The sequence below is a fragment of the Taudactylus pleione genome, unplaced genomic scaffold (genome assembly GCF_031769625.1).
Source record: "Taudactylus pleione unplaced genomic scaffold, aTauple2 ptg000016l, whole genome shotgun sequence".
Classification (NCBI taxonomy): domain Eukaryota; kingdom Metazoa; phylum Chordata; class Amphibia; order Anura; family Myobatrachidae; genus Taudactylus; species Taudactylus pleione.
In genome coordinates this window covers 50,668,304-50,956,661 of record NW_028284418.1, presented here as the reverse complement: position 1 = coordinate 50,956,661, position 288,358 = coordinate 50,668,304, and the positions used below count along the sequence as shown (strand labels likewise).

General features: G+C 43.7%; 1 protein-coding gene across 2 annotated transcripts; it reads left to right on the top strand.

Moving 5' to 3' along the window:
• The first annotated feature begins 70,119 nt into the window (after nt 1–70,119).
• Nucleotides 70,120–278,725, top strand: LOC148542039 (solute carrier family 22 member 15-like). Of its 2 annotated transcripts, none has more exons than XM_088473973.1 (12): nt 70,120–70,360; nt 97,822–97,965; nt 98,592–98,724; nt 110,334–110,462; nt 114,178–114,307; nt 118,698–118,919; nt 122,858–122,998; nt 128,561–128,646; nt 177,309–177,417; nt 215,007–215,079; nt 274,742–274,894; nt 278,193–278,725. In XM_088473973.1, exons 1-12 carry the CDS (start codon nt 70,277–70,279, stop codon nt 278,217–278,219), a joined length of 1,431 nt encoding a protein of 476 aa, XP_088330099.1. In that variant the 5' UTR covers nt 70,120–70,276; the 3' UTR covers nt 278,220–278,725. The 2 variants fall into 2 exon arrangements, with proteins under 2 accessions (XP_088330099.1, XP_088330089.1); XM_088473963.1 differs by having other exon boundaries at nt 110,298–110,462.
• The last annotated feature ends 9,633 nt before the right edge of the window (nt 278,726–288,358 follow it).

The window sequence follows — 288,358 nt, the reverse complement described above, 5'->3', positions numbered from 1 at the left end:
TGATGTCTTTGGGTTTGCAAAGTATAGGCCCTGTTAAGATTTAACATGGATTTCCTACAGCATGGCAGAGCCAACAAAACGCATAGTTGCATCCAAGAGGCATTCTGGCTCGTCAAATCCCGGGAAATAATAGGTCCAGACTACCCAGCCTCGGGACCATAATTTCTGAAGATTAGTAGGTAACATGTCATGATACAAGAGTCTCAATGTAAACTTATGGGTAGTACAAAGTGTAAAAACAGAGGGAAGGGGACACTGGGTCATAGTCAAACAAGAGGTGCTGGGGGTAACTTGCTGAATGCGTAGTGTTTTGCATGTAGATATAAGAAAACCGAGAGTTGAGTATATCATACATGTCCCTGAGTCCTGGAAAAGATTAAAGCCATCCTTCAGGGCCATAAATGCTGCAATTGCCATTGTCCACCACGTAGCGTAGTAAGAAATGCTGAGTGAAGTCATAAAGTCTGGGTAATCCAACAACGGTAAATATTCAGTAAAGTAATGATCAGAACCAAAGTGCTTGAGTAACATAAGATAGCTGGTGTAAGTGTCTCTAAATAACAGATTATTGATCCCGTTAGGGAGTTTGGAGTGGGGTGTATGTAAGAGAGCAGCAGAAGAGTAAGGGGAGAACAAGGCTTTCTCCAGAAGCAGGTTAGTAAAGTGTGCATGACCCAAACACTTATCAGAAATATACCGAACAGCTGTCACTAAGGAGAACGTCATAATGTCAGGAAGACCAAGACCACCTTTAGTTTTGGGTTGATTTAATCTGTTTCTAGCTATCCTTGGTTTATTGTGATTCCATATGCAAGTCGTTGTGCATTTTGCAATATCTGATTTAGATAGAAAGAGGGGAAGCATTTGGAAAGGATAGGCTTGTTTAGGCAATAGGACACTTTTAATGATAACCATTCTACCTAAAAATTAGATAGATAGAGACATCCAGTGCTGCATTGTTCAGAGGACTTTGTCAATAATTGGGGTGAGTTAGCAGCATAAATGTGGGATATGGATGAAGTCACATAAATACTGAGATATTTCAATTTAGATGTAGCTACAGTATTTAAAAATTAGAGTAAAGAATAAGGTATAGGTCCAACAGGTTGGGTCGTGTAAGAAGAAGAACCTCTGATTTTTGTAAATCAATCCTGTATCCGGCAAATGATTTGAAGCGGGTTATCTCTTCCAATATACAGTAGAATCAGCCAGGGCACAGGTTTTCAGCGCTGACCAACTTCCCTAGATAGCAACGGACAATTGAGGCTGCTGCAGGGTACCTGTGTAGGGCAAGGTAGGGAGAGACTCCCCAAATAATTATATATTTTTTTCCTATATGGTGGGAGGCAACCTACTTTGTCGCTGAACGAGCTTTAAACATTTAATTGCATTTTGTGTCGACATGTGGTCACGTGTTTGTTTCATGTTATAAGCCTGCTGCACTCATTGTATTGGAAGTGGCATCATTTTAGCTGGGGCACTGTAATGAGGCATAATATAAACTGGAGGCACTGTAATGGTACAGTATGAACTGGGGGCACTACAATATGGCATAAAATTAGCTGGGGCACTACAGTGTGGCATAATATTATTTCTCAGCCTTTGCCTAAGATCAGGTGTAGATGCCTATGTATGCTGTGGGACTTAAAGGTGCCCCCAGTAGGCTATGGGTCCTCTGGCAAAGAGGCCAGTTGCTTGAAGCCCGAGGTGCTATGTGCCACTGGTGGGTGTCTCAAAATGCACTGGTGAAGGAAAACACCTTTGCACTATTATGGCACTTTGCACTTAGCACCTTTTTTTACAGACAGCACTATTTTTCCTTTGCCCTAGTCTTTCGGCTGAGGCAAGGATAATTTTTTATACTCGCGGCCGAAAGGCTGGGGGTTTATTTATGTATCTATTATATTTTGCACTCTTTCATCGCACATTTTTATTCTTTTTGTGTGTGTGTTTCACGTTTGTGGGGGTTTGGGTGAGACCCTTATGGGCTGTCCTCTCCTCAGGTTGCCCAAGGTTATCTCCTTCTGGGGACAGCTGAAAAATCCATTCCCCAAGGGGAAGCTTTGGCCAACCCTGGGCAGAAAGGGGCGACACCGATCCTTGCGGCGGAGGAAAGACCAAAGATCTGTGCCTCTTAAGGAGCCTTTTGGCTCTGGGTGTCGGGGATTTTAAGGGATCACCCCTAGCTTTGGCAAAGGGGGACCTGAAGACTCTCTTTATCCCTCAATGGGGCCTTTTGACTTCATGGGGATGGGGAGATATGGGGTCCTTCTCATTTTGGAGAGGGTCCAGAGTCCTAAGTCCCCAGCATAGTTTTTGCACTACACTGGTAATTGAAGACACACCTCAGGATTAAAAAAAAAAACTACAGTGTGGCATACTATAAACTGGGGGAAATACAACATGGCATAATATGTACTGGCAGCACTACAATGTGATATATGGTTAACTGGGGGCACGACAATGTGGCATAATATGAACTGGGGGCAGTGTGTTATATAATGTGAACTAGGGTACTACTATGGTGCATGAAGTGAACTAGGACATTACTATAGTGCATAAACTGAACTAGGGGCAATTTATTAACTAGGGCACTACTATGGGGTATAAAATGAGCAACCACTGCAGAGAGAGGTGTCTATCTAGAAGGAATGGGGCAGGGGCCCCTTCAAAATGATGCTATTGGGCCCACAAAGTTTTGGCACCGCACATAGGGCCCGATTCAGACCCGCTCACTAGGTTGCGTTGGCACGCAGCCTGCTGATTTTTTGCAATCTGCGCATACAAACAAATCACAGTGCGCATGCGCGAACCAGACTGAGCAATCGGGAAGCATTGGCTCGCTGCACATAGACAGCCCGGCTGATTGAGTGACAGGAGAAGTCATTTGTGGGTGGTGCTGAAGCTGGCCGCTAGAAACGGGGGAGTGGAGGTACAAACACAGGCATGCCTGAGCGCCTTAACGCAATTTCAGAGGCATGCATAATTAAGAGGCAGCGTCATAGTACATATCACTTGGCTGAAATTTACACTGAAGTGCTTGCAGTGCTTGCGGTAGGGTATGGTCAACGACAAGTGCTACGTATGCATCCGATGGTACTCGATGTTACTGATGGTTGCATACACTTCCTGGAGATGACATGCACAAGAGGGCGTCTTAAGACAGACTGGTGTGCGCCTGCATTAGGGGTGTGCACCGGCCACTTTTCGTGTTTTGTGTTTTGGTTTTGGATCTGGATCTTTCTTCATGTTTTGGATCTGGATTGGTTTTGCCAAAACCACCCTTCCGTGTTTTGGGTTCTGGGTTTTGTGTTTCGGATCTGTATTTTTTTGAAAAAAAGCATAAAAACAGCTAAAATCACAGAATGTGTAGGTTTTTCTGCTCCTATGCTATTATTAACCTCAATAACCTTAATTTCCACTCATTTCCAGTCTATTCTGAACACCTCACACCTCACAATAGTGTTTTTATGTCCAAAAGGTTGCACCGAGGTAGCTGGATGACTATGCTAAGCGACACGAGTGGGCGGCACAAACACGTGACCCATCTAGGCGTGATACTGCAGTGGCAGACAGGATGGCAGTTTGAAAAACTAGGCCCCAAACTGTACATAATGCAAAGAAAAAAAAGAGGTGCAAGATGGAATTGTCCTTGGGCCCTCCCACCCACCCTTATGTTGTATAAACAGGACATGCACACTTTAACAAACCAATCATTTCAGCGCCAGGGTCTGCCACACAACTGTGGCTGAAATGATTGGTTCGTTTGGGCCCCCACAAAACAAGCTGGAAATTAATGTGTCCCTGCACAAACTGGCTCTACGGAGGCAAGATGTCATCCTCATCCTCCTCATCCACCGATTCCTCACCCTCTTCAGTGTGTACATCCTCATCCTCACAGAGTATTAACTCGTCCCCACTGGAATCCACCACCACAGGTCCCTCTGTACGTTCTGGAGGCGGGTCTCCCTGGAAGAGCTGATAATTCATTTTGATGAACATCATCTTCTCCACATTCTGTGGAAGCAACCTCCTACGCCTTTCGCTGACAAGGTTCCCGGCTGCACTAAACACTCTTTCAGAGTACACACTGGAGGGGGGGCAACTCAGGTAAAATAGAGCCAGTTTGTACAGGGGCCTCCAAATTGCCTCTTTTTCCTGCCAGTACAGGTATGGACTGTCTGACATGCCTACTTGGATGCTGTCACCGATGTAATCCTCCACCATTCTGTCAATGGTGACAGTATCATATGCAGTGACAGTAGACATGTCAGAAATTGTTGCCAGGTCCTTCAGTCCGGACCAGATGTCCAAACTTGGTCCTGCCTGCCCTGCATCACCGCCAGCGGGTTGCTTAGGATACCTACGTTTTTTCCTGGCAGCCCCAGTTGCGGGAGAAAATGAAGAAGGAGCTGTTGACGTGTCACATTCCGCTTCAGCTGACAGTGTTTTCACCAGCAGGTCTTTGCACCTCTGCAGGCTTGTGTCGGCCGGAAAGAGAGACACCACATAGGCTTTAAACCTAGGATCGAGCACGGTGGCCAAAATGTAGGGGTCTGATTTCAACAGATTGACCACCCTGGAGTCCTGGCAAAGCGAATGAAGGGCTTCATCCACAAGTCCCACATGCCGAGCGGAATCGCTCCATCTTAGCTCCTCCTTCACTTTCTCCAGCTGCTTCTGCAAAAGCCTGATGAGGGGAATGACCTGACTCAAGCTGGCAGTGTCTGAACTGACTTCACGTGTGGCAAGTTCGAAGGGCTGGAGAACCTTGCACAACACGGAAATCATTCTCCACTGCGCTTGAGTCAGGTGCATACTCCCTCCTTTGCCTATGTCATAGGTGGATGTATAGGCTTGTATGGCCTTTTGCTGCTTCTCCATCCTCTGAAGCATATAGAGGGTTGAGTTCCACCGCGTCACAACCTCTTGCTTCAGGTGATGGCGGAGCAGGTTCAAGAGTGTTTGCTGGCGCTCCAGTCTTCGGCACGCAGTCGCTGAATGGCGAAAGTGGCCAGAAATTTTTCGGGCCACCCAAAGCGTCTCCTGCACACCCCTGTCGCTTTTCAGAAAATTCTGCACCACCAAGTTTATTGTGTGAGCAAAACATGGGACGTGCTGGAATTTGCCCAGATGTAATGCCCGCACAATATTGGTGGCGTTGTCAGATATCACAAATCCCCAGGAGAGTCTAAGTGGGGTAAGCCACTGGGCGATGATTTCCCTCAGTTTCTCTAAGAGGTTGTCGGCGGTGTGCCTCTTACTGAAACCGGTGATACACAGCGTAGCCTGCCTTGGAACGAGCTGGCGTTTCTGAGATGCTGCTACTGGTGATGCTGCTGCTGTTGCTGCGTAAGGTGATACATCTACCCAGTGGGCTGTCACAGTCATATAGTCCTTAGTCTGCCCTGTTCCACTTGTCCACATGTCCGTGGTTAAGTGGACATTGTGTACAACGGCATTTTTCAGGACACTGAGGACACTTTTTCTGACGTTTCTGTACAGTCTCGGTATCGCCTGCCTAGTGAAGTGGAATCTAGACGGGATTTGGAACCGGGGACACACTACCTCCATCAATTGTCTAAATCCCACTGCACTAATGGCGGATACCGGACGCACGTCTAACACCAACATAGCAGTCAAGGCCTCAGTTATACGTTTTGCTTCAGGATGACTGCTGTCGTACTTCATCCTCCTTGCTAAGGACTGTTGGAGGGTCAATTGTTTAGTAAAAGTAGTGGTGTTCCTACTTCCTCTCTGGGATGATGAACGACTCCCAGCAGCAGCAACAGCAGCAGCGGCAGCAGGAGGCGTAGCAATGCAGGACTACTTTGTTGATGCACGTGCGGCAACTGCGCACACAATTCACAAACACAGAAAATATATATTTTTTTGCTTTGGAGTGTACTTTGGGGGTTACAGCACCCTTTAACGGTCAAGCCAGCTGGCCCTTTACTTATGACACAGGCGCACGCTTGGCACTACTTTGTTGATGCACGTGCGGCTACTGCGCACACAATTCACAAACACAGAAAATAATTTTTTTTTGGTTTGGACTGGAGTGTACTTTGGGGGTTACAGCACCCTTTAATGGTCAAGCCAGCCGGCCCTTTACTTATGACACAGGCGCACGCTTGGCACTACTTTGTTGATGCACGTGCGGCTACTGCGCACACAGTTCACAAACACAGAAAATATTTTTTCTTTGCTTTGGAGTTTACTTTGGGGGTTACAGCACCCTTTAACGGTCAAGCCAGCCGGCCCTTTACTTATGACACAGGCGCACGCTTGGCACTACTTTGTTGATGCACGTGCGGCTACTGTGCACACAATTCACAAACACAGAAAATATTTTTTTTTTGGTTTGGACTGGAGTGTACTTTGGGGGTTACAGCACCCTTTAACGGTCAAGCCAGCCGGCCCTTTACTTATGACACAGGCGCACGCTTGGCACTACTTTGTTGATGCACGTGCGGCTACTGCGCACACAATTCACAAACACAGAAAATATATTTTTTTTTAGCACTTGGGGGGAGCACCCCTGATGGACAGAGCACCCCCTGGACAACACTACAGCACCCCTTTAGGACTGGGACACTGCACAGGACTTTGGAGTGGACACAGCCCCTATGGAGAACTGACTGCACAACACAGTCCTGCCAGCCCCTATGGACTTTGAAGTAGTGGACACAGCCCCTATTAACAACAGCAGCACAGCACAACACAGCCAGCCCCTATGGACTTTGAAGTAGTGGACAACAGCAGCACAGCTCAGCACAGCACAGCACAACACTACTCTGCACTACACTACACTACACAGCCCAGCCAGCCCTAACTCCCACCCTCCCTCTTCACTGTCCACAGCCGAGTGAGAAAATGGCGCAGACGCAGGTACCTTATGTAGGATCCAAAACCCGCGACACCCGGAAGGCGGGATGTTGACGTTTTGCCTCGATTTCAGATCCGAGTCAGGCGGGAAAAGTCGAGCCTGACTCGGATCTGACTCGGAACGGGGGGGCTCGGGGGGGTTCGGATTTCAGAAATCCGAACCCGCTCACCCCTAGTCTGCATACACAATGCGATCGCACGCTCAGACATAGTGGGTGTGCTAATGCCTTGCCGTGCGATCGCCTGCCTTGCTGTCGGTTAGCCGGATTTGCATACACTGGCTGCAGGCGAACACCTTTTGCGAGCGGGTCTGAATCGAGCCCATAGCTCACACAAAAAATGCAGAGTGGAACTAAATACTATTTAGAACGTTTACACCTCATGGATATTTGGCACCTACACCATCCCTTACATAAGTGGTTAACGTTTTATTCGGCACCACATTAAACATATTCTAGGATAGAACTGTACGTCATGATGTCATTATGCATGCCGTCTGTCAAAAGAGAAGCTAAGCTGGAGGGGGCAGGGGAGGCTAGTCTGCTTACACAGCAGACTAGAAAAACAGGAAGCTGGGAAGACAGGAGGCTGGAATGCAAGAGAGCAGGAGGCTTGAGTGTCATGGGACAGGAGGCTGGAAAGACAGGAGACTGGAGTGACAGGGGGCAGAAGGCTGGAAAGAGGGTAGACTAGAGTGACAGTGGGCAAGAGGTTAGAAAAGCAGAGGGTCGGAGTGGCAAGGAGCAGTAGTATGGAGTGACTGGGGCAGGAGGTTGGAAAGACATGAGGCTGCATTCTCATCAATACTGGCTCAGCACAGAAAATGGCTCTATAACAAGTCACAAGAATATATTGTGTGTACACTGTTCTTCTTTAAAGATGATGCATTAATGTTATGGATGGTCAATTTATTTAGAAAAAAATACACATTTCTTCGAGGTGTGGGATAATTCAAATAATTGCTTTACTATATGGCAGGAGGCTGGAGTAACCAGGGGCTGGAGAGATATGGGCTGGAGGCTATAAAGACAGGGGGCTAGAGAGACAAGGGGCAGGAGGCTGGAAAAATAGGAGGCTGGAGGGATGGGGTAGGAGTGACATTGGGCAGTAGGATGTAGAGACAGGGGGGGGCAGGAGGCTGGAAAGACAGGGGGCTGGAGTGACAGAAAGCTGGAAAGATAGGAGGCTGGAGTGACAGGGGGCAGGAGGCTGGAGAGACATTAGTAGGCGGCTGGAAAGTCAAGGGGCTGGAGTGACAGGGGACAGGAAGCTGGAGTGATCGGCTTCTAGAGGTTGTAGTGACTGGGCAGGAGGCTGGAATGACATGAGGCTGGAGTGACAGGGGGGAAGGAGGCTGGAGTGATGGGGCAGGAGGGTGGAGTGACAGGGGGCATGAAGCTGGAGTGATCGGCTTCTAGAGGTTGTAGTGACTGGGCAGGAGGCTGGAATGACATGAGGCTGGAGTGACAGGGGGGAAGGAGGCTGGAGTGATGGGGCAGGAGGGTGGAGTGACAGGGGGCAGGAGGCTGGAGTGACACAGGGCAGAAGGCTGGAAAGACTGAGGGCTGGAGTGACACAGGAGGTAGTAGGCCTTTTTATTGCCCTCTTTCTAGAATCTTTACCAGTCTCCCTGCCGGCTAACACTCATTATCATGGCATTCATATACAGATAATGTGTAATTTAAACTTTCATTATTCGCATGACATGCTTTTGTTTATGTCACGCTCAACTACATTGGTACCAACTATACTGATAGAGATTGCCCACTTCAGCTCATTTTCTTGATACAGGTTTAATTACACAAATCAGAGGTTCTCCCTCTTACACAACTTGACCTGTTGCACCAACACCCTGTTTTTTACTCTTATTTTCATATAGCTACATCTAAATTGAAATTTCTCAGTATTTATGTTTCTTCCTCCATATCACACATTTATGCTGCTAACTCCCCCCAATTATTGACAAAGTCCTCTGAACAATGCAGCACTGGATGTCTCTACATTTATCATTATTAGGTAGAATGGGTATCATTAAAATTGTCCTACTGCCTAAACAAGCCTATCCTCTCCAAGTGCTTCCCCTCTTTCTATACTGCAAAATGCACAATGACTTGCATATGGAATCACAATAAACCAAGGATAGCTGGAAACAGATTAACTCAACCCAAAACTGAAGGTGGCCTTGGTCTTCCCGACTTTATGGTGTTCTCCTTAGTGGCAGCTTTTCTGTATATTTCTGATAAGTGTTTGGGTCATGCACACTTTACTAACCTGCTTCTGGAGGAAACCTTGTTCTCCCCTTACTCTTCTGCTGCTCTCTTACATACACCCCACTCCAAACTCCCTAAAGGGATCACCAATAATCTTTTATTTAGAGACACTTACACCATCTGTCTAATGTTACCCAAGCGCTTCGGTTCTGACCATTCCTTTACCAAATACCTCAGAAGAGTAATCTTGGAAAAGCAAGAAACGATGATTCATCCATTCAATCCTACTTAGTTTGCATGCTACAGACCAAACAATGACCTTGTGGGTGAAGTTGAGGCATCAAAATATAGTGTGAGGACATGTAGAGTTATTAATTGGACCCAAATAATGTGCCCGCTCAATAGCAAAGTTGGGGATATCATCTGCAAGAACGATTCTCCAGATCGTCTACCATATTAAGTAGCTGATAGTTTTTTGTAGAGATGACACCTGCTGTGGAGGCCACCTGAACTTTGACATCTTTAATAGCCTTGGTGGACTGGCAGCCTGTTGTCTCATGATAGGAGCCATCGTATATTTAATAGCATGCACCATGTCATCAAAGGCCAATGGTGATACAGAGGTTGATTGAGGTGTAGGTTAGGATGACAAAGCTGCATTAACTGATGCAGTAGAATCTGTATATAGCACAGAAAAGACAGCAGGGGATGTGGGCTTTCTGTTAGGATTATAGGGTTAGTCAAGCAGATTTAGGCTGAACAGTCTAAAGAGGCGATGCTCTTGGCAGACACTGCCTAAAAGGTCTAAGCATGTTGTGGCTTTTGAGCCGTGTAGCAACCTTGAGGGTCAAACTCTTGGCAAGTAGCGGCCTGTGGCCGTAACAAGATGCAGCCTTTGGGCTGTGTGGCAGCCTTGGATGCTGGTATGTCTTGGCTGGTGGCGGCCTGTGGGCCGAGGACAAGGTGCAGCCTTTGGGCTGTGTGGCAGCCTTGAGGGCTGGTATGTCTTGGCTTGTTGCGTCCTGTGGGCCGAGGACAAGATGCAGCATTTGGGCTGTAAAGTCTCTGATGATGATGCACCGGAGTGCGTACTTAAGACGCTGAGATGTGACCAATGTCACCGGATTCACACTGGCGTTGATACACTGGGTTGCGCACTTTGGACACTGAGGTGCGGCCAATGTCGCCGGGATGACACTGGCGTTGATATGCCGGGTTGCACACTTTGGACGCTGAGGTGCGGCCAATGGCGCCAGGTTGACACAAGCCGCTGAACGCTGGATTGCGCACTTAGGATGTGAGTGCACTCTGTGCCGCTGGGATGATATAAGCAGCAGAGGACAGAGATGCACACCCTGTCACCTAGATGACTCAAGCGGCAAACAGCAGGTATTATGTGGACCATGCCACCTGGATGGAACAAACAGGAGAGAATAGATAAGGCAAACTGGAATCTGGAATTCGACTGAACAAACAGGAGAATGACCACAACTGGAAACACGTGAAAATGCTATCACCGGCATCGGAGCAGCATTCACAGCAGCAGGATATGGACGCTGGAGCCAATCCGGATCAGTCCCACAATGACGAACAGGAGGTAGGTGGAGTACCAACGCACAATGATGAACAGGAGGTAGGTGGAGTATCAACGAACACTGGTCCGGCGTTTGCTTTGCACAATATTGACAGTGCAGTGACTTGTGACACTTTCAGGGAAGGATCCCTTATTTTGGCAGGTTTATTAGGACTTTGGGATTTTGCTGGAGTAGGTGAGATAATAAATTTATCCATAACCCTTCAGAGAATACGTGAAGGAGAAGAGCAAATCGTTTTAGGTGATTAGGATTGTCAGACATTTCAAAAATCTGCCTTCCTTGTAAGGATTTTGAGTAGCAGATGGGAAAGCTCCATTATCCGGGGTTACTATATCTCATGAGGACGGCAATGCAAAAATAAGCATAGGGTTGTTAGAGTGTGCAAAGTAAGACCCCAGTATAGCTGTGTCTATGACACGCCTGGGCAGGGGCGCCAAGAGGGGGGGGAGCGGGTACAGTTTACCCGGGCCCGGGCTTCCAGAGGGGCCCGGCGGGGGCCTGGGCCTGGCGCCGGCCCCCCCTTACTTCCTCCCTCCCTTTGCAGCAGCCCAGCACACAGCGTGTGATGGGCTGCAGCGGGAGATTGCTTGCGGCTGCTAATGCGCGCCGCTTCGCGGCGCTGCCAAACACGGGTTTTTTCAAGGGAGCGTGGCCACGCCTTCTGAAATTAGGCCACGCCCCCTCTTTGCCGGGGCCCCGCGTGGCTCTCTACGTCCCTGCGCCTGGGACAAATCAAAGGAATGCTCTGCATAGCTCTGCATAGGTGGGAGCTATTTAAGCAAAGATTTGTAGGTAACTTAAAAATCTTGTTAGATTAAAGGTGAAGGTTATGGACTATAAAGTATATTACTAAAATCTTAATAGAAGCGCACTGCAATGCAGAGGGGATTAGAAGAATATGGAGGGAGATGTATGAAAGGGGTGGCTATCATGCGGAAAATGCCTGGACCTGCTTCTGGAGGTTATCGCAGGGAAGCAGGTGCAGTCACCGCATGTATTAACGTTAGGTTTGCTGAAGAGGGAAAGTGTTAAATTACCTGGTTGCCAAAGTGCACTCTCCCACTTTTGACTTCTGACCGGCGCTTGTAGTGCTTCAGTCCATGCGCCGGTCAGAAATCCCCCAACGGCACCAGCAACTAATTGAAAAAGAAAATATATATATTTTTTTTGAATACACAATCCCATAGACAGTGCTATACATGCAGCAATGATAGCTGCAGCTGTCGAAATTGATAGCTGCAGCTGTCAGAACGATTAGTGCCACTGACCGTTCATACATCTGCCTGCAAGTTGGCGTCCTGTATTGAAGATAGGAGCACCGATAATGACAGAGGTGCATAGCATTCTGCTTCCTTCCCTGCAATACTACATGCAGAGAAGCGGTAACTGCAGCACATAACGCGCACAGTTACCGTTTTCCCCCCTATCGTCCCTTCATACATACATACATGTTGCTAATCCGAGATCATTGAAGTTCCCTCCTTTCCTGTGTCACTGATCTCCGCTCCTCTTGCAAACTCTGTGAATTGCATAGGACAGGCTGGAGCAGTGCTGGATGCTGCTGCTGCCTACTGGCAATCGCTTTCTCTCTCACTGCTCCCTCACCCATCACTCGTTACAGAGATCTAGCACTAGGGATTGCTTGCAATAGACAATTTTCTACACAGAGGGAGAGAGGAGGTGTTGTACAGATACACTCAATCAGTAAATCACCTTCTCGCTTCCTTCATGTAGAAAGCTCGATACTGTGAGCGGTCCCTATTGCAAGATCTCTGGCTGCCGAGCATCTGCTGCTTCTCACTTTATGGGACTTTGGAGACAGAAGCAAGGGGCCGGAACCAATTGCCTCAGGGGCCGCATCCAGCCTGCAGGTTGTATTTTGCCCACTCTTGTCTAAGTTCCAACGCTATAGTAACAGTCATTTTCCAAAGAAAGTATAAAAATAGATACACTTTATTTACCTAAAAAGTGACCTCTTGATAATAAGTATGCCATTTTATTGGAAACTGTCATTGTTACTATCTAGCAGTGGAACTAAAGCTGCCCATCCACTTAACGATGCGGGGGACAACGGCACAATTACGACGCCGTCATCTCAAGCGGGGTGAACTGCATACACTGAACGTTCAGACGTTCAGTGTATGCAGATCAATCATCCCCAATCATCATGGCAACCTGACGGCGGTCATCAGGTTGACCGCCATGTTCGGGCAATGATTGATGTTAAAAACGACCAGTGGGCACGTGGATCGCTGGTCGTTTTTAATCTTTTACTGCCCGATTTGCGGGCGATTACCAAGCGATGGAGCGATAACGACCGTCGTTATCGCTCCATCGCTAGGTTTCATCACCTAGTGGATGGGCAGCTTAAAAGCTGACTTTTTTGAGCTGTTAACATCAATTCAATTAGATGCAATAGTGTTTGCTTTATATCTGAAATACATTTTTGTATTTTCGGTTGTTGCTAGATTCAAGTTGGAGACTGGACCTCTGATTTCACAACCAGGTAACCGCAACCCTGGTGCCCAAGAAAAGCCATTGCCTAGCAACAAGCATAGAACCGGGTTCTCCCGGGGAGAACAGCACATGGCATTGGCTGAATGATGCTGCCTAACAATAGTCCTAAGTATTGAGACTCCTACTGTAATCATATCACCAATAGGGAGAGCCTACACTGTTATTGGTTACAGGGTTAAGACTGCATTTTCTATGCTGAGTTCTGTATGGTAAGAATACACTTTAGTCAGCACAACCTTAGATCTCTACAGTCACAATACATGTTACTTTCTTATTAGTTTCTCAGATAAGTTTGCATTAGCCAGTGATAAGTTTTGCACTCTTTGGAGTATACAAGCAGGTGTGATCGATGATATAATGAGGCAGACTAAAGTGGTGTTTCAAGCAGCATGATTTGGAAAGAGGTAGCAAATTTTAATAGCTCTGCTTTTACTGCTGAAGCTAGTGTTTTCTCTAATAGTGATGAACATAAATTGAAAAGAGTTTGATTAAGCCAGGCAGTCCTGGAACTGAACTAAATCTTATACAGTACATTTTTATTACTTTTAGTGCTAAAACTCCATTGACTCTTTAAGAAGAATGATTGTATACTAATAAAATAAAGCCTACCATTATACTGTGGTCACATAAATATAATTTGGGGTAACACCCCCTAAAAAAAAATTATATTGGCCAAGTTGAACCTTACATACATTACCCCACTACTGAGCCAATTAGAGCTAAAATAATGACAAGACTTGTTGTATACTTTCCACCATTGCTCCAGGTCCAGTTGGGAGAAAAGCTTAAGCGACTATGGGACTGATTGAGAGTTGCACCCCACTCCATTCTGCACATGCGTCCAAGCTGAGCATACACAACTTTGAACAACTATTGGCGATTCTGAGTTTAGCGCATCTTGGATGTAACCCCACATATATGGCCGGACAAATGCTTGTCCTTTATTCTCCAATCAGCTCAGGTTGGCTCTTTGGGATTATTCTCCAATGGGTGCCTGCTGCAATATATTATATATTCTGGTCTTCACTAATAGATGTCTCATAGTGGGACATTGAAATTAAAAGAAAAATACATAGGGCCTAATTTAGAATGGCATCCAATTCCGTCTACGTAAGGCTCTCATGATATTTAGCAGGCTGCACACGCGGTGGGGCCTATATATGCAACTCTGAGAATTAAGGGCGATTCAGCCTTGTACGCATCTCAGCAGCATTTCCACTTGCAGCTAAGTGGGTGTTACTGGACAACAAGGAGGTGTTTACACATAGCTTACATGGTCTATAAGCACATTGACAGAGTACTCACTGAGAAGCGTAAGCAAAGATCTGCATTTATTTCCAAACACGTAAAGTGGACACAAGTGCAAATTCTTTACGTGCAACTCCTAATCCAGGGGCAACCACAGGGTTTTTACAGGGGGGTTTGCACACACACTATATAATACATACACACACACATACATACATACAGTAATATGATCAGGGTAGGAGGCCCTTTCCTGGGGTAGATGGACACCTCCAAACACACAGCAGCCAGGAAACAGCACACCAGTCCAAGATTGTGTGCAAGCTAGCCACAGCTAGTTTTTATTGTGCAGTATAAAAACAGATATAATAAAAATAAATCCTAGCCCACCTGGGCACTAACTAAACAACAGATTCCCTCTCTCAAAAATGGTAGGGCCTATTGCCCTCACCACAAACATAAGCATATGACCAGTACTTACAGGCAGTATAACACAGTGGGGGAGATGTATGAAGCCCAGAAATGGTATAAGCGCATGTTAGGTGTGCTGATACCGCTTCTCCCCGATGTATGATCGGGGGTCTGGGTGGTAAATGACAAGGGCGCTATGCTCCCCTGTCATTAACAGCGCTGCTATCTACAAGATAGCAGTGCTGATAGCCTGGGCCATGTACAAATGGTCAGATTGCCTGACCGTTCGGCCTGCTGTAACTGGTGCTGTCCTATCTCCACAGCAGGGACAGAACTGCTGGGGCTGCTGACGGCTCCAGGCTGCCTGAGGGGATCTTGCGATACTTGCGAGATCCCACTCAGTGGAGCCGGCAGGGACAGAGACACAGGGCATCAGCACTAGGCTGATGCGCTGTGGTCTCTAGCAGGTAGTGCCAGATGGGGGAGTTAACGCTCCCCCTCTCCGGTAAGGAGGTGAAGTGGGAAGCGTTATAGCGGCACGTTAAGTGCCGCTATCATACATCTACCCCAGTGTCTCTGAACAAGCTTGCTTTTCCAGGTGTGAGACTCTGAGCCAACCCTGACACAGCTTATATGAGCCAATTCCAGGTGCAATCACTAATCAGCCTGCTCTCAGGCTGAAAGGCCCAACACCTGAAACGGCCTTGTGGATGGAGCCCTCCTTTCTCTCTCACATCCACACTTCCAGGACCCATCATTCGCCCTTTACTTAAGCCCAACTCTCATAACACAAGCACCGGCATTTCCCAGGTGTTTTAAAGCACACATGTCCGAGATCTGGGACACACATATATGCCATCCGGCACTCTTCCCGTGCTTCTACCACAATATATATATATATATATATATATATACATCTGGAAAATGGGGTGGAAAGGACAAGCGCCAAATAGTGTGATAAATTAAAAAATAATTGTGCCCGTGCTCAAATAATAATGTGCGTACCAAAAGATAAATCTTTAAGGCTTATCTGTAAATCTTGTCAGTCGATTGAGTATACAAAGCTGGACCCGGGTTACTGGTGCCAGATAGGACCTTAGTAGGGAAAGGCTCCGATAGATTCTTGTGTAGATGCATATAGTGTTAACCTTTGGTGACTTTATCCAGGTTTCTTCCTTATTTTTCAGCCCCAAAAGTACCCACATAAAGTGGTGATGGTCTTTAAATGAAATGAATAACCATCATCAGCACTGGTGTACTTGGGCCCCTGAGGAAGTCCAAAGGACGAAACGCGTTGGGCACTGCCAGCCTCTCTCAGACAGACCTTGACACCACCTTACAGATAAGCTAATTTTTTTACTTTTTGTGTTAACTTGTCCTATACTTTGTCTATTACCCCATTTATGTAATAAAGTCCCCCTGTTTAAGTACACCAGTGCTGATGATGGTTATTCATTTCATTTAAAGACCATCACCACTTTATGTGGGTACTTTTGGGGCTGAAAAATAAGGAAGAAACCTGGATAAAGTCACCAAAGGTTAACACTATATGCATCTACACAAGAATCTATCGGAGCCTTTCCCTACTAAGGTCCTATCTGGCACCAGTAACCCGGGTCCAGCTTTGTATACTCAATCGACTGACAAGATTTACAGATAAGCCTTAAAGATTTATCTTTTGGTACGCACATTATTATTTGAGCACGGGCACAATTATTTTTTTTTAATTTATCACACTATTTGGCGCTTGTCCTTTCCACCCCATTTTCCAGATCACTATTTCATCTGATTGCCATACAGACCTACGGAAGGGACTGCTGCCTCCTCTTATTTGAAGGATTCAAGTGGTCGATTAACTTTTTATATGTATGACACCTGCACTTTAATGTCACAATCAGGTTAATACACTGTGCGCGATCCAAGAACTACTATTTCCATATATATATACATATATATATATATATATATATATAAAAAGTACATCTATGGCGCTGCTCCTCAGATTAGTTCAGTCTTAATGTGGTTGGTACTGGTAAGAAATCTTTATCTTCTTTTAATGGTTATTCCCACTATGCTCCTTTTATAGATATAAATCAGGTGGCCGCTTTAGTCCTTGAAAATACCGACTGGTAAATCGGGTAATCTAGGAAGAAAAAGGGGGACAAGGACAAGCGCCTGATAGTTTAGTAGTTAGTGTTAACTTAAATTAGATACAAATATATTCATATGCGCATACCATGAATGTGCTTGTATATTAAGCATATAAGGAACCAATCCTCAGATTATACACGACAGGTTTACACAGCAGTCTAAACTTTCAGGCAGCTTTCACCCAGGGTGAAAACGGCCAAATCTTGGAGGACATACAGGTATAAAAAGCCCCTGTTAATTTATCATGTAAGACCCCTGAGGAAGCCTTGTTAAAGGTGAAACGCGTTGAGAGGGCTACACCAACTCTACAAACCATCCAGACATACCCTAAAGGGACTTATATGGGCTTTTATTAGATGTACCTGGAGGTACTACTACTGGAACTGACCACTGCGACCTATAAGATAAGATACGTTCTTATGTTTGTTTTTGTGTGTGACATGTATATTTATGTATATTAAAAACCATATACTTATAAAACATACCACACAATGGAAGCAAATTTTTCTGCTCCAAAAAGGTTGTAGCTATTTGGTCAGCTATTCCCTGGGTGAAATCTGGCTGAAGGTTAAGACTGCTGTAGAAACCGGTCGTGTATAATCTGAGGATTGGTTCCTTATATGCTTAATATACAAGCATATTCATGGTACGCGCATATGAATATATTTTATCTAATTTAAGTTAACCCTAACTACTACACTATCAGGCGCTTGTCCTTGTCCCCCTTTTTCTTCATATATATATATATATATATATATATATATATATCCACTGGACCGGCACTCCGCTAAACAGGGCAATCCGTGCTCCCATGCCCTCTGCAAAAAGTAGATAGTGTAGTACAGGACAGCGGCACTTGGAGTCTTTGAAAAAAGTTTAATGTGATACCTCACATCACACTTATTGATGTGATGTGAGGTATCACATTAAACTAATTTCAAAGACTCCAAGTGCTGCTGTTCTGTACTACAGTATATATATATATATATATATATATATATATACAGGGTTGGACTGGCCCACAGGGGCACAGGGGAAATCCCTGGTGGGCCCCTCTGCCTGAGGGCCCATCCCTCCTCCAATGCCAGAGTTAAGCCTGTACACTTGAATTGTACCTTGTTACTCTATTAGAGGGTTATTTATATGGTATCTCATGTTTGTCCAAGCCTTTATGGGAGCTAGCCTCATCCCATGTGGTAACTGACTACACCCCAAAGCATGGGCCCCTATCACTGCATTCCCCTGGTGAGCCCTTCATGCTCCAGACCAACACTGTATATATATATATATATATATATATATATATATATATGTATATACCAGACTTCATAGATATCAAAAAGATTTGTTTTATATACGTCATCTCAAAAATACAGCCATAGTACAGCCATCCATCGACGTTTCGGTCCCATGCTTGGACCTTTGTCAAGATGCAAGTACATACAGCACTGAACATATAAATACACACACTAGTTACATAATTAATGCAATTACATTGATCAAACACCTCCCTCATAAAACACCTGCGTGGTACCTGTTACATGTATAATCAACAAACTGACAGGCTGTAAGGGGACTTAAATGATAAATCCAATGAGCACATCTAATAATACACATATTAAATAAACGTTCAAAGCTAACCCACCGATTGTTGTATAATCTGGTCAGACACGGAGCTCCCGCGTGCGTTTCAAACCCTGCTCCTTCCTTCTCATGGAGCGCACACATCCTGGTTACCTGAGCGCTGTGACGCTGTAACCAGGAAGTGGGCATGAGCATGTGACTCACCCCGAGTCATACTGATTAACGCTAGCGACGATAGCTAGAAACGCCGCTGAATCATCTGACAAAATCACGCCCCCTTATTGCCATGGATATATATAAACAAAAAAACTTAATAACTATGTTATAACACTGTGCAAACACATTAGTAAACTAATATGTGCCCAAATAGCACACATATTGAACAGACACAGATGGTAATAGGTCATATCTGCACACATCACATTATAGAACTACATGCAAATCTAATGGGCACAAAAAACCTTATTGGTGACACATAATCAAATGGTGTATATACAATAATATACCATGAATAGTCCATTTTAATATGAAAAAAGTGACAAAGATAAAATTAAAATAAACATGAAAAAATAACTGACACGCAACCTATAGCTTCTCCATTAAAAAAAATTAATCAAATAATGAAAAATGAAAAAATGATGAAAAAATGCTGGTGGTACACCTCTCATAAAAAGGTCACAAAAACATACTCAGATGGGCTGCTTCGTTAAGCCCCTTTGGGTGTATAGTATCAAGTTTATGAGTCCAGAACGCCTCTCTCTGTAGTAACAATTTACCACGGTCTCCTCCTCTGCTTGGTGGTGGCGCCCAGTCAATGATTACACATTTAAGACTAGATAGTGGATGTTTCATTTCGCAGAAATGTCGGGCAACAGGTTTATCGGAAGTCCCATTAGTCAACGCAGATCGAATAGAGGACCTGTGATTTGCCATACGCTCATGAAATTATCTTATGGTTTTGCCAATATAATATAATGAACAAGGGCAAATAAGAGCATATACTACATATTCAGTAGTGCAGGTAACTCTATGACGGATAGAAAATTTCCGACCAGTCCGTGGATGACAAAACGTCTGACCTGTGAGCATGCTTCTGCAGGTAGTGCATCCCGCACAACGATAGCATCCTGGTTTGGGAGCATTAAGCCAGGTCTGTGGAGTACCAACATTCGGCCGCTCGGGTCGCATCAAAATATCCTTCAGATTCCGCCCCCTCTTAAAACTCATTAGGGGTCTTTCAGGTATATGTCCTTTGAGAACTGGAACTACCACATGCTAGTGTTTGCGTATAGCCCCAACCACTATGGGCCCTGCTGTGTCGAACGTGGTACAAACCACAAAAGGATCCTGTCCAGATTCATTTCGTGGATTTTGACCATATCTAAAGATCTGTCTAGCTCTTGTAAGACATTTGTTAACAATTTTCACAGTATATCCACGAGCAATGAAACGATCATACATCTCCTTAAGCTGAATCTCAGCTGTTCTTGGGTCAGAATTATTGCGGAGTACTCTGATAAATTGTGACACAGGTAGATTGTCTTTTAGAGTATACGGATGATGACCAGAGTAGTGGAGAAGCGTATTGCGGTCAGTAGGTTTCCTATAAAGTCTATACCCATAACCTAGGTCAGTGGTGTAAACAGTTACGTCTAAAAAATCAATTTCCATAAGATCATATTTCAAAGTTAGTCTAATAGGGGTGTCAAGCTGATTCAGAAATTCGACCATCTCTAACAACGCCTCCTCAGTGTTGTTCCATAGCAAAAAAATGTCGTTGATGAAACGACCGTAGAAACAGATACTATCTCCAAACCGCTGGACCAGATGCGGATTCTCATATGCGTCCATGTATAGGTTTGCGTAGGCTGGTGCTAAGTTACTATCCATAGTGGTTCCAGCGGTTTGGAGGTAGTATCTGGTGCCAAATTTAAAATAGTTACACCTCAATGTTAACTCCAAGAGTTCCAATAAAAAATCAATGGGAGGATTCCCCCTGTGGGTTTGTTCTAGGGCTCTCCTGGTAGCTGCAATGCCTTCGTTATGGGGAATTACTGTATACAAGGAAGAGACATCAAGAGTCACCAAAATGCCCCTAGCTTGTAACGGTACGGTACATAGTTTGTCATTAAAGTAATTTGTATCCTTCAAATAACTATCCGTTTTCAATACACAGTCTTGAAGAAAACTATCAAGAAATTGAGCAATGGGAGCAAACAAAGAATTGCGGGCCGAAATGATAGGCCGTCCAGGGTTTTTTTTTAAGGACTTATGTATTTTCGGCAGTACATATAGTATAGGACAAATGGGAAACTCTGCTGTTAAAAAACCAAAAGTGTTCTCATCAATCCATCTGTTCGTTAAAGCATTGGTGAGAATTACATCCAATTTATTTTTAAAAATTATACCAGGGTCACCAGATAGTAACCGGTAAGTATTTACATCACCCAATTGTCTAAATATCTCTCGTTCGTAATCTTTGGTATTCAAAACCACTACAGCTCCCCCTTTGTCTGCTTTTCTGATGGTAATAGCATCATTCTTCCTAAAATCCTACAACGCATTCCTCTCAGATTTATTGAGATTATTTCTAGGTTTCAACTGTGTACTTAAAGATGACTCCATAGAGTGATCCACTAATCTGGCGAAGGTCTTAATACTCACATTGTGAGAGACAGGGTCAAATGTACTTTTCTTTTTAAATTTACTGCTAGAAAAATCAACTGTTCCTGTAAATTTCTCTTTCAACCTTAATTTTCTACATAGTTTATAATTATCGATGGACCATGAAAATTTATCTTGAAAATTTGTTGGCACAAAAGTCAAACCCCTAGCTAATACATTCATCTCTGTATCACTAAGGGTATAATCAGATAAATTAATAACTAAGTCCTTTTCTTTGGCCTCCTCCCTCCTTTTGAAGTTGCCCCTCCTCGGGTGGGGCCTTCTGCATCTAAAGGGGACTCAGTTTGAGACCTAGTATAAGCCCTGAGTAATGGGGGTTTGGAACTAGCTTGAATATCAGAAGATGGGCGGTAGAACTGCGCTCTCGTTGACCAGGGGGTGGTGTGTTGTGGTTTCAGGGTGCTGCACCTTTGTGTGGGAGTACCTTTCCCGCACTGAAAACGTATGGGGGTAGGGGGGGTAAGGTGTGCTCTTCCTGATAGTAATGGTGATGACTTGTGTGTGTTTGTGAGTGGTGTTAATTAGAATGTTTCTTCTGGTGGTGGTGATGTTTTGGGAGTGAGGAGGGTGTGATTGGGTATGGAGTGTAGTTTGGAGTAATGTGAAAAGGGGAATGTATAGGATCAAAATAAGGCCAGCAAGACACAGTAATTTTGGGCAAAATCTTTTATTGAGTAGTCACAATGCTGCTCTGTTAAGATCCCGGGCAGGTGGGTGGGGTTCAGTGATGAGTGGTGATGAGACTGGGGAGGTAGGTGGACCCTTTTAGGGGGCTCCTTCCCGTGCGGTTCAGTGACCTTGCACGTCACCCCTGCTGGACCTATGGTCGACAGTCTAGGAAGTCTCGGGGGGGGGGATTTGCAGAGAGGGTTGGAACACCTGTGCAGCGTCCCGCGTGTTGGTGTGAGTCTTGGCAGTACTTACCTACCGGTAGGTTTTTTGTTATGGTGATGTAGGTCGACGTTGCGGCTGTTGCAGATAGGTTGGAAGCTGCAGGTTTGTTGGTGAGCTGGATCAGCGTGTTGCTGGTGTGCTGCAAGTGCACGGCTGTTCTGATTGGTCTGCGGAGGTCAGCGACCGTAGTATGCAGCTGAAATTGGCTCTTGGTCGTGTCGCTGATGGTGCGGAGCCAGAGGTGTGGATGGGTGAGCTGCTGGGAGGCTGGGTTGCAGCGTGTGTGGAGCTGGTCACTGGCGATGTTGGCTGGATGGACAACATCCATAACAAACTCGAATCCAACCAAATTCCTCCACCCATCCGAACACAAAGCACTCTAGACAACTCCAAACTCACAGGGGGTTTCTTCCACTGCGGCTCATGTACCAACTGCGTCACACTAAAATATAGAAGCACCACACCCACTACAACATTCTCATCCACACAGACAAACACCACGTATAAAATTAAAGAACACATTTCATGCAACACTAACAACGTAATCTACCTCATACAATGCCCATGCAATCAACAACACATAGGCAGGACCACCAGACCACTAAAAACCAGAATTGCCGAACATCTGAGAAACATCACCAAACAAACAGAGAACCATAACATACCCGTACACTACAAAGAATACCACCATAGCAGCACACAAGGCACCACTTTCATAGGAATCAAACACATGCAAAAAAACTGGAGAGGCGGAGACCATAACAAAATCCTCAACAAGGAGGAACTTAGATGGATATTCACACTGAAAACATTAACCCCCAGGGTACTGCCAAGACTCACACCAACACGCGGGACGCCGCACAGGTGTTCCAACCCACTCTGTAAATCCCCCCACCCCCCGAGACTTCCTAGACTGTCGACCATAGGTCCAGCAGGGGTGACGTGCAAGGTCACTGAACCGCACGGGAAGGAGCCCCCTAAAAGGGTCCACCTACCTCCCCAGTCTCATCACCACTCATCACTGAACCCCACCCACCTGCCCGGGATCTTAACAGAGCAGCATTGTGACTACTCAATAAAAGATTTTGCCCAAAATTACTGTGTCTCGCTGGCCTTATTTTGATCCTATCACATTCCCCTTTTCACATTACTCCAAACTACACTCCATACCCAATCACACCCTCCTCACTCCCAAAACATCACCACCACCAGAAGAAACATTCTAATTAACACCACTCACAAACACACACAAGTCATCACCATTACTAGCTTGAATATCAGATGAATCTCTATCGGACGGTCTGACTATCAAATTGAAATTAACGGGGTTTAGATCTATTATTTCTAAATCTTTGTGAGGAATTATCGGAACCTGTCAACCATCGATATACTCTATGGTCTTGATAATCCCTATTAACCTTTTCTAGTTTAACTCTCTTAAATGTAATTAGTTCTTTATGATATCGCTCTGTTTGAACTCTGATTTTATCAAACCACTGTTCTGATGTATCGGTTTGCAGAACAAGAGCAGCCTTTACCTTGACAGCCCTAATTTTATTTAATTCTGTTCCCACTTCTTCTATAACTAATAATAATAAATCAAAAGAACATTTGTTCAAAATTGAGCACCACTTGCTACAAAAAACCGGATTACTTCTGCCAATGGTGGGAATATTACATACATGGACCTATACATGGACGCGTATGAGAATCAGCATCTGGTCCAGCGGTTTGGAGATAGTATCTGTTTCTACGGTCGTTTCATCGACGACATTTTTTTGATATGGAACAACACTGAGGAGGCGTTGTTAGAGATGGTCGAATTTCTGAATCAGCTTGACACCCCTATTAGACTAACTTTGAAATATGATCTTATGGAAATTGATTTTTTAGACGTAACTGTTTACACCACTGACCTAGGTTATGGGTATAGACTTTATAGGAAACCTACTGACCGCAATACGCTTCTCCACTATGCTGGTCATCATCCGTATACTCTAAAAGACAATCTACCTGTGTCACAATTTATCAGAGTACTCCGTAATAATTCTGACCCAAGAACAGCTGAGATTCAGCTTAAGGAGATGTATGATCGTTTCATTGCTCGTGGATATACTGTGAAAATTGTTAACAAATGTCTTACAAGAGCTAGACAGATCTTTAGATATGGTCAAAATCCACGAAATGAATCTGGACAGGATCCTTTTGTGGTTTGTACCACGTTCGACACAGCAGGGCCCATAGTGGTTGGGGCTATACGCAAACACTAGCATGTGGTAGCATCAGATCCATTTCTCAAAGGACATATACCTGAAAGACCCCTAATGAGTTTTAAGAGGGGGCGGAATCTGAAGGATATTTTGATGCGACCCGATTGGCCAAATGTTGGTACTCCACAGACCTGGCTTAATGCTCCCAAACCAGGATGCTATCGTTGTGCGGGATGCACTACCTGCAGAAGCATGCTCACAGGTCAGACGTTTTGTCATCCACGGACTGGTCGGAAATTTTCTATCCGTCATAGAGTTACCTGCACTACTGAATATGTAGTATATGCTCTTATTTGCCCTTGTTCATTATATTATATTGGCAAAACCATAAGATCATTTCATGAGCGTATGGCAAATCACAGGTCCTCTATTCGATCTGCGTTGACTAATGGGACTTCCGATAAACCTGTTGCCCGACATTTCTGCGAAATGAAACATCCACTATCTAGTCTTAAATGTGTAATCATTGACTGGGCACCACCACCAAGCAGAGGAGGAGACCGTGGTAAATTGTTACTACAGAGAGAGGCGTTCTGGACTCATAAACTTGATACTATACACCCAAAGGGGCTTAACGAAGCAGCCCATCTGAGTATGTTTTTGTGACATTTTTATGAGAGGTGTACCACCAGCATTTTTTCATCATTTTTTAATTTTTCATTATTTGATTAATTTTTTTTAATGGAGAAGCTATAGGTTGCGTGTCAGTTATTTTTTCATGTTTATTTTAATTTTATCTTTGTCACTTTTTTCATATTAAAATGGACTATACATGGTATATTATTGTATATACACCATTTGATTATGTGTCACCAATAAGGTTTTTTGTGCCCATTAGATTTGCATGTAGTTCTATAATGTGATGTGTGCAGATATGACCTATTACCATCTGTGTCTGTTCAATATGTGTGCTATTTGGGCACATATTAGTTTACTAATGTGTTTGCACAGTGTTATAACATAGTTATTAAGTTTTTTTGTTTATATATATCCATGGCAATAAGGGGGCGTGATTTTGTCAGATGATTCAGCGGCGTTTCTAGCTATCGTCGCTAGCGTTAATCAGTATGACTCGGGGTGAGTCACATGCTCATGCCCACTTCCTGGTTACAGCGTCACAGCGCTCAGGTAACCAGGATGTGTGCGCTCCATGAGAAGGAAGGAGCAGGGTTTGAAACGCACGCGGGAGCTCCGTGTCTGACCAGATTATACAACAATCGGTGGGTTAGCTTTGGATGTTTATTTAATATGTGTATTATTAGATGTGCTCATTGGATTTATCATTTAAGTCCCCTTACAGCCTGTCAGTTTGTTGATTATACATGTAACAGGTACCACGCAGGTGTTTTATGAGGGAGGTGCTTGATCAATGTAATTGCATTAATTATGTAATTAGTGTGTGTATTTATATGTTCAGTGTTGTATGTACTTGCATCTTGAAAAAGGTCCAAGCATGGGACCGAAACGTCGATGGATGGCTGAACTGTGGCCGTATTTTTAAGATGACGTAAATAAAACAAATCTTTTTGATATCTATGAAGTCTGGTGAGTGCACCCTCATTTTGTTTGGAGATTGTCTTTGACAAGGTATTTACCTTGTTTGGGTCAGCTACCCCAGCATTGGATTCAGGCTTAAACGTGAGTGTGGACAGTTTGCGTTTTTTTTTAATATATATATATATATATATATATATATTTATATATATATATATATATATATATATAAAACACAAAACTCAGCACTCGCCATTGTTAAATCACCCACCATAATACATAAATAATGGGGTTTTGGTTCATGGATTGATCAATGCATTTAAGCCTGCAGCCCACATCATGGGACCCCATTTCTCAGCAGGTCCTACACTATCCATCATAGTTATGGGAACCTGGTAGCTGCTATCACAGAGTTTAAACTGAAAACATGTTAACTGGTTTAAAGCTCACCTGCCAACTAATTTATGGCTTTTAATAGGTAAGACAGTCACCAAACAGCTTCTATCATACTAACAACGTGACAGCTGACACAGGTTAAAATAAATGAGCTTGCACAGGGGTGCATGAGAAAGCTGTGGTCACAAAATGGTTAATTAAAAATGAACCAAATAAACAAAGTCATAAATCCACTGAACTCGCCATTGCCAGATTTGGGGTACAAACCTGCACTCGCCATTCCCTGGCCTGGGGTGCAAAGTGGCTTGTGAACACATTGCTTAAATAAATGAAAACACAAAACTCAGCACTCACCATTGTTAAATCATAACAATGGCGAGTGCTGAGTTTTGTGTTTTTATTTATTTATCTGCACTACACTTATGCTGGGCATACACTATACATATCTGTCTAATCTGGCTGGTTGGAATGAAAATCTGGTAATATATGAGCGCAAATGAATCGACCATTTCCAAACAAACACTGCATAACAGACAAAAATGGTCGTTCAGACAAATTGGTTAAAACAAGAATTTAACCAATTTGAACAATTGTTTTTTGTCCGTTTTCCAGTGCTTAAGACCATGTGATCGACTGTAATTTGCTCCAATACATTACCAGGTTTTCATTCCAACCAGCCAGATTGGACAGATATCTGACAGATAATTGTATAGTGTATGCCCAGCATTACCGATCGGCGGGCATGGGGTTTTCTGGGTACTCAGAAACCACCCCTGCATGTGCGTATGACCAAGGTTAAGGTAATATGCAGACAATATTTCTTTCCTCTGATTCACATGGCACATAAAGGAAAAGCAAAAAGTTTTATAGGGTTATTTAAACAGAATAATGTGTGGTAGTCAGGGAAATACAAATCATAACATTTACTGTATATCAGTTTCTCTGTATATTGGTCTTTACAATTCTTTCTTATTTAAACAAAGATAAACTTGATAAACAAAGTGAGAATAACCCTAATCATTAAGGTTACATTCCCAAACAACATATTCAGAGATTGTAACTAGATATACATTAGCGTCCACCTTCAGTAGGTTATGCAGATCCCAAGCACATCCTGGAGAGAAATCACTTTTCCTTGATGGATGAACACATATGTTGAGACAAAGGGGTATATTTACTAAAGTGTGGGATTTTAGAAGTGGAGATGTTGCCCATAGCAACCAATCAGCTTCTGCTTAATATTTATCTAATACCTTCTAGAAGATAATAGCTAGAATCTGATTGGTTGCTGTGGGAAACACCTCCACTTCAAAAAACCCGCACTTTAGTAAATATACCCCAAAGGGTCTGATTCAGCACGGATCGCACGGCTGTGTTTGCACGCAGCCGGCCGATGTTTGCATTCTGCGCATGGGTATGCATCGCAGTGAGCATGTGCGAAGCTATCACAGTAATCACAAAGAGTCTTCCCAGAGTGATTGACATAAAGTGACCGTTTGGGGGTGGTCGGCGGAACACAGGCGGGCCTGTTTGTTTGAACGCCATTAAAGGGGCGTGCATAATTAAGCCCCTGCGATTGTATATGCTGGCAGAGGTCTAGATGGTGACAGGAAGTTTAGCTGTTTGTGAGTCAGGGTCAGGTCAACCACAACTGTGCGGATGGTTCAGATGTTACTCGATGATACCAATGTTTTCGCTGACTTGCGGATGCATGTCATGGGAAGTGGGCAGGCTTTATACAGTGATGGGCATCTTGGTATAGAGCTGCGGTTGCCGTGCGATTACATTCATTAGCATATTTTCGCAGCTAGCGTGTGCGTGCGAACACAGCCGTGCAATCCGTGCTGAATCAGATGGAACCTTTTATTTGTTTAACAGGTTACTCTTATTTCTAGGTGTAACACACAGAAAGACAACAGTCTGCAAATTGAAAAATAAATCTTTTTTTGTATTCAATTACGGCATTTGTTGTATCCCACAGTGCAGAGAATTTTCTTTATTACTATTATTCAACCTCCGTCAGTTGATGACACTGTTTAAAGCTGTATGCCAGTGAATTTAAAAAAAAAGAATCCGTGCACTGCGGGATACATCAAATGTCAAAGAATTGGATCCAAAAAAAGATTTATTTGATCAATTTTCAGACTGTCGCCTTTCTGTGTATTGCACCTACAAATAATGCTGGGTACACACTGGCAGATAAATAGATCTTGTGTGCGTTGGCCAGTGTGTACCAGCTATATGTCTGTGAATTACGTCGTTCACAGACATTTCACGCCGGCTGTGCTGCACAGCTGATGCCCAACATATCAGCAGATATATTGGGGCACCGCGCTGTGTGTACCTACACTTGCAGCGGAGGCTGTGGGGAGTTGGGCATTGCACGCTCCTCAGCCAGCAGGACCAGCACCAGATGATGGTTGTTCAGTGTGTATATGAACCATCATCTGCAGTAATATCTGTAAAATGTGTACCCAGCTTTAGAGTAACCTGTTAAACATATAAAAGGTTCCATCTGGATATATAAGATTTATGACGGTGTCTTTTGTCTCAAAATATGTGTTCATCCATCAAAGAAAAGTTTTTTCTCTTGTGCTTGGGATCTGCATAACCTACTGAACCTGGACACTATTGTATAAAGGTTTTTTTCTATATCTAATTACAACCTCTATATATGTTGAACAGGAATGTATTCAAGGTTATCCCTGTTCTGACTGTCATTCAAGACCCCCAGACTTGTGGCAAGATTTAGCTTAATTGATTAGGGTTAAGACTATACACAAGCCTTGTAATTTTATGTCTAATAGAAAAATACCATTGTTTTTTTGTGAAATTTAAGACATATATTAGTAAATATAAATTAATTGTATCTCTTATACAACCTCCATTCATATATAATTGCCCCCCTCTCTTATTTTCCTGAATAAAAATAAAAGTTAAGTTTTAACTTTAAACAACATTTTAATTTAGCCATTAAGAATGCCCCTAATTGTAACACACCGGAATAGTCCATACTTATAGTCCATACACTACAGGTAGTAAGAAGCTCTAACTGGATTATCTATGCTGCAAAAAAAAAAAGCCATTCTCCAGCGATGGATTCATCCATCCTAGCTTGTGTCTTTTAAACAAACAAATTATTTTTCCTTTTTAAAATGGATTGGCTGGAGGCATCCCTCCATAAAGAGACTAGGGTGCAGAATTTTTTTTAATTATGGGCATGCTATGTGGATACTTTGCCACCCTCAACACAACTGCAGGATAAAACTTGCTTTTAACACATGAGTTGGTATGAGACCAGAATATTGTTGGAGGATGAGCCTACTGTATTCAGGTGTAGTCGCTTTGGTTTTTCTTTTGTCATCTGTATGGGTCAGGGCTGGCTCCAGGGGTCTGAGCACCCTGTACCGGCCCGGTACGCTGCGCCCTGCTATCAAAATGGGGGCATGGCCTCATTACCATAGGCCACGCCCCTACATGATGTTATTTAGAGGCGTGCCCGCATGGCACGCCTCCAAGTAACGTCAGGCTGGGGGTAAAACCCAGCCCTCTCCTGTCTGTGAATGGATGACGCGTGCTGCATCCATTCACACTCTGGGGGTCCGGCACCGCCGCGGTGGTGGGGGTCCCCAAACTCCCCATTTCACCACCCGCGGGCCACTTCGGCCAACGGGTGGACAGCGGCACAGTACTGTTGAAAATCGGGATGTTGAGCAGGGGTGCGCCCTTTAAGGGTGGTGCCCCTGTTCGACCGCACTGGTCGAACACCCCTAGAGCCGGCCCTGGTATGGGTTTAAGGCTGCCCCCTTGGAGGACTAAGTTACCCCCCTTCCTTTGCTCCCCTTTTCTTTCTTTTAATACTAATTGTCAATTTATTGGCAGTGCTTGCACTTGGTGGTATGTGTTAAATGTCACTAATGGTTGCAGTTCCACTCTCTTACCAGTAGTGCTGCTCTTCCCTAAGGTGCCTCTCCAACATAATCCATCTTGTTTAGTCCTATGGCTTTCTGTGATTCTGCAGTCTAGGATAATTGTCTAATTAAGCAGTCTGGGTTGCACCTGTGTCTCACCTGGGATGCAGTCAGAAAGCCGATGTTTGAAATGCAGACCCCCGGCTTCCCGACTGTCTAATCCTGGCAGGTGTCTAATGATAGGCATCGAAATCCTGATGCCTATCATTATCTCTACGCCGGGAGCCCGATGCCCAGTATACCGAATGAAGGTGAGCCGGGTGGCATGCGCGGACAGCCGCAGGGGGGAGGGTTAGGCTAGGGGCTCCTGGGCATGACTTAGGGTTAGGCACCCCCCTTGGCAGGGTTAGGCTACGGGAAGGAGAAGTTAGGGTTAGGCACCCCCCGGGAGACTTAGGCTGCCGGGATGGGAGGGTTAGGTTTAGGCACTTAGGAGGGAGTTAGGATTAGGCACTAGGGAGGAGGTTAAGGTTAGATACCCCTAAGGGAGGGTTAGGGGGGACAGGGTTAGTTGTACTTATACTGTTTCCATCTCACAGATGTATACTTGCCTCACAGTGCTTTCCTTGCCGGCCAGATCGAAGGGACGCCGGGCATCGCGAATGGACAGCCGCATGGGGGGAGGGTTAGATTTAGGGCACCTGGGGGGGACTTAGGGTTAGGCACCCCCCTGGGAGGGTTAGGCTAGGGGGAGGGAGGGTTAGGCACCCCCCGGGGGAAGGTTAGGGTTAGGCACCCCCCTGGGGGACTTAGGTTTAGGCAGCGGGGAAGGGTGGGTTAAGCACTTATAGGGAGGATTAGGGTTAGGCATTTGGGGGGGAGGTTAGGGTTAGGCACCCCTAAGGAGGGTTAGGTTAGTTTATATTTACCTTAGCAACGATCGGGATTTCCAGCGCTGTCGGGCTTCCGCTGCCGGGAACTCTGCTTTTGTCGGCCAGGCGCTGCCGGGAATCGAACTGCCGGTCATGCGGCCGGCGGTATTTCATACCGATTCCATCTTACTCAATACTGTATTTCCTGAGATCTTGTGTCTCTGATTTCCCAGTAGTGGGTGCCAGCTCCATATTCCCGGTATCAGGTTCTGAGGGTTAAGATCACCATGATCCATTCCAGGTTACTCTACCTTGGATTCCAGTTCTGTACTCCGGGCCAGTTCCTTGTCTAGTGACATGCCTCACTACCTGTGGTTACTGAGAGCTTTGTCCCTGTTTCTATACATTATTCAATGTTATCCTGGACTTATTTTTTGTGTACTACCCACAGTGTGTGGCAATAAACCATTGTTTCACTATACCGGCAGTGGCACTAACATTATTTCAGACAACCACACATACTGTATACAAGGGAAAGGTAACATTAAACTAATAGGTGTAGGGTTAATAGGTGCATAACCCTCTTTTATTCAAACGAGTGCATTCTACACTAGCATAATTCTAGAAATTACAGGTGGTGGGAAGCTAGGAGCAATGTATTGAGTTCAGCAGAGTTCCTTAAGATTATTGAATTTGAAATGCTCTGTCTTTATCTAATGCTGGTTGTGCGTCTTCTGGCCAATGCAGATATGTATTTTTTAGAAATCACAGGACTCACACACCAAATGATTAAATTCTTTATGTAATCCTGTATTGTACATACATTATTGGGGAATGGCCCCATCCAGCAATACATTGTCTATAGTGGTTTAGAATGTAATGTAGCTTGGTGGCATACTGTAACATAGTACATTAGGTAGAAATGAAAGATTGCTCTATCTTTAAGAAATGATGCATCTTCCCACAAATGCATATATGTATTCTTGTAAAACACTGGACTCACACACCAAATTATTTAAACCTTTATTTAAACCTGTATAGTAGATTAAAACAAAAGATAAATAAAAAAATACTGATTTGCAAAACGATTTGTCCCTTTCCGGGTCTCGAACGTAAAGCTCCGGTAAGGTGCTCACCTTAACCACTTGCCCACACACGCCAGCTGTATCAACAGCCACATCTGTTGTGTATGAGATGTTAACTGTGTGACTTTACACCAGGTAAAGTGTACATTACAATGTCAATAGTGGTTTATAGTCTAATAAAGCTGGATGTCATAATACTGTATGGAGATGAAGGGATGAGGAAAGTGATCATTTCAAACAGCACTCTTGGAGGTCACCGAAATTGCAAGGACAATGGCACAAATCGCATTGTGTAACACTTTCATACTGTAAGCAACTTCCCCGCCCCCACTACTCTATGAGATTTGTGATGAATGACTCATGCTGGCTTGGCTTTGGGGGGTAGGGCCCCATCCAGCAATACATTGTCTATAGTGGTTTAGAATGTAATGTAGCTTGATGGCATAATATAGAGATGAAGAGAAGTGGGAAAGTGCAGCACAATGCATAATGTTGAGCAGAGTACCTTAAAAGTATTGAACCTGAAATGATCTCTTTATGAAAAACTTCCCGTGCACCATTACATCATGTAGCAACAGTATACAGTACAGATGACCCGTAATGAGTACAATACAATGTCTATAGTGATTTACAGTAAAATGCAGCTGGCATAACATAGAAATGAAAGATAACTCTGTCTTTAAGAAATGCGCCTTCACACTAACGCAGATATGTATTCTTGTAAAACACAGGACTCACAAACCAAATGATCTAATCCTTTATTTAAACCGTTATAGTAGATTAAAAAAACAACTAAATAAAAAATACTGATTTACAAAACGATTTTGTCCCTTTTCCGGACCTCGAACTCGAAGTGCCAGCTCTGTAAGACGCTCACCTTAACCACTCGACTACACACCCCAGCCGTATCAACAGCCACACCTGTTGTCTATATGATGTCAAGTGTGCTTATTTACAACAGGTAAAATGTACAATACAATGTCAATAGCGGTTTATAGTCTAATGAAGTTGGATGTCATAATATTGTATGGAGTTGAAGGGATGAGGAAAGTGCAGAGCAATGCATGAAGTTGAACAGAGTACTTTAATAGTATTGAACCTGAAATGATTGCTCTTTATGAGAAACTGCCCGTGTCTTTAGGTCAGACACCTTTACACCATGAAGGTATCAGGATTTGCAGCTAGCACTAAATGACAAAATAAAAAAATCATGTTATGTACTGTATGTGTCACTTTACAATCTTATTCACCATATAAAACACTATACAGCAAGCTGCGCACACTGATCACTGACGCATACTGTAGTCTCATCCACAGCATGTCACGGCACAGGCACTTGCTGCAAGTGTGCTGCAGAAAATGCACATTCAGGTTGTAATCTAAGGACTCCTACTTTATATCTTTGCTGAGACTTGTAGTTCTGTGATGATTTTATTGAGTGCCCTTCACATCCCACTGTTCTTTTACAGGCATGCCATCACTGTGTGAGCACCACACACCACTTTCTACAGTACCACAGTGACCGGCAATTACTGATGTGTATCGACTAGCGACATGTTGTACAAGCTCCTAGTGGCTCAGCAGTGCTAACATTGATGCAAGTGTGCGGCATAAAACGCAGTCAGTTTGTAATCCAGAGACACCTGTTTCTGGATTGAGATTTGTAGTTGTGATGGTTTTATACATCACTTTCAGACCCCACTGCCAAATTCTAAGACATGCCATCTCTGTGTGAGCGCTGCACACCACTTTCTGCAGTGCCGCAGTGAAGGTACTTACTGCTGTGTATTGATTAGCGACATGTTGTACAAGCTCCTAGTGGCATAGCAGTGCTGATATTTCCGCAAGTGTGCGGCATTAAACACACAATCAGTTTGTAATCCAGAGACACCTCTTTCTGGACTGAGGGCCTGATTCAGACCCGCTCGCGAGCGCTCGCAAGTGGGTCGATGCTGCCCCGTTGTGCGCATGCGCGAGACCCGAATAACGACGGCCAAGCCGTCGTTATGGGTCACGCACCAAAGGGGGCGTGCTGTCGATGGTGATTGAACACCTACCGTCTGGGGCCGGCCCCACTGACATCACTAGTGATGTCAGTGGGAGTGCTTTTGGCTCTGATAGAGCCAAAAGCACTCCAGGGCTTGCGGCAGACGAGACCCTACCACAAGGGTCTCATCGCAAGCCCGATGGTCGCGATGGTCTTGACCATCGCGACCATCATTTTGGCCGCTCGCTATAGCTGTGGGTGGTCACCCACAGCTATGCGAGCGTCCAGGAGGCCGCTCCATAAAGTAAGAGGGACGGCCCTGATTCAGAGCGAGCGCTCTGTTAGAGCGTCCGGCTCTGAATCAGGGCCTGAGACTTGTAGTTCAGTGATGGTTTTATACACCACAGTTCAGACCCCACTAATTCTAAAACATGCCATCACTGTGGGTGTGGATCATTAGTTCTACATTGTCTAGATAGACATTGTTTAGGTAGACAATGGAAGATAGACAGGCAATAGACAGGGTCTGAAGGTCGACAAACTAAAGGTTGACTAGTAACAAGGTGGACAGGTACTGAAGGTCGACAGGCAATAGGTCGACAGGTAATGAAGGTCGACAGGCAATAGGTCGACAGGGACTGAAGGTCAACAGGCAATAGGTCGATAGGGACTGAAGGTCAATAGGGTCTGAAGGTCGACACACTAAAGGTCAACTAGTAACAAGATCGACATGTACTGAAGGTTGACAGGGTCAATATGTTGACACTCATATAGTCGACATGCAAATGGTTGCCACATTTTTTTGTTAGGGTTAGTGTCAGGGTTAGGCACTTACCCCAACGGTTAGGGTTAGGCACTTACCCTGACAGTTAGGGTTAGGCACTTACTCCAATGATTAGGGTTAGGCACTTACCCCGACGGTTAGACACTTACTCCGACGGTTAGGGTTAGGCACTTGGAGAGAGGGTTAGGCACCAAGAGGAGGGTTAGGGTAAAGATTAGGGCTTAAATAAAAAAAACCTGTGTCGACCATTTCCATGTCGACCATATGAATGTTGACCTAATGACCATGTCGACCTTTAATACATGTCAACCTTGTTACTAGTCGACCTTTAGTGTCGACCTTTCAGACCCTGACAACCTTCAGTCCCTGTCGGCCTACTGCCTGTTGACCTTCATACCTGTCGACCTTTAGTGTGTCGACCTTCAGTCCCTGTTGACCTACTGCCTGTCTATCTTCCATTGTCTACCTAACAATTGTCTATCTAGACAATGTAGACCTAATGACAGGATACCCACTGTGTGAGCGGCGGACACCGCTTTCTGCAGTGCCACAGTGAAGGCACTTACTGATGTGTGCCGATTAGTGACATGTTGTACAAGATCTTAGTGGCACAGCAGTGCCGACATCGCGCCAGTGTGCAGCATAAAATGCAATCAGTTTGTAATCCAGAGACACCTTTTTCTGAGCTGAGACTTCTAGTTCAGTGATAGTTTTATACAGTGCCCTTCAAAAACAACTGTTCATTTATAAAGCATGTTATCACTGTATGAGTGCCGCACATCACTGCAGAACAATGTTGCACGGACTGGCACTGACTTTTCTAAAATGAGGTGTTATCTTGCTGATGTATGTATTTAGCATAATATACTGTAATAATGAAGGCAGAAAATATTTATAAATTGTTTTTCCAAAAATGTACTCAGGACTCGCACACCAAATTATTTAATCCTTTATTGCACACTCAATTACAGCTCTCTATCCATGACAACTATACTGTACCTGTATCTAATGACAGGTTCAGTCAGCCAATCAGTGGACGGTACTACAGTCATTGCATTGTCTTATTTATGCATGCATAGTGCAGTTAAGGAAAAGCGACATCTGGTGGTCAGAAAATTGTATTACACTCTCTGGCTTTTCCAGTGCTTCAGTACTTTACGATGTGACTCAATACGCCACAGCAGGGCCGGATTAAGGCTTGTGGGGGCCCCAGGGCAACTAGGTTGCAGGGGCCCCCTTCAAGCCAAATAGCGCTGAGCCCAGCCCAGCCGTGCCCCCAGTAGCTGTCCCCCCAGGAGTACCCCTAGTAGTGATCCCCCCTCTATGCTGTGTCCCCCAGTAGTGGTCCCAGCAGTGTTATCCCCAGCAGTGCCCCTAGCAGTACCCCCCCTCTATACAGTGTCCCCTAGTAGTGGTCCCAGCAGTGTGTGGTGCCCCCAGTAGTACCCCCAGCAGTGCCCTTAGGAGTAGTCCGTCCCCCCCCAGCAGTGCCCTTAGGAATAGTCCCCCCCAACAGTGCCCTTAGGAATAGTTCCCCCGCAGCAGTGCCCTTAGGAATAGTCACTCACCCCCCCGAGCAATGCCCTTAGGAATAGTCACTCACCCCCCCCCAGCAATGCCCTTAAGAATAGTCACTCACCCACCCCACCGACACACACAGGAAAAAAAACAATCTCCACTTACCTTAATCCCCGTTCTGGCATCTGCTCCTCCATCCAGCATCCTCCCGGGCCGGCCTGCTCTGCATGATAGGAGAGACGTCAATGTCTCTCCCATCAGCCACTGCGGGAGCCGGAAGCTCCGGCAGTGGGCCGCGGCGCAGCAGCCGATGAGAGTCTGTCTGACTCTTAACGGCTGCTAAAACAAACACACAGCTGCCGGCGCCGGCGGCTGTATATTTGTGCTGTGTAGTGTGGACGGCACTTATGTGCCGTCCGCACTACTGCCCTGCCCCAAGCTGATGCAACAGCACTGACTGTGCTGCTGCCTGCAGCTGCAGAGCGCCCTCCTCCCGGGAACAGGTGCCACCGGCACCTGTTCTCGGCAGGGTCACATTGACCCTGTGTGGGGGCCCAGGGACGACCGCCCCTGTCACCCCCCCCTTAATCCGGCCCTGTGCCACAGCACAGCGTGACTAGCAAAGATGTAGCAGGACATCCATGGCAGCCTTACTATGGGTTAGTAACCTATTCCCAGTATAAAGACAGGAACTTCTAAAACAGACTGCCCACTTACTGCATATAGACTAGCTCTTCCTGTTCCCCTGTCTTTTTTTCTGTCTTTAGGACAGTTTAGGGATGTTTGTTATTTTTCTCCTGGCAGTGCTTACCTTATAGGTGGACCTGAAAGCCATGGTGGTATGGGGTGGCTTCAAGGATGAAGAATTTTTAATTGGTTTACAACAATACAGTGGATGCATCTGATCTCTGGAACTGCTATTCAGGGTCGTAGCTAGGGTAGTGCGGCCGCTGCAATCGCACAGGGCACCACAGGTCAGGGGGCGCTGTTTGGGCCGGTCAAATTTCTGTTTATTATCATTCTCATTTGTAGCTTCCTCTTATTTCATCCCCAGCATCCTGGCCTCTCCTATCTCTTCCCTGGCCCTTCCCCATGAGGCCATTCCCCTTTTTTGGGTGCATTATTTCTCTTTGAAAAATGAGGGGGGCGCCAATGCTCTTTCTGGCACAGGGCACCAAAAAGTCTAGTTACGGCTCTGCTGCTATTCCATTAGAGAATGATGCCTTTAAATATCCAATATATAAAAATATGGAAAGCTGTTTTAAAAAGTTACATATTTCCAAAGCAGTGTAGCTCAAGTCAGGTATGGAAATGGTTTCTGTCTCTAAGGCTTTGAGAATGTGAAATTCTTCGCTGCATGTAGCTCTAAAATAGAAAATCTCTAGACAATGCCTGCCTAGAAGTTTGGAAATTATGCAGAAGGCTGCAGAATATTTGTGTGAAGATTCTCTTGAAGTATTAACTTTTTCAGCAAGATCAATGGCTCTGGTGTGGTACCTAAAAGAGCTATTTGGCTGCACTCCTGGGCTGCAGATGCACACATGCAGAAATAGGTTGGCTACTTTGCCATTTGAAGGCTCTCTTTAGTTTGGCAATAAATTAGTACCTATGGGCCTGATTCAGAGACGTAATGCTGATGTTTACGCAGTTTAGCGATTATCGTGATCTGCCCATGGTTTCGAGTAACACTGTGCATGCACCAAGCTTCGTTACTACAGGAAGTTGCAGCGAGGATTTGGCTGCACTGTGATTGACAATCAGGAGTGTTTGTGGGAGGTAACAGGGGAGTGGCAATGAAAACGCAGGCGTGTTGCGACCATTTTTGGGGCATGTTGCAGATTACAACTGTGATCCTACCTGCAATTGCAAATGCTCTGGCATCTCCGTTCCATCTGCCATTCTGCATGATCAGAACTCTGGTAATCAACTGATCTGCGACCGATGCTGCGTCATTGCAGCTAAGCAATTGGATTTGCAAAGCTGCCGGTGGGTGTCTCAATACAAATCCAGGTGTTTGCATCATTAGCATATTTTTTCACAGCTGCTGAGTACAAAGATGCAGCAGCAATGACATTTGCATTCATCTCTGAATTACGCCCCATGATACAAAAGATAACAAAATGTGGAAAATCCAACAGTCTATTATAATATATGGCAGATTAAATATTCGCTGCCTACATTAAAACAGCAAGTTAAGAATTCTTAAAAGTTACAGATCAAGGCGCCAATATTATTCTGGGACATTGAGACAAAAAGTTGAGTCTAAGTCACAGTAACTGGGTCATTCCATGTGACTCACGTTACATTTCATGTTAATTTTTAGAAGTTTAAATGCACCACATACAAAAATGAAGCTGAAATTCAACATTTAATAAAATGACAATAATAGATGAGGTGGGTAGTCATAATTAATGCTTAGAAGCAGAAAAAAATGTACACTTCGTAGTTACATTTTATTGTTTTTATGTGTGACTCATGTTACAACAAAATGGACATAGGAACTGAGGGGACTTATATATTTATTTAAACCTGCTCTCCTAATTATTTTTTACAATATGATTGTTATACTTATAAGACCCTAAACTTATGATTGATACACAAACAAAAAACTGAATGTTAACCAGATTATGGTGGCAGGCTTGGCCAAGTAACACCAGTAGGAGTAGTCAGTGACAACCATTCCTGAAAACCAGCAAAATCCCAAGAAGTGTGATAGAGCTGCTGGCATAGTAGGTTCATCCCATCGCACACTCAATCTAGCACTGAACACAATGGAAAAACAGGGAGGGAATGACATTTCCAGTGTCAAGACATGCCACTATTTTTCATATCACAGTGGTTCCATGTCTAAGCTAAGTGGCTGAAACTTTCTGTGCATTCTGTAGTAAGGTTGCCAGTCCGGCCATTTCACCTTCTCTAGCTGATTTTTCACTTAAATGATCGACCACAGCAATTCAGTTGGATGTTTCAAATTATACAGATTCTATAAAGGGAAATATAAGTTTCATGACATGATTTAACATTATCAACACAGCAAAAACTGGTATCTGGATGGAAGAACTACAGTATCTAGATAGACAGTCAATACCAGATGATCAACAGGCATTTGGTTGACAGGGTCAAAAGGTTGACAGTTAAAAGATCAGCTTGGTGAAATGACCGACATGGTCAAAATGTCAACACTAAAAAGATTGACACATGGTTTTCCATTAATTTTAGGGTGTCAGGTCCCGGAGGCTGACTGTGAGGCATTTACCAGCACGCTGGTCAGCCTGTCTGTGGATGTTCTTCAGGTGCTCCTGCTACCTGGGACCCCACTGCTACCATCAGTGCACCCTGCGTCCACCAGCGGGCTCCCTGCAGTCTTTCCCACCTACTCTTGCTGCTTGGCGCTGACAAGTTGGCCACAATCAGCTTACTGCTGTTCCTCCAACCGCCACTCCTTCCACAGTACAGCATGGGGGATAATAGGACTTCCTATTTCTCCAGCAAGTTGCCAGAGCAACGTTGCTACTTCAGCGGTGTCTCTAGGCTTCAGACTCCTGAGTTCAGACTCTGTTCCCAGAAGCTCTGTTCCGCTGCACCTGAGTACTACTGGTTATAATACTGCTTGTACTATTGTGCTTATATCATTCAGATTGTGGCCATTCTACTGTATTGCATTTGAAGGTCACTGCTGCAGCCAGTCTCAGTCCACTCTACAGGCAATAGTCAATCCCAGCCTGACTCCCGATCTAATCTAGCCATTCCCAGTATGGTCCAGAAGCAATAGTCATTCCCAGCCTGACTTCTACTCCAATCCAACTCATCCCAGTCAGGTTCAAATGCAATAGTCAGTCACAGCTTGACTCCTATTCCAATCCAGCTGGTCTCAGTCCTGTCCAGAGACAATAGCCAGTCCCAGCCTGACTTTATTTCTTATCCTACTAGTCCATTCATTCTCTATCCACTTCCTGCATCCAGTACTCCTGTCTGAACCTACATACACCAACCCAGTTTCCTGCACACAGCCTCCTCTACTGAACCATCTCTAGTGTCATTCTCGAGTACACAAGTATCTCCTGATCTGATATAGGGTAAGGCTGAGTGTTAGGTTTTGGGTTAGGCACATGGTGGAGGGTTAAGCTGTGGAAGGGGACAGTTAGGCACAAGGGGGATGATATGGCACTAAGGGGAGTTGTTAAAATAACAAGAAAATTGTCTACCTTTTCTGTGTCGACCTTAGTCCATGTCGACATTTTAACTGTCGAGCATTTGACCCTATTGACACTGTCAACCTATTGTCTGTCGACCATCTGGTGTCGACTTATTGACTGTCTATCTAAGCACTATCAATATTTATAACATACCCTAAAAATCTACCAAGCATGTGTGGGGGCTCAATACTTTTTCAACTTCCAGTTCCACTGCTGTAACAAAAAAGGAACGCGCTGTCAAGACTGCTGTATGTCATCCAAGCATTGCTAGTGACAGTGCTTTTCTATCACTGCAGCGCGGGTTTTCACAGTTCATATGGCCATGCAAGTGTCCACATGCAAAAATGAGAACCCTTTAAACTGTAAGTCTGCAAAGCAGCGAGGACTCAGAGCTCCAAATCTATCACTTTACTTTATAGCCACCTATTTAGTTTAAGCTGTTTTGTGGCATTCATTTTCTGCCTGGATTGCTCTTGGGGTAAAGATATCAAACCCCTCATATGCTTCTTTCCTTTTGCAGAACATATCAGATACCAGACTTTTTTTCAATATTTCCAATTACTGCACTTCTTTAAAACATGCTGCAACAGCAACTCCAGGGGACACTGGACAGCCATTAGGTTTAGACGGATTCTTCTGGTGGAAAAGCTTTACCAGCTGAGGAGTGTGAACATCCGTATAATCAATCCAGGTTCTTTCCTCTGGGCCATAGCCCTTCCAATCGGTGAGATATTGAGGATGACCAAAACGACAACTGGAATCCAGGATTTGATTTGCCTCGTATTCCAATCCTCTGTGAGTCCTGATTCTAGGAGTCTTAGGTGTTCTAGATTGATTTCAATTTAAAATTAATGTTCGTAGGAGAGAAATGTAGAAGGTATTATGTATTTGAAGTTGTGATGGCAACTCCAACTTGTAAGCCACAAGATTCAATACACGAGAAATTGAAAAGGGTCCAATGTAGTGAGGAGCACACTTCAGACTATGAACTCTAAGACGAATATTCAGAGTTGAAAGCCAAACATGGTCTCCAGGTTTTAAAGCAGAAATGGCTAGATATTTCCAGTCTGCAGGAGGCCATGGAGTCGAAAGATCTCATGTATGAAAATAAGTGCCAGTTGAGGTGCAGATGGAAGACCAGACAAAGTTATGAAATGAGCCATCTTTTAAAAGAAATCCACTATCACCCATACTATATTGGATCCTTTGGAAACAGGTAAATCTGTGATAAAGTCCATTGGCAAATGGGTCCATGGTTGCTTGGGAATAGACAAGGGTTGAAGAGGATCAAAATGTTTTTGAATAAAAGAAAGTGATGAGTGGAAGACAGCTTTTAATACCCGAGATGGCCAAAACGGATATTTAGATATGCTGTTTAGTCTTTGCAACACCCCTGCAATGTTCCAACACTTTGTAAATTAAATTTTTTGAGACATTCTGTATATCTACGTGGTCTATTTAGACGATTCTCATATTCTCTCAAGATCTGCAGTCCCATCGGCAGCATGTAAAGGAAGTTTTGCAGCGTCTTCGTGTCGATCTCCTCTATGGTAAACAGAAGTACCATTTATTAGGTACATTATCTCTGGGAATAAATTACGGATGGATCCACAAAAATTAAGTGCTATCTGGGATTGGCCTCAACCATCCACATTGAAGGCAGTCCAGTAATTTCTGGGATTCACAAATTATTACAGAAAATTTATAAAGGAAATAATCTCGGATAGAGGCGTACAGTTCGTGGCCAGATTTTGGAGAGCACTGTGTTCCACTATGCAAGTCAAATTAAAATTGGCTTCCTCCTATCATCCTCAAACCAATGTACAAATAGAAAGGGTAATCTAAGACCTGTAAACCTTCCTTTGTTTATACCTGACCTATTCCCAGGACAACTGGGTGGATTTGCTGTCTTGGGCAGAGTTTTCCCACAACTCCACTTATCATAAAGCTACCAATTCTATTCCATCTTTACAGTCTTCGGATCTCATCCTCGTGTTCCGGAATTCCAGTTGCTGCCTGCTGTGTATGTTCCAGTGGCTGCCCAAAACTTTTCAGTCCTTTTCAAAAATCTGGAGCAATGTACATTCCTCACTCAAAAAAGGCTCTTCCTCCTACAAGAAATGTGTCCACTAGGAAGGCTGAGGAGTTTAAAATGTTAATTCCTGAACCTGCATGTGGCTCTCTCTCGCAGACGTAAGTCAATTCTAATACAAAGAGATATGAGTTCCTGTAAGGACCTCGGAGGTTTACGAGTGGCCAGTTCATCTTTAAGCCTTTCAGACAGGCCATTCCAAAAAGCTTCTTTAATGGCCTCATCATTCCATTCGAGCTCCGCAGCGATGGTCTGCAACTGGACCACATATTGCCCGACAGGGCTAGAGCCCTGCCGAATTCGTTAAGATATCAATGGAGGCAGCCAAAGTTCGACCTGGTTCATCAAATATTCTTTTAAAAGTTGATAAGAAATCCGCATAGTTGGATACAATTGGATCTGCACCCTCCCATAGAGGTGATACCCATTCCAAGGCTAAACTGGAGAGAAGTGATATGATATAAGCTCTCCAAGATCGTTGTGTTTGAAAGCTATGCCGGCAAAAGCTCAAATTGAATTTCACATTGATTAATGAATTCCCGACAGAGCCTAGAATTCCCCTTAAATCTATTGGGAGTTGGAAGCTGCAGCCGGGACTGTGAAGCAGCGGTGAGCAAAGGATTAACTGTTGGCACTAAGGAAGGAGCATTGGATACAGGCAATGTAGTTCCCAGGGTGGCTTGAATGGTGTCCAATCAGGACGAGAGTTCTTGTAGCTATTGCATGACATGGTGCTGGGCTGAAACTTGATTTTCTAAGCGTGATGCCAATGTCTGCAGAGCATTAGTACCTGGAGTCTCTTCTGAGTTCATAAGGCACGAACTTACTGTCAGGACTGGGGACTCAGGACTGCTCAGTAGAGACTCAGGTACTTGCTCACTGATGGAATGGGAGGTTTGCAATAGAGATGGTCGTATATAAGTCCTCCTCCATAGATGGAATAAGCAGCACGGCAATGTAAGTTGGAGTTATCAGATAGCAAGGACTGAGAGTAGAACTTATGGTAGATACTGGTTTGCAACCGGATTGGATCCTGACTTGAGGATATGCTGGTATTAAAGTGAGACCAGACTTGAAGACTATACTGGAGTTGAAGTTAAACCAGACTTGAAGAATATACTGGTTGCCTTGGAATCAGACTTGAAGAATATACTGGAGTTGATATGGAGACAGACTTGAAGAATATAGTGGAGCTGACATGGATTCAGACTTGAAGAATATACTGAAATTGAAATGGAGATAGACTTGAAGAATATACTGGAGCGGACATGGAAACAGACTTGAAGAATATACTGGAGCTGGAGTCAGGGAGATTAGCACAACTAGCATAGGAGCTGGAAACTGAGCATGTGTCAGCGACTAAGTTCAGGCCCTGAATGGTGTTAGGAATGAGACCTTATAACCTGTGCATCACCGGGATTGGCTGTTGCCATCAGGTGGGGGCAACCTGGATACCCATTGGAGACTTAGTGGTCAGCTGACAAGGATCAACATGGCAACACCCAGTGTCTGAGGCTGGCGGGAACTCTGCTGGAACCTTGAGCCCCCTGAGACTTCCAGCACACTGAGGATCTTCCAGAGAAACACCTAGCTGGACATGAGCTGCCATGACTATGCCACCGGAGCTCCAGACCCAAGACCACTCTACACTGGGGACCTGCCGGTAGTGCTCTCCGAGAGACCCACACCAGGACCCGAGCCAATTGCAGCGCGACCCTGAAGGTAAGAACGGTTCCTGATACCTTCCTGAATTAACACGGGGAAAGAGAAGAAAGGCTCTTTGCTGGGGCACACTTAAATAAAGTTTCATATCACATAAATATTTAAAACATGACTTTTATTATACTTGCATAAAATTATGAGGTATTCTTATATAAACACAAATATGGTCAAAAAAATATACTTTGACCATAGAAATACAAATACAAAACTCGGATATGAATAAATATGAACCGAGTTAAATGGCAAAAATAATAAAACAAATCAAATCTGCATTCCACAACATATACATGGAATAAATATCATACTTTCTCCAGTCCATATATAGATGGTGTATGAGTATAAGCAATTAATTCATGCAGTATCTGTCCCAAGTGTTTGTCCCAATCCTCCAATGTGGATTAACCTACAGCACCTGGTATTCCTAGGTGGTCTCCCATCCAAGTAATGGCCAGGTCTGTTACTGTATCGCTCCCAAGATCGAACGAGATTGGGCAGGTTCAGAAAAGTATGGCTTCAGGTTTAATTCCTTTCGCAAAGATAGATGTTCCTTGACACATGGTTTCCATAGATTTGCATGAAAATGTAGGACTATCACTCAGTGGAGAGTCCAATTAGTAATAAAACAATCAATGAAAAAAGTTATGCATGAGCATACATTAATCATAGAATATACATTTACTTAGAATGATTATACTGTATGCATATTATGAAGTAATGACATCATTTAGTTAAAGATAATATTTGTATAAATCTAAATAGTCATACACTGAAATGAGTAAGATAATATTTGTATAAATCTTGAATATTCATACACTGAAATGAATTATATCACAAACTATCATGTGGTAGTAACACCATCGTATGTTCCCCAGTAATCCTTATGATCCAAGGGAACAGAATCATCATAATTTACAATGCTGGTTTGGAGATAGTACAGTCAGGTGCATAAATATTGGGACATTGACAGAATTTTCATATTTTGGCCTCTATTCACCATGGCTTCGAAATGAAACAAAAAAGATGTGCTTTAACTGCAGCCTTTCAGATTTAATTTGTGGGTAATTACATCCAAATCAGGTGAACGGTGTAGGAATTACAATGGTTTCTATATGTGCCTCCCACTTTTTAAGGGGCCAAAAGTAATGGGACAAACTAAACAATCCTAAATCTAACTTTCACTTTTTAATACTTTGTTGCAAATCATTTGCAGGCAATTACAGCCTGAAGTCTGGACGCATAGACATCACCAGACGCTGGGTTTCATCCCTGGGGATGCTCTGCCAGGCCTCTACTGCAAATGTCTTCAGTTCCTGCTTGTTCTTGGGGCATTTTCCCTTCAGTTTTGTCTTCATCAAGTGAAATGCATGCTCAATCGGATTCAGGTCAGGGGATTGACTTGGCCATTGCATAACATTCCACTTTTTAGCCCTAAAAAACTCTTTGGTTGCTTTTGCAGTATGCTTCGGGTCATTGTCCATCTGCACTGTGAAGCGCCGTCCAATGAGTTCTGAAGCATTTGACTGAATATGAGCATATAATATTGCCCAAAACACTTCAGAATTCGTTCTGCTGCTTTTGTCAGCAGTCACATCATCAATAAATACAAGGGAACCAGTTCCATTGGCAGCCATACATGGCCACGCCATGACACTACCACCACCATGCTTCACTGATGAGGTGGTATGTTTTGGATCATGAGCAGTTCCTTTCCTTCTCCATACTTTTCTCTTCCCATCACTCTGGTACAAGTTGAACTTTGTCTCATCTGTCCATAGGATGTTGTTCCAGAACTGTAATGGCTTTTTTAGATGTTGTTTGGCAAACTCTAATCTGGTCTTCCTGTTTTTGTGGCTCACCAATGGTTTACATCTTGTGGTGAATTATTATATTCAACTCTTGTGAAGTCTTCTCGATTGTTGACTTTGACATATATGCACAAACCTCCTGGAGAGTGTTCTTGATTTGGCCAACTGTTGTGAAGGGGTTTTTCTTCATCAGGGATATAATTCTTCTGCCATCCACCACAGTTGTTTTCCGTGGTCTTCCGGGTCTTTTGGTGTTGCTGAGCTCTCTGGAGCGTTCTTTCTTTTTAAGAATGTTCCAAACAGTTGATTTGGCCACACCTAATGTTTTTGCTATCTCTCTGATGGGTTTGTTTTGATTTTTCAGCCTAATGATGGCTTGCTTCACTGATAGTGACAGCTCTTTGTATCTCATATTGAGAGTCGACAGCAACTATTCCAAATGCAAATGTCACACCTAGAATCAACTCCAGACCTGTCAATGTCCCAATATTTATGCACCTGACTGTATATATCGCTACACGCTTTTAGCCAACATATTTAATTGAACAATACCTATTACCATGTGGTCAAATCATATTATTAACTGTATCTTCCCTCTCTTTTCTTGTTTTACCTTCCTGATATTCTCAATTCACTTAATGATTAATCAGGCATGTTTTAAATGCCATTAAATGCCAAATTACAGCTTGCTGACAGAAGGCAGATCACTCTACCATCTTCTCTATTGTGGAGAAAATGTGGTTCATTTATAACATGGATCTTATTTCAAGTATTAGTGCTAAATATGTCCCTCAATTTTATCCCCGTGGCTGGATTACTTTAAGGCCCCTCCACCTTTTACATTATGCCTATTGCCTGTCTGTTTGTGCACTGAGCTATGCCACCGATGAACCTGCTGCTTTACACCTACTGTTGCAATACTACATTTATAACTAGTCACTGACACAATTGTACTTTATCCTCTGGCATATGATTCTTTGTTTTATTCTTGTGATGTTCTCTGTCCAATTTTTAATGTGTATTATACACCTATGTAATCAAATAATTTGTTCCACGGTACTGGGGCAGATGTGATTAAACATAAATTCAAATTGTTAGCCCTTCACAATCGAAAGGAGGATTCTTATATTAATAATCAAAAAATGTAGTACAATAATAATATTCTAAAAATATAACCAGAATAATAACATAAGAATCCCAATACATTCAGATATACACAAGTGAATATAGACAAAATCTCAATTAACAATTAGTATCCTGTTTACAAAATTTGGTGGTGTCGGGCTTTTCTCAACTATGTTGATGATAATCTTGAGCATACTGATGATATTAATTTATTTTGGGCCTGTCCTAAGAGTTCATATAGTGGAATATGTAGCCAGGAAATGCAAAGTCATAGCTTCCAGAATGGAGGAACCTAGCAAGGTACTAACCGTAGCCTATGACTGCACAACTCTCCTCCAGCTAGACAGGCCTATTTAGATGCCAAGGCTATGCATGACACACTATGCACTAAAAAGGTTCAATTTACTCTAGATCATCAGTGCAACAGATACTTTCGTTGGGGCAAGTGTGGTAAATTGTTGGCCAATTTAGTTAGAAACTGTTCTGCTCTGTCTCATATTTTACAATTAAAGTCGGGGTCCTCTCCTTATACCGAAGCCATTTTGAGAGAATTCCTTAACTAATATCAGCAACTGTATACACCGGTGATGGACACAGAGCTCCTTTCCTTAAGCAAGTCCCTCCATAAGGGTAAATCCTCAGGACCTGATAGCTTTGGAGCTGAATATTACCAAATCCTGGCCCTGCCCTCTTTCGCAGCTTACTTTTCCTTTTTGTTTTTATATTGGAAAGTAACGCTTCACCTTCAGATTTTGATGCAGCTCAGATTAGTCTTGCCTAAACCGGGGATAGACCCTCAGCTAGTACAATCCTATCGCCCAATTTCCTTGTGAAATCAAGACTTAAAATTATTTACCAGACTTGTTATGCGCTTCTCTCCTTCACCCAGCTCAAATTGGTTTTGTTAAGGATGGCACCTCAGTGCATAACGTGTGCTTCTTGGTATGTCTCAAGCTTAGCAGCAGGGAGATACGTCTGGTATTGTGGTAAGTTGTGACATTGACAAGGCCTCTGATCATGTTGCATGCTTTCATATTCTATGGGTCCTCCACCTCCAACACTTTGGTCCTGATTTAATTTGTATTCTCCAGCTGCTCTATCACCAGCCGACAGCATTTATGACCGCCAATGGTTTAAACAGCCATTCCTTTCTACTAAATAGAGGCAATAGGCTTCTAAGATGGTGGAATGGATAAGAACTTGTTGAATGTTATTTATTTGTCATGCCTTCTACTGTTTTGCCTGGTTTTTGCAATAAATATATTTAAAGATAATAAAATGCAGTCACTGCGCAAAAAGACCAGGACCAAATCCTCATATATTAGATAAAAAAGTCAGTCACCCTAATAGGTTCCAGCAATTCTTCTTATGTATAGTCCCACTCCGGATAATCGTTCAACGGTGGATTCTTTTTCTAAATAACTGCTCCCTTCTCAAGATGAATGAAACATCAATCACTTTTTCATTCCTTTTTTATGTGTGATATTCGCAAGGTAGGAGGCACAACACATATATAAAAGAAAAAAACAAAAAGACCAGTAGTATCTAATATCTAATATTTGAGGACTTGGTACTGGTCTTTTTGTGCAGTGACTGCATTTTATTATATTTAAATGTGTTATTTTTAGGAGTTTATGTGGTCCTCCTTTTAAATGCTTTCATGCTGCATTTAAATCGCCTGTTTTCAAGTGCATATATGTATATATATATATATATATATAGCTTCTTTATTATATTAATAAATATATTTAAAAGAACACTTGGGGGGTTATTCAATTTGGATGCGAAAAGTCCGAATCGGCAATAAATTATAGCCGATGACGTCATTTTCGCATGTTTCAATTATCCCCTTATTCAATTACAAAGACTTTTCGCCGGTACAAAAAGTCATTGTAAAAAAATGGGAATAAATTTTAACCATGTTTTACATGGCGAAAAAAAGTGCAGAACTGGGGTTTAGGGGTGCAGGCTTAAAAAAATTGCCCGCACCCCTGGGAAAAGCCCCTAAAAGCGAACTGTGTCAAAAAAAGTTTTTAAAAAAAATAGGGACACCCCAAAAAAAATGATTTTAATTTTGGGCTAAAAAAAACAAAACGGGGGAAGTGTTTAAAAATAGCGCAATAGGTTCAGTGGTATTCTGTAAGTATGCAGCAGGTGTTTTCTAGAATAGGCTATTAGTGGCAGGTGCATTTTTGCAGAATTTAAAAAAAATTAGTTTAGGGACTTAAAAATATGCTAGTACCCATTTTCATAAAAAAAATTTGTTTAGGGACTTAATAATATGCTAGTACCCATTTTCATGTACCCCAAATTTGATGGGACCACTTTTTAAAACGAAAAAAAAACCTAAGTGCTCTTCTGCATCACTTCTTTAATGTCGGGAAAAAAATACCTGCCGTGGCTATTTAAAAATGCATAACACATTCTGCAGGGCTAAATGGGGGTACCCACGGTGATCCCCCATGTCTGGACATCATTAGGGGAGTCCCAGGATTAATTCCCAAAAATTCCTCTATTTTTCCCGATACTTGTCTTTCTGCAGGCTCCTGTTTTCGCCGGCTCCAAATTGCATACGGGGATAAAGCGGGCACGCACCCGATACTTTATCCCCAGAATAGCTCCGGTGTGGAGTGAAAAGTCCAGCACGGACTTTTCGCTCCCATATTGAATACGGCGGGCCTTGGTGTGAAAATGTGAATATTAGTATTAAAAGATCCCACACAATTGTTAGTGTAATCACTGTGGATCAGGCCAGAGCTGTGATTACTGTGTATTTACTGTACCAGCACTAATACAAAATTGAACAAACAACATGGCTGCTGGGAGGTTTCAGGGCTAGTTGGTCAGAAGGTTATTTTTTCCAACCGCTATGCACATCTACTGTACATTCCTCCTACAAATAGAGTCTCGGATCGTGACAGTCAGCATAGTGGAACCCCAAATCAGGATGCTGTCCACAATTATTTCACACAGGAAACACTCAAACATATGCTCCATATAGCACTGGAAGGCCTTGATCCAGTGTAAAATCCATAAGGAATCCTGAGAAATGCTTACCTACTCACTGGTGTTATGAAGATAGTCAACAGGGAAGATTCTTTATCCAGTTATATGCCAGAAACCACATTTGGCATCTAAAGTAGTGAAAACCTGAGCGTTGGGCATGTTTGCATCCACTTGCTCTACTGTTTTCAGGTCGTGGATGAGGTCACATGGCTTCGGTAAATGCATATACGTATAGATCCATCATTCGTGACGGCTGCTACCATGGTAGATTATTTCACAGGGGTACCGACTCCAAGTGCTGTCAGTTTAGTTTTGCTATAATCTTCTTTCATTACAAGAGATATATACCTGGGGGCACATACTATATTCATTGTGATGCATGTGCTAGGTTCTAAGCATGTGTCCTATGGCACTATTGTCAAATAAATCAGCAAAGTGTTTGATTTCTGGAACATATAATAGAACAGTGGTTCTCAAACTCGGTCCTCAGTACCCCACACAGGTCACAGTTTTCAGGTCTCCCAGCAGGTGCACAGATGTATTCATTACTTACTGACACATTTTAAGCGATCCACAGATGGAGCTAAATATTTCACCTGGCGTGAGTGTGTATTTTGATAGTATTATTGGTATCTCTGTCAGTTATTGTCTTCTTTTTCTGCTCTGCTATTTTGGCGATACCCCCCTTGGATGGTATCACCAAGCAGAGCTGCAATGGTGACGGATGACAACACGTATCATCCACACTGTGTGCTGGGAGAGGCTGGGTGTTTCTCTGAAGCTGCCGGATCTCTGGGCAAGCTACCAGCGTGACGAGTACGAGGGAGGTAACATGCAGTTACGCCCACAAAATGGCACTAACCGCAAGTTTTGTTCGCTTGTTCAGGCATAGATACGTGAACAGACCGCAAAGAGCGAACGGTCATTTGAATAGCCACCCCTTTTTTCAGAACGAACGACCGCAAATAGCATCCGGCTCTGAATCAAGCCCTCTGTCTGTACAGCTCATAGCTGCATTTTTTTCTGTCAGTCTGTGTGCAGCTCACAACTGCAAACCATTCAGTTGTTAGGATTGCTCTCATTAGTCCCTGCTTCTGTTAAGTTACAGTCAGCCTTACACTTCCTGCCGGTGATATTGCCTGACGTCTGGAGTGTGTGCCTTGTGCTCAGAAGCCTGTGTTTTTAGCCGGTCCTAACTTGTTCTGCTGTTCCTGCAATCTACTTGTTGTTACCTGTATCCTGAACCAGCTTTCCTAGCCTGTGAGGTTCTGGTTTTGTTGTGGACCCGGGGTGGTAAAAGGAGCAGACACTGAAGCAGATTTAAAAATAAATGTGGAGTTTTTAATGAGTGGCTTAACAGACATGAATGTGGTAAAACAGAAAGTCCGGGTATAGCAGTAAAGTGCACTTGGGAACTGTAGTGAGGCAATGGGAAAAAGTCCAGGCGGTGACAACAGAAGGTAGTACAGTATTCCAGGTCTTGTGAGGCTGAAAAGAATTGTGGCTGAAGAAAATAATGTCCAGAGGAAGGTGCAAGTGGAGGCAAGGCGCAGGGTAACAGCTGACACAGTTGCTCAGGCAATGGGGAAGGCAAAAGGAGGAGGCAGTGGAAGTCCAGCAGGAGCAGGTCAGGTGAAGCAGTCTTAGGCTGAGGGCCTGATTCAGAGCCGGACGCTATTTGCGGACGGTCGTTCCAAAAAAGGGGCTGGCTATTTAAATTGAGCGCTCGCTCTTTGCGGTTTGTTGACGCCTCTATGTCTGAGCGAGCGCAAAATGCGCTCGCTATTTTGTAAAGACGCCCCTTTGCCATTCGCATCACACGTCTTCTCCGGTATTTATTAGATTAATCGGGTACATCGAAAGGCATCTGAACTGCTCGCAGTGCTTGTGGTAGCTTTTTCTTACCGCTATCACTGCGAGCAGTTCAGGCTAAAAGACGACCAAGTGACGTGGTCAATGATGCTCCTTTACTAATTATGCACTTCCATTAAACGCCCTTTTGACCGTTTGGCACGCCTGCGTTCGGATCTCCACTCCCCCGTTTTCAAGCACCTTCCCGTTACCACCCACAAACGGTACATTCTGTCAATCAAATTAGCAGCCCCTCGCTGTTTTGAGAGCACACGATTTCCGACCGCAATAACTGGTTTGCGCATGCGCATTACGACTCATACGCATGCGCAGTTGTGCGAACATCGCTCAGAGTGAACGAGCGGCCGCTTACGAGCGGCTCTGAATCAGGCCCTGAGATCCAACAGGCAGGCGGACAAGCTCAGGAACTCTCTCTCAGCTTGCGCTGCAAAACACGTTGCACTGGCAATGCAAGGGAGCTCTGAACTCCCTTTTATACCCAGCACCCAGCCGTGAGTGGTCAGAGAGTGAGCATGTGACACGCCAGGATTGGGGAATTAGGTCACATGGCCGAAAACAAGATGGCGGCACCCATGCCAGAGCGGAACGGAAACACCGCCAGGCCTACCCAGCACAGAGTGACAACATGCCCATACAGGACCGCGCACAGACAATGCTCCCCGCCAGGCACCAGCACCATCACCAGACGCTCCGCGCCATAACATCCGCACAGGTAACACCCACCAAGCCGAGAAACCCTGGTCGCGACAGTACCTGGGTGGCCTCAGGACATTCACCAGGCTTTTCAGGATGAGCAGTATGGAACTTCCTGACGAGTGCGGGAGCATGGATCTCTCGGGCATCGGTCCAGCAGCGTTGTTCCGGGCTGTAACCTTTCCAATCCAGGAGGTATTGCAAACGGCCCCTACGGACACAGGAATCCAGGACCTGGGAGAGCTCAAATTCCATGCCTCTTTCGGTCTGGACACGAGGAGGAACAGGGAGAATCTTACGGAACTTGTTTAGGATCAGGGGTTTGAGTAGGGAAATGTGGAAGGAATTTGGGACTTTCAGATACGAAGGCAGTTGAAGGTGATACGCCACATGATTGTTTATTTCGATAATAGAGAAGGGTCCAATGCATCGAGGTGCAAACTTCATTGAAGGTTCTCTGAGCCGTAGGTTTCGGGTAGACAACCACACCTGATATCAAATTTGCATGCAGGGCACCTTTCTTCGTTTCTTGTCTGCCTGAAGTTTGTAACGAGAGGATGCTTTCTCCAAATCATTACGTACCTGAGCCCAATTTGACGCAAACCTCCGTACAGTATCATCCACGGCTGGAACATCAAAGACAGGTAGGCTTTAGAACTCAGGGACTCAGGGATGGAGACCGTATACAATCTGGAATGGGGTTTGGTTTGTGGAAGAATGATATGAGGCATTGTGTGCAAATTCAGCCCAGGGCAATAATTCCGACCAATTGTCTTGAGAGATGACATGAAGATCCTTAGGAAGGTCTCAAGGTCTTGGTTAACCCTTTCCGTAGATCCATTACTTTGCGGGTGGTAAGCTGTGGAAAAATTCAATTTAACTTGTAGAACGGAACACAGAGCTCTCCAGAGCCTTGCCACGAATTGAGCTCCACGATCAGAGACTATTTCTGTAGGAAGACTGTGGAGACGGAATACATGTTGGATGAATAGATGAGCCAAATCCGAAGCAGTAGGAAGTTTCTTTAGGGGAACATAATGGACCATTTTCGAAAATCAGTCTATCATGACCCAGATGGTAGTATGGCCCTCATTCAGATCCGGTCATAAGAAGCGATCGCTCTCTCTGAATGAGGGTGGTCCCTTCAGTTTTGAAGTGCGGCCTCCTGGTCGCTAGTTAAGCTGTGGGTTACCACCAACAGCTTAATGACCGACCAGGTTGATGGTCGCGATGGTGATCACCATCGCGACCATTGGGGCTTACGACCAGACCCTAAGGTTAGGTCTGGGCACTCGTAAGCCCCAGGGAGCTTTCTGCTCTGGTGGAGCAGGAAGCTCCCCACTGACATCACTGATGATGTCAGTGCGGCCTAACGATACTGGATCAGAACCTCTATACACACACCTTCCTATACCTTCTAATGTCCTGCCTATACCTTCTAAGGATGACGCTAATTTGCGTACGTAGTCACACCATAAATAAAGACTTAGACATGGAATCTGTGGTTCCAAAGCACAAGTGATATTCAGGTAAAAGTTCAGACAGTTACACGCAATTGATCAAGACACAATTTAGGTGCAAAAGGAAATTATACAGACCCAAGTACAGTATACATACGCAGGTGCTTCCGGACCCAGAGATAGGCAAGAGACCCCTCGTCATTCAGCATTCAGCACGAAGACTCAGAATCAGCGTTCGTGCACTCATATTTATACCCCCCAGAATAAACAGGACAAAAGGGAAGTCTGTTGCTGATATCATTGGTTCTCAGGGGTGAAGCATCTGTTACAGCACATTTAACAGGCTGGTTCAAACAGCTGGGGGTCTTCCTCTTCACGCCTCCGTCAGCATCCTAACAGCTGTTTCTAAAATATAAATTTTGTTGCTTGTAGGCTCTGCGATCCATAACTCGGGAATGCATGATGCGATCTCCCCACCGATAACACCGGAATACTGTGAAAAGAGTACGCATCAGTACAACTCCAAACACGACTGGTTTAACATGTATAATACCATAGTTATAAAATATCTTTATTTCTTAGCATTTAAACTAACTGAACCTACTTAAATCATACACTTTAAAGCTTATTGAACCTTATGTGTGAATATGTAATGTGTGGGTATTGAGGGTTTGATATAAGGACGCTAGTTAACTTGGGGCAGATGCTTGCGCATAAAGCTAATAAAACAGCGGTTTCATACAAAGTCCTATGCATTCGCTAATATGCGACTAGTTAACAGCGCTATTGTATGTATTAATGTGCGTATGGGAAATGATGAAAAATGCAATCGCATGGTGCTATTAGTATTATCGCCACATGTACTAAAATGTGAGTTTACCTAAAATGGCGCTTAGGCGGCCATTCGCTAAATAGCATCTTGCGATCTCAATTTCAAGATGGCGTCTTGCGGCCATTCGCAAGATGGCGTCGCTGCGATTACATTTTAAACTGAACTTGTCTCAGCCAATTATTCGGCTTCGACAGGCCACCCAAAAAACGGCAAGCATTCCGTTAGGAACACCTCCGTTTTGGAAACCACCCCCCCGGCCCGCCTACCAAATGGGGCAAGCCGTCGATCAACATCGACAGCCGCCCCTTTGGTAGCGAGCTCCAGAGCGACAGAGATTCTCTGTCGCTCCGGAGCTTGCGCACGTGCAGTGCGGCCGCTGCGCGTGTGCAGGACTAACCATCGAGTCGGTTACGAGCGCATCTGCGCTTGCGACTGACTCTGAATAAGGTCCTATATCTCTGGGAATTTGGTAAATCAGTCACGAAGTCCATGGAGAGATGCGTCCACGGACGCAATGGAATAGGCAGGGGTAACAACTCACCAGCTGGGGCTTGATGTGAGGATTTGTGCTGGGCACATGAGGTACATGATGAGATGAACTCCAAGACATCAGCTTTCATCGATGGCTCTCTTCAAAAGCTCCAGAGTCTTCCGAGTACAGAATGGCCTGCAAAACGTGAGGAGTATGCCCATGTGAGAAACTGCTTCCTTAACTCCGGGGCCACGAAGGTTTTCCCAGTAGGTGGTTGCAATTGTATGGTGGCAAACACCTTTGATTCCAGCACAGGAGTGCTGCGTAGAATTTCAGAATTATTGTTCCAGGAAAGGGACCTTGATAAAGCATCTGCTTTTTGATTAAGAGCTCCAGAACGAAAGGTCAGAGTAAAGTGGAAATGAGCAAAGAATATTATCCACCGGGCCAGACGAGAACTTACACACTGGATATTCTTGAGGAAGAGGAGGTTCCTATGGTAGGTAAAAACAGTAAAGGGAAACTTAGCCCCTTCTAGCAGATATCTCCATTCCTTCAGTGCCAACTTTACTGCCAACAGCTCTTGGTCTCCTATGGCGTAGTTATTCTTTGCAGGAGAAAATTTCTTGGAAAAGAATCCAAAGGGGTGAACTCGGTTGTCTTTGTAGCGCTGGGATAGGACGGCTCCCACTGCCTCTGATGATGCATCAACCTCCAACAAGAAAGGTGTTTCCAGGTCCGGCTGTCTTAAAACAGGAGCTGTAATAAATGCCTGCTTCAAAAGCTGGAAGGCTGTCTCTGCCTCAGGTGACCATAGAGCAGGATTAGCACCTTTACGAGTCAGGGCCGTGATGGGAGCCAACAAAGAGGAAAATCCTTTGATAAAATGTCTGTAATAGTTGGCAAATCCGAGCAACCTCTGAATGGCTTTCAAGGTCTGAGGTCGGGACCAGTCCAAGATTGCCTGAACCTTCTTGGGGTCCATTTCTAGACTGGAACCTGAGATGACATAGCCAAGGAAAGGCACACTGGGTACACTAAAGACACATTTCTCCAGTTTGCAGTAAAGATGATTTTGCCTTAGTCGCACTAACACTTCCTTCACGTGTTTTTGATACTCTTCTGGAAAAGACGAGAAAATCAATATATCATCCAACTACTGAGACATATAGTAGATCCCGAAAAATTTCATTTACAAAGCCTTGAAAAGACAGCAGGGGCAATTCACAATCCGAAGGGCATCACAAGGTATTCAAAATGACCATCTCTGGTATTAAAAGCAGTTTTCTATTCATAACCTGCACGGATACGAATGAGATTATATGCCCCTCGCAAATCTAATTTCGAGAATATGACGGATCCTTTGACTCTGTTGAACAACTCTGTGATTAAAGGGAGTGAACCCCGATAGTTTATACATGGTCTTAGGCCACCATCCTTCTTAGCAGCAAAAAAGAACCCAGCTCCGTCAGGAGAGGTGGAAGGACGGATGAACCCCTTCTCCAAATTCTCCTAGATGTATTTAGACATAGCTTTGGTCTCTGGCAAGGATAGAGGATAGGTGCGACCACTAGGAGGCATCTTGTCCGGCAATAAATCGATTGGGCAATCCCATTATCTGTGAGGAGGTAAGATATTTGCCTGCTGTTCAGAGAAAACATCGGTAAACATTTGATACTCTTTGGGAATTGCTAATGGTTTTAATGAGACTGTTTTCCTTACAGGTCGTATCTTAGGAAGACAGGATTTCTGACAGTCAGCTTCCCATGAGTGGATTTGCATTGAGCACCAATCTATCCTGGGATTGTGCTGGCGTAACCAGGGTAGCCCTAAAATTATGTCTTGGGAGGCTTCAGGAATCACTAGGAATCTCAGAGACTCAGAATGCAGTGCTCCAATGCGGGCTATTACTGGCTGAGTCTCCTTGGTGACAACTCCATTAGTCAGAGGCTGTCCATCTACAGCGGTCAAGGAAATTGAGTGATCGAGGAGAGTACAAGGAATCTGTAGTTTGTCAACTAAACTAGAAGTCATGAAATTTCCGGCTGCTCCAGAATCTAATAATGCAGCAACAAAGACAGGTTTCAACTTGAAATCTAAGGCTAGGTTTAATACAAAATCTTTACAGGTTGGGGACGGAATCATTACTCCTAACTTGATGTCCCCAGGGTCAGTTAGGAACGGGCATTTCCCGATTTACGGGAACAGGAGGCCACCAGATGACCCGCGTCTCCACAGTATAGGCAAAGGTTTTTTAATATTCTTCTCTGGTGTTCCTCTTTGGAGAGATGGGTATGATTCACCTGCATAGGCTCTTCATCTGTAGAAGGAGGGGATGGACGGGTAGTAGAGGGAGGAGTAAACGACCTTTGCCGATCAGTTCTATGCTTTTCAGCTTGACGCTCTCTGAAACGTAGATCGATTTTGTTACAGAGAGAAATCATATCGTCCAGATTAGTGGGTAGCTCACGGGTGACTAGATCATCTTTCAGTCGATCAAAATGCCCATGCCAAAAAGTTGCGGTAAGGGCTTCCGTATTCCACTTGAGCTCAGATGCTAAAATCTGAAACTGTACGGCATACTGGCTGACAGGACGGGTTCCTTGTTTCAGTGTCATGATACTGGATGAGGCGGATACGGTATGCCCAGGCTCATCAAAAATCCTCCTGAATGATGACACAAAGTTGGTATAGTTGTCCAGGAAAGAATCTGAACGCTCCCAGAGTGGGGAAGCCCAATCCAAGGCTGAGCCAGACAACAGTGACATGATGTAGGCCACTTTAGTTCTTGCAGTGGGAAAATTATCAGGCTGTAAGGTGAAATGTATGTCACACCAATTCAGGAACACCGAAAAAGCTTGGGGTTGCCATCAAATTTACTTGGTATAGGAAGATGTAACTGAGGGGATGTCCTGTACCCCGTATTTTCAGACACAGAAGCGGGTGTAACTAATGTTACATTAGGGGAGGGCAGAGAGGTTTGCAAGTTATCCTGTCGTTTAGTCAATTCTTCCAGGGCTTGGGCCATTTGGTGCTGCATATCTTCCAGGTTTTCCAAACGGCCTGCGATGCACTGGAATAAATCCACTCCAGACTCCTGTCCAGTGGCCGAGTGCATTTGGCCAGTGCAAACTGTGAGGTTCTGGTTTTGTTGTGGAGCAGGGGTGGTAATAGGAGCAGACACTGAAGCAGATTTAAAAATAAATGTAGTTTTTAACGAGTGGCTTAACAGACATGACTGTGGTAAAACAAAAAGTCAGGGTATAGCACTAAAGTGCACTGGGGAACTGTAGTGAGGCAATAGGAAAAAGTCCAGGCAGTGACAACAGAAGGTAGCCCAGTATTCCAGGTCTTGTGAGGCTGAAAAGACTTGTGGCTGAAGAAAATAATGTCCAGAGAAAGGTGCAGGGTAACAGCTAACACAGGTGCTCAGGCAATGGGGAAGGCAAAAGGAGGAGGCAGTGGAAGTCCAGCAGGGTAAGGAGCAGGTCAGGTGAAGCACGCTTAGGCTGAGATCCAACAGGCAGGCGGACAAGCTCAGGAACTCTCTCTCAGCTTGCACTGAGAAACATGTTGCACTGGCAATGCAAGGGAGCTCTGAACTCCCTTTTATACCCAGCGCCCAGCCGTGAGTGGTCAGAGAGTGAGCATGTGACACGCCAGGATAGGGGAATTAGGTCACATGGCCGAAAGCAAGACGGCGGCGCCCATGCCAGAGTGGAACGGAAACACAGCCAGGCCTACCTAGCAGAGTGACAACATGCCCATACAGGACTGCGCACAGCCAATGCCAGGCACCAGCACCAGACACTCCCCACCATAACATCCGCACAGATAACACCCGCCGACCACCATGCCGAGAAATCCTGGTCGTGACATGGACACCCTGGTATCATCTATTGTGTTTCCACCTGTCGCTGCGGCCTTCCTGCCCTCAGCATTACCGCACCTAAGCCTTTGTTTCTGCTGTAACAGCCCGTGGCTCAGCCACACTATAGTGCCTTATTCTGTTGTTCCACAGTCCGCAACATTGTCCACAGACCAGTCATTACAGCCTGTGGTCAAAGCTGCATCAGCCTGCCTGTCAAACCTCAGGCAGTGGAACAGCCACACTTCAGACCATAGTCTGCTACGTCAGCCAGTGGCTCAGTCACACTATTGTGCCTTGTTCTGTTGCTCCACAATACGTGGCATAGGCCGAATCACCGCCCACTCGCTCCAGCCCGCGGGCTAAGCTGCATCAGCGATCACCTACCTGTCATACCACAGCCATGGCATAGCCGCATCATAGTTCTCGGTCCAGTCATCCTGCACCCTGGTGACTTCAGACCAGGATCCAGCCGCTCCATAGCCCGTGGCTCAGCCGCACTGGTTGTCAAGTTGTATCCTAGCCTGAAACCCTGCAGTACTGTACCACAGTCCAGGTTGTTCCTTCTCCGTTGCTAGCAACTATTCACCCGGTGTTTAGCCGCTTCATGCCTGGCGACCCATTCATGCTGCTGCTAGTGTAACTTTCCAGCGTCCCTGTGCAAGTTACATTCTGCCTGCAACTTCACTCCAGTTAGATTCTGCAGAGGTTGGACTGCCTTACCGTGTCTCCAACCAGCAGTCCTGTGGTCTCACGAAAGATGTGTAAAGATGCATATACACGTAAAGATTTTCTGTCCAACCATCCAACTAGTTGATTGGTTGGAATGATAATCTAGTAAGGTATGAAAGCAAGTGACAATCAGCAATTTGCTCCCAAATGCCGGAAAATGGACAAAAACTGTTGTTTGAACAAATTGTTTAGATCAAACATTTAAAAAACTAGTCTGAAGGACCATTTTCATCTGTTTTATGGCATTTAGGAGCAAATTGCTGATCATCAGTTACTCCCATACGTTACCAGATTTTCATTCCAACCAACTAGTTGGATAGTTGGACAGAAGTACTTTACGTGTGTACCCAGCTTTAGCCTCTACTGCTGGAGGCTTAAATCCAGATGCACACCTAAGTACCGGTTAAAAAATCTATCACTAATACTCCTTTCAGACAGAAACCAAATTACTGGGTCACACATTTTCTACGCGGTAATTTGCTGATCAACACAGGTTTTTTTTTGTCTGAAAGAGTCAACCCGGGTCGAAATTCCCGGGACTTCGCCCCGGGATGACCTTTCAGACAGAAGAAATACCCGTGTTAATCAGCTAATTACCGGGTAGAAATGTATGACCCGGTAATTTGCTCTTCTGTCTGAAGGGGGGGGGGGGGGTACAGGAAGGGACTGGCAAAACAACTCTGCACACATTTGCCGGGTAAAAGCCAGGTGTTTTGACTTTTTCTGTCTGAAAGTGGTATTCGGAAACAGTGGGTAGCTGTTATTGGTGAAAATCCTCTCCCTGACTCTAGAGGTCTTACACAACTATGTGGGATTCCGTAACAGTTGCACACACTAGTGTCTCTCTTAAACTCCTGCACATTTTTGTTGGACTGCTTGTCTTCACTAATTCGATCCCTGCATCTCAATCGGGTTCACATGCCAAATATGCGAGATATGTTCAGAATAATTGCAATGGATTCCTGGTCAACACTTTTCCCTCAAAACGGGAATAATCATTATTATTATTTTTTAGTTATTTTATTTTTTGGTTATATTTTTGGAATGTATTATTGTAATAAATATGTTGATTACTAATATAATACGCCTCCGTTTCCATGTTGAAGGGCTGACCGTTTCATTTTTGGCTAATTATATCTGAACTAGCACAGTGGAATAATTTGCCTACCAGTGGAATAAATAATTTGTCTATTGTTACCCCTCTACAACCGGTATCCAATAGCCTCAATATTATGTTGTCGGTTAAAAATGGTGATTTTTCGCCGATAATCCCCCTTTTCACCGATTCCCCCCCATATCCTATTATTTCAGATGAAAAAATAGGATGTTTCTACTGAAAACACATAGGATCAGTGATTAGATCAAGGACCTATGTGTTTTCACCATTTCGGCAGTGAAAAAAACAACACTTTTTATGGTTTAATTTTTCGCGACACATCAGGTCCCAAAAATATCCACGATAAGTGCATACTTACCAATTAAGGCCCTCATTCAGAGCCGTACGCTCTGAGCAGAGCGCACGCTCTGAATGAGGGCCGCCCTCCATAAAAATGGAGCGTCCTCTTGGACGCTCGTATAGCTGTGGGTCACCACCCACAGCCTATACGAGCGTGCAGTTTGATGGCCGCGATGGTCGTGACCATCGAAACTGCGAGCCGGAGCCTGCGGTTGAGGTTTTCAACCGCAAGCCCCGGAGTGATTTTGGCTCTATCAGAGCCAAAATCACTCCCATTGACATCACTAGTGATGTCAGTGGGCCGGCTTCTGACGGGAGGCACGCTCCCGGCACGCCCACCAAAGGGGGCGTGCTGTCAATCAACATCAACAGCATGCCCCCTTTGATCAGACACAACGAGCGAAGGAAAGTCCTTCGCTCGTCGCGTCTGGCGCATGCGCAGAGCACAACATCGACCCACTTGCGAGCGGACAGCCGCTTGCGAGTGGGTCTGAATCAGGCCCTAAATCCTTTCCGGGAGCAGCCTGCAGGCCCACCCCTTTCCCGGGAGAATCCACGATTTGCGTAATTTAGCCCTGCCCCGTCACAGGTGGTGCTAGTGAGTTACCTGTCTCAGGTGATGAACTGGAATCACTGGAGGCCAGCTGGACTGGAACCATGGGTAACATAAATAGCTCTTTTAATATAAGAAGTGGGTAGCAGTGAGAACTGCCTTTGGTGATGAGTGACTGGAACTGGAAACTTGAAACGTTGGAGTGAGACCAGAAGGAACTTGGAGGGACTGGACTGGGACCGGCAGGTAGGCTGACTGAGCTGGTCGGGGTACCAGTAGATGAGCTTGCAGATGGATGGTAGCACGGAAGCTACTTGGTGCAGCTAATGAGCCGTGAGGTGAGTGGACTTGGAGGAACCGGACTGGGACCGGCAGGAAGGCTGACTGAGCTGGTCAGGTTACTAGTAGATGGGCTTGCAGATGGATGGTAGCGTGGAAGCTACTTGTTGTGGCTTGGGTAGACGTTGGTAGCTGGATAGCCGTGGGTAGACGCTGGTAGCTGGGTAGCTACGTGGAGCGGCTGGATAGCCGTGGGTAGACGCTGGTAGCTGGGTGGCTACATGGAGCGGCTGGATAGGCGTGGGTAGATGCTGGTAGCTGGATGGCTACATGGAGCGGCTGGATAGCCGTGGGTAGATGCTGGTAGCTGGGTGGCTACGTGGAGCGGCTGGATAGCCGTGGGTGGATGCTGATAGCTAGGTGGCTACATGGAGCAGCCGGATAGCCGTGGGTGGACGCTGGTAGCTGGGTGGCTACGTGGAGCGGCTGGATAGCCGTGGGTGGACACTGGTAGCTGGGTGGCTACGTGGAGCGGCTGGATAGCCGTGGGTGGACGCTGGTAGCTGGATGGCTACGTGGAGCAGCTGGATAGCCGTGGGAGAAGCTGGTAGTGTGGAAGCTACTTGGAGCGGCTTGGGAGCCATAGGTGAAAGATGGTAGCGTGGAAGCTACTTGGTGTGGCCTGGGAGCCGTGTGGAGAAGCTGGTAGCGTGGAAGCTACTTGGAGCGGCCTGGGAGCCGTAGGTGAGAGATGGTAGCTTGGAAGCTACTTGGTGCGGCCTGCGAGCCATGTGGAGAAGCTGGTAGTGTGGAAGCTACTTGGAGCGGCCTGGGAGCCGTAGGTGAGAGGCTGGTAGCATGGATAGCTGAAAGCAGCAGGCTTACAGATAGCACAGGTCTAGAAACTCAGAGGTACAGCTATAGCACAAGTTGTACACCACGGGACGTAACGAGATGTTCAAGCACTGAGTGCTATTAGAGGAGGATCTATATACCTAGAGTCTGGCAGCGATTGGTGGACACAGGCAGGTGGTCTGGCAGTGGCATTTTGAGTGGAGCAAGGCACAAAATGCAGAGGGAGTAATCATCTCTGCAGCCCTTGAGAATCAGGACCACACCTGTGATTTCAATTAAGACTAGCAATGCTCACAGACAGAGCAGGGCCCAGATGATTAATCAGTGTGGGAAGGCGAGCAGTCTGCACACACAGAGATGTCACAGCCAGCATGATTCAGCCAGAGCAGATGTCCCAGGAGAATTACAAACACAGATCCATGGAGCAGCTGGCAGAGGTAAGTCACAAAAGGTAAAAACTAGCCAGGATTGTGACAGTACCCCCCTCTTCATGGGTGGACTCTGAACACCCAAATAAATACATAGGAGAACATGAAAAAATGAGACACCCAGGAAACCGAAAAACTTTCTTCCAAACATGACATTACAGGAGCTTCAAACAGGGACACCATCACTCTAGAAACATCTCTTTAGACATCTTCTTAATTCTTACATTTTTGGGATACCAGGAGTGGAAATTCTTCAAAGGGGATGGTAAGACCTTCGTCGATTCTTCTTTCTGCTGCGAGAACATTTTGTGCCAACCAACGGACATGTTATCTCTGGTAACTGTGGAAATACATGACTGGAAAGGACAGGGTCAAATGGCAGATGGTTTTCAGGGAATGGAGAATTATCATATGCAGGATCGACTTCAGACTCCGAGTCAGTATCTAAAAGGTAAAATCGAAGGTTTAGTAGGACTTGAACATTGATAGGACTCCTGGGAGGAACTAAGCGAAATATAACCAATTTTGATGGTGTTTTGGGAGGTACCGCAGTATGAAGAGGACAAGGAGGTGGGCGCACATCTCATGTTCAGGGATGACGATTCTATAGTGCCACTCTCCTTGGGTGCTTCGAATTCAGCATGTTGGCCCTTGAAAACTTGAGCTTGTTCGGATTTCAGGGAAGTGGAGGACTCAGCAGAGGATGATTCTTCAGTAGAACCGACAGACTGCTTGGACCGATTTTCAGAACTGTGAATTTCACTAGAATTTCGTTTGACAGGTTTAAGACAAAATTCTTTAATAACAGCTTCACTGAACGTCTTTATTTTTAGAAGCACAGGATCCTTAGACTCGATGAAAGGATTGGCCCACTCCAACACCTTACCTCTAAAGGAAGAGAGAAGGTACTTAATAAAGTTGATAGGGGTGATACCACAAGCTGGATCTGCTTCCATGATTACAGCATATTGCTCCAGTAATGCAAAGTATTGCGATAAGTCCCCATCAAAATATATGCAACCTGGAGTATGCGATGAAGTTTGTGTGTTCGAGGATTGTGGAGCATTCAGGTGCAGGGCTGGAAGAGACTTGAGGATGCTCCGATTGATGAGGAGTCAAAACAACTGAAGTTGACAGCTGTTCGGTACTTGGACCAACTAAAGGAACTGGAAGGAGTCCTGAGGAGCCAGAGACAGCAGCTTCAACAATCGAGGCTGAGAACAGACTACAGAAACGGTCATCCTCTGGAACGATATTAGCAGCAGACGTTGAACAGGAACCATGATCAGATTTTGTAGTAGAAGACACTTCTCCCTGGTAACTGGAACTTGAAACCCCCTCCTGAGGCATGAGACTTGAGACCCCACTCCTGGGGTGCGCGACTTGAGACCGCCTCCTGGGGTGCGAGACTTGGGACCCCCTCCTGGGGTGCGAGACTTGGGACCCCCTCCTGGGGTGCGAGACTTGGGACCCCCTCCTGGGGTACGAGACTTGAGATCCCCTCCTGGGGCATAATTCTTGTAACCCTCTCCTGGGGTGAGAGACTTAAGGTCCCCTCCTGGAGTACAGAACTTGACACTCCCTGTTGGAGTATAGGACCCAAAATCCCCTTCTGGGGAAGCTGACTCGACTTTTCCTTTTGGGGTATGGAACATGAACCCCCCTTTTGGGATGCGAGGAGAGAGACTTCCTCCTAGGGTGAGTGACTCAAAACCCCTTCTTGGGTTACGAGACTTGAGGACCCTCCTGGGGTTGAGACTCTGGAGGCCCCTCCTGGGGTTGCCAACTGGAGTCCCCTACCAGAACAGGCAGAATCCGGGCTGGGACCGGAACAGGCAGAATCCGGGCTGGGACCGGAACAGGCAGAATCCGGGCTGGGACCGGAACAGGCAGAAACCGGGACGGGACCGGAACAGGCAAAATCCGGGCTGGGACCGAAACAAACAGGCAGAAACCGGGACGGGACCGGAACAGGCAGAATCCGGACTGGGACCGGAACAGGCAGAAACCGGAACAGGCAGAATCCGGGCTGGGACCGGAACAGGCAGAATCCGGGCTGGGACCGGAACAGGCAGAATCCGGGCTGGGACCGGAACAGGCAGAATCCGGGACGGGACCGGAACAGGCATTGAGACGTTGACACATAGTTATACTGCTGGAATTGCAAAGGCCTTTGATAAAGTGGTCAGAAGCTCCACAATAGCGACAGAGATGTAAATCTTTACGCCGATGGCGTTCAGCCACAGAGAGCTTGGAGCACGGGTAACTTCGATGTCTCACTTTACTTGGCAAGGAAGAATCTTTGGTTCTTAGAGATTCCAAGACAGAGGTTCTAGTTGAGACAGAGGTAGCTCTAAGAAATTCAGGAATGATCTGATAGATTTTGCTGAGTAGAGCCTGTAGCTGTTCCAGCAGTTGATGGAAAGTAGATAGGGGTTCAGGTAAGATTTGGGTATCATCTAGCCGGTTAGTCAGAATTTGCAGAAGCTGTAGTACTTGATGCTGTACCGTCTCCTGTGAATCCAAGCGAGTGATCCAGAATTAGGTGCTTGATCCGCCACCATCGTTAGGCTTGAACATACTGTCACAGGTGGTGCTAGTGAGTTACCTGTCTCAGGTGATGAACTGGAATCACTGGAGGCCGGCTGGACTGGAATCATGGGTAACATGAATAGCTCTTTTAATATAAGAAGTGGGTAGCAGTGAGAACTGCCTTTGATGAGTGACTGGACCTGGAAACTTGAAACGTTGGAGTGAGATCCAGAAGGAACTTGGAGGGCCCGGACTGGGACCAGCTGGTAGGCTGACTGAGCTGGTCGGGGTACCAGTAGATGAGCTTGCAGATGGATGGTAGCACGGAAGCTACTTGGTGCAGCTAATGAGCCGTGAGATGAGTGGACTTGGAGGAACCGGACTGGGACCGGCAGGAAGGCTGACTGAGCTGGTCAGGTTACTAGTAGATGGGCTTGCAGACGGACGGTAGCGTGGAAGCTACTTGTTGTGGCTTGGGAAGCCGTGGGTAGAAAATTGGTAGCTGGGTGGCTACGTGGAGCGGCTGGATAGCCGTGGGTAGACGCTGGTAGCTGGGTAGCTACGTGGAGCGGCTGGATAGCCGTGGGTAGACGCTGGTAGCTGGGTGGCTACGTGGAGCGGCTGGATAGCCGTGGGTAGACGCTGGTAGCTGGATGGCTACGTGGAGCGGCTGGATAGCCGTGGGTGGACGCTGGTAGCTGGGTGGCTACGTGGAGCGGCTGGATAGCCGTGGGTGGATGCTGGTAGCCAAGTGGCTACGTGGAGCGGCTTGATAGCCGTGGGTGGACGCTGGTAGCTGGATGGCTACGTGGAGCGGCTGGAGAAGCTGGTAGCGTGGAAGCTACTTGGAGCAGCCTAGGAGCCGTACGTGAGAGATGGTAGCGTGGAAGCTACTTGGTGCGGCCTGGGAGCCGTGTGGAGAAGCTGGTAGCGTGGAAGCTACTTGGAGCGGCCTGGGAGCCATAGGTGAGAGGCTGGTAGCGTGGATAGCTGAACGCAGCAGGCTTACAGATAGCACTGGTCTAGGAACCAGCAGGAGCCTGGGACACACTGGTACTCAGAGGTACAGCTATAGCACAAGTTGTACACCACGGGACGTAACGAGATGTTCAAGCACTGAGTGCTATTAGAGGAGGATCTATATACCTAGAGTCTGGCAGCGATTGGTGGACACAGGCAGGTGGTCTGGCAGTGGCATTCTGAGTGGAGCAAGGTACAACATGCAGAGGGAGTAATCATCTCTGCAGCCCTTGAGAATCAGGACCACACCTGTGATTTCAATTAAGACTAGCAATGCTCACAGACAGAGCAGGGCCCAAATGATTAATCAGTGTGGGAAGGCGAGTAGTCTGCACACACAGAGATGTCACAGCCAGCATGATTCAGCCAGAGTAGATGTCCCAGGAGAGTAACAAACACAGATTCATGGAGCAGTTGGCAGAGGTAAGTCACAAAAGGTAAAACTAGCCAGGATTGTGACACCCCCTCCCTGACCCGCAAATTCCTCATTAATAAATCTCCCCATCCTGCCTACTTCACTAGGAAGTGGGCAGGATGTGGGAGATCTGCCCACACTTCCAGGAGTGCAGGAGGCTACCCAAAATGTCGGAAGCCTCCTGCGACTTACAGGAGTGTAAGCAAGTATGGATAAGTGCTGGCGTCGGGGCTAATTGGGTAGCCCTGCGACAATCCATTAGCAGCGCTATTTTATTGATAATTGGATACCATCCTATGTGTGATGTAGGCAACTACGAGTTTTAGAAAATAAAGTGCTGGGATACTCCAGTGGATTCAGGGTTAATACATGCAGGGCAGCCAATAGAAATCTTGGGTCCCAGCACACTCATGTTTTAGAGGCCTCCCTTGCCCTCCCAGTAGGTAAATGCAGGTTGCCCATTGACTCATCTCCTTTTTCTCTCCAGCTTCATCCCCAACTGTGTCTCTGCCTTATCCTCGCCTGTGTTGCACCAGCCTCATCCCCTTTTCTCTCCATCTCCAGCCATCCACTCGTCTACCCTGTCTCTTAGCATCATCATTCTCAATCTCCACCCTGTGTCTTTCAGCCTTATTCCCCAGCCTGTGTTTTTCAATTTCAATCACCTGGCATCTGTGTCTTTCAGCCTCATTTCTCAGCCAGTGTCTTTAAGCTTCAACCCCAGCCCGCATCTCTCAGCTTCAGTCCCCAATCCAAGTCCGTTTTTCTCAGCTTCATTCCCCAGCCCGTGTTTCTCAGCTTAATATCCAGGTTCTCTGTTCTCTCTGATCCAGACAAGTGACGTCACGCGTGCTCCGCTGATCTCCCCGTCTCTGCCTGTGCTGTGCAGGACGGTTACAGCAGAGGCAATGGAAACACATGAATTGGGCTCCCGATATTCCGGAGGAGTCGGGGCCCCTTGGAATCTCTGGGCCAGGTGCAAATGTCTCCTTTGTACGGAATCGGTATGTAATACCGCTGGCCGCATGGGCGGCAGTTCGATTCTCGGCAGCATCAGGCCGACAGTAGAACAGATCCCGGCAGCCCTGGAAATCCAGATTGTCCCTAGGTAAGTATTAACTAACCTACCCCCCTAACCCTCCCTTAGGGGTGCCTAACCCTAACCTCTCCCCCAGTGCCATTCCCTAATCCCCCATCTAAGTGCCTAAACCTAACCCCCCCCCTTCCCTGCTGCCTAAACCTAAGTCCCACGGGTGGGGTGCCTAACCATAACCTTCCGGGGGGGGTGCCTAACCCTGTCCCCCCGGGAGCCCTAAACCTAACCCTGTCTCCCCGCGGCTGTCTCCCGGCACCAGTAAAATGAGCGGGGTCTACATCTAGACGCCGGGCATTTCACCCTCGCTGGGATATGACAGTCGGGAAGCCGGCTGTCGGTATAATGTCAGCCGGCTTCCCGATTGCATCCCCTTTGTACTCCCCTGTAACCAGCCTTAACACTGGTCTCCATTTGTAACTGTTCACTAAGCGATATGTCACCCGGATTGAAGCAACGGAGAGTGTGTACCCACAATGTCCTTGACAATGTGCGCTCCCGCACGTCGTCAGCGACATCTCCTGTTGGACCTGCATGTAGGTTTAACGGTTCATATCGAATGCAGCATGGCCCGCGTCCTTCGCTGCTGGCATCGGCAAGTGTGTATGCACTTGCCTATGCCGACATCCTTCCGGGTCCCGTCACAAAAGAGATCGGTACACACTTGACATCTAGTGTGTACTGGCTTTTAGTTATTCCTCCCCTATTATTATGCTTTATGATAAAATTATTTCATTATTTTTTTTTAAATTATGTGTCAGAGAATTTAGAATTATCTCCTTTCTTGAAGGAAACATTTGTCTGATTTAGGATTTCAGATTAACCTTTTGACTGAATTTACCTGGACTGAGAAAACAAGCAACACACAACTTTTTTCATCAATTGGGTCTAAACTAGGAGAAAAAAAGCCCCCTCCATGTCTCCTATTTTAAGACTTCGGCTAAATTTCCATTCCATCCCACAGGATTTATTTTATCTTTTTGTAATAACACACACGCCCTCCATTTCCCGCCTACCTAGTATCGCATGACGCATGATGAGGGGGCCAGAGCGCGCCCCCGAGCCGTGCCTGGCCAAAGCGAGAACGCGCCCCCGTGCCGTGCCTGGCCAGAGCGAGGCTTGGACCGAGCCTGATGGATGTATACGGAAACTGCTTGTCAGACATGGTGTAGCCTAGTCCCTCGTCAGCAGCGTGACGTCATGTGAGGCTCTCCGAGCTCCACATGTGTAGCAATGTCACTTGCTGTATCACCAGTCCGATAAGGGACGGCAGATGGACCTAGATGAGGCGTTTCTGTTGGTCGGGGAGTTCGGCCGATGTCAGAAGAGTCTGACTGCGTTCCTAGTGCTGCTGCAGGTCGGTCCTCTCATTGAATGGTGTACGGGCCAATCAGAGTGTACCATATGTCTGTGATCACTGGTCTCATTACCCAGAGGGATCCCGCAGTGGGGCACTTACCCCCCTGACCAAACTCATCAGTAATTCTTGGTCTAGGCGGTGCTACTGCTGCTAAATGAATGTCCTCTAGATTATGCATATAGCCTCATTTCTAGGTATAGACCGCACAGTAAAGTATCCAATTCAGATATATGGTAGGGTGTGAAACACTACTGCTGCTGCAGAACCTCTTAGGACACAAGTCCCAGATTATTCCCACTGGGAGATCATAAAGATTCCAGCTGTAACTGACCTGGAATAACCTCAGTTGTCTGTGGAAGCTATTAAGTACCTAGAGAGGTGTTATACATGCCAGGCACTACATTGTATGTATTAAATTGCAGGCTGAAAACCATTTACGTAAAACGCCTGTGCAACATCAGCAAAAAGAATAAAGATCTTTTGATTAGTGGGGAATGTACATTTCTGCAGTATGACTTCAATGTAAATAATAGTCAAATGCAAAAAAAGGATTAGGCCTAGAAAATAAGTGAATGAATATATAATTTTTTCATAACAAATGTTCCTAACTATTGAACTTTTAAAGCTTGGCTTTGTAGAAAAAAAAAGAAATAGGCAAAAAAAATGTCCTACCTTTATAAAAAAAAACTGCAGATAGAACGAATGTGTTATTTATTTATTTTTTACTAGAAGCAATGCAGTATTTACCTGGAATTTGTGCCAATCTGTAGGTTATAAAAGCCACCCTTTCCCTGTTAAGCCCTACCTCCCACACATAGTATCCCAGGCATATTAAAATTACCTGCACATCCTGCATTGTAGATGGGATGCTCTAATGAGCTCCATTATTGTGAGTTATTCTTAAATAGAGTATTAAACGGACTCTAAAAAACTAATCAAAAAGTGTCATGTACTTCAAAAGGGAAACAGCCGGGAAGCCGATGGACGGAATCCCGACCGCCAGTTTCACAACTGTATAATCCCGGCAAGGGTTAAATGACAGGCGTCTGTCATTTTCCTTACGCTGGGAGACCGACACACGGCTTACCGATCGAAGGTAAGCCGGGCGACGGGCGCGGACGGGGGGGGAGGGTTAGGTTTAGGGTTCCCGGGGGGGGACTTAGGGTTAGGCACCCCCCTGGGAGGTTAGTTTAGGCTAGGGGAAGGGGGGGTTAGGCACCCCCCTCCCCGTGGGACTTAGGTTTAGGCGGCGTGGAAGGGGGGATTAGGTTTAGGCACCCCTAAGGGAGGGTTAGGGGGTAGAATAGGTTAGTGAGTACTTACCTTTCGACGATCGGGATTTTCACTGCTGTCGGGATGCCGCCGGCCATGCTTCAAAAAGTTCCCTAGGAATTCAGATAGTAGTAAAGATGGACATCAGAAGCCCATCATCGAATGGTGGGCGAGCTTCGGACATCAAGTCTTGGGATACAACTGTAACTACAGTAATTATAGCATTAAAACCATTTGATGAAATTTGTTCTCGAATGTACAAAAATTTTGGTATGAGCAGAGACCAGTTCAGGTCACATTATTACAGCTGTATTCAGTTCCATACTTCATTTGATTGCAGTGAAAATTAGAAAGCTGCCATCGAATAGAAAAACATTGATGATTGCAATGTAAACCATTGGTTATTGATGGCCATTCCCAGAAAACAGGTAACAGTGCTTGTTATTATTAAATTTGAAAGCCTATAGCAAAACACATTTTATATGCTACTAGCTGGAGTACCCCGCGTTGCCTTGGATTTTAAGAATGTTTGTTTACACATCATCCTCCAACCAACCTCTCCTTAGGCAGGCCTCACGAAAAGTGTGACAAACTTCCCCATCAACAGTCCTAAGGTCTTCGAAAGAAGTAGGACCTGTAACGGTGTAAAGCAAACTTCAGAGATAGAAGCATTAAAAATTTGTAGGATGTACAGTGTAAACACGGCCAAGAGCTTCTGTTGCTCTGATACTAGGGTGACCGTCTACAGCGACTCCATGTTTTCTGAGCAGAAAAACTTTGGGAGAAGCATTCCATGTGTAATATTTTGGCAGCTCACAGTACAGCAGGGTCCTTGCAAAGTCATCATTTTGAGACAGTTGGAAGAAAGAAGTGAATGTTGTTGCGTAATTTGTTATAGTCAGAGAGCTGAGAATGCTGGCAAAGCCTGCTAAAGCTCTCTTCAATAATAAAGATCATGATAAAACATGACAACACTAAACGCTTGCTCCGAGGCCCTACCCATATGCCGTGAGGTCCCACAATGAGTGTCCAGCAAAAATTGTGGTTTTAAATTAATTAAAAATGAATAGTAATTTTGATTTAACATTTTTTTACTTGCCTCCGCCGTGTTTTAATACGGTCGTATGGAAAATATCACGATCTTGGCTTGTAAACTGTGGATTTGTTTAGAAAGACAGAATTTTCGCTTTTATATAGTAGAGATGTTTGGGATATGGTGCTTGGCGTTCAAGGGATTGTATACGTCCTTTGTATTAACAGGTGATGATTGCTTTTCATATATGTCCCGTAGCAATTTCTTTTTATTTTTTTTATTTTTGGTTGTTTCAGAGGCAGTTTAGCCTTTTAAGAGTTGTACCAGTTTGTGTTGTACACATTTATACCCCTTTCAGACATACTGAGATTTGCCTCGGCCAGAATTCCCGGGTCTCATGTCTGTGTGAAAGGTACCTACCCGGGAACACCTTCCCGGGGAGCCGCCCCTGCAATCGACCAGGGTTTTTCTTTGGACTTAAGTCCCAGGAAATAACCCTGCTTCTGTCTGAATGGTGCTACCCGGGAATTTACTACTCCCGGGCAGCACCAAGTAGCTTTTGCATGTAGCTGACAGAACAGAGCGTCCTATAGGACGCTCAGTGCTGCTGCTTTGAGCTGACAGCGCAGAGCATCCTATAGGACGCTCAGCGCTGCTGCTTACCACCCCCAGCACCGGCCGGCTGTGCCACAGCGGGCCGCCCGCACTCCCGCTGGACCACCAGGGAATTAAAATAAATGTTAAAAAAATAATAATAATAAAAACTGCATTTACGATTGTCCGGCTTTTGGCTGGGAGGAGCAGACGGCAGAGAAGAGGCAGGTAAGCAGAAAAACCCTGCTCTTGTCTGAAAAGGGTGTACCTGGGAATTTCCCGGGTAGACACAGTAGTGTGAAAGGGGGGTCTCGACCAAATACCCGGGAATTTGCACAAGAGAAATTCCCGGGTCTGAGCAGGAAATTTCCCGGGTTGTATATCTGAAAGGGGTATTATTTGATCTAGCTTAACTGTTATGCCTCTAATAATGATCAAAATCATATTTTTTCAAAAATCCAGTGATGCATCAGGAATAATTAAATGCCCCACATATAATATCCAATAAACAGCTGCATTCCAGTAGTATATTCCGGACCATGGTCTACTTATTTATAAGCTCTCAGGAGCAGGACCCTCCAACGTCTTGGTTCTCACTCATTGTATTAACAGGTGATAATTGCTTTTCATGTATGTCCCGTAGCAATTTCTTTTTATTTTTTTTATTTTTGGTTGTTTCAGAGGCAGTTAGCCTTTTAAGAGTTGTACCAGTTTGTGTTGTACACATTTATCTAGCTAAACTGTTATGCCTCTAATAATGATCAAAATCATATTTTTTCAAAAATCCAGCGATACATCAGGAATAATTAAATGCCCCACATATAATATCCAATAAACAGCTGCATTGCAGTAGTATATTCCGGACCATGGTCTACTTATTTATAAGCTCTCAGGAGCAGGAACCTCCAACGTCTTGATTCTCACTCAGCACTATATTGGTCTCCGGTGCGCTCCCACTCACTGGGGGTTGATTCAATTGTTTTATGAGTGCTTGGCACCCGACAATTGTATATCCCGATGTGATTCACTTCTGTCTGCCCTTCCCAGGCACAGGGTCACAGAGTGATACTTTTTATTAACTAATTTTGTATAATTATTTGATTTGATTTTTGCCCGGTTTCATCCCTTTTATACTGTATTGTTTGTTTAGCTTATTGTTATTCTCTATGGACACTTGGTGACACTGCATAAATATGATATTTAATAAACATGGCTATAGAAGAGTTTTTCTATTGCTGCAATCTCTACTATATAAAAGCGAAAATTTGTCCTTCTGTCTTTCTATACAAATCCACAGTTTATAAGCCACGATCGTGAAATTTTACATACGAGCGTATTAAAACACAGCGGAGGCAACTAAAAAAATTTGAAATCGAAATTAATTACTGTTAATTTTTAATTAATGAAAAACCACAATTTTTGCATAGCATTCGCCCTTTACAGGTCAGGTACGGAATTACAAAAGGATTTAGCTTATCTACTATTTTTTCTTTTCTATCCTCTACTATATCAAAGCGAAGATTTGTCCTTCTGTACTTCTATCTTTCTATACAAATCCACAGTTTACAAGCGAAGATCGTGACATTTTACATACGAGCGTATTAAAACACGGCGTAGGCAAGTCCAAAAAAATGAAATCGAATTAATTACTGTTAATTTTTTATTAATTTAAAACCACAATTTTTGCTGGACGCTCATTGTGGGGCCTCACGGCGTATGGGTAGGGCCTCGGAGCAAGCGTTTAGTGTTGTCATGTTTTGTCATGATCTTAATGTTTATTATCGAAGAGAGCTTTAGCAGGCTTTGCCAGCATTCTCAGCTCTCTGACTTCACCAAATTACAATAAAACATTCACTTCTTTCTTCCAACTGTCTCAAAATGATGACTTTGCAAGGACCCTGCTGTACTGTGAGCTGCCAAAATATTACACATGGAATGCTTCTCCCAAAGTTTTTCTGTGCAGAAAACATGGAGTCGCTGTAGATGGTCATCCTGGTATCAGAGCAACAGACGCTCTTGGCCGTGTTTACACTGTACGTCCTACAAATTTTTAATGCTTCTATCTCCGAAGTTTGCTTTACACCTTTACAGGTCCTACTTACTTAGATTCTTAAAATCCCGGGCAAAGCCTGGTACTCCAGCTAGTTTATCATAAAAATGATAAATATCTCCAGGGCAGTTGAGCGATAAATAGACGTAAACTTTTTTTGATAGCCAGTTGGGATAAGGCCACCATACATCTGCAATGTATTGTGACAATTCCCTGTTCTGCAGATGATTGGGGGAAAAAATCGGCAATGTATGGGGTACACCAATCGTTGATTCCGACTTAAAGTTCCCACACACTAGGCAATATTTTACACGATCAGCCCGATTCCGACGCGTCGGGACGACAGATCGTGTAAAATATGTCCTAATCGTGAGTCTCTACTCACAATTACGATGGCAATGCGCGTACCCGTTGGTCGTACATCGCATCTTTAGATCTTACCTGCAGCAGGCAAGATCTGAAAATCTCAGTCACGATGAACTGGGATAGTATAGGATGCACGATAGATCGTGGGTCAATTTGGATAGTGTTTAACACCAAATCGTGCCCACGACTGCAGGGGAAAAATCGTACACGATATCGGATCGTGACCTGAATGCCTAGTGTGTGGGCACCTAAGTATTCAGAATCGTTAAATCAACATACTGGATTTCACGACCAATCAGGGCTGTAGATTGCTAGTGTATTGTAACAATCAGTTATTTTGCTGACCGTTACTAGTAAAAATGATGAGCCTTTCACGATTGGCAGATCTGATCAGCAAATCACTGAAAATTTATGTAATGTGTGGGTGCAGATTGGTGGATTTGGGAAAAAAAATTACAGGATCTTTGAATTGTTCTTTTGTGATTGCTGATGTATGGGCCCCTTTACTTTTGCACATGTGTGAACCATGTCACACTGGATTGCATTTGTAGACTTATATGAAAGTTTGGTCTTGGACTTCCAATGGAGATTCTCCAAAAATGAAAAAGAAAAATAATAGCATCAGAGGAAGCTGGTAATACAGGTACCACTTCTGTTCTTGGTACATTTGTACATAAGCAGTTTAGAAAACCTATTGCAGCAGAGACCCAGCGATGGCTATAGCATCCTATAAGGACTCTGATATAGGGAGAGTTCTCAGGACTTAGGGATCTTCTCCCTTTGATAAATTGGCCTCCGAGTGCTTCCTGATTACATCAATGAGAACTACAATTAGTACCTTCTGGAAGGAGCTATAAGTGATAAAACAAAAACCACATATAGATCTACCAGTTAATTTCTTAACAAGTACAATAATATTGACAGTTATTAGAATAGCCCTTAAGGTGCCCACAAACATAGCGACATTTTACACGATTTGGCTGATTACGACGAATCGGGTAAAAAAAGTACAAATCGTGAGTTTATACTCACGAGCACGATGCCGATGCGCGTCCCCGCTCGTCGTATATCGCATCTTCTGATCTGCCGTGCTGTAGCCACCATGAACACGATGGAAGCTGATCGTGAGGTTTTTTTTCCTCACGATGAATCGTACGATTCATCACACAATGCGGAATTTGATAGAAGCCTGGACACGCCCCACCGCCATCTTGTGCAGCATCGTGTATGGAGCAAGACAGTCGCACTTTGGGAGCCTGCACACTGAAGTCTTGTTTTGTTGTATGTTTGGTGAGTATTTGTACAGTTTGCAACCACACTGACCACCAATATGTGCTCCCCACTGCCCACCAATGTGTGCCCCCAGGTAATAAATGCATGACCCAGCCACCTGCCCGCCGTATTGAGGCGGGCGGTGGCTGGGTCATGCATTAAGCTCCCACTGCCCACCAATGTGTGCCCCCAGATAATAAATGCATGACCCAGCCACCGCCCGCCGTATTGAGGCGGGCGGTGGCTGGGTCATGCATTAAGCTCCCACTGCCCACCAATGTGTGCCCCCAGGTAATAAATGCATGACCCAGCCACCGCCCGCTGTATTGAGGTGGCCGGTGGCTGGGTCATGCATTAAGCTCCCACTGCCCACCAATGTGTGCCCCCAGGTAATAAATGCATGACCCAGCCACCGCCCGCCGTATTGAGGCGGGCGGTAGCTGGGTCATGCATTAAGCTCCCACTGCCCACCAATGTGTGCCCCCAGATAATAAATGCATGACCCAGCCACCGCCCACCGTATTGAGGCGGGCGGTGGCTGGGTCATGCATTAAGCTTCCACTGCCCACCAATGTGTGCCCCCAGGTAATAAATGCATGACCCAGCCACCGCCCGCCGTATTGAGGCGGGCGGTGGCTGGGTCATGCATTAAGCTCCCACTGCCCACCAATGTGTGCCCCCAGGTAATAAATGCATGACCCAGCCACCGCCCGCCGTATTGAGGCGGGCGGTGGCTGGGTCATGCATTAAGCTCCCACTGCCCACCAATGTGTGCCCCCAGGTAATAAATGCATGACCCAGCCACCGCCCGCCGTATTGAGGCGGGCGGTGGCTGGGTCATGCATTAAGCTCCCACTGCCCACCAATGTGTGCCCCCAGGTAATGCATGACCCAGCCACCGCCCGCCGTATTGAGGCGGGCGGTGGCTGGATCATGCATTAAGCTCCCACTGCCCACCAATGTGTGCCCCCAGGTAATGCATGACCCAGCCACCGCCCGCCGTATTGAGGCGGGCGGTGGCTGGATCATGCATTAAGCTCCCCCACTGCCCACCAATGTGTGTAATACATCAAAAAAATAAATAAATAAACACGTTTTTTACAAAAAAAATCGCCATACATTACATTTAAAAACACACATTATTTAAAGCTGGGGGTCTTCTACCTTTCGGTCTCCAGCTGTTGTGGAACTACAGATCCCAGGATGACCTGCCACCCACCTTTGAAACTGTTTTTAGGGCATCCTGGGATCTGTAGTTCTACCACAACGACAGGCCCAAAGGTGGAAAACCCATACTGTCAAACAAAGGAAAACATTATATTACCAAGCAATAAACACATTACTTTCCTGTAAAAGAAAACATGATTAGAATACCATAACAAACCTTTAAAAACCTGTAAAAAAGAAAATATTAAAACATTAAAAATGTGAACTATAACAACATTACATTTAACAAAACTATATACACAAATATTTAAATGTCCTTTTTTTTCTTATTCATAGATAATGTCCATGGATTCTGAACGGGAATTCGTTACAGGATTCATTGAAATCCTGCACTCGAAAGACTGTCTGTGGAAGATCAGTTCTCGGAAGTACCACAACAAGTCGCACAAGTTGGCCGCACTAGAGGAACTTTTGGTGTATACGAAAAAATACATATCTGATGCAGACCTGAAAACTGTACGGCAAAAGATTCAAAATCTCAGGACAGTGTACATCAAAGAAAAAAGAAGGTGGATGACTCCAAAAAATCAGGAGCGGCTACAGATGAAATATATACTCCTGCGCTGTGGTACTACCAAATGATGTCATTCATCAGTGAACAAGAGCCTCAAAGGGAATCAATCATCTTGATGTCTGAGCGTGAGGGAGATGAGGAGGTTGCAGAAGTCTTGGTAAGTAGTGACACAGTTTAAACCAAAATCCTTAATGTTTTTATTGTTAAATCCGAAATGTCCAATATAGTCAGTAGTTCACAGACAGTCCTCCTGCCATGGTACAGCACCTGGTCCATTAAAATAGGTCATGTACTCCTCCCTCACTTCTTTGGCACGTGCGGTGGATGTTGTTGTAGTTGGTGGTGCAGACACAGATGTCAAATGTTAAATGTCCTCCAGGAGTCCTACATCTTCAGGTCTAGCTGGGACTGGTCCTCGTTGAGTAGATTTTCTTCGCAGAAAGTTGTGCAGCACACAGCACGCCATCACGACCCAGTCTATCTTCTCCACATGTAGATTGATGGTGGTGTGGAAAATGCGGAAGCGGTTGCTCATTATTCCAAACGCATTTTCCACAATGCGCCTTGCCCGGGATAGACGGTAGTTGTATATCCTTTTCTCTCTGGTCAGGCCCCTGTGTGCAAATGGCTTCATCACTTGTTCATGTAATGCAAAAGCCTCGTCTGCAACGAAAACGTAATTTAGGCCGTGCTTTGTCTGGTCCAGTGAGGGCAGGTTGAGGGTTTTGTTGGCGAGTCTCTGGTAGAAAGCCGTCTTTTTGAAGGACCCACCATCCGAAGCACGGCCATTCTTGCCGACATCTACAAACAGAAATTCGTAGTTGGCATTCACCACTGCCATGAGAACGATGCTGAAGAATCCTTGTAGTTGTAGTAGTATGATCCGGTGTTGGCAGGTGGGCTGATGCGGATGTGTTTCCCATCGATGGCTCCTCCTCAGTTAGGGAAATTCCAACATTGTTCAAAATCTTCCGCGATGCTGGTCCACTCCTCCACGGTGTTAGGAAACTGTAAAAATAGTAAAAAAGGAGTTAAAACATGACTAATATATTTTATATCTTTTTTTCCCTATATAGACTCCCACCCAAGACCCTGATTTAGCTTCCACACCGGACCTCAGTCTGCTCGGTGGTGACAGTGATCCGGAGAATAGCACACAAGTGGAAACTCAACTTCCACATGGACCCTCATCTTCTCAACAACCCCAAAAAAAGAAAAAAAAACAAGGGATAAAGGAGAATCTTACTGAACGTGAGGACCATTTTTTACAAAACGCAGAATGGCTGCTACAGAAACCCCCAGATGCAATAGATGATTTCACAGCTCATGTGAACAGCACATTGAGAAATCTGGATACAGATATCCAAAGAAATTTTTTAAGGTTAAACTACGACCTGTTGAGTCGCTGTATGAGCAAAACTATCTCAAATTCTACATACATTGCAGATCCAATGCTATTTTCCCCTGCCCCAAATAGGTATGTCCGCCCCCCCCCCTGCCCAGTTAGATATTACTCCCCCCACCAAGCACCCCAAGCACCAGCACCACCTTATATAATACTCTGCTGGATGCAGCAGATGAGTCACCCCAATATACAGAGATGCAAATTTTTTCTTGCTTTTAATATCACCAAATTTTATGAATTCTAATAGGTGCTTGCTGCATGGGATAGGGTGGTGATGACGCCATTTGGCGTCATCATGGCACATGGCACAAGTACACATTGCTGGAAGCCTGGGCCACAGTGTATACTTGTGCCATGTGTGTATTGGCCTGTTCAAACTGGCATCTGACCCACCCTATCACATACAGCTGGCTACCTATTGGGATTCATAAAATTTGGTGATAATGTTCTTTTGTGAACTTGTTACAAAAAAAAGTATATTGCACACAGTTTAGTGCACATTGTACTAAAAGAAGGCAGTTTTTTGCTTTATGTTGAGTAAAAAATAAAAAATTTTCTTTGCACAAGAAACCAATGTGTGGTGTTTTTTTTTAACTTACCTTGCAATACTGGTACTGTAGCACTTTTACGATGGCTTTGCATGTCTCCGGAATGATGACGCCCAAGGACTGAGGTGAGATGAGTGTCCCAAACTTTAGGTCTTCCAGTGACCTTCCTGTAGCCAGGTACCTTAGGGTAGCCACCAGTCTGTCTTCAGCAGGGATTGCCCTCCGCCACCTTGTGTCCTGTCTCTGGATGTGAGGGGTCACAAGATGCAGCAATTCTTGGAAGCTGGCGTCATCCATGTGCAGGTAGTTCCGATAGTCGTCTGGGTTGTTCTCCTTGATCTCCATCAGCAGGGACATATTAGAGCGGGTATCCCTTTGTAGCAGCCACTCCTTGGTCCAGCATGCTCTTGTCCTTCTTCGCGGGGCCCTCTTCCTAATCTCCCGGACCCCAGCTTCAGCGACCAACACTCTATACTGATAGGGACGCTTCAGTACAAAATTCAGGAACAGTATAGAATGCAGGTAGGTAGCACACACTTGCAGGTAGAATAAACTTTGTAAAAGCCAAATACAAAGAGCACAGTAGCAATGTACAGGATTCAGCAGGAATACACCTAGCCTCATCTAGTAGCAGAGCAGAATGTACACAGAGTTTAAAGGGTGCCTGCTTTTTATACTCCCTAGATAGCCTCTCCCATTGTTATGGCTATTTAAATTTCCCACCAATAGTCAAGAGCCTGTTTTATTTTATTTTTTTTAAACTCACGATTTGTTATGGCCAATCTCACGATGCGTACGATCCGATAGATCCTGTGATCATAAGACAGATTGGGTGTCTTTTTTTCCAAAATCGTGATCACGACGGCAAGGGAGCTCCCGTGAAAGTTCATGAGGAAATTGGCCATAAAATCGTATCATGAGGACATCGGTATGTGTGTGGGCACCTTTACATTTACGCTGGGTACACACTTGACAGATATACCTGCAGATTGAGTAATCTGCAGATGATGGTTGTTCATACACACTGAACAAACAAATGTCCTGCTTCTTGTGTACTTTTATAGAAATGGAAGTACAGTTCTAGTTATGTTGTGAAATAATTTGTTTAATCAATTTGTGGTTTCTGTTTTGTCATTTATAGCACCTTCCGTAATTAATTACGAAATATTTATTGTGACACAGGCCAGTACATAATTGTTATGTCAGTGGTGACACCTTATTCTTCCCTTTAACATAAACCAAACTTCTTTTACACTGCAACGGGCACAAACGTTATTCCCCCCATGTCATGTACGGTAAAGAAGTAGCTATATGACAGGGTCCTCTTCCTCAGTTTTTACTATAGTCTTTTGCTATCCCTGGTTTGGAAGGGAACCAGATTTGCAAATAATAGAAGCATCATCTTATGTTGGATAAGGAGGCGAACAATATCTGCTTACATGTAACAAGCAGTGAAGGCCCTGAAGCCGTCAGCCTTTAGGAAATACACTCTGAACAGTTGCCTTATCCTGGGTACACAGTGGCCAATATATTGGCTGTCCAATTGAACGGCCGATATATATCGTGTGTGCGTCGGCCAGTGTGTACAAGCAATATGTCTGTCTACGACGTTGATCACAAACAAATCGCGTCGGTTGTGCTGCACAGCCAATGGCAGATGCAACTGCAGTTATATCTGCACATCATGCTGTCCACCCGTACACATGCTGCACAGGCTGCCGGTGACTGACGTCACAACTGGGCGGGCACATGTAAATGCTCACCCAGTTGTGACGTCGGGCACGACACATCGGCTCAATACTTGGCAAGTGTGTATGCACTTGTCAATCGTCAGGATGGCGGATCCTCGTCCTAATTTGTACCCAGCTTAAGGGTTTCTCCAGAAGGGGTTGTTTTACAAAATAATCTTTTGAATGGGTCAGTGTGAAGTAGGGAGCAGGGTAGAAAGTTTTAGGCTGTGTGGATTCATACAATTAAAAACAAGTATGGACTGAAGATGACCAGGGATCCTAGACTCCAAAAACAAGGGGAAAGCCCTTACAGAAAGTAATCTGAGAAATTAAGCCATGTCACAGCAGAAGGGTTTATAATTAACCAGAAAGACTTCTAGAGAATTCCCAGTAACTGTAGATTGGAGAAGACTGACTACTTATCTCAGTTTAAGATATTTAAGGTTGCAGTCTCTGTCATTGGTCATTCAGGGTCTGAGATGGGAAAGCTTGGTTGTAAGAATAGATTACAAAAACGAGGGTCTGCATGCATCAGTATTGTCAGCACATCAATGTGTCCTCTCTTCTCCAAACAATAGTTCAATATCAAAAACTTCCCTTTTGGCTTACTACATCTCCCACAACTTTTACAAAGTTTCTGTTAGGCAGAGACCAAGGGCACTCTAGAAGAACTATCTCATGATATTCTAGTGAAGGTTAGCAGGAGATTGTGATATTTATTTTGCAAATTGTGGTATCAGAATTACAGAAGTACGGTTGTATTGAGAATTGGTGGAAGTCAAATTTAACTAGTTCAGAAGTTTTTAGAGCACACGTCCAGTTTCATTTTCATTTCCTCTTCCTTGGCTTGGCAAGTAGAATTTATAGCACTTGGTTGGGAAGTTATTCCAGAGTTATGTAACAACTTAAAGTACAGTATTTGCCATCATCTAGTAGGCAATTGACTGTCTCTATCAAGGACACTAAAGTGCAGACGACTTGCATCCTCTGCAGTGCTAACAGTCAGCTGATAACACTTCAGACGCCTCCTCGTATTAATGTCCGTAGGTGTAGAGAGGGGAACTCCTGTTTCTGTACCGTCTCTTTCAATATAATAAGATTTACTCCTAATTTATTGCTCAGATTTTCGTCATTTATGGATTCAAATAAACATACAGTGCATCCGGAAAGTAGTCACAACGCTTCACTTTTTCCACATTTTGTTATGTTACAGCCTTATTCCAATATGGAATTAATTAATTTTTGTCCTCAAAATTCTACACACAATACCCCATAATGACAACATGTAAAAAGTTTTTTTTGAGATTTTTGCAAATTTAATTAAAAAAAAAAAAAAAAAAAAACACTTAAGAAATCACATGTACATAAGTATTCACGGCCTTTGCCATGAAGCTCAAATTTGAGCTCAGGTGCATCCTGTTTCCACTGATCATCCTTGAGATGTTCCTACAGCTTAATTGGAGTTCACCTGGGGTAAATTCAGTTGATTGGACATGATTTTGAAAGGCATACACCTATCTATATAAGGTCCCACACTTGACAGTGCATGTCAGAGCACAAACCAAGCATGAAGTCCAAGGAATTGTCTGTAGACCTCCGAGACAGGATTGTCTCGAGGCACAAATCTGGGGAAGGGTACAGAAAAATATCTGCTGCTTTGAAGGTACCAATGAGCACAGTGGCCTACATCATCCGTAAATGGAAGAAGTTCGGAAAAACCACGACTCTTCCTAGAGTTGGCTGGCTGTCTAAACTGAGCGATCGGGGGAGAAGGGCCCTAGTCAGGGAGGTGACCAAGAACCCAATGGTCACTCTGTCAGAGCTACAGCATTCCTCTGTGGAGAGAGGAGAACCTTCCAGAAGGACAACCATCTCTGCAGCAATCCACCAATCAGGCCTGTATGGTAGAGTGGCCATACGGAAGCCACTCCTTAGTAAAAAGCACCTGGCAACCCGCCTGGAGTTTGCCAAAATGCACCTGAAGGACTCTCAGAACATGATGAGACAACAATTGAACTCTTTGGCGTGAATGCCAGGCATTATGTTTGGAGGAAACCAGTCACCGCTCATCACCAGGCCAATACCATCCCTACAGTGAAGCATGGTGGTGGCAGCATTATGCTGTGGGGATGTGTTTCAGTAGCAGGAACTGGGAGACTAGTCAGGATAGAGGGAAAGATGAATGCAGCAATGTACAGAGACATCCTGGATGAAAACCTGTTCTAGAGCGCTCTTGACCTCAGACTGGGGTGACTGTTCATCTTTCAGCAGGACAGCGACCCTAAGCACACAGCCAAGAAATCAAAGGAGTGGCTTCAGGACAACTCTGTGAATCTCCGTGAGTGGCACAGCCAGAGCCCAGCCTTGAATACAACTGACCATCTCTGGAGAGATCTGAAAATGGCTGTGCACCGACGCTTCCCATCCAAACTGATGGAGCTTGAGAGGTGCTGCGAAGAGGAATGGGCGAAACTGCCCAAAAATAGGTGTGCCAAGCTTGTGGCATCATGTTCAAAAAGACTTGAGGCTGTAATTGCTGCCAAAGGTGCATCAACAAAGTATTGAGCAAAGGTTGTGAATACTTATGTACATGTGATTTCTTAGTTTTTTTTTTCATTTAAATTTGCAAAAATCGCAAACATACTTTTTACATATTGTCATTATGGGGTATTGTGTGTACAATTTTGAGGACAAAATGAATTTATTCCATGTTGGAATAAGGCTGTAACATAACAAAATGTGGAAAAAGTGAAGCGTTGTGAATACTTTCCGGATGCACTGTAAGAGTTGGAAAGACACACGTAGCGATTCTCTTTGTTACATGTGGGAATTTTGTAGGTATGAACGTGCCAATCACATTGCTCAGAGTACACTTGAAAATGCCTTTGTCTGCAACATGGAGATGCCTAACATGTCAGTGGCCACGTGTACCGCTGTACGTACAGTAACACCCCTAAGGAAATGTGCAAAAGGAAATCTCATTTCTGCACTGCCCCACCAACTGGGCATATGGCTGGTTATACGTTGTACATGGCTAGGACTGCCGGCTGCCCCTTGCAGAAGCCCATGCCACTTGCTGTACTTGCACAGAAGTATCCAAGTTGATTTGCTCTGCTTAAAAGTCATTTTGTGCTTTGTAAGGGATCTATACTGTTTTCTGGCCTGAAAAATATGCAGGTAAACAGCAAAAAGAAATAACCTAAAAATTGAATAACCAGCTAATCTATGTAAAATCCTTTCAATGCAGGAAACAACAAAAAAGTGGAAATTAGCTTTAAATAGTTTAAATAACTGTCTGTAACTATCCTTTTGGAATGTATGTAATTCATATAGACAGCATAACCGCTCTCAGCATTAAATACAATATTTTAATAGCAATTTAGTGCACATAGTAAATACAAAATGCATTCAAATAATCACAATCTGGCATGGGAAACTGTATGCTGGTTAAAATCAAAACCGCAGGAAACCACTCAAAGCTGTTGTTTCCAAGTGTAATGATGTAAGTATATAATAAAGTGACCTCTAGTCAGACCCAGTTGTGAAACAGTTGCGACAAATCAACAGTTGTTTTGGGTGCCGCGATAATTAATAGGTGCCCAGTGTAGCAATTCAATTGTTTTGGGCACCCATTAATTACTTTATATTGGCCTGCTACTGCATTGTGATTGCCCTCATTAGTATATTTGCGCAGCAGACCTGCGTGCACGATTGCGATCGCAATAGCAGTCTGTGCTGAATAGCATCCTAACCCACATAATACTCTCTCCTCCCTATCTTCCCCTTCTGTGTCACGCCTGTCTGTCTGCCCCTCCCCTTTAGAATGTAAGCTCTCACGAGCAGGGACCTCTTCCCTCATGTGCTTCTCCTTACACTTCTTCTACTGCTTACTCCACATAAGGGCACCTAACACGTCTCTGCCAACTCCCTGCTGCTTATTGTGAGTGTTTTAATCACTATTGCAGCAATGTATATAATGTCCTTCCCTGTACTGCAAGTTATTTGTTTTTTTTGTTCACTTATTAGTTTTATGTAGTATGTAAGGCGCTGCGGAACACTTGTGGCGCCATATATCTAAAGGATAATAATCAGGCCCTATGAGTGCCATTTTAATTTTTTACCTCCAACCTGCCAGGAAGCAGCGGCTTACAATAGCTGCTACTTCTTAACTGAAGCTCCACAGTCTTGTTCTCTTCAGCAACAGATGTATAAGGAATAGGTAGTGGTCACTCGGCTCCTTGTTTGGCGATCGCAGAGGTTTGCATATGTAGTGTAGATGACAATAAAAGTTCCAGGTGGGAACTGATACGTTTTGTCTTGCCTCCTTCCATTTCACAAGCCTTATATAATTACTTTCTCACAGGATGCCACTCGGCTCCACTTTTGGGTTTCGGCTGCTGCCAGCTTACTTAAACTATTGGTGGTCATAGAAATTCTTTAGCTTCAAAATATGCATGACATGTCGAATCAAAGCGAAATACGAGCATTTTCTGATTTTGTAAATCTTTTTACCTGAGTTTCTATTCATATTTATAAATGCAGCAGCAGTAAGGCTACCAGTGACAAATTGAACTTATTTCCTTTTAATTCACACGTGTCCAATTTGCATTCTCTAGTGATCCCTTAAAATGCTTTTATTTCTAAGAGGATAAGTGGGAAAATGTGAAACATTTCAAGGTTACTGATGCCTCAGGGTTGCTGATTATATTTACTAAATTGATAAGGCTTGGTTCTGATGAACTTGGGTTAAGGCCAGATTACTACTACAGTAGTTAGATTGTGTTGGCAATCTAGAAGGATGACTATAGGTGGCCTGAAACAGGCTGATCCTGTCACTTGGTTTGAGCAGCAAGAGCCATAGTTATGGCTCATTTAGGGAATTATAACAAATAATGCAGTACACTGAGGCATATTTACTAATATTGCTGAAATGTGCAAATCTGGACTGAAACCAGTAAGCATTTAATTTTCATCAGGTTATTTTGTGTTGAACAGGAGTTTTAGTGGGCATTTGCCCATTTCAGCAATTTTAAAGAAATAGCCTTCATTTTCGCACACCCCTTCCTCCACATTTTTGTCTGGTATAGTATTCATTTTGTGTAGACCACTTGAGGGAAATAAAGGATTTGGACCCCTAGTGATTGAGGACCTGATTGAGGTTGGATCGCAATACTGCGTTCGCACGCACCCCACCGCTGCGAATATATGCTAATGAATGCATTCGCACTCCCATCGCAGCACAAGATGCAGACACCCCGCACTACATAATGTTGCCCCCTTACCCTCTTCTCACATCCTTACTAATGAGCATTTATGTATAATCATCGGTAACATCGGAGCTGCACGCACACTTGTGGTTGACATGACCCTGCTGCAGAAGTTGCTAAACTCATGGGTTTGCTGTGAATAATTTATGCACGCCGCTGCAACGGCATTTGAACGCACAGACACGCCTGCTTTCGCACGACCACCCCCATCATCACCCACAAACGCCGTTTCCTGACAATGAGTGATGGGTCTGCGTACTGGCTGCGATCGCATGCCAGTACGCATGTGCATAATGTATCATTGTCCGGCTGCGTGCGAACGCAGCATTGCGATCCAATCTAAATCAGGCCCTGAGGCATTAGAATGATGCTGATGAAGCATAAGTTCCTACCCTCCCAAATTTTAGGGAGTACTAATGAAGAGCAGGCTACCCTCCAACATGTCTCTTGTGAAGAGAGAGGGATTGTACGATGTCGCGAATCACTGGGGCCCAGATGACCTGAATTGCACCACCATAACCCCCTGAACTTCCCATTTCCACATTTTCTAAAAAGGAGGTTTGAATTGTTGGTTTGAAGGGCTACATGACTAACACAATCTCAGGGGCAGGTTCAGAAGGCTTTGCACATTACCTCCTGCTAGCTGATATCTACTTGCAGCCTATGAAAGAAGGAGCAGAATAGGCCTACTGCAACTGGCTCATATGTGCCCCTTAGTGTCTTCTGTGCAGATGTGTCCTCATACATTTAGCCTCAATATGCCACGCAACACGACTTGCCTGGCGTGAGTGAGCCGCCAGGTCCTGTGCAACTCTGCTAGCGTCTGCATTTTTTTTGCAGAAAATGTCTGTTGCAATGCAATGTGACTAGGAAACACCAGGAGACTGTGCTGATTAATTTCAAATGTGACCCTTGTATATCTGTGTGCGACTAAGTCTGTAAATAGAACGTGGAGTGGAAAAAAGCTGCGGGCGTTGCATCGTAGCACATTGCGTGCTGATTCAGAGAGTCGCACACAGATATAGAAGTGTCGCATATCAAATTAATCAGCACAGTCTCCCGATGCTGCTTTGTCGCATCACATTGCGACTTAGATGCATTTTCAGCAAAATAGACCCCCGGTGCTAGCAGAATCTCACGGTACCAGCCGCGCCGATAGAGGCTATTTAATGCAAGTGCAGCACAGATGGGTGAGGACACATCTGTATGTGCCATGAACTGTCTGCAAATGTAAGACTTTATTGTGAATAATATTTTATGAATGGTTTCCAAAGTGAATAGAATATTTTTATTTTCTTTTTGTCATAACAGACGCTTTCTATGTCGGGCTCTTCCTTCCTATATTGGAAGTACACTCTGCTCTGAAAGGCAGGGGAAGAACAAAAGATGCTGCTGGGGCTGAATAGGGTCCTTTCATAGAATCATGTCATTTACCACCATTCACAATGCATCTCTGGCTTCCAATGTGTTGCATTATGTGAAATGACAAATTGGCATCTTACAAGCATATTTTGAATTCCTGATGGGAAAATAAAATGCATAATTGTATCCATATAATAACTCTATAATGGCTTTTAAGAAAGAGAGACAGAAATGAATATTGTTAGTGTATTAAAAAAAACTCACTTTTTAAAAACATATTTACTATAATGTGCTGAGAATCACTGGGCCTATATTCAAAAGTTTTGTGTTACAAGTTAGTTTTTTTTATATAAATACTTGTTGAGTAACATCTGCGTTTATATCTAGAAAAAAATGTCCACAGAGAATAATGTATTACACTTTCTTTTATCTTGTGTACATTGCTGACCTTTCTTGTCTATTGCCACTTAACTGAACGATATTCCTGAAATTGTTATGTAACAGAGAATTATAGTTCATCTTTTTATTGTGTATTGTTCTGCCTTCTGTGGCTACAGAGTGATTCTTATTTAATTTCATGCGCTCTAATATAGCATTTTGTATCAGACTCTAATGATCGTGTGCATGCCTCACTAATAAAAGTAGCGTTGGGATTACTGGTCCCAACACGACTATGATTATTCATTTTTATTGGACACCTAACGAGCCATGATTGCTCGTTGTTTACAAGTCAAGTAAATGGTGATTGCCACACTTGGCTCCAAAATATTATTTACTTGCTGTGATACCTGGTGTTACCCGGGTTGAAGGCTGGATCCTAAAGTACACCTGCAGCCTTCAGTGTTATACATTGTCTTCACCTATAACCTGGATAACTAGCACATGCAGACCGGCATATTCTCACAACATTTGGGATGGGGTATCAGGAGCAGACTGACTTACAGAACAGAAATCAGTATAGCTTCCAAAATCACTTCAGTTTCCGAAATCACTGCAGAACAGAGGGGATGATTCAGCTACGGACCGATATGCTATCGCAGCTGCTAACATGTTTGTTGCTGCAATAGCTGAAATATGGTAATGCGGCAGGAGACCTCACACCTGCATGCATTACTGAACCGAGCTGCTTCCAGGAATGCAGCATCAGATCATCTGCGATCCCTTCGGCTGGCTGAGTGACCATGGGGTCATGCAAGCCCGCCGCTGCAGATGAGTAAAAGAGACCAGGAAATCTCCGTCAGCCAACAGGGATTCTGGCCTCTCACTCCCCCCCCAATGGTGGCGGGACACCTCCGTTTTGGGGTAACTGAGGCCTTAGCTGAGTAACCTTAAACAGGCAACCCAATTCTTGCATGATTCTTGACATAAATATGGTACCCTGATCAGTTAGGATTCCTTAGGCATTCCCACTCTGCTAAAGATATGTACTAGTTCCCAAGCAGTTGTATTTGTTGACTAATTGTGCAATGGTATAGCTTCCGGATATCTGGTAGTGGAATCCATTACCACCAAAATATACTGATGTTCCCAAGCAGACTTTATTAGAGGTCCAACCAAATCCATAGCTATTCTCTCAAGATGGACTTCAATAATTGGGTATGGGACATGCAGACTTCTATAATGTGGCCAGAGCATGGTACTGACACTCGGGGCAGGATGCACAGTGTTAAGATACATCTTTATGGACTCCTGGACAGAAAAACCACAGCAAAATTCTCTCTGAGGTTTTCCCTACCCCTAGATGTTCTGCAGTTATTTGACCATGAGCCAGGTCCAACACCGTTCTTCTATATTCCTTAGGAACCACCAATTGTTCCACAATATTTTCTCCCTTTTTGGACACTTGGTAAAACAAATCTTGCTGTACTGCCATGTGAGGATATGACAACCTACTATCCAGCTCTACTGGGTTTCCATCCACCACTTTTACATCTCAGGCAAAAATATATTTTCTCACTTCAAGATCAGGCATACAGTCAACTGGCTCAACAACATTTTCTACACCAGCAGGGATACATCATTCTGCTCTTCACTGCTACTCTCGTTATTTTCTGAGTCCCCAATCATGCCTGGAAAATGGAACACTTCATACTCGGGAACATTCCAACTGCCACTGTAATTGTAGCATTATCAAACGGGTCTATAATAAATTGGGTTTCCCAAAGCTGACAGAAATGGGAAAAATCTCTCCCCAATATAACATCATACATCAAAGAAGCAATGAATTCAACAGTAACTACACTTCAGCAGTGACATAATAGAGAGTTTCCCCGTGTATACAGGTTACACCCAACAGCTTTTCCCTGATGTTTTTATTGGTCCAGCCAGATTGCAAGCATAAAAAGTTCCTGGTTAAGTATATGTTCTATTAACAGAGCATTGTAGGTCTGTTGACAAAGTTTGCATGTGTAGACAGAGAACAAATGTAAGTTTTGTGTGAACTGTGTACAGGAGAGATAATTGGGTATATCCCATAATTATTTATAATATGGTTGTTACGTAGGTGATTGAGGTGTTGATAAGCTTGCGTGAAGAGGTGAGTTTTACGCTTGAAGGTTTGGAGGATAAGTTAATGGGAGCAAGCAATGCGTGCAATTGAGACAGAGATCTTGCGCATAGCAGAGGTGTCGAGTTGGTCGATATTTTGAGTTGATTTAAGAACTGTATGGTGGTGTATTTTTCTTGATAGCCTTATGTGCAATTAAAAGCAGTTTATATTGGATCATATGAATACATGAAATAATTCAGATAAAGGCCCTCATTCAGAGCCGTACGCTCTGAGCAGAGCGCACGCTCTGAATGAGGGCCGGTCTCCATGAAAATGGAGCGTCCTCCTGGACGCTCGTATAGCTGTGGGTCACCACCCACAGGCTATACGAGCGTGCAGTTTGATGGCCGCGATGGTCGTGACCATCGAGACCATCGAAACTGCGAGCCGGAGCCTGCGGTTGAGGTTTTCAACCGCAAGCTCCGGAGTGATTTTGGCTCTATCAGAGCCAAAATCACTCCCACTGACATCACTAGTGATGTCAGTGGGCCGACTTTTGATGGGAGGCGTTCCCGTGGGAACGCCCCCGTCAGGGAGGCACGCCTACCAAAGGGGGCGTGCTGTCAATCAACATTGACAGCATGCCCCCTTTGATTGGACACAACGAGCGAAGGACTTTCCTTCGCTCATCGCGTCTGGCGCATGCGCACGACGGAGCTCCCTACGTCGTGCGCATGCTCAGTCCAGAACATCGACCCACTTGCGAGCGGACAGCCGCTCGCGAGTGGGTCTGAATCAGGCCCAAAGTTGGGGTTGAGAGGGGAGATATTTTCCCTCACAGAGCAGAACTTCCCATCAATTCGAATGTAGTCAACTTCTTTGAATTTTGTTGCTGTCCATAGTGACATCTTGTCCATTATGGCATAAAGATCCATTGTGTGTATTATTTATTTTATTAACAGTGGTACTGTACATTCCTTTTGTATGGACAAATCTTTTCTCAAAGTGGCTGATAACACAAAACTAGCTTACCTTTTTAGTTATATTGCAAATGAAAATACAATGTTAAATGTCTTTTAACTTGTGTTTTTGTTAATAATACATCATGGTGCATCCTATTTGCTATATAGCTTTAGCACAGACCACAAGCTTTTACAGATAAATAGAAAGAATTTTCTCATTATCTCTCATGTTTCTATTCTTCTGTCTTGTAACCCGAATCGGTTTTGTAGAGTAACGTGACATATTTGTCTGCTTTATTCTAGTCCTGTTATATGGTGATAGTAATATTCGGGAGCATAGATAATATGGAATAATGCAAAAGATAAGATCTGACCTTATCAGCTAGTTGATATGTGCTTGCATTCTCTGCTTTTCTTTTATGCCCAATGGGAATTTCCAGCTGTGAGTGCTGGCAGTTTCTATGTCTTGAGAGACACAAACTGCTGAAACCTCAGGGGAGTGCTATAGCCTCACATGAAGGCCTACACTGTTCTGATAAAACAAGGGAAAAAATAAAATCCTGCTAAGGAATAATTTTTAAAGCAAGATTCAAAATGCTTTATATTATGTTAAATATTTTATGGGAAGTTTTATTTTAAAGTTGCGAATATACAGAGACTGTTTATAGCTTATATCTGCCCTGCGTTCAGGTGGTAGCCCAATGAGCATACTTCTCAGCTTTTTTTTTACATTTCTTCCATCTTTCAGCACAGCCACCGGAATTTTCAATAGATATCTTTTGTTGTTCATCTTTCAGAAAAACATCTGCTAATGGATAGGCCCCTTAACTGCTGTGCAGGGCTCTTGTGGGAACACAACAAAATCACTAAAATGCACATATAAAATGTCTCCAGTTATTGTTATATGATCTTTTATAAATGTTATCTTTTGAGCACAGGGAGGTGGGAGAGTTCTAATGAATCTATCTTCATAATTATGAGATTTGAAATTTAGATTTATAAATATTTATATACGAGGTCCTGTGTTCATATGATCCCTGAGACCTTCTAAATGATCAATTTTGTAACTTCTTTTTCTGTAGCATAAGCTCAGAAGAACACAGAAATCAGAACTAGAAATTAGACTTTAATTTCAAGAATACTTCAAAGCAAAAAAAAAAAGTTACAAAGATGATAATTTTAAAAGGTCTCACCAGTTACGAGAAATTTCAAGGAATAAAATAAAGTGGAATGAAAACAAAGTCCAGATCACCAATGCTAGGTTGAACATTGGCAGAAGTGAGGTCTCTTCTTGGGGATATGGTGCATGCTGACCGATGGGCCTCCTCACGAAAATGAAGGTAAGCATTGTAACAAAGCAATGAGAAAGGCAAGTCAAATGCTTGGTTGCATAGGGAGAGGAATCAGTAGCAGGAAAAACGAAGTGATTATTATTTATTTATTAACAGTTTCTTATAGTGCAGCATATTCCGTTGCGCTTTACAATTAGAAACATTAATAGAACAAAACTGGGTAATAACAGACAGATCTATAGGTAGGAAGGCCCTGCTCGCAAGCTTACAATCTATAAGGAAGTAGGCATTGATACACAAGGATAGGTGCTATATATTGCAATTTGGTCCAGCTACACTGCAGAGTTTCTTGGTGGGCTGCACGATCCAGTCACACAGGAATGTCGGCCAAATGTCAGGATGATGTGAAAGAAAGACAGTGTGTGAGGTTATGTGTGGACTGTGAAAGGGGATGTAATTCGACATGGAAGCTATGACGGTTATGTGAGCGGTTCTGGAATCTGATAAGCTTGCCTGAAGAGGTGAGTTTTCAGGGAATGCTTGAAGGATTGGAGACTAGATGTAAGTCTTATTGTGCGTGGTAGAGGTATTCCATAGAGTGGGTGCCGCCCGAAGAAAGTCCTGTAACCGTGAATGGGAGCAAGTAATGTGTGGGGAAGAGAGATGCAGATCTTGTGCTGAGCGGAGAGGTTAGAGTTGGGAGATATTTTGAGATGAGTGAAGAGATGTATGTTGGTGTGGTTTGGTTAATGGCCTTATGTGTAAGTAAAAGTATTTTGTATTGAATACGGTAGAAAACCGTCAACCAATGGAGGGACTGACAGAGCGGGGCAGCAGACGATGAACGTTTGGAAAGGAAGATAAGCCTTGCAGCTGCATTCATAATGGATTGTAATGGCAATAGCCTGTTTTTGGTTAGACCAGTAAGGAGACTATTACAATAGTCAATGCGGGAAATAATGAGTGCATGGATTAGAGTTTTTGCAGTGTCTTGTGTGAGATATAGTCGAATTTTGGATATGCTTTTAGATGTATGTAACATGATTTTGAGATAGATAGAATGTGGGAAACAAAGGACAGTTCAAATTCAAGGATGACACCAAGGCAGCGAGCTTGTGGGGCAGGGTGGATTGTCGAGTTATCAACCGTGATTGAGAGATCAGTTTGGTAACTGTTATTGGCCGGTGGAAATATAATTAATTATGTTTTAGAAATATTAAGTTTCAGCTGGCGAGATGACAGCCAAGATTAAATGGCAGAAAGACATTCAGTGACGCAGACCAATACAGATGGTGACAAATCTGGGGAGGATAGGTAGATTTGAGTATCATCCGCATACAGATGGTACTGAAATCCAAAGGAGCGGATTAGTTTGCCAAGAGAGGTGGTATAGATTGAGAATAGCAGAGGACCTAAGACAGAGCCTTGCGGTACTCCAACTGATAGAGGTAGCGAAGAGGAGGCAGAGCCAGAAAAACGAACAGTAAAAGAGCGATCAGATAGGTAGGAAGAGAACCAAGTAAGAGCTGGGTCCTTAAGACCTAGGGATTGGTGTGTTTGTATGAGAAGAGAGTGGTCAACAGTGACAAAAGCAGCAGAGAGATCTAGAAGAATTAGGAGTGAGTAATGGCCTTTAGCCTTGGCAGTGACAAGATCATCTACTACCACTGCAATATCATATAATGCCACTGTATAGATCATTGGTACGGCCTCATCTAGAATACTGTGATCAGTTCTGGAGTTCAAATCTCCAGAAAGATATAAATACACTAGAGACTGTACAAAGAAGGGCAACTAAAATGTTGCATGGCCTACATCACAAAACTTACCAGGAAAGACTAATGCTGGCCATACACTAGTACGATGCGATTTATCGTACATTTTTTCTTGAACTCCCCGGCAGTCCCAGCCACACGATTTGGTGCTTTTTTCAAACACGATCTGCATACGATTACGATGGATAATATAGGCTGCACATCTGTTCATACGATACGATTTAAGAGCCGCGGAGAAGGGAAAGGGGGGACATGATAGAAACGTTCAACTATATCATGGGTTTTAACAAGGTGCAGGAAGTAGACATTCTTCAAAAGAAGAAAAGTACTAAAACACGAGGCCATGCATTGAAACTGGAGAGAGGTAGATTGAAAGGAAATTTGAGGAAATTTTCACAGAAAGAGTATTAGGTAATTGGAATAGCCTCCCAACAGAGGTGGTAGAGGCTTAAGGTGCCCATCCACTAGAAGATTAAATTGAGCGATTGAACGATAACTAAAAACAAAAATGTCTAAAATGACCAGCGATGCACACTCCCGCTTGTCTTTTAGACCTCTATCATCGAGAGCATGTTTGCAGATGATAGATGAGCCTGCACTGAACGACTGCTCATTCAGTGTAGGCACATCACAGACTGACAAACGACTGAACCATTACAATGTTGTAATCGTGCAGTCTTTTGCCTGTCTTCTAGTGGATGGGCAGCATAAGACAGTAGAACAATTTAACCATGCTTGGGATAAGCATAAGGATATCCTTACAAAGAACTGAGGATCACATAGGGTTGAGGTCACCAAAAGGTAAAAAAGGTCAGACTAGATGGGCCAAGTGGTTGTTATCTGCCGTCAAATTCTATGTTTCTATGAGACTGTTGGTTACGATACAAGGATTTTCTTTAGTGTACACCGCCAACCATCCTGTGGAATCTCATTATGCAAATGAGTCCACTGTTAATTGATTGTCTAAAGATCAGAGGTGACACATTAATTTCTGCAGTATATTTCTAAAGTCTGGTAAATGTCACACATTAAATTGTTCTGAAAGGGTTATTAATGACCTTGCTGATGTAGGCCATCCCTCTGCATATAGGTTAAGGTATGTATCGCTGCACCACTTATTGCCACATTAATATTTATGTAAAATAATGCATTCCATCGTAGCTGCACTGAAAGACACTTCACCATTCATTACTGCAGATTAATGACTCACAGTTTCTGTATGTTTTCTGAGTTCTGATTACATTTGGATACCCTACACCTGTCTACATAGAAAAAATAATACACAAATTTGCAACACTTTCAGGACCCTTAACTCTAGTCTCCAATCCCTACAAATGGACTGAACTGCAAACACCGTAATGCCTATTTCAGTTGGTATCACTTAGTATAAGAGATCATTGATATTGTGAACTACTGCTAGTGTTCATTCTAGCACCCTGCACCTTTCACAACCTGTCCTCTTTCCTGCCTGGGGTGTCACTCTCTGCTCTGGTGCTTTTAGCATCCTCAGCTAATGTAACAAACTGCTGAAGGTACTAGAGCAGAGAGTGACACCCCAGGCAGGAAAGAGGAACTGCACGGGTTGTGACAGGTGCAGGGTGCTAGAGTGAACACTATAAACTGCTGTTGGTACTATTTTAACATGGAACAACCAATAACGTATAAAAAATTCACACTGCAATTTTTATTTTAATGGTAGAAAATGAGGAATATTTGGGTTATACACAGGCCCTATCCAGACGCGAGATTTTACTCATAGTGTTCCAATTTCAGCACGCCATGTCCGATCTAGAAGGGGACTATTGCAGTATAGAGACCATGTGGTTTCTGTGCCATATTTTTATCCTTGTAGCTGTACCCATTGTCTAAAGATTTCTTGTGTGAAAGGCTGTAGAATACAGTAAATAATGGCACTCATAGTAAAGTATATACAATATATATATATATATATATATATATATGGTCACATCATATTTTGACTACAATGTGCTGCATTATCTTAAGCTGGGTACACACTATACAATGTATAGTACGATATATCGTTCTGATGCAGATCAGGACAATGTACCGTACACATCGTTATGGCATGCATGCCCGGCAGTCGTTCGACACATCTTCCCACCTGCTGTTCTGCAAATATATTTCACCAGTTTTCTATAAGGAAAGTTTTACGAATGTATTTATCCCCTGGCATGTTGTGATGACTTAATTGTATATGCATACTAAAATAGATGCAAGTGTTTCACTAGGAGTCCTGAAATAAGTTCTGGTTTGATCATTGCTGTTATTTGTTGCTTTAAGGTTTATGTGGCATGCCAGTCAATGCTGATTGTCATTGTGGGGGCTGTGCCAGAATACCATATTGACAAGGAAGAAGGTCATGTCGACAAAGACTTTATTAAACATGTTCGATTTTCTGACAACTTCACTTCAATAGTATCGGAGGCAAGTATATTTTATGCATTAGATTGTATTAACATGAAAAAAGCAGACAGTACCATGTCAGTTATTCTGTATATTGACTAAAAATGTTACTATATGTTATTATAATATAATCTGTGGTTTATAACTTAATAGTTACATTATAATCATGTTGTAGTGTACAGCTCAAGTGTCCCTTTCCAGTAGCTATATAGTCCATTGTTAGCGATTGCATAGCTCTCAGCAATTTCTGATTTCGGAGTGACAGTCCTGACTTGAGGGCACATGTTACATGCAGCTGATTCAGTTGCTCCAGTGTGTGCGGCAATTCAGTGATGTTTTAGGAGCAAGGAGGGTGGGTACTCCTGCCTAGTCCTACAGAATTACTGAGCACTTCGACTAGGGGTGTGGCCACACCTACAATGAAGCAGACACACCCCTAACGTGGGCTTGACTCCCGCGTCCCAATCTGAATTAGCAAATGTTGGGAGCTATGCAACTATACTATATTTGTGTTCTGTTTTTATCTTCTGTTATATGAGGTTCCATGAAAACATAAGCTGGAGTTTATGGTTTTAAACGTAAATGACCTTTGTATACTTAATTTTTTATATCCAAAATGTATAAAAAAATATTTTTTAAATCTACAGTGGCACTTAATAAAGCATGAAGCGTATAAGGTCAGTCTGGCATCTTCACTATTGTTTGCGGGTCTCCTTATTGGAAACATTATATTTGGACCTCTGTCTGATAAACTAGGAAGGAGACCAGTATATTTAACAGGTAGGTGGATATGTTTAACCTGTGTTCTGCTATTGGAACATGCAGCAATAGTATTTGGTTTATTCGTTTTGGTAAATGCATGCTTACTGTCCATATACTGCTAGATAATATTGTAGCAGTGTTGGATATATATATAGCGCACACATATGCCTCAGCCAGGGCCGGCGCTAGGCTTTGCAGCGCCCAGCGCCGTCCTGTGTTATCGCCCCTTCCCTCATCAACTCCCGCCCCCTAAAGTTACATAAACACAATAGCGCCGGGCGGGAGCGTGGGCGTTTCTAGTGCCTGTCGGATACAATGGTGCTCCGGGTGACGGCCCGGCTTGCCCGTGCCTAGAGCCTCTACTGTCCACAGCGCTTTACAGGGAATATTTCGGTCACTAACATCAGTCCCTGGGGGAGATGTAAGGAGCTCAGAAGCGGTATCAGAGCACGTTATGTGCGCTGATACCGCTTTTACCCGATGTATGATCGGGAGTTTGGCGGTAAATAACATGGGCGCTGTGCACCTCTGTCATTATCGGCGCTGCTATCTTCTACAAGATAGCAGCGCCGATATCCTGGGCAATGTATGAACGGTCAGATCTCCTGACCGTTCAGCCCGCTGTAGCTGTCGCTATCGACAGCTACAGCCTGGCGCAGCCCTATCCCCACAGCAGGGACAGCGTTGTCCCTGCTGCGGCGGCTGCCGGACCCAGGCTGCACGCGGGGATCTCGCGACATTTGCGAGATCCCGCGCATGCTCACCGGAGCCGGCCAGGACTGAGACACAGCGCATCAGCACTAGGCACTGTGGTCTCTAGAGGGGAGCGCCGGAGGCGGGAGTTATCGCTCAGCCGCTCTGGCCGATGAGATGTTCATACATCTCATCGGTAGTGCTTCCTGCTTCGCCTCAGTAACCCCCCAACTGCACTACCAGCACCCAGACACCCCCCTACTGCACTACCATCACCCAGACACCCCCCTCCTGCACTACCATCACCCAGACACCCCCCTCCTGCACTACGAGCACCCAGGCACCCCCTCCTACAGTACCAGCATCCAGGAACCCCCTACTGCATTACCAGCACCCAGACACCTCCCTCCTACACTACCAGCACCCAGGCACCCCCTCCTACACTACCAGCATCCAGGAACCCCCCTACTGCACTCATCACCCCAACAGCACTCAGATATTCCCCCAAACAATACCATCACCCAGACACTCTTCTCATACACTACCATCACCCAGACACCCCTCTACTATACTACCATCACCCAGGCACCCCTCACTGCACTACCATCACCCAGGCACCCCCCTACTGCACTGCCATCACCCAGGCACCCCCCACTGCACTACCATCACCCAGGCACCCTCCTACTGCACTAACATCACCCAGGCACCCTCCTACTGCACTACCATCACCCAGGCACCCCCTACTGCACTACCATCACCCAGACACTCCCCTCCTACACTACCAGCACCCAGGCACCCCCTCCTACAGTACCAGCATCCAGTACCCCCCCAACTGCACTACCAGCACCCAGACACCCCCCTACTGCACTACCATCACCCAGACACCCCCCTACTGCACTACCATCACCCAGACACCCCCCTCCTGCACTACCATCACCCAGACACCCCCCTCCTGCACTACGAGCACCCAGGCACCCCCTCCTACAGTACCAGCATCCAGGAACCCCCTACTGCACTACCAGCACCCAGACACCCCCCTCCTACACTACCAGCACCCAGGCACCCCCTCCTACACTACCAGCATCCAGGAACCCCCTACTGCACTACAATCACCCAGACACCCCCCTCCTGCACTACCAGCACCCAGGCACCCCCTCCTACACTACCAGCATCCAGGAACCCCCCTACTGCACTACCAGCACCCAGACAGCCCCCTACCTTCCGGCTGCAGTGTTCTGCTCATTCTCGCTACATGGTGCTCACAGCGCCCACTGACCAGAGCAGAGGAAGCAGGTCCTGGGCCCCAGCTGCCTTGTGTGTGGGCAGAGAAAGGAGCTGATAAAGGAGGTAGGAACATGCGTGCCCGGTCAGTTTGAAAAGGGGGCAGAGCAAAGTTGTGGGAGGGGCGGGGCCTAATCGCAAGCCGCGGCACCGTTAAAAGATGTTAAAAAATAGTTTATTATGAGGATGTGGCCGCGGGCAGTGTGTGGGGGCTCCGGGACGACCGCCCCTGTCGCCCTGCCCTTAGTCCAGCCCTGCCACCAATACACACCATGTATTTTAGCACACCAAGCCTTCACTCAAACTTGGTGTACCTAGCTGGATAAACAACAGGCTTGGAACATGGCAACTTGCTGCAGAGGCGTGAAAAGATAGCATGATGGGCATATTTAATTCAATCTAAAAGCTACATGGCTCATTTAAAGGTGTACACTCATGTGACTTTGGCGTGTATAGGAAAAAGTGCACAAGGTACTGTAAACATTTGTGATCACGTGTTCATTTGTAGACCTCTTGAGATGTAAACGTTCTACAAAGAATGCTATTTACCTCAGCCATACCAGTGTTCATAGCAATCGCTGTGTGTTAATACTTGATGCAGAAGTGGCATTAACCTAATTGTACACAACCAAATAATGTAAAAAAACACATTTTAATACATTATCATCTGATGTACAAATAGAGTAATTCGGCCAGATACAGAGGAGAGAACAATGTAGCTATTATTAATAAAAGTGAATATCAAGTGTATGTGTGTGTATATATGTGTGTGTGTGTGGATATATATATATATATATATATATATTATAATATATATATATGGGCACAGTTGTGCCTTTATATTAAGGCTGCGTGTAAAAAACGTCAATTCTCCCATAGAGAATTCTGGAGGGGGGGCAGGGTGTTTAAGGAGCTACACCTCAAAAGCTATTGGAGGAGGTACCGAGCTGAAATTTGGCATGGGCGGGTAGAATTTTCGCTCGGTGTTGCATGCCAAATTTCAGGGCATAAACATAAAAAATGAGGATTTGGGAGTAATCTAAAATTCCAACTGTCACATTTTTCTGACATTCTCAGTTAGGACCACTTTTCTGCTGTAGTCTATGGGGGTTTTTTGGGAAGGCATAACTCAGGGTAGGGGACAAATTTAGACTTGGGGTTTGTTTCATTAGGTAGCTATTGTGCCAGGTTACGTGCTTTTTGGGTTCAGGTACATTAGAAAGTTACAGTTTTTAAACGATTACCTCAAGAATGCGCCATTGAATAGATAGTACTTTTCAACTTGTTGCGCAGCCGCAGTAGGAGCCTCCAGCTGGTGTAATAACTGTGGCTTCACTGGGGTGCACAAAGATGGCCGTCGTTTGCGGGCTTTATCAGTGGTGGGCTCGGGGAAAGGAAGCTGGCGTTAGCTGCAGCAGGACCCGGAGGCAAGGCGCAGGGGGGGGAGGGGGGGGGATTTAGCGGGCGTTAGCTGCGGCCGGGATGGTAGCGGGCCTTAGCGGTGGCGGTGCGGCTGGCATTGCATTCGGACGTGGGGCAGGCATTTGGTCCCGGGGGAGGTAGCAGCACAGAGATGCAGGCTCCGATCTGGAAGATCCGTGATACCTGCTTCTGTGTTAAAAAAAATAAATAAATGGCGTGGCCCCGCCCCCCAAAAAAACAACCAGCATCAGGCTTTGGAGACCCAGTACTGGTTGTGCTTAATACAGGGGACAGACGACTTAGGGGTTCCCAGTATTAAGCACAACCAGCATCAGGCTTTTCAGAACCAGTCCTGGTTGCCAAAATACGGGGGACAAATGACATGGGGTTCTCCGTATTCAGCGCAGCCAGAACTGGGCTCTGAGCTGGTTCTGGAAACACAGAGGGAAAAAATGCTTAAGGTCCCTCCTGTATATAACAGAACCAGCACCGGACTCTTTCTAGCGTGGGGGGGGGGTGATGCCACAGCCAGGGGAGCCCTGTCTCTGGGCCCCCCAGCCGAAGCATCACCCCTGACTGCTAGTCAGCCCATGCCGGGGATCCCTGGGGAGCTGGGGACCCCCCAATAAAGGGGTCCCCCTCTCCAGGGCACCCCAGGCCCAGGCTGATAGCCTGGGGCTGTCCCCAGCACCCCTGGGCGGTGGGTGCCGGGTTGATTGTGCTGATCCTCGATGAGACTTATATATATTAGGCTTAATCCATGGCACTCAACATCTGCTGTTCCTTTGGTACTGTATACCGGTATGACCATTTATGCTTCTTCAATGAGTATGGGTCTTGGCTTAAAGAGACAGAAGCACACCCAGACATATCAGTTAATGAGCACCTTTGAATTAATTAGCTGACTAAGTTTGACTTACATTTGGAAAAGCAGGGTGCCCTAGTTAGTGTGACCTCAAAAAATTTATATAAATAGGCTTATTCCACGGCACTCAACCATCTGCGGTGCCTTTGGTATATGACCACACCATTTACATGAAAAGAAAATCATACAAACTTGGCACTTACATTTCAAGCTGTAACTCCTTTAAATTCAGGGAATGTTAGTTCCACATCACGGTCTTACCATCTGGCCAGTCCTTACACTGACTCTCAAAATTATGAGCATTGCTCTGCCACATTTGGCTCCTGCTATCACACAGATTTTTAATAAAATTATGCTTCTTCCATGAGTATGGGTCCTGGCTCAAAGAGAGAGAACCACACCCAGACATATCCGCTAATGAGCACCTGGTCAGCCGGACAAATTATTGCAATATTTTGGAACTAACATTCCCTGAATATAAATTACAGTTTGAAATCTGAATGCCGAGTTTGTGTGAGGTATGTGTGTGTGTGTGTGTGTGTGTGTGTATATATATATATATATATATATATACACAGTGTGTGTGTATGATATATATATAACACATTATTATGCTTTTATTTATAAGTTACCACAAGTGTTCCACAATGCCGTACAAGGGGTTATAATTGACAACAACAATCCAAAGTACAGACTAATTAAGACAGTATATGAATTCACATAGGAATTCACATAGTTACATAATTAAAGTGTGCAGTTAGCATCATTTTGTAGAGAAGATAAAGGGTAGAGGGGCCTGTTCATACGTGCTCAGTCATCCATTTAGAAATTATGTAAGAATTGTCTTTCCTGCAGCAGTCTGTATGTAAATGACAATTAAGTAATGTAAATAGACGTCCACTAATTTACTTAATGAAATAATTGATTTAATGTAACCTGATGATGATGTTGTCAGATTCAGAGTTTGTATAATACCCAGAACTGGGCCACAGGGCAGAACTGATTAGAACTAGAGTGAATGAAACTAGGAGTTTGAATGATGCTTCTCCTCATTCAGTATAGGGATATAGGAGAACAGAGTAAATCTAGGTCTGCCTAAGTATGCTACCTGGCATTGGTAGCTATACCTTTAACAGCCTAGTACAATGAGTGCAAAAGCGTACTGCATGGGTTAGTCTGTATCGCACCAATATGCATGTCTGCAGATTACAGCTGAATGAACTTGAACACAGGTGGTATAAGATACTGTAGATTGCATGCATGCAGGAGGCTAGGTATAGCAGACTGTAATGATGAATGGATCCTTGCTGCTGGAGGCAGACAGCACACTGGTGTAAGGTATCTGTAGGGGCGCCGAAAGGGGGGGGGGGGAGCAAGTACTAATTGCCCGGGCTTGTTGAAGGAGCCCGGCGGGGGCCCGGGTCCGACGCTGCCCCCCAGCTCCCTCTTACCTGTCAGCAGCCCAGCACACGCTGTTGTGTGCTAGGCTGCAGTGGGAGATTAGGGAGTCTGCTGCTGCCGCTGAGTAGCAGCAGTCTCCTGTCCTCTGCCTGTGGGGGGGGGAGCGATCACACTGATCGCCCCCCTCCCCCTGGATTTACGCCGGGCTGAGGGGCTCACAGCACTTGTCTCCCTAAAGAAGCAGCGCTGCAAATAGGTTTTTCCTTTTTTTTTTTTTTTCTAAGGAGACGTGGCCACGTCTCCCGCTATTAGGCCACAGATGACAACAGATGAGCAGATGGTAATTCCTAGTTGCAGAATGGTGAGCGCATCTTAAAGGCTAAATCCAATGGAAGGACAGCACTCAGGTGAAATAATGGAGAGAACAGTACAGATGCTGGAGCTCAGGAAGTGAGAACCACACTTCAGTCACTGGAGACCAATGGCAATGGATAGGTGGCAGAGAGCAGTTTAAGGAGCTCTAGCACAGGATTGGATCTGATACTTTTATGGGTGAACACAGTTTATGGAATCTCCGGAATTGTCTGATGGCTCAACCAAGTCTGCAATTTGGATAAGTGGTGTCTGGTAACCTCCTCCTTCCAACTCATTTCGAGATCCCAAAGTCTTTTTGTCAAGGCATGGAGGTATGTTACTAGTTTCTGCTTATATAGGACTTAAAATATAGGATATATTTGTCTCCCCACTTCCAGTTCCTGTATGGCCGAGACTAGAAGTGCTTGTGTCATTGGTTTTTAAGTAGAAAAAGTTATTCTAAAATGAATAGGTGTGTTTCCTTTCATATATCCTATGGACATCCTTATTCCAATTGTGGTGGTTCCTGAGTGCATGACGTCTTAGGATTTTGGTGTACCTGGAAGTGACGTTGCCCTAATGATGTCACTGTTGCCATGGTGGTCCGGGGATTGTGTTACTTGCCGGACCGAGAGTGCCTATTTCCTTATGATGGTTTTATGGAGATCTGGGTTGTTATGCCAGTCGGGTTTACTGTTTCTGGAAGTGGAACTGATTACCCGGCCAGGCGTCTCATTGCTATGGAGCCCTAATGGTGTGGATGATGCACTTTAGATAAAGGTTTGTAATATATGAAATCTAAAACATGTGAGTGGTATATATAATTTACATAGATAAATCACAAAAATACCATAAAAACAATTTTTTCATAAAACTTACATTTGTAGTGATATAGCAAGAATAAGACCTAATTATGGAAGGACCGGTAGATAAAATCTGTAGGGATACAATAATGTTAGGGACTAAAGATACCACTTTAGTTCAAAGTCCTGGTTAAATCCCTGTAGTGAAAACTTTTTAACAAAAAAAAAAGTCTATTTAATTTCTGCCCAGGATAGATTCTTTTCAACATTTCTGTCTTTCCAAGTGGATTTAATATGTTGGATTCTAATACGTTTTTATATGATTAATGAAACAGTGGTGTTTTAATTTAAAGTGGTCTGAAAGATGATGAGTTGGTAGTCACTTTTTTTTTTTTTATATGCAGTATATATATTTCTTAAATGTCTGATCCTAGTCGGTAAATATCTTGTGGTTCTCCCTATGTACAGTCAGGTGCATAAATATTGGGACATTGACAGAATTTTCATATTTTGGCCTCTATTCACCACCACAATGGCTTTGAAATGAAACAAACAAGATATGCTTTAACTGCAGACTTTCAGATTTAATTTGAGGGTAATTACATCCAAATCAGGTGAACGGTGTAGGAATTACAACGGTTTCTATATGTGCCTCCCACTTTTTAAGGGGCCAAAAGTAATGGGACTATCAACTCAAAAGCTATTTCATGGACAGGTGTGGGCTATTCCCTCATTATTTCATTATCAGTTATGCAGGTAAAAGGTCTGGAGTTGATTCTAGGTGTGACATTTGCATTTGGAATCAGTTGTTGTCGACTCTCAATATGAGATCCAAAGAGCTGTCACTATCAGTGAAGCAAGCCATCATTAGGCTGAAAAATCAAAACAAACCCATCAGAGAGAGAGCAAAAACATTAGGTGTGGCCAAATCAACTGTTTGGAACATTCTTAAAAAGAAAGAATGCACCGGAGAGCTCAGCAACACCAAAAGTCCCGGAAGACCACGGAAAACAACTGTGGTGGTTGACAGAAGAATTATTTCCCTGGTGAAGAAAAACCCCTTCACAACAGTTGGCCAAATCAAGAACACTCTCCAGGAGGTAGGTGTATATGTGTCAAAGTCAACAATCAAGAGAAGACTTCACAAGAGTGAATATAGAGGGTTCACCACAAAATGTAAACCATTGGTGAGCCTCAAAAACAGGAAGACCAGATTAGAGTTTGCCAAACAACATCTAAAAAAGCCATTACAGTTCTGGAACAACATCCTATGGACAGATGAGGCAAAGATCAACTTGTACCAGAGTGATGGGAAGAGAAGAGTATGGAGAAGGAAAGGAACTGCTCATGATCCAAAACATAACACCTCATCAGTGAAGCATGGTGGTGGTAGTGTCATGGCGTGGGCATGTATGGCTGCCAATGGAACTGGTTCCCTTGTATTTATTGATGATGTGACTGCTGACAAAAGCAGCAGAATGAATTCTGAAGTGTTTCAGGCAATATTATATGCTCATATTCAGTCAAATGCTTCACACTTTTTATGGCTAAAAAGTGGAATGTTATGCAATGGCCAAGTCAATCCCCTGACCTGAATCCGATTGAGCATGCATTTCACTTGATGAAGACAAAACTGAAGGGAAAATGCCCAAAGAACAAGCAGGAACTGAAGACATTTGCAGTAGAGGCCTGTCAGAACATCACCAGGGATGAAACCCAGCGTCTGGTGATGTCTATGCGTTCCAGACTTCAGGCTGTAATTGCCTGCAAAGGATTTGCAACACAGTATTAAAAAGTGAAAGTTTGATTTAGGATTGTTTAGTTTGTCCCATTACTTTTGGCCCCTTAAAAAGTGGGAGGCACATACAGAAACCGTCGTAATTCCTACACCGTTCACCTGATTTGGATGTAATTACCCTCAAATTAAATCTGAAAGTCTGCAGTTAAAGCGCATCTTGTTTGTTTCATTTCAAAGCCATTGTGGTGGTGAATAGAGGCCAAAATATGAAAATTCTGTCAATGTCCCAATATTTATGCACCTGACTGTATATTAAACTCCCGTCATATCCAACCAGATGTATCACACTGGTGGTGTGGCATGTGATAAACCTATTCATGTTTTCAGTGAGGTTATTCACTATGACTGTGTACTTGGAAGTGTTTGTTTGGATCTGTCTGTATCCCAAACAGGTTCCACGTCTGTGGAAACCCTTAAGCTGCCCATCCACTAGCAGACCACAAAACGACTGCACGATTACGACATTGTAATTGTGCAGTCGTTTGTCAGTCTGTGTGATGCTTTCACTGAACGAGCAGTCATTCAGTGTAGGCACATCAATTGTCTGCAAACATGCTGAACCTGACGTTATCGTCGGGTTGTCCAGCATGTTTGCCTGATGATGTCTAAACAACCAGCGGGAGTGCGCATCGCTGGTCGTTTTAGAAATTTTTTAAACAATCTGCAAGCTATTATCGAATGATAACGTTATCGTTCAATAGCTCAATTTAATTGCCTAGTGGATGGGCACTTTCAGTTTGTACTTGATTATCTGATGTTTGAGGGAGACTACTTTTTGCCAATTTATCCTTCAGGTTTCTGGTTTACAGTAAATACAGATGTGTTCTTATACATCTTTGCTGCAGTTGTGCTAAAAAGTCCCTCTTGGTGCGCCAGGTCCCGTGAGAGTCTGCTAGCCTTGTTTTTTTTAGCCGAAAATGCATCTAAGTCACAATGCAATGCGACTAGGACACACCAGCAGACTGCTGAATAATTTGATAGGCAACACTTGTATATGAAGTGCTACAATGCAGCTTTTTTTATTCCAAGTTCCGTTGTGGTTCATATACAGACTAAGGTGCACACAGATATACAAGTGTCGCATATCAAATTAATCAGCAGTGTCTGCCGATGGGTCCTATGTGCCAGTGGTTAAAAACGCCTGATGCTAGCAGAGTAGCATGGCTGCATGGCGTATTGATGCTAGATATATGAGGACACATCTGTAACTTGTGTTTCAGTGGAATTACTTCTTTTAAAACCGGATCGTTACGCAGCAAATGCCAATGTTTCTAAATTATTTTTTTCCACTTGTCTGTGTTGTGCATCATACTTAGTTAGACAAGCCCATTCATTTTTATTGACTTGATTTGTAGTTGCATTCTTTTCTGTATTAAGAAGGGTTGATCTGTCTCCGTTGATGGTTTCTTCTATTACGGTTATGAAATGGTCTATCAGATTCTCTCATTTGTGAACAAATAGAGTTTTCACTACAGTTTTTCTCACTCTTAGGAGTTGACTTTTGGGAACGTCTTTTAACCAATTGTGATGTTCTCTGTTAATAGGTATATATGTATTTGTATCAGTAGGTTTATTGTAGGTCATGGTTTGTAAAGAGTTTGTTACATAAAAGGTCAAGTCCAAAAAAGTTAATTTTCTTGGCTTTGGGAAAATATTAGGGAAATGTTTGTTATTGTAGTTTAAATTTGAACAGAACTCCTTTAACTCCTCTTTGTTCCCTTCCCAAATGAAAAGAATGTCATCAATAAAACTGTACTAAATGGTTAAATGGGTGCCCCAAGTTACGGTATTGTATATGTGATGAACCTTCCCAAATGCCATAAAGAGATTAGCATAACTTGAGCAAATTTAGTCCCCATTGCTGTACCAGTTTTCTGCAGGAAATATTGAGCTTCAAAGTAAAAGGCTTCACTAATTATTTTGTTGGTTCTGAATGGTCTGTCTCATTTAAGAACCTAGATATGGCTTTAATTCTGTCATCATGTTAAATACATGTGCTGTACATAGTGTTTTGTTAGTGTCCCATTTAAAATCATGTAATTTGCTAGGGGTATCCCTAGTGTCTCGAAGATAGGAGGGATTGTTTTTTTACAATTGGTTGCACTAGATGATCTATTAGTGCTGAGAGGTTTGAAGTTAAACTGTTTGTTCCTGTGATAAAATTGTCTCCCTGGGGAATCTATGTTAGTGGCCCAGAAGTAGGACCGTAACAAGGGGGTGTGCAAGTAGTGCCACCTCCTTGGGGGCAAAGATGAGAGGGATAAATAACCATTGCCCGATGGTTCCCTTTTCTACCATGTTACACCTCACTACATAGTTAGGGCACGTCCTTAGGCACTGCTATAGTACTGCCCAGGAGTAGTTGTTTTTTGTTATGATTTTCCACAGGACTGGTTGGACAGATCTGCACAGATCTGATTTATTTCACTCACAACTGTGACCAGAGCCCCCCGTTTTATGTTTTCATCTACTTGTATGGGAAACCCTTCTGGACCTGCTTTTTAATTACCTACACCTGTTGAGCATTGTGTCCTTCAAACATAGTAACAGTCTAGACGAAAAAACCACTAGACGAAAGTACAAGTTAAAAACTACCAGCGGTACAATAAAAACTGATGCCACTTCTAAGCATGCTGTTTCTCTGACAAACTGTCTTACTGCTTAATTGTCCTCTATATAACGTAAGCGGAGCTATAACGACTTGCAGTTAAAGTAAAGATACCAAGTGACATTACACTGGTCTGGGTGCGTAAGGAAGAGGATTATAAATGTTTTGGTCTATCCCTCTAAAACTATCAAATTACAAATGATTAAACAGCACATACATGATACATGGAGTGACGTGTAGTTATTGATACATATGACCTATTTTTATGGTTCATGTAATTTGCCTTTAGAAAACTTGTTGCTGTACTAAGTGTTAACCTTTTTCATTATTAAGTGCCTTAACAAAGATCATTTGTTCCTTTCCCAGGTCTATTATTTAATGTCATTTTTGGTTACTTAACAGCTTTGGCTCCAAGCTATGAAGTTTTTGCTCTTTCACGCCTATTTGTTGGTATAATGAATGGCGGTATGGCCCTTGTGTCTTTTGTATTAACACAAGAATATGTTGGAAAATCATACTGGGCGTTGACAGGTAGGTCTCGTCATAATGTTATATACTAATGGCTTTGTTATTTAGTCAGGTAGAATGCTATTCATTATTTGTGAAAAGGAAATAATTTTATTAAATACTCCACGTGAAAATTAAATAATTCCTTTTGTAGACTGGAGAAAATAATATCCATAGCAATTGCTTTACTTCGGGTAATCCTGTAGTCTAATTATAGGCAGAAATACGGTCTGCGCTCCTACAGAAGGGTATATGTTATACCACTATCTGCTGTCCCCTAAAGGGTTGTCCTTAATACCCACAATTAGGAACCATAAGTATATAGAGGGAAGCGCTCTGTGGTAAATGGGATAGAGAATAAAATAGTATGGCAAGCTTCAATAGACTGGCAGGGTATTGGGTATATTTGGGAATATTGTATTAGTCAGATAGAGTTAATATGTCTACTTGGTGTCAGGTGGGCAAAAACTTGGGGCTGAATCTTGTTAATAGTGGTGAATATAAGTCTTAGAGGGAGGGAAGGAGTTTATATCCAGGTCTCCTGGGCAATAACTGTAGGCAGGGGCTTCAGTATATCCTCAGTATGCCAAAGGAATAAAGATGTCAGTGTTGTAGTCCATATTTATGAAACATAATTCTGGAACAGTAGGCAAAAACTTTAGGCTGGATGTTCTAATTAAATGTGTGCTTCTTCCTCATGATCCGTGACGGACCAGCAGCACCAGATTGGGTAAGTGAATTAGACTTACTTATCACTTAAACTGCAATATAGTGTCACATCACACTGATACTGCGTTCCTGTCCTCTGAGGTATTGAGAGCGGTGAGGAGAAGGTTTGCATCAGGATCATGAGGAAGAGACACACATTTAATTAGAACATCCAGCCTAAAGTTTTTGCCTACTGTTCCAGAATTATGTTTCATAAATATGGATTACAACACTGACATCTATATTCCTTTGGCATACTGAGGATATACTGAAGCCCCTGCCTACAATGGGGAGACCTGGATATAAACTCCTTCCCTCCCTCTAAGACTTATATTCACCACTATTAACAAGATTCAGCCCCAAGTTTTTGCCCACCTGACACCAAGTAGACATATTAACTCTATCTGACTAATACAATATTCCCAAATATACCCAATAGCCTGTCAGTCTACTGAAGCTTGCCATACTATTTTGTTCTCTATCCCATTTACCACAGAGCGCTTCCCTCTATATATTTATGAATCCTCTAGCCTAATAGATTAATAATTGAGATGGAATGAGGTATATTTTAAGGCACACTAGGAAAAAAGGGTTGTCTGGATTTGGGCAACCTCTTTCCTTATTTTCTGCTCCCTAACGTAACAAATAAGTGAGGGTCCATCCTTTGAGACACCACTATTATCTGAAGCCAGGAGCTGTAGCAGACAATATATGATCCCATGCTGATTCTATTGGCCGACAGATTGTTTAAGTAAATGTGACAGCAGATTACACCCTAGCCCCGCCCAATCCACTAAACTGCTGCATACACTCCCTCATTCTGTCATGATAACTTGAATCTACGTGATCCAGTCACATTGTGGTGTTGACATGGTAACGGTCAACAATGTCAACATGTTGACTGGCACCATGTTGACACCCTTAGAATGTCAACATGTTCACAATGTTAACATCTGTAAATATCATCATGTGAAATATCATCATCATCAGAATGCCAATGGTTAGGTGCTGCCGGGGGCGGAGTTGTGTTAGGCTGCAGCATATGGTTAGTGTTAGGCGCTTGGAAGTAGGGTTAGAGGTAAGAGTTAAGGTTAAATACTCACTTAAACCGCCGCTCCAACACAGGTCTGCTCTAGAAGCAACAGTTACATGACCATTGGAACTTGGAGTTTTTTATGCGGGATAAACTTCTCGCACATTTGGATGATGCGAGTTTGTCCTGAAACTCGCAAATTTAATAGGGTGCGAGTTGCATGCAAGTAAACTGCGGGTAAACTCGCACCTTGTAATGTGACTTTCATTACAAGGTGCGAGTTACTTAGAAGCCTTCACAGATCAGTGATATCTGTGAAGGCTTCTGTGTGATAAAAAATCCTGAAAGTGTGAAAAAAATTAAAAATGACGTGGGGTCCCCCCCCCCTCAAAGCACAACCAAAACCAGCCCGTTTTTTTGGACTATTTCTTTGACCTGAGGACTACAAGTAACAGTGGGCCCATAATGCCTGGACTTGCTGGTTCTACAAGTACCAACAAGAGTGGAAGCCTTGCTGGGACTTGTAGTCCCCCTGTTAAAGACAATAGTCAAACTATTTATCAAAGCATGTATTAACCCTACATCCACCGCCACCAGGGGTGTGGGGATTAGCCCCGGGCTATCAACCTAGGAAACACTGAAGAGGGAGACCCCCAGATTGGGGTGGGGGTCCCGTCTCCCCAGGGATCCATGGCCTCAGCTGACTAACGAGGGGTGATGAATGCTTTAGCTGGGGGACCCTGGGAAAAGGTCCTACGACTACGGCACTACACCACCCAGGAAGAGTCCGGTGCTGGTTGTGGATAATATGGGGGACCCCTACTTATTTTGGCCCCCATATTTCCACAACCAGGACTGGCTCACTGAGACTGGTGCTGGTGCATGAAAATACAGTGGACCCCTACATCCTTTTTGCCCTGTATTTTCACAACCAGGCCCGGCTCAGGTAAACCCAGTGCTGGTTGTGCTTTAAGATGGGACCTCACTTCATTTTTATTTTTACACTTCTATAGGTTTTTAGTTTTACACACAGAAGCATGCACGGATCTCATTGATCTGTGCATGTGTCTGTGTATTTCACACCTGCTCAGGCTATACTCGAGTTGTATCCTCACAATGACAAAGCATCTGCATGTGAGTTTTGCCATTTTGAGTTGCGGGAATGCGAGGAACATGCGAGTTTGCATGTTCTTGCATCCTATTGCATAAGGCGAATACTTTTGCAAAACTCAAACGCTATTACATTTGGCCTCAGGTATGTGACGGCTGGGCCACCAGGGACATTAGGCCCACATTCTATCACGTCAACATGTCATCCATGTACACATGATGAATGTCGTCATGGTCTCTTGACATGCTGCATGCCAACATTTTGACCATGTTGCCCTGTTGCATATCAACATATGATACCTTTTGACGTAACATAGAGCATCCGAATCTACACAGAAAATAACTACCAATTAAACTCTGTAGAGGGCCATAGCACTTCAGTAGACCTTTGCTGACGATCTATGGATATATTGCAGTATTCCTAGTACTTGCTGCAGGGAAAATAAGTAGGTTTTGGTGTAATACAGAGTTGGGTAACTGCGGCAACCCCACCTTCTTTTCTATACAGGATACATATTATCACAATGCTGAAATAATAGTACTTATGATTGACATTTTCTATGTTGGAAATTCCTACTCTTTGACCAGTCCGACATGTGCCAGGAACTAGTTTTAAGTTGTTTTGTGATTTAAGGACTATAAATAAATAAAATAGAATACTATTTATGTGAAGCCAAAAAAACTAAATTTTTAGTTTTTTTTTTAAAAAACCTTGTCAGATGACTAAATATTTTTTTTATAATGACAGTATCTCAAATTGCAGAAATGTTAGCAAGTTTTTCACCAGTATGAATTCATTGCACATGAATTTTTTTTTTTATTGTTTTTGTATCATTTTGATATACACAGATGTTTTCAGTGTGTTCATATTTTGTTTCTCCTCTTTAGGTTCATTAACCAATCTAAGTTTTGCTGTTGGGATAGCGGCGTACGCTTTGCTGGGTTATTACATCAGAGACTGGAGGACACTTGCCTTTATAGCCAACTCACCAGGAGTTTTCTTTTTTCTCCTTTCTTTGTAAGTCTCTTTATAAAGTGCTGCTATTTTACTTATAATACCCACTGTGGTTCTAAAGGTACATACATGTGACTATGGGGTAAATTTACTAAGATGGGACTTCTATTTAAGAAGTGATTTTGCCCATAGCAACCAATCAGATTATACTTCTTATATTAAACTCCCATCTTAGTAAATTTACCCATATGAGTTTTAACTTAATTCTACACACCTGAGAGATGAGAGGAAGAGCCATGACTTTCTTTTTTTGACAGCTGAAACGATACAAAGTACATCTGGTTTGCTGTATACACAATTATTGTTCATATATGAACAATACATTTCCCTAAAGATTGTTGAGGTGATATCTTTAAATACAATTTGTGAGACCAATCGTGTACAAACTGTATTTCCGGCACAATACTAGCTCATCGGGACAGACAAATGTCGTGCAGTACTCCTGGATGTCATGAGCCAATCCGACCGGTTTTTGAACGACAGTCTGCTCCGGTGCTACTCACACGCTGTGAAATAATCAGACAACCAGCCAATAATTTCACAGTGTATACGTACCTTAAAGGACTTTTCACAAATTAACTTTTCAATTAAATATTTGTACACATGTCAAACAATCGATATGTTATAAACTTACTTAATAATTTATATGCCCTGTAAAACATTGGGGAGATCCTAAGTGATGGCTGCAAAGTGCCCCTGGAATGGTTGGCTGAAAGCACTTCACAGGCAGTATGGAGGAAATCCCGATCCCGATCTGTTTTCATCCCTTAGGCACCCCTAAGGGAGGAAAACCCTCCCTTAGGGGTGCCTAACCCTAACTCCCCCGCCTAAACCTAAGTCCCCCGGGGTTGTGCCTAACCTAACCTCCCCCCGGGGTTGCCTAAACCTCCCTTCCCCTAGCCTAAGCCTAACTTCCTGGCGGGGGTGCCTAACTCTAAGTAACCCCCCCCCCCCGCTGCTGTCTAGCCCAGCTCCCTGCATAGGTAAAATGTCAGGCGTCAGGATATCGTGATTGCATCCATCGGCTTCCCGACTGCTTCCCGTAACATCTTATATATAAAATTCACTGGTCTGTTTGTTTATTTGTCTGTCTGTCTGTCTGGTTATGCATTCGGACACCCCTGCACCGATTGGGGTGAAACCAAAGCGAGGTTCAGTTGGATCCTGGACAGGTTTTAGGGGTGTTAGAGTCCCGGTCTGACCTCCTGTTGGTGTACGCTGGGCAGAACTTTGACCTGGGGAACCTATTCTGAGCCTTCCACTGCATCAATTTGGATAAAAACTTCATAGAGTTGGTAACATTGGATCCCAGAAGACATACTAGGGAGTTTAGGTCCTGGTCGGACCTCCCTTTGGTGTACGCCTGGCAGAACTTTGACCTGGGGATGCTGGGCAGAACATTGACCTGGGGAGCCTGTTCTGTGCCTTCCACTGGATGGATTTGGATGTAAACTTCACAGAGATGTGGCAATTGGTCTGGGATGCCTAATGGAGTGGATGGGGTCCCGGTCGGACCTCACTACGGCGTGCGCCAGGCAGAACTTTGATCAAGGTAGTCGTCAAGTTATTAAGTTTTATTATGTGATGTCGTCCAAATCCATCCCTTACCCATCCAGCATTTAAAAAAACTATGGTGGGAATTTCAATTCCGCTGGTTAATTGATCCCCCTGGCTAATTCTATTAGTCCCGAATCTGGCACTCGGCACTTATCCAAGGGAGGAGTGACCCAGCATCATGTGCTGGGCTGCTAACATTTAAGGTATCTGACATTTCTTTTCAGGAGCTCAGCAGGCTCTAAAAAATCCCTCCAATAACTATTTGTTTTCGGGCAGGCCCCGGCGTTAACACATAAGATCTTATCACGGATCCTATGTGTATTCGCCTGAAAACAGATAATTTTCAGCCAAATAAATCGGGAGCTAATTGAATTGCCTGAAGGAAATTCAAGCATTAAAAACCTGTTTCACCTCCCGAAAAGTTATCGGGTCTAATTGAATTCCCCCCTAAAACTGTCCAATATCACAAGTTTTTGTTACGTATACAATGTGATATAGTGCTCATTTAATTAAGTTAGAGGTTTGACGATAATTTCTTTTAGAGGTGCGTTTGATAGGAGCCTTATCTACCTGTTAAGGTTTCGATGCTTTATCATAGTGGTTGGGTATGAGATCCCTGCGATCGGGATGCCGCTGGTCAGAATACCGACAGTGGCATCCCGACAGTCAGAATACCGACACCCATAAGGAAAGCAGTTAAGACTAACCCTTACCCCTACCCCTAACCCTCCCTCCCTGGTGCCTAAACCTAACCACACCTCCTATTTCCTAAACCTAACCTTCCCCTCCCTGCACCCTAAACTTAACCCTCCCCCTGAAGCCCGATACTTAGCTTCGGGATGCCGGCAGACGGGATTATGGTGCCGGCATCCCAACGCTGTCGGGATTTCGGAGCCGATATTCCACCCGTCGGCATCCCGTACGCTGGGATGCTGACTACATCCCACATCGTAGAGCAGGGGTGACCAACCAGCCAGAGACAAAGAGCCAACTACATATCTGTAGTCAAGTTAAAGAGCCGATAGCATGCGCTCGCCAAAGCTGTCACAAGGCCCCATTTTTGTTGCATGCCTTTGGTATGACATTTGCAGGAGCATGACCTTGTGTCACACCCCCGTTTTTAGTCACACTGGCACATTGAAAATGCATAATTTACATAAACTACCCAATATAATTTTTTCATTGTTGAAGTGAAAGAAAAAGCCAGAGCAATATAGAAAACATTGAAAAAGCCACGTTCACATAAAATACACAGAAACAAGCCAGATCTACATAAAATACATAAAAAAAAGTCCACATAATATACATATTGAAATCCAGATCCACATAAAATAAGTTTTAAATACCACATCCACATAAAAACACACTTTGAAATCCAGAACCACATAAAATACATTAAAAAAGCAAGATTCACATAATACTACACACTTCAGCTCCTCCACCTGCCCTTGCCATTCTAGCCCACATTCATGTGACATTGCAGCCCCCCCATGCCACTGCAGTAGCCCCTCATGTGTCACTCCAGCCACTACCCCCCCCCTCCCCCCGAAGTTATCTCAGCAGCCACACTCTGCCCCCATAAGCATGAAAGCAGGCATCATCCCCCCAGCTCTCAGGCTGCCCCCCCCCCCACTGGCTCTCAGGCAGTAGTGCCCATTATGCTGTGCCCTCCTGTAGTTGTACCCATTAAGCAATGCCCCCAGTAGTTGTGGCCCTTATGCATTGCCCCCTGTAGCTGTGACCATTACGCAATGCCCCCTGAAGCTATGTCTCTTCTGCAATGCTCCCTGTAGTCGTGCCCCCTAAAGTAGTGCCCCCAGTACTAGCTCTTCCTCTCTGCCTACACCCCTATGAAGAAACTTACCTGTCTTCATGCTGGCACCAATCCACGCCATCAGGGCTCCCGAGTCCCGCCTCCGCTTCGCTGCCTACTGGAGCTAACTGGATTCAGCTGGAGCTTGGTCTCTCATGACGTCACTCGCGCACTGCATCACTGGGAACGTTGCCATCTGCAGCGATCAGAGGCTTCTTTAGCCTCTGATCGCTGCATAGGTCAGTGATCACAGTACCAGTAGGGGTCTGCCGAGCCAGGAGCTGCATCGGAAAAACAAAAGAGCCGCACGCGGCTCGAGAGCCGCGGGTTGGCCACCACTGTCGTAGAGCATCGTGCTTTACCTAGGTATGTGTTTGTTAAAAAGCTTATGTGCATTGGCTGTATGTATCTCCATAGGAATTAGTATTATCATTACCCTTTATTTATATGGCGCCACAAGGGTTCCGCAGCGCCTAACAAGTACAAAAACAAAGTACAGAAACAGTACATAAAGAGTTGAACAGAACAAGAAAACACTGACATACAGTATAAGACATTGCAGGAAAAGTACATGGTATATAAACATTGCTGCAGTAGTAGCAGGATGGCAAAAGTCATGGGTTAGGTGCTGTTATAAGGAGTATAGAGTAGATAACAATATAAGTAAAGGAAGGAAAAGCACATGAGGGAAGAGGGCCCTGCTCGTGAGAGCTTACATTCTAAAGGGAAGGGCAGACAGACAGGGATGACACAGATGGGTTAGACAGTGAGCATGGAAGAGAGGGTTAGGATGACAGATGGGTGGATTCCTGTTTTACATTATGTAAGATTTACACCTCATCAATCCCTATGTGTGCATGTATCAACCCTTCGTTCCTCCTCTTTCTGGCGCTGAAACATTTTAAAGGATTACACGTGGAATAAAACTAGCTCTGCGCATTTATTCTTCTGTTTTGTGTTTGGTTGTGGTTTGCTAAAAAATGTCCTGTTCATGATGCTTCTTATACTTCTTATTGTTGATAGTTTACTCCCCGAATCCCCAAGATGGCTATACTCCAATGGTTACACAGCGAAGGCAGAGGAAGTACTACTCCATATAGCTCGTGGCAATGGAAAAGAAAATCTTACGCTAAAATTAAAAGAACGTATTAGAACCCCAGGAACCAGTGACTCCGCACACAGCATCTTCGATTTGGTGAAATATTCAGTGCTTTGTAAGAGGACAATCATCCTGATGTATATCTGGTACGTCTAAAAACTACCCCCGGAATATAAAATGGTTTAACTCATCACTTAAACATTGCTCATTAAGCCTGTTTTCTGATTAATGAATTTCAATAAGTTTTGTCTCATCATGCGGGATTTACAGTAAGTTCATTTCTGAGCTGGCATGTCTAATGGGCATAAAAGCTTCATGTCCAAAAAGTGTCAGTACTTGGATTACCGAGTCTTCTGTTCCATTCTATCTCTGCAATTTTCCGCCTTCTGATTCAACTCACAAATTACTTTTTTTTTTTTTTTTTCCGTAAAAGCATTTAATTGTTCTGGCAAGAAAAATGAGCTGATTTACTATTACAGGAGGCTCAGACGTATGTCTTCAGTGATGCACATCATGTTACTTTACAAAAACCATTTTGTTGTGCGTGCTATCAAAGTAATTTTATTTTTCTTGTTTAATTTGAAGGCAAAAAAAAAATCTTACTTTAAAGAAATTTCTTTCAGTGGTTTGAAAAGAAAATAACAAGTAAAGCAGAAGCCCATATTTTTTCATTTGTATCCTATTATCTCGGTACATTATGCTATTGGCATTTTTTTGTCTGTCCGTGAGATATAGACACTGAGCCAATGATGTATTGAAGCTATTTTACTTCTGCTGTTCATTGTGGTTAATTATTACTGTGACAATACTGAATCATCCTGTGCCATAGGTTCAGGTTAATTGGATTTTTAACTCCTTAAATGCAGTAGAAGCTGTAGATGGCATGTAAGACGTATACCTGCAGGACTTTGACCGCATTTAAGGGTCAATAAAATGAAAAGCATTCTTTAATTTTTGCGACGGCTATTATCGTTGTACTTGTTTTCCTCAGCCTGCATTAAGTAGGACATTTTATTAATAGCTCTTATCGCTGGTTGTTGACAATTTGTAATGAGACTGCTAGATACTCCCTTTTCGCTTTTATTTCTTAAGATAGATTAAAGCTGTGAATTATGTTGCGTTGTTTAAGTGATATCGAAGCCTTTTGCGAGAGTGGCTATGAGATCATGTTAAGAGAGGGCCCATAAACTTTAAATGATTACATCTCAGGGAAGATATAATACAGTACATAACAGAGTAACGGACTTATATCTCAGCAATTCTTGCCATGAGGTCGCAATGACCGGCCGGGTTTTCTAAGTTTATTGCAACTTGAACATAGGGCTTATATGTGACTGGGATACCGATTAAACCTATCTATCCTCAAGAAGAGGAAATTGCATTTCCATTTACAATAAGTTTTATTTAAAAGACAATAAATTTCCTCAGTTACATAGGTGGTACTTGTGTACAATCTGTGCAGTATAGGAACACTATTCATCTGCAATGAGATTAAACCCTCTGGATGTAATTTCATCCATATATGTTAGTTGTTAGTATAAAAAAGACTGCCCAGTGTTTAAATTAAAAGTAAAATATCTGAGTTGTACGTTAGGATTGAGGGTTTATTAGTTTGAATGTGATTCCCTTTTGCTACAGATCTTTCTTTTTAAGCCGTCCCGTGGCAACTGTTTCCATGGAACAGTTGTCAACACACCCTCCCCCTTCCTTAGTGCTTTGGGAGGAACTGTATCAGCTGGTTGTCAGCCAGCAATAAAAAAAAGTTTCAACTAATCAAATTGGACTGAATACTCTCAGCATGGGCAGACTGTAGATGTTATAAGGGAGTTTATAGATGAACAAAGTCTCTTTCAACAACGTTGGACATCTTCGTAAACTAATTTTCTGTTCCTTGTAGCCTAAAACATCAGCCGACAACTAAGTAATAAAAGAGAATACTTAACTTACAGAGGGATTTCAATATAAAGAAGAGTTTGCCAGAGAAAGCAAGAAATTGTATATAGACTGGGTTTTAAAATATGCGTTGTTAAGGAGTATACTGTTTAATATTGGGAATTCCGAGCAAATCTGGTTTGAGTTTCCATTGGAAGATGAAAAGTGGCATATCAGCATGTTGACATATTAGGGCAGCGAGGACAATGACACCAAGAACTGTGGAATGGAGGCCTCCGCCTGAGCTGTCACCAACAGTTTCTTTCAGATGGCTCTTCATCAAAGCACTCATTATGATGGCAATTACGTTGCAAAAGAAAAGTACACCGAGTATGTGCAGTGTCTTGTGAACTGCTAAGTCGTGTAATTTATAACGACAAGATAGATCTCTGAAGAGTTGTCTTTCTATTTAAGATGCATTTTACATCTTTGCATTTTGCCTGGAGATTGTAATACTTTAATCATAATAACTTGTGAACAATTCTTACTGGATGTAATGTGAGCTCTGGAGAAGTATGTTCAAATAACAAAAGCAATCTGAATGCATTTTAATAATTGTATCAGTGCAGTAAATTGCTATACAGACGCAGTAATAATAAGGTCATCTGCTGCAAAGAGGTAGATGAGAAAATGTTCCTCAGCATAGGGGAACCTGCCAGAAGGAAAAGCTACATGTATTTATAGCAAATTAAAAGGGGTGAAGAGGTGATATCCCCGGAAACATTGTGTGAATAACTCTTTAAAAGGTAACTGTTGTGATATTACTTGGAGGGGCTTTGGATTGTGGTATATGTGTGTGTGGATTGTAGGGCATTTAGACTGCAGGCTCCAATGGGGCAAGGTGTGATGTCGATGAATGGCTTCCTCCATTGTTATCATGTGACCGAGTCTCTTGTGCCATCTATATATTCAGTGTGTGTGTGTTGTTGCCAGTAGTAATGTTGAGACTTTGGGTAAACTGTATACAACCTTCAAAAGAGGATAGGTGAAGTTGCACATAGCTAGAAGGTAATTGGTCGTTATCATTTTATAGAATGTATTGCCCTCTTTAGACTGTTTGATACATCTCCCCCTTTAATTCCTGAATTAAAAATGGCTACTGCATCTTCTTGCTACTATACTCCTTAAGGGGTGACTGAGGGAGATGCTTTAGAATTTTGTAATACAGATAAAAAGTAAAATGACCAAAAACAATAATTATATGTTGTCATGTATTGGTTTATGTTGTAAAGAACAATTGCACTCTGTTGTGCTATTATTACCACCATGCTCACTCTCTGGAAGATCAGCATTGGACTATGATGTGTATTATGAAGGCAGATGTTGTCACTTAGAATGGCATTGTGCAAAGTTTCATTCATATTTAGATATTTCTAGTTATACTATGTGGTAAAGTTGTGGTTCGCTAACTATCCAACTCACAGGATTACAATAGTTGTTGAATTATAAGTTGTTAACTTGTCAGTTAGTCTAATGATGGATATCCATTTAACCAATTCATATAACTATGTTAGACCTGGTTATCCAATTGTCCAATCATTTAGTTGTGTTAGGTATTCCATTATAATTTACAAGACCTACAAATCAAAACATTTTACAATTTTTTAATACTAAAATTGAATATATGAAACTGTTGACTGGTAGTATACTGTATATACATTTTTTTATTTGGTTATATTAACTTAATATTTACTTCTGGAGCACACTAGTTAAACGTGACACAGCACAGGGCATTTTTACTTCAAATTGAGCTTCAGGCATTTGAGTAAGTTATGGTGAGGTGGTTGGACTGGGAGTGGGGGTGAGGGCAATGGCTAAACTGTTAAGGCCCTTTAAACATCCCTGACCGTTAGACACTCTATTACTGAATCAAGGGATTTATAATGTATGTGTGTAATAAATGTCTTTATGGTTCCACTGCTATGTAGAAATGAGTGTATTTATAAAATCACTGTAAATCTATTTCTCTGTGTAGTGTTTGGGGAAAGTATTGCTAATAGATCAGGGAGTTTCTATCTAGCAGTGGTGAAAGGACTATTACTTTCATCAAAATCATTCTTCTTTGAGTGCATTCTTGACAAATTGACTTTCAGAAAAACAGCTCTTGAAATCTGTAAACCTTTCAGTAGCAATGATGATGTGTTTCTTCCAGGTATGTCTGCAGTCTGGTCTACTATGGCATGACTTTAAATGCAGGGGAGCTAAAAGGCAATCTGTATGTGAATGTGGCATTGTATGGCCTTATTGAAGTCCCAGCTTTCCCACTCTGCCTGTTTTTTATTGAGAAGTCCTGGTGAGTATGAAGCTGACATGGTTAATGTAATCATTGTTATTACACCCTTTGGACTCTACCAGGTTAAAATCTGGGGATTAACATAAAGCCTGTATGTGAATGTGTTTAATATACTATTTAAGTTGGACCTATCGGGCTGTACTATAATTGTTAGATTTTCAATTCTGAGTAAAAATTGCAATGTTGCTATGTCAGTGCCCACTCCTTGTGGGTAAAAAGCTTACATGCTCTTCACTGTTAGCAGCGCTTTTATGACTGTTGCCCACCCTTGTATGAGTTAGAGGTGCTTACTGTCCAGGAATAGAATGTAGTAGATCTAAGAGGCAACGGTTATAAAACAATTTCCAAATTCCGAAACATAAAATGTATGGTCATTGTCATGGCAACAGTGGTCAGGTAGATGCACCACCAAATCAGGAACAAGGAGAATATTCCAAAGCTATGGTCAGGGCAGGCAGATAACAAGCAAGGTAGCACCAGAGAGCCAAAAGTAACAGCGCACCCAGAATCCTTACTGAACTTCTGAGCCACTGCCCTAGACTTTTATAAGTGCACAATGCCTATCTATTACTCATGGGTGAGCGCAGTGTGCCCTAGTATGACCAAACACAAGCATGCCTGAAGATCACTTCTGAGGCCTGACAAATGTAGTAATTAACACACATAATTAACACACATTTTAAGGAAAAACTCCAATAAAACGGTGTCCCTCCTTGTTAGTGTCATGAATTCCAATGTTATTATATAAATTAGCCATTTAAGTGGACTGAATGTCCTGTTGCTCTCAATGATCCCATGTCAGTCAATCAAGCTGGAATATTTCCTGGAACTTAATTATGTTTTTGGTCTTGCCTGGTCTCGTGCTTGGCGTCTTTTTTGCCTTTTTTTTGCCCACAATGCGTCTAAGTCACACTTGTATATCTGTGTGCAACTTAGACTCTCAATCCGCATGCAATGTGCTATGATGCAGCGGTTACAGCTTTTTTCCACGCCAAGTTCAGTGTACAATCTCAGTTGCACACAGATATACAATTGTCACATATGAAATTAATCAGCACACTCTCCTGGTGTGTCCTAGTCGCATTACATTATGACTTTTTAGACACATTTTTGGCCTAAAAAGATGATCAACGCTAGCAGAGTCGCACAGGACCTGACGGCTCGTTCACGCCAGGCATAATGCGCTGCATGGCATATTGAGGCTAGATGAGCAAGGACACATCTGTAGACTTTGTATGTCTATGACATTGGGATCCAGGTGCACACAGAACTGGTGGAAGATGAAGGATGAGGCATATATGTAGAGGAGACCAGAGGCAGTGCCATAACTAGGGGTGTGCGAGCAGTGCCACCGTGCAGAGCTCTGTTGGCGGCACCACTGCTAACCCACAGCTCTTGCAGCCAGGATCTCTGCAGCGGTGCCGCCTGGAGCGTCCTTAGGATGCTTCAGAAGTGCACACTGCTGCCCTTACAGCCCGCCGGAGCATCCTGAGAATGCTGGCTTTGCTGTAATTTTCGGTGTTTGCAGCCCTGCCCCTTCCCCATGATGTCATACAGAGGGGGCGTGCCCAGAGCCATAGTTGCGGCTCTGACCAGAGGCACACATTGAGGGAAGGCTGGGGCAAAGGCACACATGCAGAAGCTTGATGCTGCTTTGCCTATGTTATGGCCACATGCTGCTTCTCTAAGGCAAAAGACAGTGCATGTTCTAGCCTACATAAATGCTGGCCCAAACCTGGAATATCTGATCCCTGACCCCTATGAGCCACCCTTAATCCGGATTTTGTTGAGATTGAGGGCAAACGCATAGAAGTAATGGGTACATGTATTTATATGCACGTCCTAAAGGCTACAGGCTGGACACTGTTATTCAGGGGGAAGCTGTGGGTCACAGTGTCTTGAATTGCTCCCTTATTCCAGCCAATGGCTGAGGGTGTTTTACATTGAAAAGCCGTCTTCCTGAGGCTATTGCTGCTCTTGTCCCTTCTTCCTAATGCTTTACATAGGAAAATAATAGGGCCTGATTCTGAGTTGGATGCAAGTAGAAATGCGGACCATCTTACAGATTTTAATGTACTGCGTATGCATCAAAGTAAGAAATTGGCGACTGCGCATATGACAGATTAGGCATACAGTATGAACACTGATTTCTCCATATGAGCTATACTGTACATATGGATTGATCCATCCATCAATTTACACTTTTCCTGAAATGGGTGTGTCTGGGTGGTGACCATGCAAATGCACGTAGCTGTTCCATGCCATGGGTGTGTCAAGAGAATGTCATAGGCATGTAAGCTGGCTTCTGTGCTCCATCGTAGTGTGTGCAGACGGAAATGGATCTCTTTCACCCAGATACTAATGATAACGACTGCAGACACAGAGAACGTGAATGGGATAGGCTCCTACATGTAGACGCATGCATCTTCGGCATACAAGCTTAGGCTTACTCAGATGGTCAATGGTCGCAATGTTGATCCCAACCTGTGTCTTCGGCCGCAGGCATCGAACTAAAGCCGTGTACACTCTGGAACGACCAACATTCGTTCCTATTTTCGGAACGATATCCCTTGAGCCCAGAACAAGCAATATTCAGCGTACACACTGTGCAATTTTGCCATCGACTTATCAATATAAGGTATTGTTTCTTTGTATACGATTTATACAAATTTATACTTCCAAATGTCTGGTTAGCCGTACACACTAGACGATGTTCACCATATCGCTAGCCTCATCGCTCAGTAATCCGTGCTGCAGGGACGACAAAAGACTGTCGCTAGCGTCCAGCGGGAGCATGCAGACATGCGTACACACAGCGATGTAGACAGTTTGTCGTTACAAAACTGCAAATAGTCCCGATATCGCTCCTGCAACCAAGGACACAGCTTCTGTGTGCATAGCATACATCTCTCTGTCTGTTATTACCCTGTCTCACTTTATTACTGTTTTGTTCCCAATTGTAAAGTGCAATGAAATATAAAAAAATAATAAATACTGTTGTATCATTCATATTCTATATTACATAAATATTGCTCTATTCCTCAATGAACATACTTCATCACTAATAAATCATAGTCTATGTTGTTGTTGTCAGCAATTGGAAAAACAGTAGAAAACCCTCTTGGTATTCAGTCATAATCAAGGTATGGTTAACTCACCATATGGCATCAATAACAAGCTTATTAAAAGGTCAGCTGCTCTCCTTGGCTAGACCTTTATGAAATAAACCTATGATAAAGCAGAACAGCCAACAACACTACATATGCCATTTATACTCCATAACACTACCCCCCTAACATGTATATACCTTTACTTACAACCCTCCTTTACTATTACTATTTTCCCTTAAAACAAAAATAAATAACCAAAATGATCTATACTGTACTTGTTTACTACTTTGTGTCCAACGTTTCCCTTTCTACAGTGCATAGTAAATGTCACGCCTGAGGGTTGGTTTGGGCTGGAACGGGTGTGGGAGGCTGAAGAGAAGACTTGAGAGGTGTGAATAAACCTGGGTGGTTTGAGCCAGGACTTCCTCATGTATTTTTGTGAGGAGGTAGAGCAGTTGTAGAGGATGATGGGCCCGAAGGCGAGAACAAGAATGAAATGTCTTTATTAAACAGCAGGGGCCAAATGTAATAGGGTGAGAGTTTAGAAAATGTGAGAGTTTAGCAGTAAAACGCTCACACTAATACATTGCTCGGGTTGTATCTTCACACCTGGATGAGAGTTTAAATCTTGAGAGTTTTTTGTGTCTGAAAAACATGCAAGTTTGTATGTTCTGTGACTTTATCACATTGTCTGAGTTTACAAATGTGAGTTTTCTCTCATGTTTTCTAAACTCTCATCCTACTACATTTGGCCCCTGCTGTTTAATGAGAATGAGAACTCTGATTGGGACCGATGATGACGGATTGAGAGCTGGATCGGTTTGAGACCGATGTTGAAGTATTGATGAACCTGGTCGGTTGGGACCGAGGTTGATGAATTGAAGAACTTAATTAATATGAGTCCAATGTTGGAAGTGTCAAATGAGACCAATGCTTGGAGGTATCGGCTGGAACCAATGGTGGCTGTAAGAACAAGTCTCATTGGTAAATAACGGAATGGGTGCCTGATTCAGCAAGCAACGCAAGTGAGAGAACATACGGCGCGAGCCGATGATTGCAATCTGCGTATGCATTGCGCGTGCGTGAACAGGTTGCTGAGTATGGTAAGGGCTCTCTCAGAGTACGCAGGAGAGCCCGCAGAGACCTTCTATGTTGATTGACAGGAAGTGCTGTTTGCGGGTGGTGACAGGGGGGTGGTCAGCCGAACGCAGGTGTGCCTGGGCGTTCGCACACCCTTACAGGGGCGTGCATAAATCAATCTCAGTGGCGCCACACGCAGGTGGGCGCCTCTGTGTGCAGGACTCTCTGAAGTCCTGCCTTAGGGTCAGGTCTACCCTTAGCTTGCACGCAGCTTTGATGGCAATCGATGTTCACGTTGTTTACACTGTCAATCACGGCCTAGGTGGGCGGCTTTCTGTTTTGCTGTGTGTCTGTTTCTTGTGCTGCGGTCTCCATACATATGCATTGATTTGCATAATCTCGCAGTAGCTGGGTGCGTGCGTCCGCATCCGTGCGTTGCTTGCTGAATCAGGCCCTGGGACCGTTCAGATACAGAGTACCTGGGAGCTCAGCACTGAGCTGTAACGTCAGCAAGAAGCGATGCTGTACTGGGTACAGAGGCCAGTCTGGAAATGGAATTTATAGGGGAGGATCCCCAGGGATTGGATACTGCCATCAGCTGGTCCGGGAGCAGCACTCTGAGTGGAGGAAGAGCGTCAGGTGACAGAGTCCAACATGGCTGCGCCCATACTATTGTTTAGGAAGCAATTCTGGCATGCAACACAGACAGACCTCAGCACCAGCCGGGAGCTATGTGCAGTGTGAGCGGACCTCTGCTATCCTGGACAGGCAACGGAGCAGTAATAAAGTGGTTTTAATAGTTCGGAGCGTGACACTAAACAGTCGTCTCTTCCTAGGATTACTCTGCTCAGTCAGTGCGTCCTCTAAAGAATCTGTAATTGTTTCTCCAACATGATATTCTGCTGAACAGAGCCGTAACTAGGTGTGTGTGAGCTGTGAAGTTGCTCAGGGCCCTTGGGGCGGCACCGTCGCTCCCCTTTGCCCCTATGTCTGACTAGGCAATATTTCTGCTGCAGATCTGCCGGAGCATCCGTTGGACCCTCAGGGCATACAGCCACCAGGAGCTTCCTGAGGATGCTTCGGGCAGTGCTGTACTTCCAGATGCTGGTGGCCCTGCCCCCTCGGAACATCATCCCGATGTCATGCGCTCAGAGGGTGCCACCCTGTTACTGCTTGGCTGCTGCATTTTAGAAATTGGCTTCGGGTTACATGGTATCTACATTCTAGCATGTTTTTTCCTGTGAAGCTTTATAGCTATGTGATGTGATGAGAATTCTACGTTTGTGGGAGTTTATGGGAGTTGCCAGTAATTTTGTATTAAATACGATTAATGAACCTATGTACATATACTTGCAATTGTTTTCTTTTATAGGTGTGGAAGAGGAAAATCAACAGCCGGTTTTCTAGTGTTCGCCGGCCTTGCTTGTATATTCACAATGTTTTTACCAGACAATACCAGTAAGTACACCTGGAGAGAACTTTTTTTTTTTTTTTGTAATACTGTAAACTCGAATATAAGTTATTTATTTTTATACTGCTGTAAACGCTGTTTGATTTGTATAATGTACATGGCCAAGGATTGTGGAGGAAAAGCTAATTGTTCTTGTGCTGATCTAATGATGTGGGATTATTGTTTCTTATTTAGTTTCTTTTTCTGTTTTAAATGTATGGAATCCAAAGTGTCCATTTGGGTGTAGCTATCGTAGGTGCAGGGGTTGCCATTGCTGTGGGGCTCAGAGGCTTAGGAGGCTCCAGACCAAGGTCATATAGTTGTCTACCAAGTGCCCAGAATTGCCTGCTAAGAAATTGGGTCTGGAAACTCTTTAGCACTCATATAGATGGCGGTCTCTCCCTCTCAGTAAAGCTCTACACTGCTATGATCCATCTCCTGCGCTCCCATGTCACCCTCGCAGGCACAGCTGAACTATTCAGTGAGCCAGTCACTGTCAGAGAGTAGGCTTCTCTTGACCACAGCCTTGGTGAAGTGAGCTGGGGGGCGGAGACTGACCTCTGAGACAGGGCCTCATTCAGAACCGGTCGCAAACGCTGAGCACTCGCAACCGGGTCGATGTTTGCCCACTTGGCATGCGCACGTCGGAGCCGGCCCCGACGTGCGCATGCACGAGACCCAGCTAGCGACGGCCGCTCCGGGTCTCGCACCAAAGGAGGCGAGCTGTCGATGTTGATTGACAGCTCGCCCTTTTGGAAGGCGGGACGGGGAGGTGGCCGGCCAAATGGAGGTGTTCCCGAAGGAACGCTTGCCGTTTGGGGGTGGACCCACTGACATCAGCAATGATGTCAGTGGGGAGCTTCCTGCTCGATCAGAGCCGGAAGCTCCCTGGGGCTTGCGATTGCCGAGACCCAACCTTAGGGTCTCGTCGCAAGCCCCTAGGGCCGCGATGGTCCTGACCATAGCGATCATCACCCTGGTCGGTCGCTAAGTTGTGGGTGGTAACCCACAGCTTAGCTAGCGACCAGGAGGCCGCACTTCAAGATGCAAGCGGCCGCCCTCAATCAGAGTGACCGCTTGCATCTAATGACCGGGTCTGAATGAGACCCACAGTGTGCAGAAATGAAGATGATCTCCATTCAAAGGGGAAGCTCCTGCATTAGGAAGTGTCGCCCTTAGGTAGGAGCTGGTTGTTCCTGCCCCTCCGCCTCTGTCTTTACACTCGCTGGAAACTGCAATCTTTATTTTTTTTTTATTTTTTTAATAAGCTGCCAATAGGGATGTAGCACTTGAAACGTCACCATCTTATAATAGATGAGATAAGAGGTCAATGAGATTAAGGGGTCTATTCATCATCACTTAATTTATACAAAAGCATGTGAAAATTAACACTTTGTGTAATGAAAACATCACTTGCTTTTGCTCACATGTCTTTGAGGTGCGTTCAAAAATGAGCAATGATCATTACTTAAACATTATGCGGATACAACAAAGCTTATTGAGTAGGCCCCATAGAATGAACATCCAGAAGCATCAACTAATAAACTTGAAGAGCTTTATCAATAAACCCTTGCAAGAGTGTTACTGTATTTCCAATTTAGAAGCTTTTTGAGTTCTTTTAAAATTTGCAACATAAAAATATCTTAATATTCATGTAATGACTGATGGTAAAGCTGTGATATTGAGATGAATAACCTTGAGTAGCCACTTTAAATCATTCTTAATTTAATTTAGAGTAAATTAAAGAGGAATTTTCGGTAAAGATAAAGTATGTTCTTGAAAGAGGATCAGACTTACTTTATATGCATAACCACAAGCTGGAACTTTGTGTAGATTTTATTTACTTAACAGAATCCATCTCATTTTCTGTTACTGAAATAAAAAGCTTTCTGGTAACGATTATTTATTTAGTAGGGGAAACGGGCTGTATTTTTCCTCAGCAAGGCTGTAACTCCCATTGGTACAAGGGTTGTGACTTCTTCGGGTCCTCTTTTCCCAGATTTGTATTACTTGATAACAGTATGAGACATTATGTTACACTGTGATCAGTGGTCGCACTACTTTTTTCTGTGGCGTAAAATTGCTATCCAAAGAGGAGTATAGCATTCTATAGGTCATTCAGAATAATGGTAAATTGGCTTATACCATATAAGCAGGGCAGCATCAGAAAACCAAATATATGTTTTATGTTATTACTTAGTAAACTGTAAGGTACACAAAACTGCAATAATCCTAGAAAGTAGCATTTTCTTTGACTGGACTAATAACAGAATTACACACACACAACAATATAATAATTAAAATACTAGCATTTTGACCCATCATTTGTCGTGTGGCGAGCATGGAAATGTCCTGTTCACCAGCATGTACTTTGTCTGCCCCCTCCAGGTCTGCTTTACCCTGCAGTACTGCACCTTTCCTCCGCTCTGCTCCCTCCAGTCCTGCTTACCCTGCAGTACTGCACCTTTCCTCCGCTCCCTCCAGTCCTGCTTACCCTGCAGTACTGCACCTTTCCTCCGCTCTGCTCCCTCCAGTCCTGCTTACCCTGCAGTACTGCACCTTTCCTCCGCTCTGCTCCCTCCAGTCCTGCTTACCCTGCAGTACTGCACCTTTCCTCCGCTCTTCTTCCTCCAGCCCTGCTTACCCTGCAGTACTGCACCTTTCCTCCGCTCTGCTCCCTCCAGTCCTGCTTACCCTGCAGTACTGCACCTTTCCTCCTCTCTTCTTCCTCCAGTCCTGCTTACCCTGCAGTACTGCACCTTTCCTCCGCTCTGCTCCCTCCAGTCTTGCTTATCCTGCAGTACTGCACCTTTCCTCTGCTCTGCTCCCTCCAGTCCTACTTACCCTGCAGTACTGCACCTTTCCTCCTCTCTTCTTCCTCCAGTCCTGCTTACCCTGCAGTACTGCACCTTTCCTCCTCTCTTCTTCCTCCAGTCCTGCTTACCCTGCAGTACTGCACCTTTCCTCTGCTCTGCTCCCTCCAGTCCTGCTTACCCTGCAGTACTGCACCTTTCCTCCACTCTGCTCCCTCCAGTCCTGCTTATCCTGCAGTACTGCACCTTTCCTCCTCTCTTCTTCCTCCAGTCCTGCTTACCCTGCAGTACTGCACCTTTCCTCCTCTCTTCTTCCTCCAGTCCTGCTTACCCTGCAGTACTGCACCTTTCCTCCGCTCTTCTTCCTCCAGTCCTGCTTACCCTGCAGTACTGCACCTTTCCTCCGCTCTTCTTCCTCCAGTCCTGCTTACCCTGCAGTACTGCACCTTTCCTCCGCTCTTCTTCCTCCAGTCCTGCTTACCCTGCAGTACTGCACCTTTCCTCCGCTCTACTCCCTCCAGTCCTGCTTACCCTGCAGTACTGCACCTTTCCTCCGCTCTGCTCCCTCCAGTCCTGCTTACCCTGCAGTACTGCACCTTTCCTCCGCTCTGCTCCCTCCAGTCCTGCTTACCCTGCAGTACTGCACCTTTCCTCCGCTCTTCTTCCTCCAGTCCTGCTTACCCTGCAGTACTGCAACTTTCCTCCGCTCTGCTCCCTCCAGTCCTGCTTACCCTGCAGTACTGCACCTTTCCTCCTCTCTTCTTCCTCCAGTCCTGCTTACCCTGCAGTACTGCACCTTTCCTCCGCTCTTCTTCCTCCAGTCCTGCTTACCCTGCAGTACTGCACCTTTCCTCCGCTCTGCTCCCTCCAGTCTTGCTTATCCTGCAGTACTGCACCTTTCCTCCGCTCTGCTCCCTCCAGTCCTACTTACCCTGCAGTACTGCACCTTTCCTCCTCTCTTCTTCCTCCAGTCCTGCTTACCCTGCAGTACTGCACCTTTCCTCCTCTCTTCTTCCTCCAGTCCTGCTTACCCTGCAGTACTGCACCTTTCCTCTGCTCTGCTCCCTCCAGTCCTGCTTACCCTGCAGTACTGCACCTTTCCTCCGCTCTGCTCCCTCCAGTCCTGCTTATCCTGCAGTACTGCACCTTTCCTCCTCTCTTCTTCCTCCAGTCCTGCTTACCCTGCAGTACTGCACCTTTCCTCCGCTCTTCTTCCTCCAGTCCTACTTACCCTGCAGTACTGCACCTTTCCTCCGCTCTTCTTCCTCCAGTCCTGCTTACCCTGCAGTACTGCACCTTTCCTCCGCTCTTCTTCCTCCAGTCCTGCTTACCCTGCAGTACTGCACCTTTCCTCCGCTCTTCTTCATCCAGTCCTGCTTACCCTGCAGTACTGCACCTTTCTTCCGCTCTGCTCCCTCCAGTCCTGCTCACTCACACCCAACTTGCTCTCTCCAGTCCTGCTCAACCTGCATCCATCCTTCCCACTCACCTCCCTTCTACTCCTTAAAGTACCTGCTTCACTCACACCCAACTCTGATCTCTTCAGTCCCACTCGTCCTGCTGCAACTCAGCCCACTCAACTCCCCTCTGCTCCCTCCAGTTATCACTCACTCACTTCTCTGCTCTTCCAATGTGCTCAACCTGAAGCCATCACCCCACTCACCTCTGCTCTACTCCCCCCATTACCAGCTCACTCTCACCTAACTCTGCTCTCCAGACCTGAACATCTTGCAGCCATCCACCAATTTCACCTCCCCTCTGCTCCCTCCAGTCCTTGCTCACTCACACCCAACACTGCACACACTCAACCTGCAGCCATCCACCCCACTCACCTCTGCTCTGCTCTCTCCAGTCCCTGCTCACTCACACCCAACTCCGCTCTCAAGACCCGCTCACCCTACAGCCTTCCACCTTACTTGCCTCTCTTCTGCTCCAGCCAGTCCCTACATACCCCATACTCCCCTACATTCTACTCCCTCCCATCTGGCTCACCCACCAGCACTGGACCCCCCTCACCTTCTCTCCTTCCAGCCCCGCTCAACCTGCAGCAGCACTCTACCTTTATCACTTTCGCTCTGCTCCCTTCAGTTCCTTTCAGCTTGCACCCCAGTGTTCTCCCTACATTCCTGCTTACTATGCAGCAATCACCTCACTCACCTTTGCTGTTCCTCCTCCAGTCCCTGCTCATCCCAAACTCACATCCAGTTCTCTTCATCCTGCAGCATTGCACTCTGCTCAATCCATCTGTACTGCTCACCCTGCAGCTTTGCACTCTGGGCCTAATTCAGACCCGCTCGCGAGCGCTGAGTGCTCGCAAGCGGGTCGATGTTGGCCCAGTGCACATGCGCACGACGGACCCGGCTCCGTTGTGAGCATGCGCGAGACCCGGATAGCGACGGCCAAGCCGTCGCTATGTGTCTCGTACCAAAGGGGGCGTGCTGTCGATGGTGAGTGATAGCACGCCTCCTTTGGTGGCCGTGCCGGGGGCGTGGCTGCCCAGACGGAGGCGTTCCTATGGAACGCCTACCGTCTGGGGCCGGCCCCACTGACATCACAAGTGATGTCAGTGGGAGTGCCTTCGGGTCTGATAGAGCCGAAAGCCCTCCAGGGCTTGCGGCAACGAGACCCTACCACAAGGTCAAGACCATCGCGACCATCTTTTTGGCCGCTCGCTATAGCTGTGGGTGGTCACCCACAGCTATGCGAGTGGCCAGGAGGTCGCTCTAAAAAAAAGAGGAGGAGGGCACTGATTAAGAGCGAGTGTTCTGAAAGAGCGTCCGGCTCTGAATCAGGCCCTCTGTTTCCTCCAGTTCCACTCATCCAGTAGCATTGCACCCCAATTATCAATGATCTCTTCAGTTCTACTTTGCATTCTCAGCTCTGACATTGCCTCCAGCACAGACTGCTTCCCCAGACTATATGCACTGAGACAGACTGCACCAATTAATCTACTGCCAGTGGGGATTACAGTTACAGGGGCACAAGAAGCACATGCCTTGTTAAGATATCTGGCCATCTATCTACCACCTAGTCCCATAATCTAGATCTGAGGAGTCCCGCAGTGGTGCATGTCAAGAAGAATCATCTGCCAGTGCTGTAGTTTACTTCCCTACTGGAATGCTGATGCTGTGTGTATGTTGAACCTTGAACAGAATAGAAATGTTACCATATGGACTCCCTGCACTGATGGGACAGAGGATGGTTCCATGTTCTGCTTGCAGTTTTCGGTTACAGGGCCTGATTCAGAGTTGTATGCTCAACATTCCTAGAAAACAGGGCCGACATGCTCCCATTTTCTGAGAACGTGAACAGCGCTGCCCTGTTCCTGCCCCCAAACAACAGCAGCATGTCAATCCTGCTACAGTTTAGGGGGCACTGCGACCGTCATTGCTGTCAGTGAGCAGCATGTGCACAGTACAAATCCCAAGAATCAGTAAACATCACCACCATCGTGTTTGACTACAACTCTGAATTAGGCCCACGCAGCTTTACTGCAACTCATCCTTTCATTTATTTTTCTTCACGCTGAGTGACCCTCACACCAGACTTGTACAATATGCTTTACTGACAGTTCAAAGTTGCAGAGGGTGACAAATGAGCCTCGTGGGGGCAGCTGTGGTTGGCGAGGCTCCGCTCCCAGGGCAACTCTCAAGTTCCTGTTTATTTCTGTGATGGTGACGTGTGTGTGTTGCCGGTGGCCTGTACTTGGTGGCAGTAGGAACTGTTAGCGCTTGGCGTGTTCCACCATCCAGTTCCCACTGCATGTCAAGGACAAACATTTAGCAGCATTATATATAAGATAATCATTCTTACAATTGTCATTTTCAGGTTCTCATTCACCGACTCATTATGTGGGAAAAGGGCATTATTCATCCGTACTGCAATCTACAACATGGATGGATAATTATGCATTTTACTCCATAGACCCTCTAAACCAAAAATAGACATTCTTGTGGAAAGTAAAAGACCGTGACTTTATTTTCACTACGGCCCTTACTGTGTGGAGTTTGTATATTTTCCCTATGCTTGCATGGGTTTCCTACGGGAGCTACGGTTTTCTCCCACACTCCAAAAATTTACTGGTAGGTTAATTGGCTCCCAACAAAAATGAACCCTAGTGCGTATGTGTGTGCACCTGTAACAGGGAACATAGATTGTAGGCTTCACTGGGACAGGGTCTGATGTGAATGGCCAAATATTCTCTGCAAAGCGCTTCGGAATATGTGCTATATAAATAACTGCTAATAAATAAATAGTGACAGTGTGTGCAAGGAGAGCACCTTTGCGACTTATCTAGCTTCTAATATGTAACTGGTCAACGTTCAATAAGAGCCAACTCATGTGAAGTGGGTGCAGGGTCACTACCATAGTCCTTTGCAGTGCAGTGACTCCTGCCCCTAGCAACGGATGCACTGCTGGCTTCTACAGCAATTTTATCCAGAGCACGTTGCTAATGTTTCTTTCTCCCTTCCAGACGATCAGTATAATTTCTATAAAGACGCATGAGACTGATCTTGAGGAGTGCTAGAGTATTGAAAGGCATCAAACTCCTCTACATGTGTAAATGTGATCTCCGACTGTGTTAAAATGTTCTCTCATAATGTCCTGAGTTCATTTATCTCTGTCAGTTTAGTATTGCAGTTCTGCAGGAGAGCTAATTCAGGAGCTGTTTACAATATTTGCCAGGATTGGAGCTCTGATACTGTTAGTCAGTTAAAGGACAGTATATTTTAAACCTATGCAATGCCGGGCATACGTTATGCAGTAATCGGCCCGATCTGCAGATTATCAGTGGATCAGCCGATAATTGTATAGTGTATGCCCCCGACCCATAGGCGATTATCGGCCAGTCGGGCATGTGAAATATTTAAATATATCTGACCGATCGTTTTGGCTTCATCTGACAGTGTATGCACTGCTATGGCCACCCGCCCAACATTTCCCCTGTTCCTTCACAGATATTGTGAGCCATATATTGTGAACTATCTCATAGTGTATGACCATGATATCTGCTGGGCATCAGGCAGTTAGTTAAAATGTCTGTCTGACATTTTATCGCAGTACATGCCCAGCTTAAGAGCCATAGGGGGAGATTTATCAAATCTTGGAGAGAGATAAAGAGAAAGTAACAACCAATCAGCTCCTAACTGTCACTTTAAAGGCTGTGTTTGAAAAATAACCGTTAATCTGGGTACACACTAGGACAACGTATTGGTACAGATGGGTCCACATACATCTAGCCTCCTTGCGCGTTAAACAGCACTTCTAGTTGCGCCATGCCGTGGTGTGACTCTGTAGGGTCGTGCGTCTTTTTACCTTCAAATGCATCTTATTTACACAACTATGTGACTAAATAGCACAAGCTTCTGCTGATTAAAATGATATACAGCATGCCTATGTTCTGTGAGTTACAGTGTCAGCGGCTGTAACACCCGCAGTCACACAGAACATAGGCTTGCTGCATATCATTGTAAACAGCAGAAGCTGCTTGTGCTATCTAGTCGCATTGTTGTGCGAATTTGAAGGTAAAAAGACGCACGAAAAGACACTTGGCGCTACCTAGTCACACTGAGCTCCCGCGTTGTGTGGCGCAACTTGTAGCGCACGGAGGATAGATGTATGTGCGCGCATTTGTAAGTACATACGGACTTACCAAACGTCGACATGATGTGTTGTGCCTGACGTCACAACTGGGCGGGCATTTAGTTGTGATGTCAGTCACTGGCGGCCTCTGCAGCAAGTGTATGGGAGGTCTGCAGATATATCGGCCATCGGCTGTGCTGCCAGCGCGATATGTCTGCGAACCACGTAGTTTACTGACATTTCGCTTGTACACACATGCCAACGCGACCACAATATATCGGTCGTTCAGTTGAACAGCCAATATATTAGCCAGTGTGTACCCAGCATTAGAAGCTGATTAGTTTGGACTTTATCTCTCTCCACTTTATCTCGCCAAGATTTGACAAATCTCCCCTATAGTCATATGTGTGGAACTAGACTGAAGTACATAAGTTCTGCCAACGCTTTTAGTAATAGAAGATGCCATCATTTTCTTTGTGACATACTGTGCTCTATTTCAAGAACAAATACATTGTTATGGTAATGAGATCGTTCTGTGATCTTTTTTTTTACACGATTTGACCATTTTCGATCATTCATAACGACCAATCGTGTAAAAAGTGGTATATTCCAGTACAATTACAATGTGCGTCCCCGGCGTCGTGTATCGGCATTGTCGATCCACTGAACCTGCATTTTATGATGTGACAAACATTGTACAGTGTTTGAGCACATCATGCACGATAGCGATGCATGTAGCACGGACCAGGGAGATCCGTGCTACATACATCTGTGTCATGGACACAGAAGCACGGACGGGTCAGTGAGACCTGTCTGTGCTGCTACGGGAATATAAAAACTGTAAAAAAAAGAAAAGAAATGGCGTCTCCCCCCCATCCCCCACCCCTCAAAAAAAGCAACCATCCCCGGGCCTTTAGTGACCAAGTGATGGTTGTGCTTAAATACAGGGGACAAACGACGTAGGGGTCCCCTGATGTGCTTTTGTTGCACATCGTTCACCTCAGCTGCCGGAGAGAGTTCAAGGGCGATTGCATACGAGATTGCGTCGTATGCAAATCGTACCGTGTATGGGCTCCTTTAGTCGATGACTAAGCTTATGGAGCCACTTTAACAAAAAGTTACTGTGAGTACTAAGCAACATTTGAAACGATCTGACAAAAAAAAAAAGGATTTCCAAGACACACAAACTACCCTCCTCTAACACAAGAAAACATAGTACCAAAAATGTGCATGAAATACTTTTAGAAATGTATTTCTTGATAATCCCAGAAATTATTTAGCAAGTTTATTTTACCTCCTCCAAGGAGGCAGTATAGCCTCTCCCATTCAGAATAATAATAATATAGTACACGTAATAATAGTATGCAGAGAAATAGGGGTCTCCATAGAGGAAATGCCCTTTGTTTTGCTGAACATTTGCAGAAGGCGGGAACACACTTCTAAATAAGGCAGATTTACCATAAAACTCACTAAACAGCAGTGTTTTATACATTGGCTGGTCTAGACGTGAGTGGGGTAACCTTGGTGTGCCCTCCATCCTCCATTTACACAGTGGTCTACACTTAACATGTCGCTTGCGGAACGCCTCAGTGAGTATCTGTACAGACGATAAAATGACATGGTGTACCTAAAGTAAATGCGTTTTGTTTTTCAGTGGAAAAAAAATTTGGAAACTTGCCAGTCACTTAGAGTAATGTGCAAAACAAATTCTTTGATCCGCTGTCTACACTGCAATTCCTTGGTTTTGAAAAAAAAAAAATAATAATAATGAAAATAAAATAAAAAAAAAATATATATATACACACACAGTATAAGCAGTTTCTTATGTAGTGCTCGCCGATTTACACAGTGTTTTAAACATAAATATTTAATTGTTTACAACAGTAAAAGCACCAGTATTGTTTGCAATCTGTATTCCCTATCACACAACGGTTCATTTTTGCCATAAGCCAATAACCTCTCTGTATGTCTTTGAAGTCTGTTAGGAACCAGAGAAAACTCCAAAAAGATAGCAGCCTGTTTGGAATTGAACCAGAGTGCTGTGAGGCAGCATTGCTAACCACTGAACCACCGTACTATCTAAGATAAAGACTACCAAAGAAGAAGTGGGGAATCACTTTCTCTACGTCAATGCTGCTCTTGAAAAAAAATTTGGTTATTGTTGAACTTTGTCAATTATTTTTTTATAGCTTTTTTAGAGTTACTCCAGCTGCTGCAGAACTACACATTCCATCATGCCCTGCCACAGATTTGTTGTTAGTGCATGATAAAACTGTTGCAGGGCATGCTGGGATGTGTAGTTCCACAGCAGTTGGAGTGCTAAACATTGCCTACCCCCTGTCCTAGAGGAAATCGGTAACAATCGGAGGAAATGTCTAGTTTAAATGATAACGGACATGATTCAGCAAGATACGTAGATGCGAATGCAATAGAGATTACGTGGAATCGGTATGTAATGCCGCTGGATGTGTTCCCGGCGACGTAATACGGACACCGGAAGCCCGAACAGTGGAGATCCCGACTGGGGCTGGTAAGTACCCTAAGCCTCCCCTCTCCCCCCCCCCCCTAACCCTCCCTTAGTGGTGCTTAACCTCCCCCCTGTAGTGCTTAACCCTAAATTCCCCCAGTGGTGCCTAACCTCCCCTTCCTGCACCCTAAACCTAACTCTCCAGCGGGCATGCCTAACCCTAATCTCCCCCCAGTGGTGCCTAACCCTAACCCACGCTTCCCCTAGCCTAAGCCTAACCCTCCCCGGGGGGCGCCTAAAAATAACCCTCCTCCCCCCCACACGGCTAACAGCTAACAGTCCCTGCTCATCTTTGATGACGGGATGACGGGCGTAGAGATTTCTGGCTAAAGATAGGCGTTGGGCTTTAGACGCCTTTCTTTAGTATCAGGTCGGACTTCCAGTGTCAGAATTCTGGCGGCCGGCATTCCGTGCACGCAGTCTCACTGTGAAAGTATGCTAATCCAGCACAACATAAGGACGCCTACTTTACCTTACACATCTGTAATGTTTAGCAGGACTGCGAAAACATCAGTACAATGGAGTACCATCACAGCCTCACTCGCACTTGCACAAGCCCTGACCTTACTCAGAAATTGCTAACTTCAGCGCACGCTATCAGGCCTCAGGCTGCATAGGGCATCGCAGTGGATAATTTATGAACGCTCATGTGTTCAAACGCACTGGCACGCTTGCGTTCGGCCGACCATCCCCCCGTTACCTTCCACTTCCTGTCAATCACTCTGCGATGGGTCTGCATAGCCGCTGCGATCGCAGTTCTGATCGCCGTGGCTAGTTCGCGCACTACGGTGCATGCGCAGTACGTGACAATCTGCCAATTACGTGCATATTAGCAACTGCATTCCTTGCTGAATCAGGCCCAATGTCAGGTAGGTGAGAGAAGATAATTACATACCAGAGTCTTATCTATTTAATGTTAACAATAAGATTTGGTTATGGAAACTGCAAATCAAGTGGTTCCTCCTCTCCCTTGAAACTGTGACTCATCTAATAATCATCGACAAAATGTTAATAACTTGATCCTTTTGTTCGTGTGATTTTTTCTCTTCAGGATTTGTTGTTCACGTCATGCCATAGAACACAGCATTAAATGCAGACGGGCAACAACATCCATTTTTTTTCCCATGTTTTATAATGCAATAGAGTTCTATTAACATTTTGAAAGAGAAAGGGATACAGAACAGAAAAATGGGGGAAGGGACACATTTAGGAAAGGAAGATAAGGGGACAGGATATGTTGATGAAGCATTTACAACAATTGGACAGATTAAATAATCCACACAGAATGTCAGAATCTCTCTGGAAACTGCGATAACTATGTTCTGAGACATTGAGGTGCGGATCCTTTGAAGCCATTCTGTGAATAGGGAAGATACTGCTGTGGTGTACACTAAAGAAATGGTTTCCATAGTGTAGCTTTACCGTGTTTTAGCTATAATCGTGTAGAGTGGGGGAGGGTTTGGGTCTCGTCCTAGCTATATGTCCAGTCATGTATTTATTATGTGCTGGGAAGCTTGGGAAAAGTTATATAGGAGAGCAAGATATGGAGTAGATCGCAGTGTAGTCCCTTGTAACTCTGTATGTACTAAGTGAAAAATGTCATGCCAAAGCTAGGCAGTGCCAAAAGATGTGTAATAAATGGAATTTGGAAACGCTTAGTCACATTTTATGGATTTTACAGGGCGTCATATTGTCTGTGAATAACATTGCATAGCATTTCTGTGTGTGGTTGATCCATTAAGACATTTGTTAAAAGGTTTTTTTTTAAATATTATTTCCCAATCAAAATCTGAACAGTAATCTGTAAATCCATTTCCTGTTTGTGTGTAGTGGTAATTTATGGTCTTCAGTGGAAGAAAATAAGAATTTATACCATAACTTTCTTCTCCCATTGTGGCTTTGATATATACATTTAGATATAAGAAGCAGTGGTTGGGAGTAGGGAGGTCAATCCTGGGCCGTTTTTTCAATCCTGTGATTGAAAAAACGGAAATCCCGGGATACCTGGAATTGGCTTTGTTTTTTTTTAAAATGGCCACTGCCCAGCCCTCTCGGTGACTTACCATGCGGCTGGCGGCGTGGATGGTGCCGTGTATAGGGTAGGTGGATAGGGAGGGCAGGCGCTGTAGCCGGCACAGGGCTGCACAGCGTGACATGAAAACAGCGGTCACGCTACGCAGCCTGGCTTGCGTTGCGTCCGTCCACCCTCCCAGTGCGCAGCCAGGGAACCTGGGAGACGGGCAGCGGTGACTAGGGAGGGAGCTGGGCTCCCTCCCTACTCACCGGCGGCTAGGGAGGAAAAATCCCGAATCTCAGGATTGGAAGCTTCCAATCACGGGATTCAATCCCTGCCATTTTTAGGCCAAAATCCTGGGATCCCGACGATCCCGGGATTGGCCTCCCCAGTTGGGATCTTTACATACAGTTAGATTGGAATCGGTATGATTTACCGCCGGACCCATGCCCGGCGGTTGGAATCCCGACAGCGGCATCCCGGCAGAGGAGGAAATCCCGATCGTCAAAGGTAAGTATATACTAACCTATTTCTACCCCCTAACCCTAACCCTCCCTTAGGGGTGCCTAACCCTAACCCCCCCCTTCTCCGCCGCCTAAACCTAAGTCTGCCTAACGCTAACCCCCCTTCCCCTAGCCTAACCTTAAGTCCCCCCCGGGAACCTGTCTTTAGACCCTTGCCGGGATATGACAGTCGGGAAGCCTACTGTCAGGATCCAGTAGCATACTTATAAGAATTTATACAATCCCTGTGAAGTGTATATGGTACATCTCATGAATTTAGAAAAACAAGACATAATTGTATTCTTTTTAAATAAATCCTGGATTGTAACTAATGCCTGTTTGTGCCAGTTTTGTAGATTTAAATCTGGGATATGTTTAGCAAGTGCAAGAATTGAGAAATGGGCGGAAGGCAAGTTAAATTCTTGGATACGATTAAGCACAAGGGTTGCCAACCCTGGTCCTCGAGAGCTACCACCAGTGCATGTTTTCCAGGTGTCCTTACAGCATCACAAGTGAAATAATTAGCTCCACCTGTGGATCTTTTCAAATGTGTTAGTGAGTAACGAATAAACATGTACCCAAGCTAGGTGGTCTGAAAAACGTGAACTGTTAGTTGCTCTCGAGGACCGAGGTTGGCTACCCCTTGTTTAGCATATAAGGGTTTTCTAATTAGGTATTGCAAATAAGGTCTTTCAAAGAAAAGTACTGCGTCATTGTTTTTTTAAGCTCTACCCAGGGCTTTTGGAGTTGAGGTACCAGTCCCTTGAGTTTGCTAGTTTTATTATTTTCTTGCTTAGGGCCCACTAGACATCCTTTTAATTTAAATCGGAATACATGCTCCCTTGCTGGTCTAGATTTCATGCTGTTGCAGAGGGTAAAATGTATGGAATAGATCTTAATGGACAAATGATTTTTGATAATATAACAACATAATTTTTAGAGCTGCAACACAACCTAGACACAAGATCTCACAATTGACCCATCATTTTTAGAAGTGTAGTGAAGTGAGTTGGTAATGATGAATAAATACAAGCTATAATGCCAGCTACTGTATCTAATTGCATGTGTATTCCAAGATAATCTAAAGCCTTTGCTTTCTAATTATATTTAAGTGGCTGGAGTAGATCTTAAGGTGTTTCGATGGTAAGAGCTTCTGATTTAGTCCTGTTAAGTATATCAAAAGTCGCCTTTATGTAGTCCTGAAAGACTTGTTTATGAAGAGCTCATAATGAGGTCTTGGGGTTAGTAACAAAGAGAAGGAATCTACAAAGAGGCCTAACTTATGGTGTATATTGGTGAAACATTAATTGTTTCTGTCATTATTATTCTTTCTGCTAATAGTTCAATTGACAGGATAAAAATAAAGGGGGTAAGCTACAGTCCTGCCTTCTGCATCCATATCTGAATATATACCAGTCACCTACATCTACTGTGGGCAGCTATTTTGTTGATGAGGCCAATATTAGTGAAAAATTAAACTATACACTATGAACATAGGCCCTCATTCAGAGCCGTACGCTCTGAGCAGAGCGCACGCTCTGAATGAGGGCCGGGCTCCATTTTCATGGAGCGTCCTCCTGGAAGCTCGTATAGCTGTGGGTCACCACCCACAGGCTATACGAGCGTGCATTGTGATGGTCGCGATGGTCGAGACCATCGCGACCATCGAATTTGCGAGCCGGAGCCTGCGGTTGAGGTTTTCAACCGCAAGCTCCGGAGTGATTTTGGCTCTATCAGAGCCAAAATCACTCCCACTGACATCACTAGTGATGTCAGTGGGCCGGCTTCTGACGGGAGGCGTTCCCGTGGGAACGCCCCCGTCAGGGAGGCACGCCCCCGGCACGCCCACCAAAGGGGGCGTGCTGTCAATCAACATTGACAGCACGCCCCCTTTGATCGGACACAACGAGCGAAGGACTTTCCTTCGCTCGTCGCGTCTGGCGCATGCGCACGACGGAGCTCCCTCCGTCGTGCGCATGCTCAGTCCATAACATCGACCCACTTGCGAGCGGACAGCCGCTCGCGAGTGGGTCTGAATCAGGCCCATAATGTGTTATGCCTCAGTGATGTTCACAGCTTCTTACTGTATTTATATTTTTAATATTGGTTCAGCTAACAAAATGGCTGCCTCTCCATTGTATGAAAATTATTTTTTTTATAAATAGTGACAGAAAGTTCAAGACAACAAATATTTTGAAGTATAAAGCATATTAGTACTTGCTATAACATAGACTTTCATACCAAATTAATTTAATTACCTTTTAATTTCAAAGTAATACTTGCGTCACTTAGGAGGAGCTTTATTAAAGTACCAACCATTCAAACCGTAATTGTCATGTTACAGATCTTGGGGCCGATGTACTAAGCCTTGAAGAGTAATAAAGTGGAGAGATAAAGTACCAACCAATCAGCTCCTAAATTTACATTTTCAAACACAGCCTGTAACATAGCAGTTAGAAGATGATTGGCACTTTATATCTCTCCACTTTTTCACTCAGCAAGGCTAAGTAAATCTCCACAATAGTTTGAAAAATTACCGTCAGGAGCTGATTGGTTGGTACGTTATCTTAGAGGTATATTTAATAACTGGAAGCAGTCGGGAAGCCGACGGACGAAATCCCGACCGTCAGCTTCCCGACTGTCTAATCCCGACAAGGTACAAATGTCAGGCGTCGAAATCCCGACACCTGTCATTAGACTTACGCCGGGAGCCCGACATCCAGCTTACCGATTGAAAGTAAGACGGGCGCGGACAGCCGTGGAGGGTTAGGTGCTTCCGGGGGGGGGAACTTAAGGCTAGGCACCCCCCCCAGGAGACTTAGGGTTAGGCTGTGGGAAAGGGGGGGGGGGTGAGGTTTAGGCACTTAGGGGGGGGTAGGCACTTGGGGGGGAGGTTAGGATTAGGCACCCCAAAAGGAGGGTTAGGGGGTAAAAATAGTTTAGTTAATACTTTCCTTTGCAGCTTCGGGATCTTCACCCCTGCCAGGCTTCCTCTGTCGGTATTAGAACCACCGGCCATGCGGCCGGCGGTAAATCATACTGATTCCTTAATAACGAGTGTTATTCTTGTTATCACTCCTTACTAATCTTAAATGGTGCTCTAACCAATCAGCTCCTAACTGTCATTTTTCAAACTCATGACAGCTAGGAATGTAAATGTGTCTGGCGCTTCAGTGTAGTCTTACTTTTATTCAATCTGAAAGCAGCTTACCAGCGAGCGGTGGCTAACCCCTATTTGATTGCAAACAAAAGTGTAAAAAACAGGGAGCCCTTTTCAGATGTATTTATTACAATAAATATGATAATATCAGGTATAGACGTTTCTGAATAGATTCAAATAATTTTATATAAATTAAAAGGATCAAGTGGGACCTAAAACAAAAAAATACTATTGATAAATCACTAGAATAATCAATTAGTGACTATAGTGATTATACATATAATGTAGCAACAGTAAGATAATAGGAAACTATGTTATTACAACATGGTTGAACAAACAATACACATCGATATATTGTACTCAATTAGAGCAAAAGGCATGAAGGCATCTTCAAATAGAAATGTTTGTATACTGTATTAGAAGGTGCTTTGCATGATTCTAATAAACCTTCTGATATAATGTCCGTTAATGAAACCTTAAAGACACACGCATGTATTTTGTAATCAGCGTGCATAAACATAATACAAATCTGCACTGTGTTTAGGCAGTATAGCTACCTCACTGGATCTGTGGGTCTGTACTATATGAGATCACTGGGTCTGTGTGATCCCAATCGCATACAAAAGAGCTCTTACTGGAATGGACCTGGGGAAAGAGCCTGCTGTGCATACGGAAGGACAAGCCCTGTAGTCCGCTCTGTGTGTAGTTCCGTCCGGGCTGAATGAGCGGTAATGTGAGTCGAGTGCCTGCTCTGATGCAATACTGGATTAGCGGTACAGCTGTGCTGATTATTCAGAGTCGTATTGCACAGTGTGAGGTCCTTGGTGCAGTGCACTGAATAAGGTATAGAGATGTATCAGCAATCAGGATGTGGGTAAATAGGTCCCGCTTGTATGGCAAAGCAGAATGAGAAGCAACTAACGCGTTTCTCACTCCTTAGTGTACTGGCCGTTTCCTCAGAGGTAGAAAAGTGTTGTAATAACATAGTTTCCTATTATCTTACTGTTGCTACATTGTATGTATAATCACTATAGTCACTAATTGATTATTCTAGTGATTTATCAATAGTACTTTTTTGTTTTAGGTCCCACTTGACCCTTTTATTTTATATTAAATCATTTGAATCTATTTAGAAAGGTTGATACCTGATTTTATAATAGTTATTGTAATAAATATCTCTGAAAAGGGCTCCCAGTTTTTTTCTTTTGTTTGCATGACAGGAGCCGATTGGTTGGAGAACCATTTAAGATTAGTGACGAGTGATAACAGGAATATCACTCGCTATAAAATATGCCCCTTAGTTTTAAAAGGGAATGTTGGGCCCCCCATTTGCCCCTGGGCCTGCCCCCTCTCTATAATTCATCATTGGATATATTGATAGGACTCGATAAGTTTCAAAAGAACATAGGCTCTTTATATCTTAATGTGATGCTACATTTTACCAGGGACATTAGTTGTCATATTAATATTCCGCTTTTAGCTGTAAGACGCTCTACAGAAGTAAGAATTCCCAGTGATCCAGCTTTTTTCTGAGCAGTTAATTTATTTGCAAATTATTGCTTTGCCCACTCAATATTTTAAGAAGCTGTAACTGATCTGTATCTGCATTTCCATTACATTCTGACAGATTTTGTTGCTGCTTATCTTGTTTGTTATTTAAAACTGTGCTTGTACTTTAGATCACATTAATTGAACAAGGAGTTTGGTCTTTTTATTTATTTTTTTACAAAAAGTCCTGATCCATGTAATTGCCTTCGGAACCTTGTATATCTCCTGCATTAACATTAGCTTTGTATGCAGTGTGACCTTACATGACACGGGTTGAATTAGTCGATATAAAATGTTTTTTAAAGAAAACAATTAAATGTAAATGACATTTACAGACTGTACTTAAAACATATTTTATGTATCAAGTAAATGTGTGCTCCAGGGGTTCTTAAAATAGTGTTCAGTTTTCTATGTTGTTTACTAACACACTGCCTGAGTTCTCAGAATCGTTCCAGGCAAACTAAATTTAAAAAAAATAAAAATAAATAGGTCAACCCTCCAACTGGCAGAGCTGACCATGTCAGGTCATGGACCGTTCTCAAGAAATTTACCTTTGACACTATAGTGAACTTGCACCTCTTGTACTTCTAGTCTGCGGTAACAAAACAAAATAAATTCTAGTTTAAAGGTTAACTTTTATGACTGGTCATACTGGGTTTTTTTTGAGCAGGGTGATTCTTCTGTGTGCAGTAAGGTTCATGTACTAAGAACAACTGAAGTGCATCTGAGTGCAAGTACAACTGGTTATAGTTGGTTTAATTTAACCAATTTGTCAACTTCATGTTTATGCCTTAAATTACCGAACGATGGTAAGCCGGGTTTCTTAGCGTGCAGCCGCGGGGAGGGGGGGGGGGGAGGGTTAAGCACCCCCCGGGAGGGTTAGGGTAGGGAAAGGGGGGGATTAGGTTTAGCGTGCGGGGGGGGGCTTAGGGTTAGGCACTAACGGGGGGAGGTTAGGGTTAGGCCCTAACGGGGGGAGGTTAGGGTTAGGCACCCCCTAAGGGAGGGTTAGGGGGGTGGGGGGAAGGGTAGGGTTATACTACTTACCTGATGCAGTTGGGATTCTGACCTGTCAGGCTTCCGCTGTCGGTAATTGATCCGGCTGCTTAACAGCCGCGGGCATTACATACCGTTCCGTGGAAATTGTAGGTGACGCCGTATTATTCAAGGACACAGCAAGGCATGAGTAACTCAGTTTTTACCCTGTGCAATGCGCAATTAAAAATGTAAATCCAATATGGTGTGTTCACAGGGAAAGATCAGGCTTAAGGTGGCCATACACGGCACGATATAGGTGCTATATCGTGCCGTGTATACCTTGCTGCGCGCTCCCCAGGTCTTCCTGCAAAACCATCTGACCTGATGTACGATCCCATTCAAATGGTGGAGGGGAGAGCCGGCATACCGTGCGGTCTGCGGGGACCGCACGAATGCCGGCAGTGACAGCACGATCCGTCTACTGACGGATCGGCAGTTGACACTACACGGTGCATCGCACTGTGTATGGCCAGCATTACACTTATAGGTTGTCCTATTGGAGGTCATGGTGAGCTAGTTTTCGCTGGAGAAACCTGTTTATCTACTTGCTGTTGGAGTGAGCATTACTGTATGTACATTTGTGGGCACTATGTAATCTAAAGGATATGGGGCCTGATTCAGACCCACTCGCGAGCGGCTGTCCGCTCGCAAGTGGGTCGATGTTATGCACTGAGCATGCGCACGACGGAGGGAGCTCCGTCGTGCGCATGCGCCAGACGCGACGAGTGAAGGAAAATCCTTCGCTCGTTGTGTCCGATCAAAGGGGGCGTGCTGTCAATGTTGATTGACAGCACGCCCCCTTTGGTGGGCGTGCCGGGGGCGTGCCTCCCTGACGGGGGCGTTCCCACGGGAACGCCTCCCGTCAGAAGCCGGCCCACTGACATCACTAGTGATGTCAGTGGGAGTGATTTTGGCTCTGATAGAGCCAAAATCACTCCGGAGCTTGCGGTTGAAAACCTCAACCGCAGGCTCCGGCTCGCAATTTCGATGGACGCGATGGTCTCGACCATCGCGGCCATCACAAAGCACGCTCGTATAGCCTGTGGGTGGTGACCCACAGCTATACGAGCGTCCAGGAGGACGCTCCATGAAAATGGAGCCCGGCCCTCATTCAGAGCGTGCGCTCTGCTCAGAGCGTACGGCTCTGAATGAGGGCCATGGTCGACATTTGATATGTCCAGCTTGTTCGGTACAGTAGTACTAGTTCCTCGGGCCCCATCCCATCATCTCTAGGAAACCTTACATTTCTAAAGTAAAATATTGAGGTTACAGAGTACCATATGCAAATAATTTCAACCATTTCTGCGCAACACCCTGTCTTAAGCCACACCTGCTAAGATCCCTGGGTTTCTTATTTATATATTTTGCAGCGGTTAATATACTACAGGATACAGATGTATCCACATACATCTATTCTCCGTGCGCTACAAGTTGCGTTACACATAATGCGTGAGCGTCGTGTGACTCGGTAGCGCTGATCGACTTATTTGCAAAGTGATGCGAATAGGACGCACATTGCTGATGAAAATGATATGCGGCATGCCTATATTCCGTGTGCAACTGCGGTTATTTCTGCATGCGAAACGCTACGTTACAATGTTAGTGGCTGTGATACTGTAGCATGGCACTTCGCATGCAGATACAGTCACTGTGCGAATAAAACGCATTTGAATGGAAAAAGTCACACAAAAAGACGCTTGGCGCTACCGAGGTCATGCCACGGTATGCCGTAACTTGAAGGACTGCTTAACATGCAAGGAGGCTAGATGTAGGAGGACACATCTGTAGACCGCAGTTTATTAAAAGAAAAATCATACCTCTCCACCAGAAGTTTATTCCTATATAGCTTTTGGCTCCTGAGTTCTAATCTAATTACTAAGGGCCAATCAAAAAGGTTTTTAAACAGACCCCTATAATGAGGGTTATCTGAAACCTGTATATTTCTGGCTTTCAATACAGTCTCAATAAAATAAATAATATCTTGGTGATTGCTGACAGAAAATGTATTCTCTACTGCATTCGTGATGGTTCTAGTTACCTCTCTCGTCTCGTCACCTTGAAAATATAGTGTCAATTATAATTGGGGGTATCTATTGATCTTCTGTAATTTTGCTGTCTGGAATAATTCACAACTGCAGCTCCTGTTTTTGCTCTGTGGTGTTAGGCACTGACAACACGCATTGAAGAATAATAGTTTCTCTAATTATTATTACTTTGCAAAAAAATAAAAACTTATTGTGCAGGGAATGAATGGTTTACTGGTCTGTGCATTAATTGATTACTTAATTGATCAAATCTTTGTAGGATTCTCTAGCTCCTCGTGTTTAGTGATTTAAATGCAGTTTTTAACTAAAACAGATTTGAATTGATAATGGCTACACATTGGCTCCCAAAATACATTAGTAAAAGCTACATTGCTTGGAAGTGTTCTCCTGTGTCATGTATTCATACCCTAATGCTCTACGATGGCACATCGACCCCTGCGTCAGATGGCTGCGCAATGTGCATAAAATTAAAAGCAATTGAGAGATTAAACCTCTGTAGTTAAAGCTGCCCGCAGCTATTACAGATTTTATGTGGTCGGGCAAAGGCACTTCACAACAAGGAACTAACTTAATTTCCCCTTGCACCCTATAGAGGTGTGCAAGAAAGTTTGGCTACCGCAATAGACAGCAATGTCTACAGTTGGGCATTTCATCGAATTGAACTGCCCCTTAAATATAGAATTGTTTTATTTCTGTTTGTTCATTGTATGTTATCAGTGATCTATAAATATTAGTGCTTAGAAACAGTATTCAGACCTTTTTTCATACCTCTGGATGCTTCTACAGACCGTTATCTTTTTAGTGATTCTCCTTTAATTTTGAACACAAAATGTGGCTTATCAGGACTAGATAGCCTCGCTTGTATTTTCTTGCAACCCAAAAATGTGTAAGCCAAAAATGAGTAAGGTTTTCTTACCGTAATTACCCGCTGTGTGCACAGCTGCTCATCATGATTAATTACATCTGCCCCCAAGGTAGGCCTACATTGCTTTCTATAAGGTGCTTAAGCTGGTTTATATTAGTTAGGTGGTAACAATGTGCAGCGAGTTTGAGGTCTTATCCCAGGATCTCGATGGGAATGAGGGCAGGGCTAGGCCACTCATGGATATCATTTTCAAGTTTTTAAGCTGCTTTAGTGCACACTTGCCTACTCTCTGAAAATGCGATTGGTTATGGTGTAAAAGAGAAAAAATGCAAGTGCACACTCTAACCATGCTAAACCTAATAATAATAATAATACTGCTCTATTGCATCAAAGAGGTTCTTAGCATAATAATGGGCCTGCCCACCGCATCCAGGTAACCTCTATCAGGCAGGTCCCTAACAATCCTATGGAACAAATACAGGACACGGGACCCCCCAGGCCAACCCAGCAGATGGTTATGGTGTAAATCAAGTACCCTGCATTTTCCCTATGCTCCAAAATGTAGTTTTTCCTGTAGTGTGGCTTTTTGCAGTGTGCTTTTGAACATTGTCTTGCTAAAAGACTATATTACAGTCATCTTATTGATCTTGCTGGATTGCCAGTCAGTGCCACCAAAAAAGTATACCTATAACATACTACCATGGCAGAGAATGTGAGGGATGATGTTACCTGGCTGGTGTGCAACGCGTAACGATTCACATTCAGGCCGAAAATGTCTATTTTAGCCTTGTCACAGTGAGGTACTTTCTGTCACATCTCTGCTGTATCTTCGGAGTTCAATTTGCAAGTTATTCACGAACAAGGACAGTTTTGTTTAGTTTTTTATTTACATTAGCGCCTTCCTTGCACCCCTCAAACTCTCTTTTGTGAAATGCCTTATGCTGGTTACACACAATCTGCAGATTATGGTCGTTCATAGACACTGAACGGCCATCATCTGCTTCTGCCCGCGGGTCCCGGCGGGGGTGCATCTGTGGCGTGTCCTGCCCCCCTCCCCTGCGGCTGCCGCTGTATGTGTATGGGCGATCTGCAGACCGCCCGTACACACTTGCCGATGGACAGATGTGTCTGCAGATATATCTCTCCATCGGCTGCGCAGCACAGCCAATGCGATGTGTCTCTGAATGACGTCGTTCACAGACAATTGCCTGTACACACTGGCCGACGGCCAGCAGATATATTGGTTGATCAATTGATCGGCCAATATATCGCCCAGTGTGTACCTAGCATTAGAGTGTAGATTGTTGACTCCTGTAGATTATCTCCTGACCTTCTGTATGTTGTTCAGTATCACAGTTACCTCACAGTAGCTTCTCTGATAAGGGTTCTGTCTGATCTAGGCAGTGTGGGCGTTAGTATAGATTCATTAGGAAGTAATGTGAAACAACTCTTTGTTGTAGTTATATATCATGTTTACTTAAAGCTCTGCTTGTTATAAGTACTATAAAAAAAGATTGCAGAATATTTCGTGCTGGGGTTTTGCTGTTTGCATTAGTACAGTGGTTCCCAAACTGGGTGCCGTGGCACCCTGGGAGGCCTCGGGGAACTTACAGATTGGTGATCCTGGACCAAATAAAACTATTTATTTTCGACTTGATAGGCAAAACCAGTGATATTGGCTGCCAATCATAAACTATGTGGACAAACAGAAGTGCAACCATGTCCACTACAATATAACTGAACCTAAAGCTTAGGTACACATTAGACGACCTGTGTACCCAGCCAACCCACGATGTGACGGACGACATATTGTGCGGTTCGTACACAACGCACGATCTGGTGAATGACCACATGATATGTCATTCACCAATCGTGTCTAAATGCATGGGATCGTTCATCACAGATTGAGCAGCATGTATGGCAGATCTGCCAATGCGATGGACACTGCGGGAGCGTGCATCGGTCAACATAGTGTGTACACACTTGCCTATATCGGTCCGATCTGCTGAATCGGACCACATATCGTCTGTGTACCCATTCAGTGACTACTCCTAGTAAGCCGATTAGAACTCAGGTTGTGAGGTCTTCCACCACTAACAACCGCCCGTTGTTCCCTTAGAGATGAATAACTCACAGGTACTTAGGCGGCTGCCTGGACTTACTGCTCAGAGTAGTAGCAGCTTACAGGAGTGCCGACTGGAATCCTGAGATGAAAGGAAAGAGTCTTGTGCAGGAAGAGCAGATGATACAGTTGGAGGGATGCGGCTTGGGAGCCAATGGTGTGAAGTGTGCCAATAGTGCAGCTACTGTGCCGATGATGTGCCGATGGTGCGGCTTGTGTGCCAATGGTGCAGCAATAGCTGGTGATAGACAGTAGCAATGTTGTGGCTTTGGGAGCCGATGGTGCTGCAAATGTGCCAATGGTGCGGCTTGTGTGCCGATGATGCAGCGATAGCCGGTGGTAGATAGTCAATAGTAATGCTGTGGCTTTGGGAGCCGATGGTGCGGCAATAGCCGTTGGTAGACAGTCAATGGTAATTCTGTGGCTTTGGGAGCCGATGGTGCGACAAATGTGCTGATGATGCGGCAAAGGTGCCGATAGCGCGGCTTGTGTGCCGATGGTGCGGCAATATCCGGTGGTAGACAGTAAATAGTAATGCTGCTGCTTGGAGAGCCGAGAGCAGCCCGTTGGTGTAGGTGCGGCTTGGAAGCCGAAGAAGAAGCAGGAGAGCTAGGGACAGCATGGAAGCTGTTGGCGCGGGAAGAGCTGATGATAGAGCAGTAGGTAGTTGGTGTTGCGGCTTGGAGAGCCAATGGCAGCACGGTAGTATAGGTGTGGGTAGGAAGCCATAGGAAAGCTGGAGAGCCACTTCAGGAATGCCAAAATCTGCACCACGAGGAGGAACAGAGGAACAGAACGCTGTCCATGCAGCCAAGCCAAGGGAACTCGTTATAGTCGGCGAAGCAGCAAAAGTCCAGAGTGTACAAATAGGAGGAACCACCAATCACACTGCACTATGGATGACACGTTACTTCCTGAGTAACCCCGTCCTCACTGGGTAAACTACTCGAAGGAGACAAGTTGTGACCGCAACTTGAAACACCACCTTTAGGATGGCAGGTAAGCCCAATTTTCTTAATGTAATAATTTTTTTCTGAATTTCTCACACTTTTGGCCTAGGGGTGCCGTGATAAGATCGCTGATACTTTAGGCTGCCGTGATTTGAAGAAAGTTTGAAAACCACTGCATTAGTGTTTCATTGTACTAAATTGGCTGGAACTTTTCCCAACCACACTTGGTTGGGAATTGGGCATTATACTCATTATGTAGCTATTTCTAGAACAGTGGTTCTCAAGCTATGGCTATCACGAGGTCCACACAACGAGCTGCCCACTAGCAAGAGATCATACGTCTCTGGCAACAGCATGAATTTGTCCATGTTGCTAATTGGTCTCCCTTCCCTGCAACATACACAGTATATGCAATTACACTAATAGGGTAAAATGGTGCCGGGGACATGGGTGGATGGAGAAAATCTAGTGGGCAAAGGAGTGCATTGGGAAAGAGACTGGATAGTAAGCTGCATGAAGGAGAATAGAGAGATAGGCAATGCATAGGAAAAATATGAGGAACGTGGGTCAAAAACAAATCTGGATAAATTCCCCTCTTTCATGGGGTAAAATGTTTACGAACATTTATATACAACTATGTGTTTGTGTCTAACTATGAGCTTTCAGTACTGTAGAGAAATCACTGTGACACAGATGGACCTTAGATGTTAGGGGGGCTCAGACTGATAAAGGTTAGCAACCCTTGCTGTAGGCACTTCCTTCACATCAGTGATATATGGATTGCTCAAGGTAGTTTTGGCTACTATAATAAATTGAATTGCCTGTTTCGTGGGTCACATGGGAACCCTAAATGTAATTTGTGCATTATATCGCAGCAGGTTTCATCTATACCTTAGACCTGGATATATGTATCCTATTCATTCATTTTTGTTTTTTCAAATATAATGTGGATTTTTAGAAATAATTTAGGTGGAATGGCCTACATGGGAATACATCATTTGTTTCTGTGGTTGTTTCCATACTGCTTTACCTTTTACTTCTTGAAACCCCCTCGTCCTCCCCTCTGGCTGAAATCCTGCTCCTGTCTCTGCTTTTATAGATACCTGACATGACTAATGTGCTGATTGAGATGAATAGTGGCTGTTTGTGCAGGACCTTTGCAGCACTTAAATACAGATGGCTTTTGATGTATTAGTTTGATGTCCTCGTGATTATTGTGCTGTTTTGGAGCAGCAGACATTGAACACATTTGATCAGATAAGACCTCTTTAGGGTATACCTGATAAAAGGAGAAATCATTAAGTAAGACAGGAGTCTTGTAGTCCCACAAGTGTACAGAAAGTCATATCAAATGCAAACCATTATTCAGGATGCTAAAGTTGAAAGCAGATTTTTTTTTTTTTTTTTTACTTATTAAAGATCATTGAACCTGAGCTGAAGTTCTCTCCTGAATGGAGAACATTGACACTTTTATTGTTCTGAACTGCTGTCTCCTTTTTCGCTTCCACCTTTTTGTCTTATTGTTGTTTAAGCATGTCTGACTTGATATTCATGATTCTGCACATTCAGGTTTGGTCAAAAATAGCTTCAAGCTGTTTTACAATTACATGCACATAAATAATTCCTAACCAGTAGTGACTTCTTGGTTTCCAGGAGTTACTGTTGCTATGGAAAAGCAAATGAAACAAGATACTTTAACATTAATTTGGTTCCCTTAATCGCATAGTTTTTCTTTTCATGACCTTTTCATTTTAATATTATTAATATGCTATATTAGAGGTCTATGTACTAAGCCTTGCAGGAAAATAAAGGGCCTGATTCACTACGGAACCCAACTGTGAATGCAATAGCGATTACGCACGCAGTTCAACTGCGATAGTATGCTAATTCATTGCAATCGCAAGGCCATAAGCAGCACTTCATTAAGACGCCCACTTTACCTTACACACATCTGTAATGTTTAGCAAGACTGTGAAGCCATCGGTAACATGGAGTACCATCGCAGCCTCACGCACATTTGCACAAGCCCTGACCTTACTCAGAAATTGCTAACTTCCACGCAAACTATGAGTGCTCAGGCTGCGTAGGGCATCTCAGTGGATAATTTATGCATGCCCCTGCAATGGCATTGAAATGCACTGGCACGCCTGATTTTCCCCGACTACCCCCCGTCACCACCCACGAACGGCACTTCCTGTCAATCACTTTGCGATGGTCGCAGTCCCGATCACAATGGCTACGATGCATACACATGCGCAGTGCGCAACAATTGGCCAATTGCCTGTGTAATCGCAGTTGCGTACGGTAGTGAATCAGGCCCAAAGTGGATGGAGATAAAGTACCAACCAATCAGCTCCTAACTGTCATTATTCAAACGCCTGTAAAGTGACAGTCCTGATTGTTTGGAACTTTATCTCCGTCCACTTTATCTCTCTGCAAGGCTTAGTACATAGAACTGTTAGTTCTTTAATGCCAGATAAGTGGGAGCATTGTGTCTGTGCACTATAGAGAAGTGAAGTTTTTGCACAAATCAAATTTCACAGCGATGTCCATTTTCAGTCTTTGACTATAGCTTTGCTGATTTAGTTCTAAATTTGTATCACTGTAACTTTGTAGACTGTAGTAATCTAGCTGGTATGACGACAGTCAAAATGCTCTGTTATGTTGTTGGGGTAGGTCTGAAGTAGTATAGAAGAAGCAACACAGGATAAAGTAATAAATTCAGCTTTTGAACTGTATACAATTGAATTGACCTTGATTCGGTGTGCCAAAATAAATGTCACTAGTACATAGGTTATTTGTTTTATGTTTCTTTTTCTTTGCTTAATGGTTAGTGACTGAAACTCTTGTTGACCACAGTCAAACATACAACTTTTCATCATAAATGAAATCATCACTAGCTCAGACTGAATGTGCACAGTGTAGTACAATTTAGTACATAACATCAGAACTGGCTAGGCCATGGCACCCTTAAAGTCTCCATAATTCCTTTTTCATCCTAATCTGGGGAACACTGACACTGGGATATGAGAGAGAGGCCGTGGAGTAGGCACTAAAATAGTTAATGGCTGAAACTCCCCCTCCCTTATATACCCTACCTTTTCCCTAACTCATCAGTTATTCTGACTAGCAAAGCCAAAATGAGACAATTAGTTAAAAAGAAAAAAACAACCTTTAAATCACATCACACGCCAGGGAGGGAACTCAGTGTTCCCTAGATTGGACTCTGAGAAATTGATTTTACAGTTAGAAAATCCTCTTTCTTCTTTCATACTAATCTGGAGAACACTGATGCTGGGATATGGCCGCAGAGGCCGAGGAGTAGGCACTAAACCCTCCCCTTCCCCTAGCTCCTCAGTTATTTTTTCAGTGCCTGCAGGAGAGGCACAAACTTAGGAAGTTTAGGGTTTTATTTTTATTTCTAGCTTGTTTGTTACTTATCAGGTGTGTGAATCCCCTCACGGGATCAGAGTAGGTAGGAGCGGGCAATATACCAACATCAATTACCAGCGTCTGTTCCGCCCCCTCCTGCTGCATCCTGCTCCTGACTCCGGAAGAGGGTCACCACACCTGCAGGTGCTTGGGATTCTGTAAAAGTACACCTGAGGTGGACCCCCACTAATGGTTATACTGGCGCTGCTTACCCTTGTTCCTGTGGCTGACTAAATGGCGTTGCCTCCAGCAGAGTACATCGCTGGTAGCTGAGCTGCAAGATGCGCATTGGTATAGGAACCAGAGTTTGCTATCAGACCTCCGTTTTCCACCCAGGGGGGCCCAGAGTTTGAGTAACTAGCAGCTTACATGCAGAAGATCCGGAGCTGTTTGCTTCATGGTGGCCGCCATCGGTGGGCGGAGCCTCCAGGTCAAGTGACCATTGACTGCTTGCAAAAAAAATCCCTGAAATTTAAAAGTTTGGTTTTCTGCTTCTATATTGTTTATTTTATTTTGTTTCTTTTCTTTATTTAATCAATTAGACTTTTTATTGTTTAAAGTGCTTAAAAGGGGCAAACAAATGTTTTGGTTTTTTTTGCTTAGTTTACTATCATTTAAGAAAAAAAAGGAAAAAAAGGGAAAGAAACAAGATTTGTGTCTTCTCTGTATGTGTTATCACTAAGTGGTAACGATATGTCTGCAAAGGGAGGTAGACCCCCCATAAAGCTAAGCAGGGGACTGCACATCTGATACATTATACATGTTGTAAATGTTGCCAAATGTAGTAAGCAACAGGAGCCCTTTGTTCAGATTGTGCGGCTGAGGTGTCTGGTCGGCGCTGGTCCGGATGCTCTGGCAGAGGAAGTGTTACCTACATGGGCAAAGGTAATGGCCCAGTCCATTGCAGATTTAGCAAAGGAAGTGCGGGATGTCCACAACCAGGCAGATGTAAGTGCTTCAGTTCCTTTAGCTTTGCAGCAGGTCCCACCGTCTCAGTCCCCTTTCTCGGAGATAGTCGGTAAACCTGTTCATCAATAGAAGCAGTCTTGGGCTCAGCTGGGGCCCGTAAACACCAGAGGATGAGAAGCCTTATGCCTTGGCAGCTTCTGCTGGTTTATTCAAAATAAAAAAGAAACCGGTTTTAACCTTTCCTCCATAAATGCATTTCTCAGATTTGCTGGGTGAATCCTGGTCTAAACCAGATAAACTGTTTAAGCTAGAAAAAAATATAGGGAAAGGGAAAATGGGATAACCTAAGCACTGGTACCAGTAAATATAAGAATCATGTACATTGGTAGAAATGCTCCACAGAAAACTAGTCAGTATCAGAGGTAAAATACATCAAAATAAACAGATGGAGGTGCACCCAGAAGAGTAAAAAGTATATGGAAAAAGAAGAGAAAGCAAGTACTCTTTGTTAGGGGCACAAGTTCTACCAATTAGATTAAATAAATAAAATTTAACCTTTAATAGAAAAAGTTAAAAAATATCCTGCAAAACAGGAAAAATGGACAACATATAAATACATATAAACATATTTGTATTTATATGAGCTCAATTGAAAAAGCCGATAAGGTGAAACGCGCGTCTTGTCCTTGCTGACAGGAGCCTCCGGTGTGCACGAGGAGACTCTGTCAGGAATTTGCCGCCGCCACACGCTACCCCTCTCAGGTACCGGGAACTGGGCGCCGCGGAGGTAACCCCTTTTTCTACCTCTCTATACAGTAACTGCCCTCTGTTTTCACTGGCAGTCTAATTTTCTCATGCTGACTTATCTAGTAGTCTGCTAATACCTGTCAGACCTATAATGAGCAACAGGGGAGAATAGTTAACGTTATCTTTCTATCTCATACCCTCATAGTATATGTGGAGGGTCCGCTCATGTCCCATTCAATACCTATAGTACATGGGACATAGCAGCCACCTTTCCCCTTGCTGTCAGTGAGTTGTATCTGACTATATATCTGTCTGCATTTAAGACTGTACCTGTATCATAGATTACATCAACCCTGTCTGTATCATGAAAGTGTATTTTTTCAATATAAATATATGCGGATTGGTGTGTTTGGTGCTTATCTCTTATTACTGATAGAATGATTGATGCACTGTCTTTCTCATGTGTGCTAGTCTAACTTATGTCAAGTATATGGTATTACTTCATGTGTACATTACGCTGTTTACAACGAAAGTTAGTGGAAATGGTACCTCTGGTGACATTTGGGCCTACATTTATTCTCAACTGATTTAATGAGAATATGAAATGATCATTGGCACATTACAATTCTATCACCTATACTATCCGATTTCATACTGACTGGTTATGTTTTGATTTTTATGCTTGACCACTTTCTTTCTGATTTTTTTCTGATTTTGCACCATGAGCTCAGGCAATTCTTGATTTGCATATATAAGGTATTTACAACTCACACCATCTGGTTGTATCAGGGTTATGTGCTATTCATTATATCCATGGATAGTAAGCGTTTGTAGGCGGCCGGCAATGTTCAGATCAATACATTGAGGATCATATCCTTGTAATTAATTAATCACTGGTATATTTTCACTTTGGTATTTTTTGATTAGCAATTAGCGACGAATGTTCAGTGACCCCATTTGAATTTTGCAGTACCTTGTGTACCATTTGAATAGTGTGTGCGTGTGTGTGTGTGTGTATGTATGTATGTGTGTATATATATATATATATATATATATATATATACACACACATACACGCACACATAGGCGGATCACTGACATCATTTGTTATCTCGGCCAATTTTGGGCCTAACTCTGTATTTATATGTATATGTTTATTTGTATTTATGTTGTCCATTTTTCCTGTTTTGCAGAATATTTTTTAACTTTTTCTATTAAAGGTTGTATTTTATTTATTTAAACTGTGTAAGCTTCCAGCAGGGTTTAAGTTTACTTATCCCTTTGCTGGTAAGGATTCGGCACCATAGGAGGTACCTCCAGCAGTGGATGCCCTGATCGCCCACTTAGCCAAGACTACGATTCTTCCAATATCTACTGCGGCGGCATTAAAAGATCCTACGGACTGTTAGTGCGAATCCTTACTTAAATCCTTGATTTCCTTGACAGGTACTACCCTGCATCCTGTATTAGCAGGAGCCTGGGCTACCAAGGCAATAGAGGCTTGATCCAATCAATAACCTGAGGCTACTCAATCGGGGTCAGACCCTTTGGACCTCCTATCCCTGGTAGATATTCTGAATCAGACTTCAATTTTTGTAAGTCATGTGTCCTTAGATGCTATTTCTCTTCGCCTCAGGTATGTCGGCCTTATCTATCTCTGCCGGAAGAATGCCTTGGTTACGCTCCTGGCTAGCAGATAATGAGTCTAAAAAGACCTTGGAAGCAATTCCTTTCTTAGGACATTCCTTATTTGGGACAGAACTGGAGCGTATAATTATGCAGGCAACTTGCAATAGAAGTCAGTTTCTTCCAGTCCTTCCATCTTGCCCTAGAACTCCTAGGTATCAGGCCCTTTGGTTCTCTGGTAGGTTCCGGCCTCCACTCACCAGAGGTGTGCCAGAGTGGGTCAATTCAGAGGGCGAGTGGCCATGGGGTCACGCCGTCCAGACTTCCATAGAGTTGACAGGTACTCCCAATGACTTCTGTCAGGAGGATCCCAGTTCCACCTGCGTAGAGGACCGCCTTTTATTCCTAAATGTCTGGTTCCAGTCAACCACAGACCTTTGGGTCAGAGGGGTCTTTTTTCAGAGGTTATATACTGGATCTTGAGGGTCCTCGTCCCCATCGTTATTTTGTAACACCTCTTTTTCGGGATTTACTCAGAGGGGCATTTGCAGGCCAATTCACACTCTTTTGTTGTCAGGAGTTGTGATCCCAGTATACCAGCAGGGTCTAGGATTTTAGTAAAATATTTTCCTTGTAAAGAAACCAGACTGTTTTATCCCATCTTGAATTTAAAAAAGCTCGAAATACACTGAAAAATGTGTAGGTTCAAAATGGAGTCTTTACGATCAGTAATTCCTTCTATAGAAGGAGGAGAATTTCTCGTGTCTTAAGACATCAAAGATGCATATCTACATGTACCAATTTGGGAATGAGATCACAAACTACTGCGTTTTTAGTAGGTCCCCTTTATTTTCAATTTCAGGCTTTGCCCTTCGGGCTTTCTACCGTGCCAACGGTATTTACCAAAATCATGTCACCTTTAGTGTCATAATTCTCTACCTAGAAGACATGCTGATCAAAGCTTCATCAGCAGATCTACTCAGTGCTCACTAACAGGTTGTTATGGCAACTCTGAAATTCCACGGCTGGGTCCTCAAACTGCCCATGTCCAATCTAGTCCCAGTTTAGAGATTGGTATTTCTGGGCCTTCTCTTCGATACATTGTGTAAGCATAAGTATCTGCCAAGGGACAAGATCAGGGAATTGCAGTGCCAGGTATGAGTTCTTTTAAGTCTTTACAGGGTGTCCATATTAGCTACTAGGAAAAATGTTAGCCACATTCAAGGCTACTTCAGCATTTTATCCTGCAGCGTTGGAGAAGGATGGGATCCCTGTTTGTACAGATGTGCCAAACCCTTGATTGGTGGCTCTGCACTCGCAACCTGTCCAGAGGTTGACAATTTTCTCTGGAAATGGAAAGTAGTCACAACAGACGCTAGTTTACAGGGATTGGGGGTGCAGTGACTCTAGTGTTTCACTTCCAGGGGTTTTGAACACTGGAAGAGAGAAAGCTCTTTATATTTGTGCTAGAACTACGAGCACATTTTCATGTTCTGGTCCAGGCACAACACTTTCTCAGAGGCAGGTCCTTACAGATTAAATCGGACACTGCATACATACATCAAGCGACAAGGAGGAACCAGGAGTCCTTTTGCGATGTCAGAGTCCCTCCAGATTATGACATGGGCAGAAAGATTTGTACCGTCCATATCTGCCAATTTGATCCCAATGGTGAACAACTGGGATGCCAACTTCCTCAGTCAACACAGGGTTCACCCAGGGGAATGGTCCCTACATTAGGATATATACAACCACTTGTGGAGAGATGGGGTCTTCCAGAGAAATACCTCATGGCATCCAGGTTGAACAGGAAGCTTCCACGGTATGGGGCATGGTCCAGGGAACCACAGGCGAAACCTGGTAGATGCCTTGACAGCCAAGTGGTTCTTCCACTTTGGATAACTCTCTCTGCCTATATCCATGCTCCAACATGTAGTCAGACAGTTCAAGTGACAAAACACTCATATCGGAGGTCATGGTACTTGAGTCCTCTATCACTGGTGGTCAATCGGCCATGGAGGCTGCTGTTGCGAAAAGATCTACTATTGCAGGGGCCGTTGTTCCATCCCAATTTACCTCAATGATAATGGCAAGGCACTTGAAACCAGTCTCTTGAAGTCCAAGGTGTTTTCTGCTTCCTTCATTTATCATAGAGTGTGGAGAGCTTATACCTGTTAGTGTGAAGCTAAGAAAGTTTTGGCTTCTAGGTTCCGCCTTTCACAGCTACTTTATTTTTTACAGGAAAGATTGCCAAAGGCCCTCGCCTTTCTTCCCTGAGAGGTCAGGTTTCGGACTTATCTATAGTGTTTCAGAGGCGCTTGGCATCCTTAAAAGATGTTAATACTTTCATGCAAGTGGTATTGCATATACAGTCACCCTATGTTCCACCCATCTCACCATGGGACCTTAATTTAGTTTTGACTGCTTTTGATAAAGGTGATTGACTTGGAAGTTAGCTTTTCTTTTTTGTGATAGCCTCAGCTTGCAGGGTTTCTGAGTTGGCACCATTGTCGGCCAGCTCTCCCTCATTCATTTTCCATGGGAACCGGGCGGTTCTCCATACTCAGCTGTCTTTTATTCCGAAGGTGGTTTTACATTTTCACCTGAATCAGGATATTGTTGTTCCAGTCTTGCATCCATATGATCCAGAGAGTCCCCTTTGATTTCTGGATGTGGCACGAGCACTCCGTATATATGTGGACAGGAATGCTGCTTTGTGAAAGACAGACTGTCAGTGCTTCACGACACCCATAACAGAGGCTGGTCAACATCAAAGCATTACATTGCTTGTTGGATTACTGCAACTATCAAGCAGGCTTATATAGCTGCGGGTGAGTTTTTTTCCGGTTCCCATGCAAGCACACTGGACTCGGGCCGTGAGCGCTGCTTGTGCAGTTCAACTGGGTGCCTCTGTTGATCAGCTGTGTAAGGCGGCTACCTGGTCCTCGATAAACATGTTTACCAAATTGTATCAGTTCTGCACGTTTGTGGCCAATTATGCGAGTTTTGCATACAGCACTGCCTGTATGCAAACCCCCTCCCTCTTAAGACTTGCTTTGTGAAGTCCCAGCGTTAGTGTTCCACAGATTAGGATGAAAGAGGATTTTCTTACCGTAAAATCAATTTATCCGAGTCCAATCTGGGGAACACTGAGTTCCCTCCCTGGTATATGTTGTGATTTAGGTGGTGTTTTTTTTCTTTTTCACTAATTTTCTCCTTTTGGCTTTGCTAGTCAGGTAATTGCGGAGCTAGGGGAAGGGGAGGGTATATAAGGGAGGAGCAGTTTCAGCCATTAACTATTTTACTGCTTACTCTTCGGCCTCTCTCATATCCCAGCAACAGTGTTCCTCAGGTGTACTACTAATTACTGAGTAGTCACATTTTTTTGTAGTAGTTAGGTAAAAATAACAGTATTTCTATCCTGACCTAAATACTTATTAACTATACTTATTAAGTTGTTTGCAAAAATAATTCACATAAATCCAAGGAATAAAATTTTTTATATCCATGTATCTCCCTTTGCCCCTCTCTGTCTCTCCCTTTGCCCCTCACTGTCTCTCCCTTTGCTTCTCTCCATGTCTCTCCCTTTGCTTCTCTCCATGTCTCTCCCTTTGCTTCTCTCCATGTCTCTCCCTTTGCCTCTCTCCATGTCTCTCTCTTTGCTTTTCTCCATGACTCCCTTTGCCTCTCTCCATGGCTCTCCCTTTGCCTCCCTCCATGGCTCTCCCTGCTGTTCTTATACATCTTTTCTGCAGTCGCATTTAAAAAGCCCCGCTTGGCGCGCTAGGTCCCTTGAGACTGCTACCAACTGAGCAACCTGTGTGCAACTGAGTCTCTGTACCTGTACACCAAGTGCTACAATTACATCGGCCGCAGCTTTTTTAATTCCAAGTTCGGTAGGGGTTCATATACAGACTCAGGTTCACACAGATATACAAGTGTCACATATCAAATTATTTAGCATAGTCGGCTGGTGAGTCCTAAGTCGCATAGAGACTTAGACACATGTTCATGCTCTATGCTAGCAGAAGAGCAAGGGGCCTGGTTGCTCACTAATACCAGGAAAGTCGCGCTGTTTGGTGTACGCTAGATGTATGAGAACACATCTGTAAAGGTATTGTACCAGTTGATGTTAACACAAATACATAGGAACCAACAACAGCATAATTTGGTGAAAAAGCAAGATATACAAGGGGAGATTTATCAAAGCGTGGAGAAAGATGAAGTACCAACCAATCAGCTCCTGTCATTTTTCAAACACGGGGGGAATTCAATTAGTCCTGATAATATTTCAAGGGCAAAAAATGGACTTTTTCCCATTTTTTAGCTTAGGCCAATTAATTTAGAGCCTATTTTTTTGTGCTCGAAAAATGATCTGTTGTTGGGAGAATTCACATATAGTCCATGATAAATTCATGGACTTATGTATTTTCGCTGTCTGCTTCCTGAAATCAGACTAATTATGGAGGATTTTTTTTTTGGAGCCTGCTGAGGTCCCGAAAAAAGAATCCTCGATAAGTGCTGCAGGCGGCCGCACTGCAGGACTAATTGGATTATCCCGGGGAATCAATTAGAGCACAGTAATTTACCGCGGCTAATTGAATTTCCACCACAGTCTGTAAAAAGTCAGCTAGAAACGGATTGGTAAGTACTTTCTCTCTCCACTTTGTCTCCGAGCTTTGATAAATCTCCCCCTTAGTACTGGTGCCAGTAGTGTAGACAAACCACATCTGACGTTTATTTAAAAAAAAAAAAATGAATACCTCTTTTCCATCGTAAAATCTGCTGATGGAAACGCTTGCCATGCTCATCACTGACAGCCTCAAGATTTTCTAGGAAGGTCCAATAAATGAAGTTTTAAAGACATGTTGCATCCCATATCTTTGTATAAATGCACTAGATCACTCACTATATCACAATAGTTTTCTACTTTATGATTTTCAAGAAAACAAGAACAGATATTTTTGAATGACAACCAGGCTGCTTTTTCCATTGGATTTACCTGTTCCTGAAATTTTTCATCATCCATTACTGTCGTATGTGTGGTCCTATAAAATTCCTTCTTTCAGTTTTGCATCACTTACTTTTGGAAATTTAACTTTCAAATGCTTAAATGCAGCAGAGTTTTTATCAATTGCTTTTACAAATTGTTTAATCAGTCCTAGATTACTATACAGTGTAGGTAAATACACTTTTTCTGGATCCACTAAAGGGGTATTTAACCCATTTTTCTGCCCATGAATAAGAGATTCATGTCTAGGCCATTACTTTCTAATGTAGTGAGACTTCCTATCCCTGCTGTCCCATTCACACAAGAAACAGCAGAATTTAGTGTACCCAAGTTGCAAACCAAGCATTAAAGCAAATGACCTTCAATTCACCACATATATTACATTTATATTTTTCATACTGGATTTTAACAGCAAATTTATATTTTCATACGTCTTTCAGCATACGCTACAGGTATTGATGGGAATTTATTGCCAATCAGCTCCCAACTGTCATCTGTTTGATAAATGACAGCTGGGAGCTGATTGGCTGGAGCACCATTTATCATATGCAACAAGTTTCATCACTTGTTGATAAATGAGGCTCTAACTTTTGATAAGACTATGAACAATTGTCACTCATCTGGCCTGTGTTGATGTCCAAGTGACTCCATAACAGAACAAACATGTGTATGACAGGCCATAAAGAACACTAAAATCTGAAAAAAAGAAAAGTAAGTGTCACACACACTATAAAAATTCTAATCACATATTTAAATTCAGAATTTAAAACTGCACTAGAGTAACTATTCAGTTTTCTTGTGAAAAAAAAAAAAAAAAAAATCATGTTGACCAGTGTTACCTAGTTGTCAAGAGTTTATGCAATGTCTGACGTCAATTTTATGACACAATTCTGAGCTGGAGTATAAAATCAATGCATTTATTTGGTACACATCTAAAAATAAATATATATATAACAGAAAAAAGTATAGAACGCCTAAAACTTGTAAAAGCTCACTCATATACATCTAGATCAGCATATAACAGATATAATTGAGTGAAACTTGTAACTTGAAAAAGGTCACAGTAGTGACCGAAACGCATATTTGCTTCCGACATCCTGCAGGTACTCCTTCAGTGTATGCGGCCTCAGACGTCCGGACCCAGCGGCGGCAGTGTTGTTACTGCACGGACACCCGCCTGCAAGAAAGACATGAGCCGGCTGATAAGGACAGGCAGGCCTCAATCACTGGGCGCACAAATACCGGTAAATAAAAATAAAGGAGGACATTTAATAGTGCCGATTGAGACCCGCCACAAAAATGGGGACTCTCTGCACCTGTGCCCCGGGCGAACTAATAGCCCTACACACCAGAGGTAATTATTGTTAACAGCTCCGCTGGAGATCTAACAAATCCAACGTTGTAAGAGCGAGCTGTATGTTTTTAAACATTACAAGTGAAATTGACGTTACCTACAGTTTTGTTTCCCTTTTGATTGAGCATCTAGTAAAGAAAATGTATCAATTGAACTCAAACTGCTACAAATTATCATCAATACCATACCTAGCTGTAGATCAGTGGTTCACAAACTTTTTTGAATCACGGTGCCCTAGAGTATCAGCATTGTGTTCAGGGCACTCCTAGGCCAAAAGTTTGTTATTGAGAAATTCAGAAAAAATGAAGTAAAGTTAAATAAATGGTGCTTACCTGTCATCCTTAGGTTCACTTGTGTGGTGGTGCACAGGTTTAAGCTTCTGTTTGTCCACATATTTACATTACATTGACCATAAATAATTTTATTTGGTGCTAGATCACCAACCTGAGGCACCCCTGCAAGTGTCCCGAGGGACCCAGTTTGGGAACCACAGCTGTAGATAATTCTGATGTTGCTATCTAATCTGTTGCATTCAATTATATCTGTTATATGCTGTATCTAGACGTGAGTTGGCCGTTAGGCTATCTGTACTTTTTTCTGTGTGTGTGTACATATATATATATTAATGGAAATAATATTTTTTTTATTTTTATATGTGTACCAAATAAATGTGCAGAATTGTGTTGTATAATTTTTGGTTTTTTTTTTTTTCTTCTGCAGCAGGTGTGTAAAGGGGTTTATATTAGCTGAGTTGCTAAAACCAGGCGCTGAGATCTTATTTGAATATTGTTACTTTTAATGATGAAATAGAGTATGGGTAGTAGGTAGTATCTACATACATTTGGATTTAGATTAAAAACAGACAAATAAAACAGATGTTGAAAGTGAGTGTGAGAGTGGTGATGATAAAGGATCATTTACTTTGCATTTTCCTCTCCACTCATTATCCCTAAGACTGAAGAGTAACCATAGCATACATTGCTTCTGCACCACTCCATACATTTCAGCATGGTGTAATGAAGATAATGATATTGATGAAGATATTATGACTGCCATTGCATTGATTGCCAATGCCACTAGTATTAATTAATCAGCTACTGTAGCTTTAAAATTGACCTTTGTAATTTTGGTGGTGCTGGAAGAAAGCTCAGTGGAGTTAAGTGATAATGAAAATACTATAGTGATTGATGGCATCCTGCTAAATAGGGATAGAAGGATGGAATGAGATCACCAGAGAAAACGTTCTGCAAGAAATATTCTTGTAACAAGAAAAAAAATCTCTGCATGCTTTCAGAAAAAGAAAGCAAAAACAAGAACGTGTTTCTCTATGTAACCGAATCAGATCCAGATCAATAGCAAAGATGTCTGTTTTACATGCTGAGGAGTGAGCCCTCTGGGGGGTGTGCTGCGGAAAGATTGGATTCCGAAATGGAATTGTCTTAATTTTTCACAATAATTTGATAAAATGTAGGATATTTATTCTATGTCAGTTTATCACTATTGCTCTTCTCATTCGCTTTATTTAAATAAAAACCAAAATCAGTAGCGTAATCATAAACCGTAATTGCCCAATTAGTTTTTTTCACATTTCAATTTGTTATAGTATATGATAATGTACTATAACCGCTACAAGAAAAAATCCACTGTAATGTCAACAGCAGCAAACAAAATGTAAAGCTTTTTGTTAGTTACATTGAGGAGGTGGTAATGTTGTGATCATAGATCAGGTTAGTTTGTCATTCCCTTGCCAGCTGTTATTCCCTTGGATACATCTCCTTTCCCCCCCAGCACACAATGTTTTATATGTGCAAAATCATCTGTTACTTTATGTGATCATGCTACATACACAGCCTAGCACGCTACGTGTTTATTGCACTTTAGGTTAGGGACAAATTGCACAGATGTATTAGCAGTCTGAGGAGCACTTTAAATATGCTTGGCCCATGAAGAAGAGCAAACCATCAATAACTGTGTCATGGGCACATACAGTCATTGATTCCTGAGCAATAGCAAATGTATTAAGGACTTTTGTTTGCATTTGCAGATAAATACTGCTGGATTGTAAATTTAGTTATATAGATTAAATGGCAATTTGGAAAACAACTGCAGTTATTAATTCTTAAATGAATGCTTAATGCTACTTTTGTATTTCTACAGGGTGTCAATATTGTGAGTCCAACTAAAATGATCAGAAACTGTATTTTTATTGGAGTATATCAGCATTATCTATCTGTCACTTCTGTAACTGCCTCTGTACGGCTGCTGGATATCCTGAGCCATCTGTCACTTCTGTAACTCAGTTATTTTGTAACAACAAGGAGCGCAAAAATTCATATAATCCAATATTTAATAAAAATGTATTATAAACAATCCACATTTATATATAACACCATAAAAACATTACAATCTGTTTGCAATCTAAAGTGCAAAAAATAGCAAAAAAAAAGTCCACCTTGCATTTTGTTCTGCTATTTTTTTGCACTCTTGATTGCAAACAGATTGAAATGTTATATGGTGTTATATATAAATGTGGATTGTTTCTAATATATTTTTGAGTGTATGTATATACAGTACATTTTTATTAAATATTGGATTATAAGAATTTTTGAGCTCCTTGTTGTTGCAAAATAACTTTGGTTTATTGAGGGGAGTATATCAGAGATACTCAGTAGAAGCAGCAAACAGTTTATATATTACGATAGAAGGAAGTATACTTTACTATATTAATTTATTGAAGTATTGAGTTTTATCTAAGTATCACTTCTTTAACTGTCTCTGCTCAGCTGCTGGATCTCATGAACCATCTGTCACTTCTGTAACTCTCTTTGCTCGGCTGCTGGATCTCCTGAACCATCTGTCACATCTGTAATGGTCTCTGCTCAGCGGCTGGATCTCCAGAACCATCTGCCACTTCTGTAACTGTCTCTGCTCAGTTGCTGGATCTCCTGACCCATCTGTCACTTCTGTAATGGTCTCTGCTTGGCTGCTGAATCTCCTGAACCATCTGTCACTTCTGTAACTGTCTCTGCTTAGCTGCTGTATTTCATGAACCATCTGTCACTCGTGTAACTGTCTTTGCTCAGCTGCTGGATCTCCTGAACCATCTGTCACATCTGTAAAGGTCTCTGCTCAGCTGCTGGTTCTCCTGAACCATCTGTAACTGATATGACTCTCTGCTCAGCTGCAGAATCTCCTGATCTATATATAATTTCTGTAAATCACTCTGATCGCTCTGCTTTATAGACACCTCTACCAGTAAGGAAATTCACATTAGGGATGGCCATCGACCTCTCGATAGTTAAAAACCATCATGTCACAACTCACGGATGGGTAATGGATGTTGGACCATACTCTGGATTGGCGAAGACCCAGAACAGAGGCGCGGAGTCTAACGTGCCAGTGGTATTCACCAAGGACCCCCACAAGGAGGTATGGACTTAGCTACACACAGGTCACGACTCTCTGCCCAGATTCCCTCAAACAGGTGCTGGAACGTTTGGGAGTGCTGCTGGAAGTACGTAGTCAGGCGTACGAAGCGTAGTCGACAAGCTGGGTTACAACCGACTGGACAGCAAAGTACTAGGGAGAAGATGGAATCAGGCTACACGTAAGCCAAAGTCAAACCAGGAATCACCAAATGCAGTGCCAGAGGATGAAATGGGTCACAAGGTGTAGCCGAGGTCCGGACAAGTAGACAATAGCTCAAGGTACGTTGGAGCAAGGTATGAGCCTATACTCTGGCACTGGAGTTCTCCCAGGAATTTCCTTATATAGGTCAAGGTTCAATTCTAGCGCCAATCAGATTTCCCCTAACCCACGCCTGTCCCTTTATATCTTAGAGTGGTGTGCACCTATGGGGGCCGCGGCCGCCTGTATGCAGACAGCGGACGACAGGGACTACTCACCTGCTGTCATTCGCCAACCGGGACCCCAGCGCCACCAGACCCGGAAAGTGACCGCCAGGTTCGACTGCGCTGTGACATTTCCCCCCCTTCTAGGGGTGGGCACTGAGCACCCCACAGGGACCTTCTGATGAAACTTGCGAAGAGTTAAGGTGAGGCTTTGACCCAACAGCGGTATTCCGTACCATATTCTTTCCAATCCACCAAGAATTGAACCGTACCTTGGGACATTCTGAAGTCCAAAATCTTTTTCATACTCCTCCTGATTGCAACCCTCCCTCTGTGATTCCAGTGGACAATGTGTAGAATATCGATTGAACACTAAGGCTTTGAGGAGAGAGAGATGAAATGCGTTGGGAATCATGAGAGTACCAGGAAGTTTCAGGCGAACCACCACCGGATTAATTACCTGGAGGATCTGGAATGGGCCAATGAATCTGGGAGTGAACTTCATGATGGGAACTTGTAATCACAAGTACTTAGTGGGCAACCAAACTTTGTCACCAAGGTTCAGTACATGACCCTACCTCCTCTTCCTGTCTGCCACTAGTTTATACCTAGAAGAGACTTTACACAGATTCTTTTTTTTACCTCCATCCAGATCCTGAGGAACCGACTCGCTGTACCACGGACGGCTGGAAGTGATACCGACTGAAGGGCTGGCAACTTTGGTATCACAGAATGCAGTCCGTACTGAATGAAGAATGGAGAGTACCCTGATGCCTTATGGTACAAATTATTGTGAGCAAATTAAGCCCATGGCAACAAGAAAATCCAGTCATCTTGGTTGGCTGAGACATACATCTGAATAAACTTCTCCAGATCTTGGTTTACACGCTCCGTCTGACCATTACTCTGAGGGTGGTAAGCAGATGAAAAGCTTAGGTTGATCCCAAAGCACTTATATAACAACTTCCAGAACTTAGATGTAAATTGCACCCCACGGAATGAAACAATATCCTTGGGAAACCCTTGTAGCCTGAAGATTTCTTTTATAAACACATCAGCCAATTTTGGTTCTGAAAGTAGACCTTTCAATGGGACGAAGTGAGCGACCTTGGAGAATCTGTCCACCACTACCCAGATTATATTGAACCTTGGCAGGATGGTAGATCCGTGACAAAGTCCATGGATATATGAGACCAAGGATGATCAGGAGCAGAGAGTTTACATAAAGAACCCGAGGGAAGGTGAGGTGGCACCTTGTGTTGAGCATAGATGCAGTGATCGCAAATACACGCTATAGCGCTTATTTTACCCAGTTTTAATGACTGAGGACTCGCTTTTAAAAAATAGCCGGGTCCCTGGGGACGCACTGTCATCTCCTTGAGTGCTGGGCATACCCCCTACAGTGATGAAACGGGGACGCATCTCACGGACATGTCCCCTTTTCTAAATGACCACACCCCTTTTTTGGGCATGCGGAGTGCCTTTCTGAAAGGTGCCCCCTGCCTGCACTAACAAGACTAGGGCATTGCAGCAGATATCTGGAATATCTGCTGTGGTCTCCTGTACATACATCCCGGTAGTTTTTAATATTTATATACCACCTCAGAAAATGGTTGCCTTCTAGGATATACCACATATATCCTTTGATAAATATGCCTCTTATTACCTAAAGCGTTATTCATAGGCTAACCATACTATCCCTTTAAAATGGGACACTCAATTAATTACAAAGGTTCCGTGACTGGCTGGCTTCAAGCCTGGATTTCACCTGGTTTTAATGGGCCACAGAACCTGTGTAATCCATGAGTGTCCCAGTTTAAAGGGATGATATGGTAAGCCTACTTATTCACTATGGGTTTTGTGTACAGACAAGTTATATCACCTGTAAGATCATGGAGGCATTAAACATGCATTTAAGGGGCATGTTTGGACATCTGATGCTGTTGAGGGTATCAGATGGGCATTTTAGGGGCATGTGGGAAGGTCTGAAAGGCATATGCGAAGCTATAAAGCATAAATGATGATGGGATCCAGAAATGGTCAGGTAGGATCCCATTTTTGTAAAGTAGAGGGTCTCTGGGAACCACATATTTAGTCACTCAGCACGATCACTGAGATGGTACAGTCTGCCACAAAGTCCTTGACTTATGACACACAGTCGACCACCAGTAATTTCTAAGGATTTGCTCCAGAGTTTTCCCCACTCCTGCATGACCGGTGAAGCGTGAAGAATGAGCCCACTGAAGTAATTTAGGCCCTGATTCAGAGCCTGACGCTCTGACCAGAGCGCTCGCTCTGAATCAGGGCCCACCTCCATAAATATGGAGCGTCCTCCTGGACACTCGTATAGCTGTGGGTCACCACCCACAGCATATACGAGCGTGCAGGATGATGGTCGCGATGGTCTTGACCATCGCGACCATCGCCACTGCGAGCAGAAGCCTGCGGTTGAGTTTCTCAACCGCAAGGCCCGGAGTGATTTTGGCTCTATCAGAGCCAAAATCACTCCCACTGACATCACTAGTGATGTCAGTGGGGCCGGCTTCTGACGGTAGGCGTGCTGTCAATCAACATCGACAGCACGCCCCCTTTGATCAGACACTACGAGCGAAGGAAAGTCCTTCGCTCGTCGCGTCTCGCGCATGGCACGACGGAGCTCCCTCCGTCGTGCGCATGCGCAGTGCAGACCATCGATCCACTTGCGAGCAGACAGCCGCTCGCGAGTGGGTCTGAATCAGGCCCTTAGTCCGGAGTTCGGGTGCTATAAATGTTTTCCCTGGCGGAATATTAATCTTGTTGGTGACTGCGGCAAAGCAAGCAGGGTTCAGAATTGGCTTGTCCTCCCGCGCTTTGTCTTCCTCAATGGAATTGAATGCTCGGGACAGGGCATCGGCTTTCACATTTTTACAACCTGGGCAATAGGTAATAACCAGGTTGAAACAACCGAAGAACAGCGGCCATCTTGACTGGTGATAATTCAGGCAATGAGCAGTTTTGAGATATGTGAGGTTCTTGTGATTGGTGTAAACTGTCACCGGAAATGTTGCCCCCTCCAGCAGTTATCGCCACTCTTGCAAAACAAGTGTAATGGTACACTAATGATCCCATTTGAATGTTTATATCCCTGTTTTTTTTATATAACCGCTATATAATGGGGGTAAGGTGTAATCAGGGAGATTGCTAGACTCCTCAGGGAGTCAGGGAGATTGCTACTATTTCAGGGAGTCTCCCTGACAATGAGGGAGAGTTGGCAAGTATTTTTTTTATATATATATATATATATATATATATATAATAGATGAGCAAGATAGTTAAAACAAAAATATGTTAATATGAATCGATTAAAAGTCTGTGAATGTGAAAAGTAAATCCTATAACTGATATACAACATAATAAAATAAGAAATATTAAAAAAAAATATATATATATATATATATATATATACATATATATATATTTATATATAAGAAAATAAAAATATTAAAACGAAAGATAATTTATAAAAAAAAATAAAAAATGTAGAATTCAAAGGTAGAAATAATCCAATGTCACAGTGTTGCACTATGTGCCAATGTATACAGTGGGTGTGTTCAAAGTCCTCTATAGAAGCAAGTTAGTATCATCCAAACTAGTGGGAAAGGTGGTCCAAATACCACAGTGGTTACAGAGGTGGTGTGAAGCACACACCTTCTCTAGCATGATAAGTTAACTACCTTTGGATTCACAGTCTGGATGAGTGTGTGAGGATTTTGTCGGCAAAACAACAGTCTAAAGTACCTGGAGATAGTTTGTGGTACTATGCCTGCAGTGTTCCTCCCTCCAACGTATTTCACCTCCGTTAGACTTCGTCAGGGATATGGGAATGCACTGTCCCTATCCACATACTAACTTAAGTAAAATACATTACTATTCATTTTTCAGTCTGTTATCTCCGCTTATTGCAATAAATGTTCAGCTGAACAGGATTCTGGTCATTATTCAAGCTCATGATGCCTGCACTCTGAGGCAGCATTGCAACCACTGTGCTACCATGCTGACCGCAATATATGTATTTATGTATGTTTTTTTTTCTTATGCGATTAAAGTGATTTACAAATCATCGTACTTTTATCTTCTACTACATTATGCATGAAATACAGGTAGGTGTGTCTCCCTTTTCACTATCTTGGTACAATATAATTATATTGTGTTGAGTGATGTGTTCAAAAGATAAAAAATATCTTTTATTGAGGCTTCAGAAGCTACTGTAGATGTAAAAGCGCCTGTGTATTGCACATCATCATAATAATAATTACCTAAATCAAAATCACTACTAATTAGCGATGAGCGGTTTATTTTGGCTCTGATCTTCCTGCCAAGTTCAGATCTCAGAATGATGCAAAACGTCATCTTTCACGGACAAGATGATGTTTTTGTCCATGAAAGATGTTGTTTTGCAATCCGAATTCGGCAGAAGATCAGAAGCCAAAACCAAGTCGCTCATCTCTACTACTAATAGGTATGTAGCAAGCAACAAACATATCAATCTATGTCTCATGGAACAGATTGTTCCTCATCTTAATTTAAGGACATTTAAGAGGGCACACATGTACTGCACTTATACATTTTGGTGAAACAGATGAATTCCTGATGTCGTTTACAGTGATCTGTTTTGAAGGTGTCCTGACACTAAAGCCGCACATCCACTAGCAGAGCAAAAAACGACTGCATGATTACGACATTGTAATCGTGCAGTCGTTTCCCAGTCTGTGATGTGCCTACAGTGAACGTTCAGTCGTTCAGTGTAGGCACATCAATCATCCCCTGCCATGCTCAACCTGACTGTACCGTCAGGTTGACCAGCTTGTTCAGGCGATGATTGATGTCAGAAACGACCAGCGGGAGCGCGCATCGCTGGTCGTTTCCGACATTAATGCGCACGATTCATGAGCGATTGAACGATAACGATATCGTTATCGTTCAATCGCTCATAGAAATCGGCAAGTGGATGTGTGCCTTAAGAGACCCTCTACTAGCAATTCTTCTCAGCTGTGACTTAATTGTTCATGACAGAACTACTTCCTGCTATAATGAAAAGTGTGTATTTAAATAGCATTCAGAATTGCTGTATTTTAATCATAAGGCAGCAGACAACTAAGAACCATGTATAGCAAATTGACATTTAATAAATGTAAAGGTACGAATGTTTACACCTATTCTCCAATCACTCCAAAATAGCCCCATTTAGCACACAGCGAACTTTGTGATTTAGCCACGCCAAAACACTAATCCTAAATTACTAGAACACTATGGGCGGGGACTATTCAAATAGTCCGATTGAACGGGATTTTTTTTTTGGTTTAATGAGACCCGAACAGAAAATCCCCGATAAGTATGCAGTTAACGGGTGATAACACAGTTCCGTGACCATTTCACTGGGTCTGGGCTTGATTCAGCAGTGTACGCTAATGTGATCGCTGCTTCAATGTCGCATGGAACTCAGTTGCAAGATGCGAAATTATGCTAATGATGCTACAACCGGCATAAAGACGCCCACTGCTGCTTTCTCATATCCGTCCAATGTCGCTCTTCTGCGAAACCTCAGTACCAGTGATGCACATCGGACAGTCAGGCAGCATTTACAACAAGTCTGACCAGCCGCAGACACTGCAAGTCTCCTCACACACAGTGGGCTCTTATGCTGCGTTTGCAATCGCAGTGGCTAATTTATGCATGCCCATCAAACGGCGTTCAAATGGACCGACACATCTGCGTTTTTACAACCAAAGAAAATCATTCAGATGTTATAACAAAAACACTAAGCACAATTTTGTGGCATATCATCAGGGTTACCTTCTGGTATGTGTGCTAACTTGCAGTGGCCGGTTGGCTTCTGTGGGCACTAGGCTGCTGCGCTACGGAACTTGCACAGATCGCCGGACGGGGGAGTTTTCTTCCCCCCACTCCAGCAGCCGAAATAATAGATCTTTGCTGTATTCTTTCCTGCTTTGCCTCCATAAGAGGCGAAGCAGGAAGAGCTAGAGGGGCACAATAAGTACATAGCATGGGAATCGGGCAAGGTGTTCTGCGCTGTATGGTTAAAAAAAGCATAGATGTAACCAGCTGTTGTAGAACTACACATCCTAGCATGCCCTGTCACAGTTTTGCTATTTGGCAATGCTAAAATGGTGGCAGGGCATGCTGGGATGTATAGTTCAACAGCAGCTGGATTGCTGCTTATTGCCCACCCCTGGTGTAAGAGGACTCACCTGTATTTTAAAAATGGGGTTATGGCTCCATTAGGCGTATCATTTTGGAATTCCTGACACATTCATATGCAAAAACAAGCAATATCAAGTACAAATGCTATGTCTTTTTAAAAGCTATTGTAATCCCTTTTGTCTTTTTACTATACAGTAGTTTGCTTTAAGATGTATTAAGAACACAGCAATTAATTACACTATTGGGATGGCACATTTTAATTTATTTCACGATGCATACAATAGTAATTGTTTCATGTACTCCTTGACAAACCATACTCTTTAGAACTACTGATCTTTCTAAATGCTTTTTAATTTATTTCTACCTTTCAGGTTTTTACCTTAATCCGGCAGTCCTTGCCTTACTCGGAAAATTGTCCGTCAGCGCTGCCTTCAATGTTGTTTACATCTACACTTCTGAACTTTATCCTACAGTAGTAAGGTAACTCTCATTTCATGTGCAATAATTGAAATTTTAGTACACAAAGTTGCTGGTATAGTATTTTATGTCCACGGTTTACTACTATTCACTCCCAAAACGTCAAGCAGATTAATGTATGTTTGTACTTTTGTTACACCAAACCGTACCACCTGTATTATCCATTGTTACCAATTCACAAAGCCAGCAAATGTGATGCTTCACCAAAGCATTTTACAGTTTTCATATTATTTTCAATATTTAATCCATGACAACCAGTATTAATCATATATTCTCTGAGTGCAATCTACCATGGTCAGCAACACATTGCAATGTGGCTGCTGGTATTTCAGTTGAAGTTCATTGAATCAATCCAATTACTAAAGGAAGCAAAGCTAAAAGGATTAAATCTGAGAATATTTTCAAGTACTGGAAGTTTGAATCTATAATTTCTTTGGTTTGTTTCAAGTTGAAAATATGTAGACCAGACAGATAGCAAGAGACAGTACCACTCCTGCGCATTTTAGATTAGGCATAGTTTACGGTGGGAAGAAATCATTGGATTGTTACCAAGACTGGTCCTGTCTGCATAAATGTACGCAATGTACTTTGCTTTTTCCAAATGCCAAACTGTGTGCAGAGGGCAAAGGGTTGGAGTAAAGTCCAGATTAACAAATAATAAATCAAAGCATCTGCAGTATGAATCGGGGGCAAAAAGTGAAAACCTGTCTGTTTTTTTTTTAACATAATATGTCTCCCTAGTGCTTCTTCCTTTTCCATTCCCTTTATTATATATGCTTAGTTTAGTACAGTTTGTTCATAGTCAGTAAAAATATTCATTTAAGTTTATCTAAATGTCTTTGTTTTAATCTCTCCTTTGTTCTCCAAATAACAATCCGGCAAATGATTTCTTTTCTGCTTGTGTCTTCTATTGTTTTTCACTGTTAAACTGCCGTAAACTTAATTCCTGTCTCCTTCTTCACCGGCATAAAAAACATGTTGTAAAAGCAACTAAATAATGAAGTAAAGTATCTTTATGTGCAGCACCATTATATATATAATGGTGCTTTGGGTACAGACACAGTGCCAGTTGTCTACTCTTTGGCTATGACATAAATTGTTACTGACTTGAATCACAATTAACGTTAGAATGTACGTTATCTGCAGCAGAAACTCTGAGCTAACTCGGTGGTGGAGAGTCAGCAACTTTAAAATTCATTGCTCCAACAACATGCTACTTAGTGCAAAGCCTTATGTCTTCTTAATTTATGTTGGAGCAATTAGGAAGTCGTATAAATGTTAATTTGAAAACATATTCCTCTTCATCAGGCATTCCACTGTATGGTATCATAGATATTTTCATGTAGGCTAATCACTCTTTAGTGTTTGGATATTCTGTTATGAGGGGTTGAACAAGTTGTTTAATGGCAGAGAATAAGAGTGATCTGCAGACCTGATTGCATCCGCCATGACCTTTATTGCTCTCAGATTTTAATTGGCAATTAATTTTCTGGAGTAAAAAGTTAAAGAATAAGGCAAACTCAGATTAGTCTAAATATATTTAGATGGAGTAAAAAATAAATAAATCAAACTAAAGAAACAGTGTAGTGATAACATGAGCTGGTGGTCTTACTATTCTTTTGAGGAGAGGGGGGCTTGGAATTCTGATTTTAAACAGATGGTGGCAGTTATGTGAGACTGCAAGCATGCTTTCTATAATACCACTTTCAGGTGAAAATCCTGTCCGCCCAGGGTTTTTGAACACTGTTTCAAGCCGCATTACAACTACTCACACCCCTTTCACATTGCACCTAGGACCCGGATTGGCCCATTTATCCTCTAGTCTCCAATCCTTCAAGCGTTTCCTGAAAACTCGCCTCTTCAGGCAAGCTTATAAGATTCAAGAACCACACACATAACCTTCATAGCTTCCATATGTAATTACATCCCCTTTCACAGTCCACACATAATCTCACACATTGTCTTTCTTTCACAGCCTCCTGATATTTGGCCGACATTCTTGTGTGACTGGATCATGCAGCCTACCAAGAAACTCTCCATTCTGGCTGGGCCAAGATGCAATATATAGCACCTATCCTTGGGAGGTATTCAATTCAGCCCGATGATGAATAGCCGCGGGAGTGAGCTCCCGCAGCTATTCAATGCGCTGTGTGCCTCGTCACGTAGCAGGTAAGTCAGAGAATGACGGTTCTCGCAACTTAACCTGGGTGTTAAAACACGGTAACCGGCATTCTCCAACTAAAGTGCCGGGCGTGCGGCTGTTAGCGCCGTGCTAAGCCGGCAAACAGCTGCGTGGCCGGCACTTTTGTCAGATTTCTCCTTGCATCCCTAGGGGGGTGCAAGAAGAAATCCTTTGGCCGACCAAATAGCTCGTTGTATTGAATAGCTCCCTCCTGCAGCTATTCTACATCGCACTGAATTGAATTCCCCCCTTGTGTATTAATGCCTATTTCCCTATAGATTGTAAGCTTGCGAGCAGGGCCTTCCTACCTATATATCTGTCTGTCATTACTCTGTTTTGTTCTATTAATGTTTCCAATTGTAAAGCGCAGCGGAATATGCTGCGCTATATAAGAAACTGTTAATAATAATAGGGTATTTCAACCAATGTGATTGGCAGCAGACGCATATCTGCTGCCATTAGGCCAGCGTACCCGGCTGGTTGATGCAGCTTAGTAGAGGTAGTCGCTCCCCTGGCAGCTCCGACCCAGACGCAGTCCTTTGCGCGCCTAGGTTGCTCAGCCTACCCTCCATGTGTATATGAGAAGCTCATAGCCCGCGAGTGGTGCTCTACTGTTTGTCTCAATCTCCATGTGTACCTCTCCCGTGGTTAAGGTATGCAGTGCTCTATATATCCTACCATGCCTCGTGTTTGAGTAGTTGATTTAGAGTATATTGCGATTTTTTACATATGCATTGTATGTGACTGTTTGCTAGCTGCTGTATTGATACTGTCCTTTTATTTTTGTCTATCAATTATAGACATCACTGTGTTTTCTCTCCATCCCTCTGGGTGTTTTTTTTTTGGGTACTTCACATTTAAATTGAATTTGTGAAGGCTGTCACATTGCATTTGTTTTGTTTCCTTTACTTTGAAAAATGTCAAGAGATAAAGGTAAACAGGACATAGAGGCTCCTGTGCTGATTTAATGTAAATCCTGTATGACAAGCTTGTCCTCACAGGACGTTGTTAAGAATGGTATCATCTTTGTCTCAGGTAATGAAGCAGTTTGTGGATCGCATGGTTGCTCCCACAATGCCTTCTTGTATATGGGGTGTTCACAGCATGCTATATTTATATCTCCTATGCATCCTTCTTGGGGGAATGTTTACGGCCACTCTAGTCAGAGTATGGGACTGTCAAATGTTGAAAACTAGAAGGTTATTACTAAGGCTCCTAAACGCAGACGATCTGCTCAGTTTATGGATTCAGATGCATCATCAGAGGAATCTAATGATGCGCAGGGTTCTTCTCCAGAGTCTAGCTCGGGGGAGGAGGAACTTCCAACCACAGTGGATGTTCCTTCTTTAGTGAAGGCGGTTAAATCAGTCCTAGATATTCAGGATGATGAACTAGCCCCTAATAAGAAGGCTCCATTGTTTAATCACCACCGAAAGGAGGTCAAAAAGGAATTTCCTGTATCTGAGCAGCTTACCAAATAGGCATGGGGTATCCCGGATAAACAGTTTTATGTCAATAAAAGATTAACATTGTTGTATCCTTTCCCAGCTTCTGCATGTACTAAGTAGGAGGTTCCTCCTACTGTGGATGTTCATGTATTGCACAGAAGATTGAGGCATGTCTTAAAACAATATTGTCAGCTCCTGGAGCAGTTAACCATCCAGCTATGCCTTGAGCTTGGCTAGCTAGAGCTGTTGAAGAATGGATGGGGGCATTGGAAGATTTTCTACCAGAGGCTACCAGAGAACAGATGATGTTTATCTCCCATATACGTGAAGCAGCTTCCTATGTAGGAAGAGCTGCAGTGGATGCTGGAATATTAGCTTCCAAAGCATCAACAGCTTCAGGAGTAGCAGGCAGGGCACTTTGGTTAAGATCCTGGAAGGCTGATACAGGATCAAAGCAGGTTCTGGAAACTTTACCTTTAGCTTTTTGGAGCAGAGTTAGACAAGATAATTTCTACTCTGGCAGCTTCAAAATCAGCAGGATTGCCATCTACGCCTGCTGTAAATCTAAATTAAAAGAATGTATATGATATGCGTGCGGTTAAAACCAATGCTCTGTGTCGGGAGCTGCTAAGTGCAAAGAGAGGCCCAAATTCTCTGTTGAGGAAATAAATGGATAAATCGAGTGTGCACAAAGCGCTCACCTATTTGTATCCTATTCATAAAAAGCAGTACCACTTATATGGTGTTGTATTCTACCAGAGATATTGTGTGTTTGACTAGAAAAAGAAATGCATCTATAATATGCCAAATTTATGTATATTTATTAATTAAATGGGAGACACAATGCTCTGATTAAAAATAAAATAAAACTCATAAAAATAGAATAAAATAAAAATAGAAAAAAATATTGCAAGACATGGTGGGTGTACCTGAAGGGCTTCACCAATGGTGGCCTGGGAGGTGAGTCGGCTCTTTTAGGGAGCAGACTGTCCGTAGTGTACCTACGTATCCCTCTACATTTTTTTGTGGCGTAAGGTTATGTAGGTACACTATGGACAGTGTGCTCCCTAAAAGAGCAGACTCCCCTCCCAGGCCACCATTGGTGCAGCCCTTCAGGTACACCCACCATCTCTTGAAATATTTTTTCTATTTTTATTTTATTTTTTTGAGTTTTATTTTATTTTAAATCAGAGCATTGTGTCTCCCAATTAATTAATAAATATACATAAATTTGGCATATTATCGATGCATTTCATTTTCTATTCACACGCACACAATATCTCTGGTATAATACAACACCTTATAAGTGGTACTGATTTTATGACTAGGATACAAACAGGTATGTGTGCTTTGTGCAAACTCGATAAATACAGTAAAACCTAAGCAGTTATTCTTTCAGCCTTTTTGACCTCAGGGAAGAGCAAAGGAATACTCTTTTTTTTTTTTATTTCCATATCAGCTAGTTTTCGCAAGACAACAAGGCGACAAAGTGGGAGGTCAGGGCCGACAAAACGTCCAGTTTCTAAACAGGGCGACAAACCTTCGGCCTGACGTGGCGGGCCTCGTCCTGTGGGAGACCGACTTCTTCAATTTGCAGATTATTGGCGTCCAACAACAACAGATGCCTGGGTCCGAGAAGTGGTCTCTCATGTGTATGCCCTCACTTTTAGGAGGCATCCTCCCCAGAAGTTTTTTTTGCAAAGATCCCCCATCAGACGCGGTAAAAGGCCTTGGCCCTTCAGGAGGCTATTCAATCTCTACTGCAGGCAGGGGTAATCATCCTGGTCCCTGTGTCACAACAGGGAAGGGGTTATTATTCCAATCTTTTTTTTTGTTCAGAAACCAAATGGGGCTTTTCGCCCTCTCCTGAACCTCAAAACTCTCAACAGGTTGATCCATATTCCCAAGTTTCATATAGAAACTCTCCGGTCAATTATTTTGGCAATGGAGCCTGGGGTTTTTATGGTTTCCCTGGACATTGAGGATGCGTATCTACATGTTCCCATTACTTCATCCCACCAAAGATTTCTACGGTTTGCTGTCTTGCAGCAACATTACCAATTTCAGGCACTGCCTTTTGGTCTGTCGACGGCCCCTCGGGTCTTTACCAAGATTATGGCAGTCACGATGTCTTACCTAAGGCGTCAGGGTATCCAAATACTTCCATATCTGGATGACCTTCTGATATTGGCACAAACTCCAGTTGTTTTGCAACACCATCTTCAATTGACAATTAGCCTGTCTACAAGGGCACGGCTGGATCATCAATTGGACAAAATCACCTCTTCTTCCAACATAGCAGATGGTACATATGGAAGCATTTCTGGATTCTCAGGCATAAAGGGTGTTTCTGCCAGAGGACAAGATTACAGCCTTATCATTGCGGATACACAAGCTGTTACTTAAGCAAAGGGTATTCATTCTATCAGCAATGCAGGTCCTGGGATAAATGGTATCCACCTTCGACATGGTGGGGTATGCTCAGTTCCATTCCAGGCCTCTGCAAAGCTTGATTCTCTCCAGGTGGAATGGACAATATCATCTGATAAGGTCCCAGAGGATCCTTCTCACTCCGGAGGTTCACCTCTCCCTCCTGTGGTGGCTGAAAAAGAACCATCTGAAAAAGGACACCCATTCTGGATTCCAAATTGGGTGCTTCTCACCATGGACGCCAGCCTTCGCGGATGGGGGGCAGTGACGGGTCATCACACCTTTCAGGGAAGATGGACAAATCAGGAAAGTCATCTGCCAATAAACATTCTGGAGCTGCGAGCAGTATACAGAGCACTGATCATGGCACAGAGCCTGCTCCAGGGCAGGCCGGTCCCGATCCAGTCCAACAACACGACTACAGTAGCCTATCTCAATCATCATATTTTGATTTGGGCAGAAAGTGATCTTCCGACCATCTCGGCAATATTCATACCAGGAGTTCTCACTTGGGAAGTAGAGTTCCTAAGTCTTCAGGACATACACGCCGGGGAGTGGCCTCTCCATCTGGGAGTGTTTGAGCTCCTGGTAAACAAGTGGGGTCTACCAGAACTAAATCTCAAGGCGTCACGTAACAACCACAAGGTCCCCAAGTACGTGTCCAGGTCCAGAGACCCATCAGCAGCATTCGGTGATGCAGTGGCAGTAAGATGGAACTTTAAGCTGGCATATCTCTTTCCCCCGATTTCCCTCCTCCCAAAAGTTCTCAAGAAATTCAAGCAGGAAGGCAGAACAGTAAATACTGGTGGCTCCGGCTTGGCCCAGACATAATTGGTTCACAGACATACAGAATGTGTCCATAGACAGTCCGTAACCTCTACCTCTGCAACAGGATCTGCTAATGCAGGGTCCTTGCTGACATCCGGACTTACCTTGTCTGGCTTTGACGGCGTGGCTCTTGAATCTTCCATCTTGAGAGCCAAGGGTTTTTCCAGCTCTGTGATTCAAACGATGCTTAGGGCACGAAAGCCTTCATCTGCTCGCATCTATTACAGAGTTTGGAATTCCTTTGGTCAGTGGTGTTCCTGTAGGGAGTATGACCCTAAAGTGTTTTAGGGTTTCTCGGGTTCTGGCTTTTCTCCAGGCTGGATTAGACCTTGGTCTCCGCCTGGCTACATTGAGATTACATGTTTCTGCGCTCTGTCTGGTTCCAAAGAAAGATTGCTTCTTTGCCAGATATTAGAATTTTTTTGCAGGGAGTTCTGCGAGTTCAGCTTTCTTTTGTCCCACCAGTTGCACAGTGGGATCTGTCTTTGGTTTTCAAGGGGTTACAGGTTTCCCCATTTGAACCTCTGGACTCTGTAGACTTGAAATGGTTGACAGCGAAGACACTTCTTCTCTTCGCTATCTCTTCTGCACGCAGAGTCTCTGATTTGGCAGGGCTCTCTTGTCTCTCCCCATTTTTGATTTTTCACCAGGATAGAGCTATTCTTCGTACAAGGGAGGGTTACCTTCATAAGGTAGTGTCCCGTTTTCATGTGTATGAAGAAATTACAATTCCACCTTTTCAAGCTCCAGACCTTTCTATAGGTAAAGCCTCACCGGATGCAGTTTGTGCTCTCTGTATCTATGTGGAGCGTACAAACTCTGTTAGAAACTCAAATGCTCTTTTTCTATTATATGGTTTTCACAAACCATGATAGCCAGCTAACAAGCATACCCTGGCTCGATGGGTACGTATGAGTATCTCTCAGGTGTACGCAATGGCTGATCTCCCTGTCCCAAGCTCGGTGACAGCACATTCTACTCAGTCTGTAGGGCCATCGTGGGAATTGTCGTGGTGCCTTTACTGAACAATTGTGCAAGGCAGCCACGTGGTCTTCTGTCCACACCTTTCTGAGGTTTTATGCCTTTGAGACTTTTGCCTCTCAGGATGCTTCCTTTCTGCGATGAGTTCTCCTTTCTGCTCAGGAGTGTGGGGGACCCTAGGGGAACGACTTTAGGACATCCCCATGGTATCCCTGTGGATCTCTATGGACCCTGAAGAAGAAAATTAGATTTATGGTAGACTTACCTTGATAACTCTTTTCTTTGAGGTCCATAGGGTCCACAAGGCACCCACCCTGACGCACCTGTGTTCATTGGGTTATTTTTCTTTCGGGCACAGATTCCCTCATCTTGTGTGAGAGTGTTTCTGTTGTACGTTTGTTTTTCGAACTCCTCTTTCCTTCTCCTGCCTTAGGATTGGTTTACGCAACCGAAGGCCTGTGGCTAGAGGTGAGGTATATATGGAGGAGGACCCAGTGCATCCTGGGAGCTGAAAGCGTTAACTGTTTGGTGCCTGGATCTCTCCAACCACATTACCCCATGGTATCCCTGTGGACCATATGGACCTCGAAGAAAGAGTTATCACGGTATGTCTACCATAACTCTGATTTTCTCTCTGACCAAAATAGAATAAACATAGAAGTATGTTTTACAAAATGTACAACTTGTTATACTTCCTTTAATTGGGGGTTCTCCTTACAATATGTTCTTATACAGGTGTATCTTAAATAGTATAAATAGAAAAGATCATAGTGTAGTTTTGGTTATATCGACACACTGACAGGTGTAGGTGCTAATGAAATGTTCTGTTCACACCAAAAGGTTGACTAACCCTTAAATCCCAAAATGGTGAAAAAGATATTCTTTCTAAGTCCCCACGTGTGAAAGAAAGATTATACACTTTGTAATATTCAGGGAAGGAGATCCTTTGTATAGTGTTATTACGGAATTGTAGACTTTTAAGATATATCGCATCTCTAATTCCGCCTCATATAGAGATCATTCTTTCAAAGGAGTCTCCCACGTTAGGAATCTCATCATTGCAGTATAAGTGCCATTGATTTGTGTGTATCTCAGTACTTTTCCAAATATTCCTGTGTGCAGTTATCGAGCACCATAGCTCTAGTAGCTGAATCTGGGACTTTATCTTCTTAAATGTTTTTTTTATACCTATATGGTCTTCAAACTGATATCTTTGTAGCAGTCAATGGCGCAATCCTTCCAGCATGTTTCACTGTTCATAGTTACTTTCAACTCAGCACTCCAGCCTTCATACTTTAACCATGCTATCTCCACTTGCATAACATCTACTTAGCCTCCTATAATATTTCACCTTAAATTCTGTAATCTCCTATGATCTGCTTCCAGTACCAACACCCACCACCCTCAATCAATCATAATTTTTGCTGTGTGACAGCTATCTCCCACCATACCTCATTTGCTGCTAATGACCGTACTTACTTTAGCTTTCCATAACTTCTAAAATAAGTTGACTCTAGACTACAAATCATTTTACCACCTATACTTCTGACATTACCTATACATGTTCTCCCAGTTTATAGCTATACTCTTCCAATGACTTTCCAGTTTTCATTGATCATTATCTCATTCCATGTAGAAGACTTCTGTGAGATTTCTCATGTTGAGGTTCCTATCTATGGAACTCTCTCTCCCATCCATTGTGTACAATATAACAAACGTTTTAATAGCCACAACATATGAAATGGTACAAAGCTAGTGCTGACCTTCTTTCCCCAGTCATGTGCTGAAATCACTACTCAAAATAAATCTTTTACCTTTGTCTTCTAAAACATTGCTCGGAGTAGCCTCCTTTTGTGTACTAAGCTTATCGTAAGAGTAAGGGGATATTGGACAGCAGGGAACACCCCTAAAAATGTAAATGCACCCTCTTTACCCATTTATCTAATTTCAATAATCTTGTTCCGCAAAAGGAAATCTTGTTTTACTCCTTTGCTAGGAACACCCTAACTGCATCCTAACTACGTATGTGTCTCTGCAAACCTACAAAGCTTTGAGAAAGTCCATGTGCACTTGTGTAAACAAGACGGCAGGCAGGACCACAGCTGGTTCTGCGCTGCAGAGCTGATGTTTTGAGCTAAGAAAATTGGTATGCAGTTAGAATGTCTCCGGTCACTATGTCGAAATTCACAATGTTGACATTGGAAATGTCAAACTTGTTTCCATTAGGGTTGATATTAGGGATCGAGAGAGAATAAGACCAAAAGCATCAATAACATGTCGACGTATTCAATGTCGATATTCTAATGTCAACGTAATGATTGTTGACAAAATATACCATAACCAAGAAAATTCCTTTATTGTGGATATATGATTCCCCATGTAAATAGAGATGAACACTTACTAAAGGATACTAAGGGGTCTATGTACTAAGCAGTGAAAAGTGATAAGTCTGCGATAAGTGCCAGCCAATCAGCTTCCAACTGTCATCTCACAGGCTGTGTTTGAAAAATTACAGTTGGGAGCTGATTGGCTGGCACTTATCACTTATCACTGCTTAGTACATAGACCCCTAATATTTTAAAGGCACCTTCTTATTTTGTGTAGTTAGGTATGACTACTGTAATTATACAATGCGATGTGGCAGGTATATTCTATTTGTCACAGTTAATATTTTGCTATGCAACTGTTAGTATCTAATATGAGTGGAGTAAAGCATATTGAAAGAATACTAGTTCATGGTATAGGTATTCTATATTTCAACATGCCAGCCCCTTTGAGACATACTTACACGTAATTATCTAATTTATTGAACAAGCTAGATTTCAAGCCACTGTAAGTCACCCTCTTACATCTTCACCTAATTTATTGATGAAGTTGGATTGCTTTGATGCTGTCTGATTCCAGAATTAATGAGGGTAAATGGCCTTCTAGCTAAAGGTTTGAAGCTACTGAAGTTGAATTTTAATTTCTGATGGAACAGAGCTAAGTTACATTGCCTATGAACATTTAAGGAAAAGCTATCACTTATGTATATGTATAAATATTCCTCCCTTTTAACGAAGACCTTAGAAGATGACCTTCACTGCAGTTGACCCATTGTGCAGCACTTTCCTCTAGCAACCATATATCCTTTGAATACCCCACTTGGGATGTATTATTCCTGCTTTTTATCTACAGTACATCAGATTGCCATTTCTTTTTGCACGCACTCACCTGTAGTGTGTCCGTATTATTCATTTACTAACTTTTTATATTGTTGTCACTTTATTCTGGCAAGTATTTGTTCGTCACAGAAAGTTTGAATGTATAATTAAAATTTTTATTTTTTTTTTATTTTTTTTTTGGATCGTAAATGTACTTTCTAGTACTCTTTGTTAAGAACAATTTGGTGGCTAATTAAGCACCACATATATCATATATTACATTGAACAGCGATGTACTTAGACTTTTTGCTATGGGAGGCCACATATTTCACCACCTCATTTGCCCCCTTACTTAACATGTTAGCTCTCCGTGGTCCCTACACAGGGTTGGGTACAGGATCCCATCGGTCGGGATATCAGCTGTCAGTCAGAATCACGACACAAGTAGGTAAGTGTCCTTACACCTAACCCTCTCCCTAATTCACCTTTTCCACTGCCTAACCCTCCCCTCCCGCAAGCCTAACACCCCCCCCCTCCCACTACCCCCACCCCCTGCAGTCCTGCCCAGACCGGGCTGCAAAGGTGAGTGGGTAGCACACTTACTGCCCCAGCAGTAGCTGTCTCCTGATTGTGCGGTGCTTTGAGAGGATGTGTGTGTGTGTCCCGGCCTCCTCTACTGTGTCATGATGTCTCCGGGTCGGCAGAGGCCAGTCCAGGGTGCAGAAGTGCCCTGGCACATCACTGTACTGAGAGCTATGGACTCTTTTCTCAATGGCAGGCCTGCTGACGAAGGAGTGTTCCAAGTAATGCTTTACTACATTTATACAGTATATATTTTAGCTATACATTCTGAGACAGAATATGGGAACCAGTCCCAGTCACTTCTTATCTGGAATCACAATATTTCAATAATTATAATATAGCAACATTACCGTATAGTCTAGACTGTCATGTCTCTCCTGTGTCATTCTATGGGGTCTATTTACTAAGCAGTGTTAGGAGACAGAGTAAAAAGTGATAAGGGGCCAGCCAATCAGCTCCCAAATTTCATCTCAAAGGCTGTGTTTGAAAATTGACAGATGGGAGCTGATTGACTGGCACCTTATCACTTTTCACTCTGTCTCCTAACACTGCTTAGTAAATAGACCCCTGTATCTTGTGGTCTGTCTTGTCTCAGAATTTCCTCTGACAAAGTGTGGGGGCGACATGTGGCAGCACTTTTCAAGTCAATGACTCCATGATTACTGTGAAAATCTCTGAAACTGGAAAATTGGAGAACAAGTTGCACAGCTAGTCCAAAACTAATAAACCCTGCACAATATAAATAAATGACTCTCCATAGCAGCGTAGCTATTATTCCACTGCTGGAGAATGATTTTGAGCTTGGTATTGGGTTGTAAAAAAAAAATTAAAAATGTTTAGAACGATGGCCAAGGAAGTAATGTAACAAATCCCTATAGGATGCAGATACTGCCGCTATATGGGAGGAGAGTGTAGTTGTATGGTGCTGTCGGCGCCAACTGTCAGTTTTTAGCTTTTGACTCAGAAGTGGAAGATAATTTTCCAAAGCTCTGGAGTTAAAAAGCTCAGCCAGGGAATACTGAGGCCAACAGTCATTCTCAACATGTGAACACATCATTCCCTTCTGCAAACTGCACATATAGCCTCAGGGTGATCAGAAGCATGGACATAATCCACCTGCTTGTGTTACCTTCCCGTAGGTGATACCTTCCCTTAGGCTGACTTATTTGTTCTAACTTTTATTAGATTTAAGATTAGGATTCGCATACACACATTTTCTCATGATGGAATCACATTCTTTTACAATTATTATTGTCTATGGCACATACAAAATGAATAATCGAAATGATCATCTAGAAATGTTTGTCACACAGTTTGAATACTATGATGTGAATGGACAGGACCGTAATTTAGCCTTCTCTTTTCTTCCCATCACTATAGCAAGTTTATCAGATACAGATTGTTTTGTTTGTGTACAAATCATTCAATGAATAGATTGTTTGTCAAAGGGACATTTCTTTAAAAAAAAAATAATAATAATAATTCTGCATTAGTAGCTTAATTGTATCTAGTGTGTTATGATTCCTTCTGATAAATTGTATTCCACTATAAACATTAGGGGTTTGCTTCTGAGTCACATGCAAAAGTACATGCAGCAGCGTCTGTTGGTGGTCGCCCATCTGCGAGTTTATGAAGATTCAGCTACAAACTGTGTGCATCGGCCGAATGTGCAAGGACTTTTATTGTCCAGTCATGTTGTAACGACTATTGGAGCATCCTTATACCTCACCAGCGGTCACACCATTGAAAATAGCACCAGCCCTATAATCCTAGTATTCAAACTGCAGTTTCTCCATCTGACAGTGGCCTCCTATGCCGGGGAGTATCTATAATGGGTACAGGGTGTGCGCGGTGCACATGGACCCCCTGGGTCCAGGGGGGCCCACACCACACACCCTGCACTCTTTTATTCAATATTTATCTCTCTAGAGTCCTGTGGTGGTTGTAGCAGCGTTGTATAAATTACTGCCAAAATGTTGCGGAGGCCATTTCCCCAGTGACTTGCACATGTGCAGTAGACTCTGGCACAGCGCTAGTGTTTACTAGTGCCCAGAGTCCTATTCCTGGATTAGTGCACTGCCGGCCCCAGGTTGAGAGTAGGAGACCCTTTACGAAGACTGCACACGAGCCCCCTCCTTTCTCAATACGCCCCTGCTCCTATGCACTACTAAGCCACCTCCCAGTCAGCACCTAGGAACGCTCATCACTATTTCGCAACATTTCTGATACGGTCTGACCCAATCACAATAGCACGTTGTGAGTACACAATTTTTTGTGCAGTTGCAAAAAATAGCTCTGGGGTGCCTCAGGTTGGTGGTCCAGCACCAAATCAAATTATTTGTGGTCAATGTAATGTGAATATGTAGATAAACAAACGTTTGGCTTATGGGTGCCATGAAAACAATGCTCGAGGGCGCCGTGATTCAAAAAAGTTTGGGAACCTCTGGCCTAAAACATTGCTGCTAGCTGCATTAGGGAAGGTCCATATTGTGCGCTTAAGAAAAATCTTACCCATTTCTCCCAACATTAGTGAATGGATTTGGGCCATGGTAGCATGACTGTGGAATGCTGCGAGCGTGACCTTATGAACTTGGTGTTGTTCCCCACCTCTGTGAGTTTGGGCCACATAGCTAGTCAGTGATTTTAGCTTAAGGGGACGGGAGGTGCGGGGAGCATCATTGCTGCCCCTCTCACCAGTGTGCAATGCAGCGACTTGTGGACAGGATCTGGGAGGCTGCTGTATTCTCCCAGGAGTGCGTGAGCCTACCAATCATTCCAGGAGAGTAGGCAAGTGTGCTCCTAAGGGGTCTTCACATAATTCAGGTTTATGGGGCTCTCTTTATTCTAGTTGTAGTCACATAGAGAAACATAGGATGATATAAGGGAATGGAAGTATACTTCAGGAATGTTTATCAGACTGGTAACAACAACTACAGTCACCAATTTCTACATTCACTTCTCCTGAGACTGCTGGTTCACACCTTAACCTTAACCAAACTATTTACATAGCCCTTAAGTAAGTGGCTCCAGCTATCCATCAAACTTCACGTAACTTGAAATGACAACCATGGCTTTCCACAGTAACAAACGCCTACAATATTCTCACGTAAAGTAGAATGTCATTGGCGTAAATCTCTTACTCCAAATGACTTCTTCACATACTGCATAGTAGGAATCCAACCATCTCTCATCCTAACCCTCTGTTCCATACACATTGTCTACCCCATCTGCATCACCCCTGTCTGTCTGCCCCTTTAGAATGTATGCTCTAACGAGCATGGCCCTCTTACCTCATGTGCTTTTCCTTCCTTTACTTATATAGATATCTACTCTATACTCCATGGTTCCACCTATGCAACAACGCTCGCATTAGGCCTTTCCTCTCCCAGAATGCTATCAAACTGATTATTCATTCACTAATCATTTCTCGGCTCGACTACTGCAACCTTCTCCTCACAGGCCTCCCACGTTGCCATCTTGCTCCCCTCCAATCTGTTCTCAATGCTGCAGCTGTTCCACTTCCACTGCTCCCCTCTACCAAAACCTGCACTGGCTCCCATTCCCCTACAGAATCCTCTTCAAACTCCTTACCTTCACATACAAGGCCCTCTCTAACTCCACTGCTCCCTACATCTCCAACCTCATCTCCTTACACACTCCCTCCCGCTCACTCCGGTCTGCCAATGACTGTTACCTCTCCTCTACCCTGGTTACTTCATCTCATGCTCGTATCCAAGCTTTTGCCCGTGCAGTCCACCTTCACTGGAATGAGCTCCATCGCAGGATCAAGTTCTCCCTGATCTTGCATAGCTTTAAACGTGCACCAAAATCCACCTGTTCATCAAAGCATACCCTTCCACCACATAACCGTGCCACCAGGTCTCTGTCCCTCCAGCCTCAGCCATCTCTACCTTGCCTACTTCCTGCACTCAGATCCCCTTCTACACACTCATGCCTCATGTCATCTTCATGTCTCCCCTAGATTGTAAGCTCTTAGGAGCAGGGACATCCTCCCTACTGTCTCACAGCCCTCTTCTCTAGCACTTCAATGACAGCCTTCACCTTCCCAGCTGTATTGTGTATGGAGAATTGTGTTACTTGTGCTCTGTTTATATTTTGGTTATTGTATTGTAATGTAATGTTCTGTGTACCCTGTACTCTATGTAAGGCGCTGCGGACCAGTTGTGGCGCCCTATAAATAAAATGTAATAATAATATACTCCTTATAGCACCTAACCCATGACTTTTGCCATCCTGCTACTGTTGCAGTAATGTTTATATACCATGTACTTGTCCTGCAATGTCTTCTATTGTATGTCACTCTTTTCTTGTTCTGTTCAACTGTTAATGTACTTTGTTAGGCGCTGCGGAACTATTGTGGTGCCATATAAATGAAGGATGATAATAATAATAACTTATTATTTATTGAAGGGATGGCTGTTGACTGGTTTGCCATAAATGATTTTTAACCAATCGGAAACAAACCATTGATGGCTCGGCTCCTGATTAGGCACATGCAGGCCGTGGCTGATGCCCAACATTGGACCTTCGTGGCCAATGTCAACATCGGTGAATATCCATCAATGATTAAACTATTTACCAGCTAGCGGTGTCGGACCACTTAAACACTATTTTCTGGGCGTGTATAACTTTGCCATTGCAATCATACTCGCAGCAGGAGAGCCTTTTTCATGTCTGGAGACTTACTCAAAGGCTGATGGCTGCCTGATCTGTTTTCGATGGTTACAGCTTTGTGCGTGAGCGTCGGATGTGAGATGCTTTCAGTGGGCGTCTCTAAGCACTGGACGGCAATTGGGGCATTAGCATATTTTAGAAATTGCAATCCATGAGAAATCTCAGCTGTGATGGAATTTGTGCCCACATCTGAATCAGGCCCCCTGTCTCTTTACTATTGTACCCAGAAATTATTAGTTAACCTCCTCCATTTCAACAGGCACTTCGAATAGCAAAATGTATCCAGCGCAAACAGTACTGCTGTGTCTTTAAGGGATGATAAAAGGCTATAGTTCCCACCCTCTTAAGTCATACTGTAGATCTGAGCTGACTAAATATGGTGGGATAGCAGTGGGATGGTTCCATGGATATGTAGAAATAAACCATTTAAACTGGGGACTGTTACTGATAATGAAGGCTTCTGGTAATACTATTTAAGGGAATAGTTGCCATGAATGCAGTCTGGCTCTACTACTGGATCTTAATCATGTGATACAGGCTCATTCGTAGTTCTATTCTATACTGATCTGCAATATTAATTGCTGTCCTCTATTGTCTTTTTTAGCCTTAATTATCTATGACTATTGCTATTATTTTTTATTATTAATATATTTTTTACATTTCTTCAATTTATTAGTTTGTGTAGATGAAACAAGTATTGTTTATTGCAGTTGTCTAAAATGTCTTAGATATATTAGAGATAACAACAAATCAAATCAAAAGAGCAAAGACTCAGGATTGTACTGCAGTTAACTCCACTTTATCTGTAATGGTTTTCATTTCTGGCTTAATCCTTCACTTTCAGTAAGTTTTTATCATTCAGACAGTTTTGCATTTTCTTTTTTTTTCTATTGCCCTTGGATATGACACAGAGCTAGTTTACAGATTAATCTGTTTGTAATCCAAAGAAAAGATGTGTTATATGCAAAAGAAAAGAAAAATAAAGAATGCTGCTTAAAACTTTGAGAAACACTGTGGTAAACCAAAACTGTTCTGAGCCACACATTGGCTGATCTTGCTGGTTAGCCTCAAGGTGGCCATACATCAGACCCCGGATTTTGCGATCCAGCGATGCGATGGGAAGTTACGGCGTTTCCGGGTGGAAACGCCGACCTCCCACCATCGATGTTCTGCGATCCGTCGCCGGATCGCAGACATTTTCCATGTTAAATGTCGGCGATTTGACGATCACGATCATTTTTTGATCGCGATCGTCAAAATCCAACATGTTGGATTTCTGCGATGCCGGGTTGCAGCATCGCGGGATCGCGGCAATCCATCACAGATGGATGGGGCCCATTAAGGCCCCCATACATCAGAGCTGGATTGCAGCAATCGTGCAATTTGCAATCGATTGTGTATAAAAATCTGCAATGTATGGGCTTCACAGATCGCAGATTGCAACCAAAAAGTGATTGGAATTGTTTAATCAGATTGTCCAACATGGATTGGGGCTGTAGATTGCTAGTGTATGGAGATGATCAGCAGATTTGCAGACCGTTACTAGTAAAATGATGGGCCTTTCAAGATTGCCAGATCTGTGTTTGCTGCAATCGGTCTGCAAATCACTGAAAAAGATCTGTAGTGTATGGACGCAGATTGCTAGATTGGGAAATCCTAAAATCGGGCAGTAAATCTTCAAATTGTTCAATTGTGGTTTTCAGATTGCTGATGTATGGGGGCCTTTAGTGCTGAGTGTCAGTGACAGGATCTTTAAAGTGCAGCTGTTTAGCACGAGCCATAAAGCAGGATCTCTTCCATATTCACTTGGGCCTTAAGTGCAATTAGAAGATGATTTACACACAAGTCTTCTTCCGATTTAATTTTCCAACATGCCCAGTTATAAAATACAAAGCAAAATCCATGAGATTATGTTTTTTAGGAGTCAAATGCAGTATATTTGAAAAACCTCTTACCACTGTCAAATCAAGTTGTTCAGTATATACAGTATTTAATGTAAAAAGGCTTTAATATCGAGCGTATTTTCATTAGATTATTGGTAGCTGAAATACAATCTGGTTTTTTTTATATTGTATCTAGGCTTAGCCGTGTACAGATGTTTACCAGGGTTAAATATGTATTGTGTGAAATATGGATGTTTACACTTTGAGCTGTCACATTAGCGTGCACCCTGGGGAAGAATGCCTACACTGGTTTGTTTCTTTCATCTGCCGCCTACGTACACGAGGGAATTTACTTTGTGTACTTGACTCAGTCTTTCTGCCTGCATTGCACAGGAAAGACAGACGGACGGAAAGCTTTGTGTAATGATGGCTGGTCATAAATCCATTGTTGCATCTGCAAAACTTTTTGATAAGCAAATACTGCTTTTCTCCTCTTTATTATACATATATGTTTTAAGTGAAGTTGGTTGGTATTACAACGCATCATTTTATGCTGTTAGTTTGTTTACATCTACCTTTTTTTTTCATCATGCACATACACTGAATATACTTACTGTTATGGGCTTGGGTAGTTTTATTGTGATGTCTGTCACCTAGCACCTCCAGCCTACTACTGTAGTTGTGTTTTCTGGTATTGTACACAATGAGCCTGTTACTGAGCTGCACCATATGCGCACAGTTGGATGTTTTAAGTACTGTACGTGTGTCTGAGTCGCACTGCCTATGCATCCCGATTGTTAGCGCACCTAGTCACAGAAGGAATTTGGGTGCAGGGAATGTGCTTTCTTTCCTGGGAGGTAACAGGGGGATGGCTAGACAGGCGCAAAGCCGCTCACACAGGATCTACACTCAGACAGAAAAACTGCATCTAGCGACGCACCAAACTGGATTTGCACCACCATAAGGAGCTGCAAGTAGGCTCTCAGTATTAACAAAGTCACCTGCGGCATTAGCATAAAGATGCAGCCACAACTCACAATCAGGCCCAATGTTGCAGAGGTTTCTAAAGGGACCAGACAAACAGGGGAGCTAAGCAATAAGCTATAGAGATGCAAACTTGTAAGAGATGCCCTTTATATGACAGTAGAGACAATAGCCTTACGGTCTTCTCGTGACTTTTTGTCCTGACACATCCTTGGAGTGTGCGGTAATGGTGCGTTATTATCATCAAGTCATATGTACCGGCAGATTGGTAAATATGTATAGCTTACCAAATCATCCACTCGGTCAGTGTGACCGCTGATCGGCCATTTTGTTGGGTAAGTCTGTACCATACTTGCCCACCCTCTCGATTTGGTCAGGAGCCTCCCGAAAATCAGGTGCCGCTCCCGACCTCCCGGGAAAGCATGCAAGCCTCCCGGCTGCCGCCGACCCCGCCTATCTCCCTGCAATTACATGTAAAACCCCCGCTGCGGGGGAGGCGGTGACGCGATTCACATGGAACCGCGTAATTTTGGCCCCGCCCCCTTCTTCACACTGCATGTAATATCGGCCGCAAACACTGGTCGTCTGGCCGGCCCCGCCCCCGTTTGGCCCCGCCCCCAGCCATGCCGATCTGACTGCTCCCTCCCGGAAGAGGCAGCCAGATAGTCGGTAAGTATGGTCTGTACCCAACTTAATAACCTACTTACCTAATCTCCCGGAAGTTGCGGGTGGTTCCCGAAGAGTGCCCGGATCTCCCGTATCCCACCCACTTCCTGAAGTGGGCAGGATGGGGCGATAATTGCTGGGAATCGCGGCTCTGTATGGAAGGGGCGGGGCTAAATGAAGCGAAAACGTGACATAGGAGCCCGCCCCCGAAGTGGCCAGCTGAGTCTCCTCTCCGGGAAAGTATGCCCATATTACAGACTGGAGCTGTAAGGCAGCCCTTATGTCACTCCTCCAATAGTGTAATAGTGTACAGTACACGTGTTGAATTGGCAGATATAATTTAGATTGTTCCTTGTACCTAGACAGATATGAAAAATCATTACACAAACATTTTTTCTAAAGCATTGCAATCTAAAATTAGAACTATTATTATTATTTTCTTTGTAAATCCTCCTGTTTGTCACTGTACCACGGGTGACACTGATCCCCATAGTGTCACATTCTTGGGAGTCCATATTACTCATACACTAATAAAACTGCAGAGTTCCCTCAGCTATAGTTAACGTTGGTGGATTGTCTGCCAGCTCCATACTGACAAATAGCAGCAATAAGACTTCCCTAGCTCACAATCATTATCACTCAGAGTTTCCATTTGTAACGACTAATGAAGACTGTGTCCTATACATCATTCAGCTTTTCCCTTGTTCCTCTTCGCCGGATACCAACAATCATGTAGTATTATCTCAATTCTCACAATTCTGGCTCCCAAGTGAGAGAGATCACAGGAGTTTATAAAGTCTAGTTTTACCCTCACAGTATGTAACGAGGACAGCAACATGCCCCCAACAGTCCCACCAACCAGCTGGACAATTTCATATTCTGGCAGCAAAAGTGTGTGTGGTTAATTTGGATATATGGCCTTTTGTAAAATTGGCTGGATCTAGGTATTGTCTGAGCAGGTTGGAGACCAGATTAAATTAATCCTAGTGTGTATTTGTGTGCAATGTGGTAGGGAATATAGGGCCTGATTCAGAGCCGGACGCTCTGACCAGAGCGCTCGCTCTGAATCAGGGCCCTCCTACATGAAAATGGAGTGGCCTTAAGGACTCTCGCATAGCTGTGGGTTACCACCCACAGCTTATGCGAGCATCCATGATGATGATGACCATCGGGCTTGCGACGGAGACCCTGCGGTAGAGTCTCGCTGCTGCAAGCCCTGGAGTGATTTTGGCTCTATCAGAGCCAAAATCACTCCCACTGACATCACTAGTGATGTCAGTGGGGCCGGCTTCAGGGAACGCCTCCGTCTGGCAGGCACGCCCACCAAAGGGGGCGTGCTGTCAATCAACATCGACAGCACGCCCCCTTTGGTGCGAGACCCAGAGCGACGGAGAGCCCGTCGCTATCCGGGTCTCGCGCATGCGCACGACGGAGCTCCCTCAGTGGGGCAACATCGACGCGCTTGCGAGCGTCCTGCGCTCGCGAGCGGGTCTGAATGACCCCCATAGATTGTAAGCTCCACTGGGGCAGGGACTGGCCAAATATTCTCTGTAAAATACCATGGAAAAAGTATGTGCTATATAAGTAACTGGTATCAAATAAATAATAAAAGTACTCTGTGGTCTAATATAATTGTATGAAGCCTTCTTAGAAATAGTACAATAATGTGTTTATGTACATTGCACACAGTATAGTATATGGGGTGAGGATTTGGGCTATTGGTTAAATAGTCAAAATATTGAATATTTAATTCCAAGTAGGTAATATTTTAATAATAATATAAAGATGCAATCATAAAATCAGTAAAACAGATAGAAGTATTGACAATAATAAGGATAAAGACCATATAATAAAAAGAAAATTCGAAAAGAAAACAAAAGCAAAAAAATGTCCTGTAGAGGACAATTAGGGAAATGACTTGTAAGGCTAATCCATGGTGCTTGTAAAAGCCCAGATGACTTGACGCTTCTTCTATTCCACTCTCCTATTTCCATTTATTTGCAACAAACGTTTTAACAACTCATATGCTATGAAATCTACCTAAGACCTAACTGTCCATTAATTACAGCCCAATTTCCAGCAAAATACAATAAGTACATGCCCAGCAAATATAGGCCCTGATTCAGAGCCGGACGCTCTGACCAGAGCGCTCGCTCTGAATCAGGGCCGTCCTATTTAAATTTAGAGCAGCCTTTTGGACGCTCGCATAGCTGTGGGTTACCACCCACAGCTTATGCGAGCGTCCATGATGATGGTCGCGATGGTCAAGACCATAGCGACCATCGTGCTTGTGACGAGACCCTGCGGTAGGGTCTCGGTGACCGCAAGCCCTGGAGTGATTTTGGCTCTATCAGAGCCAAAATCACTCCCACTGACATCACTAGTGATGTCAGTGGGGCCGGACCCAGACGGTAGGCGTTCCCATGGGAACGCCTCCATCTGGCAGCCACGCCCCCGGCACGTCCACCAAAGGGGGCGTGCTGTCACTCACCATCGACAGCACGCCCCCTTTGGTGCGAGACCCGGAGCGACAGCTTGGCTGTCGCTATCTGGGTCTCGCGCATGCGCACGACGGAGCTCCCTCCGTCGTACGCATGCGCATTTGGGTACCATCAACCCGCTTGCGAGCGGGTCTGAATGAGACCCATAGTCCCTTGGAGTCCCTATCTTAGTGTCTTGACAGATTTTTACTCTGTCATCAGAGTTCTATTAGGACTTGAAATAATTTTATGGTTAGGACTTGCTTGGATTAGGTCTTGCACTTGAATAGGACCCAAAAAAAGAAAAAAAAAAAACTACTTTCCATAATGCATTGTGCACCATTTCTGACCTAAAGGCAATTACAAATGTGTCCTCATACATCTAGCCTCAATACGCCACGCAGCATGACTTACCTGGCGTGAGTGAGCAGCCAGGTCCCGTGCTGCTCTTTTAGCGTTGAGCGTCTATTTTTGACAAAAATGCGTCTAAGTCGCGATGTGATTCGACTAAGACGCACCAGCAGACTGCTGATTAATTTATGTGACATTTGTATATGAAGCACAACGGAACTTTGCATGAAAAAAGCTGCAGCCGCTACATTGTAGCACTTCATATACAGATTCAGAGGTTCAGTCGCACACAGATATACAAGTGTCACATGTCATATTAATCAGCACAGTCTGCTGGTGCGTCATAGCAGAGTCTCACTGGACCTGGTGCGCTGAGGGGTGATTTTAGTGCGACTGCAGCAAAGATGTGTAAGGACACATCTGTAAACTGGTCTCTATACCCATGAAAGAGCATGAAATGTTTCACTGTACTATATAAATTTGGTGATTGTTACGAAGACACAACATACTGTACCCCCTCCTGGCCAGTTTCCTCCTGGGTCATAGCTCATCTGCCTTGGGTATATAAAGTTAACACTTGGGGATGTTTCAGATTTACGATTTGCATAATGTTAGGGCTATACTGTATAAGGCATAGACTTATTATTATTACCAGTTATTTATATAGCGCACACATATTCCAAAGCGCTTTACAGAGAATATTTGGCCAGTCACATCTGTTCCTGCCCCAGTGGAGCTTACAATCTATGGGCCTGATTCAGAGCCGGACGCAATTAGCGCTCGCTTGTCCAGAAAATAGGGGTGGATATTCAAATGAACCGTTCGCTGTTTGCGGTCTGTTCACGCCTCTAGGTCTGAACGAGCGAACAAAACTTGCGGTCGTTTTTTGGGAAACTACGCCCCCTGGCCGCTCGCATCCTACGTCATGTCCGCTATTTATTAGATTAATCGAGTACATCGACCAGGGTATGAACTGCTCGCTATTCTTGCGGTTGGTTTTTGCTACCACAATTTTGCGAGCAGTTCTGGCTATTAAATAACCCAGTGACGTGGTCAATGACGCTGCTGTTTTAATTATGCACACCCATAAAACGCCAGTTTTGACCTTTAAGCACGCCTGCGTTCTGATCTCCACTCCCCGTTTTCAAGCACCTTCCCCTGTTACCACCCACATACGCCTCATTCTGTCACTCAAATTATCAGGCATTCGCTATTTTGCGAGCACATGAATTTTGACCGCACTGACTGGTTCGCGCATGCGTATAACGATCCGTACGCATGCGCAGTTGGCCAAACATCGCTCGGAGCGAACGAGCTGCCGCTTACGAGTGGCTCTGAATCAGGCCCTATATTCCCTACCACATGTACAGACACATACACACTAGGGTTAATTTGTTTTGGGAGCCAGTTAACCTACCAGTATATTTTTGGAGTGTGGGAGGAAACCGGAGCACCCGGAGGAATCCCACGCAAGCACAGGGAGAATATACAAACTCCACACAGTTAGGGCCGCGGCGGGAATCGAACCCATGACCTCAGTGCTGTGAGGCAGTAATGCTAACCATTACACCGTCTGTGCTGCCCAACTCTATGTGACAGACTGCACATGAATGTTGGTGAGATTCCTGTGTTTCATTTATACAGATGCAGCTATGAAGCTGAGCAGGAGAATTGGGTGCACAGAACAGTGATCAATAAATACTCAAGATGACAGCATAATCTGGAAGGAAATTGCATTTACAATACAAAAAACAGCAAAGGGATTCAAGGATGGAATAAATCTATATAGAATATCATAAAGCTAATATGGTGCAATGGTGTATTGTGTGTGTATATATATATATATATATATATATATATATATATATACATACATACATACACACATTTTGGAAATAAAGTCTGAATACAAAAAAACAGCTGATATTAAATCAAAACAACATGTACAGAACTAAAAAAAAATGCATGTAACAAAACATATTAATGGTATCTCCTTTTAGAGTTGAATGCAAAACCATTTTTAAAGCTTAAAATGTTTTTTTTGTACTGCACATGCATGCGATAAATTAATTTCCCTGTATCTACAGATTTGTTCTCACTCATCTTTACTGCAGTCACGCCAAACTATCATCGCGTCTGGTCCTGGGAGACCCTGCTGGCGTTGGGTGTCTTTTTTTTTTTTTGCATCTTTTTGCCAAAAATTACTCTAAGGGGTATATTTACTAAAAGTGAGAGTTTTTGGAAGTGGAGATGTTGCCCATAGCAACCAATCAGATTCTAGCTATTATCTTCTAGAAGGTGCTAGTTAAATGTTAAGGAGAATGTGATTGGTTGCTATGGGCAACATCTCCACTTCTAAAAACTCTCACTTTAGTAAATATACCCGTCAGTGTCAATGCAATGCGACTAGGACGCATCAGGAGACTGTGCTGATTAATTTGATATGCGACACTTGTATATCCTGTGTGTCGGAGTTGTTTTTTGTTGCTCTAGGATATGGTAGAAAGATGGTCTCTATACAAGAATACCCATTGCAGAGAACACAGCAGAGCTGCTTTGTAGATCAACAAAAATAAAACCTCTCCCTGGTCATATAAAAATTGATGGAAAAGCAAAGCAGTAAGCCAGGGAGAAAACGCAATATATTTAGTAAATGTGTACAGGACGATATGCAATGCTAACAAGTTACAGTCATACAAAGGCTGAAACCCTCTGCTCTGTGAGTGACCATTCTGTAATCCCAGTAGTCTACAGGACTCTACATTCACATGTGCTCTAATTACAGATGTACAGAGGATGGCTTATCCCCATGCAGGAAACATCACTGTACCATGAATTTATAATGTCACAGTTGCAATGTGAAGAAATGTCTAAAATGGGTTCTAAAACAATATGAGCATAATTGTTATGTGGCTCATTAAATTTCTCTATTTCCAACTTGTCTTCTGCTGTTCTGAGCTATTGCTGGAGATGTATCTTTATTCATTTTGCTGAAATATCTTGACAGCCCCAAAGTTTAATTATAATTATCAGCTTTTCCGCTAGGTTCTGTATCCAAGGAGTCTTCTACCATTGTTAGATTATTACCACTTATGGGCTGTACGTTGCAATTTATACTATTATGACCTTTTATTTTAGCAATCATTAGTATAATGAGACAATCTTTTCTTTTTCAGTACACTTAATTTGATAGTATTCTGTAATTTATTGGCAAACGTGCTTCAGGTGAAGAAAGCCTCTTATGTTATCAGAAAGTCTCTGAATGATCTATGTTCTACCACTAAAGTATAGTAAAAGTTAAATATATGTGTTTGCATAAACGGAGGGAGCATTTTGCATAGTTAAGTTAAAAAATTAGACTTTTAATTAACTTCAGTCTCTATTACTATTGTACTAATACAGAGAAAGGCACACAGACACCTCACTGTGACAGTAGCCAACGTAGCCTCACATGAGGGGGGGAAAAAATCCTTCCTGACCCCAAGAATGACACATTTTATAACTTCTCTGGATTAATTACTAACTCTACTAATTATAGCTGTATATACTGTTTCTTGTTAGAAAGGCACCCAATCCATGTTAACATTTTGTTTATCAAATTGCCTTCACTGCATCATACTGTAAGTAATCCACTCCTTACCTGCCTTTACAGTAAAGAACCCCTCCTACGCTGATGATGAAACTGTAGTTTTTCCACTTGCACTTGATGACACTAAGGGCCCGAGTTATAGGGTCCGAGTTTTGAAAATGTGCGAGTATAGAGCTATACTCACACATTTTTAGAACTCACCCTATGTAATAGGGTGCGAAAACATGCAGACTCACATGTTTCTCCTCACACCCCTATCACTCGCAGTGGCAAAACTCAAATCCAGATGTTTTGCCATTGTGAGGATACAACTCGGGCAATGTAATAGAGTACAAGTTTTTAACTTGCACACTATTACTGACCTAAAACTCGTAAAATAACAGACCTGCTTCAAGCTAACAAGTATAGCCTGAGTATCCTTGAGATCCGTGCATGCTTCTGTGTTAAAAAATAAATAAATAGTAAAATGTTGTTTAAAAAAAACGATGGGGGCCCCCCCTAATAGCAAAACCAGCACCGGGCTTTTCTGAGCCAGTCCTGGTTGCGAAAATTCAGGTGGAAAAAAAGTAGGGTTCTCCTGTATTTTCATCAACCAGCACTGGGCTCAGTGAGCCAGTCCTGGTTGTGGAAATACAGGGGACAAAATGATTAGGGGTCCCCTGTATTTTCCACATCCAGCACCAGACCCTTTCTATCAGGGGTGACCAGGGGACCCTTTCACTGAGTTCCCCGGCCAAAGCATTCATCACCTGGCCGCTAGTCAGCACAGGCCAGTTATCCCTGGGGAGGTGGGGACCCCCCAATAAAGGGGTTCCTCTTCTCCAGGCACCCCAGGCCTGGGCTAATAGTCCGGGGCTATCCCTGGCACCCCCGAGCGGTGGGTGCCGGATTGATTGTGTAAAAAAATAGAAGAAATAATATTGTCTTTTCCAGTACAACTAGAGTACCATAAGTTACCAGCATGCGGGGCATTAAGGGCCCGCTGGTGCCTCTAGTTTACCTGCAAAAGAAATATTGAAATAAACACAGGACACACACCATGAAAGTAGAAGTTTATTACACACACACTCACACATACTCACCTACAATCCCTGTAGCCATTCACATCCTCTTCTCCATGTACATTCACGACACATGTAAAAAAAAAAAAATCCATACTCTCCTATCCCTTGTTTCCGGTCCAGCTTGCTGGGACCCCTAGGTCTACTGTAAAAGACAAAAAGTATATTAAAGGAAGTTTAAGTCGGTTAAATGACGATAAAACCTATACCAAACTAAAAAACAATCCATCCATTAGTATACTTCAGAAACTAAAGAGCATAGTTGAGAAGTATGTAACACTTGGTAGTATAGATAATAAAGTTCTGATAAATAATGAATATACTATCCCTGTATTATATTTATGGCCAAAAATACACAATGACATGGATAACCCGCCAGGCCGGCCTATTGTGGCGGGAGCAAATTCTATCTCTGAATTTATCAGTCTTAATCGATCATTACCTCCAACCCCTAGTGTGCAAGGAAAGATCTCATCTCAGAGACACTGAGGATATATTAAAAAAATTGAAAACCATCGGCTGGGAAGATGATTATTATCTGATCACGGGTGATTGTGTCCTCCTTGTAGACAACACATCAGGATGGCTTAAAAGTTATTAATGATAGTTTTATTAGGGAAAACTTTGATACTTCCCTGTCCGATTTCATTCTTGAGAGTATTTCACTTATACTTCATAACAATAATTTTAATTTTGATTGTTGTTATTATAGACAGTATGTCGGAATCGCCATAGGCACCATATGCAAACCTGTTCATGTCCGAAGGGTAGAGAACTTCTGTCTGGGCAGGGCATGACTGGGGCGCGAACTTGGTGCAGTGGTGGTGGTATGTAGACGATATCCTGTTTATATGGAAGGGAGAAAGAGAAATTTTGGATTTGTTTTGTCAATATGCAAACACAAATGATTTGAATATACATTTTACCTTTGCCATTAGCAAGTTAATTTTTAACTAACTAAATCACTAGTTAATTTTTTGGACCTTAGTATAGAGATTGTCAATGGTAGAGTGGTCACCAGTAATTTTCAAAAAGCCACGGATTCTAATACATACATACGGAAGGATACAGATGTGTTCTGTCGCATCCTTGCTGCTCGCACTGCAAACGTATGCACGTATTGCGTCATGCATTTAACCATGGCCACATTATGCGTTTGTACCATGCAATCCTATGGAGTCGCAGGTGCGAACGCAGCATGCGTACCTATACACAGGTGCAAGACTTGCACCATACGTGGCAATATTTGCTGCACAAGCGGCAAAAATGCAAGAGGACATATCTGTAGTAAACCACTTGCCAATTTGGTTAGGTAATATCCCTAAGGGGCAAATGTTACATCTAAGACATAATTGTATGAAAATAGATCAATTTAAACAACAAACTATACAAATGGCACGTAAATTTACCAAACAAGGTTATAATCAGGATTAACTTAAAACAGGGGCAGGGAACCTTTTTTCTACTGAGGGCCATTTTGATATATATAACATTAGCCGCGGCCTAATGCAGGCCACTCCTCCTCCGTCTGACATCACACGGGGGCGGGCCACAATCGCCGGTGATTACAGCAATGTTCTGTATGGTCCTTCTTATGACAAGTTTGAAAGACAAAGCTTTGTAGTGGCTTTGAATATATTGTCATTTTAGTAGTAACTTGTCTCAATGGCAATACTATGTTTGCATCGTTTGTATTTATCCCTCTATTTTATTTTATTCATATTTTATTGCTGCATTCTGGCACTTTGTGCTGCCACCCGGCTTTCTGTCAACTCATATGTAGTAAGTTCTCATTCATTTCCATTCTCCCCAACTATATTCCATTTAATGTGCATGTAATGTGTCATTACAAAGAAAATAAAATCTTTGCAATTAAGTAATAGGAATGGTAGCCAAATTCACCTTGTAACATTTGCAAATTAAACATTTTTTTTGAATGTTTATAATAACCAGGGATTAAAATTTGTCTCTTAACAAGTGAGCTCTTATTATTCAATCAGTTTTATTTTGTCTGGATTGAGCCATCTGTGCTCTCTTCCAATTTTACCTCCTAATGGCCAGTACACATGGTACGATAACATGTCAGATTTCAACGATACCGATCCTATCGTTATCGTTAAAATCTGACAGTTTCTGGGCTCAGCTAACGACCTTATGATGGACGATGTGCGTCCACGTATGGTAGTTGTTGACGATGAACTACCATCGTCTGTGCAAACAGGCAGACCTGGTCAATATCGACCAGGTTAGCCGGTTAGTGGGGGGGTCTGCTGCATGTGCTGGATGCTTGATCCAGGACATGCAGAACGTTCAGACAACGATAGTCTGATCGTTATCTGAACGTTACTGTCGTACCGTGTGTACTCCGCATAAGACTGTTTCATTTCTATATGGGTTAACAAGATATTAAGAACACCACATTAAATTGTTTGTGCAGAACACCTGTACCACTGACTAGCAAAACTTCAATGGTGCCGGACCCTGACTGTTAGTGAGACAGACACCTGCCAACATGTGCAGTCCATTCATGCACCATGACTCTATATGAATCCTGCTAATCTGTGGTTAACAACTAGCATATAATAATATTAAAGAAAGAAATGATGTAGACATTCTGATTGTTGACACGTAAAATGTTATGCAAGGGACATAGAATACCCCTGCATTCTATGTCCCTTGCATAGCACTACAAGTCTCAGCATTGCAGCACCTCTTATTATGTTTAAAAATAAGGTGTGCAGTCCAAGCCCCCTCCTCCTTTTCACATTTGTGTATGTTGACATTTTAGATGTCGGCATAAAGTCCATTTCAAAGTTCTGACTGTAGCCCTATCATACCACACCTCAATGAAAAGCCCCCAATGGTTTAGCTAGTTGTTTGGGAGGGGAGGGGGGGGGGGGTTCTTGTATAACATTTGTCTTGTGTATGTTATGTTGTTGCCCTCCCCTCTTATACTCAGATATGTTCCTCTTTATAATGACTTCGGAATGGAGGCACCTGTGCCCGCTGTGTGCAGCAGGAGAATTCCTTCTCACGATTCGGGAAGAACATCCTGATCGCGGGACTGTCCCACCAAAAGCAGGATATTTGGGGAGGTGTGTTACAGTAGAAGTCATGCATTTTATTGCATTTGTGTAAAGACTTAACCTGATGGTAAGGCTGGACGCCATTATAAGGGGGGGGAGTTATAAAGAAAGGAGCGCTGTAATGTTATTTTGACTCTGTTATTACCCTCAGCTACCCTTAATCTCATGCCTTGATGAACAATCATTTGTATTTGTTCCTATCAGAGGTAGTTGGAGGATATATTCCATGACTCTAAACAGAAAGAATGACCTTGTGTGTGTACTGTACAGCTCTGCTGAAGTAGGTCCTAGATTGCTGGTTCTTTTTCTGTAATCCATTGTTACCAACATTCCTTTCTTTGTAGCAATAGTTCCAGGATCTAAAAATATGTTCTGAAAACTCCTTTTTATCTGTTCATATGTCAGATATTTTACTCTACATTTTATCAAGTTCACTGCTGTCTTTCTGCACCTGAACTAAATAGTAATAACATGTACAGTTTTTTTCAGACTATTTAAACAGTGATTAGATACAGAGCTGAGATGAGGTGGCACCGTACTTATCTGCAATTTCACCCTTGTTAGCTGTCAACGGTAATAGAGATTACTTTAGGCTGTTAGGGGTAAGGTTTGGCAGACACACAGAGAACATAGGCATGCTGCATATCATGTTAATCAGCAGAAGCTTGTGCTATCTATTCACATCATTGTGTGAATAAAATGCATTTGAAGGTAAAAAGACGCTCTGCACTACTGAGTCACGCCATGGCATGGCACGACTAGAAGGGCTGTTTAACGCGCCAGGAGGCTAGATGTATGTGGACCCATTTGTGAATAGCTAATGCATATTAAGGGCCTGATTCAGAGGTGTATACACAGCGGATGTTTTCGGATCTGAGCCCTTTTCTTTTGTATACTACGCATATGTATGTCGCATTGTGCAGACGCCAAGTTAGATTACCAATGGCGGTCGCAGTGAGGACTTGGACGCAGTGTGATTGATACCGTGTTTCCCCGATAATAAGACCTACCCCGAAAATAAGCCCTACCCTTACTTTTGTAACCCGGTCCAAATTAAGCCCTACCCCGAAAATAAGACCTACCAAAATCCCATTTTGAGCTGGGAACGCTTCAGAGGCCAGCGTTCCCAGTCATGCAGTGCGCGGGTGACGTCATGACGTCACCCGCGCGCTGAGAATCCTGTGCGACCGCGCCTGCTGAATCATGTTAGATCCAGTCAGCGCGCAAGTGAGAGGGGCATCCCAGACGGCGGCGAGTCAGGTAAGTACCGTACTGTACTGGTGGGTGGGGGATCAATTACAGGGGGGCTTGCACTGCAATAAGGGAGGCTGCATAAGGGACACTGCTACAGGGGGGGGGGGGCCTGCATAAGGGGCACTGCTACCGTACAAGGGAGGCTGCATAAGGGGCACTGCTGTCACTGCTAATTAAAATAAGACCTACCCCGAAAATAAGCCCTATGGTGTTTTTTGGAACAAAAAAAAAAATAAGACAGTGTCTTATTATCGGGGAAACACGGTAGTAAAGGAGTGTTTGGGGGAGTGAATGGGGTGGCGACTAAAAGTTAGGCGTGTTGTGACCGTTTCGGGGCGTTAGTACCTGCGACTGTGAATTCGTACTCCGTTGGTAAGGCTCAAGCAGCTTACTTCCAATGGACATTGTAAGCGACCATAGGGTTGCTCTGAAGATCAGTGGTGCGACCGATGGCCCCGTCTTTGTAGACAAGCGGTGGATTTGAGATACATATTACACCGGTTGCGACATTTGCATATTTTTACACATCCCGGCAACGGGTTTTGAGTGAAAGCACTAACTTCTGTTCATAAAGAATGTTTCCTTATGTATTTCTGAGCATGATGGAAAATTTTATCTCACATTAAGTTTCCTAGTACTGTATGTGAACTATAAATGTCTTCAGTTTCCGTTCTTCCCTTCCCCATAGCTGTCATTCCTGAGGTTGGTTAGAGTGGTGTACGTGATGGTATTAGTGTAGATTTACTGCTCTGAATATTGATGCTTTGGCTTGTGAAGATCAGATAAGATTTAGAGCTACTCAATTTGGTCTCAGGTGCCCTGGATTCTACATTGAATGGGATTACAGCATCCACTGAGGAATTAAATGAATCAGAAGTACATGCTTAATAACATTCATTTATATAGAGCAAACATTGGCCAGATCTCATTAAAACAGTGGTATCCACGACATTTATTTTACGCTTTTGCCATAAATTATTGTGACCGGATTTGTTGGATTATATAGGGAAGTGGATGCCCTGCTAAAGCCCCTTATGTGTGTGCCAGAGCGTAAATCCATGGAATCTGTAAATGTTTGAATGACACAAGTAACTGAATAGAAACTGGGCACCAGGACCATTTCATACTACACCATGGCTGTTCTTGACAGGCAGTCTAATGGCTTCATACCTGCTGGAACAGCATACTTTTACTTTTGAATAATAATTGTAGGAAGATCACCTTAATAAAATGAAAGTGAAGCCAATTCTGTTTCCTGCTCCGCCCAAGAGTTGTGTTAAGCTCCACGAATGCGGTGTATCTAATAGGGATGTGCGCCGACCCCTGTGTTTTGGTTTAACACACATTTTCAGGCATTTCCAGGCATTTTTAACCACCTCACAGCTCACAATATTGTTTTAACTATTTTTCACCAATATAGACCATAGGCTGCAGCGAGCTGTCTGGCTAAAGTAAGCAACAGAGCAGCGGTACAAACGCACGGCAGCTTAAAAAAATATAGGACATCTATGAAACATTGCTACACAGCACTGGCAGACAGGATGGCAGTTTAATAAACTATAATAATGTCAGTCGGCAATGCCCCAAATTGAGGAAAATGTAAAGAAAAGAGGTGCAAGATGGAGTTGTCCTTGGGCCCTCCCACCCACTCTTATGTGGGATATTAAAAAGGACATGCACAGTTTAACAAACCAAGCACTTTAGCGAACAGGACTGACACTTTTGTGGCTGAAGTCCTTGGTTTGCTTGGGCCCCCACAAAACATTTTTTTGGAAGGATTACCTACAATTCTTAATGAGGAAGTTGATGATGAGGGTGTTGGTGGTGGAGATTCCATGTGCTGGTCCAAACTGCTGGTTGCTGATAAACTGGACTGCTTGTTATTAATTTACAAATTATTATAATTTTGTTAAATAAATTGCATGAACTCGCTGCAAATGATGTAACAGGGAGAAGGTGCCTAGATGGTTAACGTCTCTACCACTACTAACTTTTCCTTTACAAATGATACAGATGCCTTCACAACTGTTGTCAGTACTTTGACAATCTCCCTGAAATGCTTTTTCAAAAGTAGGCAAGTATTGTATTCACTAGATACTAGAGATGATCGGGTCCGGTTTTCAGAGAACCCGACCCGCCCGAACTTTACGATCCGGGCCGGGAGCTGTCAGGATTAGCATGGCCGGCGGTAAATCATACTGATTCAGTCAACATGTGGCCCTCCAGCTTCTGTGAAAATACACATTCCAGCCCTGCTACATGTTTGGCATGCCCTAATAGCAAAACTGTGCATGCTGGAATATGTAGTTCCACAGCAGCTGGAGGGCCGCATGTTGAATACACTTGCTTAAGACTATGGCCCTCATTCAGAGGCGGTCGCAAGAAGCAATCGCTGTCTCTGAATGAGGGTGGTCACTTCTTTTTTTTAGTGCGGCCTCCTGGTCGCTAGCTAAGCTGTGGGTTACTACCCACAGCTTAGCGACCGACCAGGGTGATGGTCGCGATGGTCAAGACCATCGCAGCTTGCGACGAGACCCTAAGGTTGGGTCTCGGCAACCGCAAGCCCCAGGGAGCTTCCTGCTCTGATCGAGCAGGAAGCTCCCCACTGACATCACTGCTGATGTCAGTGCGGCTGCCCACAAAAAGGCAAGCGTTCCGTCAGGAACGCCTCCGTTTGTGTAGCCACCCCCCCGCCCCGCCTACAAAACGGGCCGAGCTGTCGATCAACATCGACAGCCGGCCCTTTTGTAGTGAGCTCCGGAGCGAGAGAGTTTCTCTCTCGCTCCGGGGCTTGCGCACTCGCAGTGCGACCGCTGCGCATGCGCAGGACCAAAACACCGACCCGGTTGCGAGCGCGCAGTGCTCACTACCGGGACTGAATGAGGTCCAATATCCTCATCAACCTAGGACATGCCTCCAGTCAACTCCACTGCACACCCCTTTCATGGCTCTAGGGGAAGGCTGAAACTAGAATTTGCATATTATCGCCAATGCAACTCTGCAAAAATTTGCAGCCAAACATGCATTAGCGTCCACTTGTGAATCAGGCCTATAGTGTACAAGGTTCTTAGGATTAGTGTTTTAGCACGATTAAGTCGCAAAGTCCATGGTGCGAAATGGAGCTGTTTGGCGCGATTTGAGGAAAGGTGTATAATGTGGGCACATCTGCACATAAACAGTTCAATTGAGAAAGTTTAAATTTGCAGTGGAATACAATCCTGCTGGCATAATATTAGTGAACATATCAGTAAGGTTTATTTATTACTTTAAAAAAAAAAAAGTGGATCTGCAGCACATTTTATTTTGTGCAGTTGCTATTGTTGTTTTTCCCCGATGCGCATACATTAGGGCATGACCCTGTTCTGCCTTATGATGTTCGCCTGCAAAAGAGGCTTTGCATGATATTTCACGAATGGATGATCTTAGACTGAAATGCTCATATCTGCCAAGGTAAAAAGATTACCTGGAACTAATGGCACATTTGGATCATCGCTTTTAATTACTTTACACCTTTTATTTTTTATCTCTTAAAATAATATATGCCATAAAAGAAGTAAAGATACTGCTTTTTTATCTTCATTTATGGGACATTACAGCAGGAGTGGCCAGCATTACTTCCAATTTAATGTTTGGAATATATTGTGGAATCGTAATATTTGATGTGTAATGAAACCAGCCACAGATCTGGTAATTTGGAGATCACCCCTAACAACTGGACAACAATGGCATCTAGGGAGTACTAAAGTGCTGTGTGCAATAGTTTGTTTGCAGTATCTATGTGGTCCCATGGGCATTTATTGCATGTTATTGGATCACATAAACAGTTATTTTATAATATTTTGTCTATTATGATGATCGTATACAGTCAAAGCCAGAATTATCAAGCAGGAAAGAGACAGCTGCTGGCTCATTATGGTTTGTTAAATCTTCATTCCTTCCTTTAATAGCCAATTGCTGATTTGTCATAGACTTGTTCTATCTGGGATGTAGTAATGTGGCCGCCGGTCACAATCCCGACAGCAGAACACAGAGGACGACATCCAGAACGTAGGTAAGTCCGGGGCGCCCATAGCATTAGCCGAGGGAGGGGGAGGGTTAGGATTAGGGAGGCTAGCGGTGATAGGTTTTGGGGGGGGGGCTTAGGCACCCCCCCTCCCCCCCCCGGGAGGGTTAGGTTTAGGCACCCCCGAAGGTTGGTTAGTGTTAGGTACCACTAAGAGAGGGTTAGGGGGGGACATGGGAGGTTAGGGTACTTACCTGCCTCTGTTGGGATCTTGATCCTGTCGGGCAGCCGCTGTCGGGATTTGAACCGGCCACTGGCTTTTCAATCACATTCCATTCTATCCAGGCCAAAATGTACATTGTTTGATGGTTTACCCTGTACTGTAATAAACTGTTCATATTACTTGTGCCTGTCTGAGCTTATTCAGGCTATGTTCAGCTTTGATACAGGACAGTGTCTGTGTCTATGCATTCAAAAGTACGCTGTGCACACATGTAATCCAATACAGTCTGCACCTACAGTAAATTAATTGTCTGGGAAAAGTTCAATATTACTGCATACATGCCAACTCTCCCTCATTGTTAGGGAGACTCCCTGAAATAGCAGCAATCTCCTGGTCACCCTGAAGAGTCTAGCAATCTCCCTGATTGTTATTTAAAAAAAAAAAAAAAAACAGCTTCATAATGGGGGTAAGGTGCAGAGATATATACATTCAAATGGGATGATTAGTATTGTTTCCCTGAATTGGTTATAAGGCACAATGATCCCTATGGCTACATGCATTTTCTAAATTAGTGTGTTTTCATCAAATAGATCTTACTAACTGCTTTTGGGTTCATTTACATTTGGATGTAAGTCAATTTTATGACATGCCTCTCAGATATAGCAGTAAACATCCACTTTAACGCTGCGCTCGTAGGTGTTGCTTTCACAATCTGCCTGAAATGCTTTTTCAAAAGTAGGTAACTACAGTATGTGTTACTGACTGTTGATTTTAATTCCCTTGCACTGATTGCTTCACCTTTTTGCTTGCTGCCCGGACATTCTTATTTGGAATGGAGTATTGTGACTTGTGGTTATGTGCCTTGCTGAATTGGCTGTACCTGAACCTTGGCCTGTTAATGACTGCAATTGATTTGTTCCTCTATTTGTCAAGTTTCCTTTTATTTAACAGCTATACAGTATATGCTTAAGTGCTAGCAGGATAGGTGCATGTTAGTATGTCACAGATAGTGCAGTACCAGTTTACTTGCATGCACTGCAACACTCATCATCACATATTCACCAAATGCACACCTCTGAACTGTACCGATTTGAGGCTGCACACCGCCTCCCGATCAGGTCTGCATAGCCCCGATTAGCCGGGCAGTTGGGGAGGTGAGTTCTATTAACAGTTTTCTTTTCTAGGAACGGGCTTTAAAGGGAACATGCCCCTTAATGTGTAGCCAAACCCACTTTGGGAGTGCTTGCACTGTTGCCCTGCCTCAGCTGTGGTTATATTGTCTGCATATTTTTGTATGTTAAATAGTCAACCTTAGTAAATTTCAAAGTAAAAAGCTCAAAAAATAAAATTATACAGTGCAAATAAGATACATTGTATTGAGCATTAAAATAACTTCATCTGGGGTTGTCCATGAAAAGTAGCAAAGTTGGTATCTGTATGCATCACTTAAAGTCAGAAGCAATATCAGACAGAGTATGCAACTTTACCAAAATCATGTTGCTCTACTGGGGGTCAAACTTAAAATGTGTCACAAAGTTAGACTTGGGAGGGGGTCACGTCCTAGTTCAACCTTTGCAAAGCTTACAGTATTTTCCCTGCATGCAAAATAACCCCCCTGAATTTGTAAACCGTAGTTTGAAAGAATAGAGCATGTTGTCTTTATCTATATTTTCTCATTTACTACATGAGTGATCTTGATACATTTATTTTAACTGTTTTGCAGGAATGCGGGACTGGGTGTATGTGCCATGGCATGCAGATTTGGTGGCATCCTTGCTCCTTTTATTCCATCAATGGTAAGGTCTATAGTATTCTATTTGTTATGGGTTTACAGACATTGTATAGATTATATCATAATATGGTAATGTTTTGTAGTAATATTAGATGCCTTGAAATGCAGTTCTGTTATTGGATAGGATTATAAAAAATGTGATACTATGCAGGGATGGACAACTGATAGCATGCTTTGCTGGATCATGTCTCCAATGGCAGGCGCCCTGAAACATGCCAATAGCCCAGCCTGCTGAACCCTGCAGTAACCATTGTAAAACGACTCAGTGGCCTCTAATTCTTATTTGTGAAGCTTCCGAGGTTCCTTTATTATTTGCATTTGTAAAACCAAAACTATTCCAAGTGTATTATAGCTAAGGAACCACAGTGTTTGCAAGTTGGCACTCTGTCGGACACCATGCCCTTGTATGCCAGCCTTAGGCTCTGTTCCACATTCTTTTTTATTATATGTAGAGATAAACCAGATTTAGTGCAGTCCCCTCCATGAACGTAAGGTACCTAGAGGCTCTCTATTGGCTGAAGGTCAACTAGGAAGATTGTGAAACTGCAATGGGTGATTCACACCTGGCCATCAAAGTTGCAAAACATTAATGAGAACATTGCATCAAAGGTAATTACTTTGGAATGATACACATGAAGGGAAGGGGAATCACACCCTTGCAGAATCCCAGCTGTTAGTGATAATATTTAGGTAACCGTTTACAAGGTGCCACAAGGGTACTGTAATGCTGTACAAGAGGAAAAAACTGACAGCAAGAAATATAAGTAATATAGACAGTATACAAAAAGTATGGCGGTCGCTCATATCAGCTTAATGACATTGCACAGGTGCTTGTAAAGGGTGGGGTTTACACTGAACCACAGAAAAAAGATTCTATATTGCAGCAATATCAACAAAAAATACTTAAATCCTACATGATAATAGAGATTCAGAGGTATTAGTTACATACATTTGCAAATATATGAATAAGCGCCAGGCCATCGTCAAGGCTCCTCTATACTGGCGTCCCTAACATTATGGGGTTCATGTCATTTTAATTCTCTCTCATTTCATTAACACTTATTGATTTATGTTTACACATCTATTCTTTACACTTCACTATCACCTTTTTTCCCCTTTTCGTGTTATGCCCTGGGGATGGTCCTTGGCTGGAATTTTTTGGGGTACCTTGTTTCTCGGACGTGAACCCCTTAATGTTAGGGACACCAGTATAGAGGAGCCTTGACGATGGCCTGGCGCTTATTCATATATTTGCAAATGTATGTAACTAATACCTCTGAATCTCTATTATCATGTAGGATTTAAGTATTTTTTGTTGATATTGCTGCAATATAGACAGTATATAAACTTACTAAGATACACAATTACAGTGTGTAGTTAGCATAATTATCCCCTATATATCGTACAATCTATAGGGGATATGAGCGGATACATTGGGGAGTAGAGGGCAGAGCCTTCAGCACTACAGATGTGTCCTTACACATTTGCTGCAGTCGCGCCAGGTCCCGCGAGACTCTGCTAGCGCCGGGCGTCTTTTTTCACTGAAAATGCATCTAAGTCACAATATGATGCGACTAGGACGCACCAGCAGACAGTGCTGATTAATTTGATTTGCAACACTTGTATATCTGTATGCGACAGTCATTATCAGAGCAAAGAGTTCAAGAGGGAGTACAGTATGTGTGTAGAGGTTGGATATATTACCACCGAGACACCATCGGGTCATACTCCACGTCCCTAGGACTACCCGACATTCGGGGGGGCCGGCAGTTAAAACTGTGGAATAGCCGGAATATAAAGGGTACAAAGGAGACGGTGGAATGAGACACGGTAAATAACCTTTACATGTCCATGTTTTTTTAAATAAGAGCTTGCATGCATTTTTAACAGACAGTAAGGATATGTTTGTTAAGTAGGATTAAAATTCCTATGACTGTGGAATTTCCCTTATATAACTGTGGAGAACTGTTTTGCTAAATACAGCAGGGAAATCTTGTGGTGTCAAAGCAAACCAACACAGAAGTATTTCTTTCCTGTTACAATGTTATTTAATTACCAACCAGAGTAAAAAATACCAACAAAGTTGCAACTAAAATTTCTGATACATCCAATACTGCTGGAACCAATACTTATAGGGGAATTCAATACGGAGCGATAAGTCCGTTTTTTGCGTTAATATCGCACCTATGACATCATTATCGCAGGTTTTAGTTTTACACTGTATTCAATTTCAAAGACTTCGCAGGTTCGAAAAGTCTTTGAAAAAAAACGGGGCTAACTTTTCAGCACTGAATAGGTGGCGAAAAAAAGTGCAGAATTGGGGTTTAGGGGTAAAAAAAATAGCCTGGGAATGACATTTTAAAAATAACTGTGTCAAAAAAAGTTTAAAAAAAAATAGGGACACCCCAAAAAATGAATTTAAAAATTGGGGTGAAAAAAAAAAATGGGAAAAAATTGTTTAACAATAGGGAAATAGGGTTAGGGCTATTCTGCAAATATGCGGCAGGTGTATTCTAGAATAGATTAATAGCGGCAGGTGCACAGTTGCAGAATTTAAAAAATATTACTTTAGGGACATAAAAATATGCCAGCACCCATTTTCATGTACCCCAAATTTGATGGGACCACTTAAAAAAACAAAAAAAAAAAACCTAAGTGCTCCCCTGCATCACTTCTTCAGTGTCGGGGAAAAATACACCTGCCGCAGCTATTTAAATCCCCGACTTTTATTTGCAGGCTAAAACGGGGGTACCCATAGTGATCCCCCATGTTTTTACAGCTTTAGGGGGATCGTACAATTTTTTTAAGGAAAATTTCGTAATTTAACACAAATCCCACTTCGCAGGCTCCCGTTTTCGTAGGTTTCATATTGAATACCGGGATAAGCGGGCGTGCGCCCGATACTTTATCCCAGGTAAAAGCTTCGATATGAAACGTAAACTTCGACAGCGAAGTTTACGTTTCATATTGAATACCCCTCTTAGAAACAAAACCTGTTAGGGGGTGTTTTCTCTATTAGAATAAGGGATATATGTGGGCGCATAAATTTTAGGTGTATTTTTAAATGAAAGTAAAATACATATAAGCAAAATATTTTTTAGTATTCTTTATAATTTGTCTTAATGATTGCTGTATGTATACTTGTCTATTAATATTGAATAATAATATGCGTGAAAACAGCTGGTAGTATATTTTGTTATCAAAGAATTAGTGAATCAAATATATTAATGAAACCATTTTTTTTAATAAGAACTGTGTGGCAGCGTTTTCTATATTTTATTGCTTGTAGTTTCTCATTGTGGATATATAAGTAGGAGTTTGAATTTAATTCTGAGCAGTATAGGGAGACAGTGCAGTGACTGGCATAGAGGGGCTGCAGACAGTGGGGTCACTAGAGGGGTGTGGGCCTCACCGGGTGTCACCCTCCGACAGGGTGTCACCAAGATACCAGCTCCTCCTCCGTTACCAGGAGCTGGGCACTGCACTGTGATGTTATTGCGAGAAGTGGCTGGCAGTGTTGGGAAAGTCTCTGGGGGAAGTCTGACAAATCTGAGAGTGCTGGGCACGCCCCCACAGTGATAAAACGTGGGTGTGCCGCGAAGGTCAAGGCCCCTTGTTCACGCAGTCACGCCCTATTTTCGGAGCCACACAAAGGGGATCTATTGTCTTCAATGGGTGCCACCGACCCCAGTGACGTCACTGTCTGCAGACGTAGAGCATCGAGAGAGGAGAATGTGAGAGTTGAGGGATGACTGGAGAGTGGTGAGGCGGGAATTACAGTAGGAAGGCTAGTGAGGAGAAGATTATATTAAGACGAGAAACAGGGCCGGCCCGAGCCTAATATTTTTGGTAAGCGAAGATACATTTTGGCGCCCCCTGGCGGAAATTGCACGTGTCGAAGGTGCGTGCACCCGACAAAGGAAAGGAGAGTGGTATAATGGGAAAAGCCATAATCATGAGCGCCGCCCTGTAATTCCAATCATGCTGGGTACATGCCCAGTGCTCTTGGAGCTGCTGGGCATGCTCTGTCACTTTCTCCAGTCAATAGATGCTGCAAGCATATGCATGGCATCTATTCAACACCCCCCCCCACCCCCCTTTGGGACACTTTCTTGCTATAATCGGGGTGGTAGGGAGGTATGCTAAAGGCGAGGTCTCAAAAGAAAGGGGTGTGGTCACACAATAGTATCCCCAATGCAAACTACACCACACAGTAGTGTCCCTTATACACAGTGCCAATATTAGTGCCCCTTATAAACAATGCCCACAGTAGTAGTGTCCCTAATACAATGCCCACAGTAGTACTGTCCCTTGTGCAATGCCTACAGCTATAGTGTCACTTACACATAATGCCCACAGCAGTGGTACCCCTTATGCAGTGCCCCCATTAGTGGCGCCCCTTCTGCAATGCCCCCATTAGTAGTGGCCCCTGTGGTAGTGCCCCCAAATGTAATGCTCCCTGTAAATGTGCCCCCTGTAGTAGTGTCCCCAATAGGAATGCCCCATGTAACAGTTCCCCCATTAGAAATGCCCCTGCAATAATGCCCCCAGTAGTACTGCAGCCAATAGTAAGGCCCCTGTAAAAGTGTCCCCAGTAATAATGCCCCCTGTAAAAGCACCCCCAGTAGTAATGTCCATGTAATAATGCACCAAGTAGTAGTGCCCATGTAATAATGCCCCCAGTAGAAGTGCCCATGTAAGTGCCCCCAGTAGTAATGCCCCTGTTATAATGCCCCCAGTAGTAGTGCCCATATAAAAGTGCCCACAGTAGTAATGCCCCCAGTAGTAATGCCCCTGTAAAAGTACCCCCAGTAATAATGCCCTATGTAAGAGTGCCCCCAGTAGTAATACCATATGTAAAAGTGCCACCAGTAGTAATGCCCCCTGTAAATGTGCCCCCAGTAGTAATTCCCCCCTGTATATGTGACCCCAGTAGTACTTCCCCCCTGTATATGTGCCCCCAGTAGTAATTCCCCCCTGTATATGTGCCCCCAGTAGTAATGCCCTGTGCAAGAGTGCCCCCAGTAGTAATGCCCTATGCAGGAGTGCCCCCAGTAGTTATGCCCCCTGTAAATGTGCCCCCAGTAGTAATGCCCTATGTAAGAATGCCCCCAGTAGTAATGCCCTATGTAAATGTGCCCCCAGTAGTAATGCCCCCTGTAAATGTGCCCCCAGTAGTAATGCCCCCTGTAAATGTGCCCCCAGTAGTAATGCCCTATGTAAATGTGCCCCCAGTAGTAATGCCCCCTGTAAATGTGCCCCCAGTAGTAATGCCCTATGCAAGAGTGCCCCCAGTAGTAATGCCCTATGTAATAGTGCCCCCAGTAGTAATGCCCCCTTTAAATGTGCCCCCAGTAGTAATGCCCTATGTAAAAGTGCCCCCAGTAGTAATGCCCCCTTTAAATGTGCCCCCAGTAGTAATGCCCCCTGTAAATGTGCCCCCAGTAGTAATGCCCTTTGTAAATGTGCCCCCAGCAGTAATGCCCTATGCAAGAGTGCCGCGCATACTGTACACACAAATAAAAACACAATACTTACCTCAAGCCGCGATCCTGTATCTTCTGCTGTCCGCCGCTCCTTGTTACTATGGGAGAGACGTCATGACGTGTCTCCCATAGTGCCTGTGGGGGGAGCCGGAAGCCGGAGCTCAGGATTGAGCTCCAGCTGCCGGTGTGTGGACCCGGGCGCCCGCTGGTAGAATCACAGCGGGTGCCCGGCAAATGGATCTCCCTGCGGTGGTCGGGGGGCGGGGGGAGTATTGTGGGATGGAGTGTGGCGATGGGAGGGGACGGGAAGGACTGGAGTGTGGCCGTGCTATTGAGCTGTGGCCTGGTGACAAATCCAAGCGCCCTCTGTTGGCCGGCGCCGTACGCAGCTGCGTAGTCGGCGTAACGGGCGGGCTGGCCCTGACGAGAAAGGATAAGTTGTAGTAGCCTCCATAGTGAGGATAGGCCTGATTCTGGAAATATTGCTGAGGGGGATATGGCCGGATTGTGAAAGGGACTGTATGCTAGGAGAAAAAACAGGAGTTCAGTTTTTGAGATATTGGGTTTCAGGAAGTGTTGTCTATGTATTAAACAGCATTCTGTGTAGGGAATGTAGTGGTTAAACCAATCAAGCACTTCCCACCTTCCCGCATCACTATACACTTTGAAATATTTGTGTCATAATGCAGTTAATTAAATTCAGGAGTAAACATTACCAGATGTGCAATACGCACAGCTTTTGGCAAGAGATCACTTCTGAGACTGATATAGTGATCTCATGACTGAGACATAAGGAATTTCATAGTTGATTTGCACAAAATTTACCATCAGTAGTTTCCATGTGATCTAGAAGGCCACATATTTAATCTTTATAGTTTAGTGTTTGCAAAAGTGACAGGCAAACAGGTGTTCTGTTCATTCATGTAGCAATAGGGATTGCAGTGTGGTAGCAACTGATGTAAGGCAGAGATGCTCTGGGAATTCTCTGGATGCTGGCACCGGCATCCCGACAGCCGGAATAATAACTACATCCCTGCTGTAGGCCTTGGGACAGACAATGGGAAAATTCGGAGTCTCCAGAAAAGTATAAAGGGAGTGAAACATCCGTGTATGATGTTGGTGTGGTATTTGTGTGCAGGGGGTGTTAGTGGCAGTGTAATAAGTGCAAAGTTCCAAGAGCTATGCCCTCTGTCCACTGGGCCGAAAGATTTAAATTATTTACATTTAATTTGTTACATTAGTATTGTGTTACAGTATATAGATGTACAAAGATAGACATGTTGTAAGTGCTGGAATCAGGTTCTCAATATGTAAGATAAATGATATGATATAATCGTTTTTGATGTACTATGTTAATAGAACACTACAAGGATGAGTCAACAAAAAGTCTATTTTTGTGCAGAAATGTACTTATGAAAAGGATACACACTCACTGTCTTTATTCCTTTTGATGCCAGGCAAAAAATGAGATTCAGAAGGATTCCATTATTTTTATTGAATATACATTAAAGATGATGGGTTTGACTACTTTTAGTTTTATTGCGTTCATTAATGGAATTGTGAGATGACAATATAATTGATCGTTTTCAACTTGTCATCATTTTATAAGGGTGTCTTGTGATTCTGTCGTATTGTGCATTTGGTGGTTGTAGTCTAACCCTATATTAACCCATGGGATAGAGTAAAAACCTCTGGGGGTATGCTACACGGATTCTGGAGTGCCAAGAAATACATTTGTTTACATTTTCAAATTGTAGGAGTTCCAATTGCTATTTAAGTATTGAAACGATTGATTCACATTTTATTTTTTTTAAGTACATTTTACATTCACAATTTCATGCCATGTTATTAAGAAGCATCGGCTCTGTGGGGAAGATTTACTAAGGAGAGGATTCTCAAAGCCTCCGATCATTGGAAGCTTTGACTGACTGTTTTATAACTGCATTAATAATAAATGCTAAACCAGGCTTGTGTAGTGTTTATTACTACTGCCATTTAAAATACTTTCCTTAGTAAATCTACCCCTATGAGTTATTTGCAAATTACAACATAACATATATTTGTGAATTATACCACAAGATTCCTGGTATTACAAGTACATGAACCTAATTCTGCTATCTGCAGTATATTCAATATAATTGGGACTCTTAAACACATGTTTAACCCTTTTGTTTGCTCTTCATCCCATAGAGGATGGTCACACTTCGAGCCCTAGGCACTTCAACTGTGTTAAAATAATTGCAGGGGGCATGTTATTTTTTTTAAGTAAACCAGCTTTCTCTTTTTTTTGTCTGTTTATTTTATCACCTGAATTCAATGTTTCATTAAAAATTTTGATATTCTATTAGTTGAAAGTGTAAAATAGTACATTTTATGAAACACTGGGATGACCATGGTAACTCCCCAGTACCCACCTGTCTTCATCCCACTGGCATATCTAATTTGTGACCTGACAAAGTGAATCAGAGGTGATCATTTACATAATGTTTAAGGCGAAACAGATCAGTCATTATAACTATGAATTCGATTTTGAAATTATTTGTTTCACCATTAATGTTATACCCTGTGATCCTTATATTTGCCTTACACACTGTATAGCTCCCACAACTTTAAAGAAAAGTTCCAGATCCCCCTCCCCCAAATACCCATAATCCACATATAATCTGCACATCATTTTTAAATATTTCCAATCAGTTACAAATCTACCTCCTTGACAGCTTGTTGGCTCTTCATTCCATGTTCCAGACACCATAGTATGTATGTTGGCTGATCAAAGAACTTCCTCCTCCACAATGCAGTAAAGTTGCACAAAGACCAGACTGGTGTGTTTGCACTACCAGGCAATGAGCCAGCTTTTGGATGGCTTCATGGGCAGGTATTAGGTTAGGCTGCAGAGAATAAATGACATATGATTATAGGGACTGATTCAGAGATATACCTAACCCTGATGGTTTACATACATCTCTGATTGTGAGGCATCTGCGCATGCACAGGACCCGTTCTGCACATGCTCACAAGTCCTGCGTGATTGCAAGCAGTATTCCCATGCAGCAGCATGCCATTTGTGGGTGGGGAGGGGGTTGCGCCGACCTGCGTTCCTGGAAAAGGGGGTTGTCGTCCCATTTCCTGGGACTGCAGAGGTCCGGGTCAGGTCAGGGTCTGCATATTTCCTGGCCTCGCATGTGGGCAGGAGACTGCCAGTCTGAATAAGCTTATTGCCTGAACCACGTGGTTCAGGAAATAAAGGGAAATTTGCAGGTAATAACAGCAGTGTCTGTCCAGATGGAAGCGGATGACTTGTGACTATATGAACTGCATTTTAAGTACTGTAGGTATTTAACTATTTTTAAACTTATACCCTATTTTGGGAAACATATTGCCTTTGGCACTCTGTGGGCACGATTCAATTAAACGTGAATAGCGCCGGTAATGAGCTTTCCGGAGCTATTCTATGCTGCGCGAAGTTAAGTTGGGGAAGGCTCGTTCTCGCGCCTTATACTGGGTGTTTAGGCGCGAGTATGGGCATTCTCCGGCTAAACTTCCTGGCGCGGTGCTGTTTTCCCGGCGCTAAGAGCAGAAAACAGCATCGCGCCTGGACTTTTGTCGGATTTCTGCTCGTATCCCCGGAGGGATGCGAAAAGAAATCCTTAGTCGGGCTTACAAGCGCAAATGAATTTAATAGCTCCGGGAGCTGATTCCCGGCACTGTTCACTTCGCATTGAATAGAATCGTGCCCTATGAGTGGGCATCCTCCTATCCCCCCTGAGCCCTCTCTACTCTTCTCCTTCTTTTTAAGTCTACTCTATTCTTCTCTTCTATCCCATCCATCTCTGTGTCTCGGTCATCTACTGTCCCCCTGGCCCTACTTCCCAATTCCTTGACAACTTTGTTGCTTGGTTACCCCAATATCTGTTCTCCCCTCCCTCGTACTAGGTGACTTTAACATCCACACTGACCCAGCTTACACCAAACTTCTTGTTCTTTTTTCCTTTTTTGGCCTTTCTCAGTGGATCTCTTCTCCCACCCATTATCTTGGCCACTACCTTCACCTTGTCTACTCCCATCTTTGTACTCTCTCTGACTTCTCCAACTATCCCTTCACACTCTCAGACCACCATCTTCTCTCCTTCACTTTCTCCTCATCGCCTGCACCCCTCCCCATGCCCAAATTGACAGCAGACACAATCTTGACCCCACTTTTCTCTCCTCTTTGCTTGATTCTCTCTTCTGCCCTCTATCCACCCTGGCTTGCCCCAACCAGACGTCGTCCTTCTACAACCTCACCTCAACTCTCAACACTGCTGCCTCCACATCTTCTGTCCCACTTTGCTGCTCCAAGCCCCAACCTTGGCACACCAAATTTATCCTGCTCCTTCAAACTGCACACTCACCACCGAACGCCACTGGAGGAACTCTTGCTCCTTAGCAGACTTGCTCCATTTCAAGTTCATTCTCTCTTCCTATTGGTCTGCCCTCTCCCTTGCCAAGCAATCTATCTTCAAGTCTCTCATCTTTTCTCAGTCCTCCAATCCCATCCACATTCAACACACTCCTTCAACCACCCTCCCTCAATGCCACTGACTTTGCCTCCTTTTTCAACTCCAAAATAGAGGCCATCCATCACAAAATATTTTCCACCCATCACTCTTCTGCCGACCCTACCACGCCACCCTCCCTTCCCTCTAGCCACCTACCCTTTTGCTCCTTTCGCCCCACCACAGGAGGTGAAGTCAATTCTCTTATTTTATTCATTCCCCCCAATCTGCCTGCCCACTGGATCCCATCCCCTCTCGCCTCGTTTGATCTCTCTCTCCCCCTTGCCTGCTTCCACCTTGCTCACCTCTTCAGTTATTCTCTCTCCAGTGGCAGCTTCCCCTCATCCTTCAAACTCACTCTTGTTGCACTGAAACCAAACCTTGACCCAGCCTCATTCTCTAATTACTGCCCAATTTCTCTCTTCCCTTTTGCCTCTAAAATACTCAAGCGGCTTGTCTACATCTGTCTCACCTGCTACCCCCCAATAACTCGCTAACAATCTGGCTTCTGCTTCTCCACTCCACTCCACTAAAACTACCTGGCCAAAGTCACCAAAGATCTTCTCTCGGCCAATTCCAGGGGCCACTTCTCCCTCCTCATCCTCCTGGACTTCTCTGTGGCCTTTGACACAGTGGATCATCCTCTCCTACTGCGCTCACATTAGACCATGGACGTCAATTATTACCTCACTGACCGCTACTTCTCTGTTTCTAACTCTGGTACTACCTCCACCCCATCGTTCCTTCCCGTGGGTCCTGTCCTTGACCCTCTACTCTTTTCTCTGTATTCCTCCTCTCTGGGTGAACTCATTAGTTCTTTTGGTCTCCAGTTTCACCTCTATGCTGACAACACTCAACTATACCTCTCCTAATTTCTCCCCTTCTCACCTCTTTCTGTATCCAGTTGTCTCTCTGCCATCTCCACCTCGATGTCCGAGCACTTTCCCAAACTCAACATAGCCACATCTGAACTCATTGTCTTCCCTCCATCTAGAATCTCTTCCCCTCTCGACAACACCACTATCTCCCCTGTTCCCTAACTGTACTGCCTGGGAGTCATTCTAGACTCTTCCCTCTCCTTTTCCCCCCAAGTTCAATCTCTTGCCCTATACTGTTGGTTCCAGCTCCACAACATCACTCGCATCAGACCCTTCCTCTCCCAGAATGCCACCAAAATGATTGTCCACTCACTGATCATCTCTTGCCTCAACTACTGCAACCTTCTCACTGAACTCCCCTGCTCCCATCTTGCTCCGCTCCAATCTGTACTTTACACTGCAGCTAGACTTATCTTTTCTTGCCACTCCACATCTGCATCCCCTCTCTGTCAAGCCCTTCACAAGTGCCCCTTCACCTACAGAATCCTCTTCAAATTCCTAACCGTCATGTACAAGACCCTCTCCAACTCCTCTGCTCCCTACATCTCCAAACTCATCTCCTTACACAGTCACTCCCACTCTCTATGGTCGGCAATGACCACTGCCTTTCCCCCTCTCTGGTTACCACATCTCACTACAGAAGCCAAGATTTCTCCCGTGCTGCCCCCCAGCCTGCATTGTTTCAAGTGGGCACTGAAAACCCACCTGTTCATAAAAGCATATCCGTACATCAATTGACCTCCTACTTCCTGCCCTTAGCTCCCCTTACACTGTCTTCCCCTGCCCTTTAGATTGTAAGCTCCATGAGCAGGGCCCTTCTTCCTCCTATTCTCATTACCTACTTATCTTGCACATCAGCTATACTCTACACCTCCTCCTTGGGCTCTTTGCCTCTAGACTCCACTCCTCTGTTTTTGTTTCTGCAGACGACATACCAACTTTGTTTTCAGAGGCAGCTTTTGAAGTGCAAATGTTCATGAAGATCAGTTTGAAATATTAGTACCTAGTGATCCTATCATTCACACGAGGCACATGAGAAAGCATTCAGCAAGCTGGAACTCAAAGACAGAGCGGATTACGGTGGCACAAGACTGTATTGAAGTGTTAATAATCATGTCAGTAGAGCGTGATAAATTGGGATGAGTTCAGACTCAAGGTGTGCTGGAAATCATTCATGAGAGTACACCTCTGATAAGGTCTTTGTTTAATATATGAAAAGCTTTTTGTGTTTATGATTTTTTTTTTATATGCTTAACATTTTTTTGTCATGATATAACTAAAACATCTTTTAATAATATGTTTAGTTTCTGTACCTTCTAAACAAAAAAAGACATCAAAGATTTGAATATGTTGCATGGTTATGCTTTATATGTGTATATACAGTACCTAGACTTCATATATGTTCTAATAATTTTCATTATGTTTACTATTATTATTATAATCATTATTTTTTAATATTAATAAACCTAAAAGAGAACCCCATTGTGCAAGTTGTTTTTTTTATAAGTGACACCAGCAGCAAGGGTCAATGCTTTGTTGCTGAGTGATTCTGCCTCTGAACCTGCAAATTCTCAGCCAGTTTCTGAAACAAACTTTTTTTCCTAGTCACTGTGGATTAATTCACCTGCTATCAGGGGTGGTAGGTGGGTGGGCCCAGAGTACCCAGGCATGGGTGGGGGTGCAGCAAGGAGGTGTAACCATGCCCCCAAGGTTCAGCATATTCAGAGTCCTCATTTTTATTATCGCTAGGGTCGGGCTGATCTCTACCTTGCAAGTGATTATTATGTATAGAGAATGTTGACAGGAATTCTACAATGAAAAATGCTTAAAGAAATGGTAGACCAAAACACTAACTGGCCACAGTGCAGAATTGATAGATAGGTCACTAATCCTTCTCTACAGATTTGGAAATCCATGTGCTCTATGGCTTTGGTTACAGGGGTGATTTCAGACTTGTTGCTGCCTAAGGTGGAATTTTTAAATGGCAGCCAATATTAATGTGTTCAGGAAAAAATTAGTTGCAATATGCTCTTAATAGGTCTTTCAGGAGTGATATGCACAATATTAGCATGGGAATAATATGCACAGCATGTATATGAATGGTCAGAAATATATACTTAGTGCTAAAAGTCATGGGATAGACTCTAGTATTGTGTAGGACTGATTCTAGCCTGGCAAAGTGCAGCAACTCGACGTGCCATTTATTTCACAAGTGGACGGAAGACCTCTGGAGAGATGTTGGCCCCATGCCTCCTGGATAGCTTCCCACAGCTCCCTTATATTTGTCGGTGCAGAATCTTGGGTGCCAATGGATCTCTCCACCATGTCCCATAAATGCTCAATTGGATTCATGTCGGGTTAACGTGATAGCCACACCATTCTTTAGAACTCTCTAGAATGCTCCTTTAACCAATTCTGGACAACTTTGGACCGATGACAGAGTGCTTTAGCCTGCTTCAATATTTCATTGTTGTGGAGGTGCATGAAGTCCATGAAGGGCTGCAAATGGTCATCAAGCAATGTAATGTAGCGGTTGACGGTCAATGACGTGTTCAGGCAGACCTAATCCATGCCACGTGAACACACTCTACACCATTCTGAAATCACCACCAGCCTGCATGGTGCCTTGTTGACAAATGGGGTCCATGGCCACATGGGGTCTGCACCACACCCAAACCCTACCATCAGCCCACAACTGGAACCATTCTCATCGGACCACAAGTTGTCGGTCCTCCAGGGTCCAATTAGTAAAGTCATGGGCCCAGTTGACGTAGTGTTAACAGGGGCGCTCTGGTGAGTCTTCTGCTCCCATATCCCATGGAAGCTAAAGAACGCAGCACTGACCTGCTGCCTATTCATCTGGTACCTCCTGCATTTAATGTGGATGTGATTTGAGCCAGTGTTGTTTATCTGTTACTGCGGACATTTCTGGCCAGACGTTGCTGGTCACGATCATTAAACACACATGGTCGGCCACTGCGCTGTGCACAGTGGGTGGTAATACCTTCCATGGTTTATTCCCAGTACACACATAGCACCATAGATCAAGGAATGTTGAATGTCTGCACAACTTTGGAAATGGAATGTCCCATACATCAGGCACCCACTATCATGCCCCGTTCGAACTCTGATAATTCACATCACCATGCCATGAGCAGCGTAGCAGGTGTTCAAACTCACGAGATGTCTGATTACAACTGATGCCGTCTGGACTTTTCCAAGACGTGACAGAACGGTGACGCCACCTACCATTTATCTTTACATACTGCTATCCCATGACTTTTGGCACTTCAGTGTACTTATAAATAAAAATAGGCACTGTCCTTTGGAAGCTGGTGAGGACTATGCCCATCTGTAGTAATATTCCACAAATATGACCAACTGTAATAATATGCAGCAGCATTAATAATGATGCCCATCAGTAGTTTTATGAAAGTATCATATCCATCATTATGCCCAATACTATGTCATCAACAGTTCTGTGCCCATAAGCAGTTTATATGCACTATGTATTCCACTAATATACCCAGCAGTAACAGCACTAACAGTAACAAAAGTCCAATACTACAATCAGTAATAGGATGTGTCAGAACGATTTTATGTTGGGGAGGGGGCAAGGCATTATTTAATTTTGGCACCTGAAACCCCCCGCCCCCTCACTCCCTCCAACTTACCTGTTACTGGGTGGAGGCGGGTCGGTAGCACGGGGGAGGGGGAGACTGGCACCATACTGGAGCAGGAGTAAGGCTGTGTATTATAGCAATAGGCAGTGATACATGCACTTATACAATCCTGAGCATGAAATAATGTTCTTCTAACACAAAGTCATAAAATATATAGGGCCTGGTACAGAGTTTCATTTCATTTACCTGTATTTGCGACCACATTGAGTGCTCGGAAATCAATGCATTTGCCTGTATTCAGAGTTGGCTGTATCTATGCGACCACACTGCTGCCATCCATGTGCTTGTGATGGGTCACTATATGTTCAGACTTGCCCTGTCCGTGGTGCAAGAGATTTCTCTGAAATCAGATGGATCGCTGCATACATGCATCTCTGCATAGCCCACATTCCCTTCTACACGCCCATGACACACTTATCCTATGTGCTATGTGAATGCCCAGTTACAACCTCTAACCCATAAGTGGAGATGTGTACGATTCTGAATCTCCCGTAATTGCTGAAAGTTGGGTGTGCAGGCTGCCACGCAGCTGCACTGGCTAACAATCACCAGATTTAGCTGCAACTCTGAATTAGGCTTCACATTTGCAAAGTGTTTTCTTTATCACTTGTCCTTTTATGTGGAAGTGCATGTTGTGTAGACTAGAAGAATTGCTTACCAGCTGCAAACCCTTTATAGCACCAGCATAAAATACAAGTTTTCATTTTGCTGTATAAGATTCTTAAAATGAGATAAACAGGTGAAGAGGGTACGTTTACTGGGGTGTACCATGCCGAGCGAGAGGGCGTACAGCACTTTCCCCTGCAAAATTTATTTTTAATCAGGTGTCTTCCTATACTTTTAATAGGACTCGCTTTACTCCATTTAGTTGCTGTGAAAAAGTCTATTCATAGGCAGAACCTTATTTTATTTTGCACCTCCATCACTCATTTTACTCCATAGAGTAAAATTAGCAATGATGGTCTACTGAAAGTTTGGCCACGTGTGCACCTTCATATTGCCCCCATTTCCTCGTACTCATGATTAATGTACAGTAATTCATAAACTGTGCAGTTTTTTAGGAGAAAAGCTGAAAAGTTTAATTTAATAAATTGGCCATCTTGAAGTGATATTGGGATAGTACAGGGTTGGAAGATCTACAGTGTCTGGATGGATAGTCAAAAGAGTGACCCCAGATGGTCGACATGGTCAGCCGCTATAAGGTTGACACAGAAAGGGTCGACACATGAATTTACATGATGTTTAGGGTTAGGATGAGGGTTAGGGTTAGGCTTCTGAAAAGAACAGTTAGGATTAGGCACCAGGGGAAGGGTTAGGGTTACGCATTAGGGGGAGGGTTTGGGTTAAGGTAAGAATTAGGGTTAAAATAACAACAAAAAGTGTATAATTTGTATCAACATTTTGATATTGTCGACCTTTTGACCCTGTCAACCATTTAACAGTCAACCATTTGACCTTGCTGACCTATTGCCTGTCTTACATGTGGTGTCGATCTTTTGACTGTCTAAATAGTGTAGATCTTTCAATCCACACCCATTAGGATACATTTTGAAGGGACGGTTAATTTTTTCCATGATCCACCATTTCAGGTGTATCTACAAACTTTGAAACCTATAAGTAAACAGACCCCCTAGGATAGGTTTCAACACCATAAAGTACCTGCGCGCCTTCAAATGCGCTAGATGGACAAAAAGGCACATACAGAAACAGCATTGCTCTGGAGTTTTTGCACTGTGTAAAACACCTTTCATGTGTCTAAATTAGTCATTGCTGCATGTAACACTGATGGGTTCATCTTTGCTGATACATATATCAAACATAAGCAGTCTGACAACTGTAATGAGAATGTGGTTTTGTTGAAATCTACAGTGATGAGCGACAAGGAAATGATACATTTTGTGTTTTTTTTCTTTTTTTAATTATATCTGTTCTCTGTCAGAAAAGGCTGCTCTTTATTATGTTAGTGATGTATAGCAGCAGCTGAGGTTTGTGTGATAAGATTAATGTAAGAAGTCACTTTGTCATTCTCTTGTTTATATCAAAGTCCTGTATTATCATACACCATTTAAACTCCTCCAACAAACTTTTCTCATCTTCTGAAACATATTTCTTCATAGCAGCACAAAAAGGCACAGTTGGTTACCATTCTGCTTTATCATCTACAAAGACATCTCTTCTTTTGTCTTTATAGTTTTCATCTCTTGGCGTGCTTTTCTATATACCCTAGGTGTAGCCCTTAGGCTTCCTGCAAGGCTGCTTCACGTGATAGCCGTGTTGGGAGCAGATTTTTTTTCTATATCAGGATCTCGCTTGGAGTTGTCAGCATAAGCTGGAGAGAGAATTCCAGGTGCTGTGTATAGTGGCACAGGACAGGACAGAACATAACAGTAACAGAACCATGACAGTTGGTGCTGTGCAGTACAATTTTGGTTAAGGGCTCATGTGTGAGAAGCATATGTCCCCCAATTATTAGCAGGAACAGACACTCATAAAATAATTAATTTAGATGCATACAGTTGTGTCCACATACATCTAGCCTCCTTGTGCGTTAAACAGTCTTGCCAAGCCGTGGTGTGACTCTGTAGCTCCGAGCATCTTTTTGTGCGACTTTTTACCTTCAAATGCATATTATTTGCACAGCAAATAGGACGCACGAGCAGCTTCTGCTGATTACAATGATATGCGGAATGCCTATATTCTGTGTGTGACTGCGGCTGTATCTGCATGCAAAATGCTGCGTTACACTGTCACAACTACTGACACTGTAACGTAGCGATCGCTGCTGAATCAGGCCAATAGTGCATCAAAAGAATAACTGTTGTAATATAAAATAAAACAGTTTACAATAATGAGGCATCATGCTTACTACAGTAACTCTCCTGGGATGTCCAGGAGAGTCCCAAATTGTGAGGGCTCCCAAAAGGAATAGGCCAGTCTCCTATATGTTGCCCACATCCTGAGTAAAGTGGGTGGTTTGGGGGTCTGATGATGCAATTAGTATTGAATGGCGTCATCATGGTCCCGCCTCCCGCACCTCGGACATGGTTGCCTTTTCCGGGAGAGTCCTATTAGTAAAGTCAGCAAGTATGTGATGCATTCAGCTCTACAAGACTGACATATGTGCCAGGTGTAACAAGTATATACAAGTGTACACACACCAGGATAGCTTGCAGATAGAGTAATGATGTGCTTGACAGTGTTAGGAGTAAATGAGAAATTCTCATTAACCTATTTGTACACAATATCATTCTGTGATAAAATGTTACACTGATCAGAGAGAATAGTGTTATTTATAAATGTGAAAGTCACATTTGCCATGTTAAATATGTTTAAATACAGACACAAGTGCAAACTACAAGTACAAATTAAATTCAGTTAAATACACATATTTGGGGGTGGAATTTACTATAGCTTAAATAAAGTGTGTTGACCATAGCAACCAATCAGATACTAGCTATCATTAATGCTAGCAAGAAGTTTTTGAAAATCTACACTCTTGTTTTCCTCTTTAAGAATCACATGGGGATCTGCTGTAGTCCAAATGGAAGTAATAGTATTCATTAAGTAATGCAAATAGAGTGTCGCAACTCTATTTAATTTGTAGTTGCCACAATAATTTATGAAGTGCAATCAGGGTGAGTCCTTAAGCCTTATGCTGGCGATGCACCGTGTAGTGCGACTGCTGATCCGTCAGCAGGCGGATCATGCTGTCACTGCCGCCAATTGTGCGGTCCCCGCTGACCGCACGATATGAGGGCTTCCCCCTGCACCATTTGAATGGGATCGTACATCGCATCCCAGGTCAGATGGTTTTGCAGGAAGACCTGGGGGTGTGATGTACGACCCCGCAGCACGATATCAGGTACGATAACGTGCTCATACACGGCACGATATAGCACCTATATCGTGCTGATCCGTCGGATCGGCACGTATATCGTGTATGGGGGGGCCTTTATGCTGCATACAACCGTCCAACTAGTTGATTGGTTGGAATGAAAATCTGGTAAGGAATGGGAGTAACTGATGATCAGCAATTTGCTCCTAAATGCCAGAAAACAGATGAAAATGGTCGTCAGACAAGTTTGTTAAATGTTTGGTCTAAACAATTTGTTCAAACAGTTTTTGTCCATTTTCCGGCATTTGGGAGCAAATTGCTGATTGTCCTTTGCTTTCATACCTTACCAGATTTTCATTCCAACCAGTCAACTAGTTGGATGGTTGGACAGATAATCTTTCCATGTGTAATCACAATCAGCCAATCAATGCGATATACTAGAAACTAGACTGTCCAAGCCTACCTCTTTCGTAATTATGTGAACACACCCTTATGTGGGGTACATGATGGAACGGTCACAAGACCAATCCGTCCGAGAGGCCGATTTGTAAGCTATACCCAGTTACCAATCGGTCGCTTCATATGTCTGGTCTGACTTCACAACCTGGTGAGCATTTAAATTTGCCTGCCCAGTTGTGATGTCAGTGTCTACAGGTCCTGCGGGTGTATGGGTTGGCCATGCAGATGCACCAATATATCTTTCAGATATATTTCGGCATTATCTGTGCTGCAGGGCCGACCTGATATTTAATTTGTACTGCTACAAATACTGATTCAGTACTATTCATTTGTACTGAAATAGTAGGTCTGTCAATGACTTAATTCACAGTTACATATGGTGTACACACCTGCTAATGCACTCGCGATCTATATCGACAAGTATATAGTTGGCTTACTCTTGTCTGTCCATTCCTTCTGCTGTTCTACCTCTTCCAGTTTAGAGTTGCGTAAAATGTGACCTAATCTGTACATAGAATGGAACTGTTTATTTTTTGCAGAAAGACACGTACATCCAATTCACATAAGAACCTTAAGGAATAACTTTGCTTTCCATATCTACGTGCTCCTCTACTCGATATCTACTCCACCATTTTTATTTGAAAAATTGAGAACAGCTACTATAAAAAGAATACAAAGCTAGTTGTATGCTACACCAGGCGTATAGCTAGTTGGCTTACATGGTATATACAGCCAAGACAACATTAATATAAATAGAAACCTCTCAAGGCGCTAAAACCTTTAATGACTAAGTTTAAATACATATAAACAAGTAAATGTAAGGAGGGATAACCGTTCCCTTGGTAGATGAAATAGTAATGATGATATACCCTTTAGTTTGATACCAATTATAAAACAAGAAGAATGCAAGAATAGTGTGATACTGACATAAAGAATATAATTAATGAACAAAAGATCAATATGAAGATTTTTCAGGGATTCAGTGTAACCCTTTAGGTAATCTGCTTTCTGAGATAGACTTGATGAATCTTCTTATGTATGTGGGGTGTTCTTAATAGATTAGGAAGTCATACTCCATGGGACATGCAATCAATTCACATCTAGGGCCTGATTCAGGAACGATCACAAATGCAACTACGTACGCAGATCGAGCGATTGTTAGCCCATGCGTATAAACCATACTGTTGGTGCGCTGCAATCGCACTGGGATTACAGGTGCACAGGTGAATCCATCGCAGAGTGAGTGACAGGCTGTGAGCGCTTGGGTGTGGTCGGAGAAACGCAGGCAGGGCCGGACTGGCCATCGGGCACTTCTGGCAAATGCCAGAAGGGCCGATGGCCAAATGGGCCGCTTTGGCTGAGCACAGGCTCACCCGGCAGTACAACCTCCCGGGCGGCGCCTTGCTCAGTAAACAGATTGCACGAATGCACGGCCGCGTCATGACGCAGTGATGTCATCACGCTGCGTCATGACGCGGCCGCGCGTTCCTGAAATCTTCTTGCTGAGCAAGCGAGGTACGTGAGGTTCTACTGCCGCGACCAGGGCAGTTTCTAGGGGCGGGTGCCGGGTCCGACTCAGCGCTGTCTCCCAGCCTCAACTTTGCGTGCGCACGGCGTGCAACCAATAGCCGCCTTCCCTCCTGTCCTCCTGGGTGTACAGCAGGGAGATGTGCTGCGCTGCGCATGTGCTTGTTGCAGCTTCACCAGGTAACTACACCTCCACGGGGGAAGCAGGGGGAAGGGGGGGGGGTGCAAGCAGCATGTGTAAATAATGTCAGTTGTGCGGGGTGAAGTGCAGCCTGCAGCAGGATGTTGGGGCCTGGTGGGGTGCACATGCAGCATGTGCTATGTCACTTGGGGGTGTGTGTGCAGCATGTGCTATGTCATTTGGGGAGGGGTGCAGCATGTGCTATGTCACTTGGGGGGGTGTGCAGCATGTGCTATGTCACTTGGGGGGGTGTGCAGCATGTGCTATGTCAGTTGGGGGGGTGTGCAGCATGTGCTATGTCAGATGGGGGGTGTGCAGCATGTGCTATGTCAGATGGGGGGTGTGCAGCATGTGCTATGTCAGTTGGAGGGTGTACAGCGGCTTACATTCTGTCTTCTTTCGAGACCATGCTCCCTTACTGTGATACCACACTCCCTCACGATGAGGCCACGCCGAATCCGCAATATTACTGCTTCTTGGGGGGGGCGTATTTTGACTGCTCACACTGGGAGCCTCAGACCCTAGAAACTGCCCTGGCCGCGACCAAGCCCATTGGGATTGGGGTCAATGGGAAGGAATCTGGGGCAGCGCTATGCAGACAGTCTGCTGCCCGGGAGGCGGAGCCGCACGAGGAGTACATGCCATTCAGAGGAGCCGCACTTCCGGGTTCCGGGCATCAGCTACAGTACAGCAGGACGCTGCTTCACGGGGGACTGCATATGGTGAGTAGGTAAAACCTCTGCACAAAACTACATCAGGTATCTCTGCCATCTCCGCCATTAATTTCCTTCTGTCTCTCTCTCATCTCACCTTATTCCGCCTCCTCTTATTCTCTCTTCTATCTTCCCTGATTTCTTCTCTCTTCTTTCTGTTTCCCCCTATTCCCTTCGCATCTCCCCCTATTCCTAAACTCTGCTGCCTGCCCTTATTCCTCCTGTCTCCATTCTCCCCCTATTCCTACCCTCTATCTCCCATCTCCCCCTATTCCTCCTCTCTCGCCCAGCTCCCCCTCTTTCTCCAATGGGCTCAATTCAATTCAGTGTGTTGTTAGGTTGGAGAATGCCCTTCTCCTGTGTCTCGCGCCTTAAACAAGGTGTTTAGTCATGAAAACGGGCATTCTCTGACTAACTTCCCGGCACGATTCTGTTTCTGTGGTGCAAAGGCGCAAAGGATTGTTGGATTTTTGCTTGCGTCCCAGGAGGGATGAGAGAGGAAATCCTTAGTCGGGCTTAGTGGCGCAATGGATTAAATAGCTCCGGGAGCTCATTTCCGGTGCTATTGAATTTGCGTTGAGTTGAATTGAGCCCAATGTCTCTCCTGTTTCCCCCTATTCCTTCTCTCTCTTTCCCAGGTTCCCCTCTTTCTCCTATGTATGCCCCTCCCATCTCCCTCTCTCGTCTCCCTTTCCCCCTCCCCCTCTCCTATCTCTGTACCACTCTCCTATCTGTCTCCCCCTCACTCTCCCCCTCTAGTTTCTGTCTCCCTCTCCCCCTTCCATCTCCCTCTCCACCTCCCGTTTCCCTCTCCGCCTCTCCCCCTTCCTGTCTCTGTCTCCCCTTCTCCCGTCTCTGTCTCCCCTTCTCCCGTCTGTCTCCCTCTCTAGCGCCTCCCCCATCTCACTCTCCCTCTTCCTCTCTCTCCCCCCCTCTCCCGTCTGTCTCCCTCTCCCCCTTCCTCTTCCCCCCCTTTCTCTCTCCCTCTACCCGCCTTCCTCTCTCCCTCTCCCATCTTTGTCTCCCTCTTCCCCTCTCCCATCTGTCTCCATCTCTCCCTCTCCCACTATTCCTCTTCTCTCTCCCAGCTTCCCCTTTCTTCTATGTCTCTCTCGTCTCCCCCTATTCCTCTTCTCTCTCCCAGCTTCCCCTTTCTTCTATGTCTCTCTCATCTCCCCTATTCCTCTTCTCTCTCCCAGCTTCCCCTTTCTTCTCTCTCCTGTCTCCCCCTATTCCTCTTGTCTCTCCCAGCTTCCCCTTTCTTCTATGTCTCTCCTGTCTCCCCCTATTCCTCCTCGCTCTCTCGTCTTTCCCTATTCCTTCCTACTCTCACCCATCTCCCTTCTCCTATGTCTTTCCCGGCCTCCCTAATTCCTTCTCTCTCTCTCCCAGCTTCCCCTATTCCTTCTCTCTCTCCCAGCTCACCCTGTTTCCCTTATGTCTCTCTAGCTTCCCCAGTTCCTCCTCCCTTTCTCTTGGCTCAACCTCTTCCTTCACTCTCTCATGGCTCTCCCTATTTCTTCTCTCTCTTCCTACTCCCCATATTTCTCCTATGTCTCTCCTGGCTCCCCATATTCTCTCTCTCTACCCCAGTTTCGCCTATTCCTCCTCTCTCTATCATGGCTCTTCCTATTTCTCCTATGTTGGGTCCCCTCTTTCCTTCTCTCTCCCCAGCTGCCCAAATTCCTCCTCTTTTTCTCCTGGCTTCTCCCTTTCCTCCTCTCTTTTTAGTATGTTGCTATTTCAAACCTGCAGATCCATGTAGTATTAATATTAATTGTATACAATATATTGTTTATTATATTTCTATTTTATAATATTTATGTGCAAATATTCATATATGTGTATGTGAATAAGTGACATTATTGAGTGACATAACGTGAAAAAGGGACACTACTGTGTGACGTAACGTGACTATGGGGCACTACCGTGTGACGTAATGTGAAAAAGGGACACTACTGTGTGAAATAACGTGAAATATTAGGTGGCTAAGCCCCTTCCCAGCAAAACTACACCTGAATTTTTTTGCGCGTGCCGTAGGCACGCGTTCTCCCTGCTTCCCCTATGGTTGGCAGCACAAACACTCTTTTGTTAAAATGTGTAGTTGTGGCTCTGCTTTGGTGTGCACAGAGGTGTCCTCTGCATTCAGCACCCCCTACCCTAAAAAAGTCCTACAGTGAACACTATCTAATCTTCTGCAACTGCTAAACTATCGCTTGGGAAAATGCTTTCCCCTTTCTTTGTATATGACCTACACCAGTGAAGTGCCAGCTTTACCTATAGATATCTGTCCAATCTGTCTGGTGGGAAAGAAAATCTGGTCCATTTTCCAGCATCTGGGAGCAAATTTCTATTGTTATTTGCTCCCACACATTCCCAGATTTTCTGTCCCACTATACGAATTGGACAGATATATCTATAGGTGTCTGCACAACTTAACAGAACCAACACAATACCAAATGTTTGACTCCCATGTAGGATGTGCTCTATTGTATGTATTTTAATAGATAATGATGTTTACTTGTCTGCCTGTTCTAATATTAATTACATTTGTAAGAGCATAGACTAAGAAGTGGGAGGGGTCAGGAATAGTTAGGGGAGGAGTCTATGCCAGGAGACAGATGCTGACGCGAGGTGGGCCTGTGGGCTCTTTAAATGCCAGGGCCTATTTTTAGTCCCAGTCCGGCCCTGAACGCAGGCGTACCTGTCCGTTTGAACGCCGTTGCTTGGGCGTGCATAAATTAGCCGCTGCGATTGCATATGCAGCTTGAGTGCTCATTGCGTGCGAGGAGACTTGCAGTGTCTGCGGAAGGTCAGACCTGGTGTAAATGCTGCGTGAGTTGTTGATGGTACAGATGTTTACACAGAAGAGCGGGCAGTGGATGAATGTGAGAAAGCAGCAGTGGGCGTCTTTATGTCGCCGGTGCTTTGGCAAGTATTAGCATATTTTCGCAGCTGCATTCCGTGCAAATTCGCAGCAGTGAGCAGTGCATTAAAAGAATAACCATTTAATAAAAAATAAAACTGTTTACAATAAAAAAAATAATAGATAATGGAACTGTACCGGAAACACGGTGGTGTGATTAAAGATGGGAGGTTCCGAAACCCTCTACTCAAATATTTTTTAAAGGTTGTTCAGGTATGGGTTCTTCTTCTCATAGCATTCCTTAGGAAATCAGGTCCAATTTATGTAGCGTTTCAAGCTGTTTGCAGTAGCTCTTCCTCAAGGCAGATTTACACCACCGCTCTTTTGAAGTGTGGATCCAGTACGGTTCCATTATCTACTGCAGATGTGTCCTTACACATCTTTGCTGCAGACGCGCCAAAAAGCTCCTCTTGGCGCGCCAGGTCCCGTGAGTCTCTACTAGCGCTGGGTGTCTTTTTTGTCGAATATGCGTTTAAGTCGCAATGCGATGTGACTAGGATGCACCAGCAGACTCTGCTGATTAATTTGATATGCGACTCTTGTATATCTGTGTGCAATGGAGTCTCTGAATCAGTATACGAAATGGTACAATGTAGCGAACGCATCTTTTTTCATTCCAAGTGCCGTTGCGCTTCATGTACAGACTCAGGTGAACACAGATATACAAGTGTCACATATCAAATTAATCAGCACAGTGTCCTGGTGCGCCCTAGTCATATTGTGACTTATCTGCATTTTCGGCAAAATAAGTTGCCCGGCACTAGAAGAGCAGCATGGAATCTGGCGGCTCATTCATGCCAGGCAAGTCGCGCTTCACTAAGCAGCTGCAATTATCAATTGTTTTATTTCCAAAGCACAGGTTAGGTGTTGTCTGCAGTATACTTTGTGGAAATTCTATGGGAGAATGTAAAGTATAAGGATTGTATCTGCTATCTCCTAGTAGGGTATTGCTGATAGATAGATAGATAGATAGATAGATAGATAGATAGATAGATAGATAGATAGATAGACTTGCCATATCAAGCCTTTAATTTGGGACACACATGATTTACACATATTCTGTGGCCGACTTCAAAACTTCTTCATTTCAACTTGTTTTAATCTGTCTCAGAGCCTGTGTAATTCACTCATGTCCCGAATTAAATAGATTACATACACGCACAGTTAATTATTGATTTTCTTTTACTTTTATTTTGTTATGTAGTTCTTTTGCAGATTGTACCTTTTTGCTAGTAAATGGTTATTTTGTATTATTTACTGTCAATTTATGTTTATAGCTTAAGCCAAGTGTTCCCAACCACGGTCCTCAAAGCACACTAACAGTCCAGGTTTTAAGGATAGCCATACTTGAGCACAGGTGACCTAATTAGTAACGCAGTTATTTCGATTTAACCATCTGCACTCAAGCATGGCTATCACTAAAATCAGGACTCTTAGTGTGCCTTGAGGACTGAGGTTGGGAATCACTGGCTTAAGCGCTATACTACTTTTTCCAATTTCTGTCTATATCTCATAAAAGACTATTGCTCTGAAGTTCTGTTGCAGTTTTTGTTTATAATCAGGTGTGTTTAGAGCTCTTGATTTAGTCCTGTTGTAGCACTATTGGGCAATTTGTCTGAAATTGTTTGGGTTGTATAGCTTAGAGGTTGTCCGCAGCACTAATGCTGTTGGATCGATTCTGTAATGTGGTGAATGCTAGACAGAAGTGAGAGCGTGCCCGGTGTATAAATCAGTTCTATAGTGAATGTACAATGTGGTGGAGGCTGCACCTGCTTGTTAGGGTTGCTGTAGTGCATGTGAGTCACTAATTGCAAGTATAGTGGGCGTGTGGGTTGTAAAGTACTGGTGTGGGGGATGCAGTGAAAGGTTTCTCTGTGAGGTTCTGCAGGTTGCAGCAGTGTCTTACAAGAGCAGTCATTGTATAATACAGGCATTCTCTGCTCGGATAAGGCACCGTGTAATTGAAGAAAAATAACTTACTTTCTTGTAGTTTCAGGTTTTTATCAAGCATATTTTTTATAAAATGATGTAGAAACAGCAGTTTCTGCATAAGTCTGTGAATTGTTGCTGTGTACTACATCCTAATGTAGGTTATTTTTCAGAACTCTCCTGCAGAAGGCTTATTAGCAGTCCCCATTATTATCAGGACTATGGTCTGACCCTATGTACCAAACTTTCAGAGTTTGGCCTCGCTGGTTTAGGCTGGGTACACACTAGATGATGTGTACCCAGCCCGACATCGGCAGCGTCGGGACACGGCATCAGCAAGTGCATACACGACAGCGGGGTCCCTTGCTAACTACCTCCACCGTCGGCCCTGCATGTAGGGCTGACGGAGGATGTCGCTGACGACCCACAGGAGTGCGACCCACAGGGGGTACCTACACGCTTGCCGATGCGGGGAGCCACAGCGGGGTCCCTTGCTAACTACCTCCACCATCGGCCCTGCATGTAGTGCTGACGGAGGATGTCGCTGACGACCCACAGGAGTGCGTATCGTTAGCGACATAGTGGGTACCCACTAGACCAGTGGTTCTCAAACTCGGTCCTCAGGACCCCACACAGTGCACGTTTTGCAGATCACCCAGCAGGTGCACAGGTGTACTCATTACTCACTGACACATTTTAAAAGGTCCACAGGTGGAGCTAATTATTTCACTTGATTCAGTGTGGAGACCTGGAAAACATGCACTGTTTGGGGTCCTGAGGACCGAGTTTGAGAACCTGTGCACTAGACATATTGGCTATACATTAGACGATGTTCCCTGATATGTCGGTCCGTTCCGCTTGACCGGACGCCTTATTGTCTAATGTGTACCCAGCCTTACGCCATCCTCAGATGGTGTAAACCGTGTTAAGAATGTGGTGGCATTCTCGCAGGAGAGAGATCTTATGATTCCTCCGTCCGGCTCTGGAAACTGACAATGTGCGCATGCCCAGTGTCAGATTTCCCTTGGATGAGTCTTTCAAAGATGTGAAAGACTTCTCCAATACATCTGGGATATAACTAGCAGGGATGACCGTTATCGTTCATAATGGCATCATTGCCACGATTAGTAATAGCTCTAGTGAGCTATAGGGGTATCCGGCGTGTTTATTTCCCTCAGGGATGTTTCTGCAATGTATTGTTTATATCGGGTTGGGTATGATATCCTGGCGACTGAATACCAACAGTGGAATTCCGATGAGGAGAGAATCCCGACAGGTAGTCTAACCCGACCCCTGTCTCCCCCCTAACCCTCCCTTGGTGGTGCCTAACACGATCACTCCCGGGGGGGGGGGGGTGCCTAACCCTAAGTCCCCTGGGGGGTACCTAAACCTATGTCTCCCGAGGGGGTGCCTAACCCTAACCACCCCCCTTGTGGTGCCTGACCCTTGCCCCCCTCCCCGCAGCCTAACCCTAACACTCCCGGGGGAGTGCCTAACCCTAAGTCCCCTGGGGGGTACCTAAACCTATGTCTCCCGGGGGGGTGCCTAACCCTAGCCACCCCCCTGGTGGTGCCTGACCCTTGCCCCCCTCCCCGCAGCCTAACCCTAACACTCCCGTGGGAGTGTTTAACTCTAAGTCCCCCCAAAGGTGCCTAAACCAAACCCCCAGGTCCCCCACCCCTGGCTACTACTTACCTCTTTCCCTGTGTCCTTACGTTAGGGATGCCGGCTGCTGGGATTCTGGCGTCGGCATCCACAGTGCTGTCGGGATTCCGTCGCTGGTCTTTTCTTGGTGACCGGGATTTTGGCAGCCGTCATCCCGATTGTTGAACTATTAACCGCATCCCGTTTATATCACTGCTCCCCTATAATAGAGAACATAAGCCAGTAAGTGAAAAGCTAAAGCCTCAACAATATTTTTTAAACACGCGTCTTCCTTTCCCTGAAGTGTATTGATATTCAGTTAATTATTTGAAGACCTAATACATTGAAATAAATTGGTGTTTACTTCTTAAACCCTTAAAATGAAGGTGTGGACCTTAGAGTGTAATTAGCACGAAGGAGGAGAATGTTGCTGCAGTGTTTATCTTTGCTGTTTGTATCCATTAGCTTTTGATCTAAATGCATTAAAGTAATCCTGATGGCACTTCATTACCTTGTTACAATGAAAACAGAATTGTAAAACGATGTTACAGGTGTGTACATGAGATTTGTGTTAGTGTATTTCATACATTGCTGTTTGCAAGATATTTTTTTTTTTATCTGATATTTCCCACAAAATACATGTCCGACACGTGAAATTATAGAGAAGTACTGTAGCTTTACTGTGTTCTCCTGAAGCTATCTTACCTACTCATGTGCTTCAGTCTCAGCAGGTAAAAACACTATGAATAGCATATGTTGTTTATTATTATTACTACTACTACTATCTATTACTACTACTATTACTTTCATTATTATTACTATCGTTATTGTTTTTGATTTGAAAGATCATACAAGGTAGAGAAAATACATGCAGACATGAAAACAAAGGATAGTGATGGCCAACTCGTAAAAGAGCTTACGTCCTATTTGGAAGATCTCAAACAAGAGGGTTCATAATCTATATGCAGTATTTGTCAAATAGGTTTTGCTACCATGTGACTTCAGGCAAGTTGTTATATTGGTCATTGCTAGTGAGATTCCAGACATATGGAGAAATTAGTCCAATTGTAAGCCACCTGGTTTCTAAGGGCAAGAGAGTCATGCAATATGTATATTACACAGTACTAAGAGATCCAAGTATTGCCGGATAGTGACGGAGACAATATTCCAGAACTCCAGTCCTCAGGGACCACAAACAGTGCATGTTTTACAGATCTCCTCACAATTGAAAAAATGCTCCACCTGTGGATATTTTAAAATGTGTCAGCCAGTAATGACTACACCTGTGCACTGGCTAGGAGATCTGTAAAACATGCACTGTTATGGGTCCCTGAGGACTGGAGTTGGGAAACACTGGATTACATCTAGGTACACACCTGTATGATCCAGAGAACTTGGGATGTTACTATGTAACAATATATTATACACGCGGTCGGTCCGCCGCACGGCTGCACATTCTATAGTTGCATTAATAATGTTAGCGAACTGCATCGTAAGTTGTTGTCTTTTTACAAGTCACAAATTTCAGTCTGACCAACATTTCTGGCAGAGTCTGACTGGCCTCCTTGAAACATAGTCCCAGAATAGATTTAGATAGTGGTGTCACTGGGGGAATGCGGACCGCACCGGATAACCCTCCGAGGTAAATGACAGCTTCTCCTCAATGACCAGAAGCCGGGCCTTGCACTGTGATGTTATTGTGCAGTGCCCGCCTCCTGGTCACTGAGAAGGAGCCAGCAGTGTGGGGAAAGTCTCTGGGTGCAGCTGGGCATCTCTGGGAGTGCTGTGCATGCTCTTAGATTGATAAAACAGGGGGTGTGCCGTGAGGCCACGCTCCTTCCCTGCAAGGCCGTGACCCCTTTTCAGGGGATAAATTTGGCGCACTGGGTGTCGCTGACCCCAGTGCTGCCACTGGCCTGAGGGATACATCCGGATTTAGCTCACATTAGAAAGAAGGGATGTGCACATGGTAGTTTAGTTTGGAGGGGAAGCCCCATACAGGATTATGCTCTTGGATCATTTATATTATAACCACCATATCTTTATAAGAGGAAATGCTATCTGTTACCCCACTCTCCTCCGAGAGGAAGATTGGAAAAGTTCTCTGTATTTTAGTTAATAAAGCATTGCCCTTTTAGTAAATAACATTGCCCTTTTAGTAAATACAGCATTGCCCTTTTAAATTTTAGGCTTAACCAAGGCGGGAATCGGGCTGCTGTACAGTAAAAAAAAAAATAACCTACACACTGAGGAACTGCCTATTTGAAGTGTTACAAAAACCCTGCATGATGAACCAAAAATTTCATATTTTTATTTATCAGACCATAAGATGGAGACTGCAACGCTGAGGGGTGTGAGGCTCAGTCTGAGCATGCTCGCTTTACACACACTACTGTTCCTCCAATGTTGCTCAGTTTATTGGGGAGCCTGGGTGATCTGGATAAAACATGGAGCAGTTATCACAGATTATAGTTGGATTTGTAGTGCCCTCACTGCATATTTCCGTTTCTCTGGGAACATTTTGTTACTGTTCCTTGAGTACAATGGCCCGCTCCTGCATCAAACCTCTATGTGTACCATAGCGATCCTGCTTAAGTAGGCAACATCATCTCTTTCATTTCAGAGCCCTTGCAAAGTAATTACCAGCAGTACACTATACCAGCAGGGAGGACTCAGTAAATTGTGAGAAGCCCTAACTCTGGCTATCACACCCGTATTCGCCAGAGAAATTGGTTTTCTTCATTCCTGTAATAAATAGACCTATACATAGTACATACAGTGCCTTGCAAAAGTATTCACCCCCTCCCCCTTTGCAGTTTTCATGTTTTGTTGCCTCATTACCTGGAATTAAAATGGATTGTTTGAAGGTGTGCATCATTTCATTCACAGAACATGCCTACAACTGTGGAGTACTGTTTTTTTTTATATTGTGACTCAAACAACATTTAGGACAACATAACAACAGAAAACTTCAGCGTGCATATTCACCCCCCTAAAGTCAGTACTTTGTCGAGCCACAATTACAGCTGCAAGTCACTTTGGATAAGTCTCTATGAGCTTGCCACATCTTGCCCCAGGGATTTTTGCCCATTCCTCAAGGCAAAACTGCTCCTGCTCCTTCATGTTGGATAGTTTCCGCTTGTGAACAGCAATCTTCAAGTCTGACCATTGGTTCTCAATTGGATTGAGATCTGGGCTTTGACTAGGCCATTCCAACACATTTAAATGTTTCCCCTTAAACCACTTGAGTGGTGCTTTAGCAGTATGCTTCGGGTCATTGTCCTGCTGGAAGGTGAACCTCCGTCCCAGTCTCAAATCACAGGCAGACTGAAACAGGTTTTGCTCAAGAATATCCCTGTACTTAGCACCATCCATCTTTTCCTCACCTCAAATCAGTTTCCCAGTCCCTGCTGCTGAAAAACATCCCCACAGCATGATGCTTGGGGTGATGGGATGTGTTGGGTTTGCGCCAGACATAGCGCCTTCCTTGGTGGCCGAAAAATTTAATTTTAGTCTCATCTGACCAGAGCACCTTCCTCCATACATTTGGGGAGTCGCCCCATTTGCCTTTTGGCAAACTCAAATCGTGTCTTCTTATTTTCATCACTAAGTAATGGCTTTTTTCTGGCCACTCTTCCATAAAGCCCAGCTCTATGGAGTGTACGGCTTATTGTGGTCACATGCACAGATACACCAATCTCTGCTGTGGAACTCTACAGCTCCTTCAGGGTTACCTATGGTCTCTGTGCTGCCTCTCTGATTAATGCCCTCCTTGCCCGGTCTGTGAGTTTTGGTGGGCAGCCCTCTCTTGGCAGGTTTGTTGTGGTACCATGTTCTTTCCATTTGATGATGATGGATTTGATGGTGCTCCGGGGGATCATCAAAGATTTGTGTATTTTTTTGTAACCCAACCCAGAATTGTACTTCTCAATATCTTTGTCCCTGACTTGTTTGGAGAGCTCCTTGGTCTTAATGGTGTGATGCCTCTTGCTTAGTGGTGTTGCAGCCTCTGGGGCCTTTCAGAAAAGGTGTTTTTATACTGACAGATCATGTGACACTTTCACACAGGTGGACTTAATTTCACTAATTATGTGACTTCTGAAGGTAATTGATTGCACCAGAACTTTTGAGGGGCTTCATAGCAAAGGGGTTGATTACATATGCACATGCCAATATTCAGAATTTTATTTATAAAGATTCTTTTTTATATATATTTTTCTCATTTCACTTCACCAAATTAGACTATTTTGTGCAGATCCATCAAATAAAATTCAGATTAAAAAAATAAATAAATTACAGGTTGTAATGTAACAAAAAAGGTAAAAAGCCAAGGGGGGTGAATACTTTTTGCAAGGCACTGTACATTTAGTTTTCATAAATTTTTCTCTTATCTGAATGGTTTTAAATCTCATTTGATGGTTCTTTATGCAAATCACTGAGCAGGTGCATAAATGGAAATGTCTGTAAAATAAGCTCTGCTATAAATATTACATCTGAAATTAATGTCATGTTCTTAGTATAAATTGTGGCTACAGCTTTATCATGCAGTGGTAACTTCTTTTCTCATGGCTCATTAATAACTTACACATCATACTTCTTAGAAACAAGCTTTGTATGCAACATTGATTAAAAACACCTATACAGTATAGATAATTGGCGGGCCAAAAAGCAGACCGCATCCTGCAGAGTTTTATACATATATTCCCTACTGTGCTTAGTAAATGCGGTTCACATTTTATATGTCACATCAATGTGAGCATCTTTTCCACAATTATTGGAATAACACTTAAACCTTATTTTCATGCATTATTTTGGAGACTCTCTTCATTTTTCTTGCAAAAACAAAGCATTTAGATAAGCCAGTGTGAAGTTTATAATTGGGTAGTGTGCTACAGGTTTGTATGGGTGACTGGGATAACAAGTAGAGGAAGGTAGAGGCAGGATCTTATTGGACTTCATTCATATCAATGAGTGACTTTTGCACATTGCTGAATAGTTAATTGGGGCCATATTAACTAACGATAGAGGCACATGCATGCTCGCACTTGTAGTATCACAAGTGTTCAATATAATTGGTACCTCCATCTTTAGTTCATGAATATGGCCCTGTTATTTAATTTATAGAAAATATTGGCCTCTTAGGGCCATATTCATTTCCCGGCGAAAAGTCCCGTACTTTTCGCATGCTGGATTGTTCGACTACTTCGCCTGTTGTCAATGCGGAAAAGTACCGCGCGCGGTTTTCGTCGTATGCATGGCCAAATGACGTCACTCGCGATACTTTTCCGCAGAAACCGACTTATCGCAGCTAATTGAATACGGCCCTTAGTGTCGTTTGTGTATTAAAAATATTATTTATTTATTTTTAACTTTACCCCAATAATTCATTAAACAATTATGCCACATAAATATATTTATTGTTTGGATTATTCAATTAAGTGTTTATTAGTAAATATTAAATACATTTTAATATACCCCATTATGTTATGGCTGGGCAGATGGCAACCTTAATGGGGGTGGGGTCTGGCGAGGGAGACGGGATTCCTCCTCATAGGGCCTGACTCTGAGTTGGATGCAGTTGCATCCTTTCTTGCTGCTTTTGCTGCAGTTGGGTCTGCGACTTTATGCTAATTACGCTACATCCGTGTACATCCATGTGTCTGAATATGCAAGGACTGGGATGCCCACTGTTAGTGTCTACAGATGCAGTCATGCTTTGTGTGCCACCATCGGTTGCACTATTTAAACTTTCCCCAGCCCTATGCTAGGTGCAGAACATCCGTCTGTGTATGGCCTCCAATGTGAGCAATGCAGCACCTCTATAGCCAACCCCCTGTGACTGCCCAGGTACGCCCAAAACATTTCTAATACACTTCTTGGTGCATGCATCTGAATCCGTACTGCAGCTCTGTGCAAACCTCATCGGGACGCATGCGCGGTGTACCTCGGACACATACGCAGATGAAAAGCAATGCCCCCAAAAAAGAAACACATTGGCCCCCACAGGAAAAAACACACACATTGGCCCCCCCCCACAGAAAAAAACACAATCACATTGATCCCCACAGAAAGCAATAAAACACATTGGCCCCCACAAAACACGTTGACCCCCACAGTAGAAAACAAACACATTGGCCCCTACAGAAAACAATAAAACACACTGATCCCTAACAGCAACAAAAATAAAAACGCATTGGCCTCCACAAGAAAAAAAATAACTCATTGATCCCCACTGGAAAATAAAAAACCTATTGGCCCCCGTAAATAAAAATACACAAACTCATTGGCCCCCACAGAAAAAAATTAAATAAATTGGGTAATGTCCCTGGCATGGGGAGGTTTTGTATGTCTAGGAGGCCAGGGAGTAAGGTGTGACCTAGAAGGCGGGGGGTAGGGCGGGTTGCAGGGATGGTAGTTAGGGTGGGTACTTTGTGAGGCCACGGGGTAGTCTGGTTAGTCAATCGCCACCACCGGAGCTAGCTCTTGGAGCACGAGCTCCATACACTCTGCCACCGCTGAGGTCAGAATGGGAGTAGTAACAGTTGGATGTGAGTAGTAGTGTGGAGCAGGAGGCAGGGTGGGAGTAGTAGTGTGGAGCAGGGTGGGAGAGTGGTGGGAATAAGTGGGCAGGATAGGAGTGGAAGGAACTTCTTGGGAAGAAGAAAGCTGAACATGAATCAGTGGGTTGGATGGGAGTAGTAGTGCAGATCAGGGTCAAGATGGGAGTATTATTGGGAAGTGGGAGCAGCATGGGAGCAATAATGTGAGGCAGGCTGGGAATAGTAGTAGTTAGGGGCAGGATGGGATTAATAGTGTGGAGCAGGAGGCAGGATATGGGAGTAATAGTGGAAAGCAGGGGCAGGATGGGAGTAGTAGTGTGAAGCAGGGTGGGAGTAGTAGTTCGGGGCAGGATATGGGAGTAATAGTGGAAAGCAGGGGCAGGATGGGAGTAGTAGTGTGGAGCAGGGGGCAGGGTGGGAGTAGTAGTGTGGAGCAGGGTGGGGATAAACAGGCAGGATGGGTGTGGAAGGAACTCACTGGGAAGAAGAAAGCCGAACATGAATCACCTCCACTCTGGGTCCCCATCTACGTCCCTCTCTCGCGTTGACAGGAGCCAATTTGCACAGCCAAAGTGAGTGGTATGCTCCTGTCTCTCACGTCTCGCTCATACTCTACACAGCTGCAGTCTGCACACACCCCTTTCAACTCTGCATGGTCCACCTCGCCTCCAGCAGCCCCGGGGGATGACACGACTCCGATCATTCCATAGAGACAGGCGGGCTGACGGCAGGGGGCTGAGGCAGAAGGGAATCTATCTGCAACCCTAAGGGAGAAGACACTGCACAGTGATGGTGGAGCAGGGAGCTCTGGTTTGTGTTTCAGAGTGGAACGCAAATCCCGGAAACGCAGCAGCAGGCAGTGTCGGGCAGCCCAGCAGAGGGTCAACATGACACACACCCCTTTATCGTCACTCTGAACATTCCTTTCCATATGCACCTTAACCTCAGTAGTGCCCCTCATACAGTACCCCCAGTATGCAATGTCCCCAGTTGTGGTCCCTCTTATGCAGGCCCATAGTAGTGCCCCTTATACAGTACCCCCAGTATGCAATGCCCGCAGTAGTGGTCCCCCTTATGCAGCCCCTCATTAGCTCCCCTTATTCAGTACCCCCAGTAGCAGTCCCCCCAATCCAGTGCCCCAGTAGTGGTACCCCCTTATGCAGTGCCCTTTATATAGTGCCACCAGTAGTAGTCCCCTCTATGCAGGCCCCCAGCAGTGATCCCCCCTATCCAGTGCCCCTTATACAGTGCCCCCTGTAGTGATCCTCCCTATTTAGTGCTCCCAGGTCAGTGCCCCTAGTAGTAAGCCTTTTATCTAGTGCCCCCAGCAGTAGCCCCCCCCCCACCATGCAGTGCCCCCAGTAGTAGTCCCCCTTATGCAGGCCCCCAGTAGTGATGCCCCCTATCCAGTGCCCTTATAATGTGCCCCCTGTAGTGGTCCTCCCTATTTAGTGCGCCCAGTACTATTCCCCTAGTAGTAAGCCCCTTATATAGTGTCCCCAGTAGTAGTTTCCCTTGTGCCCCCAGTAGTAGTTTCCCCCCCCAGTAGTAGTCCCCCAGTAGAGGTTCCCCCTCTCGATGCAGTGCCCCCAGTAGTAGTCCCCCCCCGTTGAAGACCCCAGTAGTGCCCCCCCCCCCCCCTCAGTAGAGGTCCCCTTCCAGTAATGGTGTTCCCAGTAGTAGTAGCACACCCCCCCTCCCGTAGTGCAGACACACAAGTTTAAAAAAAAAATTCACTTCCCTGAATCCACGCCACGGCTCCGGCCACTGCTCCCGCCGCCGCACGTCAGTCCTCCCGGGCTGTCGCGCTCTGCATTATGGGAGACGTCACAACGTCTCTCCCATTACCCACTGCAAGAGCCGGAAGGCGGAGCTCATGAGTGAGCTCCAGCCCGGCTCTTGCAGTGGGCGCTGCAGCAGTCAATGAGAGTCTGTCTGACTCTCATTGGCTGCTGGTTAACACACACATCGCTGCCGGAGATGTGTGTGTTAAATTGCACAGCCTGAGGCCGCCTCCCACCCTCCTCCTGGCGCTGTTGGGTAAGTGCTCAGGGGGAAGGAAAGGGGCTCGGCTGTGCAGCACAGGACCGGCGCTGGGCACATGGAAGCCTAGCGCCGGTCCTGTGTAAATATGTAGCGCTGACCGCACACACTGCGGTTGGCGCTACACTGCCTAACTGGGACGGGTCAGACCATGGACTTTTTTGCCACCAAAATGAAAGTACTTTTTTGGGGGGTATACAATCGAGAAGCCGGCTGCAGGATTCCCAACAACCGGCTTCCCGACTGCTTTATTCCGGCGTGGGATAAATGACCGGCGTCTATATCTAGATGCCTGTCATTTCCCCGACGCCGGGAGACCGGCGCCCGGCACCCCGATCGAAGAGATGCCGGGCGCCGCGAGCTGACAGTCGCGGGGGGAGGGTTAGGTTTAGGGCACCCGGGGGGGGGACTTAGGGTTAGGCACCCCCCGGGAGGGTTAGGGTTAGGCACAGGGGGGGAGGTTAGGGTTAGGCACCCCTAAGGAGGGTTAGGGGGTTAGGTTAGATTAGTTGATAGTTACCTTACTACGATCGGGATTTCCAGCGCTGTCGGGCTTCCGCTGCCGGGCTTTGCTGTTTTGTCGGGCTGCCGCTGCCATGATTCGAACTCCCGGCCATGCGGCAGCCGGGATATCATACCGATTCCTTTTGGGGTGATCTAAAGAATTTTTTAAACTTTTTTTGATGCAGTTTACCTTTGGGGGATTGTCCCAAGGGTGTATGGTGGTTCGTGCAGCTTTGCACCCTAAAACCCTAAAATTCTGCACTTTTTATTTACACATTCATATAGGCGAAACTTTTTCGCAGGTCCCATTGCATTGAGCTTGTGCACCGGTGAAAAGCCTTCGGAATTGAATACGGAGGAAACTTTTCGCAAGGTGAAATTATGTCACTAGCGATACTTTTCCACAGGAACTGACTTTTTGCGGCTAATTGAATACGGCCCAGTGTTGGTTACTGGTCTGTCGATATCTGAAATAAATTAATCTCACTTAGTTTAGCATTTAAGTAGTTCTGTGTAAAGGACCACTAAAATCCAAAAAAGTAATGTTAAATATTAAACTTAAATTACAATAGATTTTCAGGCTTACCTGTCCACTGCATCTCTGCTATAACTAAAGTTCATCAGAGTCTTAGGGGTAAATTTACTAAAGTGAGAGTTTTTAGAAGTGAGTTTAAAAAGTGATGTTGCTCATAGCAACCAATCAGATTCTAGCTATTATCTTCCAGAAGGTGCTAGTTAAATGTTAAGTAGAATCTGATTGGTTGCTATGGGCAACATCACTTTTTAAACTCCCTTCTAAAAACTCTCACTTTAGTAAATTTACCCCTTAATGTTTTTCAGGGCCAAATTAACAATGGGGCGGATGGGACTACTGCTCCAGGCCTACACATAAGAACCGGCCCTTCATCAATAGCAGCATGATGATGTCCTGCCGCCCAGTTGGCCATAATTATTACTATTAGCCATACAAAACTATGCAATTTTTCTACTTTTACGTATGTAGGGAGATATTGTGGCGACTGGTGCAGAGCAGTGGTGTCCCAGGCCATTCAGCTGCAGTGGAACTACACATCCCAGCATGCACTGCCACAGTTTTGCTCTTAGGGCATACTGGGATATATAGTCCCACAGCAGCTGGATGGCCACGAGTTTGACACCCCTGATGTAGAGGGTGTACATCCACATGGCACTGGTCACACCTCCTTCGCTACTCACAAATGGGCAATTAAGCCTGCCCTTGATGTTTTCAAATTTATCCTCAATACAGTAGTAAACTGCTATTACCACACTTTGTGGCATCTCTTGCTCATTTGCTCGTTGCTAAGTCTATCTAGGCTACTAACGATTGCTATTGTTTATAACACTGTAAGAGTTGACAGACCACGTACTCACTCCCTGGGCGTGGGTCATTAGGTCACTATTATGACGTAAGGTATTGAGTTCAAGCACAGCATGTACAAAAGAAACGCATCCAGGTTATACATGGACAGTAATGAGTACACCTCATAGTGTGGTGATCTGTTTGTTGATTGCTGTTCTGGGATCCATTCATGCTGTGTTCACCTTCTCATAAACACAGAGCAGCCTACAGTATCTATGAGCTGTGAGTGCATTCCTAGGGAGTGCGGCAGGCTACATTTATAAAAGGAGGCTCATTTCTTCCCACAACGAAAATAAAAATGTAAATAACATTGTGCAAATCATATGAAACAATTCATTATTTATCATGAACATGTTTTGTGTTACAGATGCATGTGTAAATGCAAATGACAATATATATAAAGAAAAATATGTAAAGTCTTATAATTAATCAGTGTTTATAAAAATACATTTAGATTTAGGAACAAATGTAATTACATTTGTACCTGACAAAAACATGCTGCAATGTGAGAGGTGCAAATACGTTTCTTTTTTTTTTTTTGCATGGAGATGGAAGAATAATGTCTGTTTGTGCTTGTTGTAGTACACAAAGTAGGAAATCAAACATTAGCACCAAATACAGGGCAGCATAATGTTTGCACTGTGACTTACAGCTAAGCTCCCCCCAGCCAACTATGAATCTGTGCACACATTTTACATAATCCCCCTCCCAGCAGCACAAGCTGGTGGAAAAATCACTTACACATGTAACTGTGTATTTGGATACTTTAATGTCAGACTCTTGCCGGGGTCTGTATTCTGTTTATTTGTTTTAGAATGTACTTTTATAAGCTATAGTCCTTTAGGAATAACTGCGCACTAATATTTATTCCTGCTGTAGGTTTATTGTAGAATCCCCAAGGGGGAATTCAATTCAGCGGGATGTTGAATAGTGACGGGAGGGAGCGCTCGCAGCTATTCAATACAACGCGCTGTTTGGGCCGGGTGCGCAGCTGTTTTTTTGCTTAGCGCGGCGCTAACAGCCGCGTGCCCAGCACATGGTCAGAGAATGCCGGTTAAGGCACGATTAAGGCGCGATAACTGGCATCCTCCGACCACACAGCGCACGAGCTCCCGGTGCTATTCAATTTACGTTGAATTGAATTGTCCCCATTGAAACATAGAATTTGACAGCAGAGAAGAACCTCTTAGCCCATCTAGTCTGCCCTTTTTTTAACCTTTTGGTAAACTCAACCCTATTTGGTCCTAACTTCCTTGTAAGTATATCTTTATGCCTCTCCTAAGCATGTTTAAATTGCTCTACTGTCTCAGCCTCTATCACCTCTGATGAGAGGCTGTTCTACTTATCCGCTATTTTTTTCTGTGAAGTAAGTTTTTCTCAAGTTTTTTTTCTCAAATTCCTTTGAACCTTCCTCCCTCCAGTTTCAGTGCATGTCCTCGTCTTCTACTATTTCTCTTCCTTTGAAAAATGTTTCCCTCGTGTACCTTGTTAAAATCCTTGTTATATTTGAACCATTTTAGTTGCCCTTCATTGTACAGTCTCTAATGTAATTATATTCTTCTGGAGATATGGCCTCCAGAACTGAACACAGTATTCTAGATGAGACCGTACCAATGACCTATACAGTGACAATTATTTCTTCCTGCTACTGATTCCTCTCCCTATGCAACCAAGCATCTGACTTGCATTTCTCATTGCTTTGTTACATTGCTTCCCTGCTTTCAGGTCATCTGAAATAGTGACTCCTAGATCCCTTTCCTCCTCTGTAGTTTCCTTTGTGGTACCCTTGGTACTATAGTTAGCCTTTGGGTATTTGAGACCCAAATGCGTGATTTAGCATTTTTTTAACATTAAACTCTAGTTCCCCAGTTATTGCCCATTCCTCTTGGGATGCAATCGGGAAGCCGGCTGACATTATACCGACAGCCGGCTTCCCGGCTGTCATATCCCGGCGAGAGTGAAATGACCGGCGTCTAGATGTAGACGCCGCTCATTTCACCGATGCAGGGAGACCGGCGCCCGGCATCCTGATCAAAGGGATGCCGGGCGCCGCGAGCAGACAGCTGCGCGGGGGGGGAGGGTTAGGTTTAGGGCTCCCGGGTGGGACTTAGGGTTAGGCACCCCCCGGGCGATTAGGGTTAGGCTTGGGGGAGGGAGGGTTAGGGTTAGGCTGCCTAAACTTGGGTTTAGGCAACGGGGAAGGGGGGATTAGGGTTAGGCACTTGGGGGGAGGTTAGGGTTAGGCACCCCTAAGGGAGGGTTAGGGTTAGGGGGGTAGGTTAGGTTAGTTCATATTTACCTGCAGACAATCGGGATTTCCAGGGCTGCCGCTGCCGGGACCTGTCCCTCTGTCTGCCTGACACTGCCGGGAATCGAACTGCGACCGGTGGTATTACATACCGATTCCTTCCTCTAGATCCTCAATCATTTGTTTTACCCCTCCTGGTGTGTCTACCCTCCTGCATACCTTTGTGCTATTTGCAAAAACGCATACTTTCCCTTCAGTACCATTTGCAATGTCATCAACAAAGATATTAAAAAAGCCTAGGTCCAAGTACAGATCCCTGGGGTACTCTGCTGGTAACATTTACCTCTTTAGACTACACTCCACTTACTGCAACTCTCTGTTTCCTATTCTGCAACCAAATTCTTATCCATCCAACTGTCATAGAATCCAATCTCACACTTTCAAGTTTATTTAGCTGTCAACGATGTGAGACCGTGCCAAAAGCCTTGAGTTTATAGTATTTGTCATTGTGTAAATATTTGATGTTCTACAAATGTCTATAGATTGTAAGCTTTTGAGCAGGGCCCAAAAGCCTGTTTGACTGGTATTACCCAGTCTCGTTTTATTAATATTTCATTCTCAATTGTAAAGCACAGCGGAATATAAACACCCAGTATGGTTGAGTCGCAGAGTGCTGGTTTTACAGAGATAAACAAATTGTTCAGGTCAGGTGGCCTGATTAAGATGTGGACACAATGCTGATATTTACGCAGATTGAGCGATTGTTGGCCATTGCGCATGCGTGTAAGTTGCACTGCGCACGTGCAGCAATTGAATTATGACTACGCTCACACAGAGCATTCACTGCAAAATGAGTGACAGGTACTCCGTATTTGGGGGAGGTAATGGGGGGTGGTTAGAAAAATGCAGATGTATTGGTCCATTTAAACACTGGCCGTTCCTAAATTAGCCACTACGTTCTAGCTCGCAGCGGGAGAGCCCTCTGCATGTCTGGAGACCCGCTATGTCTGCTACAGCTTTGACTTACTAATAAGTATGCTGGCCGCCCGATCTGCATTATTTTTTTTCCAGTTTTGTGCGTGAGCGGCGGATATGAGATGCTTTCAGTGGGCACCTGTAAGCACTGGATGGCAAGTGTTTCATTAGCATATTTTCACAATTGCAAATCCATAAGAGATCATAGCTGCGATGGCATTTGCTTCCACATCTGAATCAGGCCCTAAATCTCCTTTCCAATCGTGCACTTTATACGTAATTCAAAAATTTCTCCCCCACATTACCTCCTCCCCACCCCCCAGCTTTTTCACTTCTCCAACTGGTATTATTTTTCACTAGATTTTTTTTTATTCTGGCTCATATATATTTTCTTCTCTCAGAGCTTCTTCTACAAGGGTCTGCACTGCTAGAGTAGGAGTTTGTGTCATGTGACAAATTGGTTGTGTCATATATAGGCATTGTACTGTACTGAGAGTAGTAACAAAAATAAGCAAAAAGGTGGGTGTAGCGGGTAAGTTCAGACAACCAATGGGAGAGGTGTTGCAAACAAGTAAGCTTTTTATTCCTGGCTTGAAAAGGCAGATTCAATGCAATGGCTTCTTACATAAAGCAAACACAGTTCAGGAACAATTATTCAGCTTACATGAGACAGCAGATCAAACGAGCAGAGTATTCTCAGCACAGTGATGGTTCAGATTGTCCAGCATAGAAAGAGCTGCTAAAGGTACAACCTCTCCCTCACATTTCCACTGACTAAACTTACCAGGTTTTTATACCTTAGCTCAGGGGTTCCCAACCATGGTTCCTCAAGGCACACTAACAGTCCAAGTTTTAAGGATAACCACACTTTAGCACAGGTGACTTAATTAGTAACTTAGTTATTTTGATGTAACCACCTGTGTTCAAGCATGGACATCACTAAAACCAAGACTCTTGCTGTGCCTTGAGGACCGAGGTTGGGAATCACTGCCTTACTTGGTCTTAATTGAGGTGAGGGTGTGGTTCCTCCCTAGCTACATGGAGATTAACCCTTCCTCAGAATGTGGGAGAAACCCACTCTGTCACAGTGGATAGTGGGGTTCTTGGCAGTAGAGCATTCTTACCAAGTGGTGGAGGCAGTTGGAGTGAGAATCCTCTCCCTGTCCTGCACACTTCTTTCTATTCTGCTGTCATGTGTGTTGGTTCTCAGCACCCCTCTAGCTGTTGTTGAACTACAAATCCCAGCATATATTGCAAAATTTTTAGTATGGCCAAATAGCAAAATTGGTGCAGGACATGCTGGGATGTATAGTTTTACAACATCTGGGGGGCCGCTTATTGCCCACCCATACTCTAGGGTCAGCCTTAATGGATAGGTTTATATGTTAATAATAACTTTCAGTTAAATCCCCTTGAAATTAAAAACACAATGCTCAGCATGCCATGCAGTGAGCGTGAACTCCCAACCTTGTGTACCACTGTCAAACACCTAACACATGAGCTATTAGCAAGTTTAATAATTCAACTCAGTAGCGCATGCAGGGTGGGTTTCTGAGTACCCAGACAGATGGTAGAGCAGGCACAATGTTATTAAGTAACCCCCCCGTAAAGATTCTGCATTCGCCCCTGCAACTATGTAGGCTAGTTGTAATTAGGCAGACCTATGCAATGTGCGACTGTAGACTAATATGGCTAAGGCTAAGTACTGAGGGCCTGATTCGCGCTCGCAAGGCTAAATACTGAGGACCCGCTATGCGCTCGCAAGCGGGTTCGATGTTGGCCCAGTGCGCATGCGCACGAGGGAGCGGGCTCCGTCGTGCGCATGCGCGAGACCCGGGTCTCGCTACAAAGGGGGCGTGCTGTCGATGGTGAGTGACAGCGCGCCCCCTTTGGTGGGCGTGCCGGGGGCGTGGCTGTCCAGACGGAGGCGTTCCCATGGGAACGCCTACCGTCTGGGGCCGGCCCCACTGACATCACAAGTGATGTCAGTGGGAGTGCTCTCCGCTCTGATACAGCCAAAAGCACATCATCTTTTTGGCCACTCGCTGTAGTTGTGGGTGGTTACCCACAGCTATGCGAGCGGCCAGGAGGCCGCTCAAGAAAAACAGAGGGATCGCCTTGATTCAGAGCGAGCGCTCTGTCAGAGCGTCCGGCTCTGAATCAGGGCCCGAGTCACTTACTGCTACCCCCCCCTTCCTCGGGTCATAATACTGGTAGATTATTCTGGGTCTTTCGTAGTACACTTTCCACCATTGGGTGCAACAGTGGACAACCCTGTTACAGTCCGTATATAACATCGCACTTTATGTAAGCTGATTCGACAGTTTTATGTTATTAACCGCTGTTTATGTCAAATATTTGTAAAATAATCTTTTTTAAATACTAAATGTGGCCATTTGGCCTACTATATTTGGGTGTTTTCTGGTGTGAGGGTATATTTCAGGACCTCATTCAGAGTCGGTCGAAGCGGCCGCACGGTCGTACGGGAAAAGGGGCCGGATATTCAAATGTTTCCCTCGCAAGTTGCGTCCCTAAGTTCGGATCGGTAGTTGGCCGACCAAGTGGAGGAAGCAGTCGGAAGACCAAAAAATACGCCCTCTTCTCGTACGCATTGCACGTCATCTCCGGGCATATAAGGATTAATCGAGACCATCGGGAACCATCGGAACTGGTCGTAGAGCTTAAGGTTGACCATACCCTCTCTTAAGCTCTACGATCATGTCAGTGTAAAAACCTCCCATGTCACATGTGCCTTGACGCTACTTTGTTAATTATGCACTCCCATAATCCGTATGCACTCCCATAAAACGCCGTTCGAATAATGAGGCACGCCGCCGTTCGGATCTCCACTCCCCCGTTTTCAAGCACCTTCCCCTGTTACCACCCACAAACGCCTCCATCTGTCACTCAAACTACCGACCTGGCTGTGTTCAAGGAGAGAGAAATTTCTGATCGTAGCGGCTAGTTTGCGCACGCGCATTGCGAACTTTACATATGCGCAGCATAGCGAACATCGGTGGCGTACGACCGTGGGACCGCAACGACCGACTCTGAATGAGGTCCTGAATCCCTGTGAAAATTGCCTCATCAGTATCTATTCCCACACTGGAAGAAAAATCCTAAAGACAATAAAAAGAAAAAAAAAGCTTACTATAAGAAGATTCTTTCATCATTTCACCAATCTAGGACTGCTCTATCCTTCTAGTAAAAATCACATTTTAAATATTTAATGTATTATGCATCTGAATGTTCCTTGTAATCAATCTGTGATTTTTGAAATTAAGATATAAGCGCTCTCTCTTCTTATATCTACACTATACTGGACACCCATCTAACAGGGGGTCAATAGGGAGGTGCAGCTGGTACGTATACAGTGTTTGGTATTTAGTTCTACTTTAGCGCAAATTAAGGGCATTTCTTGTAATATGTATGTATATATATATATATATGTGTGTATATATATATATATATATTATCTTATAGTGGTGCACTCACCAGACTGATGCAATGATTTTCAAAACAAGATTGCTTTATTCCATCATACACATAGATTCCGATGTTTCGGTCCTCATTCGGACCTTTGTCAAGGTACAATAACCATGATACATCATGCCTATAAATACCTAAATCCCCATCCCTCTAATAACAAGTAAAACCTGACATGGACAAATACATACATTAAACATAAAACAAACATGTATAAAGATGACCTGCGCAGATAGTATTCCGGTATCCATGTATTAGACCAACTGCTATCCCTAGACGCGGGAACCAATTCCCTGTCAGGTGTCATCTCTGAGGTGCAAATCAGCGCTGTAAGCCGGGCAATCACATGTCCCGGCTACAACACACTGTGACAGACGCGCACGCATGACGTCATCACAGATCACCATGTGCACGGCTGCGTCACATGATTCTTACAACCATACTTCCTGGTATACAACACCAGGTTGCCAAGCAACTCTAATGCAGTCACATGGGGCGCACATAACCCTGTATAAACAGCAGTAATACTTAGCCAATTTATTCTATGCAGGCCATAATAGATCAATAACATCAATATCATTTCAGACAATGAGTTAGTATAGACCACATCAATGCATATTATATTATGTATAAATATTAATGTTGAAAACCAAATATTATATATCCAATATCGCTCTAATGATTGTTAACATCGATGGTTCAGTGTATCACAGATCCGAAAAAGAAAAAAATACAAAAATTAAAACAAGAAAAAATATCAAAAATAGGAAATAAAAAAATAAATTGTAGAGACGGTGGTTGTTGACCAGTGCATAAGAACCCTAGGGCGGAATATGCAGCGCTGGGTTGTACACGCTGATCCTCAATATCTAGAGGAATTAAGTACAGTGTTGAAGCGGTATGAGACCGCAGGAAATATGACAAAAATGACAGAAAAAAAAGATGGCACCCCATTGGCCTGTGACCCAGACTGTCACCCCTCCTCAAGGATACACCGCTGCAGATGCCAGGGTCGTTTGCTGTGAGTGCAGAGAGCCAGGTCATATAAGGCGGGACTGTCCCAGAAAAACAGAGCCTTGGGTTGCTAGTATGGGTGCTACGTACCCCGAGTTTTACACGATTGTACCCCTGGATTCCAGACCCCCATTACTGTGGGAAACTGTATTGCTGAATGGCCGAGATTTCCCAGCTATTATAGACTCAGGGAGTGAACTAACCCTGATCTCAGAGACTGTCCTGCCCAGGGCAGTAGAAAAGGTTCCAGGGTCAGTTGAAGCACTCCTGAAGAAGTCCATATTGGACGAAATGCGTAGAGGCACTCTGACCCAGGCTCTCTAGACATTGGATACTTACAATTTAAGAGGACAGGGTACCATTCTGAAAGATAAGCATTCATTATTTCCTTTTTTGTTTGTGTTTCACTATAAGCTGTTTCCCCATGTTAAATGTATTTAAATAAATCCCCTGATAAAGCATACTGACGTGGGATCAATCCTATATCTATCCCAGAGCCTATCTGCACTTTCTACTCCTCTACGGATTATTGAGGAAGGAATACGGGGAGATACCTTGGGCACACTTACTACATGCTTGGTTTACTACTATACATGGTACGCATTTACTTGTAGTCCTGTCTCAGCACTCCTGTAAAACAAACTACACTATATCACTTTTTCTTTTCCTGGCTGGCACGAGCCTTTTTCAAAGGTGTTCCAGTAGATGACACCCCATTCACTCGTCCCTTTATGAACTACATCATTGGAAAGCAGATAAGCTTTAAAGTTTTTTTTCTCTGGTACGCACATGAGATTTGAGCACCAACTTTCACCTTATTTAATTTACTACACTATCAGGCGCTTGTCTTTTTAAAGCCCTTTTTCAGAAATCACCATATCCGCTGGCCAAACGGAACACTAAGAAGACTGCTGCCACCTTTTAATGAAGGACTAGTGGCTATTTATTAATTTATTGACCACATCACATTTACATTACCCTTTTATATTACATCTTGAGGGAATTATCATTTTTGTGCACTGTCCCCACACACTATTTCACATATATATATATAATCTCCATCCACACCACTTTTATCCCATCTGCACAGCTCTATTTTCTGCTTAGATTTCAGTTGCATAGACTGCATGTGTGTATTCCAGTGAGCACACAATTCTGTGAATTAGCAGCTCCATTTTGTGAGTGACCGCAATCTCATTCTGCGAGAGTGCTGAATCTACAGTTAACCACAGGGTGTGATGGCATCCAATATCTGTATTGGGCAAGGAACACGTCCATTAAGGCATCATCCTTAATGATCGTAATTTCATTGCTTTTTTTTGTTTGAGTGGCACAAATTCAGTAGGTTTTGTGAAATTTCAGATCATGTCTAAGAAGCCTTAATGGGACATGTAAAACCGTAAGGTTTTTTGTCTATGGAATTTCATTGCTTTTTTTTATAATTTTTTAACCATCAGAGTTTTGACAAGCAAACCAGGCCACTTGCAGGGCAGAAGGACAACAAATAGGTACACTTAACACGGGTGGAGGAGCAGACAGCACACATGAGGTGTTTTAAGGGTGCAGAGGGAGAGACGGCTGCAGGGGCAGGCTGCAGGTGTGTGGGGCAGTGGCAGCAGTGGGGGTGCAGAGCAGTGGCAGCAACGGGCGTGCACAGAAGCATCAGCGGGCAACAGAGCGACTCACTGGTGCTGGGCATGCACCTGAGAAAATCAAATCAATAAGACACAGATGCATGGACGTATCAGTGAGATCCACCCATGTATTGTTTTAAAAAATGAATGTGTAATATTAAAAAAAAATTACGTTCCTCCACAGCACAACCAGCATCGAGCTTTGGAGCCCCAGTGCTGGTTGTGCTAAACACAGGGGACAAATGACATAGGGGTTCCCTGTATTAAGCACAACCAGCACCAGGCTAATCAGACCCAGTCTTGGTTGGCAGAATACAGGGGACGAGCAATGTAGGGGTCCTCTCGGAGAAAACTGAATTTTCCCATAGAGAAATTCTGATGGGGCATGGTGTTTAGAGGGCTACACTTCAAAAGCTATTGGAGGTACGGAGCTGAAATTTGGCATGGGCTGGTAGAACTGTCGCTCAGTACTGCATGCCAAATTTCAGGGCAAAAACATAAAAAACGAGGACTTATGGAGTAATTTAAATTTCCAACTGTCAGTATTTTCTGACACTCACTTAGGACCACTTTTCTGCTGTTCTCTATGGGGGATTTTTGGGACAGCATAACTCAGGGTAGGGGGCACATTTACAATTTTAATTTGTTTTATTAGGTAGCTATTGTTGCAGAGTAGGTGCTTTTGGGGTTTAGGTAATTGAAAAAGTTATAGTTTTTAAACTATTACCTCACAAATCCACCATTTTAGAGATAGGAATTTTCAACTTGATGCGCAGCCTCAGTGGGAGCCTCCATCAGGTGTACTCACTGTGGCTTCACTTGGGCGCACCAAGATGGCAGGTCAGTGTGGGCGGTAGCGCATGGGCTCGGCGGAAGGAAGCAGCTGTAAGCTGCGGCCGGGGGATAGTGGGCGTTAGCTGTGGCCGGGACCCATGGGCGTTAGTGGTGCAAGCGTCAGGACCCGGGGGAGGTAGCAGCAGACTGATGCAGGCTCGGATCTGAACGATCCGTGATACCTGTATCTGTGTATAAATAAACACAGAGGTAGGGATGGGATCAGTGAGACCCATCTGTGCTTGTTTAAAAATGAAACCTGTGTAAAAAAAAAAAGAAAGAAAATGGCGTGCCACCCCCCCCCCCCATCCCAAAGACCAACCAGCTCCGGGCTTTGGAGCCCCAGTACTGATTGTGCTAAGTACAGGGGACAAACGACATAGGGGTCCCCCGTAAGAAGCACAACCAGCACCAGGCTTTTCAGAACCAGTCCTGGTTGCCAAAATACAGGGGACAAATGACATAGGGGTCCCCCGTATTAAGCGCAACCAGCGCTGGGCTCTGAGCTGGCTCTGGAAATATAGGGGGAAAAATGTGTAGGGTCCCCCTGTATTCACCAGAACCAGCACCGGACCCTTTCTAACGTGGGGGTGATTCTGCAGCCAGGGGAGCTCTTTCACCGGGCCCCCCAGCCAAAGCATCACCCCTGACCACTAGTCAGCCCAGGCCGGGGATCCCTGGGGAACTGGGGACCCCCCCAATAAATAAAGGGGCCCCCCTCCTCAGGGCACCCCAGGCCCAGGTTGATAGCCGGGTCTACCCCCAGCAACCCTGGGCGGAGGGTGCTGGGTTGATTATGTATTGTGGTGCATATGAAAATATAAATATTGCCTTTTGCAGTAGTACTACAGGTCCCAGCAGGCATCCCCGCACACTGGTACTTGGAGAACCACAAGTACCAGCAGGCGGGGCATTAAGGGCCCACTGCTACCTATAGTACCCCTGCAAAAGAAATATCAAAATAAAACACTGTTTTAAAATTTTATTTTTCCGCTACTTCACATGGGGGGCGACAGCCTTTAAGCTCTATTTAATGACTGCCGCTTCCCCCAGGACTTCAATGGCGTCTTCGCCTTTAAGCTCTTTTGCATGGTCGCCGCCCATTCAGGGCTTCAGCGGCGTCCTCTTGCTTCAGCTGGTATTCTCTCCAGCTACCTGGCCGACGGACTGAGTGACTCAATGCCACCTCACGCTGGCTTTATATAAGCCAGCCGAGGGGTCAGAGCAATGACGTCTCGAGCCGTGATTGGTTCGTGGCGGCCATCTTTGAATTTCAAAAATGGCGCTGAGGCGCCATTTTTGATAAGGGCACTCTTGGTTCTCACCTTTGAAGTCAATGGTGAAAACCGCTCATTGGCTGAGAGGCGGAAGGCTCGCCTCTCTCAGCCAATGAGCGCTCCGCATCGGGTTTTCTATACTGAAATCCCACAGCGGAGCTGTCATTCGGATAGTAGTGTCCTTAGAGGACACTACTAATCTCTGTGGGCTTGCGTAATTGCGTTTTTTTTGCCAAGACCCTGGATTGCCTACTTTGGAACGAAGAGAACAGATCCACGCATAGGAGGAGGTGAGTAAGGAATTTTTATTACAGGTAATCCATAGGATTATCTACTTGGAGAAGGGGACAGATTGGCTTCAAGGATTCTAGGTGAGTATGTGAGATAGCGTGTGCATGTGTGAGTACATGTGTGTGTCTGCATGTATGTTCTAGTAACATTTTACTTTTTAACGGTGTGTGTGTTCTGTGGTTTTTTAATATTGCTTTTGTTGTGGAACTACAGGTACCATCAGGCCTGTAATGCCCCACAAGTACCAGCATTTGGGGGAGGCTTGCTGGGAACTGCAGTTCCACAGCAAAAGACAATATTTTAACTTTACTCGCATCACACTTTACACAATCACCCCGGCACCCACCGCCCAGGGGTGCCGGGGATAGCCCAGGCCATTAGCCTGGGCCTGGGGTGCTCTGGAGAAGGAGACCCCTTTATTGGGGGGGTCCCCAGGGATCCCGGCCTGGACTGACTAGCGATCAGGGATGATGCTTTGGCTAGCGGGCCCAGTGAAAGGGCTCCCCTGGCTTTGGCATCACCCCCCCCCCCCGTGCTAGAAAGGGTCCAGTTCTGGTAAATACAGGGGGGACCCTACACTTTTTTTTCCCCTGTATTTCCAGGACCGGCTCAGAGCCCAGTGCTGGTTGCAGTTTATACGGTAGACCCCTACGTCATTTGTCCCCCGTATTTTGGCAACCAGGACTGGTTATGAAAAGCCTGGTGCTGGTTGTGCTTCATATGGGGGGGCCCTATGTTGTTTGTCCCCTGTATTTAGCACAACCAGTACTAGTTGTTGTTTTTTGTTTATTTATTTTTTTTGCACAGGTTTTATTTTTAAACGCAGAAGCACAGCAGACAGGTCTCACTGATCCCGTCCCTGCTTCTATGTTTGTGTTTTTAAAACACAGATGCAGGTATTACGGATATTCCAGATCCGAGCCTGCATCTGTGTGTTGCTACCTCCCCCGGGTCCTAACGCCTCCTACACCGCCGCCCGCACTGCCACCGCACCTCCGCCGCTAACGCCCGCTACCGTCCCTGGTTCCCGGCCGCAGATAACACTGGCTTCCCTCCCCCCAGCCCCCGCTACAGCCCGCAAAAAGGCAGCCATCTTACTGCACCAAAGTGAAGCCACAGTGAATACACCTGCTGAAGGCTTCTACTGCGGCTGTGCAAGGAATTGAAACTTCCTATCTGTATAATAGCGGATTTGTGAGGTAATAGTTTAATAACTGTAACTTTCTCAATTACCTGAACCCCAAAAGGCCCTATTCTGGAACAATAGCAACCTAATAAAACAAACCCCAAGTCTAAATACTCCCCCTACCCTGAGTTATGCCTTCCCAAATCTCCCCCAAAGAGAACAGCAGAAAAGTGGTCCTAATTGAGAATGTCAGAAAAAAATGACAGTTGGAGCTTTAGATTGCTCCCAAATCCTAATTTTTTTTTTTTTTTGCCCTGAAATTTTGCAAACAGCACCGAGCGACAGTTCTACCCGTCTGTGCCTAATTTTAGCTCCGTACCTCCAATAGCTTTTGAGGTGTATGCCTTTAAACACCTTGCCCCCCCCCCCCCCTTCGGAATTCTCTATGGAGATTTCTATTTTTTTCTATTCAGCCTTAACATAAGGGCACGACCGTGCCCTTATAATATATTATATATGCACACACATACAGTGCCTTGCAAAAGTATTCACCCCCCCCCTTTGCATTTTTCATGTTTTGTTGCCTCACAACCTGGAATTAACATGGATTGTTTGAAGGTGTGCACCATTTCATTCACAGAACATGCCTACAACTGTGAAGTTGTGTTTTTTTTATATTGTGAATCAAACAACATTAGGACAACATAACAGAAAACCTCAGCGTGCATAACTATTCAGCCCCCTAAAGTCAGTACTTTGTCGAGCCACCTTTTGCAGCAATTACAGCTGCAAGTCGCTTTGGATAAGTCTCTATGAGCTTGCCACATCTTGCCCCTGGGATTTTTACCCATTCCTCAAGGCAAAACTGCTCCAGCTCCTTCATGTTAGATGGTTTCCGCTTGTGAACAGCAATCTTCAAGTCTGACCACAGATTCTCAATTGGATTGAGATCTGGGCTTTGACTAGGCAATTCCAACACATTTAAATGTTTCCCCTTAAACCATTTGAGTGTTGCTTTAGCAGTATGCTTCGGGTCATTGTCCTGCTGGAAGGTGAACCTCCGTCCCATTCTCAAATCACAGGCAGACTGAAACAGGTTTTGCTCAAGAATATCCCTGTATTTAGCATCATCCATCGTTCCCTTGACTCGAAGTTTCCCAGTCTCTGCTGCTGAAAAAAACATCCCCACAGCATGATGCTGCTACCACCATGTTTCACTGTGGGGATGGTGTTCTTGGGGTGATGGGATGTGTTGGGTTTGCGCCGGACATAGCGTTTTCCTTGGTGGACGAAAAGTTAAATTTTAGTCTCATCTGACCAGAGCACCTTCCTCCATATATTTGGGGAGTAGCCCACATGCCTTTTGGCAAACTCAAATCGTGTCTTCTTATTTTTATCACTAAGTAATGCCTTTTTTTGTCCACTCTTCCATAAAGCCCAGCTCTATGGAGTGTACGGCTTATTGTGGTCACATGCACAGATACACCAGTCTCTGCTGTGGAACTCTGCAGCTCCTTCAGGGTTACCTTTGGTCTCTGTGCTGCCTCTCTGATTAATGACCTCCTTGCCCGGTCTGTGAGTTTTGTTGGGCGGCCCTCTCTTGGCAGGTTTGTTGTGGTACCATGCTCTTTCCATTTGATGATGATGGATTTGGATATTTTTTTATAATCCAACCCAGAATTGTACTTCTCAACATCTGTGTCCCTGACTTGTTTGGAGAGCTCCTTGGTCTTCATGGTGTGATGCCTCTTGCTTAGTGGTGTTGCAGCCTCTGGGGCCTTTCAGAAAAGGTGTGTTTATACTGAGAGATCATGTGACACTTAGATTTCACACAGGTGGACTTCATTTCACTAATGATGTGACTTTGGAAGGTAATTGGTTGCACCAGAACTTTTGAGGTGCTTCATATCAAAGGTAGTGATTACATATGCACATGCCAATTTTCAGAATTTTATTTATAAAGATTCTTTTTTAATATAGATTTTTCTCATTTCACTTCACCAAATTAGACTATTTTGTGCAGATCCACAACATAAAATTCAGATAAAAAAAAATACAGATTGTAATGTAACAAAAAAGGTAAAAAGCCATAGGGTGTGAATACTTTTGCAAGGCATTGTACATACAGTCAGGTGCATAAATATTGGTACATTGACAGAATTTTCATATTTTGGCCTCTATTCACCACCACAATGGCTTTGAAATGAAACAAACAAGATGTGCTTTAACTGCAGATTTTCAGATTTCATTTGAGGGTAATTACATTCAAATCAGGTGAACGGTGTAGGAATTACAACGGTTTCTATATGTGCCACCCACTTTTTAAGGGGCCAAAAGTAATGGGACAAACTAAACAATCCTAAATCTAACTTTCACTTTTTAATACTTTGTTGCAAATCCTTTGCAGGTAATTACAGCCTGAAGTCTGGAACGCATAGACATCACCAGACGCTGGGTTTCATCCCTGGTGATGCTCAAATTAAATCTGAAAGTCTGCAGTTAAAGCACATCTTGTTTGTTTCATTTCAAAGCCATTGTGGTGGTTAATAGAGGCCAAAATATGAATATTCTGTCAATGTCCCAATATTTATGCACCTGACTGTATGTCGCACACAAATTGCACACACACACACATTGCACACACACTTACCTGCCAGCAGCTGCGGGTTGTAGAGATGGGGATGGGACCTGGCATTGTCATTAGGCCCCTCTACCTAGCGGCAAAATGTTGCGATTCGCGTGTCAATCGGGAGGGGTCGGGGCCAAATGACGCGATTCTATTGGATTTGCATCATATTGGCTTCGCCTCATCCCGATTGACCCGCGAATCGCAGCATTTTGCTGCGAGAGTGCAGGGCTTAATAATATGGCGCTCGCTCATCTCGTCTGTCGGGGGGTTTCTGGGTACTCAGAAACCGCCCCTGCATGCGCTACTGTTTTGTAGTGGAAACTCCTAGAAATAACCTGCACTTTGTTTTATCTTAAACCATTAAGTTGAGGTTAAGCAATAACAAAATTTAATGACATCATCAAGTGGTAATATTTTGATTTCCTAAGGACACGCCAGGCGGTACTGGGCTCTGCGCGGCCACACCGCTTGCACGCCCCTAGTTATGGCCCTGATGCGCACGGCCGGTAAGGGCTGCTTTGAGCCCAAGTTCATTTGAATAGGATAGGCAGGGCCGGATTAAGGTCTGTGGGGGCCCCTGGGCAACAAACATGCGGGAGCCCCTATCAATAAAAGGTGAAATATATATATATATATAATATATAATACACACACGCGCATATATATATTTCCCACCAACGACACCCAAGCAGCACCCACTCACCCTCTTACATTCATAACCAACACACAGTCCAGACACAAGCCTCATCATTCACTATCAGCACCCCTGCAGCACCCACCGTCATATACTACTAATATATCCGCTGCACCCAGACAACCCCTTATTCACTACCAACACCATAGCAGCACCCAGGCATACCCCTTTATTTACTATCATCACCCCAACAGCACTCAGATATTCCCCCAAACACTACCAACACCCAGACACTCTTCTCATACACTACCATCACTTAGACATCCCCTCCTATACTACCAGCACCCAGACACCCCACTACTATACTTCCATCACCCAGGCACCCCCCTACTACACTACCATCACCCAGGGACCCCCCTACTGCACTACCATCACCCAGACACCCCTTCCTACACTATCATCACCCAGGCACCTCCCTACCTTCTGGCTGCAGTGTGCTGCTCATTCTCGCTTCATGGTACTCACTGCTCCCACTGACCAGAGCAGAGGAAGCAGGTCCCGGGCCCCGGCCGCCTTGCGTGTGGACGGAGAAAGAAGCCAATAAAGGAGGTAGGAACATGCGTGCCCGGTTAGTTTGTAAAGGGGCAGAGCCAAATTGTGGGAGGGGTGGGGCCTAATCACGGGCCGCGGCACCATTAAAAGATGTTATAAAATAGTTTATAATGGGGATGTGGCCGGGGGCAGTGTGTGTGGGGGCCCCCTATGTGTGGGCCCTGGGACGACCGCCCCTGTCGCCCTGCCCTTAATCCGGCCCTGAAATTGGTGTGAGTGGTGGTTGAAGGCGCTGCTGACATAAGTCTGTATTGCGCTTCTGGTCACGTGGACCACTCCCGCTACAGGGTCCCTATGCAAAGCAATACAACTTGAACACCTCAAATAAAATAAAAAAGTTGGCGGAAACGATTTCAGCGTTGGCGAAGCCTTAGGCAATAGCTAGTGTGTGTGTGTGTGTGTGTGTATATATATATATATATATATATATATATATAATCGACACCTGTGAATTTAAATAAAGATTGTGCAGGGAGCATGCATCTAAAGCTAAGTTAGCTTTTTCAATTTTCTTCTGACACATTCTTTTTACGGTTGTCTAACAGATGTTAGAGATGAATTACTCAGTATAACAAATGTTTTAATTATGCTGCATGCAAAAAGCTTAAAAGTACGTGAGCTCTGTGAATGCTTTCCTAATCCTTATATTTTCCACTAACACTTACAGTACTTATGTTGCTGTATGAATAGCATTACTTTGTGCTCTCAGCAAGTTAATATAACAGCTAACAGTCTTTATGCCAACCATAATATGCATTATAGCATGCACCCGCTCAATGAAATATACACCAATAATCGGCTTTAAAATTGTTATGATTTATTGTTGCACATTAGGTAAGATTATTTGATTTGTTGTCACACGTTAAGCAGCAATACATATTGTATGCTAACACATATTGGCTGTGTTTTGTAGATCATGTCTGATGGCAATTATACCAAAAGTATAAATAGACAAAAGGGAGCGCAAAATGTGAAGTAGAACAAATTGATTTAATATAGTGTAATTGTTAAAACATACAATTGGACATAGAATATCGATTTAAATCACAAAAAATAACAAAAAAATAACACAAGCAAGAAGAAACATTTTTTTTCTTCTTAATGCTTGAGATATATAATAGGAGAAGTACAATATAAAATATATATATATATATATATATATACACACATTTCTTGATATAGAATGTATATAAGAATAAGCAGTCCCCCAAAGTCTCTCAAAATCCAGTATATTTGTATAGATCCATTTAATATAGGACAGGGATGATTGAATTCCTCTGTTAGCCAAATGCTGATAATATATTCTGCCTCACTGCCGTGAATGTACCTCACCTCCGCTGTAGATCTTATTCACCATTGATAGTCCCGGAATAGCGGCAGCGTAGGGGTGCAGGCTCTCAGTGAATCATGCTCCCCTAGAGAAGTAGACGGCAACCAACTGATGTTACAGTGGAGCCAGATCAACGAGAGCAACACGTCACGGCCAGTGGATGAAGAGATTGCAGCGGCTATAGCGGCAGCCAGGATATCCTCAAGCCGGGGATGTGCTGTAGCCATTACTGTGACTTCTTAGCGCTTAGCTGTAAATCACACTGAGTGGGCTGATTACCACTTGGTTTCAATGTTGGTCTACCCGGCAAACACAGTCAGCCGTTCCTTATCCGTTGCTGTAGCTTGAGGTGGAGGGACGTGCTGTAGCTCTTGAGCGGTGGTGCGTGGCTTACCCCTGGAGGATAAGGAATGGCTGACGGTGCTTGCCAGGTATACCTACATTGAAACCAAGTGGTAATCAGCCCACTCAGTGTGATTTACGGGACGATTGGCACATGTTACAGACAGGATTGTCTGTTTATATTTTTATGATGAAAACTTTTATAAGCACTATGGAGCGCCCCCTTTGTTATATATATTGACAGATACTACACCCTGTGGGATTCCAGGAGACTTTGGAAAAGGGGAGCAGCGGCTTCAACATACGAGCCTAGTGCAGATATCACATCCTACACTAGGAGAAAGAGTGCTGGACTAATTTTATTGTTCAAGTTTACTGAATATTTCACAAGCAAATGGTAAAATGAGCACCTGCTTATGTTGTTTATATATCAATATATATAGTACATATTTACATGTTGTTTTCTCGCCTATCTCTTTCTCTAGTAATTACTTATACTACGTCCAGGTGCACTGATTGAGATAGATTTGCTGTGTTTCTCTACAATGCCTCTCTAATTTTAACTATAAATATATTTATATTGTTTGTTATTGTATGTTATGTGATGTTATTATGTTAGAGATTCTTTTAAATTTTGATATTAGCCTTTTAATATTAGCAGTAGTTTTATTCTCTGTATTCTGACAATCAAAGACATCTGTGTTTACTAATACAATTAACTATTGGGAGAATTTCATTGGCTGATTGAACATTTAAATAGCCTATTTTCTAGCCCTCTGTTATACCTTCTGATGAATCGGTTGGTTGCCGTCTACTTCTCTAGAAGAGCGTGATTTACTGAGAGCCTGCACCCCTCCGCTGCCGCTATTCCGGGACTATCACTGGTGAATAAGATCTACAGCGGAGGTGAGGTACAGTCACGGCAGTGAGGCAGAATATATTATCAGCATTTGGCTAACAGAGGAATTCAATCATCCCTGTCCTATATTAAATGGATCTATACAAATATACTGGATTTTGAGAGACTTTGGTGGACTACTTATTTTTATATGTATTCTTTACCAAGGAATTTATATACCGTATATATTTTATATTGTACGTCTCCTATTATATATCTCAAGCATTAATAAGAAAAAAAATTTCTTCTTGCTTGGGTTATTTTTTTATTTTTTGTGATTTAAATCAATATTCCATATCCAATTGTATGTTTTAACAATTACACTATATTACTCAATTTATTCTACTTCAAATTTTGCGCTCCCTTTTGTCTATTTATACTTTTGGTATAATTGCCATCAGACATGATCTAGAAAACACAGCCTTCCTTTTGTCTATTTATATGTTTGTTTATATATTAAGACCTTATACATCCTCTGATGTGTTAGTGTACCGGCATGGGAGTCATCTTTTTGTACCAACCATCAGAATAGAATCCAATGTTTTCTAACCATCAGCATTAAGGCAGACAGGCATGGTTTGCTAGCCACTCAAAAGGGATTGCCACTATGTACTAGCACAAAGAATTAGGGTCCGCATTACTTAGCCTAAAAAATCGCATTTGACTTGTTTTACTAGGCACCAGAAGGCTGGTCCTTTTGGTATAATTGAAAGAATAAGATAAATACAAAATATATATAAATCAGGTGCAATTTACAATCTTATAGCAGTATAAGTTTTAGCAAGTAGATTAAATAACTACTTTAGCCACTTTGCAGCTCCCAATAAGGTTTCTGGAAACACTATTACATATCAGATTATTACCGCTGTGCAGGAGAGAAGACTGATAGATAATACAATGTTGTATTGAAAGTTTTTTTTTTACCACCCGTTAATGGCACAACTTCTAGTGCTTCCCCTAGAAATTAACACAGACTTAAAATATAGGACCTGGGCACACCAAGGCAGGTTGAGTCAGAAACATTTCTCCACCCCTGATTTCTGATGGCTTCTCCTTGGTGAAGGTAGGTTGCCAATGGCTTTATTAAGTTAGGAACCCTCGTGGCATACTGTACTTTGATTACTGAACAACAGATTTTTTGCCAATTTGGCAAAGTGTAGCACAACAGATCTGATTTTCAGAGTTTGGCTGAACAAGAATCCCACAAGGGAACCCATGTGATGCTTATTAATGGTGAGTGTTAAAACTAAGAGGATCTGGCTAACAAGTCTCATTTTGATCTTGGTAATAGTGGCGCTGTCACTATAATGGGTAATAAACAACCTTAGCGATTTTTTTCCGCACTGTTTACAGAGAATTCTGCAAACTCCATTACAAAGAAATTGTTCACTCTACGTCTAGTAAACTCCTCTCAGCATGCCAATCATTGCGGGCAGCTGTGGCGTTTATTCCCATCAGTATTTGTTACACATGATTTGGCTCTTCAAAAGGGCAGTGATAATGAGCAAGGGACATACTTAATGAGATCCCTCTACAGAGTTTAACGCTCGCACTCATCAACGAATGCGACACATCTATGGTCTGCATTCATTTGACAGCCAATATAAAGATAGCATTGCTTAATCAGCCATCGTTTGATTTCCAGCATGGAATGTGAGAAACTTTGGTTACCTTGCTACCTTGACAACAATATTTTTTTTTTATTTGTCGCAAAGTAGCAAGATTTTAGGAAGTGATGACCAAAATGGAAGAGATCCAAAAGTGAGAAAGCAGCACCCGCATAAGGGCTCAAACTGTGCAGATATTGGGTAGTAGCGTAAAACTTCAAAGAAGATGCACAAGCAGGATTTGCAAGTCAAATTATGTATAAATACCGCAGTGCTATTATGTGAGCGTGTTTCTATGTCTTTCATTACGCTGGTTCTGAATTTCTACCATTTTTGGGTCTGTGCAGGCTCTGTGGGTGTCTTGCTTGGTTAATAAAAGCCTACCTCAGTACTAGTGTGCATGATATCATTTCAGTTCCATTTCTTTCTGTAATTTCCATTCCAGAAATCTCTTAATCCATCAATGCCATTCATGGCATTTGGAATCAGCGGCATATCAGCGGGATTCCTGAGTCTGTTACTGCCAGAAACACTTAATAAGCCAATTGCAGAGTGCATTGAAGATTTACAGTCTCCTGCATACCAATTGTTAAACAAGGTAAGACATCAGCGGATATAAAGAAAGGTACATTATCACAAAGACGGCTTGATATGTAGCCGATGTCAATTTACTAGTTCTCCAATACAACCCGCTGTGTCTGCATTGCTGACAAAACCAGCACCGTATTGTAAAATCACAACTAAATAGCTGGTTTAGTGTACTTTTGAAAACACTTTAGCAAATTATTCCTAGATGATAAAATGAATGGATTCCTTTTTAATGGCACTGTATGTAATCAATATATTGTGCTTAATTGCCTTTGGAATCAAATATATATTTGACTTGCTATTCTCGTTTTGATGTATACTTGAAATACTTTGATACTTAATCTCACAATCACTAAAATACTACTTCAATGGCTTGTACTAGTACTTAACTCATTTATATCTGTTGGTTTCCATCTCCAGCTATTTCAGTGGGTCATAGCTGCCACTTCAGCGGTAGTAATGACCGTAATTATTTTACCACTTAACTACCACGAATGTACCATAAATATTGTCACTTTATAAACCTTTACATTTTTGGCAAAAAATCCGTTGTGTTGCTAAAGTGTTTATCGTCGTTCTCTATTTATAACTATTATACTAGGCATTTAAGCTGCAGACGTGACCCACTAAACGCAGTGAACGCCCTGTCCATGGTCTTAAAACGCTCTGCAGAATCTAACAAATAATAATGTAAATTAAATACGTGTTTATAAGACATATAATCTTTGAGAATTACCTTTTATTGAGTTCTGCTGTCAGCACAGTCATTTTAGTGACTTTATTAATAAAAATAGTATTTTAAGTTTTTAGTAATGTCAGTGAAACAATTTACAATGTTACGCAAAATGGGACCATTGCCACATTTACATATTTATTTAGTATAGTTCAAGCAACAGAATCGCCATTGCAATGCTTTGCACCAATCAATGTCATGCCTACATTTGGTAACATTTTATGTTAAGCAGAGTAGTCTTTCCATAAACTGCAGGTGTAAATATTTTCTTTTACAGTGAATAACCTGTTAGTGTCAACAATTTACGTGGCAGGTTGTACCTTTTAAACCATTTGTTAATCTGTAGTTATACCAATGTACGTAAATGTTAGCTTTCAAATGGTGTATCACTATTAACATGTTTACTGTTTACCATTGTAATCAAAAAGCAAAGTAAATATGCTTTACCACTGATGCAAAACATTTTATATAGGTTTTTATACAGGATCTTAGACGCGTTATGCTTTTTAATCAGTTGCTATTGAACAAGAAAGGCACACGAGAAAAACACAGTGATTGACAATGCTTTTATTTCAGCAGGCTGAATTAGACAGATACTGCACCAACATAGATGAATTATAGTGCAGCAATAGAGCGGAACTATTAGCTTTATGCTATGCAATTTCATTACTTCAGACAGAGTATCTCTTTAAAAACACACTGACATACTTAAACAAAATAAAAAAAAAAAAAAACAATTTCACCCATATGGAAAGTAAATAATTTTAGTGTGCATGAATGCTTTTTTAAAAAGAAAATTAATAGTGCTATTATATTTCATTTCCACATATTTTTTTTCCATAATTGAGAAATAGAAAAGGCAGTTCTTACTACCATTTACATTCTTTGTTAATTGCTTTCTCTTTTTACAAGATACAATTGCTTAGGGTTTTTCTTTTGGCATCGGGAAGCCAATTCAGTGAGCTGCAATGGTTATGTAACTACAGCTATATTTAATCTGTCATATGCAGTACATAAAATGATTTAGTAATTGCAGCCGGGCCAATTATAGTAGCTGATTTTAATATGTTATTCATTTATGCTGCAAATCTGTATGTATATAACATGATTAACTCCCCTGAGAGGCCAGTGACGCCTCACTCATCAATATTCTGCAGGACAGCACAATTCAGGTTAGGTTTAGTACTTGTTGCTATGTTCAGTTGGGGAGTACAGAGATAGTAATTACTGTCATAGGCTTTTATGTAGCAGAATCTCCCAAAATACTTTATTCCTAAGCATTGCGTTCCTCTAGCTATATATCATTATGTTGCCATAGGTTACTTTTATTTCTTCTTGTTTCGATGTCCATGCCATAATAAATTGAAAACTAAAAATATATATTTATTTGGAATATTGGAAAAGTAGAGGATTTTAGCATAAGTGCACGATTTTTCAATAAGAGAAAAATGCACTTACGACTTCCATTAATACAAACCTATTCCATTTGTTTTAAAGATACAGTAAATTACCTTTCATTATGCAAGAATTGATGAAAATTACAGCTTTTTAAAAATATTTTCCTTGAATTGGTTTAGGTTAAAAAGCTTTCAAGGCTGATTATTGTTCTGCAGATTACAGGTTTACCAAGGCCCTACACAGAGTAGATTAAAAACAAAACATTTTGCACTGTAACCTAATTAAATTATTAGTTTGGGGTAGTATAATTCTGTTGAACAGTGTACAATACCAAGCCCAGGTTCAGTGGCCTGTACACAGTGCAGAACCCATAGTAAACAACACATTTACCCTCTCTTACCAGCAGTCCTTTCATCAAAGCCCATACAGTATGTCAACTAAGATCAGTCATCAGTTATTGGCTGCATTATTTTACTTTATGGAACCCACTAAGCCAGTTGCACTACCCACTAAGCCAGTTGCACTACCCATTCAGCCAGTTGCACTACCCATTCAGCCAGTTGCACTACCCATTCAGCCAATTGTACTACCCATTCAGCCAATTGTACTACCCATTCAGCCAATTGTACTACCCATTCAGCCAGTTACACTACCCATTCAGCCAATTGTACTACCCATTCAGCCAGTTACACTACCCATTCAGCCAATTGTACTACCCATTCAGCCAGTTACACTACCCATTCAGCCAATTGTACTACCCATTCAGCCAGTTACACTACCCATACAGCTAATTGCACTGCCCTTCAAATGGTCAAGACTGATTGACTCACAATCATAAATGAAAACTAAAACCATTCCACTAATGACAGCTTCAGTTGTTGGATTTTAAATATATAAGTGGATGGAAGGATTAGGGAGCTTCATGGGTTCAATGTGGCACCACAATTTAAATCAGCAGAACCATAGGGAACCAGTGATACAACCTCTGATTTTGCTTGCAGCTGGAGATTTTAATTGTTACATTTAGCACAGTGACTTGGTGGTTTCACTAGGACAGTTGGCAAGTGCTCTAGCATGAAGATTCAGGGGCAATACATTGCTTTCTAAATATTGGAGCACATTTGTTTTCAGATACATTGTAAGTCATTATCTTTTGTTCTCTGGTTCTATTTTTCAGGCAAAACAAAGGGAAGCGAACACATGATTCAAAGAATAAACACGTGCTGCCTCATACTGTATCTGTCCTCTTGTTATCAACCTTTGGGCACTACACCAATGAGTGCTGGCACAAAATGGATTTTCTAAGATGACCGGACGCATAGGAATATTACAGGAAGGATACATATAGACTGATGTTTGCCCCACAATTGCCCAATGGCTGTATCTTGCTCCATTCACAATCTGCTCATTGAACATGGGGGTTTTTGAGACACTGCCAGAGGGCAAACTCCAGTGTGTAAGCACCCTAATAATGCATGCAAGCCAGTATTCTATATCTGCTGTTACTAGCTCTGTTTTTGCACATGCTGAGTGTATGCAATAAAAGTGAATAAGTTCTACTTGAAATCTTCAATGGACTTATGCAAGAGTGTAGCATTATATGTAAATGTTATACCCTTATATAGTTATTTTTACACCTTTTATGATGTTGTAAAACTATAGTGTATTATGTTTTTATTGACATTAGGAAATATATTCAAATGAAAACCCTTTGCTCTGTTTTGAGTGGTCACTTTTATGGTCAAAATCTATATTTACTCTGTTTGATAACCAGGTGTTTTACTGTGGCTTGTGGGACAATATTTTCATGCTGTTTTCAATGTCTCTTTTTATAAACCAAGTTTCTACTCTCTGTTCTTTGAAGTTCCACGTTATGTAATTGATTTTTATAGATTCCTCAATAAAATGGTAAACCTTTTGATTTTTACGCAGCTGAATGTATTTATATAGTTTTAGATCGTAAATTTTATCCACAGCGTAGGGAAGATAACTGCTTAACCTGCAAAATTTCTTTATTTATATTGAAATTGAGTTGAATTCTATTCCAATTAAGTAGTCCATCGTGCATTCTTGCTGTGATTAACATTATGCTATAAAACTAATTGTTTTATATATATCATTATTGTGAATGTGGAAATACACTAGCTTAATCTTCATCTGCACGTTTCTGTGGAGTAATAAGTAATATCCTTGCTGTGTTCATTTTATCTTAGATAGTTTTATACAAAATGAAATGAAATTGAGAGAAAATGAACTAGAGCAAGACTTAAAGGAGAAGTAAACTTAAAATAATATGTACACTTCTTTTTTTGGGGAAGATTATGGTAAGCCAGGGTGTTTTAATACATATTAAATCACGCCCATCCCTCAGCACTTACGGTGTAAAAGCTTGGGCAGTGGGATGTATGCTTCATCTTGCCAGGTATCCTGACTGTTTTTATGGACAAGCAGAGAATCTTAATTTGCTGGATGTACTTAGTATGTTTCATGACTGGACAACAATATAGTTTTCTCATACTTTGCTAGGTTCTGCTGGGGTATTGTCATTTTAAACTGTTTAATATATAAGACATGTTATATTACTTGTATAAATTTTTTAAGAGATATGTTGTGGTGGCCATGAACGTACAGATTTGTTCTCCTTCACCTAACGTTTTTGCTTCATGGGGCCTGATTCTGCAGAGGACGGAATTGCAAAGCCACACACAAGCAGCTTTGCAATTCTGTCTTGGCTAATGTGGTAATGCGTCACACCTCCTGCATGCATTGATGATCCCAGCTGAGTCCTTGGACGCAGCATCGGATCATCTCCGTGAGTCTCGGCCGGCTGATTGACCATGGGTTCATGCCAGCCAGCCGTGAGACGATGGAGATCCTGACCTCTTACCTCCCCCCCCCAACGGCGGCCCCTCCTCGCTCAGAAATGACCGTAGACTGTCAATCACTGACAGTCTGCTGCGGGGATACGGCGGATCATGCAGACACATACTGCACATGCACAGTATGGATCCTGCACTGCTGAATCAGGCCCCTAGTGCGCACAACGCTTGGCTTGACTTAGAAGCTCTGCCATGGGTAGCAATGTGTATTCTTTTTCTGTATTTTGAGTATTATTGGCAACGTAGCCACATACAAAGTCACTCACAGTGTACTAGTTTAGTACTTTTGTTGAAAATGAATAGGTATAAAATGTGTATAAAGTTGCAGATGAACAATATATGGCAGGAGGCAAGGCGCAGCCGCTCGCATCAGAACTCTTACTTTTTTTTACCTAGATTTGTGACTTAAGGTGCGCACACACGGTACAATATCTATGAACGATAACGATATCAATCACTGACAGTCTGTGATTGCTGCGGTCCCTCCTTAATACATCCTTGGGATACTTAATATTTGAGGTAAACCCACGAAAACTGTTGTTTTCGGGAATTATACCTCAAATATACTTTGATAAATGGACCCCCAAGTCTGTGTTGCTGGAAGGTATTTTCATATGTATTGGGATTTTTCACATAATCATGATTTGTTAAATTTTAGACTTTATGATTGCCCTCATTTCACAATGGTGTATATAGCTCAATTGTCAGAATGATGTGGGGTGGATGGCAGAATGATGTGGGATGGATGGCAGAATGATGTAGGGTGGATGGCAGAATGATGTGGGGTGGATGGCAGAATGATGTGGGATGGATGGCAGAATGATGTAGGGTGGATGGCAGAATGATGTAGGGTGGATGGCAGAATGATGTAGGGTGGATGGCAGAATGATGTGGGGTGGATGGCAGAATGATGTGGGGTGGATGGCATTAGGTTCAATTACTGCTTGAGTATTATTACTGAGAGTGCTGAGTATACAGTATAAATACATTTGCACTACACAGCAGGTATGAATGTAAAGCTTTCACTTATTACTGAAGCAGGAGTATTTCATTTTTACTCTACATGTTTTGCCATGCAACGATCTGCATATAAAAGAGAATGATGTGCATATAATACTGCATATAGGCATATATTGATGTTTCAGAGTAATAAAATTGTAACGCTAATCCAATGTTCTGTGATCAGCTGTTTTGTAAGAGGTTGAAGTGTTATTTTCATATTTATGAGAGAACATATATCTTACAGGGAACTGCTGCCTGTGTTTTATGTCTTCTCTTTGCTTACCATGCCTCTTATACTATCCCATTGTCTTCACATTCTGAATTGAGCATAGTTGGTTTATAACAGCAATAAAACATGGAGGTTTTTTTTTCGTCCATGGCATATAAAAAAAACAACAAGGTTTTCTACCTTTTTAATATAAAGCTTATGCTCCGTGTTACTGAGCAAAATCGCTCCGTGAGACAATGTTTGGATTCTGTTTGTTCCCAAGTGTAACCGTTTCTTAGTCTAAGCCAGTCAGGCAGCAGTCTTCTCGCTGGTCATATGATAGCCGTGGAAGGAGAAGAGGACGAGGGTTATGCTATGCACAGTATGTCATGTGACCGTGTTTGCCATGCCAAACGCCTGTCATTTTAGGAGGGGATCTTATTTTATGGCAACAAAATAAATAATTATAATTTTGATCCAATTTCTAAAGTGATTTTATGCCATTTGATTAGGTTACGGGACAGGCTAGATTAGGTATTTTATTTATTTTTTAATTTGCCAGTAAAACTAGTGCACACTATTGATTCATCCTACCTCTAAACTCTTTGCCTGTTTATCAAATGAATTTATTGGTTTGGTTTATCTATTCTACAACAGCTAATCACCAGTTACACAGAAGATGGTATCCAGTGAAATGAGACAAATGTTCTTAAAGTCTTAAGATGGGTACATACCTATGCAATTATCGGGTCGGTCACCCAATTTGTCTAATTGCCCGATAATTGCATTTGCTCCTGTAAGGGTCGGGTCAGCTGCTGAAAAATTGAGATACCTGACCTCCCGATCCCCTTGAAGAAAGCTAAAAATAGCTCCGTGTCTGTGGGCGCACACTGATTGCATAATCACACTGAGGATCGCAGCGTTGATCTAACCTGCAGATTGATCTGCACAGTGTGTATCCAGCATTGCACATTAGTAAGAAAATCTGTAATGATAACTTACTAATGAGAAAGGAGAAAGCCAATGTCTGTAGTAACGGAAAAAGTGAATATTATAAGATCCCACAAGGTTGAAGAGCTTTCTACAAACTGAATATTATAGCCTATGCAAAGATAGTGTCATTGACAGGTTACATCCAACATGTAAAAATGATTATATCATATTCAGTCACACTGTGTGGTGCAAGAGAATCTGTTCAGACAGGGACATCTTTATGTCTTAGAAGCTTCTTTGTAAAAGAAAACCCTCAGTCAAATGTACTTAGTAGCATGTAAAAATATATATTAAAATAATTATTTTTATTTATTTTTTTAATGTTCAATCCTTTTTTATTTTTCTTTCCATTTTTATTAAATTTTTTTAAAATTATTACAATCTACTTTTCATGACACGGATGTGACTCCTGACCGTTACTAGGTACATTGGGCCTGATTCAGAGTTGGACGCTATTAGCATCTCTGCTACAATATGACTTTGGACGCAGCAGCGATTCTAAAACATGCTAATGCCGCAGGAGACGTCTGAAGAAAAAAGACGGCTTCTGTCGACATCGCAGATCCGAGTGCAGCATCGGATCACCATCGCCAAGCTTGCTCAGGTTACTCAGAATGTGCGACAGAACTCCGCTGCCAGGGCCAGGAAATCTGCAGAGCCTGGCTTTGGCACTCCCACAAAATGGAGGTGACACGACTCCATTTTGGGGAGCGGTCCCTGTTGCTGCCCATTCCCCCGCCCTCAAATGGCTGCAGCCTGTCAAACAGGCTGTGGCGTCCAGGGCACTGCGACTAGGGTCGCAGTGGCATCGCAGTCTCGGTGCATGTTCAGTTCCCAAAATATTGGTTAATTGCGACCGATCGGGGGCCCATTGTGACTACTCCATATTGCCTCCTGTGTGGTTAACAGAGGTCAATACTACTCAGTCAGTTGCGCGTCTACCACAAATAAGTGATTGCGTCCTTTTGAACTGATCTAATATCTGGTGAGATGCAAGCACAGGGCGATTCCAGTGAATCTGCCTGTATTATTACCTCAGCAATCATTTAAAAGCCAAAGCAACCTGGTTTTGCCTTTTTAAATGGTTTCTACTTTAAAAATATTTGCATACTCACCACAATCTCCACCCATGCCTGCATCTCTCAGGCTATTACATGAGCTTCTATGTGGTATATTTATTATGTTTACTAAAAGTCGATTTTAATCGATTTTTATTGATTTAAAATTGATCAAAATCAGTCAACATCGATGTTGTGTTTCTTGCGCCAAATCACACATTTACTAGTAATTAAAGAACAAATCAAAAAGAGTCTGTTAATAAGTGTGATAAAGCCCTAGAAAAACATCGACATTTAGTAAACATACTCCTATGTCTCTTTTTAATTAATTTCTACTTTTCAATTTTTAAGTACAAATATTTCTACGATTATATTAATTTAATAAAGGAAACCTGTTTTCATGTTGTTCTTCTATAGTATTATTTGCTGTGAAGAGAACATGTAAAGTGGATAAATCAGGCAGCTGTGTTGCATTCCATATGCTACTGTCATTGTAACAGATTTGGAGGGAAACTTCTTCAACCAATCTTGGAGCATTGGTATTTTCTGTAAGCTCACAAGATCATACTGTCTCCATTACTGTTACAGCTATGACTAATATGAGCTACAGATTGTGAGCCCTCTTATCTCTTTGTTGTTAATTTCCAATTTCGTTATTGTGTTGGCTCCCAAATGTAATATACTGCAGTGTATGCTGTCACTATATATATATATATATATATATATATATATATAATCTCTTCTAGACTGTAACACAACCAATTTACCAGCTACCAGTGGCGGATTTTAACTTGGGGCTTCGAGGCTGCAGCCCCCCCCCCAGTAAAAAAACCTCCACTTCAGTGAGCCAGTGCAGTCCGTGACTACACTGTGACTGGAGGTGGCTTCCTATTGGCTGACTTTCATTGTGCAGGCGCCGAGATCAGAAACAGCGACAGCCCTCGGGTAAGAGGGCAGGAGCCGCTGCTGCCAGCTACTATAATTTATGTCACAATTTAGTGACTTTTCAGTTTTTTCAACCCTTACTGGATGTTTGGGTTTGAGCACCCCACGGATTCTTCCAGAAGGGCTTCAGTAAAGCAAAGTGTATGCACTTTACTTTGTTTCTGTGATAGTCAGTGCAGTCCATACTTACATGTATAAATCATCTGAGATCTAATGTGAGAGTCCTGAGCACAACATAACCATACTAGAAACACATTTATCTTACCCTCTTTGATCCACATCGTGATGACTTTTACCAGATAGCCGAGTGCAAAGAAATCATAAGTCTACCACAGACAATGCAGTGACGAGAAAAGGTTAAACCAACCCCCACCCCTCCCTTCCTTGGTTAAGCTTCTGAAGATTCTAGCCATGTTATTGGTCTCTTACAAGATAACTGGCGCTTTTCAAACAGAACTCAGCTGCAGACCAGAAGCTCAATGTGATATTGCCTTGATAGGCGCTTTTACTGACTCATTGCACCAGAAAATTGATGAGCTTTGTGCAGATATCCAGAAGAGATATCCAAGTTGATGATGACCTTTTACACAATCATGGAGAACTTTGAGAATCTTTCACTTTACAATCTTTTTTTCTGCAGAGGGCCATTTTTATATATATAACATTAGTCGCGGGCCTGGAGCTGGCCACGCCCCCCTCCATGTGATGTCACACGGGGACGGGGCCACAATCACCAGTGATTACAGCAATGCCTGGAGCATCCTAAGGATGCTCCACGGAGCTGTAAGGGCAGCAGTATGACCGTCTGAAGCATCCTAAGGACGCTCCAGGTGGCACTGCTGCATTGATTCTGACTGCAGGGTGCCATTCAAAACACCCTGCTATCCTGATGTGGCTAGCAGAAAAAAAGCTCAGAGGGCCAGACCAAATGATTCCTGGGGCCTTATACGGCCCCTGGGCCTGAGGTTCCCCATCCCTGCTGTAGACCAGTCTTCTTGCAATATAATTTTTTGACTTCACTATTATTATATAAAAATACTTTCTAACTGCAGAAATGTGCCAGCCATGAAATACAAGGAAGTTAACCTCTATGACATGATCTCATTCACAAAAGCTCTCCACAATAGAAAAAATATATATAATTGGGATTTCCCATTCCATTTAGCATTTACCCACATAGTCAAGACTAATACCCTTATACTCTCTGTCTTGGTCATGGCTTTAGAAACCCGAGAAAGCATTAGACCAGGTCTGGCTTTTCATGCACAAAACAAATTTGGCTTGTTGATGTACTTTATACAAACCCAATGGTTTCTGTCTCAATATTTCTCTTCATTTATCCACCTTTCAGGATTTGTAATGGAACAAGGCAAGGATGCACGTTATCCCTACTTCATTTGTGTGCTAATGATGAAACCTTTTGTTTTAATATTATTGGATAAGTTTAGCTTTTTTGGAATAAAATATGGCTACTTAGAACATATCGAATTGTATACAGATGAGACGCTTCTTCAGTGTGACCAATCTTCTATAGCTACCTAAAAATCACCTCCTTTTACTGAGGATTCCGTTGTAAGAATCAGTTCATGAAATTCTTAAAGAACAGTATATATATATATATATATATATATATATATATATATATATATATATAAATAGTGGGGCAAAAAAGTATTTGGACAGGCACCGATTATGCAAGTTGTTGCACTTTAAAAGATGAGAGAGGTCTGTAACTTCCATCATAGGTACACTATAACTGTGAGAGACAGAATCAGAACAAAAAATTACGGAAATCACATTGTATGATTTTTAGACAATTTATTTGTATATTTCGGAAAAAAAATATTTGGACAATCAAAAAGTTTAACTCAATACTTTGTAAAGTAACCTCGGTTGGCAATTACAGAGGTCAAACGTTTCCTGTAGTTCTTGACCAGGTTTGCACACACTGCAGCAGGTATTTTGGCCCACTCTTCAATGCAGATCTTCTCCAGATGTGTCATGTTTTGGGGCTGTTGCTGGGCAACACGGACCTTCAACTCCCTCCACAGATTTTCTATTGGGTTGAGGTCTGGAGACTGGCTAGGCCAATCCAGGACCTTGAAATGCTTCTTACGGAGCCACTCTTAGTTGCCCGGGCGGTGTGTTTGGGGTCATTGTCATGCTGGAAGACCCAGCCACGTTGCATCTTCATTGCTCTTACTGAGGGAAGGAGGTTTTTCCCCAAAATGTCACAATACATGGCCCCATTCATCCTCTCCATAATACGGATCAGTTGTCCTGTCCCCTTTGCAGAAAAGCATCCCCAAAGCATGATGTTTCCACCCCCATGCTTCACAGTGGGTATGGTGTTTTTGGGATGCCACTCATCATTCTCCCTCCAAACACAGCGTGTGGAGTTTATACCAAAAAGATATATTTTGGTCTCATCTGACCACATGACATTCTCCCAATCCTCTTCTGGATCATCCAGATAGTTACGTGCAAACTTTAGACGGGCCTGGACATGTGCTGGCTTAAGCAGGGGGACCTTTCGGGTGCTGCAGGATTTGAATCCATGACGACGTAGTGTGTTACTAATGGTAACCTTTGTGACTGTGGTCCCAGCTCTCTTGAGGTCATTGACCAGGCCCCCCCGTGTAGTTCTGTGCTGATCCCTCACCGTTCTCAAAATCATTGATACCCCATGAGGTGAGATCTTGCATGGAGCCCCTGGTCAAGGGAGATTGTCAGTGAACTTGTATTTCTTCCATTTTTTAATAATTACGCCAACAGTTCATCTCTTCTCACCAAGCTGCTTGCCTATTGTCGAGTAGCTCATCCCAGCCTTGTGCAGGTCTACAATTTTTTTCCTGGTGTCCTTAGACAGCTCTCTGGTCTTGGCCATGGTGGAGTGGTTGCAGTCTGACTGTTTGAGGGTGTGGACAGGTGTCTTTTATACAATTAACCAGTTCAAACAGGTGCCATTAATACAGGTAGATAGATGAGCTTCCTAAAGAAGAAGTAACAGGTCTGTGAAAGCCAGAATTCTTGCTGGTTGGTAGGTGTCCAAATATTATTTTCCACAAGAATATATAAATTGTTTGTATGATTTTTAATGTGATTTCCGTAATTTTTTGTTCTGAGTCTGTCACCCCTAGTTTAAGTGTACCTATGATGGAAGTTACAGACCTCTCTCATCTTTTAAAGTGCAACAACTTGCACAATCGGTGGCTGTCCAAATACTTTTTTGCCCCACTGTATGTGTATATATATATATATTTCACCTAATCTCAAATATTAGTTATCATTGCTCTTTAAAATCAGGTACCATGGACACAGACTAAAATATTTGGGGGTATTACCCATGACATTGTAGATGACCAACTTTACACAGTGAACTGTTCAGGTAATGCAATGTCTAGACATGCTGTGCGTGGCCATCTCAGTCCTTGCACATTTGGACATACGGTTATACACCAGGTAAGACCCTTGTAGCAGCATTAGCATAAAGTCGAAATCTGCTGCAAGAGATGTAAGAATAGTGTCTGATTTAGAATGAGACCCTCATTGTGCTAAGGCATTAGTCCCATGGCACCAGAATATGGGTTTTTATTGAATCCTACTTAACTATCACAATAGGCAGAATTAAATTCAGTGCGACATGCTGCTGGCTACACATACAGTAACAGCCAATTACGATAGCCCTGTACACCTTTATGGGGTACGAGGCAGAACTTGCAACTTATATGGAAGCCTTTTGCTGTTCCGGAGTGGCAAATCGCATTGAATTGAAATCCTCTCTTTCTTTTCCTCTGTGTATATACCCCTAGAGCAGAGATCTTAATCTTAATTAGCTCTCTATTCTAGCTTTCTCCCTTAACATCTGGGACAGACAAACTCAAAAATTAAAATTGCCTATCAAATCCTTGTTCTTTCATGCCAATGTGGGACAACCCAGCATATCAATCTTGATTTAACTAATCTTGTTACTTTCCTGGCTTAAATAGGGTTTTGTTTTTCTCGCCGATATTACACCCATCTGGGGCCACCCCTCCTTCGTAGAAAAGAAAAGTTTCATATACCAAACATACAGTGTAACCAATGTCTTCTGCTACTATATCAATTCTTTAACATGTCTGCCCCATGAATACCTGCGGTGCACCATGCTGTAACTTCTCTGTAGGCTCATATGTTCATCCAGAGGCCTGTTGTCCTCAATTTGGCAACTTTTACTTTTGGCTAAACCACCATTTTAGACCTTTTTGTGTTAGCCTGG

What these genes read in the sequence shown, in the direction of transcription:
- LOC148542039 (XM_088473963.1), top strand. Translation starts at nt 70,277, where the DNA reads ATGGACCTAGATGAGGCGTTTCTGTTGGTCGGGGAGTTCGGCCGATGT. An exon ending in CGTTCCTAGTGCTGCTGCAG is followed by an intron (nt 70,361 to 97,821) that starts GTCGGTCCTCTC and finishes TGTTGCTTTAAG; the next exon opens with GTTTATGTGGCATGCCAGTC. An exon ending in TTCTTTTTTCTCCTTTCTTT is followed by an intron (nt 114,308 to 118,697) that starts GTAAGTCTCTTT and finishes TATTGTTGATAG; the next exon opens with TTTACTCCCCGAATCCCCAA.